Source organism: Dendrobates tinctorius, unplaced genomic scaffold (assembly GCF_039654945.1).
Source record: "Dendrobates tinctorius isolate UK_male_01 unplaced genomic scaffold, ASM3965494v1 ptg000016l, whole genome shotgun sequence".
Taxonomy (NCBI): Eukaryota; Metazoa; Chordata; class Amphibia; order Anura; family Dendrobatidae; genus Dendrobates; species Dendrobates tinctorius.
In genome coordinates this window covers 13295800-13584157 of record NW_027361684.1, presented here as the reverse complement: position 1 = coordinate 13584157, position 288358 = coordinate 13295800, and the positions used below count along the sequence as shown (strand labels likewise).

The following is a 288358-nucleotide window of genomic DNA, read 5'->3' as shown; positions in this document are numbered from 1 at the left end:
CTGCAGTGCGCAGGCGCCAGACCTCTCCTGACACCTGCGCACTGCAGGACTCTGCTCTGCCCTCAACAGGACAGAGCAGTGCGCCTGCATTGGAGCCACTACAGGAAGGGAAGAAGAGGACGGCATCGTATGAAGATGGGAGGCGTTGGACCGGACCGCGACACCCATCGGACCAGACCGCCCCCTCCGGTGAGTATAATCTAACTAGTTTTTCTTATCTTTCAGGTTACATCGGGGGCTTATCTACTGCATTACAGAATGCTGTAGATAAGCCCCTGATGTCAATGCCAGCAGCTCATAGGGCAAAAAAAGGGTGACAGATTCCCTTTAACCTGCTCGGTCCATTCTCGTACAGTGAATTGTGCCCTGTAAACTTTGGGAGGTTGCTAAGCATGGCCCCCAGCGGTAAGCTGGCCCTTGGTACACTCCCGGTCGCTTAGTCTGTCACTTCTGTGCCTGTGGACTGCATCCTGCCAAGTGTAAGCAGGTTGCAGGATGCAGTGACAGACAGAAGACAGAGCAAGGGTTAACAAATTTAACAGTTTTAATTTAACGGGAGGTTAACTCCTCGCAGTGAGATACATGGTTCAAGGGCAGATGAGAAGAACAATAAGTACTGAATAACAACCATCCTTTTAGGAAAACTTATCGTGTCCTTTATACTCCTCCACGGAGAAAGATCCCCCAGGGGTTGTAGAACCAGCAGATGCCGGGGAGATGTCTTCAAATGGGGTCTTTTAAACGAGGGTCCGTTTTCTGACTGCAGCGGTCGGTCTCCGGCACATTCCGCTGAGCTCTTAGTCCAAGAACACGTGCGGCCGTAGCAAACAAGGCCGCGACACTTTCAGGGTTAAACGTGAATGGGAATAAAGCAACTGGCCGGGATGTCCGCAAGAGAATGTCCGGTACTCCGCTTTTTCTGCTCTGCATGTACGTGCTACACACAGTCACTGAGCGCACAACTCCTCTATCTCTCGCAGTAACTGGGCAAACAACACTTCTCTCCTCAGCAGTCTCTCTGTCGATGGCGGGGTTTGGCAGGCGTGAGCTGTCACAGCGCTGGTGCTCAGGGGACGGCGCACGTTGATTGTCCTGTCACGCGCTGCTTGTTCGCGCCACTACTGACCGTTTCCGCGCGCTTCCCTTTTGCCTCGGCCCCAGCTTCCGGGTGACAAGCTTGGTCCAGTCCCTTATTCTCTCCCTTGGACAACAGGGGAGACAAACTCAATGGTTCCGGACCAGGTCTAGAATGGTCTTCCTCCATACATATACTCTGCAAACCTGTCTGTGGGGTTACAGTGCCCCGTTGTCTGGGTGTGACATTTTTAATCAGCTTTCTCAGGACATGATGCCATATTTAGAATTGTTGCCTGGCTACACACAAATAATATAAGGATGCATGCTATAGTGTGGTCAATGATAAATCAATTTTTAATGTAATAGTTTAAGGCTATTACTCCACCTTTTCATAAGTAACCAAAGCTGTAACAAATACTTTTCAAAGTTTTTCCAAGCAAATTTAATTTACTCTACAGGACAGTAACTACTCTTCTGAGAGCTCTAAGAAATTCCTTTATGTAATGATTTAAAAAATATCACTAGCCACTTGATTAACTGGAGTAATTTTACAGAAATTTTCAAGATCAGTGCACTCCCATAGGCAACCATTTTACAGCTATGGTATTTTTTATACATTATTTATGTAAATTAACTGATAAAGATTATTTTTTGGGGCAAGTAACTGATTTTCGTATTGAGCTGTTATCTAACAGAACTTTGACACCCTTTATTGATTAAAAGTCAGGCACACCAATAGGGTCCTCATGCAGTCAAGACTTTAACCCCTTAACCCCAGAGGTATTTTTGTTTTTGCATTTTGGTTTTTCGCTCCCCTTATTCCAAGAGCCATAACTTTTTTATTTTCCATCAATATGGCTGTGTCATGGCTTGTTTTTTGTGGGCCAAGTTGTAGTTTTGAATGACACCCTTGGTTTTACCATATCGTGTACTAGAAAACGGAAAAAGAATTCTAAATAAGGTGAAATTGCAAAAAAAAGTGCAATCCCACACTTGTTTTTTGTTTGACTTTTTTTTACTAGGGTCAATAAATGCTACAACTGACCTGCCATTATGATTCTCCGGGTCATTTCAAGCTCATATAGAAAGAACACCGTGAGCACAACTCAAGATGGTGCTAAGGTTAGGTTCCCAAACCGTTAAAGCAACAAATATAAACCTAGCACTCAACTTAAAGGTACAGTATTTGCAAGGAGGTTTATTACAGTACACGAAAAAAGACATTTCAGTCAATGTGACCTTCTTCAGTTATGAGGAGAATAATCTCTCTAAGGTAATGAGCTTGTCAGAATATAGGAGAGGGGCAAACATGCCTCCAGATGCGGTGTCCACCATCTTGACTTTTTTACTAGGGTCAATAAATGCTAAAACTGACCTGCCATTATGATTCTCCAGGTCATTTCAAGCTCATAGACACCAAACATGTCTAGGTTATTTTTTATCTAAGTGGTGAAAAAAAAATCCAAACTTTGTTAAAAAAAATTGCACCATTTTCCGTAATTATGGCTTTTTGACTTTTTTTCTCGTCACTCCGTTTAACAATCACGTTAATCCTTTTATTGATAGATTGGGCGATTCTGAAAGCGGCGATACCAAATACCGTGTTTTTCGGACTATAAGACGCACCGGACCATAAGACGCACCACAATTTTAAGAAGGAAAATAGGGAAAAAAATAATAATGTGTCAAATGGGGGTTCGTCTTACCGTCCGAATTCAGCTTACTTGGGAAGGGATCCGGCACAGGTGGAGTGGTCACAGAGGTCATTCAGTGCTGCAGGCTGGTGCAGTGGTGGCGACTCTGTGCTGGGGCAGGTGGGCTGTGCTGGGGCAGGTGGGCAGTGCTGGGGCAGCTGGGCTGGGCTGGGGCAGCTGGGCTGGGCTGGGGCAGCTGGGCTGTGCTGGGGCAGGTGGGCTGTGCTGGGCTGGGGCAGCTGTCCTGGGGCAGGTGGGCTGTTCTGGGGCAAGTGGGCTGTGCTGGGGCAGCTGGGCTGGGGCAGGTGGGCTGTGCTGGGGTAGGTGGGCTGTGCTGGGCTGGTGCAGCTGTCCTGGGTCAGGTGGGCTGTGCTGGGGCAAGTGGGCTGTGCTGGGGCAAGTGGGCTGTGCTGGGCTGGGGCATCTGTCCTGGGGCAGGTGGGCTGTGCTGGGGCAAGTGGGCTGTGCTGGGGCAGCTGGGCTGGGGCAGGTGGGCTGTGCTGGGGCAAGTGGGCTGTGCTGAGGCAAGTGGGCTGGGGCAGGTGGGCTGTGCTGGGCTGGGGCAAGTGGGCTGTACTGGGCTGGGGCAAGTGGGCTGTGCTGGGCTGGGGCAGCTGGGCTCTGCGGGGTGAGGGTGGCAGCGGCTGTGCTCCGGTGCAGGGGCGGCGGCTCCGCTGGCATTTCCTCGCAGCCTGGAAGCCCCCGCACATCCATTGCTGGCTGCCGCCATGTTGCGGTGGACTCCGGGAACATGGACGCCGGGAAGATGGCCGCCGGTCCGGGGATGGCGCATGCGCAGGTTCAGGTCTCGTCCCAAGATCTCGGGGGACGAGATCTCGTTGCCGAGATTTGAACCTTGTCTCCCAAGATCTCGGGACGAGATCTGAACCTGAGTATGCACCGTCCCCGGACCGGCGGCCATCTTCCCAGCGTCCATGTTCCCGGAGGCCACCGCAACATGGCGGCAGCCAGCAACGGATGTGCAGGGGCCTCTGGGCTGTGAGGAAATGCCGGCAGAGCCACCACCCCTGCACCGGAGCACAGCCCGCTGCCACCACCGCACCGCAGAGCCCCGCGGCGCCTGCACCAGCCTCCAGCCATGATTGGAGGTTAGTATATTGCGACCATAAGACGTACCTCCCACTTTCCCCAAAAATGGTAGGAAAAATACGGTATGTGTATGTTTGTTTTTTTTATTATTTTATTTTGAATGGGGCAAAAGGGGGTGATTTGAACTTCGATATCTTTTTTATTTTTTTAATATTTTTAAAAACATGTTTTTTTAACTTTTGGCATGCTTCAATAGTCTCCATCGGAGACTAGAAGCTGACATAATCCGATCTGCTCTGCTACGTACAGGCGATGATCAGATCACCTCTATGTAGCAGAATTGCTAACTGGCTATGAGGACCGACCACCAGGCGGTGCGCATAACAATCCGGAACTCATAACCATAGAGGTCTCCAGGAGACCGTCGGTTGTCATGTCATTCCACCGGTGACCCGCGATCACGTGACGGGGTCACTGGTTGGTGGATTTCTGTCGCAATTGCCGGAAACGCAAGTTAAATGTCGCTGTCAGCGTTTAACAGCAGCATTTAACAGGTTAATAGCCACGGGTGGATCGCGATTCTACCCGCTGCTATTTTGGGCACATGTCAGCTGTTCACCGCTGGAGCCCACATCATAGGAAGGAAGTCTGACATCGGCGACACGCTATTATGCCCGATGTCAGAAAGAGGTTAAAGGACATGTCTAACTATTTTGACTCAGTTACTTTATGTATGTAGATCTGTTCTTATATTGCCGATACAAAGGGCCAAATTAATCATTTGCGCCATTTTTTAAGACACCTTTTTGGCTTTTATTGTTGAAATTTTTTGCTCCAACTTCTTCAAAATGTCACATGCGGCTCTTCAAATTTTGCAAGCTCAAAAATGCTATAAGTTTTTGTCTTTTTTCTTTTTCTCGACTCTTTAGTGCAAAATGTCAAATATTCCGGTAAAATGTAGTAACAAGAACAGGATTCACTTCCTATGCACAGTGAGCAATGCATCATTTTTTTAGTGTTTAAAATGTAAAATCAAAGAAACGGGCAGGCACACCTGTTGATATAAGTGTCATTTGTAGGTGCACATCCACGCTATGGCCTTTAACAGACAAAACCTAGAACAAAAAGAATGAGAAAATACCCTGCAGTAAATAAATAGTAATAGTACGTATCCATAATATAGGGTACTTAATTGACACTATTTTGATCGAAAAAGTGTAAAAGCCATCCCACCACGACAAGTTGTACCCAATTAGAATGGTATCTAACTAGTATTTTACAGCAGGCCTCAAAATAGATGGGGACAGAGCAGTACAAAAATCTGACTGTTTTTCCACCTGCCTGTGGAAAGCAAAATAGACAAAATACACAGCACATAAATGAGAAGCTACGCCCCTCTAAGTGCAAAGTAGAAGGACCAGAAGTAAAACCGATAAATAGGCCAGCACACCTATTGGTATAAGTGCAATGTGTAGGTGCATATTCACACTATGGCCATTAACATACAAAACCTAGAATAAAAATAATGAGCAAATATCCTGCAGTAAGTAAATAAATAAATAGTACATTTAAATATGATAGGCATTTTAGTTGACACTATTTTGACCAAAAAAAGCTTAAAATCAAGTGTTTAAAATGTAGAAACATTTCAGGCAAACATGAAATCGCTCCACTGGGAACTAAAGTGCATTAGCGCAAAAATATAGTCACAATTGGTGAATCAATAAAGAACATCAAATCCTACCCACAAGGACGAACACAAAACAACAGCCAAACATATATAAAAATATACTTTAAAAAAATGTGCAAATTGACAGAAGACTGAGGTTTAAATGAGAAGCACACGACAAACACCAAAAAACTAGACGACAAAAAGGCACAAACACAATAATGAGCCTGGCCCAAAGACTTTAGTCAACATGGCTTTTTCTCAATGTTTACCTCCCCATTTGTAATAAATATGGACAAAGTTATGAAGATATGGTTTATGGGTATCATAAAATTTCTAATTAAAGAAAGACTTCAACGGGGATATGAAAGCCTAAAAATCTCTTCTTTTTCATGTTGTAGTCCATAAGGGACAGTATAGTTTACCCAGATAAAGAACCTCTTCACCCTTTATGGAGGTGAAAAAGGCTAACCAAAGTAAAAACTTCCAAAGGTAGTTCATAAAACACTTTCTATCTCTATAAATTAAGTGTTCTTAGCACTTACGTATTGAAGTGCCTTCATTACAGTATCCCCTACTGTGCATTCTGTTACTTGTTAATATTTGTAATGATCTATGCAGCAGAGAAAATTACATTCTAATGCATTCCCGTGAAAACATTCCCTTCCTCCAAGTACTTGGACTGCCAATCTATACCGTCCGATGGGTACACACAATCCTGACACTTTTAGGATTTCTTTCATTAACATGCTCTTAATCAACTGGCCTTGCTGTGTATACCACTAAGCCTTAATTGATCAACTGCATGGTAATCAAGTTATTCTAAACCATTGTCATGAACAGACGCTCTCGGAGGATAGGCATTACGTGGCAGCTGTATAGCCTTGACATTTAAAAAATTATTTTCTACAATCTAATATATTGTAGAATAAAATGCTCTACTTTACATGAGCCAAGTTTCAGGCAACTGTAAAACATCGGCATGTTACGCTGTATTGTGGTAGCAAGTATAGAACTGAATTCAGTACACAACAAAACCTTGTGTAGTTCAGTTTAACTTCAGGTAGAGGACAAGGAGTGCAAACTGGCATAGTCCAGCTCACCTTGGTTGAGCCTTTCAATGATTCTCAGCATGGAAATGCCTTTCCTGTCCCTTGTAGCCATAGGCTGCATAACAAATAGGAGATTTTCCAGCCAATTCATGCTAAAAATATTTTAAAAAGTTTCATTCCATATCGTAAAAACTGTCACTCATAAAAAATCCAAGCATGAAGTAGTTTGCTATGCATTTGGGATGTCAGTTTAGGTGGACGGCCATGTCTTGGTAGGTTTGCAGAAGAGATGAGCGAATTTGTTCGGATTTTGGCTCCGAATCTGATATTAACATATTCTGGCCATAGTCGAGCACTATTCGTGCCGAATGTATGTCTTATGTTCGGTTCCAAACTTATTCAATAATTTCTACTCCCATTGACTCTAATGAAGTTCGGCTAAGTTCAACGAATATTGCAAAAATATTCGAATCCAATCATATTCGGAACCAAATCCAAACAAATTCACTCATCTCTAGTTTGCAGCTGTGCTTTACTGTTATTGTAAACAGTTAAGCAAGTAATTTGAAGATGAAATGATCTCTAAAAGGCCTAAATATGACATATTTCCTTTGTCATCCATTCTTCCTTGGAAAATTCTTCCAGTTCTGTGAGATTTCTGGGTCGTCTTCCATCCTCTGCTATTTTGAGGTCTAGCCACAGATTTTCAAAAATGTTCAGATCAAGAGACTGAGAGCCATTGTAAAATTTTCAGCTTGTGCCTTTTGAGGTAGTCTATTGTGGATTTTGATGTGTGTTTAGGATCATTATCCATTTGTAGAAGCCATCCTCTTTTTAACTTTAGCTTTTTTACAGATGGTGCTACGTTTGCATCAAGAATTTGTTGAAATGTCATTGAATGCATTATTCTCTCTACGCGTGAAATGTTCCCAATGTTATTGGCTGCAACACAATCCCAAAGCATGATTGATCCACCCTCTATGCTTAATGGTTGACAATATGTTCTTTTCCTGAAATTTTGTGCCCTTTTTTCTCCACATGTAACTTTGTTCATTGTGGCTGAAGAGTCCTATTTTAGCCTTATCGGTCCACAGGACTTGTTTCCAAAATACATCAGGCTTGTTTAGATGTTCAAAAATTAAATATATAGAGGCACTAGTGTAGACACACTGAATCTGCTACAAGTAAGATCCTAAACCAGCCGTATATTGAACCTGCAGAGCCTTAACACAGGCATGGAAATATTATTCCACATATAAACAGGTAATTTAAGACTAAAAAACCCAATTATTTGTATTTAGTACATCTTTATACATCCTGACTCATAGTGCAAGTAAACACATTTTTCCTTGTTTAGATGTTCTTTTGCATATTTCTTAGGCTGAATTTTATGGTGAGGATGCAGGAGAAGTTTTCTTCTGATGACTCTTCCAAGAAGACCATATTTGTGCAGGTGTCTCTGAATAGTAGAACAATGTACCACAACTCCAGAGTCTGCTAAATCTTTCTGAAGGTCTTTTGCAGTCAAGCGGGGGTTCTGATTTTCCTCTCTAGCAATGCTACGAGCAGCTCTCACTGAAATTATGCTTGGTCTTCCAGACCGTAACTTAACTGTTCCTGTTAACTGCCATTTCTTAATTACATTTCGAACTGAGAAAAGGGCAAATTGAAAATGGTTTGCTATCTTCTTATAGCCTTCTCCTGCTTTGAGGATGTTACCATTTCACCTGCTTAAAAGAACCTATGTCTGCTGTTTTTTGCCACAAACTTAGAGGAGGCTGGAGGGTTTTTATAAAGCTGGGAAATTTGCATCACCTGGGCTTTCCTAACAATGATAAGGAATATACCATAACCGTAACAGGATAATTAAGGTCTGAAACCTTGGTCAAAGTTATCTTTAATGGGTACAGAATTTCAGGAAAAAGAACATCTCAACAACTATTAATCATGCTTTTTAGTGTTGTGATGCAACCAATGGCAACCGGGAAAATTTTACAGATTAAAGGCGGAGTCGATTAAATGAAATTTCAACAAATTCTTGATGCAAACATAGCACCATCTATAAAAAATCTGAAGTTGAAAACAGGATGAATTCTACAAATGGATAACAATGCAAAACACGTCAAAATCCACAATAGACTATCTCAGCGATAGGTGCAAGCTGAAGGTTTTACAATGGTCCTCACAGTCCCCTGATCAATCCTCTTTTAAAAATCATTCCATCTTTAACTTCATTATCAAATGATCCCAAGTTCAAGTACCCTAATGAGACTAACAAATAAAGTGAAAAGTTAAAAAGATATATTTTACAAAATTTTTAAAAATACATACAGTACATATATTTAAATCTTGCCCCTTTTTACCCAATAAAAATAAAGTTAAAAAATACACATTTTGAATAATTATGTCCAAAAAAATGCGATAAAAGGCAATGAAAACATTGTATCTATCCAAAAATTATTATCAATGAAAACTATGGCTCATTATAAATAAGCCCTCGCACAGCCCCATCAACGAACAACATAAACAGTTACAAATCTTGTGAAATGGGACACAAGATAATTTTTTTTTACAAATTAACCAAAAAAATTGACACTTAAATATCTAAAAAAAAACTATGAATGTTTGGTATCTCTGTAATTGCACTGGCATGGCGAATCCTATAGTCAGGTTATTTCTACTGTACAGTCAACATAGTAAACAAAAAAAACAGTTGTGGAATTGCACTATTTTCCCAATTTCGCTACAATTTACATTTTTTTGCTCTCCTGTACATCACATTGTATAATAAATTCAAAAGTACAACTTGTGTCACACAAAAAAGTCCTCGCATGACTATGTTGATGAAAAAATAAAAAAAGTTGTGGCTCTTGGAAGAAGAGGTACAGACAAAACCTCAAAAACAGAAATTAGCCATTGTTGCAAACGGGTTAATAAACCTCTTCGTTTATTGCAATCAGGAAAAACTATCTACATCTACGGCCAGTGTTAGAATGAAATTTATCCTCTTCCCGTGAGAATTGTGCTGTTCCATCACGTTCCTGTTGAACCTGTACGAGTGGTAGCTTTGTGAATACATTCAGTTAGGGAAATAATCGATTACTGCGAGTTTCTTGCATTTCACAAGAGAGTAACTTTTAATTTAAGAACACTAGCATTAACTCATTCTTGCCATCGGAGCTCAGCAGGCCATTGCAAAGTCATTTTGAAATAGATTCAGGCGTAATCTTCTCGGGCTTCGGAATAAATGATGCTTTTACTACTCTATGCCTCGTGTAACAACAACCAATCAGGGTATCCCTTGCTTCCTGAAATGATGAAGCAAGCAATATAGTTCAAGCACACATATCAGCCACAAACCTCCCGCCTCCCCGCATCTCTTATCTCAGGGCACTGGAGCGTTAACGCACTACAAACAAGTTTCGCTAAATGATCAACTCTGACTTCCACCAGAGGAAAATATTCTTTGTGAGTTATTTTCCCTGTAACCTGAAGCTGGCACAGGAGGAGCATTAATATCCCCTGAGCTGCTGTGATTTTATCCCAGTGAGAAATGAAAGACCTGAAATTCCCCAGCAGGTTAAGCCACTGATGAATTATTATAGGTTATTCCTTCCCAGCCAAGATAACAAGCAAAATGTCTGAATGCAAGGCAGAGACCTGTGTGCGCGCAGAGATATGCCTGCCAGCCATATGCTTATGTGCGTTTGAATAAGGATGTGTAATTATCTTGTATGCTTGAGTAATGCAAAAGGATTTAGTCTGCATACAAAATATGAATTGTGTATAAGTAACGCATTAGTGTGCATTTGTGTATGTAAGATGCATGTAGACGACGCATTTCACACTTATAGAATGGGGCCTGGAGTGAATACGCAATGGTACGAAATGATTAAACAGCTTTACTGGTAGACAGGTTAAGGGAGGAAAAAGTTCAGAATAAACAGCAAAAGCCATAAAACTGATATAATCTGATTGCTTGATTGCTTTTCTATGGTTTACTGACTTACATGCCAACATGAAAGTAGCATAAAGTGTTCGATAAAGTTCTGCTAAAAAGCACGGTTACATTTCACGATTTAGAAATCAAAGACGTCTTGTTTCTGAAAAAAAATATATCATTTTGCCGGAAAGTCAAACTCTTGATTTTTATCTACAAAAGACCGCAAAAAAATAAATCTGCTCAGCTGTGATAAATCCATGACAATGGCAGCATGTCAAGTTAGTTATTAATACCCAGAAGATACCGGATGATATTTACCGCTATAAATGTCCAAAGCAATTTCATCAGCATATAGGGTATAAATTGTTTATAAAATAGTGGGATTTCTGCAGAGGTTGACAACACAGAAACTATTAAATGATGTTTTTGCACATATACTGTATGCGTCAATCCACCTATTTTTTTCTTTTTTTGTAGCGTTTAAAGGGTCCCTGTCAACACAGAATGACTGTTCAAACCAAGTGCAGGTTGTAGCACTGGCATCTCTGCCCTCTGCCTCCATTCCCAATGCCCACTCACTCATTGCCATGGTCCCGCACTTCCTACCTAATCTGCTGCTGATATCTGGGGTACGCACAGAGCATGCATATCTCTGGGCACTGTGCTTAGGGCACATAAGTTTCCTCCTTCTTAAAGGGGCCACGCATGCACCATCATAAAGTGTCCCCAGCCAATGGCTGGGAGACAAATACTATTTATGGCACCTCCACCTGCATGTACGTGCCTGTGCACTAACACATATTTCTAACACGCTTGCTAGTTCTCAGGTCCCAGTGCTCTTATCCCAGTATACATGCCCTGTACATCAGCCCACCTACCTGCCTATCAGCCCTACCCATCTGCCTGTCTATCAGCAGTGCCTGCCTGTTATGAATGGGTCACCAGGGAGGAAAACAAGACCAAGCCAAGTCACAGAAAACCAAAGAGCTTGGTAACTACGCGGATTGCAGACCCCTGATCCTAACCACACAATTAACAGCAGCCGTGGAGCGTACCTACGATGATTCTAGACGCCTCGTCACAGTCGGAGGACTAAATAAGCCTAAAGCAAGAAAAGGGGAAATCTAAATCTGCCCCAGAGCAGACCCCAAAGGAATAGACAGCCCCCACACATGTATTGATGGTGAGACAAGATGAAAACACAAACACAGGTAGGAAAATAGGCTGAGCAAAAGATGGGGCCCACACTAGCTAGAAAGGACAGGAAAGGAAAGATACTGTCTGCAATCATGCCAAAAAACCCTGCAAAAATGTCTAACACTTCTGATAGCAAAAAATACCCTGAAGCCACTAGACTACTTCCACTATATCAGCACTCTGGCATATTCTGAGAACAGAGCAAAAAGAGGCCAATCTAATAAGGGACAAAAAGCAAACTGGCACATACAGTGACATAAGAGTGGAAATTCAGCACAGCCCCAGCCGGGGCTGGCTGACCATACAAAAAACTGAATAGACCAAACCAAATCAAATGTGAACATTAGCAAAGACAACTTAGCTTGAGATGGCAGGACCTGAGCTGGAAACTAAGACCTCAGGAGGCAGGAAAAAATCACCAGCATGGGAATAGGGAGTCGGCTGTCTTAAATCCAGTCTGAGACTCCAGATGTCTACTCCTCTTCCTCATTATCAGGTGGCAGGTCTCTGTTAATTAGATCAGCTTCACTACCTCCTGCCACCACCAGAGGGAGCCCGGAAAGAGAACTTACAACTCCTCCGTCAGCACAACCAGCTCCCTCACCAGAAACCAGAGGCAGACCAGAAAATAAGTTCACAACAGTACCCCCCCTTGAGGAGGGGTCACCGAACCCTCATCCACACCACCAGGCCGATCAGGATGGGCCCGGTGAAAAGCACGAACCAATCTATTGGCATGAATGTCAGAGGCAGAGACCCAAGAATTATCCTCCTGACCATAACCCTTCCATTTGACCAAATACTGGAGTCTCCGTCTAACCAAACGAGAATCCAATATTTTCTCTACCTCATATTCCACATTGCCTTCAAATAATACAGGGTCAGGAGGCGCCGCCACAGGAACTACTGGCTCAACAAACCTCTTCAACAGAGATTTGTGAAATACGTTATGGATCTTAAACGTAACTGGAAGAGCCAATCGAAAAGAAACAGGATTAAGAATCTCCAAGATCTTATAAGGTCCAATAAATCTTGGCTTGAACTTTGGAGACACAACCTTCATAGAGATATTCTTTGACGACAACCAAACCATATCACCCACTTTAAACCGGGGACCAATAGTCCTATGCCAGTTGGAAAACCGACGCTGGGCCTTTTCCTGAGAGAGTGACAACTTATCCACCACTTAGTCTCAAATCTGCTGCATTCTCTCTACCACAGTGTCCACACCTAGGCAGGCCGAAGACTCCACTTGCCCTGAAGAAAACCGAGGATGAAACCCAAAGTTACTGAAAAAGGCGACATCAAAGTGGCAGAACTAGCTCTATTGTTAAGTGCGAATTCGGCCAAGGGCAAAAATTAGGCAGAGTCATCCTGATCAGCAGATATAAAACATCTCAAATAGGACTCCAAAGTCTGGTTTGTTCTCTTAGTCTGCCCATTGGTCTGAGGATGAAACACAGAGGAGAAAGATAACTGAATTCCCAGATTGGAACAAAAGGCTTTCCAGGATCTGGAAACAAACTGGACTCCTCTGTCCGACACAATGTTCTCAGGAATCCCATGCAACCGAACCACCTGTTGTAAAAACAAGGGCACCAACTCTGAGGAAGATGGCAACTTTGGGAGTGGTACAGACCATCTTAGAAAATCTATCACAAATCACTCAGATAACCCTGCAAAAATGTCCAACACTTCTGATAGCAAAAAATACCCTGAAGTCACTAGACTTCTCCCACTATATCAGCACTCTGGCATATTCTGAGAACAGAGCAAAAAGAGGCTAATCTAATAAGGGACCAAAAAGCAAACTGGCACATACAGTGACATAAGAGTGGAAATTCAGCACAGCCCCAGCCGGGGCTGGCTGACCACACATAAAACTGAATACACCAAACCAAATAAAATGTGAACATTAGCAAAGACAACTTAGCTTAAGATGGCAGGAACTGAGCTGGAAACTAAAACCTCAGGAGGCAGGAAAAAAACACCAGCATGGGAATAGGGAGTTGGCTGTCTTAAATCCAGTCTGAGACTCCAGATGTCCACTCCTCTTCCTCATTATAAGGTAGCAGTTCTCTGCTAATTAGATCAGCTTCACTACTCCTGCCACCACCAGAGGGAGCCCAGAAAGAGAACTCACAACTCCTCCGTCAGCACAACCAGCTCCCTCACCAGAAACCAGAGGCAGACCAGAAAATGAGTTCACAACACTTGCCTGTCTGTATATCAGCTGTGTCCACCTGCACCCATCTGCCAGGATACTATTTGTGCTCATCTGTACCCGCCTGCCTGTGTGTCCATCGTGCCAGTCACTATACCAGCTGTGCCAGCCAGTGCTTGCTAAATCTACCATTCCTGGCCATTCCTACCTCCTGTCCCATGGGGGTCAGCTGCCATCTACCCGAGGTCAGTCCTGGTGTAACACCTGGTTCTGTCTCCCTCGTCCCTCCTCATCCAAGATGAGACTTGGTGAGGTACCTAGTCAAGCCCCTCTAGGCTATCCTCAGATAGTTCCACCACAGAGTCTGTTACAGTTTGCAGAGGCCATGGAATCCGCTGACTCTCAGGCTTCCTCCATCTCTGACTTGTACGTGGATGTCTCCCACCAAAAAGACAAACAGGACAAGATCCTATCCTACCTGTGGATATTTAACACCCGTCTAGACATGCTGACAGCTCCAGCAACATCTGCATCTACCCAAACTGCAACAGCGATGGATGTGCCCCTACAGTCTGCCAGCTACGTACCTGGCTTTGGATACCATCTGCCTTCTCCTCCACACTCTTGCTTTGACCATGCTCTATGTTGGTAGTTCATTAATCAGTACACGCTAACTTTTTGCTTATCAGTTCATCACAGATTGGGCCAAGGTGGCCTTCATTATGTCCCACCTCACTGCCGAGGCTTTGGCATAATTTAACCCCCTATGGAAGAGAGGGCATCCTCTAGTGTCAAACCTTCAGTCCTTACTAAAGACCTTATGTAAGGTCTTCGACGAACCCAGCTGAGCGTCCTCAGCAGCAGCTTCTCTTCTGTGACAGCGCTACAAAAACCTCCCAGTGGACCAGTACACTGTATGTTTCGGCACCCTGACGTGTGAACTAGCCTAAAATAATGAGGCTCTGGTCACCATCTTCTAGGAAGGTCTGTCGAGGTGAATCAAGGATGAGGGAGTTGGCCGGTCGTGATATACCCACCTCACTGGATGACCTGGTGTCTAGCAACACGGATAGACATCAGGTTTCAGGAGCGTTCCAAGGAGCTGAGCCACAAGGGAAGACCTGTATGCCTGGCTCCCACATTTCAAAGACCAGTTATGCAGCAAACCTTAGCTCTGGCACCCTCTCCTGAGTCCATGCAGGTAGACCAGGTGAAAATGATCAAGCTTCATCAGAAGGTCTGCTGGTCTGAGGGAAAGTGCTTTTATTGTGGCAGTCCTTAACATGTAATCCGCTCCTTCCCAAAGACACCGGGAAACGCCTGAGCCTAGGCTTTGTTGGAGAAGTTACCTTGGGTGAAAATCATTCCTATCCATCACTGACTCTGTCAGTATCCGTGTCCTGTGGCAGCATCAGTTTTGTCAAACTGGCCTATCTTGTTTTGCTCTATAAAGCCAATCAGAGAAGACTAGAGGGTGAAGATTTAGAGAAAACAAGCAGGTGGGAAGGTGTATTTAAATGTTTGACCATACCTTGAAGCACCGAGTGCCTGTACTTGGTTTGAACAGTCATTCTGTGCTGACAAAGTCCATTTAACTTGAATCCTCAACCTGCGTCAGTCACTAGAGTGGTTGTCTACAGCTAACTGACAGCTCCACGGCCTTCAGGTGTTTGCTATAAATATCAAAGACTGACTGTCAATTCCAAACAGAAAAACAGGTGTGAACAGGTGCAAGCTAAGCGAGCCACCTCCATATGTAACTCACAAATTAAACCTGCCCTCTGTAACTATATAGTATGCAAACATGGAATATATGAAATTGGAATTACATTGTTGCTATAGAAAAAAAGTTAAAATGATGCTAACATGATGATACTTAGTGAATTAATTGGCCAATTCATGTGTGTCCAACAGCCATCGACAAGGCAATCTTCTTTGCTGGGAACTTAACCTAATATGATACCTCTCCTGGGCTGATAGCCAACAATTCTATGGGTAGGTAGGATTGAGCTGTGATTAAAACCACTATAGGCTGTTGAGTGGCGTGCTCAGTCAAAAAACATGTGTATACAAATATCAAAGACTGATCGACACTTCCAAATAGTAAAACAGGTGAAGGCCCCTGTGCAAGAACAGTATAATGGTCCTTTGCTTTTCAATACTGTCTATTACAGAAACTTCTTCCTATATTGGAGATAGAAGTAGATCTCTTACACCATGGACCTCTGGGCAGGTGCACAGGTTACTCCAATGCTATGTCCACCCCTAAGTTTCGGGACGTACAATAGGAAAGGAGTAATCAAATTAGGCCGGTTTCACATTTGCGCTTTATGGCGCTGTGACAGCCTGCGCATGGCTGACACGAAGCCCCGCCCCATCCGGTCATCGCCGCCTACTAGCGCACATGGACGCTTGCGATCTGCGCACCCTATCTTTAGCATAGGGTGCGCAGATCGTGCGCTGGCCGTGCGCTAGCAGGATTTTGCCGTGCGCTGCGCACTTTTAAAGGTGCGCCCGTGTGCGCCGAACGCAGCATGTTGCATTTCGGCGCGCACGGCGCACCTTCAAAAGTGCGCAGCGCACGGCAAAATCCTGCTAGCGCACGGCCAGCGCACGATCTGCGCACCCTATGCTAAAGATAGGGTGCGCAGATCGCAAGCGTCCATGTGCGCTAGTAGGCGGCGATGACCGGATGGGGCGGGCAGGGAGCAGGCAGGGGGCGGGGCTTAGCGGCGGCCGTGCGCAGGCCGTCGCAGCGCCATAAAGCACAAATGTGAAACCGGCCTTGGAGCCAAAACAAGAACAATTACAGTGGGCGAAATAAACATTGAACACGTAACCAATTTTCTAAGTAAATATATTTCTAAAGTTGCAATTGACATGAAATTCTGACAAAGGGAAAAAGTTTTAAACACAAAGAGAGGTGAAAGAAGCCACAAAAGGTTATGTCACCAACTGAAATCTATCAGTAATTAGAAAGCAATCATGCCATTTATTGAAAAATAATATCAGCTAATTTTACTGATACCCTTAAAAAATGGTGTCTCCTTAGCAAGGTGCTACACAAGCAACATCTCATTATGGATAAAAGCAGTGAGCTGTCTCAAGACCTTCAATCCTTATTATTGCAAAACATACTGATGGTATTGGTTACAGAAGAATTTCTAAACACTGAGTGAGCACTGTTGGGGTGATAATCCGGAAGTGGAAAGAACATCATTTCCCTATAAACCAGCCATGACCAGGTGCTCCCCGCAAGATTTCAGACACATAAGTGAAAACAATTATCAGAAGAGATGTCCAAGAACCCAGGACAACCTGTGGAGAGCTGCAGTAAGACCTGGAATACACATGTACAATTGTTTCAAAGAAATCTATAAGTAATGGACTAAGCCTCCATTGTCTGTCTGTATGCATGCTCACCAGGCAAGACTCCATTGCTGAACAAAAAGCACATTCAAGTGAGTTTAAATTTTGCTCAACAACATTTAGACAAGCCTCTGAAATACTGGAAGAATATAGTCTTGTCAGATGAGACCAAAATTGAGCTCTATGGATGCCATAATACACACCATGTCTGGAGGCCAAAAGGCACTGCCTATCACCCCAAAAACACTATACAAACAGTGAAGTTTGGAAGTGGGAACATCATGGTATGGGGCTGTTTTTCAGTATGTGGCAAACTTCATATAAATGGAGGAAGTATGAATGGACAAATATAAAAAAAAACCTGCTATCGTCTACCAAGGTGATGAAGGTTAAATATTTCAGCAAGACAATGATCCCAAACACACAGCCAAGGAAACTCTCAATTGGATTTAAAGAAGGAAAGTATAGCTGCTAGAATGACCCAGCCAATCACCTGTCCCTGAATGAAACAGAAAATTTATGGAAGGAACTAACTCTCAAAGTTCATATAAGGAGCCCACTGGAATTACAGGATTTGAAGAGCTGTTAGTGTTTAAGAATGGGCCAAAATCACACTTGAGCAATGCATGCGACTAGATTCTCCATAAAGGAGGCATATTGAAGGTGTCATCGCCACCAAAGGTTGTTGTACGAAGTAGTAAATAAATTTCTGTAAGCATGTTCAATATTTTTTCCCTGTGTCATTTCTCATTATTAGACATAACTTAATTTATGGACATCTATGGTTTGATTTCTTTGCCTGTGTGGATTGGATGGGTTGTTCCCAAGATCTGGTGTGAATTTCATGTCAATAGCACCTTTACAAATATATTTATTTAGAAAATATTTATTTCACCCACTGTATGTTGTCACAATCACAGTAAGCTTCTCCATTTTTATTCTATCAGATTGAACATGTTGTGTGGAGAACAGTTTGTAATACATTTTTTACACCTAAAAAATGTGTGCGCTTTTCAGTTTAGATTTTGCCATGCAAAACCATTAATGTCTTTGACATGAACAAAAAAAAAAGAAGAGTAGTCCTCAACCAATCTTTGGTCCACAAGTCTTCACCGGCAACGTGATTTTGCAAAACTTGAAGTCTCCAACACAGTTCGCATTCAGCCGATGATTATAAGCAGCAGAGTCCAATGTTTAACCCCTTAGCGACAGAGCCAGTTTGCAGCTTAATGACCAGGCCAATTTTTACAATTCTGACCACTGTCCCTTTATGAGGTTATAACTCTGGAACGCTTTAATGGATCCTGCTGATTCTGAGACTGTTTTTTCGTGACATATTGTACTTCATGTTAGTGGTAAAATTTCTTTGATAAGTCTTGTGTTTATGAAAAAAACAGAAATATGGCAAAAAAATTTAAAATTTTGCAATTTTAAAACTTTAAATTTTTATGCCCTTAAATCAGAGAGATGTGTCACATAAATTTCTTAATAAATAACATTTCCCACATTTCTACTTTACATCAGCACAATTTTGGATGCAAAATTTTTTTTTGTTAGGAAATTATAAGGGTTAAAAGTTGACCAGCGATTTCTCATTTTTACAACAAAATTTACAAAGCCATTTTTTTTAGGGACCACATCATATTTAAAGTCATTTTGAGGGGTGTACATGACAGAAAATACCCAAAAGTGGCACCATTCTAAAAACTAGACCCCTCAAGGTGCTCAAAACCACATTCAAGAAGTTTATTAACCCTTTAAGTGCTTCACAGGAACGAAAGCAATGTGGATGGAAAAAATTAACATTTAACTTTTTTTTGGAAAAAAATTATTTCAGAACCAATTTTTTTTTATTTTCACAAGTGTTAAAAGAGAAAATCAACCACAAAATTTGTTGTACAATTTCTCCTGAATACGCCGATACCCCATATGTGGGGGTAAACCCCTTTTTCAGCACACGGCAGAGCTCGCAAGGGATGGAGCACCGTTTGACTTTTTCAACGCAGAATTGGCTGGAATTAAAATCGGATGCCATGTTGCGTTCGGAGAGCCCTTAATGTGCCTAAACAGTGGAAAACTCCAACAAGTGACCCCATTTTGGAAACTAGACCCATTAAGGAACTTATCTAGATGTGTGGTGAGCACTTATAAACTTCTGTGAAGCACTTGAAGGTTCAAACGTAGAGCCGTGAAAATAAGAAATCCATTTTTTTTTCCACAAAAATGATCTTTTCACCCCCAAATTTTTATTTTTACAAGGGTAACAGGAGAAATCATACCCCCACAGTTATTTTGCGATTTGTCCTGAGTACGCTGATACCCCATATGTGGGGAGGAACCACTGTTTGGGTGCATGGGAGAGCTTGGAAGGAAAGGAGTGCCATTTTGGAATGCAGACTTTGATGGAATGGTCTGCGGGCATCATGTTGCGTTTGCAGAGCCCCTGATGGGCCTAAACAGTGGAAACCCCCAACAAGTGACTCCATTTTAGAAACTAGACCCATGAAGGAACTTATCTAGATGTGTGGTGAGCACTTTGAACCTTCAAGTGCTTCACAGAAGTTTATAACGTAGAGCCGTGAAAATAAGAAATCCATTTTTTTTCCACAAAAATGATCTTTTCACCCCCAAATTTTTATTTTTACAAGGGTAACAGGAGAAATCATACCCCCACAGTTATTATGCGATTTGTCCTGAGTACGCTGATACCCCATATGTGGGGAGGAACCACTGTTTGGGCGCATGGGAGAGCTCGGAAGGGAAGGAGTGCCATTTTGGAATGCAGACTTTGATGGAATGGTCTGCGGGCATCATGTTGCGTTTGCAGAGCCCCTGATGGGCCTAAACAGTGGAAACCCCCAACAAGTGACTCCATTTTGGAAACTAGACCCATGAAGGAACTTATCTAGATGTGTGGTGAGCACTTTGAACCTTCAAGTGCTTCACAGAAGTTTATAATGTAGAGCCGTGAAAATAAGAAATCCATTTTTTTCCACAAAAATGATCTTTTCGCGCCCAAATTTTTATTTTTACAAGGGTGACAGGAGAAATCATACCCCCACAGTTATTATGCAATTTGTCCTGAGTACACTGATACCCCATATGTGGGGGGGAACCACTGTTTGGGCGCATGGGAGAGCTCGGAAGGGAAGGAGTGCCATTTTGGAATGCAGACTTTGATGGAATGGTCTGCGGGCATCATGTTGCGTTTGCAGAGCCCCTGATGGGCCTAAACAGTGGAAACCCCCCACAAGTGACCCCATTTTGGAAATTAGACCCCCTAAGGAACTTATCTAGATGTGTGGTGAGCACTTTGAACCCCCAAGCGCGTCACAGAAGTTTATAAACGCAGAGCCGTGAAAATAAAAAGTCTTTTTTATTTCCACAAAAGTGATTTTTTAGACCCCAATTTTTAGACCCCCAAAGTTGGTAAATAGTGGAAACCCCTCAATTCTTGCTCCAACCCTAACCCCAACACACCCCTAACCCTAATCCCAACCCTAATCCCAACCCTAATCCCTAATCCTAACCCTAATCCTAGTTTGCCCTAACCCTAGCCCAACCCTAACCCTTAACCCTAGCCCAACCCTAACCCTTAACCCTAGCCCAACCCTAGCCCAACCCTTAACCCTAGCCCAACCCTAACCCTTAACCCTAGCCCAACCCTAACCCTAGCCCAACCCTTAACCCTAGCCCAACCCTAACCCTAGCCTAGCCCTAACCCTAGCCTAACCCTAGCCTAACCCTAACCCTAGCCTAACCCTAGCCTAACCCTAGCCTAACCCTAACCCTAACCCTAGCCTAACCCTAACCCTAACCCTAGCCTAACCCTAACCCTAACCCTAGCCTAACCCTAACCCTAACCCTAGCCTAACCCTAACCCTAACCCTTATGGAAAACTGAAAAAAAAAAATATTTTTTTTATTTCATTATGTGTGCCAGAATAAGGGGGTGATAAAAGGGGGGGTTATGTACTATTTTTATTATTTTGATCACTATGATCGTTTATCATAGTGATCAAAATTATGAATGGAATCTGCCAGCCGGAGCCAGCAGATTCCCGGCGGGCGCACTGCGCATGCGCCCGCCATTTTCAAGATGGCGGCGCCCATCGGATGACGCCGGCGGGCGCGGGACCACCGGGAGGGGACGGAGGACAAGGGAGAGGTACCGGGAGGGGACCGGGGGGATCGGGGACCCTATTTCTCTATCCTCTGATGTGCGATCACATCAGAGGAAAGAGAAATTAAATGTAAAATCGCGGCTTTTTTTTTTGCGGTCGCCGTTATAGGGTTAATAACGGCGATCGCAAAAGCGGGGGTCGGTAAAAACCGACCGATTCATGTTCTCTGGGGTCTCGGCTACCCCTGGCAGCCGAGACCCCGGAGAAAATCTGACACTGGGGGGCGCTATTCACTTAAATCACAGCGCCGTGAATTAACGGCGCTGTGGTTTAAGTACCCTTAATTACCGCCGTTAAAAGGCGTATCGGCGGTCGTTAAGGGGTTAAAGGAATTCCTACATTTTCCTAGTTAAATAAATGATAGCATATGTCTAAAAAAATGCAGAATATAAATAAAAAATGTAATACAAAGACAAAAAGATGTTTTTCGATTGTTTTTAATAAAATATAATGTGACCTCAACTTTTAGGCTAGTTTCACATTAGCGTTTATGGCCGCAGCGTCGGGCTGCGCACGGCCGTCGCTAAGCCCCGCCCCCTGCCGCGCCTCCGCCGGTAGCTCCGCCTACGGGCGCATGACGCTGCATGCGTCCTGCGTCCCTTATCTTTAGCACTGGGGATGCAGGCCGAGCGCAGGTATGCATTTGGCGGCGCATGCATCCTTTTGACGGTGCGCCGAGCGCACCAAATTGCTACAGGTTAAATGCATACCTGCGCTCGGCCTGCATCCCCAGTGCTAAAGATAGGGGACGCAGGACGCATGCAGCGTTGTGCGCCCGTAGGCGGAGCTACCAGCGGAGGCACGGCAGGGGCGGGGCTTAGCGGCGGCCATGCGTAGCCCAACGCTGCGGCCGTAAATGCTAATGTGAAACTAGCCTTACACCAGCATAGGTTTCAGGCATTTATTACAATGGCAAGAACCTTTTTTTAAAGACATATAATCAGTTTCTTCTCTTCGAGATCTGATAAACATTTCTATCACGTACTGTGTGAATTGAAAGTTTGATTTATGACAAAATGGCCACTAAAAAAATATAGTTCAGTGTGCAGAGCTGCTTCTCCCGCCACAATCCTGGGTGTCATGTCTGGAGCAGCAGCAGACAGAGTGTTGTAAGGTGACAGGTCAGCCCTGTCATGCACCTCATTTGTCTGTCAGACAACATTAAGGGAGACAGAAGAAAAGGATCTTGTTGCAAAGCGCTCATTAAATGTTCTGTGTGTGCCATGCGGGCATGACTGCTGCAGATGCAGACTGATTGAAAGAGAAATAAGGGCAAAAAACAGCTTGATGAAATATAGAAAGAGGTCAGCAGGGGAGACACAGACAGAGAAAGGGAGTGACAGCAGACGGCTTAACAAATGGAGGAAGAATAAATATCGTAAGAAGGGGACATATTTACATTTTCCCAATTATTTGGGTTCAGAGCATAGGACATCTTGATTTCTGATGTTATGTCTTTAAATATGAAGACAGAAGACTGGATGTAAGAAAAAAAATGTGTTCGGATGATAATGACTTTATGGGGCCAAATACAAAGCAGGGACGTCAGTATCAAAAATGAGTCATTTGTGGCATTTATCTTGACACCATGCTGTTAAACCCCTTATGTTCTCTTAAGCGTCACCACTGAAATGACAAGAAATTGTCTAAAATTTAAGGCTTTACAATGGAGCACCTATAATCAAAAGGAAGCCCACCGGGGGCTGTTTTTTGTTGCTTTTTTTCTCTTCTATATTTAATTTAAATAATAAAATTAGAGGTTTTGTATCAAAATTAATGTTCTTAAAAAGTGTTTTGAAATTATATAAAATTTACAAATAACAGTATACTTCGCCTTGTAGGGCTAATGCCAGGAATTGATTCAGGTGAGATGAGTACAAGATTAAGGCCACATTTTATTTATTTTGCTAATTTATATAGCGCCATTAATTCCACAGCGCTTTACAGACATTATCGGCACTGTCCCCGATGGGGCTCACAATCTATATTCCCTATCACTATGACTTTGGAGTGTGGAGGATACTGGAGTACCCGGAGGAAACCCACGCAAACACGGGGAGAACATACAAACTCCTTGCAGATGTTGTCCTTGGTGGGATTTGGACCCAAAACTCCAGCATTGCAAGGCTGCAGTGCTATCCACTGAGCAACATTCAGTATTTACCTCAGTATTTATAAGACAAAAATTCACAAGTGGTGACCTGTTTCTATTTTCCTCTGATTGTTCCACTTCTAATTTTGGCTTATGAAATACTGCTGTAAAATATTGACCAAATACTGAACGTGTGAAGGTGGTCTTTAACCCCTCTCTAACTTCTGACGTACTCTCCCGTCCATGTGCCCCGGAACGATTAGACCATGGATGGGATAGTACGTCAGGGCGATCGGCCGCACTCACGGGGGGGGCGTGTCCGTTCACGGCTGAGTGTTAGCTGATTCTCACAGCTGACACCCGGCACTTTAACCCCCGAAACACTGCAATTAAACAAGATTGCAGCATTCCAGTGTAAGGAAGGGACAGGACTGTAGTCGTGACCTGAATAACTGCAATATCTATGTCCAGTCCTTCCCCTACAGAAAACTGTATTCTTCTCTCCAGCATACCTGTATCTCCAGATTCAGCTTTCTCTGGGCACTTCTCAGGTGAAGACGGTCCCTCTTTCAGGCGACCCCCAGCAATGGAGACACAGTCCAAGTTAACTTTAACACTTTCTTTACTGAGTACTTCACATGTTACATCCACAGTTGGTACATTGTGACATTTACTTGTTTCCTCATCTTTCACTCTCTGGCTGTCGCTTCTGTGCAGTACACGCAAGGGCCGGATCATCCTAGACTGATCCCCAGTTCCTTCCTGGCCTGACCTCGCCATGATGACAATTCCTTCTGCCTGCTTCGCCCCAGACTCGAAATCATCAGTCACCAGGTTTGGCTGCCTCTAGTAAAGCATCCTGCCCGTCTGTACCGATCTCGTCAAAGCTCCAACTTCCTTCATCTCATCAGTACAACCCTAAAAGCATAAGCCCAGGTGATAAGTTGCCACATCTTTCATTTCCTGCACTGGCCCACTGCTATGACACACAGTGGCCATGGGTAATGTGGGCAACTGCGCTTGAACATTGTGTGACTGCCAAGCTGTCCAGGCCTATAGCCCATGTGGACACTAGGGCACCCTGGCCCCTCTGTATCAGGAGGAAAAAGAGCAACTAGGTGGATATAGTAAAATATATCACTTTATTCAAATATTCATATAAAAAAAAATCATATCAAATAGCAATAAATACAAGTGTAACAAGACTATGACAAGATAACTCAGATATACCACAGGGAAGCGACATTGCCCATTCATGCATGAAAAGAGTGAAAACATTGAGATAAGTAAAGATGCTAGTGCCAGACTGCTGCATGCATATAGGAAAGCTCCAAAAAAGGATCCAGTGTAAAAGTCAAGCCTGGACCAAAAGGTTCACCGATAATTCAGGACCAAAGAAGGAAGACTCACCAAGGTAAGAGGGACACTGCAGATGACCCCGAGCCAGGTATGGAAAGCCCCGACGTGCGTTTCGCATGCTGGATGCACCGCTTTCTCAAGGGGAACCCGACTGAACTAACTTCCTAAAAACTTCTCTAAGACTTGCAGCCGCTCTTACTTTAAACATATCCTGACTTGTATATTAATCTAAGAGCTGTAGGTACTGAAATACCTACCAACCAGCAGCCAACCAGGAAGCTACACTTACCCTAAGCTGCTACGAACGATAAACACTAAAGTGCCCCCCTCTAGTGTCCGAAGGGTGCATTATACTTTCCCTACCTACAATGCAATATCACATACAGGAACACAACATAATATACGTAGGTGTACAGAGAATGGTAACACACGTAAGAGTGTGGCAATACCATTAGTTAGTAGTGGTAATACATGTTTTCCATATAGCAGTACCATGGAGTATTAACAAAGACACTACAATCATAAGCACATGTAAACATCAACATAATAAGAACAATTAGGGGAAGCAGAGCAAGGCGGTAATCCTATGTCACCCCCTTACACCGGTGCTGACAGAGGGGCTAACAGACCCTTTGCCTTTGGATAGGAAACCCCACGGCATGATGCAGGGTCCCGATCGCTCTCATGGTAACTCGATGTCGTCATTACGACATCCAGGTTACCAGAGCTGAGAAACTTCCTGTCATGCGCAGTGCATGTCAGGAAGTTTTTCAGGTCAGTGTGCAGTGCAGAAAGTGCAGCGCTGACAGCTTATATAGCATGCAGATGCTGCTTTATCTGCATGCCATACAAGTAATCAGCCTGCACAAAATGAGTGTCCCATAATGGGACAAAGCGTAAAAGTAAGAATAAAGTAAAATAAAAAGTTTTTAAATAATTGTAAAAATATTTTAAAAAATAAAAAGTAATAATATAAAAAACAATATTTATTCTATCAATAAATAAATAATTGAATTGAAAAAAAATCTAAACAATAAAAGTACACACATTTGGTGTCGCCGCGTCCGTAATGACCCAACCTATAAAACAGTCCCATTAGTTAACCACTTTAGTGAACTCCATTAAAAAAAAGCAAAAAAACAATGCTTCATCATCATACCGAACAAAAAGTGGAATGACACACGATCAAAAAGATGGATATAAATAAACATGGTACCGATGAAAACGTCATTTTGTCCCGCAAAAACAAGCCACTATACAGCTCCATCACCAGAAAAATAAAAAACTTATAGCTCTCAGAATAAACTAATGCAAAAATAATTATTTTTTATATAAAATTGTTTTTATTGTATAAAAGCGCCAAAACATAAAAAAGATATCAATGAGGTATCGCTGTAATAATACTGACCCGAAGAATAAAACTCAATTTTACCACACGTGGAACCATATAAAGGCCCCCCCCTACAAGAAATTCAAGAATTTTTGTTCATCCTGCCTCCCAAAAATCGGAATAAAAAGCGATCAAAAAATGTCATGTGCCCAAAAATGGTACTGTCATGATCACGTGTGTCAGGACGCAGATGTTTCCGCAAGGCGAACCCATGTGACACACGTGACCCTGGATACACCGCCTCCAGTAGGGCGCATTTAAATAATAAAACGTGCAGGTGGATACGCCGCCTCCACCTGGCGGATTTAGGTATTACACGTTAACATATACATTTCTGGAAACACCGCCTCCAGTACGGCAAATTTAAATAATAAGGGGGGAACCTGGGAAACTTTAACAGTGGTGGGCCCTGCGATAGGGATTGGGGACATGGAGACCTCCTAAGCTCCCCTGAGCCAGTGTCCCTGCACTCCTAACATTCCCTAAACAGGCTCCGCACCTGTCGCCGCACGCGTACCTTAACGCCCTTGCTCACCCTGACTCTAAACCCTCACTAGGGAATGGGTCGGTGCGGAGACTAATCCCACCACTGCACTAATAACACACATGAGGAAAGAGACAATACAGGGGGAACACCACTTAGCTTTGCTCTGTTGCGTGCGCTCCTAGCAACAGAGCCCACCACCTGCGTGCATCTTCCCCTCCAACTGGATCCATCACCATAACTGGATCCGTCACCATCGTGCAGCCTGGGAGCAGAGTCCATCACCACTTGCAGCAGTCCAGTACACAGAGTCCCAAGATGAGTCCAGCCTCTGCCAAGAATCCAAGCATGCTCGAGTCCAGTTCTCAGCAACCAAGTTGAACATGCTGAGTGCAACTCTCTTCCTAGTCGCCACTCCTCTAAGCCATGCCCGCACCTCCCGCCGACACCATAAACTGCGACTCCACCAAGCCATGCCAGTCCTTCCTGCAGACACCATTAGCTGGCACTCGTTCTCTCTGGCTGACTGCGCAGGACTCCAATCCAGCTCCATCCTTCCACCAGGCTCTCCAACAACTCAGCAAGAAATATCACCAGCCGTGAGTGAACACCCTGAGCACACCTTTATAGGGAGTCCCACCTGATCCATAATTAAGTGAACATTAACCTAAACCTAAGGTGCGATACCGCTAACCACCACCGGGGACAGTCAAAACACCATTGAACTCAACCAAAGTAAAAAAAGTTCACTTTGTGCTTTTAACACTGCCAGATCCAACACTGGATCATGACAGGTACCAATAAAAACGTCAAATCGTCCCACAAAAAACAAGACCTCACATGACTCTGTGGGCCAAAATATGGAAAAATTATAGCTCTCAAAATGTGGTGATGCAAAAACTATTTTTGGCAATAAAAAGCATCTTTTAGCGTGCGACAGCCGCCAAACATAAAAACCCGCCATAAATAGTAAATCAAACCCCCCTTTATCACCCCCTTAGTTAGTGAAAAATAATAAAATAAAAAAATGTATTTATTTCCATTTTCTTATTAGGGTTAGGGTTGGGGCTAAAGTTAGGGTTAGGGTTGGGGCTAAAGTTAGGATTACAGTTATGATTGGGATTAGGGTTAGGGTTGGGATTACTGTTATGTTTGTGGTTAGGGTTAGGTTTATGGCTAGGGTTATGGTTAGGGTTGGGATTAGGGTTAGGGGTGTGTTGGGGTTAGGGTTGGAGTTAGAATTGGGGGGTTTCCACTGTTTAGGCACATCAGGGGCTCTCCAAACACGACATGGCATCTGATCTCAATTTCAGCCAATTTTGCATTGAAAAGTTAAACGGTGCTCCTTCCCTTCTGAGCTCTGCCATGCGCCCAAACAGTGGTTCACTCCTACATATGGGGTATTAGCATACTCAGGGCAAATTTCACTACAACTTTTGGGGTCCAATTTTACCTGTTACCCTTGGGAAAATAAAAAAATTGGGGCAAAAAGATCTTTTTTGTGTAAGAAAAAAATATATTTTTTTATTTTTACGGCTCTACATTATAAACTTCTGTGAAGCACTTGGGGGTTGAAAGTGTTCATCACACATCTAAATAAGTTCTACTTTCCAAAATGGTGTCACTTGTGGGGGGTTTCCACTGTTTAGGCACATCAGGGGCTCTCCAAATGCGACATTGCGTCCAATCTCAATTCCAGCCAGTTTTGCATTGAAAAGTCAAACGGCGCTCCTTCCCTTCCGAGATCTACCTTGCACCCAAACAGTGGTTTACCTGCATATATCGTGTATCAGAGTACTCAGGACAATTTGTACAACAACTTTTGGGGTCCAATTTCTCCTGTTACCCTTGGTAAAATAAAATAAATTGGATCTGAAGTAAACTTTTTGTGAAAAAAAGTTAAATGCTCATTTTTTTAAACATTCCAAAAACCCTTCAAAGTAACTTCAAATGTGATGTGGTCCCTAAAAAAATGGTGTAAAAATGAGAAACAAAATGCGAAATTTTCAAAATTTTCGCAAAATTTCAATTTTTTTCCACAAATAAATGCAAGTTATATGAATGAAATGTTACCACTAACATGAAGTACAATATGTCACGAGAAAACTGTCAGAATCACCAGGATCCACGGAAGCGTTCCAGAGTTATTACCTCATAAAGGGACAGTGGCCAGAATTTTAAAAATTGGCCTGGTCATTAACATGCAAACCACCCTTGGGGGTAAAGGGGTTAAGGCATATTTAACTCTTTGATTGGAGCCACTTCTCTTATCTCCCAGAAGTCTCTTATGTCACGTGACCACTGTAGCCAATCAGTTAATGTCGGCTGATCTACTGCAACCTTCTCTATTCTATTAAAGTGAACGTCCGCTCTGATAGAATGAATAAGGTTGCAGTTGATTTGCTGCATCAGTCATATGACAAAATAATGTCATGTGACCACTGAGAGAAACAGCAGTAACATTGGAAGAGTGGAGCCTACCTGTGAAGTAGGTAAGCATTTTTTCATATCTTGTTCTGCTGACTCGTGCTATTAGGCTACAGTATGTGCACACTGAACATTTACAGTGTTTTTTCCACACAGAATTGGCCCCAAAACGCTAGGGAATCCTTATGCCAGCAAAGTCAATGAGAATCCTTAAGAGCTGCGCACTCGATCAGTAATTTGCCTTTCCAGATTTGTGCTCCTTTTAAATCTGCAGCATGTCAATTCTCTGTGCATTTTTGAAGCGTTTTTCACCCATTGACTTCAATTGAGTCAGTCAAATATGCAGCAAAAACACATGTGGAAAAATGTTTGCGGATTGCTGAGTTTTTGCTTGCATTTCTATGGACTTCATATCGGGTCATTTGTGTGACACCGTGATTAAAAACTGGTGCAGTGGTTCAGATCAGCGGTAACGTTACTGCTGGTAAGATCGTTACAGCCGGTCAGAGCGCTGTGGGATCACGCTATCAGATGTCAGCATGTCCATGCAGATGTGACTGTTACCTGCTGTAAAAAGCGTACTGTAGGTCACAGATGTTGGCTGATGAGAGCCTACTACTCCCATCAGCCAACGCCTGCTGTCACTGATTACAGTGGGAGCAAGTGGCAGCTGATGGAAGTAGTTAAAAAAAAAGTTAAAACAGAGAAATGTTGACATCAAAATATAAACACAGTATATACTCACCTTACACCTAATCCCTGAAGCCCTTTGTCTCCTGTAAAAAATAAAAAATAAAAAAACACAATATACTCACCTTAATGCCTAATCCTCGATGCCCATGTCACCTAGAAAAGAGAAATAATAATAAACCACCATATCCCTCTCCTGTCCGCCGTAATTCATACTGTCCCACAATAATTCACTTCACTTGTAGAGCAGTCACAATCAGCTCTATCCTGCAGCCAGCAACACACTGACATGAGCATGTAATAATTCACCAGAGTCCATCAGCCGGCTACACACTGACACAGGAGGTAATCGCTCCTCAGTGTGTAGTGCTGAGCTGCAGTTCATCAGCTGATGAGCCCTGGTAACCTCACTTACGGCACCAACGCTGCATGAGAAAGTTCTCACACAGCAGAGGTGCTGTAAGTGAGATCACCAGGGCTCATGAGCTGATGACCTCCAGTGAACTTTCTCACCGCAGCTCAATGTTACACACTGCAGGAGTGATTACATGCGCCTGTGTCAGTGTGTAGCCATCTGTTCTTTAGAACAGTCACATCAATGACTGCTCTCAAAGTCATGAGAATCATCGTGGGACATTATAGATTAATATCTTCTATGCGGACAGGTGAGAAATATTTGGTTTATTCTTTTAATTCATTTACATGAGACAATCGCTTCAGTTGATTGGGCGATGATGTTTTAATTTAGATTCATTAAAGGAGTCTGTGTCATTATTTCAAATAAATAACTTTGTTCCAGTGTGTGGGGTTTTTTTTTACAATATCACTAGTGATATTGGGGCAACTTATAGACCCTCCACCACTAATCTCTGGGCTTGATGTCACCTACAGAGGTGACATCAACCCCCCAACTATCACCCCTTAGGATAGGCCATCAATATCTGATTGGTGGGGGTGTGCCATCTGGCACCACTGCCGATTAGTTATTACTTTCTGTCTTTGGTGGCAGGGAGAAGTTCTTAGATGCTGGCAGAACACAGCAGCTCAGTCAAACCTATGGTGGCCATGGACAGGAGCTTCATATCCCACCCCTTCATTTCAATAAGGGGTGGATCAACAGAAGTGGTGCCATCCACTATAAAAATGACAATGCAGCTGTGTTCTGGTATCATCTGAAAACTGTTGGTGCCTGTAACAGCTGAATGGCAGTAGTGTCGAGAGTCCATCAGATATTATTGACCTATCTTAAGGATAGGCCATTATTAAGAAGTGCTAGCCAAAACCTTTAACTATATAACTGGTCCTGCATTCACTATTTTTGAGTTAAGGGGAAGATGAAGAATGAAGTAGAATTTGTTCTTTTCCCAATATGAAAATAATTCATTTTTTTTCAATATTTTTAACAGACTTGTATGGAAAATGCCTCTCTGTGCATGATTTGCCCCTGGAAAAGCATGTTGTAACATTCTGATATCACGATGTGCCATTGGACGGTGTACATTGGTATCAGAGACTTGACGGAGACGGAAGTGAAAAGTGCTGCGGAATATGTTGGCGCTATAGAAATAAAATTATTATTATTATTATTATTATTATTATTATTATTATTAAGACCCAGAGGAAAAAAATACTAAAGAAGATGTGTGCAACTGCGGAAGGCAAAAAGTGGCGAGTAAGACCAATTGACAGGTTGCAAGGGCAGCGAGACCACTGAGTGGTGAGGTGGATATAATTTTTTTTCTTTTTTCCATCCTACGTATATTATGCTGTGGAGAAACCCCAGAGCATAAAAAGTAAAAAAAAAATGTAACAAATAACTATGATGCAATTCAAATTTCCCTGTAAAATCCACACAATTTGGCAAATTCGAAACTGCAGATTCAGTTTTTTCTAACTAGGAATATTTTATGCTTACAGGAAACCTTTCTGCCTTAGAAGCATGGTGCACCACAGTGCTAGGCTAAAACCAAATATATTTTTATAATTTGCATGAGCAAAAAATCCTTATTAGTTATAAAATGTCTGCTTGACAGGCTCAAAGCAAAAATGTTCCATCAGTAAAGCAAGTTATGTCAACAGAGGCAGCTTTCTGGAGAGACTCACACGATCTCCTCCAAACCTTCACATGTATTATTCATTCACACCAATCAAAAGCACTTTTTGTGTGTTCAAACGAAGAAGAAGCAAAATTCGGGAGATGAAATTGGAATTGGCTGGTTTCTCTCCACTGTGGTGTGAAAAAAGAAAAGGGTTTAAAAACCAGTGTGTCAGTAAAAAAAAAATGACAAACAGTCAAGGGGAAATTATAATGGCAGTCTCTGCTTTTGCAAATATTTTACTTTTTCTTTGATCCCTTCCAGCTGCAGAGATGTGGGATGGATTTTTTTAACAGCATAAAAAGTGCTTTGGGAGGCGTGATTTGAGTGAGTCTGTGTCAAGCAACAAATCAATCTCCAGCTGTTTTATGAAAGTCTGAATACATTTGTACAGTCAGTGTGAATTTGTACAGCAGCTTCTACTTGTAATGAGAATCATGGATGGCAGAAGATCAGGTGGAAAGTCTCTCTATATACATATGTGTATATTCTTGCCCAATTTTTAAAAGTAAAATGCAATTATAGAAAATAAGCATCTTTGGAGTCAGATACCAAGAGCAACTGGGAATACACATCAATTGCATCTGTACATTTTTATTTTCCTTAAAGAAGATCTGTCAGCAGATTTTACCCTTCAAAGAAATTAACTTTAGAATTGTGCCTAATGCAATTATACAGAATTACCAATCGACTTTTATTTTAAAGGTAGTCTAATTTTCCAATATCAACACAGCGCACTTTTGGCTTTGGTTCAGCTTTGGGGAGTTTACTGTATACTTTTTTCAATACGTACGCAGATGTCATGATCCAGTCCAGAGTTTGTTTTCTGCTGTCTTCTCTTTGGACTGGTCATGCGGGGGTTAATCCCCTCTGCCTCATTCTGGAGCTGGCTGGGCTATTTCAGACCTCTGCAGCCGGCGGGCCAGCGTCAGCTATACTGCAAGCTTCCAAGCTAGTGCCTCTGACCTGTATTCCTTTAGTGTTCCTCCTGCCCCTGATTACCTAGACTTGTGTATAACTCGGCTTGATCTCTGGACTCTGCTTCTCATTTTTCCGTTTCTGATACCACACTTTCCGACAGGTTTTTGACCCTCTGGCTTGTACCCTGACAATGGCTTACGTCTTATGTTTCTGATACCACTTTCCTGGTAGGTCCTGACTTCTCGCTCTTCCCTGACTACGCACTTGCTGTATCCCTTGGTACTTCTGCTCCTGACAGTTGCTGACTTCAGCTAGTTTGACCACTCTTTCATTACCTGTGACACCTGGGCTGCTGCTCTGTTACTACGCTGCATGGGTGTGCAACTTCTCTTCCCTCACCAACACCCCCTGGTGAAGGTTGCACTGTTGCGCTTTACTGCACTGCAGCAGCACGTTACACCAGACCTCTTTTATATTATGATCAATGTAAATAGAGGAAGGATAGGTGGGTATTCTGCTTTGTAGGTGAAGATCGAAATGAAGATTCTGGTTTTATTTTCTTCAACGCTTTTCAAAGTTATCAGACCTCTTCATCAGGAAAGATTCATCCCTAGTTATTCATCCATGAGCAATGTAAAGATAGAGATGGGGCCTGGCTTAGCTATTGAAATTAGCTAGTTAGCCAGCCAGCCCTTATTTATACAAAGCACCAATACTGTATCGACACAGGAAATTCTATTCTAAGTTTAAACCCATTCATGAACACACTGTTTTTGGAAACATGTCTATTTTTATTATGTGGGCAAACCCTTTAAGTGCTTGCTGTTAAGAGATGTCCTCAAAGACCTAATGTTATTAATGTTCCAGATGTTTAAGGGTAAGTATTGCTTGTAGGTGCTAAAATATATTTCTATATGTGAAACACCTACATAAGTATTAACTTTTGGGAAGGGCCAAAGTGCACAAAAAAATATAGAAAACCTGTATGAGAATATATATGGAAGGCTCAGCATTAAGAGAAAATGTGTTCTTTATTAAGATACATGATTAAAAAACAATGAGTTAGCCCTGCAAAGTCAGACATTTAAAATACCAAAGATATGTGTGTAATGTGTAGCAGAGAGATCACTAGCGGGTTGGGGTATACTCACTTGGCAGCGAGAACACATGCAGGAAGACTATATTTTTTTAAAAGTTCACCTGGGTTTATTGCTCCATAACCCCAGCAGCACAAACACAAAGTAAACAGCCTTTAGATCCGGCAAAACAACATAACAATGTCCATGAACAGGACTTTGCTCAGTCAGACCATTGGTCACACAGGCCTGGTTATGGTCCAGTATTCAGGCTCGGTCTGGAGCCAAACTCACACAGTTCCCCCAGATTCAGGGTTATCTGCTTAAGAGGTCCTCAGGTTTCCCAGCCTGGCTTCATATAGTTCCTGTCAGCCCAGACTCTCAGTGCTTCCTGGATTCCAAAGGAGCACTTGACCGCTCCAGTCTTACATATGGGCGTGCCTACCATGTGCTGCACACAGGATACAAAATACCTTCATTTTTTATAGGAGCATACCCTGTGGGAGGTGTGTGGTTAACCAGTCCCACCCATCACTTCTGGTTAACCCTAAATCCAGCCTTTTACTAGAAATACAGGTTTGTGGGACTACAAATCCCAGCAACCTGTCCTGGATTTAGATCGCTGCAGACCTCTGTCTGTGCGATACACACGTGTCTCTCCATAAACCATTGGTTGGTACACCACATATGATAACAGAAAAAATGCACCCGATGCGTGTTTCGCATCAAGCTTTGTTAGGGGATGTTGAAGGAATACATCAAAACTATACTTCTCTTATTTGCCAGGGATTATGTAAACATGAACTAGCAAAAGTAAAGCAACACAAATAATAAAAAAAAGAAACAAGACATGACAATTATAGAATGAAAATAAACAAGTGGAACAAAGCTGACATTCTCATAGAGGCCTAGGGAAAGGGGAAATAAGGTTTACCGTATCCATCCATATTCAGCAATGTGGTGCCGGACAAGGTTTCTTTCTTTTGCAAATTGAATCTTAAAATGATTGAAATTGCGTGAAAAAAGAATACTCCTTTTTTATTCTAAGGACCAATGACTCAAGAAAACCGCTACAGAAATCAGATCCTGATAGATCTGAGAACAAGCACATCTGCTTTTCCATTCAGATCGTATACAGAATCAGGCGAGGGGTTCACAGTTAATGCGTAATAGAAAGAATAATCAGACTAGATTTTGAGCTCATGTCTGGTGAAATTAAATTATAACCTGAATCCTGGTGTAACACCTGGGGACACCCCGGCCGAGGGACGCTTCTTTGCCTCAGAACACTACAAAAAAAGGATGTCCTGCCTGGGGGTGTGTGTTGTTACTAGAGTTGAGCGACTTTTGTTTTTTTAGGGTCGCGTTTCGTTTCGTGAAACCCGACTTTTCCAAAAGTCGGGTCGAGCAAGATCGTCCGATTATAGGGAAAAGTCGGGGTCGTCCCGAAACACGAAACCCAATGTAAGTCAATGGGGAATAAAAGTCGGCAGTGAGAGGAGGACAGGAAACACACCTACAGTGCCCATTTGAATGCCAAAAGCATCAATTCTTCTTACTTAAGCTTGTCAACCTTAATTAACTTCATAATATAAGTTACGCACTGAAAAATGGGGGTTATTTGGCTAAAGTTGTGGGGGGGAGGGCTGGCTGCAGGTTTTCATGTGCCCTGGGCGAAAGAGCGCCCCTTTAACACATACCACAACTCATCATGCTCCGATACGGCAGATAAATAGCGGTATAGTACAATGAAAAATACCTCACTTTTTACATCTCATGACGAGGCCCATCTATTTCTCCATACAGAATCATTGGTCCCATATAATGTTTGAAACAGTATATGATGAGCTCCACATAATGCTACAGTATATGTTGGTCCCCATGGATGAAGCTCCACTGTCTTATGGGCCCAAATAATGCTCCAAACATAATGGGCCCCATTTCTAATGCTCTAGTGTATAATGGGCCCTGTAAATGCTGCTCCAGTGTCTGATGTCCACCTTTGGAATGTTCCAGTGTATGGTGGGCCCCATCTATCATTCTCCAGAGTATAGTGCTCCCCAAAAATTGCTGTCCCAACATTGAAAACAATCAAATGAGGAGACTAGGGAATCCCTGTACTTGTCTGAACAGGTGCTGTAGCTTGCTTAACAGCTCGCCAGCCGTTCTCACGCCCAGTATGGATTGCACGTGATTGCACAAAGGTTAGAAAGGGTACCGTATCCCTGGATAACATGTATGGATAGTGTACACATTCAAAATATATGTCTCAGGAGGCAGGCTCAGACGGTGTCAGGCCCAGTATGGATTGCACGTGATTGCACAAAGGTTAGAAAGGGTACCGTATCCCTGGATAACATGTATGGATAGCGTACACATTCAAAATATATGTCTCAGGAGGCAGGCTCAGACGGTGTGAGGCACAGTATGGATTGCACGTGATTGCACAAAGGTTAGAAAGGGTACCGTATCCCCGGATAACATGTATGGATAGCGTACACATTCAAAATATATGTCTCAGGAGGCAGGCTCAGATGGTGTTAGGCCCAGTATGGATTGCACGTGATTGCACAAAGGTTAGAAAGGGTACCGTATCCCCGGATAACATGTATGGATAGCGTACACAATCAAAATATATGTCTCAGGAGGCAGGCTCAGATGGTGTTAGGCCCAGTATGGATTGCACGTGATTGCACAAAGGTTAGAAAGGGTACCGTATCCCCGGATAACATGTATGGATAGCGTACACATTCAAAATATATGTCTCAGGAGGCAGGCTCAGACGGTGTTAGGCCCAGTATGGATTGCACGTGATTGCACAAAGGTTAGAAAGGGTACCGTATCCCCGGATAACATGTATGGATAGCGTACACATTCAAAATATATGTCTCAGGAGGCAGGCTCAGACGGTCTTATGAGGAAAGGTTGCAGGATTTGGGAATGTTTAGTTTGCAAAAGAGAAGACTGAGAGGAGACTTAATAGCTGTCTACAAATATCTAAAGGGCTGTCACATTGTAGAAGGATCAACTTTATTCTCATTTGCACAAGGAAAGACTAGAAGCAATGGGATGAAACTGAATGGGAGGAGACACAGATTAGATATTAGAAAAAACTTTTTGACAGTTAGAGTGATCAATGAGTGGAACAGGCTGCCACGAGTAGTGGTGAGTTCTCCTTCAATGGAAGTCTTCAAACAGAGGCTGGACAGACATCTGACTGGGATGATTTAGCGAATCCTGCTTTGAGCAGGGGGTTGGACCAGATGGCCCAGGAGGTCCCTTCCAACTCTACGATTCTATGATTCTATGGTGTTAGGCCCAGTATGGATTGCACGTGATTGCACAAAGGTTAGAAAGGGTACCGTATCCCCGGATAACATGTATGGATAGCGTACACATTCAAAATATATGTCTCAGGAGGCAGGCTCAGACGGTGTTAGGCCCAATATGGATTGCACGTGATTGCACAAAGGTTAGAAAGGGTACTGTATCCCCGGATAACATGTATGGATAGCGTACACATTCAAAATATATGTCTCAGGAGGCAGGCTCAGACGGTGTCAGGCACAGTATGGATTTGATGGCCCAGATTACACAGCGGAGGAGCAGGGAGAGGTAAAGCTTGCAAATGCTGGGGCCCTGCCCAAGCAAGGGGGGCCCACTCGTGGGCGTCGGTACTGGCACTGGGCCCCTCATAGTACAGCGGTGTGTCTGACGGCGGGTGTGCACCACCACCGTCAGAGACACTTGATTGCACTATGAGGGACCCTGTGCCAGTGCCCGCGCCCAAGAGTCGGCCTACCCACCTGTCCAGGGCAATGGCACTCGCACGGTGTCGTGCGCTAGGTGGTGACCCCGGCCATGGGGGGGGAGGCAGCACAGTTAGGGAGTTTTAGAAAGTGGCATATATTGATGTTGGACATTCAGCTGATGCAAAAGGTGAAATAGGTGAAGTACCAGGAAGAGGTGGACCAAAGCAAGCCATTTTTCTGTCACCCTATGTGTCATCAGGGGAAGGTGGGACAAAATCCTTGGAAACCCATGCGTGGTTCATTTTAATGAAGGTTAGATCATCCACATTTTGGGTTGACAGACGGGTCCTTTTTTCTGTCAGGATTGATCCAGCTGCACTGAAGACTCTTTCCGATAGCACACTTGCAGCTGGGCAAGCGAGCTCCTGTAAGGCATATTGGGCCAATTCAGGCCAGGTGTCCAGTTTAGCGGCCCAATAGTCAAAGGGGAATGACCTGTGTGGGAGAACATCGATATGGGAGGAAAAGTAGTTTGTAACCATAGTTGACAACTGCTGTCTCCTGTCACTTTCCATCGATGCAGTATTACCAGTTGTGTGAGCGGTATTTGAAAAATCAGTCCACAACATTGTCATGAAACCCCTGTCTCCAACGCCACTTCTGCTGTGTGCACCACGAACACCTCTGCCAAGCTGCTCCCGGCCCGAACGGCTCGTGTGAGAACCATCACCGCTGCTGTGTGCTGGGAATGCCTCAAGCAACCGATTTACCAGAGTTGCTTGTTTATTAGCCAATATTAGGTCAAGGTTCTCCTGTGGCATGATGTTTTGTAATTTTCCTTTATAGCGTGGATCCAGGACGCTGGCCAACCAGTAGTCGTCATCGTTCATCATTTTGGCAATGCGGGGGTCCCTTTTTAGGATCCGCAAGGCATAATCTGACATGTGGGCCAATGTTCCCGGTGTCAATGATGCACTGCGAGTGCTGGTTGGAGGAGCACTTTCTGGCAAATCCACATCCCTCCAGTCACGCACAAACCCTGTACCAGACCTTGCCACGCCAACATTTTCACTTGCCCCACGAGATGCATCCTCCTCCCCTAAGTAATCATCCCCATCATCCTCCTCCTCCTTCTCTTCTTCCTCCACCTCGTCCAGGAGAGGTCCCTGAGCAGACAATGGCTGAATGTCATCAAGGATTCCCTCCTCCTCTTCCTCCTCATCAACATTGGCTGCAGACGCCTGCTCCTTAAGGTGCATCAAAGTTTGCATGAGCAGACGCATAAGTGGGATGCTCATGCTTAGGATGGCGTCGTCTGCGCTTACCAGTCGTGTGCATTCCTCAAAACACTGAAGGACTTTACAAAGGTCTTTCAGCTTCGACCACTGCACGCCTGTCAACTCCATGTCTGCTCTCAAAGTGCCTGGCCGTGTATCCTCCCACAAATGCATTATGGCCTGCCTCTGCTCGCACAGCCGCTCCACCATGTGCAGGGTGGAGTTCCACCTTGTTGCAATGTCGATAATGAGGTGGTGGTTGGGAAGGTGGAGCAATCGCTGCAGCTTTTGCATACGAACGGAGTGTACAGGCGACCGGCGGATGTGCGCGCACAGTCTTCGCACCTTCTGGAGCAGGGCTGTTAACTCCGGATAATTTTTGAGGAAGCACTGCACCACCAGGTTCAAGGTGTGAGCCAAGCAAGGTATGTGGCTGAGTTTTGAAAGGGCTATGGCTGCCACAAAATTACGCCCGTTATCACTAACTACCTTGCCTGCCTCAAGATGTACACTGCCCAGCCATGACTCAGTTTGTCGCTTCAAGTACTCGGCCAGCACCTCGGCGGTGTGTCTGTCGCCCAAACACATCATCTGCAACACAGCCTGCTGACGCTTTCCACTAGCTGCTCGATAGGGGGACACATCGTGTGCAACAGTGGCAGCTGCAGATGGAGTGCTCGTACGACTGCGCTCTGTGGACGAGCTTTCGCTTCTGGAGGAGGAGGAGGAGGAGGAGGGTCGAGCGCCTACAGCCAACTGTTTCCTATACCGTGGGCTAGGCAGCACTGTCCCACCACCGCTGTCCCCTGTGGACCCTGCATCCACCACATTAACCCAGTGCGCAGTGATGGACACGTAACGGCCCTGGCCATGCCGACTGGACCATGCATCAGTTGTGAGGTGCACCTTTCCGCTCACTGACTGCTTGAGTGCATGGACAATGCGGTCTTTCACATGATGGTGGAGGGCTGGGATGGCTTTGCGAGAGAAGAAGTGGCGACTGGGTAGGTCATAGCGTGGTACTGCATAGGCCATGAGTTCGCGGAAAGCTGTGCTTTCCACCAACCGAAAGGGCATCATCTCAAACGAGATTAGTTTGGCAATGTGGGCGTTCAAACCCAGTGTACGCGGATGAGAGACTGAGTACTTTCTTGATCTACTCATAGTGTCTGGGAGGGTGAGCTGGACTTGAGAGCTGCATATGGTGGAAGTAGCGGTGGACAGGGCGGACTGAGAGAGGGTTGATGATGGTGATGGAGTTGGTGTTCTTTCTGATGGCCTAGAATCAGTCTTTCGTTGATATAACAGTGGGATTCCCTGACTGCTGTGGCCTTGCAACGACACCTCAACATTTGCTGCTGTGCTAACCGGTGGGCTTACAGTGGGGGAAACAATGTAGCGTTGCTGACTACCTTCGTTGTGATCAGTTGCACATGTGGCACTTGAGGTTTGGTGTTGTGTCCACGCTTGCAAGTGCATGCTGGTTAAATGTCTAAGCATGAAACTGGTATTCAAATTTTTCAGATTTTTCCCTTGGCTAAAGGTCTTTGCGCACTTCTTACAGATAACCTTGGCCTGATCATGAGGATTTTGTTCAAAAAAGTGCCACACTGCACTCTTCCTACTTTGGCAGACATTTTGCGGCCTAGCACGCTGTGATCTTTTGACCCTCTGGACAAGCTGTCCAGCAACTCTTTTGATGTTTGGAACCTGTCTTTGGAGTGCTCCGGGCCTGCCAGATAACAGCTGTTGCGATGTCGATGTCTGCTGTGGATGCTCCTCATCTGAGCTATTGGAAGCAGCACCCTCTTCCCCCAATGGATGCCAATCTGGGTCAACAACTGGGTCATCCATCACCTCCTCTTCTATGTCATGTGCACCTTTCTCTGTGTCACCGTGTATGGTGGTATAGTGTGCGGGAAGGGGCACCTGAGTCTCATCAGGGTCAAAATCTGGCTCTGTACACTGCGAGGACAATGTAGTGCTCTGAGTGAATGTACCAGCAGAATCATCAATCAGCGGCTGTGCATCAGTGCACTCCATGTCAGATTCATCTTGGCCTGGGTAATTCACCATTTGACTTGATAATCCAGGCATGGTATGTGAAAACAGCTCCATGGAGTAATCAGTAGTATGGCCTGCGTCATCCTTCAATCTTGGTTGGGGTGAAGGACACAAAGAAAGGTGTGGTTCATGAACATGAGCCTCCAATGACGACTCAGTGCTTTTACTTTTTACAACTGAAGAAGAGGAGGCGATAGAGCTGGAGGCTGAGTCAGCAATGTAAGACAAAACTTTTTCCTGATGCTCTGCCTTTAAAAGCGGTTTGCCAACTCCTAGAAAACTAAGCGTTCGAGGCCTTATGTAGACAGATGATGACGCAGGGTCAGCACCTCCTGCATTCGGTCCTATTTTGCTCTTGCCACTACCATCAGATCCACCACCAACACCATCATTACCAGCTGCCAACCCCCGCCCAATTCCACGGCCTCTTCCACCAGCCTTCCTCATTTTTGGTAGAAATGTAGACAAAATCCAACAAACTATATAGTAATGTAAAACAAGGTACAAGATGTCTATAGGACAGGGGAGATTTAGAATTTCTGCACACACTTGTGGACAGTGGACACTTTTGGATTGTGTGAGGCCCACTGATATCTGAGCGCTATGTGACACGCTCGATGGCACAGCTGCCTGTGACCAAAGTGACGAAAGGATAATGGAGATTTTGAATCTCTGCGCACACTTTTGGACACTGGACACTTGTGGATTGTGTGAGGCCCACTGATATCTGAGCGCTATGTGACAGGCTCGATGGCACAGCTGCCTGTGACCAAAGTGACGAGAGGATAATGGAGATTTTGAATCTCTGCGCACACTTTTGGACACTGGACACTTGTGGATTGTGTGAGGCCCACTGATATCTGAGCGCTATGTGACACGCTCGATGGCACAGCTGCCTGTGACCAAAGTGACGAGAGGATAATGGAGATTTTGAATCTCTGCGCACACTTTTGGACACTGGACACTTGTGGATTGTGTGAGGCCCACTGATATCTGAGCGCTATGTGACACGCTCGATGGCACAGCTGCCTGTGACCAAAGTGACGAGAGGATAATGGAGATTTTGAATCTCTGCGCACACTTTTGGACACTGGACACTTGTGGATTGTGTGAGGCCCACTGATATCTGAGCGCTATGTGACAGGCTCGATGGCACAGCTGCCTGTGACCAAAGTGACGAGAGGATAATGGAGATTTTGAATCTCTGTGCACACTTTTGGACACTGGACACTTGTGGATTGTGTGAGGCCCACTGATATCTGAGCGCTATGTGACAGGCTCGATGGCACAGCTGCCTGTGACCAAAGTGACGAGAGGATAATGGAGATTTTGAATCTCTGCGCACACTTTTGGACACTGGACACTTGTGGATTGTGTGAGGCCCACTGATATCTGAGCGCTATGTGACACGCTCGATGGCACAGCTGCCTGTGACCAAAGTGACGAGAGGATAATGGAGATTTTGAATCTCTGCGCACACTTTTGGACACTGGACACTTGTGGATTGTGTGAGGCCCACTGATATCTGAGCGCTATGTGACACGCTCGATGGCACAGCTGCCTGTGACCAAAGTGACGAGAGGATAATGGAGATTTTGAATCTCTGCGCACACTTTTGGACACTGGACACTTGTGGATTGTGTGAGGCCCACTGATATCTGAGCGCTATGTGACACGCTCGATGGCACAGCTGCCTGTGACCAAAGTGACGAGAGGATAATGGAGATTTTGAATCTCTGCGCACACTTTTGGACACTGGACACTTGTGGATTGTGTGAGGCCCACTGATATCTGAGCGCTATGTGACAGGCTCGATGGCACAGCTGCCTGTGACCAAAGTGACGAGAGGATAATGGAGATTTTGAATCTCTGTGCACACTTTTGGACACTGGACACTTGTGGATTGTGTGAGGCCCACTGATATCTGAGCGCTATGTGACAGGCTCGATGGCACAGCTGCCTGTGACCAAAGTGACGAGAGGATAATGGAGATTTTGAATCTCTGCGCACACTTTTGGACACTGGACACTTGTGGATTGTGTGAGGCCCACTGATATCTGAGCGCTATGTGACACGCTCGATGGCACAGCTGCCTGTGACCAAAGTGACGAGAGGATAATGGAGATTTTGAATCTCTGCGCACACTTTTGGACACTGGACACTTGTGGATTGTGTGAGGCCCACTGATATCTGAGCGCTATGTGACACGCTCGATGGCACAGCTGCCTGTGACCAAAGTGACGAGAGGATAATGGAGATTTTGAATCTCTGCGCACACTTTTGGACACTGGACACTTGTGGATTGTGTGAGGCCCACTGATATCTGAGCGCTATGTGACACGCTCGATGGCACAGCTGCCTGTGACCAAAGTGACTAAAGGATAAGGGAGATTGGATTGCTTTTAAAAAAGCAGTTTGCGGAGCAGTGGGTAAACAGCAATGCCAGCGTGTCAGGAAGCCTTAAAAGGCAGCCCAACAACCAACACCACTGATACACCACTATATAGCCTCCCCTTGCACTGCACACACAGTGACTTGTGTGTTGTGCAGGCCAAATCGCTAGCAGCAGAAGCAGTTTTTTTGTCTTCTTCCCTGCCTAACGCTCTCCCTACAGAATCAGCAGCAACCTCTCCCTATACTAAGATCGGCAGAAGTAAGATGGCAGTCGGCGTGCACGCCCTTTTATACCCCCTGTGACGCCCACCAAAGCAAGCCAATCACTTGCATGCCCTTCTGAAAGATGGTGGTGACCCGTGCCTAGGTCATCACGTTGCCCACAGTGTCCGTGGATCCTGATTGGATGAAAAAGAGCGCAAAACAAACTTTTGAAACGTGACTTTGGCGCGTAAGTCGCCGACCTCGTGGCCGACCTCATCCTAGGGTCGGGTTTCGTTTCATGAAACCCGACTTTGCCAAAAGTCGGCGACTTTTGAATTTTTTCGACCCGTTTCGCTCAACTCTAGTTGTTACCTTTAGGTATTCACCACTGCAGACCGCATGGTGCCACTTGCCATGGCAGACAAATTCACCGCACACTCTTGAGATGAATGTGATTTCTTTTTATTTCAAAATTCATGCGTAGGTAGACAAAACCTCAGAACAGCTAGAAAGTGCCAGTTATAAATGCGACATAACGTTTTGACCCGGGTCTTGTTCAGGAAGTCACTCTTAGTGTGCTGAGCTTGTCCAAGAGAGGCTTTGTGGAACACTGGTGATCCTGGTGGTGCTAAGAAGTCTGCTCTTGGCTATGGTTTCATAGTGTGCACTCCTGCGTCTGTGATGTGTGTGCCATGGACAAGCTCAGTACACTAAGAATGACTGTGAACTTGCGAACAAGACCTGGGGTCGTGTTGAAGCGTTGCATTTATAACTTGCACTTTATGCTTGTTCTGGGCTTCTGTCTACATGCACATTAATTTTGAAATAAAAAGAAATTGCATTCATCACAAGAGTATGCAGTGAATTTGTCTAACTAGATGTCCCAAAGGCTCATAACCTCCTTCCACCTGTACCTCGCCTCTACTGCTGTGTACACACCATTTTTCTTCTACTTGACCTGGAAGGTCAGGATTGGACAAAATAGAGATGAATAAGAGAGACCAGAGTGCAAAAATAAACTTTTCTTTACCAAATGAAACATATATACATCTGATAGGCATTAAACTTAAAGCATACATCTTTTGCACAAGTCAGAGACAGGAACATCACGGTTATATGTGATGGCAAATTTCTCCTATTATATATTGCACTAAACAAACAGATCACTATGGGAACCTCCATCTTCCCTTGTGAGATCCGTACGAGTTGAGGTGGGTCGCTACTGCTCCTCACAGCTATCTTCAACTTTCCATATGTATAGGCCACACGTGTCTTGGTGTGCTGCATCATTTTTCATATCTGTTCACACTAGCTGCAATCACTTTCCGAGAACACATATCCCAGCATGGCCAGTCTTCACTATGACCCTCAGGTCTGGCTACACTTGATCTTTCTTATCTACTACAGATAACACTTGCTCTATACCCCCACTTGCCTGAGGCCCTCACTTGCTTTCTGCCACGTAATACTTGATCAATTCAGAACTTGCTACCCAAGTATGGTTACCTCTCGTCTCCTTCAAGAGCAACACGCCTAATCAATGCTGGTCTGTGAACCATGGGCCTTCTCTTTTCTTTCCTTTCCAGTAACTTCCTAAGACACAGGAACTGAGTTTCTATGCCCCTTTAACCACTCTCACCATGGGTTGGCCACAACAGTTAACCCTGTCTGCAGGCTAACCAACTATTGCAGACCACCAAATGTATAAAACAACATATAAAACAGGATAATGCATTATATTACTATTTGCAGCAGGGAATTGGCAAAATCTCTACTCTTTTACACTGATAATACTGAGGAAAATCATCTTAGTTACAAATTATATGTATCTGAGACAAATCTTCTAATTTTACCTACTGTCACTTTAAGTTTTTCTAATAAAGTGTTTCTAATCATGTTTTTCTAAAAGGTCTTCTTTAAAGTTCTAATTTCCTTTCCAAAATTAAGATTATTATTTTTTATGTTGAATAATAATGAGTTTTGCACTATAAATGAAATGCCCCTGTTTTCTGCAGTACCTATATGTTTATGTATTTGATTTAGTAATAGTTAATGCATCACACATTCATGAAGTAGCTCAATATGCATAGTAACTTGCACACCCTCCTAGGCTAAATCATCTTAACTTCAGCAGCAAACTGGCTACAAAATAGTTTATTGGTATATAAATTTCCACAAGAGCAGCAACTGGGTCTGGTGTCTGTGCTCTCTGATCACACAGTTCTTATTTATACAGAGAAGGAGCCTAAACATTTGCTCATAAAGCTTTGTGAGGGGGAGCGACAAGTACACAGCGGGGGGTTGGATAAAAAATTAATGGAAACAATTTTATTTTACATTTCCACCTCCCACACACTCTCTAATCATTCCTTTATTTCACTGCCACATTACAAGATCTCACCCTACTGTCTGCAATCCTTCAATGTCTAAATGTTAGGTGCGATAGTGTCAGTAGAGAATTCCATAGTCCTCCACACCTCTTCATTTTGATGTCTTCTCTACTGGAAATGTAGAGTTTTTGAGGATGAGTAATGCTGACTCTATTTTCCTAATATAAGACAGTGATGCTACATCCATACTATTTTCCCAATATAGTTAATTGATTTTAACAGAATCTGCAGCAAGCAGCGGCAGACTGGGGTGCCAAAGCCCACCAGTATCAAACTTCATGGCCCCAATTTTCAGCTACATGCAAATGTGACATTATCTTCAATCACAAATTTATATGCAATGAATGGGATAGATTGTTAAATGAATAAGATGCCACCTTTATCTGTACATAATGATTCAAATATAAAGTGCCAAGTACTGCTCATATAAGAGGGTGGTGGTCTAGTCTACCACAGGGGCCCACCAGATAATTATCCTGCTCTCCTGTGGGCCAGTCCAAGCCTGACAGCAAGCACTGCATTAATTTGGCCTTTTTAAGCCCCATTCAAAAGCCCTACCAAAAAATTTGTTCAGAAACTTGAGAGCGCCGACCACTGTTGATAGGATTCTGTGCTGTGGATTAGTACGTTGCATTGGAGCTAATTCGCAATCAAGTGGCTGTGAAAATCAATCAGAAAATCTAGTCTCTTTGGGAAGTTTTCATCTGCAGTTTGCCCTAAAAAAGCAGTTCTGGATCCATCACATGATTGACATCAATACTAATTGATGGACCCTGTCATTGTAAAGGCTTTTGTTGCGCTTCCATAATAGAGTCTTAATGCATGACTCTTTAACCCCTTAATCCCTTGTGACGTACTATCCCATCCATGTGCCCTGGGACTTAATTCCCAGGGATGGGATAGTACGTCACAGCGATCAGCGGCGCCCACGTGGTGAGCACCGCTGATCGCGGCCGGGTGTCAGCTAATTATCACAGCTGACACCCAGCACAATGTGTCAGGGGCGGTCATGAACCGCCCCCGACACGTTAACCCCTTGCACACCGCGATCAAACACGATCGCGGTGTACCGGGGGTTAAAGGGAAGCATCGGCAGGGAGGGGGCTCCCTCCGTGCTTCCCTGAGCCCCCCACCGCAGCGCAATGTGCAGCGCTGCAGCGGGGGTCTCTTTCCCTACAGGTCCCCGGATCCAAGATGGCGACGGGGACCTTCGGGGGCCTGTAGGGAGCTGACTTCCTCAGTGCCTGCAAAGCGCAGGCATGAGGAAGTCTGCGTCTATGCTTGTGATCTGTCACAGGACAGTGATGTCCCCCCTGGGACAACCTAATAAAGTTAAAAAAAAAAGTGTAAAAATAATTTTTAAAAAATCACTAAATAAATTGGAAAAAAAAATATTCCCCAATAAATTCATTTTTTGGAAAAAAAAGAAAAAAACAATAGAAGTACAGATATTTGGCATCGCCGCGTCCATAACGACCTGCCCTATAAAACTGTCCCATTAGTTAACCCGTTTAGCAAACCACTTAAAAAATAAAAATAAAAAACGAAGCAAAAAAATAATGATTTATTATCATACCGCCGAACAAAAAGTGCAATAACGCGCGATCAAAAAGACGCATATAAATATTCATGGTACCGCTGAAATCTTCATCTTGTCCCGCAAAAAACGAGCCACCATACAGCATCATCAGTGAAAAAATAAAAAAGTTATCGCTCACAGAATAAAGCAATGCAAAAATTATTATTTTTTATATAAAATAGTTTTCATTGCAAAAACCCGCCAACACATAAAAAAAAGACATAAATGAGGTATCGCTGTAACCGTACTGACCCAGAGAATAAAACCGCCTTATAATAATAAATAATAAATAATAATCTTTATTTTTATATAGCGCTAACATATTCCGCAGCGCTTTACAGTTTGCACACATTTTTATCACTGTCCCTGATGAGGCTCACAATCTAAATTCCCTATCAGTAAGTCTTTAGCCTTATCAATTTTATCACACACGGAACGGTGTAAACGCACCCCTCAAAAGAAATTCATGAAACGCTGGTTTTTGTTCATTCTGCGTCCCAAAAATCGGAATAAAAAGCGATAAAAAAAATCACATGCCCGAAAATGGTACCAATAAAAACGTCAACTTGTCCCGCAAAAAATAAGACCTCACATGACTTGGTGGGTCAAAATATGGAAAAATTATAGCTCTCAATATGTGGTGATGCAAAAACTATTTTTACATTAAAATGCGCCTTTTAGCCTATGACAGCTGCCAAACATAAAAACCCATTATAAATTGTAAATCAAACCCCCCATTATCACCCCCTTAGTTAGGGAAAAATAATAAAATTAAAAGAAAATATATTTATTTCCATTTTCCCATTAGGGCTAGGGTTAGGGCTAGGGGTAGGGCTAGGGTTAGGGCTAGGGTTAGGGCTAGAGTTAGGGCTGAGATTAGGGTTAAGGGTGTGTTGGGGTTAGGGTTGGAGTTAGAATTGGGGGTTTCCACTGTTTGGGCACATCAGGTGCTCTCCAAATGCAACATGGCGTCGGATCTCAATTCCAGCCAATTCTGAGTTGAAAAAGTCAAACGGTGCTCCTTCCCTTCCAAGCTCTGCCATGCACCCAAACAGTGTTTTACCCCCACATATAGGGTATCAGCCTACTCAGGACAAATTGTAAAACAACTTTTGGGGTCCAATTTCTCCTGTTACCCCTAGGAAAAAAAAAATTGGTGGCAAAAATATCATATTTGTGGAAAAAAATTATTTTTTTATTTTCACGCCCGGGCGTTATAAACTTCTGTGAATCACTTGGGGTTTCAAAGTGCTCACCACACAGCTAGATAAGTTCTGTGGGGGGTCTAGTTTCCAAAATGGGGTCACTTGTGGGGAGTTTCAATAGTTTTGGTACATCAGGGGTTCTCCAAACGCACATGACACCCGCAGACCATTCCATCAAAGTCTACATTCCAAAACGTCACTACTTCCCTTCCGAGCCCCGACGTGTGCCCATACAGTAGTTTTCTCCCACATATGGGGTATCAGCGTACTCAGGACAAATTGGACAACAACTTTTGGGGTGCAATTTCTCCTGGTACCCTTGGGAAAATAAAAAAATTGGTGACTAAAAGATCATGTTTGTGGAAAAAATATGATTTTTTTATTTTCACGCCCAGGCATTATAAACTTCTGTGAAGCCCTTGGGGGTTCAAAGTGCTCACCACACATCTAAATAAGTTCCTTAGGGGGTCTAGTTTCCAAAATGGGGTCACTTGTGGGGGGTTTCCACTGTTTAGGTACATCAGGGGCTCTCCAAAAGCAACATGACACCCGCAGACCATTCCATCAAAGTCTGCATTCCAAAACATCACTACTTCCCTTCCGAGCCCCGACGTGTGCCCATACAGTAGTTTTCTCCCACATATGGGGTATCAGCGTACTCAGGACAAATTGGACAACAACTTTTGGGGTGCAATTTCTCCTGGTACCCTTGGGAAAATAAAAAAATTGGTGACTAAAAGATCATATTTGTGGAAAAAATACGATTTTTTTATTTTCACGCCCAGGCATTATAAACTTCTGTGAAGCACTGGAGGGTTCAAAGTTCTCACCACACATCTAGATAAGTTCCTTGGGGGTCTAGTTTCCAAAATGGTGCCATTTCTGGGGGGTTCCCACTGTTTTGGTACATCAGGGGCTTTCCAAACATGACATGGTGTCTGATCTCAATTCCAGCCAAAAAAGGTCAAATGGCGCTGCTTCCCGTCCGAGCTCTGCCATTAACCCTTATAACTTCCTAACAAAAAAAATTTGGTTTCAAAATTGTGCTGATGTAAAGTAAACATGTGGGAAATGTTACTTATCAAGTTTTTTGGGTGCTGTATCTCTGTGATTTAAGGGCATAAAAATTCAGTTGAAATTGAAATGAAAGTTGGAAAATTGCGAAATTTTCAAAATTTTCGTCAAATTTCCATTTTTTTCACAAATAAACGCAAGTTATTTGAATGAAATTTTACCACTAACATGAAGCACAATATGTCACAAGAAAACAATGTCAGAATCACCGGGATCCTTGGAAGCGTTTCAGAGTTATTACCTCATAAAGGGACAGTGGTCAGAATTGTAAAAATTGGCCCTGTCATTAACGTGCAAACCACCCTTGGGGCTTAAGGGGTTAAATTTTGTCTACTTTTTTGACAGAATCTCAGATTGAGGCTCCTACGAGTTGGCTCAGGAAATTGAAAGTATAAGGGCTCGCCCATATGAGTGTATACATTGGACAAGTGCGATCTGATGATTTATTAAATATCACTCAGACCAATGTTCTTTTAAGGAGCAGTGCTGATCTGCAATTCTTTCTCATACTGATTAGTCCGATGATGCCTCTGGGTGAAACGTGTGTTGGGGCAGGTGGAATAGGATGCATGTACCAGACCCCCCCCTTTTCACTGACGTACCATCTTTTGTGTAAACACTTACCTTATGCATTTTTTCACTAAGCTACTTAGGACCAGTCATGACACTTGTTAGTTGACTTGAATTATTACATAGATGGGATTCTTTGTCCTATTTGGAATCTGGCCTATAAGGTCTAGGTTGATGATGTAAGAGGAGTTTGTGGAGTTATCTGAGAAACATGGAATGAACTACTGCAAGGGGAGGCGACTAGTGATGAGCAAGTATACTTGTTGCTCGTGTCCTCCGAGTATTTTGGCGTGGTTGGAGATTTAGTTTTTGTCAAAGCAGCTGCATGATTTGCGGCTGCTAGACAGCCTGAATACATGTGGGGGTTCCCTAGCAAACAGGCAATCACCACATGTATTCAGGCTGTCTAGCAGCTGAAATTCATGCAGCTGCCTTGACAAAAACTAAATCTCCGAGCACCCCAAAATACTCGGAGGACACCCGAGCAAGAGCCAGCACTGGAACAAGGAAAGGTGACTAATAGTGATGAGCGAGTATACTCGTTGCTCGGGTTTTCCCGAGCATGCTCGGGTGTCCTCCGAGTATTTTGGTGTGCTCGGAGATTTAGTTTTCGTCGTCTCAGCTGCATGATTTGCGACTTGTAGTCTGGCTGAATACATGAGCAATTCCCTAACAAACAGGCATTCCACACATGTATTCAGGCTGTCTAGCAGTCACAAATCATGCAGCTGAGACGATGAAAACTAAATCTCCGAGCACGCCAAAATACTCGGAGATCACCGGAGCATGCTCTGGAAAACCTGAGCAACGAGTATACTCGCTCATCACTAGTGACTACCCATCTCATACTCCCATTATTGACACTGGCTATAAAAAATATGTATGCTGTTTTTTAACTTGCTTGTGGGTAGATGGTACATTTTATAACTTTTGTGCAATCCAACTAATTTTGATTGCATCTAGTGCTAATCATGTATATGGCCAGTAGTGATTGTCGTAATTTATCTGACATTAAAAATTTATATTTGAAGAAAGGTATTTTTTTCATTCTTATAGCAATATTCATATATTTTATTCTGGAACCTTTTTGCCTAGTATTGGAATCTGCAGCATGCAGTACTCCTGTATTAAAAAGAGTACATTTAGTATGTTCTCTAAATCCTGCAAGATACTGTATTTGCATTTACATTGTCTAAAATTGGGCTATATAATTTCAAAAATATGTATAAATGCAATCCATGTCTGCAAAAAGATATTTTATATAGTACAAATTAGAGGCTCTGTGCATATGACATACTGAAAAATCTTGTGGAACATGAAATTGAGAATGTGAAATGATCATATATCATCATTCTTTAAAGTAGGATCTTCAGAAGGAAATGTGAAAGCCATATTTCTTGCAGGTACTGTATTTGGTCAGGTACAAGTAGTCATGACATGCAGAACTTCACTAATAATTAAACTAATGGCCAAAAGCCCTATGGTAGAAATATAACAGTAAGAAGGTTGACAGGCTGGTGAAGTGTATTGTAGTTTTCCCACATGTGAAGTCTCAGTTATTTCAGCAGCTGACATAACAATATGACTTTCCTACAGATAATATTGGCCTTTTCCTTATTATTGCATCACCTTCAAATTAACTAGTGCACAGTATACAGTGGAGAAAAAAATTATTTAGTCAGCCACCAATTGTGCAAGTTCTCCCACTTAAAAAGATGAGAGAGGCCACCTGTAATTGACATCATAGGTAGACCACTACTATGAGAGTAAAATTGAGAAAACAAATCCAGAAAATCACCCTGTCTGATTTGGCAAGATTTATTTTGCAAATTATGGTGGAAAATAAGTATTTGGTCACCTAAAAGCATGCAAGATTTCTGGCTCTCACAGACCTGTAACTTCTTTAAGAGGCTCCTCTGTCCTCCACTCATTACCTGTAGTAATGGCACCTGTTTGAACTTGTTATCAGTATAAAAGACAACTGTCCACAAACTCAAACAGTCACACTCCAAACTCCACTGTGGTGAAGACCAAAGGACTGTCGAAGGACACCAGAAACAAAATTGTAGCCCTGCACCAGGCTGGAAACTGCAATAGACAAGGAGCTTGGTATGATTAAATCAACTGTGGGACCAATAATAAGAAAATGGAAGACATACAAGACCACTGATAATCTCCCTCGATATGGGGCTCCACGCAAGATCTTACCCCATGGGGTCAAAATGATCACAAGAACGGTGAGCAAAAATCCCAGAACCACATGGTTGATGAAATCCGTCTTATGGTTGTTGTTTAATCTTTATCTGTAGTTTTCAGTTAATGAGATTCTCGTGCTCCAGGGTGGCTTGTGGAGGGGCTGTGGTAGGGGGTTTATGTGGTGCTCTGCTTACATATTCATCTGTATGGCTTCTGACAGGTCACTAAACATTCAGTGACCTGCCCCTATTTGACATACTGCATATACTATGGATGGTTTAAAAAAAAAAATGAAATTGAGGAAAATGGCACCTGGGCGGTATCATGTGTAGTATTACGACTCTAATATTTTCAAGTAAAAAAAATAAAAAATGATCTTCATCAAAATGGCACCAGCCGTGGAGCAATGCGCAGTAGCATTTATCGTCTTTCAATAGATGCTACTGCGCAAGTGCCGCCACAGTTGTCATTTTATTGCAGCCAATTTTTTTTTCTCTAGCAAAATGGCACATGTGCAGTAGCATCTACAACGATCTGACAGATGCTACTATGCACGCCCCATCAGAACGTGATAGATGCTACTGCACAGGCACCGTTTTGCTAGAGAAAAATAAATTGGCTGCAGTAAAATCGCATCGGCAGTGGCGGTTGCGAAGTTGCATCTATCGAAATGCAATAGATGTTACTACGCATACACCCTTGCCGGCGCCATTTTGCTGAAGGTATTTTTTTTTTACTTGCCAATATTAGAGGCATAATGCTACGCATGCTACTGCACATTGATCAATGTAAAACATATTTTCTACACTCACCATAGTATATGCAGTATGTAAAATAGGAGGCAGGTCACTGAGGGATCAGTGATCTGTCATAAGCCCATACAGAGGCATATGTTAACAGAGCACCACATGAAGACCCCCCCACAGGCCCACCTCGGAACACGAGAATCTCATTAACTGAAAACTGTAAATAAAGATTAAACAACAACCACAAGACGGATTTCATCAACCAAGGTATCATTTTAATCAGTATAACGGCGTCAACCTTACACTGTCTGTAGGTTACTGTGCACAACTCTGCAGACAGGTTCACTTTAATTTAGTGATACATTTATGTTGGAAATTGTTTTTTCTGAAACATTAAAATTTCAACTTTTGTTATAATCTTAATTCAGATAGACATATCACACAAACTAGTTAATTAACATCATTTCCCATATGTCTACCTTCAGTATCATTTTTCAAACATCCTTTTATTTTGTTAAAATTTTAGACAAGCTAATATTTAGCAGAATATTTTTATTTTTTCAAGGAAATTTACAAATCCTGTTTTTTTACAGATACATTCAGTTTTGAATTGACTTTTAGAGCTCTATATATTGGAAAAACTCCAAAAGTGCTGTAATTTTAAAAACTGCTCCCCTCAAATTATTCAAAATGACTGTTTTTTAACTCTTCAGATGCTTCACACACTCACACACTCGCACACTCACACACACTCTCACACTCTCACACACACACTCTCAGACTCAGACACTCACACACACACTCACACAATCACGCACTCACACACACTCACACACTCTGATACACACACACACTCACAGAATCACACACTCACACTCACATACTCATACACTCACACACTCATACACTCATACACTCATACACTCATACACTCACATACTCATACACTCATACACTCACACACTCACATACTCACACACTCACATACACACTCAGACTCACATTCACACACCCTCACATTCAAAGACTCACACTCTCACTCACACACACACATTCACACTCACACACTCTCACAATCACACACTCACACACACTCACACATACTCATACTCACGCAGCCTCTTGGGCTGTACCACCAGCAGAACACCGTCACAGGAAGCAAAAGACAATACTGACATTACAGCAGGGGATCACAGAGGATTCATTTTGTGAGGTAAAATATTTCACTGACTGTTTTTAAACAATATTTTACCTCACAAAATGTATCCTCTGCGATCTCCTGCTGTAATGTCAGTATTGTCTGTTGTTTCCTCCCCTGCCCAGGAGCTGTGGTATGTTCTATACACGGTCAGACACAGGGGTAAGAGAGACATAGCACAGGGGGAGACAGGTCAAATGGGACAGCACATGAGGGGAGAACACAGCACAGGAAGGAGAGAGACAGCAGACAAGGGGGATAGTACATGAGGTAGACAGGTCAAAGAAGAGAGCACAGACGGGAGAAGTCAGCACGTGTGGAAAGAGAGAGGATAGGTGGGTGAGCACATGGGGGGAGAGATTCTCAACGCTGCAAAGTCTGCCCCCATCGTGACATTACCGCCCTCCCGATGCGATAGCATCGGGCCTCCATCTAGTTAAAATAATAAACAACAATATTCTTCACCTGGCCACTGAAAAGATAATAATACATTTGTCCCATGGCGGGCCTAGCTCTGCTAAATCTAGATGGCAGGCTGCATGGTTGCATGATGCAACCTATTTGTGATATTGATGTCACCTTTGTATTGTCAGGTAACATCAAGCCCAGGGGTTAGTAATGGAGAGGCATCTATAAGACGCCCCATTACTAACTCCATAGTAAGTTTGGAAATAAAACACACAGCTTTAATTTAAGGCCTTTATTTAAAATAAAAATCAACACCCTGTTTTGCACATTTATTTAAAAATAAAAAACACAGTCACAGTCAACTTCCGCCTATTCTATTAAAATCCTTGTTCTCTGTAAAAAAAAACAGAAAATAATAAGCAACAAAAATACTCATCATACGCCTAACCCATCGATGCCCATTTTTCATGTAAAAAAAGAAAAATATAAACAACCATATTCCTCACTTCGACGCAGTTAAGCCATACTGTCCCACACCGTAATCCATCTCTGCGATATTTGCTTTTCAACGCGAACGGAGCTATGATGCAACTGTCCATGCTGAAAACCAGGACACAATGAGGTGCTGCGAGCACCAGTTACGAGTGGTGACATCATAGAGCCGGGACGATGATCTGCGGTGTGTCAATGAGATCACTATGAGCACCGTGATTCTCACTGCAGTTCATCATCCCAACTCACAGTGAAGTGAGCCTGGGAATGCTGACTCAGTGATCTGCGGTAACCTCAACGTCACCGCTATTCACTGATGCTGCGCTCACAGCGTCTCATTCTCTCATGGTTTACAGCCTGGATTGTCGCATCATGCCACTGTTCAGGTTGTAAACCACATATCGCAGACATGGTTCACGGCATGGGACAGTTTGGATTATCATTACTTTGGACAGGTGAGGGATATGGTTGTTTTTTGCTTTTGTTTTTTAGAAGAGACAAAGGCTTCAATGGAATAAGCATAAGGGGAGTATAATTTTGTTTTTTACCCCACAACTATTATCCCACTTGCAACCACCACAGGGTAAGTGGGGAGATGCACCATTTCTGTGGCAGCTGCGAGCTGTTGGTAGCCTGGGGGAGGCAATATCTCTGACCTTTTCCCAGGCTATTAATATCAACCCACAGCTGTTTGTTTAGCCTTTGCTGGTTTGAATTTATAGGGGCAACCTACGTCATTTTTTTTCTGGGTCCCCCATAAATTTACCAAGAAAGGCTAAGCAAACAGCTGTTAGCTGTTATTAATAGCCTGGGAACTTTATGGGGTATTGTTTCTTGTCCCAGGTTATTAAAATCAACCCTAGCAGTGGGCTTTCCCTCTGCTGGTTATGAAAATTACGTTGGTGCCCACACTGTTTTTTTAATTTAATTATTTATTTTACACAGGAGCTACACAGATGCTGCTAAATACAACTCCCATCATTCTCTCCTGGTGGTGCTGAGATCAGTGCAAGCAGGAGACAATGATGTGTGCTGCCTTTAGCAGCCGGCCATAGATTGAGAACAGCACGAATTGTACAGTTTGTTCCCAGGCGCCAGTACATGCCATGCTGATGACACACGGATGTCATCCATGTGTTATTAGTGTGAACGTGTGTGGCACGCATTTTGTCCATGCTGCGCAAAAAAAACCTGAAGGCCCTTAAGAACCGAAATAAGGCGAGAATACATTAATAGAATATTAATATCTATTATGTCACATTACCTATTCCATTTTACACAAAGCATAATACGAAATGTGACATAGACCATACAATTTGTTATATAATTTCTCCTGAACACAGAGATAACACATACGTCATCGGAAACTACTGTTTGGACTTTTGGAAGGCTAATTTTGATGAAACAGCATGGGCTCATGCAGACTTCTGTATTCTTGGTACAAGTGCAATATGACAAAACATCAGAACTCACGTGGACCAATGTTATTCTATGACCTACCTCAGATTGTCAATGTTAGGCCAAAGACACACTAGCAATTTTAATATCGATCTGATTTTGTTCCAGCAAAGTCGTTCTACTGTAGTGTCATGCGAGTACAATCCGATTTTTAACACTTAGTATCCGATTTACATATGATTACTATTCGACTGCAATGCAATTATAACATGAGCTTTTACACAGAGCAATTCTCATTTACCCATAGTTTTCACAGGAAATATTCTTCAAATACAGCCTGCTATCCAGCAGAGAGACTGAGCAGCGTCCGCTACTGCTGCTCAGTGTCTCACAGTGAACTCCTATGACCTGACTGACGTCACTGCGAGCAGGAGAAAGTTCTCACACTCATGGTGCTATCAGAAAGGTCCTGGGAGGTCACAGGCAATGAACTCACTTCACCTGACATCAGTTAGAAATTTTCCCACGGCGCTCATACTGACGTCTGTAAGGTGAAGCTAGTTCTAGATTATTAATATCAGCCTGCTAGCCTTTGCTGGTAATTAATTATAGGGGGACCCTACATCATTTTTTCAGGGAGTCCACCATTTTAATAGCCTGGGAACCTCCATGAGTATTATCCCCTTCGCAGACTATAAACATCTGCCTCCAGCTATAGGCTTTCCCTCTGTTGGTTAAGAAAATTACACGGGAGCCCACGCCATTTTTTTCAGAAAAATAATCTTTTAATAATTAAATACAAGTACAGTAAGCTGCACAAGCAGTGTACTAATTTTATACGTCACTGACATCTTTATATCTGTCTATTGTATCCTGTCGAGTCCTGCTGTGACTTTACTGTATGCGGCAGATGAATTGTGAGCTTTTCAAAGGACATCGGTGTGTAAAAATCGGACAGCACTTGCAAGGACCAAGTGCTCTGCGTTTTTTTTTCTCGCACCCATTGACTATTGCCGAATGCAATTCGATTTCCGATTACAATTGCAGCATGCATCGATTATTTGCAGTTGCTGACAGCTCGGCTGTCCAAACCAGTACAGAGCGGGCTGAAGCTGTCAGTACTTTGACAGCATGACCATCCAGTCTGGTACAGGGGCATGCTGAGCTGTCAGTGTGTTGATTGACAGTTCGACTATCCAATCTGTGACTGGGAGGCGTCGGCTGTCTACAAGTGTTCACTATCCTGGGTGATTGCCATGCTACTTAACTGAGCTGCTTCTCCCAGACCCCTGCCAGATGTACATTCATCTAGTAGGTTTGTGCTCCCTGTGCCTTGAGTTCCCTATGCTTGATCATTTGCTGCCTGACCTTGGATTTCCTTCTGACCATCTGACTGGTTTAACCCCTTCTGCTGTGATCTGTTATCCTCCTTGTATTTTGACCTCAGAAAGTTACCTGACCACGCTTTTTTTCTCTTCCTTCTGTTTATGACATACTCTCCTGACTTCTGACCTTGGACTCCTTGACCATTCTGACTCAGGGCTTGGCTGTGAGAAGTGACTAGCTTCACAATAACATTGGTCCAAATGCAATCCAATTTTTAATCGGATTGCATTCATCTCAATTAATCGCAAGTGGGAATGAGCCTTTATTCAGACTATCAATGTGACTCTATGACCAATGTCAGATTTTTAAATTTGGATCAAGCTGGTACGAGGCGAAAAAAAATTGCTGCATTCCTGAGTTTTATCTGATATTCGGATCGCGCTCGGCCATGCAAGTCAATAAGTGAGTGGAAAACATTGGACTGGAATCGGAAGACATCTGAGTGCAGACTGATTTTGAAGGGCTAACAGAATGGAGATGATGAATTTTTTTTTCTCCCCATCTGAGAGAATTGGATTACACTCTGATCACACTCTAATCAGAATGTGATTTGCATAATTGACCTGATTCTCTGAGATGAGAGAATATATGGCCGTCTACACCTGCCTTTGTGTGCATAATTTGCAGATCACCTACGTTGCCACAACAGTAGAAAAAGACAAACAAATGTGACCATTTTGGAAATAACAACTCTCGATGAATCCAACTGCTGATGCAATTACTATTTTGGTCAACAGGTGGTTTTTAAAAAAAGCATGGAGTGGATTTTGCACAGTGAAAAATGCAAGTGTAACATATTATTGCCCAGCTTGAGCATCTGTAGACACTCATATTAGGTAGATAAGCCACTGATATGACCTGCAAGAAAAGAAAAATAAGTTTTATTATACTCACCCGGGGGCGGTCCATGGTCCGATGGTTGTCGCAGGTCCGGATCCGGCGCCTCCCATCTTCTTGCGATGCCACCCTCCTGCTCGCTTCATGGCTCCCCGGCATCGCACACCTGCGCAGGTGCACTTATCTTCTCTGTTGAGGACAGAGTAAAGAGCCCAGCACCTGCGCACTGTAGTACTTTGCTCTAAACAGGGCAGATGATTATGAACCGGACCAATCCCCGGGTGAGTATAATAAAACTTATTTTTCTTCACTTACAAGTCCGGTTCAGGGCTTATCTGCAGCAATATAGAATTCTGCAGATAAGCCCTGAAAGGCAGTGGCCGTATCTTATACTGAAGTAGCCAATACATAATTTTGCATATGTGCCCTAAGCATTCAACGCATAAGACATGAGGTTCTCAGTGGGTCACAAAGTGAATTGTATCCGCTACCCACGGGCAGAGAAAACCTATGAGTAAAAAGTGCAAGACCCATAGCGTATATGGATAAATTAAATATTTATTGAAAATTAGATAAACAAAAAGAAAGTTTAAGACACAAGACATACATAACTGCTTAGTATCAAGCATGGTACAAATTTTCAGAAAAAATTAATAAAGTACATATCAATAAATACAGCAATAATAATAATGTATAATTTACAGTCCTGGTATTGCAGACTGAGGCAATTGTGCAAAGAGGATCATAAGGAAGTACTTGAAAAAGTGCACATGCTGAAATAAAAGTAAGGTAAAGTAGATGATCATAAAGTGATCAAAAAGATAATGGTAAGGCCCATAAATAGAAAAAGGTAAATGAGCCCAGTGTATTAGAATGCTAATGACAATTGTCAGCATATTAGTTATAGCAGATCAAAACTTAGTGTACTAATGATAGTATCAGCTGGCAACATGGAAAAATATGGACCAATCGCAAATATATAACAACCGTGGGCAAAGCTCCAAAAAACACGACAAAAAGTCCAAAAGAGAATTAAGTAAAAATCAAGTTTATTATTGCACTACAAAAAGACATTTGACAAGTGAAGGGAACGATTGAGGACAATGAAATGTGTCATATCCATAACCGCATGGGCATAAACAAAGAGTGCTGGACCAATTATGGCCTAAGTAGCTCTATAGTATTAGATGTAATATGGTAAATCATGCCATCAAATAAAATAGTCTATACAATAGACTGCCACTGAATCAACATCGCATTGAGAATGCATCACATATCAGATAGTCCTATGTGGTCAGATGACATCAGAAAAAATAGGCTATACAATAGACAGCCACTTAGTCAACATCACAGAGAATGCATCACATGTTAGATAACCCTATGTGGTCAGTTGCCAGCGTCATAATGAAAGTGAAGGTAAAGTAACATACACCTGATGGGCAGCGGCCAGAGGCTTCCTTGTGTCCAGACACCCACCCCGACACGCGTTTCGGAGGGTCAGTCCTTCATCAGGGGGTGTGACAAGTGTACCGGTAATACCGGAAGTGGATGCACCTCTAACCGGATGTGACGCATCCGCGATCCTAGGAACCGAGATGCCACGCGGCGTCAGCGTCATGCAACAGGGAAGCATCATGGCAACCCATGAGGCATAGAGACGTCGAAAGCCACCCAGCAGCGGGGGTGCAGGACGCGCATGCACCACCGCAGCGGAACATCCACATAGTCTGTGGGAGGAGAGTTAAGGTGATGCACAAAGTGCTGATGTGAGCACATCAATGACGGAGTATCCTGCCATGTGCCAAATAGATTTTACGGTGTGCCCTAAAAATAAACGCAGGCACATGACCACACATTGAGATAATCCGATGCAAAACATAACTATGAGGTGACATATATATTATACATAGTATAGATATAAATATATATAGAAGTACATAGCAGTTTGACTAATACAAAAAACATATAACCATATAAAATACTGCAGCCTATAGACATATAATTCCAATTATACAATTATAGAAGTGCATCTGCTCATTATTTACCATATCAAAGCATAACAACACATGTCATATATCCAAGACGCATAGTAAAATATATAAATATATATGGTTAAGTCATAATTCAAGAAATATAATTACATCATAATCTCAAATCTAGGCTATATAGATAGCTATTAATTCAAATGATTACAAGTCATATATACTGTATATATGTGGCACATATATTATGGTATACATCAGAAAAAAGGGAGAGGGGAGTGGGGGAGGGGAGGGGGGGAAGGGAAGAAGGAGGGGGAAAAGGAAGGAATGTCTAAATGGTGGCATCCAATCCATATGGTTTTCTGAATCCTCCAGGTGACCGGTACTATAAGTGATTTTCACTTTTTTCTGATGTATACCATAATATATGTGCCACATATATATATATGACTTGTAATCATTTGAATTAATAGCTATCTATATACTGTAGCCTATATTTGAGATTATGATGTAATTATATTTCTTGAATTATGACTTCACCATATATATTTATATATTTTACTATGCGTCTTGGATATATGATATGTGTTGTTATGCTTTGATATGGTAAATAATGAGCAGATGCACTTCTCTAATTGTATAACTGGAATTATATGTCTATAGGCTGCAGTATTTTATATGGCTATATGTTTTTTGTATTAGTCAAACTGCTGTGTACTTCTATATATATATATTTATATCTATACTATGTATAATATATATGTCACCTCATAGTTATGTTTTGCATCGGATTATCTCAATGTGTGGTCATGTGCCTGCGTTTATTTTTAGGGCACACCGTAATCTATTTGCACATGGCAGGATACTCCGTCATTGATGTGCTCACATCAGCACTTTGTGCATCCCCTTAACTCTCCTCCCAAAGACTATGTGGATGTTCCGCTGTGGTGGCGCATGCGCGTCCTGCACCCCTGCTGCTGGGCGGCTTTCGGTGTCTCTGTGCCTCATGGGTTGCCATGATGCTTCCCTGTTGCATGACGCCGACACCACGCAGCATCTCGGTTGCTAGGATCGCGGATGCGTCACATCCGGTTAGCAGCGCATCCACTTCCGGTATTACCAGTACTTATATAGCGTTTCTTTCCACACTTGTCACGACCCCTGATGAAGGATTGACCCTCTGAATTGAGCGTCGGGGTGGGTGTCTGGACACAAGGAAGCCTCTGGCCGCTGCCCATCAGGTGTATGTTACTTTATCTTCACTTTCATTATGACGCTGGCAACTGACCACATAGGGTTATCTAACATGTGATGCATTCTCTGTGATGTTGACTAAGTGGCTGTCTATTGTATAGACTATTTTATCTGATGGCATAATTTACTATATTGCATCTAATACTATAGAGCTACTAGGCCATAATTGGTCCAGCACTCTTTGTTTATACCCATGCGGTTATGGATATGACACATTTCATTGTCCTCAATCGTTCCCTTCACTTGTCAAATGTCTTTTTGTAGTGCAATAATAAACTTGATTTTTACTTAATTCTCTTTTGGACTTTTTGTCGTGTTTTTTGGAGCTTTGCTCATGGTTGTTATAAATGAGCCCAGTGGCATATTACAATCTCATCAGTCCATAAGAATCGCACCCAACGCGCGTTTCGCACCTAGCTTTGTAAACTCACGGGCAGACATAGACCTAAGAGGGCCCTGTTTGAAACTAGTATGTGGGCCCTCTGCAATCCAAAATCTCATCATAATGCAACCTTATTTGTATCTATGACAGAATCGGTTTGCTCCTTTGGAGATGTTGATCGGTCTCTATCAGCACCTGCACAGGTCCACCCCTGCTGCTACCTTCACATAGCCCCCAATTATAGTATTGCATTTGGTGTTTATTAGCTATTTTTGCTACTAGACAATTTACTGGTATTGCATTGAAAGCTATCCCCTCAATATGAATGAATATTATACATTATTCATTTCCTATATATTTTATATATTGTCACTGGGATAAAAAAAAATGTGTCTTTTATGTAAAATTGTAAGATTCCCGTATATAGTACCACAATTCTATGTCACTGAGAGACTGGATGGAGCCTCCAGACTGTGATTACTGTTCTGAATGTTAAATGGGAGCAAATCTATTTGCAAGGGAAATCTGAATCTGTGCTGTAACCGAGAGAACATCTCCGGATGTTTACTCTTACACATTTCTATCTGTATTGCAGTCACTCCTGTTACTAATACAACCGGCTTACAATGCAACAATTAGAAATCACAAGAAAAATCTCATCAAAGTCTTTCCAACTTGTCTTTCTATGCAGGAGAAAGTGTTCATATTCTCATTATTCTGGTCCTCGTGTCAAGTCTGAGCCAAGGTTTTAAAATGAGGATTTTAATCACAAATTGGACTAGATGAAATATGCTAGCCAGTTTAATATCTATTGGTATTCTAAATGGGAAATTAAAACAGATGGAAGTGTTTGGTATTAAGAACAAAGTCAATCCATTCGAATACATTATGAAATCCAAAAGGTAATACAAATGAATCTGCCACCCCCTGGACACACAAGCCTCTCGAAAACTCCTTAGCGCTATTACACCGTGTACAATATATTTATGCATTGCCAAAAATGCCTTTAGAAGCATAAAAAATAAATTACCAGTCAATCCCTCTTAGCCTGAAAACAGCACTGTAGCTTTAACTAAAGTCTTACTAAGTGACACTAATAGTAATCCTTCCTGTTATGGTGCATTGTTTGGCTCCTATAAGAAAACTGAATATAAACAATGACATGAATTGCATAATAATCATTTGTACAGCCAATTTAGATTCTTTACTTGTTGATTATGATGCAGGAGGTGAAAAGGGAATTTGTTGGTCAGCATCTGACTGCAAGTATGCAAATCACATACGAGCGGTCACAGGTGAAATAAAGAGGAATCCTGCCTAATTTAATATCTGGAGGCGAGCAGACAACAGGAACAGGGTCGGCATCAGCACGCGCTATGGGCGCCAGTACTTGCAATAATTACCTCTCCCTGATCCTCCACAGCTGCGGCGTCTTCGTGTCTTCTGACTGTGACGTTTCAGGTCAGAGGGCGAGATGACGGGACTGGTGTGTGCCCTCTGCTCTGAACAGTCACAGTGCTGAGAGCCGAAGGATGACGATGCTGAGGAGTCTGGAGCAGAGCAGCGGCCAGCGAGAGAGGTGAGTATTTCATATTTTTTCATGTTTGGAGCATGATATGGGGCGGGGCCCATCATATATTGGAGCATTGTTTGGGGACCATTATATATGGGGCATTATATGAGGACTGTCATATACTGAAGCATTATATGGGGCCCATCATACACTAGAGCATTATATGGGGCCCATTATATATGGAGCAATATATTGGGGCCTATCATATACTGGAGCATCTTATGGAGTCCATCATATGCTTTATGGAGCATTTCAGTATATGGGGCACATCATATACTGGAGCATTATATAGAGCCTATTTTATATGGAGCATTATATGTGTCCCATTATGTATGGAGCATTATATGGGGCCCATTATATGGGGCCCATCAAATACTGTATGGAGCATTATATGGGGCCCATCATATACTGTATGGGGTAATATATGGGGCTCATTATGTATGAAACAATATATGGGGATCATTATACTGTATGGAGCATTATATGGCTCTCATTATACTGTTTGGAGCATTATATGGAGCTCATTAGACTGTATAGAGCAATATATATGGCTTTTTATACTGTATGGAGCAATATATTGGGCTCATTATACTGTATGAAGCAAAATATTGGGCTGATTATTCTGTATCAAGCATTATATGGGGTCCATTACTCTGTATGTAGCAACATAGGGGGTTCATTATACTGTATGGAGCAATATATGGGGCTCATTATACTATATGGAGAAATACAGGGGTGGACCAATTTTATGGATACACCTAAATAAAATGGGAATGTTTGGTGATATCAACTTCCTGTTTGTGGCACATTAGTATATAGGAGGGGGAAACTTTTCAAGATGGGTGGTGATCATGGTGGCCATTTTGAAGTTGGCCATTTCGGATCCAACTTTATTTTTTCCAATGGGAAGAGGGTCATGTGACACATCAAACTTATTGAGAATTTCACAAGAAAAACAATGGTTTTAACGTAACTTTATTATTTCATGAGTTATTTACAAGTTTATGACCACTTACAAAATGTGTTCAAAGTGCTGTCCATTGTGTTGGTTTGTCAATGCAACCATCTTTTACCACTCTTGGCACACTGATAGCAACACTGCAGAAGAAATGCTAGTCTAAAGGTGTCAGATTCCTTGTAGGAATGCTTGGACCTGACACCCAATATGTGGTGGTGCACCATCTTGCTGGAAAAACTCAGGGAACGTGCCATCTTCAGTGCATAAAGAGGGAAACACATCATCATGTAGCAATTTCAGATATCCAGTGGCATTGAGGTTTCCATTGATGAAGAATAGCCCCACTATCTTTTACCCCATATAACACACCATACCATCAATTATGGGTGTTGACTGGCCACCAAGGTCTACCGATTTGACCCTTTAGACTTTTATCTTTTGGGTCATCTGAAGGCAATTGCCTATGCTGTGAAGATACTAGATGTGCAGCATCTCAACCAACGGATACTGGAAGCCTGTGCTAGCATTTCTTCTGAAGTGTTGCTATCAGTGTGTGTCATGTCGGACGCTGTTCACACCACAGCGTCCGGCAGGCAGAGGTAGTTCCACCTCCAGCCACTATAGCCTCAGTGGCGCCGGCTTGATCATCAGGCTCTCGGGGGTTAATCCTGCTGGAGACCAGGTTGGAAGGTTAGTCACGCCCACGGTCTTTAAATAGTCATACTGGCATATGGGCGTCGCCGATTATAGCTTGTGTTTTCATACCAAGTGGTTCCGGTCTGGAGTGGAGGTGTTGCAGAGAGAGAGATTCGTATCTGGTGTCGTATGATCCGTCGTTATCCTTTCTCCTTCCCATATTTGTGTTTAGTTGTGCCCTGTTCACATTACTGTATATTCCTGTGTGTGTGCGGTGCAGTGCAGTTTAAGTTCTCCCTGTCTGTCTTATTTGTGTGGGAGCTTTGGTGGTGTGTCTCCTCACTGGGTGGAGGGTGGAGGGTTAAGTGCAGGGCTGAGCAGGAGATAAGGAAAGGGTGGAGGCTCAGGCATTTGCACCTTCAGCAAAAACCCTGGGTTGAGGGTCAGACAGGGTTTCCCCTAGTGAAAGGGACACCACAGGGGCCCCGGGTATTTCTGCCTTAGTTGTCCTAAGCCCCGCGTGACATTATAATCGGCCCACATTTTTTCAGGAGTCCATGGATCCCATGGATTCCATAACCCGCCAGTTGGCTGCGCTGTCCTTACAGGTCTCCGAGTTGAAAGGGGCAGTTCAGCAGCAGGGCCTGGTAGTAGCAAAGGTGCAAACGGCATCTGCAGGTATCGGTGCAGAGCCGAAGTTTCCGCTGCCAGAACGATTTTCAGGCGATCGCAGCAAATTTGTCGTATTTCGGGAGGCCTGCAAATTATACTTCCGCATGCGGCCAATCTCCTCAGGTAATGAGGCCCAGCGAGTAGGGCTGGTGTTGTCATTACTAAGTGGTGACCCCCAAGCATGGGCATTTTCCTTACCAGCTGACTCTGCTACATTTCATTCGGTCGATAATGTTTTTTCTGCCCTCGGGCTCATTTACGATGACCCTGACCGACTGGCTCTAGCGGAATCCAAAATCCGCGCCCTCCGCCAGGGGGAGCGCTTGGCAGAGGACTATTGTTCGGAATTTCGCCGCTGGGCTGTAGACACACAGTGGAATGACCCAGCACTGCGGAGCCAGTTTATTCATGGGGTATCAGGGAGGGTGAAACAAGCCCTCCTGATGTATGAGACTCCGGCATCATTGGAGTCTGCCATGAGTTTGGTGATACGTATTGATCGCCGTTTTCGTCAGGGGGCACAGGAGACGCTACCTCTGGGGGAAAGCAGAGGTGCAGGTGTGGTTGAAGTAGATGAGTCCCCTGAACCTATGCAGATTGCTGGCGTGGCACAGGTTCAGCCTCGCGCTCCGGGATTCCGGAAGCCCGGAGCATGTTTCTACTGTGGTAAAAGAGGTCATTATGTTAACGTTTGCCCGGTACTACCTAAGAGGGTCACATCGGCGGAAAACTGTTAAGCTCAGAGGGTATGGAGGAGACCCAACTGAGCGTATGCATATCCTCCATGATGGTATCTCAATGTATGCTCCCTGCCAAGGTTATTATCGCCGGCAGAGAGCTACCTATATCAGTGTTTGTGGATAGCGGTTCCGCTACCAATCTCATAGATGAGGAGTTTGCACACACCGCCGGGTTTAAGATCGAAAAACTTCCTCACCCCATACAGGTGGTGACCATTAATGCTGTTCCCCTCCCTCAAGGGGAGATTACTGAGTTTGTGGCAGAGGTGAAACTCCACATTGGGGTCCTACATTCTGAGTCGGTTACATGTAGGGTCCTCCGTAATCTCCCAGCTCAAATGGTCCTGGGTTTTCCATGGCTGTCCAGGCACAACCCGGTAATTGATTGGAAAACTCAGGACATAGTGCAATGGAGTGGTTTCTGCCAAGACAATTGCTTGGCCACATGTGTGTCCGCCGTGACGCCCAGCCTGCCGGAGGCTTTGCAGGATTTCGCGGATGTTTTCTCTGAGAAGGGTTGCTCAGAACTGCCTCCACATAGAGCCTATGACTGTGCGATTAGGTTAAAACCCGGGGCCAAATTACCTAAGGCCAGGATGTTTAATATTTCTGGTCCTGAGAGGCAAGCTCTGAAAGACTACATCGCGGAGAGTCTGAGCAAAGGACACATCCGGCCTTCGTCCTCGCCTGTAGCCGCGGGGTTTTTCTTCATTAAGAAGAAAGATGGGGGGTTACGCCCGTGTCTGGATTTCCGAGAGTTAAACCAGATTACTATCCGTGATCCCTACCCAATGCCGTTGATCCCGGATTTGTTCAACCAGGTAGCGGGGGCGAAATGGTTTTCCAAGCTGGACCTCAGGGGGGCGTATAACCTCATAAGGGTCCGTCAGGGGGATGAGTGGAAGACGGCGTTTAACACTCCTGAGGGTCATTTTGAGAGTCTGGTTATGCCGTTTGGGTTGACCACCGCGCCTGCTGTTTTCCAACATTTTATTAATGATGTATTTGCTCATGTCCTGGGGAGATTTGTGATTGTATACCTGGATGATATCCTCATTTATTCTAGCGATCGGGACACTCATTTGGAGCATGTTAGGCAGGTGTTACAGTTGCTCCGGAAGAACAAGCTCTATGCTAAGCTGGAAAAATGTTTATTTTTTGTCCAGGAGTTGCCCTTTTTGGGATATATTGTGTCCGCAGCCGGTTTTAAAATGGACACCGCTAAGGTGCAAGCGGTGCTGCAATGGGAGAGGCCGGAGAGTCTGAAAGCACTCCAGCGGTTCCTTGGGTTTGCGAATTATTATAGGAAATTTATAAAACACTTTTCGACTGTCGCCAAACCGCTCACGGACATGACAAAAAAGGGTGCCGATCTGGCGAACTGGCCTGAGGTGGCTATACGTGCATTTGAGCGTCTGAAGAATAGTTTTGCTTCAGCCCCATTCTGGTGCAACCAGACGTGTCTAAACCTTTTGTGGTAGAGGTTGATGCATCGGAGGTGGGAGTGGGGGCAGTACTGTCTCAAGGCTCGTCCTTGAGCGAGATGCATCCATGCGCCTACTTCTCCAAGAAGCTGTCGCCGGCCGAATGGAATTATGATATCGGCAACAGGGAGTTGTTGGCCATCAAACTGGCTTTTGAGGAATGGCGACACTTCTTGGAGGGGGCGGCTCACCAGGTCACAGTTATCACCGACCATAAGAATCTGCTCTATCTGGAGTCGGCCAAGCGTCTGTCTCCTAGGCAGGCTCGCTGGGCATTGTTTTTTACTCGTTTCAATTTTCTTGTGACGTACCGTCCCGGGGCTAAAAACACCAAGGCGGATGCTTTGTCTAGGTGTTTTCCGGGGGGAGAACCTCGGGAAGAGCCGGTACCCATCCTCCAGAAAGGGGTAGTGGTCTCGGCTCTCACGACGGAGGTAGAGGCGGAGATTGCCGAGGCCCAAGAGGAGGTACCACCAGGACTTCCCGCCAACAAATCATTTGTACCCCTGCATCTTCGGCTTAAGGTGTTGAAGGAACACCACGATTCGGTACTGGCTGGTCATCCAGGGGTGAAGGGCACCTTAGAGCTGGTATCGCGTCGTTTCTGGTGGCCCAAAATCCGGCAGGACGTGGTCTCGTACGTGGCAGCTTGCATCACGTGCGCTAGGGCTAAGTCACCCCGAACCCGTCCTGCTGGCACGCTACAGCCTCTGGGGATACCCAATAGGCCATGGACAGAAATCTCCATGGATTTTATCACTGACTTGCCAGCCTCAGCAGGGAACACGGTCATCCTGGTGGTGGTTGACCGTTTTTCAAAGATGGCGCATTTTGTGGCGTTGTCTTCTTTGCCCAATGCTAAGACGTTGGCTCAGGTATTTGTGAAGGAGGTGGTCAGACTCCACGGAGTACCATCTGACATAGTATCTGATAGGGGTACGCAATTTGTGGCGAGGTTTTGGAAAGCTTTTTGCTCAAGGTTGGGGATCAAGTTGTCACATTCATCGGTGTTTCATCCACAGTCTAATGGACAAACTGAGCGCATGAACCAAAATCTAGAACAGTATTTACGATGTTTTGTGTCCGACAACCAGGAGGAGTGGTCTACTTTCCTTCCTCTGGCTGAATTCGCGTTAAATAATCACCGCCAAGAGGCATCAGGAGAGTCTCCATTCTTTTGTGTGTACGGTCAACATCCTCAGTTTTGTACCTTACGTCAGGGTGACTCCGGGGGTGTCCCGGAGGAGGATCAGCTAGGAGCCCAATTGTCATCAGTCTGGAGGCGGGTGAAACAGCGTTTGTTGAGCATGAGTGCCAGGTACAAACGGGTGGCTGACAGTAGACGCGTGCCAGGTCCGGACCTGTGTGTGGGTGAATGGGTGTGGTTAGCTACGAAGAACATAAAACTCAAAATTCCATCTTTAAAACTGGGTCCAAGGTTTATTGGGCCTTTTAGGATTTCTGCCATCATTAACCCAGTGGCTTATCGGTTGGAACTTCCTGCGGTGTACAAAATACATAACGTTTTTCACAGGGCTTTATTGAAAAAGGTGGTAGGCTTGGTGGACACGACGCCGATGCCACCTCCAGTCATGGTGGATGGCGATTTAGAGTTTGAGGTCGCCAAGGTAGTGGACTCTCGAGTAGTACGCCGTACTCTTCAGTATTTGGTGCACTGGCAGGGGTATGGTCCGGAGGAGAGGTCTTGGGTTCCAGCCTCAGACATACATGCGGATCGGCTGGTCAGTTCTTTTCACCGTCGTCATCCGGACAAGCCGGGTCCTATGAGTCTTGAGGGCCCTGGGGTCCCTCGTAGAAGACGGGGTACTGTCATGTCGGACGCTGTTCACACCACAGCGTCCGGCAGGCAGAGGTAGTTCCACCTCCAGCCACTATAGCCTCAGTGGCGCCGGCTTGATCTTCAGGCTCTCGGGGGTTAATCCTGCTGGAGACCAGGTTGGAAGGTTATTCACGCCCATGGTCTTTAAATAGTCATACTGGCATATGGGCGTCGCCGATTATAGCTTGTGTTTTCATACCAAGTGGTTCCGGTCTGGAGTGGAGGTGTTGCAGAGAGAGAGATTCGTATCTGGTGTCGTATGATCCGTCGTTATCCTTTCTCCTTCCCATATTTGTGTTTAGTTGTGCCCTGTTCACATTACTGTATATTCCTGTGTGTGTGCGGTGCAGTGCAGTTTAAGTTCTCCCTGTCTGTCTTATTTGTGTGGGAGCTTTGGTGGTGTGTCTCCTCACTGGGTGGAGGGTGGAGGGTTAAGTGCAGGGCTGAGCAGGAGATAAGGAAAGGGTGGAGGCTCAGGCATTTGCACCTTCAGCAAAAACCCTGGGTTGAGGGTCAGACAGGGTTTCCCCTAGTGAAAGGGACACCACAGGGGCCCCGGGTATTTCTGCCTTAGTTGTCCTAAGCCCCGCGTGACAGTGTGTCAAGAGTGAGAGAAGAGGGTTGCATTGACAATCCAACACAATGGGCAGCACTTTGAACACATTTTATAAGTGGTCATAAATTTGTAAATAACTCATGAAAGAATAAAGTTACGTTAAAACCAAGCACACCATTGTTTTTCTTGTGAAATTCCCAATAACTTTGATGTGTCACATGACCCTCTTCCCATTGAAAAAAATAAAGTTGGATCCAAAATGGCTGACTTCAAAATGGCCACCATGGTCACCACCCATCTTGAAAAGTTTCCCCCCTCCCATATACTAATGTGCCACAAATAGGAAGTTGATATCACCAACCATTCCCATTTTATTTAGTTGTATCCATATAAATGGCCCACCATGTATATGTGGCTCATTATTCTGTATGGAGCACTATGTGGTGCCCATAATACTGTATGGAGCAATATATGGGGCTCATTACTTTATATGGAGAACTATATGGTGCCCATTATACTGTATGGAGGACTATTTACAACAGATATCACTCATGTAATGTAAGAAATACATGAAATCTTTGTCATTGTACTATACCTATATTTCTCTGCCATATCTGTGCATCATGAATTGTATGTGTTAAAGAGGACCACTCAGACTCTTTTGCCTGGGGCCCACGAAAACCTGGAGCCAGCTCTGAACAGGTGTCACAATCCTGGATCTAATGAAGGCCGCTCTATGGTCTTTGCTAGCACTGGAAGTAAACCAGCCAAAGGAGTAGTGGATGGCTTGGGTCAGGGTACAGCGGTGAGATGATGTTGGCATCGGATTATTCAGGATACTCTCCAAGCGTGTGACAACAGAGCTTCTTTATTCAGGAACAATCAGGAACAATATGATAAGCTTAATAGATCAGGAATAAATCATGTGTGTGTCTCTATCTGTGCAGCATCTACAGCAGGCTGCTTCTCTCATACACAGACAGGAAAAACAGGAAATACAGTCACATGCTCTCCCTGTGTGAGCCTCTGGGAGTTTTTTTTTGTTGTTCTAACTTTATGAGCAACATACAAATCTAGCAACTAAACACTCATAGACAGGAAAGGAGTTGTTGCACCAAACATATTCCAACAGGTGACTTTAACCACCAATCACCAGAAAAATATCTGATGAAAAATATCCAGTTCAAGTCACCTGACCAGTCACCTGGTTGAACACTTACAGTATATGATCACTTTCACTGCAGAGTACGGAGAAGGGGAAGACAACAGATGTGTTACCACGACTGGTCAGGTGAGGAAAATCTCCAAGAGTGGACTCTCTGGATCGTGGCACCGAAGGGCTCCGGGCGTGCTGCAAGGTGGAGCCGGACCCTGTACAGGGATCGTTAGGAGCAGTCCCAGGGGTTCGGGTACCACGATAGCCTGTACCGAGAGGGGCGGCTCAGAATGGACTGGAGTAGGGGCACGAGACTGCAGAATGTAGGACCAGAGAAGGATTGCAGGGCCGGACCACGGATAGCAGGACAATGCAGGATCTCTGGAGACAGGACCCGAGTAGGACTGCGGGACTGAAGTATAGACAGCAGGATGGAGCAGGAACATGGGAGGCAGGACTGGAGTAAGCCTGCAGGGCTGGAGCGTAGATAGCAGGAACCACGGAATACAGGACTGTGGGAGACGAGAGTACAGGAGGAAGCAGGGCCCAGTGTGCTAGCAAACACGATGATCAGGCGCCTCCCTCAAATGAGGATGGCCTGATATGCCCCTCTCTGGTCTGCCATTGGTCCGAGGATACTTCCGGGTCAGGGCATTGCCGGAGCACAAGTGACAGGAGGGAGGCGCGGCCGCGGCCTACGGCGCATGCGCATTGCATGCAGAGACGCCGTCGACCGCGGACCTGTCAGAAGGGACCGCCGTGGCTGTCGGACGGCGGGGGGCTGTGGCGCGGGAGCGGAGGCCGGGTGAGTATACCGTGGCGGCATGACAGTATCCTCTCCCCTATGCCGCCCTCCCCTGAGATTAGCAAAACATCTCTTGAGGATACGGGGAGCATTGATATTCTCCTGAGATTCCCAGGATCTCTCCTCAGGACCAAAGCCCCTCCAGTCAATAAGAAAAAGAGTCCTACCTCTAACCTTTTTCATAGCGATGATGTCCTCCACCTCAAAGATATTATCGGTACCAACCGGCTGAGAAGCAGGATCAGACATGGAGTGGAAGTGGTTCAGTACCACAGGTATCAGGAGAGAGACGTGGAAGGTGTTTGGGACCCGGAGCGAAGCAGGCAACCTCAATTTGTAGGTGACTTCATTGACACGTCCAAGAATTTCGAAAGGACCGATGTAGCGTGGACCAAACTTGCAAGAGGGTAGTTTCAACCAGATAAATTTAGATGAGAGCCAGACTTTGACCCCGGTACGATACGGTGGGGAATCCAATCTCTTCTTCTCGGCATAATTTTTCATCTGGTCAGTGGCCCTCTTGAGAGATGTGTTGGTCTCAGCCCAGATCTTGGAAAATTCTGAGGACAAGGCATTGGCCTCGGAGGCAGGGGTTACTGGAAGGGGAACACCAGGATGTCTGCCAAACACAATGAAAAACGGAGACTTGGCCAAGGACTCACCAGTATGGTTGTTATAGGCGTACTCTGCCCAGGGAAGTAGGTCAACCCAGTCGTTCTGGTGGGCGTTGGAGAAAGGGCATAGGTACTGTGGCAGGGCTAAGGGTCGTGTAATTGATGGGAGATATGTGTCTCATAAATGGCTTGTCTCCATAATGTAAGGCATAACAAATATTGCTGTATTATTATTGTTTTGAAGGACCTGTGGTGAGGTCACAGTCATGTGACCAGTCAGCTGCTGGGTTCATGGGTGTGGCTACACCCTTAAAATGTGGCCTGCTCTTGAACCAGGCAGCTGTGTGTGAGGGGGGTATACACCTCCTGTGTGCACTGAGGCTCGCAGACTGAGCCTGAAGGAAAGGACACTCGTTACTTTGTCTCCTGAACTGAAGGCTGTTTATTTTGGTGGCATGCTGTTTGGATTATGACATAATAAACCGCATGAACTTTAAGGGGACCTGCCTCCTGACTGTCTCCCGTCGCACCTAAGCGAGTAGAATCCCTACAATTGGTGCTAGACGTGCGGGCAGCATTCCCGGCAGAGCCATGAGACTGTTACTGCATGTCCTGGGTCAAGTTTGCAACAAGCCAGCAAGCATTGCCTGGGAAAATGGAGGACCTGCTGAAGCACCTGGTCCAGGTCCAGGCACAGCAACAGGAGACCAACAGGCTGTTATTACAGCAGTTCCAGCAGAGCCAGCAGAAGCAACGGCAGCAGATGCAGCTTCTGGCAACCGCCATCCAGGAGGGCAGGACGAGCGCCCCAACTCCAGGTCTGGCTGATGCCACCCCCGTCGAGAAGGCGGTAAGATGCGCATTACAAAAAATGACCCCTGAGGATGATGTTGAGGCCTTCCTGACGGTGATTGAGAGGGTGACTGAGAGGGAAAAACTTCAGCCAGAGTAGTGGGCAGGTGTACTGGCCCCATACCTGACGGGTTAGCCCCAGAAGGTGTACTATGACTTAACTGTACAAGACGCCAAGGAGTATCCCAAACTAAAAGCGGAAATTCTCGCACGTTTGGGGGTGACAATCACTACCAGGGCACAGCAAGTTCATCGCTGGGCCTATCACCAGGGCAAACCGCCGCGCTCCCAAATGTTCGACCTGTTGCACCTGGTCCAGAAATGGCTGCAGCCAGAGTCGTCTTCCCCGGCACAGATGTTAGAGCGAGTGGTCATGGATCGGTTTGTGCATTCTCTGCCGAGACCCCTACAAACTTGGGTTGCCCAGGGTGATCCCTAAAATGCCGATGAACTGGTTGGGCTGGTCGAGAGATACCAGGGGATGGAGGGTTCCTTGGGGAAGCAGTCCATTCCGTATTGGGGGTCCCAGCAGGGGGTGGAGTCCCAAAAAGGGGTGGGTCATCCAAGATCAAAAGGGGCGGGGGAGGCTGTGCCTAAGGTCCCCACGGGTGATATTATTTGCTGGAAGTGCCACGGGCCTGGACATATAGCTGCCCGTTGTTCCCAGACCACCGAGCAGATGGACTGCAGCATGGGACGCCATAGTTCATACTACGCATATCCAGCTTGCAGTGTGAATTCGCCGCTTAATGAGGGGCCACAAGCGTGTCCCGTGAAGGTGAACGGGCGAGCAGCAATGGCGCTTCTAGACTCTGGGAGCTTGGTGACCCTTGTGAGGGTCAATTTTCCTCTCAACATACTCCCGGGTAAAAAGATTGGCGTTCGTTGCATACATGGCGATGCAAAGGACTACCCTATGGCCAGGGTGAACATTGAAACGGCGCATGGCACCGAGTCGCATGAAGTTGGCGTTGTTTGAGATTTGTTGCATCCTATAATTATTGGTTGGGATTTCTGTCTGTTTTGGGATCTGTGGGAGAAGGGTTCTGAGTGTGCTAGCAAGAGAAGGGAACCAATCCACCCCAATGAGGTATCGCCACCACCAGAGGCAGACGGGTTTCCTTTATGTGTCCTTGTTGGGGATGAAGAGGAGGGGTCCCCTGTACCTGACATCCCCGAGTTAGGGGTGGCTGGGGAGAATTTTGGGACTGCCCAACATAGGGACCCCACGCTGAGGGAAGCTTTTAACAATGTCACCGTCATTAATGGGGTTGCGCAAGAGCCGGGAGCAGACACAAGGTTTCCCTATTTTATGTTGAGTGGGGAATTGTTGTACCGGGTCATGAAAATAAGGGAGGAGGTGGTAGAGCAGTTAATAGTACCAGGCCCCTATAGACGGAAAGTGTTGGACATGGCCCATTCACACACCTTGGGGGAACATCTGGGGGTGGAAAAAACACAGGAACGGATTGTACAGAGGTTCTATTGGCCTGGGTGTCACCGGGAAATAGCAAACTATTGCAGGTCCTGCCCGACATGTCAGTTAACTGCCCCCACATCTCATTTTTGGAACCCTCTTGTGCCACTGCCCATTACTGAGGTGCCATTTGAGAGAATTGCCATGGACTTGGTCGGTCCCTTAGTTAAATCAGCTCGGGGCCATAAGTATATATTAGTCATCCTGGACTATGCCACACGCTATCCTGAGGCCATTCCCCTGAGAAACTCCTCCGCGAAGAGTATAGGCCGCGAGCTGGTTCATGTGTTTTCCCGGACGGGTTTGCTAAAGGAGATCCTGACCGACCAGGGGACACCTTTTATGAGCAATGTGATGAGGGAATTGTGCAGAGTCTTGCAAATCTCCCAGTTGAGGACTTCAATGTACCATCCGCAGTCAGATGGCCTTGTTGAGAGGTTTAACAAGACACTGAAGAGCATGCTGAGAAAAGTCATAGAGAAAGATGGTAGAGACTGGGATTGTCTCTTACCGTATTTACTGTTTTCTATCCGTGAAGATTCCCAGGCCTCCATGGGGTTCTCGCCCTTCGAGCTTCTGTACGGCCAGCATTCGTGAGGTCTCCTAGATATAGCCAAAGAAACCTGGGAAGCCGAAGTCACGCCCCACAGAAGCGTCACTGAGCATGTGGCACTGATGCAGCAGAGGGTTGCGAAGATGATGCCCATTGTTAAAGAACATCTCCACCAGGCACAAGAGGCTCAGGCCAGGGTCTACAACCGGTCAGCCAGAGTGAGGCAGTTCAATCCGGGAGACCGAGTTCTCGTGCTAATCCCGACGGTGGAGAGTAAGTTCTTGGCCAAAAGGCAAGGGCCATATGAGGTGGTGGAGAAGCTGGGAGACGTAAACTACAAGATCCACTAACCCGGAAGACGGAAGCCATACCAGGTTTACCATGTCAACCTCATCAAGCCGTGGCAAGATAGAGAGCCAGCGGTAACTCCGTGCTTGCTGGGCAACCTAGAAGGGGAGGTTGGAGCGGTTACAATAGCAGAGACGCTATCGAAGGCCCAGAAACAGCAGTGCCAGGAGTTACTCCAGAAAAACAGGGACCTGTTCTCAGAGTAGCCGGGGTGCACGAAGGTGGTGGAGCTTGAAGTTCTGACCGAGCCACATGTGCAGGTGAACGTGAAACCGTATCGTATTCCTGAGGCCCAGTGAGACGTAATCTCCAAGGAAGTGCAGTGTATGTTGAAACTCGGGGTCATTGAGGAATCCAAGAGCGGCTGGTCGATTGTACTGGTCCCAAAACCTGATGGTGAATGGAGGTTCTGCAACGATTACTGGAAGATGAATGAGGTCTCCAAGTTCGACGCTTATCCCATGCCACGCGTTGATGCGCTCATCGAGAGACTTGGACCTGTCAGGTACATAACCACTTTGGATCTGACAAAGGGATACTGGCAGATCCCCATGGCACAGGAAGCCAAGGAGAAGACAGCATTCTCCACACCAGACGGGTGCTTCCAGTATGTCCGGATGCTGTTTGGCCTGCAGGGAGCTCCGGCAACCTTCCAGAGGGCTATGGATAGAATCCTTGCACCTCATAAGCTATACGCTGCCGCGTACCTGGATGATATCGTCATCTTTACCCCAGACTGGGAGTCTCACCTGGAAAAGGTCCAAGCAGTGTTTGACGCTCTAAGGGAAGCAGGGTTTACAATAAACCTGAAAAAGTGTGCCTTGGGTAAGGAGGAAGCCAAGTACATCGGATATGTAGTGGGGCGTGGCGAGATCAAACCCCAAATCAATAAAGTGGAGGCAATTCAAACATAGCCGAGACCTCTGTCAAAGAAACAAGTTAAAGCCTTCCTGGGGATTGTGGGATATTACAGGAGGTTCATCCCAAACTTCGCCACAATGACTGCACCTCTAACTGGTCTGCTTAAGGGGACAAAGTCAGTGATGGTCAGCTGGTCTGAAGAAGCAGAGTCAGCCTTCCAAGAAATGAAGGGAGCTCTTTGTAAGAAACCCGTTTTGGTGGCCCCAAACTTGAATTTGTCCTCCAGACAGATGCCTCAGATGTCGGGGTAGGAGCAGTCCTTTCCCAAGAGATACGTGGGGAGGAGCATCCTGTTCTCTACTTGAGTAGGAAGTTGACTTATTGTGAGAGAAATTACTCAGTTGTAGAGAAGGAGTGGTTCTTAGCCTTACAAGACTTCAGCTTCCATGTAGAGCATAGGGCCGGGAAGCTACATGGGAATGCCGATGCCCTCTCCAGAATCCCTTGCCTGGTAGGTGAAAGTGCCAAGCTCCACGGCTTTAGGCAGAGGGGGGAGGTATGTGGCAGGGCTAAGGGTCGTGTAATCGATGGGAGATATGTGACTCATATAAGGCTTGTCTCCATAATGTAAGGCATAACAAATATTGCTGTATTATTATTGTTTTGAAGGACTTGTGGTGAGGTCACAGTCATGTGACCAGTCAGCTGCTGGGTTCGTGGGTGTGGCTACACCCTTATAATGTGGCCTGCTCTTGAACCAGGCAGCTGTGTGTGAGGGGGGTATACACCTCCTGTGTGCACTGAGGCTCATGGACTGAGCCTGTAGGAAAGGACACTTGTTGTTACTTTGTCTCCTGAACTGAAGGCTGTTTATTTTGTTGACGTGCTGTTTGGCTTAAGATGTAATAAACCGCATTAACTTTAAGGGGACCTGCCTCCTGACTGTCTCCCGTCGCACCTAAGCGAGTAGAATCCCTACAGTACCCAGTCAACGTCTGGTTGGTATGCTCCACCTGCCCATTGGACTGTGGATGGTAGGCAGAGGTGAAGTCAAGGGAAACATTCATGAGCTTAGAAAGTGCCTGCCAGAACTTGGAGGTGAACTGAACCCCCCGGTCAGACACAATACATTGCGGTAGTCAATGGAGTCTGAAGATCTGATGGATAAAAACTTTGGCCACCTCAGGAGCCGAGGGGAGACCGGACAGAGGGATGAAGTGGACCATCTTGGAGAAATGGTCCACCACCACCAGGATGACTGTACAGCCAGAAGAACGGGGTAGGTCGGTGATGAAATCCATGGCAATGTGTTCCCAAGGAACCGCAGGGACAGGCAACGGGAGTAATAATCAGGATGGAAGTCGTCGTGGCACTTTGTTTTTAGCACAGGAGGGACAAGAGGCCACAAAATCAAGCACATCTTGGCGAAGCGTAGGCCACCAGTAGTGACGCAAGATAAGGGCAAACGTCTTCTTGGTTCTGGCATAGAAGGACCTTTTGCTTGAGATTTTCAGGCACAAGGGTCTTGCCGGGAGGTGGAGAAAGTCAGTTCACTGGAGCCACCATGATGATTTTAGTGGGCTCAATAATGTGCGAAGGTTCCTCCACTGTTTCGATTGGCTGGAAGACTCTGGATAGGGCGTCGGCTTTGGTGTTCTTGTTGCCGGGGCGAAAGCGGAGCTCGAAGTCAAATCGGGCAAAAAATAAGGACCATCTGGCATGACGAGGATTGAGTCTCTGGGCAGACTGGAGATAGGCCAAGTTCTTGTGGTCATAGAAGATTACAAAGGGATGGACAGCCCCCTCCAGGAGATGACGCCATTCTTCGAGGGCCAATTTTATGGCCAACAGTTCACTGTCGCTGATTGAGTGGTTGCACTCGGATGGAGAGAAGGCCTTCGAAAAGAAGCCACAGGGATGCAGACGACTGGAGGTAGATCTCTGGGACAGTACTGCCCCGGCACCTGTTGAAGAAGCGTCCACCTCGAGTACACAGGGTTGGTTACTTTTGGGACGATGCAACACCGGGGCCGTGGAGAAAGCACGTTTTAGGGTCTGAAAGGCCTCCTCCACCTCTGTAGTCCAAGAATTGGGAGCTGTCCCCTTTCGGGTGAGAGCGGAAATAGGTTTGGTTATTGCAGAAAAATGAGAAATGAATTGCCTGTAATAATTGGCAAATCTGAGAAACCGTTGTATCACTCTTACTCCAATGGGGTGAGGCCATTTGAGAAAGGCAGTCATTTTCTCAGGATCCATCCTTAATCCAGCGTCGGAGATAATGTATCCCAGAAATGGCAGAGAGGTTTGTTCAAAGAGACATTTCTCTATCTTAGCGTACAAGCGATTCTCTCAAAGACACTGTAACACCAGGCTTACGCTCTTTCTGTGAGATGAGAGATCCGGAGAGAACACGAGGATATCATCCAAGCACACGACCACACAGGAGTACAAGAGGTCCCGGAAGATCTCGTTGACAAACTCTTGAAACACCGCAGGAGCATTGCAGAGACCAAAGGGCATGACCAGATACTCGTAATGGCCATCTCGAGTGTTGAAAGCCGTCTTCCACTCGTCACCTGCGCGGATACGGATCAGATTATAGGCTCCCTTAAGGTCTAACTTGGAGAAGACCCGAGCCCCTCTGAGACGGTCAAACAGCTCTGGAATGAGTGGAAGAGGATACCTTCTTGATGGTGATCTCATTCAAGCCCCTATAGTCAATGCACGACCATAAAGATTCGTCCTTTTTCTTGACAAAGAAAAACCCGGCTCCCGCGGTCGAAGAGGTTTTCCATATAAATCCTTTGGTGAGGTTCTCCCGGATGTACTCGGACATAGCTAAGGTCTCTGCGGGAGATAGGGGGTAGATTCTGCCCCTTGGAGGGGTCGAACCAGGGATTAGTTCAATTGGGCAGTCGAAAGGCTGATGTGGAGGAAGAACCTCCGCTTCCTTCTTATCAAAGACATCAGCGTAGGAACTGTAGGCTGAAGGAAGGCCCACAAGGTCAGGAGGTGGCCGAGGACTGGCCGCAAGATGGACAGAAGTCAGGTGGCGAGCTTGGCATGAGTAGCCCCAGCGGAGTACCTCCCCTGATGACCAGTCGAGGACAGGCTGATGAGTCCTTAACCAAGGGAGACCGAGTAGAATCGCATGGGAGAGCTTGGGCAAAATGTAAAAGGCTATCTTCTATCGATGTAAGACTCCGACTTGCAACTCCACTTCCTCAGTGACCAAGGTGACGGTCTCCTGTAGTGGTTTGCCATCCACTGGCAAGGATTACATAGGGTAACCTCGGGAATTTGGTACTTGTCCACCTCTTGACGCCGGATGAAGTTACCTGCCGAGCCCGAATCCACATAGGCCACCTCGGACCCACGTCTCTGCCCTGAAACCACAAGAACAGATATAGTAAGAGGTTGAGAGGAATCATTAGCACCTAGGGAGGCCTCTCTTACCTGACCTAAGTGGAGGAGTTTCCCGGTCTCTCAGGACAGGTGTGGACAAAATGCGACGAACCCCCGCACTAGAGGCATAGGCCTTGTGCCCATCTCTCCCTCCGATGCAACTTGGCCAACTTGAGGCAATCCACCTTCATGGGTTCGACCGAGGAGGGAGAAGAGGACCTGGCAGGATGGGGACTAGCGTACCGGTTGGAAAGGGAAGCCGGTCTAGTGGGCCTCCTGTCTCTTGCTGACTCCCGTGTGCACTCCTGGAAGCGCAGGTCAATGCGGGTGGCCAGCGAGATAAGGTCCTCCAGGGTAGTCGGAGTATCCCGACCCGCGAGTTCATCCTTTATTCTGTTCGAAAGACCGCATCAGAATGCCCCTACCAATGCCGCATTATTCCATCCAAGCTCAGAGGAGAGAGTACGAAAGCGGATCGCATACTGCCCAACCGTGAGAGAACCCTGATGAAGCTTAAAAGGAGACTCGGTAAGAGAGGCTAACTGACCCGGCTCATCGAAAACCCTGTGAAAAGTATCCAAGAAGACCGGAAGACACAAGACAATGGGGTCGTCCCTTCCCAGAGAAGGTTCAGCCAGGACAGGGCCTGTTCCTCCAGATGGGACATAATGAAGGCCACTTTGGCCCGGTCAGAGGGATATTGCTAAGGCAACCATTCAAAATGGAGGCTACACTGATTTAAGAACCCCCTGCAGAGCTTGGGATCGCCACTAAACCGAGGCGGCTTGGCGAGGCGGGTCGTCGGGAGAGCTGTAGACACGGGAGGCGGAGGCGGGATTGCGGCGGCAGACTGAAGACCGACAAACGGCTATCAACAGAGGCCATATAACTCAAAATATGGGCTAGAGTATCCCGTTGCTGACCCAGCTCCTGTTGAAGACTGGCTAGTTGAGCTAGTTGAGTGGCATTTCCAGGATCAGCCACCTGCAGCGCCGACAAACGTGTGTCCATAGACTTCATGACAGACATGATGCGTCCCTGATTCTTCCGTAAAAAGGGCAACTCCTTTTGGGTAGTAGCAGTACCGGCGGGCTGTGTGTTACACAGCCGTCATCTGCCTCTAACAACAGCAATTGGCACTGCAGTATTGCAGTATACAGCTCTGGCAAAAATTAAGAGACCACTGCACAGTTTTATAAAAATCAGCTTCTCTACATGTCTGATTAGGTGATCACCTGAACCAAATCTTATTTAACAAAGAAAAGTATAAAAAAAAAACCTGCTGTGGTGTTCACAATCCTCTTGCAATAGGACAAGCTGTATGTCAAAACAAGTGCTAGTAATATCACAAAAGTATTAGGAATGGAAAAAATAACTTTTAACCCTGCCAAAGGAGTTGAAAAGAAAAGTCTTTGAGGAATAGAAGGGCTCAATTCTGGCTTTACTAGCAGAGGGATACAGTGAGTGTCATGTTGCCTCCATCCTTAAAATTTCTAAGACGGCAGTCCATTACAACAAGGTCAAGAAGCAGACATTGGGGATAACAAACCTAAAGGCCGTCAGAGGGCAAAAATGACTCTCCACTGACTGGGATGACCGTCATCTTATTGACATAAAGTGAACTACAAAAGGAATGGCAAAGGGCAGCTTGGGTGAAGTGCACGGAAAGAACAGTTCGTAACAGGCTCCTAGAGGCAAGGCTCAAGCCATGTAAAGCTAGAAAAAAGCCTTTCATCAATGAGAAGCAAAGGAGAGCCAGGCTGAAGTTTGCCAAAGACCATAAGGATTGGACCACAGAGGACTGGAGTTAGGTAATCTTCTCTAATGAGTCTAATTTTCAGCTTTGCCCAACACCTGGTCGTCTAATGGTTAGATGGAGACCTGGAGAGGCATACAAGCCACAGTGTCTTGCACCCGCTGTGAAATTTGGTGGAGGATCAGTGATGATCTGGGGATGCTTCAGCAAGGCTGGAATTGGGCAGGTTAAGCTTTGCGAAGGACGTATGAATCAAGCTGCATACAAGGTTATCCTGGAAAAACAGTTGATTCCTTCTGCTCAGGCAATGTTCCCCAACTCTGAGGACTGGCTTTTCCAGCAGGACAATGGCCACACAGCTACAGTAGGTCAATCAATGTGTGGATGAAGGACCACCACATCAAATCCCTGTCATGTCCAGCCCAATCTCCAGACCTGAACCCCATTGAAAACCTATGGAATGTAATCAAGAAGGAGATGGCTATTCACAAGCCATCAAACAAAGAACTGCTTAAATTTTTGTACCAGGAGTGGCATAAGATCACCCAAAAGCAGTGAGAAAGACTGATGGAAAGCATGCCAGTACGCATGAAAGCTGTGATTAAAAATCATGGCTATTCCACAAAATATTGATTTCTGAACTCTTCCTGAGTTAAAACATTAGTATTTTTGTTTCTAAATGATTATTAACTTTTTTTCTTAGCATTATTTGAGGTCTGCAAGCACTGCATTTTTTTTTGTTATTTTGACCATTTCTCATTTTCTGAAAATAAATACAAAATGTAGTGTAGTTTATAGAATAAAAGAGCAATTTATATTTTGCTCAAAAACATACCTATAAAGAGAAAAATCAGACAAACTGAAAATTTTGCAGTGGTCTCTTAATTTTTGCCAGAGCTGTATAATACCAGCGATCAAATTGCAGTTTAAAATCCCCAATTGGAACTACAAAAAAAGTTTTAAAAACATTTTATAAAAACAAGCCACAATTGCTGTTTTTTTTACATCACGCCTCCCATGAAATGGGCATGCAAAAGTCATCAAAATGTAATATGTACACCAAAATAGCATCAATAAAAACAAACTTATTGCATAAAAATGAGCAATCACAAGGGTCTATTGACAGAAAAGTTAAAAAGTTACAGGTCTAAATAAATTACAGGTTTTGTATCACTGTAATCATACTGACCTGAAGAATCTTGTTGTCATATTATTTTACCTGCACAAATAACGCTATAAAAATAAAACCACAAAATCAATGGCGGAAGTGCCTCTTTGTTCACCATTTCACCGTACTTGGAATTTATCTTATTTTCTCTAACACTATGCTAGCTGTTATGCACTGCATCTCCAGCCTCTTCGCTTTAGGCCAGGAAACAGCATCCAGGCTTGGAAGGTTACTGCATGTTGTAAGGTTGCGCCGTTGTGACATAAAGACGTGCACCACAACCTTATGATACACACTGACCTCTGAGGCGTCAACTATGCTGGAAGTCCTGACCTGCAGTGAAGAGATTGGACATGTCATGCCGGTAAGAAAAGAATCAAACAGCAGGCAACAAGAAGTGGTGCGATAGGAGAGTTGAGTATTATTTTTTTTTTACCAATACTCATCTCATACCTGTCCAACCACCTTTCTGTGCACCATCCATCACGTATCGCTTCCCCAGCCTCTCTACTATAGAGTAGGACTTATGGCCACGTCCAAGCCTTGGAGTTAACTCCGTGATGATAAAAGGTCACAATATGCATTGACCTCTGAGGCCTGGACGTAGCTGGAAGTCCTGGCCTAGAGTAAAGCATGGGAGATGCCGTGAGGGACCACAGAAAGAAAAGGACCAGACAGCGAGCAATGGGGCAGCCGAAGAGGTGAGTGATAAGGTATGTTTTTTTCCATCTTTGTTTGCAATTATGAGTCATTTGAAATTCGGATGAACATACGTCTGTGACTGTATGGTAAAATGTATTGTATCTTTCAAAACTACAACAAAATCAAACTCTCATAAGTCTATTGTTGAAGGAAAAATAAAAACTTATGGATCTTTGAAAAAAGGGAGGAAACAATTTAAGTGCATAAGCAAATTTTGGCTGCTTCCTTGATGGGTTGAGCTTGTTTGATTTTGTGAGTAAACAATAGTTCTATAGCAGCTAAAATTGACAAGAAATAATTTCATTTTTGCATCCATGTTGATTGTCTACATTAATAACAAAGTAAATACTTATAATATCTCACACGTGTCATTTTATTGTTTCTAATTCAACAGCTGCAGTGAACGATCACAGTAGTGAAACACACCTACGTTATTACGTTATTTGTATAGTGGACAGCTCACTTAATTTTCCTGAGAATATCCCAGCTATGCAAATAATGAAGAGCTCCATTGTGTGCCACATTATTAAAGCTAATAAAGAACAGCTTTTTCAAGGTGACAGGTTCCTTTTGTGTATTTTTGTTTATTATATATAGAATTATTGAATATGATAATTGATTTAGTAAGAAGAAATGAAATAGGATTATAGAATCCAGTAAAGATATTATTCTGACTTCATAACTAGGATGCGAGCGTAAGGCACTTTAGGCACCATGTCTTATCAGATAGCTTGGCTATCGAATGCAGGAGGCACATACAGTTGTGGCCAAAAGTATTGACACCCCTGCAATTTTGTCAGATAATACTCAGTTTCTTCCTGAAAATGATTGCAAACACAAATTCTTTCGTATTATTATCTTCATTTCATTTGTCTTAAATGAAAAAACACAAAAAGAATTGTCCTAAAGCCAAATTGGATATAATTCCACACCAAACATAAAAAAAGAGGGTGGACAAAAGTATTGGCACTGTTCGAAAAATCATGTGATGCTTCTCTCATTTGTGTAATTAACAGCACCTGTAACTTACCTGTGGCACCTAACAGGTGTTGGCAATAACTAAATCACACTTGCAGCCAGTTGACATGGATTAAAGTTCACTCAACCTCTGTCCTGTGTCCTTGTGTGTACCACATTGAGCATGGCGAAAAGAAAGACCAAAGAACTGTCTGAGGACTTGAGAAACCAAATTGTGAGGAAGCATGAGCAATCTCAAGGCTACAAGTCCATCTCCAAAGACCTGAATGTTCCTGTGTCTACCGTGCGCAGTGTCATCAAGAAGTTTACAGCCCATGGCACTGTGGCTAACCTCCCTAGATGTGGACGGAAAAGAAAAATTGACAAGAGATTTCAACGCAAGATTGTGCGGATGTTGGATAAAGAACCTAGACTAACATCCAAACAAGTTCAAGCTGCCCTGCAGTCCGAGGGTACAACAGTGTCAACCCGTACTATCCGTCGGCGTCTGAATGAAAAGGGACTGTATGGTAGGAGACCCAGGAAGACCCCACTTCTTACCCCGAGACATAAAAAAGCCAGGGTGGAGTTTGCCAAAACTTACCTGAAAAAGCCTAAATCGTTTTGGAAGAATGTTCTCTGGTCAGATGAGACAAAAGTAGAGATTTTTGGGCAAAGTCATCAACATAGAGTTTACAGGGGAAAAAAGAGGCATTCAAAGAAAAAAACAAGGTCCCAAACATGGCGAAGGTTCCCTGATGTTTTGGGGTTGCTTTGCTGCCTCTGGCACTGGACTGCTTGACCATGTGTATGGCATTATGAAGTCTGAAGACTACCAACAAATTTTGCAGCATAATGTAGGGTCCAGTGTGAGAAAGCTGGGTCTCCCTCAGAGGTCATGGGTCTTCCAGCAGGACAATGACCCAAAACACACTTCAAAAAGCACTAGAAAATAGTTTGAGAGAAAGCACTGGAGACTTCTAAGGTGGCCAGCAATGAGTCCAGACCTGAATCCCATAGCACACCTGTGGAGAGATCTAAAAATGGCAGTTTGGAGAAGGCACCCTTCTAATATCAGGGACCTGGAGCAGTTTGCCAAAGAAGAATGGTCTAAAATTCCAGCAGAGCATTGTAAGAAACTCATTGATGGTTACCGGAAGCGGTTGTTCGCAGTTATTTTGGCTAAAGGTTGTGCAACCAAGTATTAGGCTGAGGGTGCCAATACTTTTGTCTGGCCCATTTTTGGAGTTTTGTGTGAAATGATCAATGTTTTGCTTTTTGCTTCATTCTCTTTTGTGTTTTTTCATTTAAGACAAATTAAATGAAGATAATAATACCAAAGAATTTGTGATTGCAATCATTTTCAGGAAGAAACTGAGTATTATCTGACAAAATTGCAGGGGTGTCAATACTTTTGGCCACAACTGTATGAAGATTCCAAAAGAAGGTTTACTTTCAAGCTGAATTCTTGCAGTATGCAGAATTACAGTAGCTGTAGCTGTAATAGCTGACGTAGGTAAAGAAGGATATTCTGAACCACAGCTGCAAGACAAAAGGATTTTAAGATGGCTGATACAGAGAATGAAGAAGGGAGGGGATACTGACATCAAAGCTAGGGAGTCAGACAGGGAGAGAGAGAAAACAAACGTTGAAAAAGCAAACCTTAATGCATTACACAACATCATCAATACTGTATGACAGATATGGATGGAAAAATGTTCATAGAGTATATCTTTGTGAATAGGATATTACCTTTTGTGATGACACTGCATTTTATCTTAATTAACCAGATATCTATTTTCAGTAAGCTAGGAGTCAGACTTTTGTTCATTTATAACCTGTAACATATCCTGCTTTTATCCTGGATGACTAGAGACACAAGATAATTGAACAATGATGTTTACCTATACGTTGATTACACATTGTTCAGGCCAGCTAGCTTGTTGACTTGCAAAACAGATGAGGAAAAACTATGCAAATGGATTAAATACTTATACAATGTGAGTTGATCTTTTCACCATTCTTCCCCTTTACTTCTGGATGCTGGCTTGAAGGACAATTGCTAACTATAAAAAGAGGATATATGCTCCTCTGTAAGAGATACCTCCATATACAGAAATACATCCAGACATCCAAACAACCAAAGGTCCAGAGACTCTCTACAGGACAGCAGCCAAGACATCATGGCTCCATTACGAAGGTCACAGATTTCTCATTCTACAGGATGCCAGCTTAGGGGACCATGGCCCCAGCTGAAATAATACAGATCTGCTCCATTGACCATCGCTGAACCATGGATACATTTGATGTAGTTGGGATTTGGACCCTCCGGTCACCTGAGCCCAGGTATGGACTGGAGCTGAAATTCAGCTCTGGCATTTGAATTCACACAGGCCTATGCCATCCCCGTCCCCAAGAACTAGATTAGATATATTACTAATATTACCCTGGATGTAAGATAGCTAGATTTACTACAAGACCAATATTTCTAATAATACTCTCGTCCTGCTGGGGTAAGTGATGGAGTCAGCGACTTTGTGCTTTCTGTCACAACCCTTAATATGGGTTTCTTGAGAACACTGATTCTGTTAACGATGTAGCAGATAAGACAGCCCACAACCAGACAAGCCCTTCTGGCATTTGCCAAAATTGCCAAATGCCCTGTCCGTCCCTGCCTGAGCCCCATGGATATGGTTGTGAAAGCAAGAAATGGAAACCAGTTGTCATGATCTGCTTAGTTCAAGGGATTAGGTAGTTCAGAGGTTAATCTGGACGGCCTCACTCTGATATTCTGGGAGGCTTTTTATAGCCTCATTGTGGACTCATTCCTCGTCGCTTATACTCAGATCCTTGGCCGAGTGTTTGTGACCCTGGTGTGCTTTGTGACTGTGATACTTTATGCTTGTTTGGTTTTGACCCAGTTCTGTCCCTGTTACGAGTTCTGCCTCTTCCTTTTGTACTGCGTTGCTATCTCTGTGTATGACTCATTGCTTACGTTCTGACTATTCTCTGCTTGCTCCTCTGGTACCACGCTGCCCTCTCTGTGTATGACCCCCCCGCTTGACTGACCTGAATTCCCCTAATCTTTACTCCAGGATTCCTGTAATAGAATCCTATAGTCATCTACTGCAGCAGGATGCTAAGCCATGCCCCCTGTGGTCACATGATCGTAGGTCCTTGTACTCTTTACTACCTTTAGTGTCGCAGGTCCTGTTCTCAGAACTTTCCCTGCAGTTTCGGACCCCGGGCCCTCCCGTAGTCTGGGTGAGTGACCCTGCTCAGCCGTGGCAGTCCGCCGGTGCTGACAGGATCCTGATACCAGTGACCTTGCTCCATGAAGATGTTTGGAGAAGCAAGGTTGTGACCCTCCAGTCAACTGGCCTTCTACCTCAATGGACTGTCATTTTCCTATGCTTGTCATTACCTCCTGTCTGTGTGTATGCCACAGGTGGTGTAGTCGGTCCTGGAAGCTGTGAAGTCACAACTGTTCTTATCCCATTGAGTCAGCAGAAGGGTGAGACTCTGTAATTTTGCACCATCTTGGGTATTGTGGTGGGAATGTTCTATGTGTTATTTGCCTGTTTTGTGGTTCAATAAAGTATTGCCACACAGTTTTACCCTCACCCTGTATTGTATAAATAGAATTACACCCATGGTAAATGGAGAATGGGTGTTCGGTGGGATGATCCATGGTCCATGTGGTTTTGACTAGCGGACAAGTGCACACGCTAATCCACAGTGTCTCCACACCTTTCAAGGCTGCTGAGACACATTTTGCAAAATTCTCAGAATATTCAGTATTGTATGGAGTAATGTAGAACCTTACTTCTGTAACACCCCTTAAGGGCTACCACGGTACCCTGGGTGTTATGGGGGGGTCTCACCTCTCTAGGGCGCTGTGCCTCCACCCGAATCTTGATTGGAGCTCTGTCTCTGGGGCTGCAGAAAGACAGTTATCTTCTGCCAGGGGCTGATTCAGGAAGCCCCTGCCACAGCTCGGTACACACTCAGGAAACAGGAGTAAAACAGTTTAACAGATTTATTGCTATGCAGCAGAATTAAGGTGGGTTTAAAGGAATAAACATACAATGCAATTAACGGTGCTCTATAAAAGTCATATACACATCACAATCTAATTCAACTCCAACCCTGCAAATATAACGTGGCAGGTTCCCCCTCTTTTGTATTGACTCAGTCCAAACATTGGGGCCCAGTTGCCATGGATGTTGGCGCGCAAAGTAGCAACCGTGGGTGCAGTTAGATGAATGTTGCTGTTAATAGTCTAGGTTGCCATGTACTCACTGTAAATAGCGCTGATAGAACCACAAGTCTCAGAAGTGCACTCACTGTGTCTCTAACGGCCGGAGGATTCTTTGGACTCCAGCTGGGGGCTGCAGGATTTAGACCTTTATGCAATGGGAGTGCTGGCAGGACTCTCTGGATCTTTGCTCTCTCCAGCAACATGGGTATCTCCACAGGGTCCCCCACACTCTGCAACTTAGGGGAATCAAGATCCACACCGCTCTGTCACTCATAGCAAGCATCAGCCACGTTCTCCCTCCTCTGCACATTTACTTTCACTTTCTTCACAGCTTCCTCCCCCAAGTCCCTCCTTCTCTCTTCTTCTATCACCTCACTGAAACAAGGGTCCCTGGGAATTGTAGTCTTCTGCCACTCAGGAGAAAAACAATTATTATCTGTAGGTCCCTGTTTAACAGCCACTGCAAAACTCTTCTTAGGGTCTGTAAGTTCCAATATGTCGGTAGATGCTCTGACAGTTCCCTGTGCAGGTGTTACACTTCATAGAAGGAATGTGGTGTTGCATACTGGTGACATTTAATATGCTCCTGCTTTTGTAAACTGCCTGATTGAAGCTCAGGTCATGCGTGATACTGCAATCAGTGCCATGCTAACTGCAAAGGAAAGATGAAAATTCACCAAGTATACAGCCTTCTGATTCAACTGCTACTCATACACTCTTCAAAGCCAAATGATTTAGGGTAAAATGCTGAAAAGGACACTAGAGCTCCAGAAAGACAGATCTGTCTATTAACCCTAAGCCTGCTCAAAAAATCCCAGCAGATAGCATAGAAATAGGTCAGAGCTGGATGCTTTCTATATGTGACATTATATCCCTGTGCTATAAAAGTTTTGTTGTTTGTCATTGGCGGATGAAGCATCACTTTGCATTTATAAGATGCTACAAGTGCCGCAAAGACAACATATCTTACTTGGAGACTGTTCTAAATATTTCTGCGGATTCTTCAAAAGCATCTGGAGACTAAACAGTATGAATTATTAGTCAGAGCACTAGGGGTTCTTTCCGTTTTCTATCCACTAATCATATCCTGGAACTGAATCTTTATCCAGCTATAGCGCATAGGGATCTGAATATTTAATGGAATAGTTATTAAATAATGCTACACTGAGGGAATCTTTTTTTTAGGGATGAAAGAGAATGAAGAGTTTACTGGCAGTATGGTTGACATTAATCTCCTCTGAATGTGGCAAATGTGGTACCAGAGTGCTGAAATAATGTAAAATGATGAAGATGGACCTATGGAAACATTTATTCTACTTGTTTTCATTCTCAGTTAATGGTATGCTTTTTTTTCATCTGTACTCTTTTATAAATTAAAGGGGATGCTCAGTAATCATCTGTAATCCATGAGGAGACCCGACAGCAAGTGTTCAGCTCTATTACAATACCACCACAAGGGAAACAAAGCATTACACAGTTCTCATTGCAAATATTCTCTTCAGAGAGGAAGATGACTTGAACTCTAGTTCCACCTATCAACTGTAGTTCCACCAACAACAATCTAGAAACAAGAAAAAAAACAGACATAGTAATAACACAACCATACAGTACACAACTTAAACCTCTGGACTGGACAGATATTGACCAGGAAGTTACCCCATGTGGGCAAAATATACAAGAAGGATATAAAGAGAAAGAAACACCCAGCAAAAATATACTAAATACTGTAATAAGTAAATAAATAAAAATGCAAATACAATCCAGTGCATAAATACTATCTACAATGGAAAAACATGTCCAGAAAGTAACCAAAAGAAATATTAGTGGTTAGGCAGAATGGAAGATAACATACATCCAGATATCAAATCCCAATGGGGAGAGATCACTGACTGGAGCAAAATTCCTGGTGTAAAGAACTCCACAGCTTGTCATGGATTAGACAAGCTGTGGTGTCACACCCCTGTCATGCTCCCGATATGACCATTTTGGCACACCTGGGGTCAACTGGAGTGAAAAGAACAAAAGTAGAAAAAGTTTGAGACTTAAACCAGAGTTCTGGCACAATTGCTATGATAAATCAGGGCCATCGTTTCCATTAAGTCATGCAGCACCGCCAGTATGGGTAGAAGCACTGTGCACTGTATGGATTTAGGTAGTGCCATAGTTTGGGACTTTATTCTGCGTCACATGTTCTTCTACCAAATTTGCATAGATTTTGCATACATCCTTTAGTGGGGAGGCCTATTTGGGAGTCAGTAAAAGGATAAAAAGCACAATAGGGTCTTATCTGGGTATTATGGGTAGAGATTTCATTGAAAACTGCTCACCTGTGAGGGTTCTGTGTGACACAATCACTATCATAGCCGAGTTGTCAGCCGCAGCAATGTCTACAGAGTTGTACGTACTGGAGGGTTTTTTTGCTTGGATTTAACTCTGAGACGCATTGACAAATAAACCACCTTCAACAAAATTACGGCAGCGCGCTCGAAGTCCACTTATTCTGGCTCTCTATTATATTTGGGATTCAGAGGAGAGTTTCCTCCTGGTTACACTAAGTCAGAAATAAGTAGTAAAGTGAAGCCAGTCACAGGGAGTGTGACAGACTAGGGCATATAATAATAATTTTATTTCTATAGCGCCAACATATTCCGCAGCACTTTACATTATAGAGGGGGCTTGTACAGACAATAGACATTACAGCATAGCTGTAAATACAGATCAAAACAGATACCAAGAGGAATGAGGGCCCTGCTCACAAGCTTACAATCTATAAGGAAAAAGGGGAGACACGAAAGGTGGATGGTAACAATTGCTTTCGTTGTTTGGACCAGCCATAGTGTAAAAATCGGGTGTTCTTGTAATGGTGCATGAACTGGTAATTGGCCTAAGTATGTAACAGTACAGACACAGAGGGCTATTAAATGCATAAAGCATGTGAGAGCATGATGCAAGGAGCCTGGTTATGGCAAAAATTTTGATTGGGTCACACAGGGATAGTTAGGTTAATGTGTTGAGGTGGTATGCCAGTCTGAACAAATGCGTTTTTAGGGCAAGCTTAAAGCTGTGGGGTTTGGGGATTAATCGTAATTACCTGGGTAGTGCATTCCAAAGAATTGTCGCAGAATGTGAAAAGTCTTGGAGACGGGAGTGGGAGGTTCTGATTATTGAGGATGTTAACCTCAGGTCATTAGCAGAACAGAGGGCACGGGTAGGGTAGTAGACTGAGACGAGGGAGGAGATGTAGGGTGGTGGTGAGCCATGGAGTGCTTTGTGGGTGAGGGTAATAAGTTTGTATTGATTCCTGGAGTAACCAGTGTAATGACTGACACAAGGTAGAGGCATCGGTATAACTATTGGTGAGGAATATGATCCTGGCTGCAGCATTCAAGACAGATTGCAGAGGGGAGAATTTGGTAAGAGGGAGACCGATTAGTCGAGAGTTACAGTAGTCCAGACGAGAATGAATAAGAGAAACAGTAAGAGTTTTTGCAGCTGATAGTAAGAAAAAGTCGAGTTCTAGAAATGTTTTTGAGGTGCAGATAACAAGAGCGAGCCAGTGATCGGCTGTGGGGGTGAATGAAAGCTCTGAATCAAGTATGACCCCAAGACAGCGCGGGCATGTTGCTAGGGAGTAATGGTGGAACCACACACGGAAATGGCAATGTTGGGCATAGGTTGATTAGTATAGGGAGGAAACACAAGGAGTTCAATTTTTGACAGGTTCAGTTTCAGATAGAGAGAGGACATAATGTTAGAGACAGTGGTAAGACAATCACTGGTGTTTTCTAAAAAGGCAGGTGTGATATCAGGAGAAGTGTATAATTGGGTGTCATCAGCATAGAGATGCTACTGGAAATCAAATCTACTGATTGTTTGTCCAATAGGGGCAGTATACAAAGAGAAGAGGAGGGGGCCTAGGACTGATCCTTGAGGAACCCCAACAGTAAGGGAAGATGAGAGGAGGAGGAACCAGCAAAAGATACAGTGAAGGAGCCGTCAGAGATTTAGGAGGCGAACCAGGTGAGAACCGTGTCCTTGAGGCAGATGGAGAGGAGCATAGTGAGGAGGAGCTGATGATCCACAGTGTCAAATGCTGCGGAGAGATCCAAGAGAATTAGCATAGAAGAGTGACCATTATATTTAGCTGTTAGTAGATCATTAGAGATTTAGTGAAGGCAGTTTGGGTATAGTGTAAAGAGTGGAAACCAGATTGCAGAGGGTCAAGAAGAGAGTTATCTGAGAGACAGCAGATAAGACGGGCATGGACCAGGCATTCCAGGAGGTAAGAGATGAAGGGAAGATTAGAGACAAGTCTATAGTTAGCAGCACAGTTTTGGTCGAGGAACAGTTTTTTAAGTAATGCATGTATGATGGCATGCTTAAATGAGGAGGGAAAGATAGCAGAAGAGAGAAAGAGGTTGAATATTTATGCTAGGTGAGTGGTGACAGCAGGTGAAATTGCTAAAGGAAATGTGAGGGAATGGGGTCACTGGTGTAAGTGCTAGGGCGAGAAGATGCAAGGAGCCTGACTACTTCTTCTGTGACTGGTTCAAAATCAGAGAGTGAGCTAGATACAGTGGAGGGGGAGGACAGTGCATGGTATGAGGGGATTGGGAGATAATTTCCTGTCTGATATGGTCAATTTTTTCTTTAAAATGAATGGTCAGATCGTCAGTGCGGAGATCCAAGGTTGGGGGCTGCACTTTTGGGTTGAGTAAGGAATGAAAAGTGTCAAAGAGACGTTTCAGGTTATTGGATAGTGAGGTGATGAGGGTTCTGAAATAGGTTTGTTTGGAGAGGTGAAGGGCAGTGTTGTATGTTTTAAGCATTAACTTATAATGGATGAAATCTTCAGGTAGATTGGATTTTCTCCACAGACGTTTGGCGCACCTGGAGCACCGCTACAGGAAACGTGTTTGCAGAGTGTGCCACGGTTGTCGCCGTCTGTGCCTAGTTGTTCTATGTATAGGAGGTGCAGTTACATCCAGGGAACTTTGAAGTGTTTCATTGTAATGCTTCAGTGCAGAATCAGGACATGAAAGCTAGGAGATAGGGACCAATGATGATTGCAAGTTTTTCATAAGTTTCTGGGTGTTAATGGCCTGTATGTTTCTATAAGTGTGGAAAGTCGGGGTGACCTGAGCGGGATGGCAGTTCTTGATAGAGGATGAAAGAAGGTTGTGGTCAGAGAGCGGGAGAGGGGAGTTTGTGAAATCATCCACTTAGCAGAGCCGGGAGAACACCAAGTCGAGGGAGTTTCCATCTTCATGCATAGGAGAACTAGTAAGCTGTGAAGGCCGAAGGAGGAAGTTAGAGATAAAAGGTGAGTAGCAGATGGGGAGAGAGGAGAAGCAATGGGGATGTTGAAATTACCCATTATGAGGTTGGGGATGTCACAGGAGAGAAAATGTGGAAGCCAGGTGACAAAGTGATCCAGGAACTGATGGGAGGGGCCCGGAGGATGATACACCACCGCCACTTGCATGGAGAAGGGGTTGTAGAGTCTGACAGCATGGACCTCAAAAGAAGGGAAGACAAGTGAGGGTACTTGAGGGATAACTTGAAAGGTACTGTACATTTGGGTGATAGGAGGTATGATAGGGGTATGAGAGAAGTGTAGTCCACCATATGAGAGAGCAGCAGCGGTGGTGTCTGACTGCTGGATCCAGGTTTCAGTAAGGGCCAGAAGGTTAAGAGAATCAGAAATGAAGAAATCATGGCTGAAGGGGAGTTTATTACACACTGAGCGAGAATTTTAAAGGACACAATTAAAAGAAACAGAAGGCATGCAGGGAATATTAATAAGATTAGAGGGGTTCCTGAGTGTAGCAGTTAATCCTCCGAAGATGGGAAAGGAGATCCCATCCATAATCATGACAAATGTACATAAATGCACCCTTGCATAAATGCTTCCCCAGACTATGTTTGAATATATAGTAGGCTAGTTCTAAGATCTCTCACTTTTTTATCTCGTTAGCAATTAATCAAATTAAGTTGAGACAGCAGAAAACAATAAATGTAGTGTACAGATCATAGAATCGTAGAGTTGGAAGGGACCTCCTGGGCCATCTGGTCCAACCCCCTGCTCAAAGCAGGATTCCCTAAATCATCCCAGACAGATATCTGTCCAGCCTCTGTTTGAAGACTTCTATTGAAGGAGAACTCAACACCTCTCATGGCAGCCTGTTCCACTCATTGATCACTCTGTCAAAAAAAAATTTCTGATATCTAATCTGTGTCTCCTACCATTCAGTTTCATCCCATTGCTTCTAGTCTTTCCTTGTGCAAATGAGAATAAAGATGATCCTTCTGCAATGTGACAGCCCTTGAGATATTTGTAGACAGTTATTAAGTCTCCTCTCAATATTCTCTTTTGCAGGCTAAACATTCCCAAATCCTGTATCCTTTCCTCATAAGACAGGGTTTGCAGACCGGTCACCATTCTGGTCGCTCTTTTCTGAACTTGCTCCAGTTTGTTGATGTCTTTTTTAAAATGTGGCGCCCAAAACTGGACACAGTATTCCAGGTGAGGTCTGACCAAAGAGGAGTAAAGGGCAATAATGACTTCACGTGATCTAGACTGAATGCTTCTGTTAATACATCCTAGAATTGCATTTGCCTTTTTTGCTGCTGCATCACACTGTTGACTCATATTCAGTCTGTGATCTATTAGTATACCCAAGTCTTTTTCACATGTGCTGTTGCTTAGCCCTATTCCTCCCATTCTGTATATGCTTTTTTCATTTTTATTGCCCAGATGTAGTACTTTGCATTTTTCCCTGTTAAAAACCATTCTGTTAGTTGCTGCCCACTGCTCCAGTTTATTTATATCTTTTTGAATCTTCTCTCTCTGTTCTCTAGTATTAGCTATCCCTCCTAGCTTTGTGTCATCAGCAAATTTAATCAGTTTACCCTCAATTCCTTCATCTAAATCGTTGATAAAGATGTTGAACAATACAGGGCCCAGGACAGAGCCCTGTGGTACCCCACTTGAGACATTCTTCCAACTGGATGTGCAGCCATTTACGACCACTCTTTGGGTCCGATCACTAAGCCAGTTATGAATCCACCTAACAGTTGCCTTGTCCATTCCATACTTAGTCATTTTTTCAATAAGGATTGTGTGAGATACTTTGTCAAATGCTTTGCTGAAGTCAAGATATACTATATCTACAGCATTTCCCTGATCCACCCAATCAGTGATTCTGTCATAGAAGGAAATTAAGTTAGTCTGACATGACTTATTAGTTACAAACCCATGCTGACTCTGTTTAATCACTTCATTCGTATCCAGGTACTGACATACATGTTGTTTAATAATTTGTTCAAAGATCTTTCCTGGTATAGAAGTCAGACTCACCGGCCTATAGTTGCCTGGGTCCACCTTCTTCCCCTTTTTGAAGATAGAAACATTTGCTCTTCTCGAGTCTTCTGGGACTTCTCCTGTTCTCCACGAATTTTCAAAGATTATGGAGAGCGGTTCAAAAATTTCTGCTATCTCCTTCAATACTCTGGGGTGTAATTCATCTGGACCTGGAGACTTGAATTCATTTAGGTTAGCTAAGTGTTTCCTCACTATATTTCTGTTTATAGTTATCCAGGATTCTTCTATTCCCTTAATTGGACAGTGAAGAATAGTTTATGTTACATTTCCTTTCTGAGAGAAAACAGATGCAAAATAGGAATTTAAAAGTTCGGCCTTCTCAGCATCCTGTGTCATGAACTCATTTTCTTCCCCACCAGTTGAGAGTTCCCCTTCCGTTTTCCCTCTGGTGGTGACAGGAGGTAGTGCGGTTGGTTTAAGTGGTAGTGATCTGCCACCTGATGAGGAAGATAACGATTGGATCTCTGGAGTATCAGACTGGATATAAGACAGCCGACGCCCTATCCGGGTGCTGGTGATTCAGTCTGCTTCTCAGGTCCTGGACTTCAGCTCTCTTCCAGCCTTCTCAAGTTAAGTTTGCTTTTTGCTAATATTCACACTTGCGCTTGTTGGTCAATTCAGTTTGTTGTGTATTCAGCCTGCCCCTGCTGGGGCTATGCTGAAATTCCACTCCTATTAATCAGTATTTGCCAATCTGCTTTTTGTCCCTTATTAGATTGGCCTCTTTTTTGCTGTCTCAGAATATTTCAGAGTGCTGATACAGGTTTAGAAGTCTAGTGACTTCAGGGTTAATTTTGCTATCAGAAGTGTTGGACAATATTTTTGTAGGTTGTTTTTGGCAGATTGCAGACAGTGTCTTTCCTTTTCTGTCCTTTTTAGTTAGCCGGGCCCCATCATTTGCTCAGCCTATTTTCCTGCCTTTGTTTGTATTTTCATCTTGTTTCACCGTCAATACATGTGGGGGGCTGTCTTAACTTTGGGGTCTGCTCTGGGGCAGTTAGTTTTCCTATTTTCCTGCTTTAGGCTTATGTAGTTCTCCGGTTGTGACGAGGCGTCTAGGACCAACGTAGGAAAGCTCCACGACTGCTGCTAGTTGTGCGGTTAAGATCAGGGATCTGCAATCTGCATAGTTACCAACTTCTCTGGTTTTCTGAGACTTAGCTTGTTGTCTTGTTTTTCCTCCTCTGTTTCCCATTCATAACAGAATTACCAGCCATACCGCAGATTCTAGGTACTCAAAAGCAGGAATGAATTGTTAGAGAAAGAAAAAAAAAAGTGTCAGAATTTTTTTTTTCTTTTTTTATGTATTTTTTCCTCTTTTTTTTCTGGGGCCGTAGGAGGATTTTTTTTTCCTAATGGAGATTAAGCAACTGTCTGACCATGTGGAGCAGCTTGCTGCTGAAGTACAGGGAATTTCCACCTACCTTATTCAGTCACATGCTGCTGAACCCAAGATTCCTACTCCTGATGTGTTTTCTGGGGATCGGTCTAAGTTTCTGAATTTTAAGAATAATTGTAAATTATTTCTTGCTTTGAAGCCTAACTCATCAGGGAGCTCTGTGCAGCAGGTTAAAATTGTCATCTCCTTGCTGCGCGGCGATCCCCAAGATTGAGCTTTTTCTCTGACACCTGACTAATGTGGATGCATTTTTTCAGGCCGTGGGGTTGTTGTATGATGAACCTAATGCCGTTGATCAAGCTGAGAGAACCCTGTTGGCATTAAACCAGGGTCAGGATCTTGCAGCGTTGTACTGTCAAAAATTCCAAAAGTGGGCGGTCCTTACTACATGGAATGATAGTGCATTGGCAGCTGTCTTTTGGAAAGATTTGTCAGAGACCGTATAAGATGTTATGGTGGGATTTCCTGTTCCCTCTGGTCTGGATGGCTCTATGTCATTAGCCATTCAAGTTGATCAGCGTTTACGTGAACGTAAAACTACACGGGAGGCGCTGCCACCTTTTGAACAAATGTCTGAACCTATGCAATGTGAAAAATGAGGATGAATGAACTCATGGAGATCAACATCCAACACTGCGGAGACACCATCACATGTTTCTCAACGCAGTGATTCTAGAGCAATGCTCCCATCCCTTATGGGAAATATGCAAAAATATGCAAACATGTTTTGAACCTATGCAATGTGATGAGGTTTTGTCTAGGGCGCAACGTCGGGAGTTTAGAAGGCGTAATAAGCTGTGCTTTTTCTGTGGAGACACCTCTCATACTATTTCTGTCTGCCCTAAAGGAGAGAAACATTTTGCACACACATTTGCTGTGGGCAGTATACAACCTAAGTTCCTTTTGGCAATTACTCTGATCTGCTCCTTGTCCACATTTTCCACTAAGGCTTTTGTGGATTCAGGAGCAGCTCTGAATCTGATGGATTTGGACTTTGCTAAACGTTGTGGTTTGTCCATGACACCTCTGCAGACGCCCATTCCTTTGAGGGGTATTGATGCCACTCCTTTGGCGGAGAATAAACCTCAGTTTTGGACCCAGGTGATAATGCGAGTTGCCCCAGATCACCAAGAAAATTGTAAATTTTTGGTGCTGCATAATTTGCATGATACCATTGTTCTGGGGTTCCCCTGGTTACAAACTCATAACCCAGTTTTGGATTGGAAATCTGTGCCTGTGGTGAGTTGGGGTTGTCAGTGTGTTCTTAGGGACGCTCCTGTTTTCTCCACCTCTCCTCAGTCTCATGATATTCCTGATTATCTGGCTGATTTCTCTGATGTTTTTAGTGAGAGTAAGTCTGCGTCTTTGCCTCCTCATAGGAGTTATGACTTCGGCCTTCGGCCATTTTTCTCGCACCGCCGTCCGTTCAAACGTGGTCAGGTATGCCTCGACGTCATCTCGGTCGTCATCTTCTGCCAGTACTGACTCACGTGAATCACTCTCGACTCTGCTTCCAGGTTAACCTCAGGTAAGCTTGCCAGGCGCTGCGCCACCTGCTGGAGAAGCGAACGATCGGTAGCTGTCATGTCCACCAACTCCTTCAGCTGGGCCATCATCACCCGATTAGCTTCTTGCTGGATGGCGGTGGACTGTACCAGCGCTTTCACCACGTCCTCCATGCTCATGCTTCCAACGTGATGCCCGCGTTCTCCACCACAATGTGATAAAACACTCCGGGATCGCCTTTGCTGGGGTCAAAGGTCACGTGCGTTCAGCATGAAACTCAGGCGCAGAGCTGGGATTCGGGTATAACTGACACTGGGTCAGATTTATTAACGGTGAAAGCAATGCATAAAGGAAATAAAACATAAAACAAATCCTTGCCTGTCCGGCACTAACTAAGCAAGGTACAACCTAACTACCAACTGGCGGGCTTCTCCCGTCCAGCCAAACCACAGTTGCATTGGGCACTGCTTTCACTCACGTGTGTCTGTCACACAGACAGGCTCTCTGTGTTCCCAGGCTGAGACACTCACACAACCACCTGGCATCCTTTTATATCCGCCTCCCATTATTCATTAGTAACCAGGTGCGATACTGACCAGACTAGGCCACATAGGAAAGGTATTTGGGCGAGATATACCTGCCCTCATCCACTATTCCCACATGATTCTCACAGTGTAAATTTCCCAAGGGTCGGCTTTTCAACTTTTCTGTACCCGAACATGATGCTATGCGATCCTATATTAAGGAGTCGTTGGAGAAGGGTCATATTAGACCATCCTCGTCACCGTTAGGTGCTGGGGAGTTTTTTGTGGCCAAGAAAGATGGTTCATTAAGACCATGTATTGATTATCGTTCCCTTAACAAGATGACGGTTAAATATCAGTACCCGTTACCTCTGATGTCTGATTTATTCTCCAGAGTTAAGAGTGCCTGCTGGTTTACTAAGCTTGACCTCAGGGGGGCGTATAATCTTATTCGCATCAAGCACGGGGATGAATGGAAGACGGCGTTTAATACTCCGGAGGGACATTTTGAGTACCTGGTGATGCCTTTTGGGCTCTCTAATGCCCCTTCTGTCTTCCAATCCTTTATGAATGATATTTTCCGAGACTTGTGGATAAGTTTTTGATCATCTATTTGGATGATATTTTGATCTTTTCTAGTGATTGGGATTCCCATGTGGAACATGTCCGGACTGTGTTCCGGATTTTGAGGGAGAATTCCCTGTTTGTTAAGGGATCGAAGTGCCTCTTTGGTGTACAGAGGATTTCATTTTTGGGATTTATCTTGTCTCCATCGACTATTGAAATGGACCTGGCCAAGGTACAGGCCATTTATGATTGGGTTCAGCCTACTTCTTTGAAGGCTCTCCAGAAGTTTTTGGGTTTTTCTAATTTCTATCGTAAATTTATAGGTAATTTTTCTAGTATTGTCAAACCACTGACTGATCTGACCAAGAAGGGAGCTGATGTGCTGAATTGGTCTCCTGAGGCTGTCTCAGCATTTCAGGAGCTTAAGCGGAGATTTACTTCAGCTCCAGTTTTACGGCAACCTGATGTCTCACTTCCATTTCAAGTGGAGGTGGACGCTTCTGAGATTAGTGCAGGAGCTGTGTTGTCCCAAAAAGACCCTGTGACTTCTAAGATGAATCCCTGTGCCTTCTTTTCTCAAAATTTTTCCCCATCTGAACGCAACTATGACGTGGGGAATCGGGAATTGTTGGCCATGAAATGGCCATTTGAGGAGTGGAGACATTGGTTGGAGGGAGCTAGACATCAATTTGTGGTCCTCACCGATCACAAGAATCTGATTTATCTGGAGTCGGCCAAACGCTTGAATCCTAGACAGGCTAGATGGGCCTTGTTTTTCACGAGTTTTAATTTTGTGGTCTCTTTTCTTCCGGGCACTAAGAATGTTAAGGCAGAGGCCCTTTCTATTAGTTTCTTTGCTGATTCTCTTAATGTGACCGAGCCTACTACTATCCTAGGTGAGGGGGTAGTTCTTTCTGCCATTTCGCCCGATTTGAGACGCACCCTGGAGGAATTTCAGGAGGATAAACCTGAGCGTTGCACTATGGGAAGATTGTATGTTCCTGACCAGTGGAGAAAGGGAGTGATGTCTGAAGTCCATTGCTCCGCATTGGCTGGTCATCCAGGTATTTTTGGTACCAGAGATTTGGTGAGTCGGTTGTTTTGGTGGCCTGCCTTATCTCGTGATGTCAGGAATTTTGTACAGTCCTGTGGGACTTGTTCTCGGTCTAAACCCTGTTCTCGTTCTAGTGGGTTGCTGGGGTGCCCAAGAGGCCATGGACCCATATCTCAATGGACTTTATTTCTGATCTTCCTGTCTCTCAGAGAATGACTGTTATCTGGGTGATTTGTGATAGATTTTCAAAGATTGTCCATCTTGTACCACTCCCAAAGTTGCCATCTTCCGCTGAGTTGGTGCCCTTGTTTTTACAACAGGTGGTTCGGTTACATGGGATTCCTGAGAACATTATGTCCGATAGAGGGGTCCAGTTTGTTTCCAGATTTTGGAAAGCCTTTTGTTCCAATCTGGGAATTCAGTTATCCTTCTCATCCGCGTTTCATCCCCAGACCAATGGACAGACTGAGAGAACAAACCAGACCCTGGAGTCTTATTTAAGATGTTTTATATCTGCTGATCAAGATGATTGGGTCTCATTTTTGCCCTTGGCCGAATTTGCGCTGAACAATAGAGCTATTTCTGCAACTCTGATGTCACCCTTTTTCTGTAATTTTGGGTTTCATCCTCGATTCTCTTCAGGGCAAGTGGAATCTTCGTCCTGCCCAGGTGTGGACACTGTGGTTATGAGAATGCAGCAGATATGGGACCAAGTGGTGGATAAGTTGTCACTCTCTCAGGAAAAGGCCCAGCGTTTTTCCAACCGGCGTAGGACCATTGGTCCCCGGTTTAAAGTGGGTGATATGGTTTGGCTGTCGTCTAAGAATATTCCTATGAAGGTTGCATCTCCAAAATTTAAGCCAAGATTTATTGGACCTTATAAGATTTTGGAGATTCTTAATCCTGTTTCTTTTCGATTGGCTCTTCCAGTTACGTTCAAAATCCATAACGTATTTCACAAGTCACTGTTGAAGAGGTTTGTTGAGCCAGTAGTTCCTGTGGCGGCACCTCCTGATCCTGTATTGGTTAAAGCAAGGCAATGTGGAATATGAGGTAGAGAAAATATTGGATTCTCGTTTGGTTAGACGGAGACTCCAGTATTTGGTCAAATGGAAGGGTTATGGCCAGGAGGATAATTCTTGGGTCTCTGCCTCTGATATTCATGCCAATAAATTGGTTCGTGCTTTTCACCGGGCCCATCCTGATCGGCCTGGTGGCATGGATGAGGGTTCGGTGACCCCTCCTCGAGGGGGGGTACTGTCATGAACTCATTTTCTGCTCCACCAGTTGAGAGTTCCCCTTCCTTTCTCCCTCTGGTGGTGACAGGAGGTAGTGCGGTTGGTTTAAGTGGTAGTGATCTGCCACCTGATGAGGAAGATAACGATTGGATTTTTGGAGTATCAGACTGGATATAAGACAGCCGACGCCCTATCCGGGTGCTGGTGATTCAGTCTGCTTCTCAGGTCCTGGACTTCAGCTTTCTTCCAGTCTTCTCAAGTTAAGTTTGTTTTTTTGCTAATGTTCACACTTGTGCTTGTTGGTCAATTCAGTTTGTTGTGTAACCAGCCTGCCCCTGCTGGGGCTATGCTGAAATTCCACTCCTATTAATCAGTATTTGCCAATCTGCTTTTTGTCCCTTATTAGATTGGTCTTTTTTTGCTCTGTCTCAGAATATTTCAGAGTGCTGATATAGGTTTAGAAGTCTAGTGACTTCAGGGTTAATTTTGCTATCAGAAGTGTTGGACAATATTTTTGTAGGTTGTTTTTGGCAGATTGCAGACAGTGTCTTTCCTTTTCTGTCCTTTTTAGTTAGCTGGGCCCCATCATTTGCTCAGCCTATTTTCCTGCCTTTGTTTGTATTTTTATCTTGTTTCACCGTCAATACATGTGGGGGGCTGTCTAAACTTTGGGGTCTGCTCTGGGGCAGTTAGTTTTCCTCTTTTCCTGCTTTAGGCTTATGTAGTTCTCCGGTTGCGACGTGGCGTCTAGGACCAACGTAGGAACGCTCCACGACTGCTGCTAGTTGTGCGGTTAAGATCAGGGATCTGAAATCTGCATAGTTACCAACTTCTCTGGTTTTCTGAGACTTAGCTTGTTGTCTTGTTTTTTTCTCCTCGGTTTCTCATTCATAACAATCCTGTCTTACCATTTCATCATTTTCATCCTGTAGAAATCCTATAGCATCTTTGACTTTTCTTTTACTTTTGATATATCTCCAAAATCCTTTATTATTGCTTTTAACATCTATTGCAAGCCTCAATTCATTGTCAGCTTTAGTTCATCTGATTCGTGCCCTGCAGGTTCTGCAGACAGCATTATATTCTTTAGATATGCCTCCCTCTTTCCATTTTATAAACATTTCTTTCTTCCTTTTTAGCATGTGCTTAAGTTATGTGTTCATCCATCCTGGTTTCCTTAAATGCTTCCTATTCTTCCATCTTTTCAGAATTGTTAACGATTGTGCTTTGAGAATTTCATTTTTCAAGATTTCCCATCCTTCCTGGACATTTTTGTCCTAAAGGATATCCAGCCATTGGATCCCTCCAATGAATCCCTTAAAATCTGCCTTTCTGAAATCTAACCTTGACGTCTGAGTCTTCACAGGTCTTCCTCCTCTAGTTATCCAAAATTGTAAAATAGCATGGTCGCTACCTCCTAGGGTCCCAGCCACTTTTACCTCCTCAACCTTTTCCTCCCTGTTTATAAGGATTAGATCCAAGGTAGCAGATCCCCTTGTTTTCTCCCCTACCTTTTGGAAGATAAAGTTGTCAGCAAGAGAGGATAAGAATTTCCTTGACCTGTTAGTTTTGCCTGAGAGAGATTCCCAACAAATGTCTGGATAGTTGAAATCTCCCATGACAACTATGTCATATTTTTTGGAGAACTCGGCCATTTGATGCATAAAGAGATCATCCATATCTTCAGCTTGCACAGGCGGCCTGTAGTAAATGCCTACAATGGTGTCCTTTCCATTGTTCTGGCCTTGTATTCTTATCCAAACAGTTTCCACAGAACTCCCAGTCTCTGAAGCTTCAATCTCTGTGCAGATATACTTGTTTCTAACATGCAATGCGACACCTCCTCCTCGTTTATCAAGTCTGTTTCTTGCAAATAAGTTGTATCCTTCTAGTCTTGTATTCCAATCATGTGTATTGTCCCACCAAGTTTAAGTGAGTCCAATAACATCATATTTCTTTTCCTGCGTTAGTAGTTCCAATTCTCCTTGTTTGTTGCCCATGCTTTCTGCATTTGCATAGAAACAATTTAGTTTGTGATTGGTTTCTCTTTCTCCAATATTTTTATTATTTAGATTCTTTTGTCTTTGTTCTTCCTTTCCACTTCTAATAGCCGAGTTCTCAATAGCATTTGTCAGGTGTATGGCTTTTTCTGGCCTTTTGCTTCCCTTCCCGCATTGTTCTAGTTTAAAGCTCTCCTGATGAGTGTAGCAAGGCGACTTCCAAATACATGTTTTCCAGTTTTCGTAAGGTGCACCCCATCTCTAGCAAGTAGTCCATCGTATAGGTAATTCACTCCGTGATCCAGAAATCCAAATCCTTGTTGACGGCACCATCGACGTAGCCAGTTGTTCACCTGCAGAAACTTATTCCACCTCCTTGTTCCATGGCCATCCACTGGGAGGATGGAAGAAAAGACCACCTGCACTCCCAGTTCTTTCACTTTCTTACCTAAGTTTGCAAAGTCTCTGCAGATGGTTTCCAGGTCGTTTCTTGCTGTGTCATTTGTCCCCACATGTATTAGCAGGAATGGGTAGTCATCTGTAGGTCTGAAGAGTCCTGATATCCTGTCAGAAACATCTTTAATTTTTGCACCTGGAAGACAGCACATTTCTCTTGAGGTTATATCCGGCCTCTGTTCCTCTCAACAGGGAATCCCCCATGATCACCACTCTCCGTTTCTTCTTCACAACATTTTTCTTTCTCCATCCAGGAGGATTCTGAAGGCGTACAAGGTTGCTGTTTGTGGATAAAGTCTTATCCTGATGTATTTCTTCATCGTTCTCCTGCGTGAAAGCTTGGTACTGGTTCCTGAGCAGTATGGGTGCTGACTGCCTCCCAATCCTCCTGCTTCTCTGGGTCAATTTTTCCATTCCTGTTTCTTCAGGTGTACTTCAAATTTCTTCTCTTTCTGGAACATGAAGAGATAATTCTGCTCTGTCTAAGAACTCTTCACCTTGCTTAATGATTTTCAATTTAGCTAACCTCTCTTCGAGATTTTGCAACTTTTCCTCCAACATGGACACACGCTTGCATTTGTGGCATGTGAAGTTTGGCTTTTCCACTGGTAAGTCTGTGAATATGTAGCAAGAAATGCAGCTCACCAAATGGCTCCTGGCCTCTTCCATATTGTTATTATTAAAGAGATTTCAAAGCAATGAAAAATGAGCTCGCGGAGACTCTTCACTTATCCCAGAAGGCACTGGGAATATGCAAATTATCTCCTCAGGACTCTTCCCCTGAGTGTCCAGGCCTACATGGATCATAAACCACTTTGAAAAAGTTACTTGACCTCACAGCATAAGAGGACAAGCAGAGTAAGTTGAAATAACTATATACCATTATATATGCTTGCTAAGATCAATAGCTATGGCAGACAAATGCAGGATTCAGTGCAGGAGATTGAATAACTTAAATACCATTATAAATGCTTGCTAAGAAGAATAGCTATGGCTGACACATGCAGGATTCAGTGTAGGAGATTGATTGACTTAAATACCTGTATGAAGAGAATGAAGATGAGTGTTAGATTGTCCCATGGTATAACTGCCAGTACTTTCATCAAATGTACTTCAATAAAATGTACATAAATGCACCCCTCACATAGTGAGGAGTGTGTGATGGGAAGAAGCATAACAGAGATAGCAAGAATCTGTAACTGGATCCAGTGGTAGACTAATACGGATGAAGCATCCTTTACCCTGTGTGGAGAAATGGATTAGAGACAGAAATGCTCAGCTTCAGTGGATACAGCCAGGATCCCACAGGAGGTAGAGGGTAACCCTGAGACAGCACAGACTTCCCGCTGGCCAGCGCGCATCGCAGTGTTCGAAGCCAACGAGCAACCTCGTTGGTGACACCGACACAGAACACATGGACGCAGGCGGGAGTTGTCTGAATAGCCGCTGTGTGACAAGATACCAATGACCGCCGAGGTCGTTGTATGGATCGCTAGATCGCTGCTGCGTCGGTGAGTATATCTGTCTGACAGCTCACTAGCGAACATTTAGCGACGCACCAGCGATCCTTACCAGGTCATATCGTTGTTGGGATCGCTGGTGCATCGCCAAGTGTAACGGTACCCTAAGTGGTGCTAGAGAGAAGGCAATGTTTAGGCCAGACCTGGGAGCTATAACAAATAAATACTGAACTTGCCAGGCCGGGTCAAGGGTATCACCAGAACGGGCTAAAATAAATGAAGGATAGATAGAAGGTCATTTACAAGTAAAGCGTCGCACGAGTAACTGATACATCTGTGCCTCCAACTGTTTTGTGCCTGGTATAACTTGTACCTACGTTACACCAATTTCATCATGAATGACCGTTTTATTTTTTATAAAACGGATTGCCTCCTTCCTTGTGATTGTATTACACTGGAGGGGTTCCTGCACCATCTGAAAGTATGCGTGAGGTCTGAATGCAGAACATCTAAATATACTAGCAACCGATTTCTCTGGTCCTTGGGGTCACATTGTTACACTTTGATCCATGAGACCCTTATATAACAACAGCTGCAGGCTTGTGCTGTAAAGCGGGTGCTAACTGTGTTAAGCAGAAAGCAGATGGTGCTGTGTTCATTGTTAGAGTTTCTTAATACTGCATTGTGTAACCTCTCAGTTTTTATGGATTAATTCCTTCTACATGTTGATAATGATGAATATGATGATTTATTGACATCTCTATATAAAAAACTGAATGTGTGTGTGTATCAATAACCAATCACGAAGCATCTTTCATTTCAACAGAGCTGTTCAAAAGAAGCTGAGCTATGATTGGTTGCTATGAGCAACAATTTTCCTTGCAACCAATCACTAAGCATCTCTCATTTCACCAGAGCTGGTTAAATGAAGCTGAGCTGTGATTGGTTGCTATGAGCAAGTTTTCCCACTTGACAACACCTCAGCAGACACTGACATGGTGAGAGAAATCTAGCATCCCCATGAACATAAGCTCCCAGCCACTGTCTGCCTCCAGAAAGGAGCAGAGAGCACATGACTAGAGATGAGCAACTGCCTTTTTTATGGTCGAGTCAGGTTTCATGAAACCCGACTTTCTCAAAAGTCGAGTCGAACGAAATCGGCCGACTATAGGGAAAAGTCGTGAAACACGAAACCCAATGCAAGTCAATGGGGAGAAAAGTCGGCAGTGAGTGAAGGACTGTAAACAAACCTGGCATGAATTTTATCCCTAGAGGCGGCGAAATCTCTCTCTCTCTTCTCTCTCTCCCTCCCACTCCAGCTACGCTCCCACTACGCTGGCTGAAAAAAGTCACGTGCAAGCATTCGGGGAAACCCGACTTTGGCGCTTGGGTCGCCGACCGCATGGCCGACTTCACACTGTGGTCAGGTTTTGTTTCATGAAACCCAACTTTGGCGAATGTCGGCGACTTTTGAATCTGATTCGCTCAACTCTACACATGACAGAAATGAATCACCCCCTCCCATGCCTATATCCCCATCACACATCCTCCATAATATAGGCACAACTTCCCTCTTAAAGGGATCATTGGTATGGAAGTCAGAGCAAATCTATCCAGCGCTTTGGTTTTGACCCCAGGCCTCTCTTAAAGGGATCTCCGGTATGGAAGTTAGAACAGTTCCACTCAGCTCTGTGGTTCTGACCCCAATTTCTCTTAAAGGGATCATTGGTATGGAATTTAGGGCAAATCCACTCTGCGCTTTGGTACTGACCCCAGGCCTTTCTTTAAGGGTTCTCAGGTATGGAAGTCAGGGCAATTGCCTTCAAATGCTCTGGTACTGACCCCAGGCTCTATTAAAGGGATCTCATGTATGGAAGTTAGGGCAAATCCCTCAGTGCTCTGATTCTGACCTCAGGGTTCTATTAAAGGGTATAGGGCTTTAGAGTTAGAGTCAGCGCCTACTAGTGGCTTGTTCTGCGCCACAGTGCTACCACATCTCAGCACCTCACTCAGCGCCATATAGTGCCGTCCAGAGCTGGACACCTTCAGTACCGCATTAAGTGGCTGCATCCGCCAGGGCGACGCCGTGCGCCAGTCTAGCACTTTCCTCCTTTGTTCCAGGTGGTTAGTGGCATCCGCCAGAGTGGTGAGGTCGCACATAGTGCGCTTTAGTTGTTTAATTTGTTTCTTCTTGGCACCACTGTTGCAGTGTCGAGCACTAGTGTGACTAGAGGGACTCTAACCCAGTGTCTCAGAGGTAGAGTCCTGTGTCTATACACCAGTGCTATGTGAACATAAACAGGCTGCGGCATTTGTGTTTGGCGGTCGGGCGGCTCTGTGAGGTAACAGAGTCCGCCTCTGTACACACTAGGTGGAGTTAACCCCGTGTGTTCCTCTATTGTACCGCCATATAACATCTGCCATTACCGAGCAGCAGTTTGTCATCTCTGCACGGTGGACTCCGGGTTGCGATCGCACTTTATTATATTTTATATTTAGTGCGATCCGCAACCCTAACAGACGTCAAGCCTCTCTTAAAGGGATCCCCGGTATGGAAGTTAGGACCATTCCACTTAGCGCTCTGGTTCTGACCCCAGGCTGATGGGATGATGTGGGATATTAGTGGTAGTTGTCCGGTGGCTCTGGCTTACGGGATGATATGGGATATTAGGGGTAGTAGTCCGGTGGCACTGGCTGACGGGACGATTTGGGATATTAGGAGTAGTAGTCTGGTGGCTCTGGCTGATGGGGCGATGTGGGATATTAGAGGTAGTAGTCCGGTGGCTCTGGCTGACAGGATGATGTGGGATATTAGGGGTAGTAGTCCGGTGGCTCTGGCTGACGGGATGATGCGGGATATTAAGGGTAGTAGTCCAGTGACTCTGGCTGACGGGACGATGTGTGATATTAGGCATAGTAGTCCGGTGGCTCTGGCTGATGGGACGATGTGGGATATTAGGGGTAGTAGTTCGGTGGCTCTGGCTGACGGGATGATGTGGGATATTATAGTGAATGTGGCTATGCGGAGTGGACGGGGCTCAACACTCAGCTTTATATATATACATATATATGTATATATATATAGATAGATATAATCATTATAATTTGTTATAACTAACCGTAGTTAGCTACTATGCCCGGGCAGCGCAGGCTCTTCAGCTAGTCCAATATAAAACTGTTCATTCTCCCACAATGTCTGAATGCTGTTTATTCTGCTGAAACCTAAACAATGATGGACTTTCTTCTAATCTTTAGATTAGCCAGCCCAGATATTAAAAAGCAGAGCTGGGGATGCCAGGGGGTAAGGAGATTTGCAGGCCTCCTATCCAGCGGTCACAGATTACTGACCTGGCCGATGGACCATTGATCTATGTATCAATTATCGTAACTCTACTCATGAATAATTTTTGCTCTACTGGATAATTATGAGATGTCTAAAGGTTATTTCCATTTATCGGATGCATGAGGATCACTTTTATTATGCCTCAGCTGACCTCAAGTGATGTGTGGTGCCCCTGAGGCTCTGTCCCCACAGAGGTACTGCTCCTCCTCCTGAGGTGTGGTGCCCCACCATCCAGGTAAGGTGGAGACACCTGACCACACTCCAACACTTGCACCTCACACTACAAAGTAGTGTAGCAAAGCACCTTCGGCGGCTCCCTGCTTGGAGTATAGCAAAGCACCCATTGGTGGCTCCCTGCTTGGAACACGAAACGTGCTGGGAGGTGGGTGGAGTTAGTTTACATTACAAGAAGCGGGAAGAGTTTAGGATTAGAGGTCAGTTGGTTAGGGAGTTGGAGAGAGGAGATCCCCAGAGAGAGGGATAGATGGATGGAAGTGCTGCAGCAGATCCCAGTGACCTGGGTCTGCTGGCACGGGAAAGGAAGAGAGAAAGCAACATAGACTGAAAGCCTGATTTTCCATAGAAAGAAAGATTAGTACGGAACGTGAGGAGTAAAAGGGAACAGAGGACGTGGGTTAGAAGAGAACCCTTCCTAGAAGTTCCAAGCGCAAGGCCGGGGCCCGGACCCTGAGGTTGTATGGATACTAATGGTCCTGCAGCAGACACCGGAGGAATAGAAGTAGTGACCACTTTATTCCCACACAAGACTTGGGGGCACAACAGCAACTGGATAGTGAGCCGGGATTTAGTAGCAAGGAGTCCCCGAAGCAGGCTACAGCTGTCTGCCATACAAGTAGAGTTCATAAGAACATCGGACAGGAGGAACTCTAGTGTAACTCAGTACTTCATTTAAAGGCGCTATAAGAGGAGACATTCAGGAAGGCACATGTTGGCGGAGTGTTGGAAGGGAGTATTCCATCTGGCCTGGAGGTTGACTGAGTCCCTGACCCAGAGGACACGGTACGGAGGCAGGCATCTGTTTGTACAACAGACTGTGAGTAAAGCTTTGGACCTAGATGCCCTGGTGTCCTCCACTTATTCCCTGCACCATCCTGCCCAGCACAGCTGCCACCTCTGCGCCTGACACTACACCATCTACGTGTCACTTCACCTACACTGCCCTGGGACTCCAGCCCTGCCTGTGGAGGGCTATAACATCACTGCTGCACCACACAATCTGTCCTAGAGGATCTGTCTGCAGCGTCGGCTTACATCTTCATTGCCGAACACCACAGGTGGCGTCACGAATCACTTATAAACTTTCATCACGATAAGCACACTGAAACAACCCCTTTTACAATGGACGCCCAGGGCCACGGGCCGGGTTACAGCTGCCGTGACATCTCCCATTGAAGCTCATCGGGACAGGTACTGAGCACCCCACAGCCCTGGGTGTGAGGGCGACCCAGATGTCCAAACCTCAGTATTTGTCATTCAGGATTTTACCAGTTTCTACTGCAAACAAATGGAGAGTTTTTGGATCGATCTCCTTGGAGTGTCCGTCACAACAGTTGATTCACTCAGTGATGTGAAAAATCCTATAACTATAGAATTACAGTAGTTCTTTCATTAGTTCCAGCATGGTACTGTAACAGAGGCAAGGGGGGAGTCGTGGCTGAAGGTGGCAGTACTGGCACACCCTGGCTCCCGGCCACATTAACACATTGTAGTCCACTCACTTGTACATCAGGGTCCGTTCCAAACTGCCAGGGCTCCTTTTCTTTTAGCACCACACAATGATAGTCAGAGTCCAAGTTCATTTTCAGCAAAATATCTTTAATCAGCTCTTCCAGTTTAGTCATAGAAACAGCAGAAGATTCTTTGCATAATATAACCATTCCGTTCCCCGTACAGTCCCTCACTCCTCCAGGAATATCACATCTCCGTACCGTATTTACCAGTACCACAGCTTCCTGACTGGTGAGACTAACCCGCTTCAGGAGTTCCCAACCCGCTTCCCTCTCTGAAGGTAAAGTTGAAGGATGGCTGTTCCATTCCTTACAAGGCCATAGGCCTCGGACGTTAAGAGTTGTTCCCACGACGTTAGCTGCTACCATTCTTATGCTGCCCTGATAGTCCTCCACCATGTGACTGTCAGCTCTTTGGAACTGACCCACTGGGCTCCTCTGCTTTAATGTTCCCCCAGACACGACTGTCATGTCGTTGCTCCCGGCTTATACTGACTAACTCTAGGAACTCCCCAACTACTCTTCCTTAGCCCCTCCTAACCAGACAAAATGCTATTGGTCTAAGTAACCCCAATCCTATTCTACTGTGCTCCCCCTACTGGTCTAAGTCCTACACTATCCCTATATCTTCGCAAAACTTAAACATAGGTACAATGCAACACACAAAATATTAACATTACACGACATATGGAATATACTGCTTTTATCAGGAACATATGCAAGGAGTGCAGGGCACTAATCTAGCCTCCGTACCCCTTACAGTTCCACAGGAAAAAATGGACAGTTGGATAGGTGGAAATGAGACCTAACACAGAAACCCTCAAGGGTGCCTTACAAAACTGACCCCAAAATGCCAATTGCCAAATTTGTGATTTTATATTATTTGGGCCTGATTATTTTTAAAATATGGTCACAAAACTGTTGCCATTTGTAAAACACGAGCACTATACATACCTAGAAAAAAGCAGTCATGTTTCTTTCAGAATTTAATACATTTAAGAATTGGCTATGATAAGTAAAACACCACAGCAGATAAACGCCATCCAGATACCATGTATAAATACCGCCATACTATAAACGAAGTTGATTAGCGGAGACTTTCCGTATTAGCATTAGTCACTAAATGCCTTTCCAGTTAAAAGCTTCTTGTCCTAAAGTTTGACTTTTATTAGAACCATATTTATTTACAGCCCCATTGCTAATCTGGTTGATTCTGTCACAGGGATTTTTACTACACAGGGCGATATAATAAACGCACTGTTTAATTACTCACCCTATGAGCGGTTATACAGTAGAATGTAAGTGACCACTTCAGGCACTCATTTGCATAGCGCAAATCTCTCTATAAATGTGTAGGTTGTATATTCATTCAGCATAATATTGATAAAAAAAACAGGTAAACCGCCGAGATCTCATTTTAAGCTATAGCATAAATCCTTAGTTCTCCTCCATCGTTTATGACATATCTTGTTTTCTGATTGTATCGGATCTATAAATCAGGGATACATGCTGTTTATCTGTTATGGTCACTGTGATTTCTGTTGCCCATTTTCCAGCCACAGAAGGAGCCATGCTCTGACTTTTATAAATGCTGTTGAAACATCAGGCGCCCAGGTCATAAATCTTCCGGGATGTTTATAGCAGTTGTGTTCCAAGCTCATTAAAAAAAGGCCTTTTATGAACTAATAATTTATATCCCTTTTACCACAAACTCTAGAATCCTTTGTCTTCCTCCAAAAGTGACTTATTTACAGACTAGTTCAGGGTGTGATTTCTTGCCTCCTTGTTTCTTCTACAGTCTCTCCCCCAATTCCATCAAGGAGTATTAGAGGATTAACCCACAAGCTTCTGTGTCTAGATCAGGGGTGCCCAAAGTTTTTGGATCCAAGGACCACATTGTCAGATCAAACCAACCCCTTGTGCAGCAAAGTTACCAAAGTATTACTTAGGCCTCTTTCACACATCAGGTTTTCGCCGTCAGGCGCGATCCGGCGCTTTTGACAGAAACCGGATCCGGCGAAATGCAATGCCGGATCCGGTTTCCCCCCCATTGACTTGCATTTGCGCCGGATCGCGCCGGATGGCCATGCGTTTCATCCGGTTTTCGCCGGATCCAGCAATGTGTCGCGATCCGGCGTCTGGAAAAAACGGCTACTGTAACGTTTTTTGTCTCCGGCGAAAAAGCCGAACACGCCGGATCCGGCGCGTCCGGCTTTTTCACACAATGAAAGCCTATGAGCGCCGCAATGCGCCGGATCCGGCTTTTTGGTCTGAGCATGCTCAGTAGCTCTGCCCACAGGAGATATATAAAAGCAAGACAATGGGACCCTCAGCCACACCCAACATGCCACCCAAGCCAAGAAGCAGGAGAAGGCAGCAGACATCTGCAGCAGCAGCACCATCAGCACCACCCCAAATGGAGCAGCAAATGGAACATGCTGAGGAGGGGAGTCCAGCAGCAGATGAGAGACGGTAATTATCAAATCCCCCATTCCTCCAAACTAGGGCCATGGAATATCAAGATATTCATTGGCCCTTTGTTTCTCTTTATTCAACAGCCGCCAAAGAGATGCAGCAGCAGCAGCAGAAATGGCATCACTGGCAGCAGCAACAGCAGCAGCAATACCCACAGCCATGGAGTCTGGCCATCAACAGGACAGCACATCTTCTTCTGGGAGCCCTCCCTCGCATCGTCAGCGTTTGACGGTAAGTTTTTATTTCCAAAATCCATCATCTCTGTAATATATGTCTATTCATTGCCTTTTATTTCAAAACAGGAATCACAAGATGAAGAGGAGCTCCCAGAAGAAGGAAGGGGTGGACAGACACGTGGAGTGGGCTCACAATTGGTAAGTTTTTTGCATCAAACGCAGAAACACAACATCACACTACACACAACACATAGAAAACAATGTTCTGCAGACCACACACAGCAAACAAATGCCTACATCCAAAGACATAACATTTTTTGTTTTCTTCTCTAGTCTTCCCAATCTGGTGCTCGGCCAAGAGGTCCTCGCAGTGCCTCCCAGGGTCGTCGGCGACAGCAACGCGGCGGTCACCAGCGTGTAAGTATAAATATTTTTGCTTTGTTTTTTTGCACTTTTTATTTCATTTCTTTTGTGGAGGCTAATGTTATTTTTGTCTTTTTCTTTAACAGCCTTCACAGCGTGCTCCCGACTCTGACGGTGAGGATGGAGGACTCGATGTGGACCACCTCATCGATCTCGTCAGACAAAGGGAGCCGCTCTGGAATATGGCTGACCGCCGCCACGCTGACCTTATCGTTACCCGACGACTCTGGGAGGAAATCTGTTCGCTCCTTGTGGGCCGCTGGGAGGACCTCGATGTTCGGGCCCAGATTAAAGAGCGTAAGTATATACAGTACCGGTTGCTTGATGTAAACCAGTGTTTCCCGAACTCCAGTCCTCGTGGTCCCCACGGATCATGTGTTCAGGATTTCTATTTACTATGGAAATCCTGAAAACATGACCCCTGGGGACCATGAGGACTGGAGTTTGTGAAACACTGATGTTGTATACTAACCACTCCTTTCTCGTTTCAGGGAACAGAATTGTGAATCGGTGGCGGTCTGTGAGGGATCGTTTCAAGAAGGAGTTCAATAAAGAGATGCGGGCCCCGAGTGGATCTGGAGGACGCAGGAGCAAGTACAAGTACGCACAAGCCCTGTCGTTCCTCCGGGAAACAATGCTCACCAGAAGGTAAATATTACACACCACATGTGAAAAAAAATGTTAGATGTAACTTTTTTTTTTCAGCCAGGGCCATACCATGTCAGTATTTTAATTGTTTTTTTTTCTCTTTATTCCACAGCACGGTGAGCAGCACTTGGGAGCCTGCACGATTGGACCCTTCTGAGGCGATCCCTGAGGAGACCGGCACCGAGGGACACTTCGACCGCCCCGGTACATCTGCACCTTCCCAGCCTTCCCACACATTCGACCCATCTGTCCCATCCACCAGCACAGGAGCATCGTGGCCGCCTACATTACATGAAGCTGCTGGTGAGGAGATCGCTTTCCCTTTACCCCACCCTTCTGCCCCTGCCACCTCTAGTACACCTGCGGGTACTGGGCGGCAGCGGCAGAGGGGTCAGGAAAAGAGTTATGCGCAAGAGTTCTTGCATCTGAATGCATCTTTCCAGAACTGTCTAAAAGTCTTGTCAGAGCAAATCTCCGCAGGCTTTCAGCAGATCAACTCCAGCATTCTGGAGGTGAAGACACTTCTGCAAACCATGCATTCAGAAGCAAGATCTTCGCCAAACCACACCTTTTTCAGGTCTGTTGTGGAGCGCATGGCAACACTATCTCCTACCCAGCAGTTGCATGTAATGCATTCGTGCCACGGTGCTCTACAGCAGGTTACCTCCCAACCTCCACCTCCCACCACTGTAGTTCCTCCACCTGCACCCCCTCCAGCCACTTTCCATCCTCCCCCTCCTATTACATCTGCACCCCCTCCAGCCACTTTCCATCCTCCCCCTCCTATTACATCTGCACCCCCTCCAGCCACTTTCCATCCTCCCCCTCCTATTACATACCAGCAACCTCACCAGTACCAGCAATCTCCCCAGTACCAGACATCTCCCCACTTCCAGCAACCTGCCCCATACCAAACTCCTTCCCCGTACCAAACTCCTTCCCCGTACCAAACTCCTTCCCCATACAACTTTCCATCAACATCATCTGCTCCTACAGTCCCTGCCCAACCCTCCACTCCACCGCCCACCACCTCTTCTGCCTCCAACATGTCCACCCATTCTGTAGCTTTTTCCACACCTTCACCTCTAACTGTTCCTTCCCCACCACGATCCCAGTCCTCTCTCCACACACCCAGTGTCGAAGTGTCCCGCAGCCCCTCCAGCAGTATTTCCACCCCACACTACACAGATTTGTAATGTGTGTTTTTTAATAAAAATGCCCATTGGGTTTAAAACCTTTATTAAAAAAGTTTTTTGCACTTTAAAAACATTTTACAAAAAAAAAAAAATTTTAAATAAAAGTTAAATTATCGTTGCACAATGGTTGTCTGTCTTTTCTTTCTGCGGCGAACTATGTTTAAAAAAAAGGTTAAATACAGGGTATTTCAAAGGTAAAAAGGTATTCAAAACCAGGTATATAACTGTGGGTAAATTTTAGCTTTTTGCCACAGTTGTGTTCCTGGTTGTGTTTGAAGCAAAGTATTTCACCTAAAAAGTTGTGTTTATTGTTGGTGATTTCCTAACAATGTACACAACTTTTGTTAAAAGGTGAAATACTTTGCATAAAACACAACCAGGTACACACCTGTGGCCTAAAGCTAAAAATAGTAAGACCATGACAAGATAGCCAACTTTGGTTGGCAAAGGTATATAATCCTGCCAGTGTACTCTGCCTTGAGGGGCCACAAGGGTCAATTTTAAAAACCGGATCCGGCGTAATCTGTCGAAAAACGGATAGAAAAACGGATGAACCGGATGAGACGGATCCGGTTTTGTCTGTCAAGAACAAGACGGATCCGGCAGAAAACCGGATCCGGCACATCAGGTTTTACAAAACATTTGCCGGATCCGGCATTCCGGCACGACGCCGGATCGCGCCTGACGCCGAAAACCTGATGTGTGAAAGTAGCCTTACTGAGACATTTACTGCATATTGAAGGTGTATGCCAAAAATATATAATAGGTGCTGGCATCGTTTATAGGGCTCGCAGTCGCACTTATTGGGAATGTAGAGGTGCCTTCTTATGGGTTTGCGAAAGGCAGAGAGCATGCAATCAGCGCTCTACATTGTAGTATTTGCCAGACACTGAGTCAAGTGGTTCCCTTCTCCCATAGACTACAGTGAATGTAACAGCACTCATGCATGGCTACTTCTTTAACTTATCTACTCATTTCTGTGCTACTGGAGTCAAGACTTACCTATTCTGCCAAAATATGGATGACCCAGAAATGACCACACATCACATTCATAATTACCCATTGCTACAGTGCTTCACACAACTGGTCTTCTCCATGACATGGAAAATACATGTGACCAAAAACTATGCAAATGGAGCGCACAGAAGGATAATGGGTGCCGCACATGGTCCTCAGGCTGCAGATTGTGCACCCCTGGTCTAGAGCTTGCCATAGGGAAATTTGTATGTATGAACTCCCTGAACTCTGCACGGGGGAGTAGCTGGCAGGTGCTAGATCGGTAAATGCCCTGAGTACAGTGGTGGGGGTTAATAAGCTACTCTGCCTTGGTTATGGCATATAGAATTAGAAACAGTTATGTCACTCTGCCTTAATCAAGGTGTTTAGATCCATGGCTAGGAGCAGAATGCAAAAATTTACAGAGGTTTCCAGCTTTGTTTTGAATCCCTAAAATACTGTATGTTAGCATGTATTCAAGGAAAAATAAAATACATGGCACTCACCAAATATCTTCATCTATTAAAATCTATTTATTAGGATACAAAGTGCATTTGAGCATATAATCCTGGAGACAAATATGCAAATGTGCTTCTTCTTTAACTTTCCTGCACACTGGCAGAGCCATCCAGGTGCTTTGGCCCTTGATAAAGGATAAGTTTCCCACCAGAAATACTAATTATTAAAGAAGAAACTTAAAAACATTAATTTTCCTGTTTTCTCCTTTTTTTTGCTCCCTTTCTCTGCAATTTTGTAAATCTGAAGCATCATTTTAAATGCTTTTTGGTAATTTACTGAGCGCTTTTTCAAAGATTCTTCCACTGGCAATCAGTATTAGGCCAGGGTCACACTTACCACTGCAACGTGAGAAACTCATGCCAGTCTCTTGCATCAATACCCGGCACTTGGAACCGGAGTGCATGTACAGTCATGGCCAAAAGTTTTGAGAATGACACAAATATTATATTTTCACATGATCTGCTGGCCTCTGGTTTTTATGTGTGTTTGTCAGATGTTTTTATCACATACAGAAATATAATTGCAATCATATTATGAGTAGCAAAAGGTTATATTGACAGTTAGAATGAGTTAATGCAGCAAGTCAATATTTGCAGTGTTGACCCTTCTTCTTCAGGACCTCAGCAATTCTCCCTGGCATGCTCTCAATCAACTTCTGGATCAAATCCTGACTGATAGCAGTCCATTCTTGCAAAATCAATGCTTTTATTTTGTCTGAATTTGAAGGTTTTTGTTTGTCCACCCGTCTCTTGATGATTGACCACAAGTTCTCAATGGGATTAAGATCTGGGGAGTTTCCTGGCCATGGTCCCAAAATCTCTATGTTTTGTTCCCTGAGCCATTTAGTTATCACCTTTGCTTTATGGCAAGGTGCTCCATCATGTTGAAAAAGGCATTGTTGATCGCCAAACTGCTCTTGGACGGTTGGGAGAAGTTGCTCTCGGAGGATATTCTGGTACCATTCTTTATTCATGGCTGTGTTTTTAGGCAAGACTGAGAGAGAGCCCATTCCCTTGGCTGAGAAGCAACCCCACCCATAAATGGTTTCAGGATGCTTGACAGTTGGCATGAGACAAGACTGGTGGTAGCGCTCACCTGGTCTTCTCCGAATAAGCCGTTTTCCAGATGTCCCAAACAATCGAAAAGGGGATTCATCAGTGAAAATGACTTTACCCCAGTCCTCAGCAGTCCACTCCCTGTACCTCTTGCAGAATATCAGTCTGTCCATGATGGTTTTCCTGGAGAGAAGTGGCTTCTTTGCTGCCCTCCTTGAGACCAGGCCTTGCTCCAAGAGTCTCCGCCTCACAGTGCGTGCAGATGCACTCACACCTGCCTGCTGCCATTCCTGAGCAAGCTCTGCACTGCTGGTAGCCCGATCCCGCAGCTGAAACACTTTTAAGAGACGGTCCTGCCGCTTGCTGGTCTTTCTTGGGTGCCCTGGAGCCTTTTTGGCATCAAGGGAACCTCTCTCCTTGAAGTTCTTGATGATGCGATAGATTGTTGACTGAGGTGCAATCTTTCTAGCTGCGATACTCTTCCCAGTTAGGCCATTTTTGTGCAGTGCAATGATGACTGCACGTGTTTCTTTAGAGATAACCATGGTTAACAGAAGAGAAACAATGATGCCAAGCACCAGCCTCCTTTTAAAGTGTCCAGTTGGGTCATTCTTACTTAATCATGACAGATTGATCTCCAGCCCTGTCCTCATCAACACCCACACCTGTGTTAATGGAGCAATCACTGAAACGATGTTAGCTGGTCCTTTTAAGGCAGGGCTGCAATGATGTTGAAATGTGTTTTGGGGGATAAAGTTCATTTTCTAGGCAAATATTGACTTTGCAAGTAATTGCTGTTAAGCTGATCACTCTTTATAACATTCTGGAGTATATGCAAATTGCCATTAGAAAAAATGAAGCAGTAGACTTTGTAAAAATTAATATTTGTGTCATTCTCAAAACTTTTGGCCATGACTGTATTTCTATGCAGCTGAGCGCGCTGCTCCCGAGCGCCGGCGGCATTGTCGGGTATTGATGCAAGTTTCTCGCATTGCAGTTACAAGTGTGACCCCGGCCCTACTTTGCGTTTGCTCGCATTTTCAGATCTCTTTTTTTTTAATCCACTAAACCAATGAAGAAAACACTAGCGTTTTTTGTAAGCAAAGGTGCTGAAAGAGATACACGATTGCTTGGGCATCTTTCAGGCATCTTTTTAGCGTTTCTATTGACTGTTCTTAGTGAAAAAGATGGATTTACATTTCAAAGACATGCGTGCCCATATATATGGTTTCAGGTAGGCGACCGTTCTAACTAACACATAAACATTCTGCATTCGTAATTACTAACGGATTTAAGCACATAGTACAGGACACAGTGCCATCAGTCTACATCAACCTAGTCATTACCCACCTGCAGAATTATCTAATCCACACATTTTAAAGAAATATCACAAGAAGAAGAACATTATACTTGAGCACAGAATGTTCATTACCATCTGTAAGTCAGAAAGTTGACATTTTGCCACACTTAACAAAAAAAGAATTTTCAGTACATAGATCATTTTTCTAGGATATGTGCGCCATCAGCAACATCTACAGTTCCCTACATAGGTGACACTTTATGGTGTTAGATAAGTGAGACAATGCTGAAAGATAAGACACCTCGGTGCACAGATATTATGTGTTGGGTTTGGTAATAAGACTCTAGTAAGTGTGCAGCCGTTCTCCTCCAGACAACTAATTACATCCCTCAGGATGCGCCTCTCTCCGGGGTGCTGAATCTGCTCTACCTGTTCCCAGACTTAGCTGCAGCTGTTCCATGGCTTTATGTACATGGAGATGAATGAGAGTAAGTGTATCTTTGTAAAAACGCTTGGTATAGTGTATGAAAGCAGACAAGCACCGCAGTCTAGATGTTATACCATACTATACGTGCTATCATTTAGTTTTCAATAACATTTCTCAATACCTATAGGCTATAAGGTATTTTTGCTACCAATTAAATTGACAATTGACCTTGAAATGTTCTACTGTCATGTTTCTGAACACTTTAGATTTCATTAAACCATAAAGAGCTTTATCACAAAACTCTTAGTACATAGGAAGCCACCATTGTCTCATCCTAACATGATAATAAGGATTATGAGTAGATATGAGCAAATCGATTCGCTGTACCCTGGTCTAGCGGGTGATGACCTCATTATTGCAGCATGTTGCACACATGGCTTCCTACCACAGGCGCTGGAGATTCCCTCAGGTAGGTGGTGGAATGCAGGGCTCCCGTATGGCAGCCGTGGAATACGGATGTGGTTGCTGGACCAGGGTCCCGAAAATTGATTTATTCTCTACTTATGAGGACTAGTCTAGCAGGCTTTACCATACACTGGCATATTGTAGAAGGATGTAAAGATCATTTCATCTCTAGTGGTGGAAAAGTACAATTTTTTCATTAGCTTTTGAGGTGTGATGTGTGTGAATAAAGGTCTAGCTTAACTAATGGAGAATTGTTCTGTTCTAATTTCCCCATGAGGGCGCAGTCAGACAGCCATATAAATCGGAACAAGATCGGAACGCAATGTATGGACTGGTCGATGGCTCTCCTGACCCAAGCCTGATAACTCCATGCATTTCTATTACTCGGGTCAGGAGAGCCACCGACCAGTCCGTACGGACATTGCGTTCCGATCTCGTTCTGATTTATATGACTGTCTGACTGTGCCCTAAAGGTGAAGCTTGCACTAGTACATACAATCTTTGAAACATATTGCCAGAATCATGACACTTTACCCCCAGCAGTAGCATGAAACACATTTTCAAAATCCATTAACGTTTCATTTGTAAAAGCTGTATTGGTGGCCCCAGTTATGTCATGTGCGAAATATGCCTATATTTTTCATGCTTTATAATTACTTGACAAACACTTGTGAGCTGAACTTTGCAAATTCAGGAGACACAAAAAAAGCTTTAGTTTAAATATTAGAAGATGTTACTAAAGAGCTGGATTGTAATTCATTGTATTTCGATCAAATCTCTAGATAATGTATAATTCCAGCAGACCAGGTCTCCCTTCAGTCTAGGACACATGAAATATGCATGGAGCAAAGCTGTGTAGAATACATATTTCATAAGCGTCCTACATTAAAGAGAAGGTCTGGTCACTTTAGGCATGCTTGACCAAGTGCCACATTTAACTCCTCTAGTATTTGTTCTCATATGTTTGAATAATGCTTTGAAAATCGTTGCAGCCCGGGCACTTTGTACAATATAGTAGAAATTAACATATTACCAATGCGGGCATACTTACTGATTTAACACAAGGACTTACGCAAAATTTGTATTTTGTCTTCCAAATTCATCTTAATACACGCCAGACAGATACAGCACTTGCATTGACTCTTGCAATCACAGGTTAACAAGCTATGAGTAGAGCTGTCTACCAATTGCAGCCACTTTTCTGCTGTTGGTGATGTGGGGACCAATGCTGGGCATACACAGCGACACAGTGTTCATGTATGGTGTGGTAGAGAAGTGGTTAAATGTACAACTAGGAAGCATCTTAAGTAATGGTAATGGTGGGGCAGAAAGACATTTAACATGGACGCGTATCGAAGCACAATACTCAGACTGACCATCGGCTCTCTTGACCCAATTGAGAAAGTATGTATTTCTATGAAGCTGTCATGCTTGGGTCAGGAGAGCCGTTGACCAGTCTGCACATTGCACTGCAATCCTTGTCCGAGTAATACGGCAGTCTGACTCTTCCCTTAAAGAGAATCTGGCATGTCAGATAACACTAGTGCGGCACCCAGGAGAAGATGAACTTTATTTCTCTCAGGAGCTGCCGGCTTTCAGTCATACAGCACACCCTGGTGCTTTGACTGACAGCCTGCTCTGCAGTAAATCTGTCCAAAACCGGCTGTCAGTCAATGTTTCAGGGTAATGGTTACAGCTGACACTCATTGTCCCCAAGATTGAAAGCCAGTTGTGTGGGGAGGAGGACCCCCATACAGTGATTGGGCTAGAACCAGGGGGACCGCCATCAGGGTTGTTGAAGAAACCACATCAGGGGGATTACAAAGGGAGACATGCGACTGAAGTTGTCAGGGCAACAGGGGGCGGGGCGAGGGTAAAAGGAGCAGGGGACGCGCTGAGGTGGCAGTTGGCAGAGAGCCTGACAGGAGAGAGGAAGCCGTGCGGCAGAGAGAGGACTGTGGCAACTGACGGTGTGGAAAAGAGAGACAGGCAGGAGATTGAAAAAGGGAAATTTGAGACTTACCGAAGGTTGACGCGTAAGAGACTCTCCCCGGGAGTTTCCCCCCGCAAAGATTCAGATAAAGTGACGGCCGCTGATTCCCTCCGTGGTGTGACAGGACCGGGATCTCAGGCGACCGCTGCGACGACACAGCAATCCGGTACAGTGGCCAGGACACTGCCCCCCCGTCTTCTCCCACAGCCGCGGCCCCGTCATCACCGACCTCAGGGGACGTCACCTCGCTATAGGCGGCCGCAGAGCCCGTCCCGGTTACTGAGGGGACACTGAGCAGAATTTGTTAACGTTTATGTCTTTTTTTGAAACTGCGTCATGACCTGGCTGGGGAACGAGCGCCTCTAAAGGGACGCCTGGGAGATTGACCCCCTGAACAGTTTCTTCAGGGCCCGTTGTGCCCCACCGACCCCACTTCTTCAGGGCCTGTTGTGCCCCACCGTGCCAGCTTCTTCAGGGCCCGTTGTGCCCCACCGACCCCATTTCTTCAGGGCCTGTTGTGCCCCACCGTGCCAGCTTCTTCAGGGCCCGTTGTGCCCCACCGACCCCATTTCTTCAGGGCCCGTTGCGCCCCACCGCCCAGTTTCTTCAGGGCCTGTTGTGCCCCATCGTTCCGGTTTCTTCAGGGCCTGTTGTGCCCCATCGTTCCGGTTACTACAGGGCCCGTTGCGCCCCACCGTCCAGTTTCTTAAGGGCCTGCTGCGCCCCATCGTTCTGGTCTCTTCGGGGCTGGACAAGCACAAGTCCTTCCGGGAAGTCGTGGATTACAAGGCAGCCACATCTGCAACCCCTGAGTGGTCGTGAACTCGAGCGACGCCCGGAAGGCTAAGTGTATTATAGAGAAAATAAGGACCCTTTTTGTTTTTTTAATGTTGTTTTACGAGTCCCTGCGAGGACAAATAAGTGTTTCCCCTTTTGTCTGATTTAAGCAGTTTTAGCCCTTGCGGCTTTAAAACTTATAAAAGTTTATTTCACCCCACATTCAGTCTCGTCACTGCATCCTGTGAGCCTGCTCGAACCCTACACTTGGCGTAGTCGGCAGGATGCAGTCTCCGAGCGCGGACAGTGGTAGCCCCGAACATGGGGGAGCTGTAAGCTCTGTAAATAATGAGGGTCCCCGTACCAGCATCTCATTGGGGGCCATGTTGAACAACCTGCCTAGATTCTCTGGCTCAAATACTATGCTATGGAGCTGGACAGAGCGGATGAGGGGGCTTTTTCGGATGCACCCAATGACCCCTGACCTGGAAGCTGAAGTGGCACTCATGGCCCTAGACGGGGAGGTGCGGAGGTCAGTGATGTTGAAACCCCCGGGGCACCGCAACACTTTTGAAAAGGTGTTGCAGATAGTGGAACAGACCCACGGGGATCCCACTAATGTGGGAGAGTTAAGGACCCGACTGTTTAGCCGGATGCAGGCAGAGGGGGAGACGATTACTCAGTATATGAATGTACTCCAAGAGTTGCATACGGCTATTGAAAGAAAAGATGGGGTAGGGGTAGGACCTGTTGACATAACCCTACGTGACCTACTGGTGACTGGACTGCGAGATCCACTGATAAAGCAGGCTTTAAGGGAACGGATCAGAATGAATCCCCAAATCGACTTTTCAGAAGTGGGAAGTCAGGCACGGGTTCAGGAGCAAGAGCAGGGGATGGCGGTCCCCGTGGGGAAGGTCCGAGGTGTGGAGGCCTCCTCGAACACAGTTGAGGAACCTCAATGGGTGGAGGAGATGAAGCGTGAATTGAAAAATATAAAGAGCGAGTTGGCTGAAGTAAAGAGAAGAACCGAACCGGAGACTGGACGACCCAGTGCTAATCCCGGTCCCTGGGGGTCACGCTCTCCGCGAGGTGGTCAATCTCTACCGGCCCGGTGTTATGAGTGTGGAGAACCAGGCCACTTCGCCCGAGAGTGTCCGCGGCGTGGGAGATACCCACCCCGGCGGCCATTAAACTAAAGGGCTCCGGGCTGGGGGGACGCCGCTCGGAGCCGAAAACCACAACTAGGGGTGGTGGAAGTCCCGAAGATTTGGTAGCAAAGTGTCCTGAAGTTTGGGCAGAAGTAGAGGGCCGGGCCGTCCGGTGTCTGGTGGACACGGGGTCACAAATAACCACTATGCCCGCAGCGTACTTTCAACAAAACTTTCCGGAGGCAGCAAGGCCTCAGTGGGGGCCCATGATTAGACTAGTAGCCGCCAACCAACTGCCGGTTCCGGTTGCCGGGGTAGTGTGGGTGCAGGTGACGTTGTGCGGTAAACCCCTCGGCCGCAGAGGGGTGGTGCTGACTCAAGGAGAAGCTGATCAACGACACCCCGTCACCCTAGGCATGAATATTTTAAAAGAGTTTGGTAACCTGTTGCTTAATGATCCCACACAAAGGACACTGAAGCAGTGGGGTTCTCGCACAGCTCAGGGACAGGTATTCCAGCAGCTGGTGCGAGGTGCGCGGGTGCATCGGGACTGCCAGGAGGGTGAGGCTCTGGGCAAGGTCATCGCAACAGCGGCACCCCTGCTTGTGCTGCCTCCTGGACAGACAGTGGTGGCCCTGCCAATTCGGGCCCCGATACCTTTGGAAGGCGTAGAAGTGCAGGTGGAGCCGTGTCACTCAGAGCACTTACCTCCTGGCATACTGGTGGCCCGTTCCCTCGCTACGGTGCGAAAAGGAACCGCCCTGGTCCGCTGCGTTAACCTTGAAGACCGAGATATCATTCTGAAAGCACGGACTGTACTGGCCAAACTAGTAAAGCCTCTAGAAGAAGTGCTGCCCGCTGCTGCGGTTCAATTACGAGTACACCCCGAGGATCCCGGGGAGGTAACAATACGAACCCTACAGGCCCACGAAGTCTCGACACAAGAGAAGGGCCGAAATATTTTGGAGCAGATGCGGGCCGAGCTTTCTGGACTAACTGCGGCCCAACTTTCACAAGTAAAAGCATTGCTGGGACAGTACCATGAAGTATTTGCTAGTCATGAGGACGACTTTGGGTGTACCACCGCCATCACTCATGAGATCCCCACAGCAGGAGCGGCCCCTATCCGAGAACGATATCGACAGATCCCGCCACAACTCTATCAGGAGGTGAAAACTTTGCTGGCTCAGATGCTACAAAAAGGGGTGATACGGGAAAGTCAAAGCCCTTGGGCGGCCCCCATCGTGTTGGTTCGGAAGAAAGATGGTACACTACGATTCTGTGTGGATTATCGTAAATTGAATGCTTGCACTATTAAAGACTCATACCCACTGCCCCGCATAGAAGAATCTCTGTCTGCATTGGGTAAAGCAACATATTTTTCGACCCTGGACTTGGCCAGTGGGTACTGGCAGGTGCCTATGTCAGAAGAGGACAGAGCTAAGACGGCGTTCATAGTGCCCATGGGACTGTTTGAGTTTAATCGAATGCCATTCGGGCTGGCCAACGCCCCCGGGACATTTCAGCGATTGATGGAGCGATGTCTAGGGGATCTCAATTTTGAGGCCACGTTGATCTACCTGGACGACATCATCGTCTATGCCGCCTCCTTCGAGGACCACCTGAAGCGGTTGGGACAGGTACTCAGCCGGCTGCAAAAGTACGGGTTGAAGGTGAAGCCTCAGAAATGTCACCTATTTCGCTCTCAGATTGAGTATCTGGGTCATGTCGTTTCGGCAGAAGGTGTGAGGCCATCCCGGGAGAAGATTGCTGCTATCCAGGAATGGCCTACCCCCGAGACGGTGAAAGACGTGCGGGCTTTTCTGGGGTTAGCTGGATATTACCGTCGTTTCGTAAAGAATTTTGCATGTCGAGCTCGAGCCCTACATGACCTGCTGAAGGGGGCTCCCGCTGGGGCCAATGGGCGAAAAATCCAGTGGCAACACCCTCAGGAAGAGGCCTTCCGAGATCTCAAGGCTGCACTCTCGGATGCCCCAGTGTTGGCTTATGCGGATTTTTCTCAGCCGTTCATCCTGCACACTGACGGGAGTCTTCACGGGCTAGGAGCTGTGTTGTCACAAGTTCAGGATGGCCGGGAAAGGGTGATCGCATATGGAAGCCGTTCACTCCATGACTCCGAGCGTAACCCTGACAATTACAGCTCTTTTAAGCTCGAGCTCCTCGCAGTGGTGTGGGCTATGACGGAGAGATTCGCAGAGTACCTAGCGGGCTCCGAGGTGGTAGTGCGAACTGACAATAACCCACTGGCTCATTTGGAAAACGCCAAGTTGGGGGCTTTGGAGCAGCGATGGGTGGCCCGAATGGCGAAGTACAATTACAAGATTATTTACAAAAGAGGGGCCGAGAATGTTCATGCAGATGCTCTCTCTAGGATTCGACATACAACTCCTGGACAGAATCGAGACGAAGAATTAGAAGGAGAGGAAATACCGTTCGCTCTTACCGCTGCCGTGCTCACCAATGTTGATGCAAAAGTATCTTCCCCAGAGGCCCACAGGGGCATCCTGGAACAATCTCGTAATAAGTGGATACAACAGCAACAAGAAGATGAAGAAGTTGGACTTCTCCGGAAATGGGTCGCTGCTGGTCAATTACCCACTGACACTCAACGACAAGCTTTGACCCAAGACCTGTTGCTGATGCTGCGACAATGGGAGAGACTGATTATCCGAAGGGGATTACTGTACCGTAAGATCACTTCGCAAACAACCTCAACGACTGTTTGGCAGGTGGTTACGCCCGGAGCTCAACTACACGAACTGGCTCGAGAGGCTCACGAAAAAGGGGCCCACTTTGGAGTCAAAAAGACTTTGCAATGGTTACAACAGAAAGTTTATCACCCACGCTTGTCGGCTGTTGTGGACGAAGTTTGTCGTACTTGCCGCTTATGTGAATTGGCCAAACCGCCTGCTCAGAGGGCCGCAACACAGACGATTGTGACTTCAGAACCCTTGGAGCTCTTGACGGTGGATTATCTGCACATTGGTCCCGCATTCCAGGGATACGAACACTGCCTCGTCATGGTGGATCATTTCACTAAATTCGCTGTGGTCACCCCTACTCGAGACCAGACCGCGGAGTCAGCCGCCTCCGCAATTTGCAGAAATTTTATACAAGTGTACGGCTGTCCTCAACGCATACATTCCGACCAGGGAGCATGTTTTTTGGGGAAAGTTATGGAGGAACTACATCATCTTTATGGGATTGATAAATCCCGGACCACACCATATCACCCGCAAGGGAATGGGGCTTGTGAGCGATTTAATCGGACATTGATTCAAATGCTACGCACTCTGGAGAGTGACAAGAAAGCTCGTTGGCCTGAATATGTTTCTGAATTAGTGTGGGTTTATAATAATCGGGTACATCGAGTAACGGGCTATACTCCTTATTTCCTGCTGTTCAGACGAGAGGGTAAAGGGATCACGGAGGTAGAGTTGGACCCCGAAGAGCCTCGGCCCTGGACCGGAGTGTCGTCTTGGGTCCGAAATCATCGCCACAGGTTGCAAACTCTTCACCGAATTGTACATACCAAACTTCAAGACTGGGAACACCCCGGGAAGAATACAACCTCCCCTCCCCATCTCCAAAGCGGGGACCGTGTGCTTGTACTAGATCAACGCCCCCAGAATAAACTGGAGTCACGTTGGGAAGAGAGTCCTTATCGGGTACTACGCCGTATCCATTCAGAAGGACCTGTGTACGAAATACAGCCCGAGCAGGATGAAACACTGCCCACTCGCATTGTGCATCGTAATATGTTACGCCTGTGTATTTCTTCCGACCCGAAGCAACTGGAACCCGTCCCGAAGACATCCGAACCGGAGTCCATATGCTGGGACTCAGACGACGAGGATTTCCCTCCAGTTCCCAAGGGCCCTCCACCCAATAATGAGCCAGTTGACACAATTAACCCACCGGCATCTTGCAGCTCACCGACGTCCACCACCCCAGAAGATTCCACCCCAGTCGAACTTAGACGCTCCGAGCGGTCAACAGCCGGCAAACCCCCCGAACGGTATGAACAAGACCAGTTCGTATGGCAACAAATATTGACACCTTTACAGACCAATCTCAATAGACTAACACCCTCGCCCGAGGACTGGCGAGCTTACAGGGTGGGGGAATGTGGGGAGGAGGACCCCCATACAGTGATTGGGCTAGAACCAGGGGGACCGCCATCAGGGTTGTTGAAGAAACCACATCAGGGGGATTACAAAGGGAGACATGCGACTGAAATTGTCAGGGCAACAGGGGGCGGGGCGAGGGTAAAAGGAGCAGGGGACGCGCTGAGGTGGCAGTTGGCAGAGAGCCTGACAGGAGAGAGGAAGCCGTGCGGCAGAGAGAGGACTGTGGCAACTGACGGTGTGGAAAAGAGAGACAGGCAGGAGATTGAAAAAGGGAAATTTGAGACTTACCGAAGGTTGACGCGTAAGAGACTCTCCCCGGGAGTTTCCCCCCGCAAAGATTCAGATAAAGTGACGGCCGCTGATTCCCTCCGTGGTGTGACAGGACCGGGATCTCAGGCGACCGCTGCGACGACACAGCAATCCGGTACAGTGGCCAGGACACTGCCCCCCCGTCTTCTCCCACAGCCGCGGCCCCGTCATCACCGACCTCAGGGGACGTCACCTCGCTATAGGCGGCCGCAGAGCCCGTCCCGGTTACTGAGGGGACACTGAGCAGAATTTGTTAACGTTTATGTCTTTTTTTGAAACTGCGTCATGACCTGGCTGGGGAACGAGCGCCTCTAAACGGACGCCTGGGAGATTGACCCCCTGAACAGTTTCTTCAGGGCCCGTTGTGCCCCACCGACCCCACTTCTTCAGGGCCTGTTGTGCCCCACCGTGCCAGCGTCTTCAGGGCCCGTTGTGCCCCACCGACCCCATTTCTTCAGGGCCTGTTGTGCCCCACCATGCCAGCTTCTTCAGGGCCCGTTGTGCCCCACCGACCCCATTTCTTCAGGGCCCGTTGCGCCCCACCGCCCAGTTTCTTCAGGGCCTGTTGTGCCCCATCGTTCCGGTTTCTTCAGGGCCTGTTGTGCCCCATCGTTCCGGTTACTACAGGGCCCGTTGCGCCCCACCGTCCAGTTTCTTAAGGGCCTGCTGCGCCTCATCGTTCTGGTCTCTTCGGGGCTGGACAAGCACAAGTCCTTCCGGGAAGTCGTGGATTACAAGGCAGCCACATCTGCAACCCCTGAGTGGTCGTGAAATCGAGCGACGCCCGGAAGGCTAAGTGTATTATAGAGAAAATAAGGACCCTTTTTGTTTTTTTAATGTTGTTTTACGAGTCCCTGCGAGGACAAATAAGTGTTTCCCCTTTTGTCTGATTTAAGCAGTTTTAGCCCTTGCGGCTTTAAAACTTATAAAAGTTTATTTCACCCTACATTCAGTCTCGTGTCTCGTCACTGCATCCTGTGAGCCTGCTCGAACCCTACAGTTGCTCCCTGGAGGAATAAAATTAATTTTCTCCCGGTTGCCGCCCTTTTAGGGAACCTTCTCAAATGCCATTACCTGCAGATTAACCCCATAGCTGCCTTATCTGCAGGTTATTATGATTTAAAGTTAACATTTCCAACACAGCTATCATTTGATATCAAAACACATCCAAACAGTGCCAAATTGTTTGACCTTTAGTGAGGACTTTGAGGGATTTAATCAAGATTTCTATAGTTTTCAATGCAAAATGATGACTGTATGCTGCTCTACTCGTACCATTGAGAGTAAAATTAAAAAAATAGAAAACTTAAAGGGAATATGTAAGCAGATTTTTGCTATGTAATCTGAGGACATCATAATGTATCTGTTGAGACACTGAATTCGGGGAAGTGTCACTTATTAGGCTGTGTGCTGTTTTTTTCTCTATACAGTGAAGGTTTTATCACCAGGAGATTATCACTGCTAATGTCATGACCCACAAGGGTTGGTCCAGCAAACGGCACAACAAACACAAACAACAGAGATGTAAAAATGGAGAGGAAGACCCTAACAATAGGGAACAAGGGATAGGCACCTCCTAACACAGCCTGTGGCTATCCCTGAGCTCTCCTAATGCCATATGCGGGTCCTTTCACACTTGCGTTTTTTGCTGCGCATTTTTTGCGCACACAAACGCATGAAAAAAATGCATCATGCGTTTGTGTGCTTTTTTTGCGGGTTTTGGTGCATTTTAAAAAAAAAAAAAACGCATTTTTTCAATGCGCACGTATGCGCACCCATAGACTTTAATGGATGTTTTGCTGTAAAAAAACGCATTGCGTGCGCATGCGTTTTTTTGGGGCAAGTCGGACACACAAAAAATGCAACAGGATGCATTTTGTGCGCCCAAGCGCACACTGCAAAAAAACGCATGTGCATACAAACGCGTACGTGCGCATATGTATGCGCACATATGCGCACCCATGTTAAAGTATAGGGGGAAAAACGCATGCTTTTTTGTCCTAAAAAGCAGCGCAAAAAAACGCAAGTGTGAAACCAGCCTTAGCTCCAGGCTCTGCTTGCAAGCTCCACACAACGGAAGATAGGGAAACAGGACCCCGAACTCCACAGAAGTGGCAAATTCAGTGCTGACACGAGAGAGCTACAACTCCGAGGCTGGTCTACATAGAAAACTCTATCACCAACAATCAGCTGATGCGTCAGGTGACTATTTAAAGGATAGTGGGAGAGGTCACCACCCACCTCAGATGAAAAGCAACACAGCAGCTACCAGCAAGGAAACAGATATTAGCCCTTGCTGGCCTGAAAGGGGAAAAGCTACATTTAAATTAAAGCGGAACCAGAGCAGCCACAAATCCAAAAATCACAAAACAATCACTGACCTCAGTGAGACCAGTCAAAGAAAACACTGCGGCAGCCGGCAAAGGCGCTCAATCACAGTGAAATCCTAGATGCATTGCTCCCTGGGAAATATGAATATGCAAATAAAGTCTGTCGAGCCTCATTTAAGAGTCTCAAACACAGGACTAGCCAGATCTTCCTCCAGGGAAGGACCCAGCCAAGGAGTGGCCCCTTTCAGAAACCACCATTACCACCATATTAATTGGCCCTTTAAGTCAATATCAAGCTCTTTACGAGTTTACAGATATGACAAGGGAAATACCAAGGCCAGGTATCCATCCACAGACAGCTGTTTCGGGGTGTTGCCCCTCATCGGTGTGGAGTAGGATTCTGTCTAGGTGGGAGCAATGCCTTGTAGACCAACATCACAAAACAATCATTGACCTCAGTGAGACCAGTCAAAGAAAACACTGCGGCAGCCGGCAAAGGCGCTCAATCACAGTGCAATCCTAGGTGCATTGCTCCCTGGGAAATATGATATGCAAATAAAGTCCGTGGAGCCTCATTTAAGAGTCTCAAACACGGGACTAGATCTTCCTCCAGGGAAAGACCCAGCCAAGGGGTGGCTCCTTTCAGAAACCACCATTACCACCATATTAAGTGGCCCTTTAAGTCAATATCCAGCTCTTTACGAGTTTACAGATATGACAGCTGTCTGTGGATGGATACCTGGCCTTGGTATTTCCCTTGTCATATCTGTAAACTCGTAAAGAGCTGGATATTGACTTAAAGCTAGCTGTTCCCAGGCGCTGGGTGCTGAAAGATTCTCTCATCATTGATGCCTGGTCTCCCTGAAATCAGCACAACCTGTTGACAATGATGGGAGTTTTATTCAGCACCCCTTGTGAGAAATAAATTAAAAAAATGGAGTGAGCTCCTGCATAATTTTCATAACCAGCAGAGGGAAATAATCTGGGAAAGGGGACAATATCCCAAAAGCTTCCCAGGCTATTAACAACAGCTCACATCTGTTTGCTAAGCCTTTACTGGTTAATTTACAGGGGGACCCTAGAAAATAAATAAAGTAGGCTCGGTCTATAAATTCAAACTAGCAAAAGCTAAACAGACAGTTGTGGGTTCATATTGATAGCCTGGGAAGGGGCCAGCAATACCGCAACCTCTCCCAGGCTACCAACATCAGCCCTCAGCCGCCCCAGATATGGCGCATACATAAGTTACACCAAATCTTAGCCTCGCTCTTCCCACTTCCCCTGTGGCATTGGCAAGTGGGATAATAGGGTTGGGGTTGATGTCACCTTTGTATTGTCAGCTGACATCAAGCCCAGGAGTTAGTAATGGAGAGGCGTCTATAAGACGCTCCCATTACTTACCACATAGTAAGTTTTGAAAAAAACACACAGCAAGAATAAAATCTTTTATTTGAAATAAAACTCCCTGACCCTCTTTTTCCCATTTCCTTGAAAAATGAAAATAATAAAAAAAAATTACTCACCTGTCCAACGAGATTCTCATGGTGCAAGAGGTGATGTCATGAAGGTTACCCAAGTTCATAGGCCGTTCACAGTGAACTGAGCGTGGGAACCGCAGCTTCAGTGACCGGTGGTAACCTTTATGACGTTACTGCTCATTGTCTCCTGGATGTCAGGGCGAACGGTCGCATCATGCCACCATTCATCAAGACATCGGAATGTAGCAGAGATGGATTTTTATGTGGTACAAATACATTGTCATTGTCGCCAGTTCGTACTGATCTAAGGTGGAGATCAGGAGACAATGATGAGAGCTGTCTTCAGCACCCGTCACATGGGATCACTGCGAACTGTTCTGCTTTTTCCCAGGTGCCAATGTGTCACACGGATGACACATAAATATAATCAGTGTGTCATCCATGTGCATGTGTGCTGCCCCCATTTTGCCCGTGCTGTGCAAAAAAAAAGGACATGTCTGCAGCAGTGTGCAGTATTTTGATTGGATGTGTGTATTTCCTTGCAGAGTCGTGGTGCACTAGGGCAGCTAGCTGTACTGCTTTTCCTTGGCGACGGTACATGTCACACGGGCAGCTTGCGGATGTGACACACGGACAGCAAATGGATACACGGATGCCACATAAGTACATTCAGATGGCATACAGACACGGACCATGGATCTCACTATTATTGGTTTTTCCAGTACGAGAATCACCAGGAGTGAAGGAGGCCTATAGCAGCACTAGTAACAGTAGCAAAGCAATGATTTCTGGCCCCCCTCATCCCCATGATCAGTTATTCTGAGAGGGGAAAGCAATAAAAAATTGGAATGTCTAAATGAGTCAACCCCATTTTAAAATGACTGTAGAGTTTCATGATTGAATAACGTTATATAGTATCTAGAAATCTGTGAATTAGTCAGAAGTAGTGTTGAGCATTCCGATACCGCAAGTATCGGGTATCGGCCGATACTTGCTGTATCGGAATTCCGATACCGGCTTCCGATATTTTTTCAATATCGGAATTCGGCATCGGAATCGGAAGTTCAAAGTTGATTGACGGCCTGACGTCATCATGATGCGCGGTGTGTGCGCATCATGATGCGCCGTCATTTCGGGCCTTCCGGGGGTCTCTGCCGGCCTGCCGGGGGGCTGTGTGGACTGCCCGGGGTCGGTACCGGCCTGCCGGGGGGCTGTGCCGGCCTGCCGGTGGTCTGTGCACCCTGTGGGGGTCTGTACCGGCCTGCCGGGGGGCTGTGCCGGCCTGCCGGTGGTCTGTGCACCCTGTGGGGGTCTGTACCGGCCTGCCGGGGGGCTGTGCCAGCCTGCCGGGGGGCTGTGCTGATGTCCGGGGGTCTGTGCAAGCATCGTCCGATGGGACTACAAGTCCCATCTGGCGATGCCTGCTACCATGACAGTGATTGACACATTAGCCAATGATGGGACAGTAGTAGTCCCATCATCTGGCTAATGTGTTAAATGTTAAAAAAAAAAAAAATAAAAAAAATACTACATACATACTACATACATACTACATGCTACATACATACTACATATATACTACATGCATGCTACATACATACTACATGCTACATACATACTACATATATACTACATGCATGCTACATACATACTACATGCTACATACATACCACATACATACTACATACATACTACATACATGCTACATATATACTACATGCATGCTACATACATACTACATATATACTACATGCATGCTACATACATACTGCATGCTACATGCATGCTACATACATACTACATGCTACATACATACCACATACATACTACATACATACTACATGCTACATACATACTACATATATACTACATGCATGCTACATACATACTGCATGCTACATGCATGCTACATACATACTACATACATACTACATGCTACATACATACCACATATATACTACATACATACAATACATTCATACAATACATACATAGACATACAGTACATATAACATAGAGTAACATACTTACCAATACTTGTCACATTGTTCCCCGAAGCCATTGTCTTTTCCGGAATAAATATTAACATAACAAACCACAAAAATACTCACCCACGATCCGAATTTCCCACACAGCAATGGCATAAAGTGAGACTAGGGACTTTTTTTTTTTTAAGTGGCGGAGGAATACAGTGCGGAAGGATACCTACCTTCCGTCATTGGATTCCTGCAGCCCGTAGAGAACGGCAGCATCATCTGATGCTGCAGTTCTCTACCCAAGATCGTCGTGGGACACACTCGTGGACTGCTTCGGATCGTGGGTGAGTATTTTTGTGGTTTGTTATGTTAATATTTATTCCGGAAAAGACAATGGCTTCGGGGAACAATGTGACAAGTATTGGTAAGTATGTTACTCTATGTTATATGTACTGTATGTCTATGTATGTATTGTATGAATGTATTGTATGTATGTAGTATATATGTGGTATGTATGTAGCATGTAGTATGTATGTAGTATGTATGTAGCATGCATGTAGCATGCAGTATGTATGTAGCATGCATGTAGTATATATGTAGTATGTATGTAGCATGTAGTATGTATGTAGTATGTATGTGGTATGTATGTAGCATGTAGTATGTATGTAGCATGCATGTAGCATGCATGTAGTATGTATGTAGCATGCATGTAGTATGTATGTAGTATGTATGTAGCATGCATGTAGTATGTATGTAGTATGTATGTGGTATGTATGTAGCATGTAGTATGTATGTAGCATGCATATAGCATGCATGTAGTATGTATGTAGTATGTATGTAGTATGTATGTAGCATGCAGTATGTATGTAGCATGCATGTAGCATGCATGTAGTATGTATGTAGTATGTATGTAGCATGCAGTATGTATGTAGCATGCAGTATGTATGTAGCATGCAGTATGTAGCATGTATGTAGTATGTATGTAGTATATATGTAGTACGTATGTAGCATGTAGTATGTATGTAGCATGTAGTATGTATGTAGCATGCATGTAGTATATATGTAGTATGTATGTAGCATGTAGTATGTATGTAGCATGTAGTATGTATGTAGCATGCATGTAGTATGTATGTAGTATTTTTTTTTTTTTTTTAACATTTAACACATTAGCCGGATGATGGGACTACTACTGTCCCATCATTGGCTAATGTGTCAATCACTGTCATGGTAGCAGGCATCGCCCGATGGGACTTGTAGTCCCATCGGACGATGCCTGCACAGACCCCCGAAGCCTGCACAGACCACCGGCAGGCCGGCACAGCCCCCCGGCAGGCCGGCACAGCCCCCCGGAGCCTGCACAGACCACCGGCAGGCCGGCACAGCCCCCCGGCAGGCCGGCACAGCCCACCGGAGCCTGCACAGACCACCGGCAGGCCGGCACAGCCCCCCGGCAGGCCGGCACAGACCACCGGAGCCTGCACAGACCCTCTGGCAGGCCGGCACAGCCCCCCGAAAGGCCCGTACAGACCCCAGAGAGGCTGTACAAGGCAAAAACAGGGTTTTTCTTATTCCGATACCGGAAGTCCCATAGACTTGAATGGGACTTCCGGTATCTGAATCGGCGATACCGATACTTTTTTTAAAGATCGGCCGATCCATTCCGATCCGATACTTTGAAGTATCGGACGGTATCGCTCAACTCTAGTCAGAAGGTCAGAATGCACTGAAGAAAATCATTCTACTTTTTCATGCACTTAATGAATACTGATTACATTGTGAGATATCTGAGTTATGCATTATGTATGGAATAATGTATATCCTGCTATAAATTATATAAAAACTTCAAGTTGCTGAAGATTCTATGATTATATAAATGCAGAAAACTATGACCAACTATTTTTAGCTTGTAAAATGTTACAATAGTATTGCAATATACAGTGGGTACAGAAAGTATTCAGACCCCTTTACATTTTTCACTCTGTTTTATTGCAGCCATTTGGTAAATTCAAAAAAGTTCATTTTTTTCTCATTAATGTACACTCTGCACCCCATCTTGACTGAAAGAAAACAGAAATGTAGAAATGTTTGCAAATTTATTAAAAAAGAAAAATGGAAATATCACATGGTCATAAGTATTCAGACCCTTTGCTCAGTATTGAGTAGACGAGCCCTTTTGAGCTAGTACAGCCATGAGTCTTCTTGGGAAAGATGCAACAAGTTTTTCACACCAGGATTTGGGGATCCTCTGCCATTCTTCCTTGCAGATCCTCTCCAGTTCCGTCAGGTTGGATGGTGAATGTTGATGGACAGCCATTTTCAGGTCTCTCCAGAGATGCTCAATTGGGTTTAGGTCAGGGCTCTGACTGGGCCAGTCAAGAATGGTCACAGAGTTGTTTTGAAGCCACTCATTTGTTATTTTAGCTATGTGCTTAGGGTAATTGCCTTGTCGGAAGGTGAACCTTCAGCCAAGTCTGAGGTCCAGAGCACTCTGGAAGAGGTTTTCATCTAGGATATCTCTGTACTTGGCCGCATTCATGTTTCCTTCAATTGCAACAAGTCGTCCTGTCCCTGCAGCTGAAAAACACCCCCATAGCATGATGCTGCCACCATGTTTCACTGTTGGGATTGTATGATGCAGGTGATGAGCAGTTCCTGGTTTTCTCCACACATACCGCTTAGAATTATCACCAAAAAGTTCTATCTTGGTCTCATTAGACCAGAGAATATTATTTCTCAGTCTGGGAGTCCTTCATGTGTTTTTTAGCAAACTCAATGCAGGCTTTCATATGTCTGTCACTGAGGAGAGGCTTTCGTCGGGCCATTCTATCATAAAGGCCCGACTGGCGGAGGGATGCAGTGATAGTTGACTTTGTGTAACTTTCTCCCATCTCCCTACTGCATCTGTGGAGCTCAGCCACAGTGATCTTGGGGTTCTTCTTTACTTCTTTCACCAAGGCTCTTCTCCCATGATTGCTCAGTTTGGCTGGACAGCCAGGTCTAGGAAGACTTCTGGGGGTCCCAAACTTCTTCCATTTAAGGTTTATGGAGGCCACTGTGCTCTTAGGAACCTTTAGTACTACAGAAATTCTTTTGTTTCCTTGTCTAGATGTGTGCCTTGCCACAATTCTGTCTCTAAGCTCCTTGGCCAGTTCCTTTGACCTCATGATTCTCATTTCGTCAGACATGCACTGTGAGCTATGAGGTCTTATATAGACAGGTGTGTGCCTTTCCAAATCAAGTCCTAACAGCTTAGTTAAAGGGAATCTGTCACCCCATTTTTGGACTGTCAGCTGCCGGCACCGCTATCAGGGGCTTATCTACTGTACAGCATTCTGCAAGTAAGAGTCTGTCCTTGCACACACCGGGTCAGAGGTTACCTGCCGGTGTCCGGCTACCTCCTGTTATATCCCATTCTTCAAAGTCTAGCAGCAGTTTACATCTCTGCACGGTGGACCCCGGGCTGCGAACGCACCATATACCGTATACCATCTTCATTATTTGGTGCGTTCCGCTAGCCTCTAACAGGGGTGGTATGATAATGAAGACAGAAGGCAGTTTTTTCCAGGCTCTGGGTGCCTGGAAGATATCATTAACATAAAAGATTAATGGTGAGTTTCCACGGGCCGTATTGTTGGCGCTTTGGACGGAGCGGAAACCCTGCTCCGCCCAAAGCACGGCCCCCTTCTGTATGCGTGGTGATTCTGGATGTGCTTATTGAACACATCTGGAATCGCTGCATTGTATACATAGAGTAGGGTATTTACCTTGCGGAGACTGACCGTCTCCGCAAGGTAAACAGACATGCTGCGGTCTAAAAAGACGCGTTGCTTGTCCGGAAGCGCAGGGCCGACGGATGCGTGTTCACACGCATAGTGGAGACGGGATTTCATAAAAACCCCTCCACTATGCTGTAACATCTGGACGCTGTGGACTGAACGCTGCGGCTGTATGCAGCGTTCAACCCGCAGCTAAATGGATGTAATCCGGCAAGTGGAAACATACCCTAAGGCTAAGTGCACACGTACTTTTTTGCCCTGCGGGTTTTTTCCGCGCAGAATTGAAGAAATCCGCAGGTCAAATGACCTGCATCTTTCCTGCGGATTTCTTCCTTTTTTCTTGCGCGGTTTTCCCCTGCGGATTTGGAGAATGGAGCAGGTGGAAAACCGCACAAAAGAAGTGACATGCTGCATATTTTGAACCACAAGAAAACTGCGCGGAAAAATCTGCAGCGTCTGCACAGTGTTTTTTTTTTTCAATTGATTAACATGTTACTGTACATCACAATGCGGATATGCAGCGTTTCTGTGCGGTAAAATCCACTGCGGATCCGCTGGAAATCTGCATCGTGTGCACATGGCCTAACACTATTTCTCAACAACTGGACCGCAGGTATGAGACATACAGGTACGACTATTTTAACCATTCTATTACCTGTATGACCATAGTAATAGTTTAAAAGTGTCCAAAGGGGTGACAGATTCCCTTTGAGTATTTGGTGTCGAATTTTCTGCACCATTTTTGCATCTTTTGGCAGGAAAAGTGCTGTGTAAAATAGGTACGTTTTTGATGCGTCTCATACTTGCATTTTTGGTGCAGATTTTTACCCACTTATTAGTATGAGTGAAATCTGCAGCAAAAACGCTGAAATAATTGACATTCTACAAATTTAAATGTGCACCAAGTAAAAAAAATAAGCAACGTGCGCGTGAGAGTTCAGGATTCTTACTCACTTTGCTGACATCAGGAAAGCCTTCAGATTTTGTGCCAAATCTGTGCAAAAAAAAAAAAATGATACAGCTGCAATGTGTGTACGGGACTTAAGAAATGGAGGAGGGTGGGTTTTTTTGTTTTTTTTTTTGCATGTTGAATCTAAAAATGTTTAAATTTTTGTGAAAAATAGCAGAGAGAAGGATGCAGAGGAAACACCGGTGAAAAATACTGACAAAACAACCAGTGACAGCCTTTTTTCTGCTGTTTTTTTAAAGTTGTGTGTCCTTTTGCCGTGTTTTTGTAAATTCGATTGAGGCCTCATACTCACTGGCGAGAGATTCGGACGATTCTCGTGTGAGTCTCTCGCATGAAAACCTGGTACTGCCGCCGGCACTGGGACCGGAGCGAGCGGCTGCATAGAAATACATGTAGCCGCACCCTCCGGTCCGAGTGCCGTCAGCAGTGCCAGGTTTTCATGCGAGAGACTTGCACGAGAATCATGCGAGTCACACACAAGTGAGTATGAGCCCTTAAGCTGCAAATTTCAGGAAATTCAACTCGAAAACTAGAACGCAATCTTCCGTAGATCAATCTCTCGTTCATATATGTTTATAGAGAGCACTACTGTAGATGGAGACTGGCATCATTTTATGTGATAAACATTATATGTCTGTTACACAGTATTTGTCTAGCAGGGCATTTTTAGCCAGATTTATTGTATTTGGGAACAAGCATATTGGTAGATGATTATTCCGAGCCCCCTCTGAGTGCGGCATTGAGAATGATCTTGGACTGCAAATGGCACAAGTGATTGTCTCATTATAAATACAAATCCCTAATCTCCTTCTCTGTAAATGTGTCATGTTATGGAATCCACAAATGCTCCTTTGAAGAGATAGCAGACGGGAAAGCTGCCTGTCCAGACTTCTTCTTTCAAACACAAATGAGATGTGCAGCCGATGACAATACAGGTGTATTTCTCCTTGCAGATGGGTTCCAGCAAGCTGTCATTAATGTTCCCACATAGACGGGACACAATAAAATGTGGCACAGAAAAAGTAAAATGATGTGACCTGATACCTGATATAGGTAAGAATAGAGAAAAATCAGAGACCGATTTTTTTCAAGTCACGTAATCAACCATCTGTGGGCAATTACTGCATCAGTATCATGAATCAAATTTTAATGTGGAATCAAAAGTATTCCAATAAATTTTTAGCAACTCAGCAAAAAGGACGTCAAATAAATAAAAAAATGACAGAAAAAAGTCTGTTCACAATACTAATGCATTCCAAAATGCAGCAGCCCCCATTGATAAAGGCAGTGGGAGCACATGTGCAAAATACTGGTGAAATAACCACTCACACACCTATTATCCATGATGGAGTGGTAACCTGGTATTATAAGTGCACAAAGATGAGGCTTGCATGGGGCGGCAGTCACACAAGTGGGTGTAATGCACAGTGTCTGGCTTACAGCTTATTGATGATACCCATACCAATAGATCAGGCAGGCTACCCAGCACTATAAAAGTGCACCCCACAAGGATGGGAACAGTATATTCCCCTTCCAATATTAAGGGTTACACCCTGCAAAAAAATGAGAAAATGTGCAGCAATATAAGATAAAAAAATTGTAATAAATGTACAGTTCCTTGAAAAAGTATACATATCCACATTTTTTTACATTACATCCACAAACTTAAATGTATGTTCTTTGGATTTTAAGACAAGACAAAGTATTTGTGAAGTGTAAGACCCCGTTCACACGCTCAGTATTTGGTTAGTATTTTACATTGGTAATTGAAATCCAAAATCAGGAGTGCAACAATCAGAGGAAATGATTTCACACATGAATATGGTTTTATCTAAATCATTCCATTGTAGCTCTGGCACTATGTTTAGAGGCGTTGTCCTGCTGTAAGTGAACCTATGCCCAAGTCTTTTACAACCTCTAACAGATTTTTATCCAGGATTTCCCTGTATTTGACTCCATCCATCTTTCCATCAACTCTGATCAGTTTCCCTGTCCCTGCTGAAGAAAATTATCATCACAGCATGATGTTGCCATCACTATGTTTGATGGTGGGGATGATGTTTTTTGGGTGACTTGCAGTGTTAATTTTCTGCCATACATAGTGATTTGTATTATTATAATTGCATATACTACATATTGAGAAAGGACCTTAGAGATGTGAATACCCTTTAAAGGTCGGATAACTCCTTTTAAGAAAAAATGATGGTGTATGGGCCATATAGACAGTCTATGGGGCTACTTTAGGGCCCTTGGAGATGGTTTATTATCTTTGTTTGCCCTGTTCTTTTCCTATTAGTGGGAAGGCACATCCTGTATAAAGAAACTAATTGGCTCAGAGTTAATTAAAAAAAACAGGTGGAAGGGGAAACACAAAACTCTTACAGTCTGGGTTGGCAAAACTTGGTACATAATGAAGGGTTCAGTTTTTTCATTTGCTGTGGGACCCCATATGTGTATGTCTCTGACCCCTTTTTCACCATTCTAAACCATGACTTTTATATTTTGCAATATTATGTGACTTTTTATGTACTATATTTTATAACATATCTTTGCAAACTGAACAGAAGTAATATGTTTCCATTTCATGAAACAAATGAGAAACTGATCTGTCCAGCCTTCCGTCAAAATAATAATACAATGGAGAATTCACTCTAGACGCACGGCTATTAAAACCCATTATATAGCAAACAGTAGATAATTCAAATATTTGCAAGGAAAACTCCTACGTGCTGATACAACCCGCAGCTGTATATTAGAGTGTCTATTAAAATGTGTTCAGCAACTCGCCCATAAAATATGTGTTCAGATATTTATGGTGACAAAATATTATGCGGCAATTGCAATAAATTATAAAGATTCTATGGAGTTTCCATTTTGTTATCTTCACAATTTCTTGACTAGTTATTTCAAGATGAATTATGATCGAGCTATTTACTGCAATACGAATAATGTATCTAGACATAATGGTCATAGGTGTGACGGTTTCCACCAGTATGTGCTCCCATCCATAATTACTAGTACTAGTGATGAGCAAGTATACTCATTACTCGAGATTTCCCGAGCATGCTCAGGTGATCTCTAAGTATTTGGATGTGCTTTGAGATTTAGTTTCTGTCCCCGTAGCTTCATGATTTGTGGCTGCTAGACAGCCTGAATACATGTGGGGATTTCCTAACAAACAGGTAAGGCCTGTTTCACACTTCAGTTTTTTGACGTCAGTCAAAATCCGTCGTTTTGCAAAAAAAAACGGATCCGCCATTTTTTTGGGCGGATCCGTTTTCTCCCATTGACTTGAATTGCGGCGGATTTTGACGGATGGTCATCCGTTGCATCCGTTTTTTGATGGATCCGTCATAATTTCGGCGTCCGCTGTCTTGACTGGACGTACAATGAAACGTTTTTTGCGTGCGTCAAAAAAGCGGATAGCAACGGATCCGTCGCTGTCCGCCATGCGTTATAATGGGCGCCTATGGGCGGCGGATCCATTGGCAACCGTTAATTGACAGAATCCGCCAACGGATCCGCCTTTTTATACTGAGCATGCCCAAAACAATTACCTTTTATGAATTTTAACCCCAAGTTCCGTGCTGGTAGCAAGAAAATTCTCTCTCTCACTTGTCATGTCACTTTAAATTTCATGAACTATCAGCTAAAAACGGATCCTGTGCCATCCGTTTGTGGCGAAACGGATCCGTTTTTTCACACGCTGGCGGATTTTGACTGACGTCAAAAAACTGAAATGTGAAACAGACCTAACCCCCACATGTATTCAGGCTGTCTAGCAGCCACAAATAATGCAGCTACGATGACAAAAACTAAATCTCCGAGCACGCCAAAATACTCGATCACCTGAGCATGCTCGGGAAATCTCGAGTAACGAGTATACTCGCTCATCACTAATAATTACCCATCTATTTTATCATTGCACCATTGCAATTTGAAAAAAAAATAAGGATTTTGCTATGATTATAAGAGCTTATAAGTCTCCGTACATTGTATATGTAGCAGCTCTTTATATTTTATGCTAATATTATGCAAAATGCTAATTTATATTGCAAGCAGATCCATTGACTGTGCCTCCACAATCTTTTACTTCTACGCATGCTGTCATGTAAGGGATGATTGCAGAAATACCGATTTGTGGCACAAACCAATTGTAGAATAAAGTCTTGTATGTGTACAATTGCGATCAAATATCCATTTGAACACATACAACCGAATTATATGATGTGTTGTAAGATTATTCATTTATGAAATAGAGATGGTTAGAGATACACGTAGACAGTCACGTACATAGACATTTTTAGAAGGGTGATGTGCTTCTAGAAAAGTACAGTATAACATAGTAAACTATTGTATAAACTTAACAGTAAAGGTTCGTATCTAAGCAAAAACCAGCCAGAGGTTTAGTGCATTGATTCTACTATACGTCTTTCTACAGCAGCAGAAACATAATGTAACACCCATCAGGAGGTCATGTTAATCTGTGTTCACATTGTCGGATATAACTTTCTGTACCTAGGACTTGCATCCACCTGCTGAAAGGGCCTGCCGGGCAACATTGGGAAATAATTGTTATCAGATCGCTCTAGCTTGTGAACGGATTGGCCCAAATTTCTAAAAAATCAATTTATTCCAAGAGCTGTTTAAGTCCTACATACACAACTTTTTTGAACAAAATGTTCAATTTTTCTGGACACTTGCCATATTGAAAAATGCAGAGAAAAAGTGATTATGGGTCATTTTAAGTGGACATGGTCTTCACGTTTATATGGGCACTGTGCTTTCAAGAAACTTTGCCAAAATTAATTGTATGAGTGAACATAAGAAAACTTGTATTATGTCAGAGAAATCAGTTTTTTATCCACTTATGAGCCATTTCTTCAACTCCCCACTGCCTCTTCAACTTACAATCTAATCTAAAGAAAAAGAAAACAGCTGAAATCCATCTTGTTCAAGATGAGATAAGCTGCCAGCAAAGCGAGGAATTTGTTTATTTCTTTTACTCACTTTCATAGCACTATTAATTTCACAGCGTTTTACAGACATTATCGGCACTGTCCCCATTGGGGCTCACAACTTATGGAAGTCTATAGAGAGGGATGGGGTGTTGGGAGGAATGAGGTACAGTGTGAGAATCGTCTAGATTCCAGCTATGCAGCCTATCCATTATTGGATCCACAGCTAACATACCAAAGACAAAAAGAGCGGGGGGGTCTCTCCTGTGTGTTTAGTGTGTGGGAGAAAACAGCTGCACTCAAAAAAAAGTCATGCTATAGTTGCTGATAGAAAACTCTTGAGTTTATTTGGTACACAATAGAAGTTCACCACAGGAATGAAATCAAGATAGCGAGGTAACGTTTCAACCCTGCCTCGAGTCTTTATCAAACCTCACTTGTGAACTAGAAAGAGTCACCATATGATTGAGCTAGTCCCAGCTGGCACTGCCGCCGGCATTTGGATCGGAGCATGCGGCTGCATAGAAATACATGCAGCCGCATGCTCCGCTCCTGAGTGCCAGGTATTAACATGCGAGACTCGTCCGTATTCCTCACATGTGTGATCCCGGCCTTATATGGGATATGGCGCCGTCTGTGGTGATTTCATTTATTTCTGAATTTTGTTTTCATCACTACGATAATAAACAGGACATGTTTGGTATTACCATAATAGTTCTGACCTGAATCATGTTGCCATGTCATTTCTGCCACCCAATGAATGCTGTAAAAACAAAACCCAAAAAACTTGCGAAAGGTGATGTTCAAAAGTGCAAATCATCCTGCAAAAAAAATGAAGAGATGACCACTAGTGTTGAGCATTCCGATACCGCAAGTATCGGGTATCGGCCGATACTTGCTGTATCGGAATTCCGATACCGACTTCCGATATTTTTTCAATATCGGAATTCGGCATCGGAATCGGAAGTTCAGTTGATTGACAGCCTGACGTCATCATGATGCGCGGTGTGTGCGCATCATGATGCGCTGTCATTTCGGGCCTTCCGGGGGTCTCTGCCGGCCTGCCGGGGGGCTGTGCCGGCCTGCCGGGGGGCTGTGTGGACTGCCCGGGGTCTGTACCGGCCTGCCGGGGGGCTGTGCCGGCCTGCCGGTGGTCTGTGCACCCTGTGGGGGTCTGTACCGGCCTGCCGGGGGGCTGTGCCGGCCTGCCGGTGGTCTGTGCACCCTGTGGGGGTCTGTACCGGCCTGCCGGGGGGCTGTGCCGGCCTGCCGGTGGTCTGTGCACCCTGTGGGGGTCTGTACCGGCCTGCCGGGGGGCTGTGCCGGCCTGCCGGGGGGCTGTGCTGATGTCCGGGGGTCTGTGCAAGCATCGTCCGATGGGACTACAAGTCCCATCTGGCGATGCCTGCTACCATGACAGTGATTGACACATTAGCCAATGATGGGACAGTAGTAGTCCCATCATCCGGCTAATGTGTTAAATGTTAAAAAAAAAAAATACTACATACATACTACATGCTACATACATACTACATGCTACATACATACTACATATATACTACATACATACTACATACATGCTACATACATGCTACATACATGCTGCATGCTACATGCATACTACATACATACTACATACATACTACATGCATGCTACATGCATACATGCATGCTACATACATACTACATGCATGCTACATACATACTACATGCATGCTACATACATACTACATGCTACATACATACCACATACATACTACATACATACTACATACTACATATATACTACATGCATGCTACATACATACTACATGCTACATACATACCACATACATGCTACATACATGCTACATACATACTACATATATACTACATACATACTACAGCATACTACATGCATGCTACATGCATGCTACATGCATGCTACATGCATGCTACATACATACTACATGCTACATACATACCACATACATACTACATACATACTACATACTACATATATACTACATGCATGCTACATACATACTACATGCTACATACATACTACATGCTACATACATACCACATACATACTACATACATACTACATGCTACATACATACTACATATATACTACATGCATGCTACATACATACTACATACATACCACATACATACCACATACATGCTACATACATACTACATGCATACTACATGCATACTACATACATACTACATGCATGCTACATACATACTACATGCTACATACATACCACATACATACTACATACCTGCACAGCCCCCCGGCAGGCCGGCACAGCCCCCCGGCAGGCCGGCACAGCCCACCGGAGCCTGCACAGACCACCGGCAGGCCGGCACAGCCCCCCGGCAGGCCGGCACAGACCACCGGAGCCTGCACAGACCCCCTGGCAGGCCGGCACAGCCCCCCGAAAGGCCCGTACAGACCCCAGAGAGGCTGTACAAGGGCAGGAAAGGGTTTTTCTTATTCCGATACCGGAAGTCCCATAGACTTGAATGGGACTTCCGGTATCGGAATCGGCGATACCGATACTTTTTTTAAAGATCGGCCGATACCATCCGATACGATACTTTGAAGTATCGGACGGTATCGCTCAACTCTAATGACCACATAGTTTTTTATTTATATTTGCCAAGTTTGCCAAATTTCCCAAAAGCTTGATTAGCAGCAATTTAATTTCGATATAATCACAATACCGCTGAAAGCTTCTAACGAGTGAAAACATGTGTGTAACACTTTGATGTCTTGGACGACTATATCCAATCCCTTTTAAGCTTGTTAACAGAAACAAAGCACCAGTGACGTGAAGAATCAAATTTCCAGGTGTTTTTTACTGCAAAAAACAAAACCTTAAAAACAACCATATTGAATGGTAAAATGAATGGTGTGAATGGAAAAAAAATCTTCTAGTTGGTAAGTAGTAATAACACAGCGCAATAACACATTTTTTATTTATTTTTTTAATTAAAATATAATACCAAAAATAATCCCTCTTAGTAATTTATGATCAGGCAGACTACATGGGTATAACACTGACTCAAACTGATGGTGTAGCTGCCAGAGGTAACATCATCCTGCTGCAACTAAGACCTGTTTCACACTTTAGTCTTTTTGCCATCAGTCACAATCCGTTAGACTGTGAAAAAACGGATCCAGTGCAGATTGGAAAAAACTGATGCACCGGATCCGTTTTTTTTTATGGATCTGTCGCAGCAGCCACAGTAGGAAATTTAAAGGAATAGGATTCTGGAGGAGAGAGAGAGAGATGGCTTTTGGGGTTAAATTGAAGGAATGGAAATTCTTCTGGGCATGCTCAGTTGAAAAAAACCGAATCCGTCGCTAGATTCCGACATGTGACAGATGTCGCCCATAGGCGTCCATTATATCAGACAATGGATGGCGACGGATCGGTCCCTGTCCAACTTTTCAACGGAGACAAAAAATGTTCCTATGGACGTTTTCTCCGTCCGATGGACACCGACTTTCCGACGGATCCGTCGCACGACGGACAAAGCAGATGGCCATCCATCGCAATCCGTCGGTAATACAAGTCTATGGGGAAAAAGATGGACCCATCGGGCAAATCCGTCAGATCCGGTTTTTTCTCCTAACGATGGATTTTGACTGACGCCAAAAGACTGAAGTGTGAAACAGGCCTAAGATGAGTGATGTGCAATCTACTTAATAACACCCTCAGCTCCCTCCTCAATATTATGCTAGCAATAGACAAAGGAAGATGCTTGTGACCTGCGATTGTTGGTAATGCTGCCCAGACAACTGGTGCCAGTGGTGATGCTGCTGCTAGCAGTTCCCCCATTCTTAGCTGTGATGAGGGTTTTTTTTCTATACCCCATTGCCACTTTTTCTTTTACCATTCATTTTGCAAAACACTGTAATTAACTCTTGACATTCTTGTCAACTCCAATTCCTTAACATTCGCCAAAAAAGACATAACACAAAATCCTAGCTAGGTAGATACTGAATGTATATCGAAAGCAAAACGTGGCAGCAGCCGGCAGAGTACATGTGGCGTACATGGTAGTCAAATTGTATTAGTAAAATTTGTGTGAAAAAGGCATGCACAGATAAATGTCTACATTTCTTTTACTATTCTTTTATCAAAATTCAATCCCCTTCTCAAAAATGACACGCTAAGGATTGCTAGGTAGGTACACGATCAAGAAATTTAAAAAAAAACATCACTTGCAGCAGTGTACTGTGTTTGTGTGGGAGGTAGAGATGTAAATTTTGACGAGTGAAACATATATGCATAAAAATTGTTTTTGGAAAGCGCATTTTCTGCAGTAGGCAGGAGATATTCACCGCACACTCTTGTATCAGGTGATACAATATACTCACTATTCGTTAATGCCGACATACAAAAAAAGGCAAATGTGCTGGGAGTTAGAGGACAAAGTTACATAGGACGTGAAAACCGTGCAATATGACATAAAACAGCAATACACATTCAGTAACCCAGTTAATATATACATATTTACAATGTTTAGAGTATGTACAAGCTTTACAATATATGCAGGTAGACGGAACAATAAGGTCAGATAGTTCATAGTGGCACAAAATGCCGACTAGACATTTATATGGAATTGTATACATGCAAAGGGATGTACCTGTATAAATATAGTTAAGTGATATTAAATGCTGACTTTTTTGTATAAGGACATATTGGGTATATATTTAAATGCTAGAAATATTCATTAGGCACCTGTAGAATGGGTATATTCCATTGGGTTTTACTTGTCATGGAATTGTACAAAGTCCAAAGAATAGTCTGAAAATTACAAAAAAAAACACGCAGAAGGTCACCATAAATGCATGCGAGCGGTATATTATATCACTTGATACAAGAGTGTGCTGTGAATTTCTCTGGCCATGGTGAAAGAGGTGACACTCCCCGTTCCACCAGCACCTCACTAATATGACTGAGTGAATGCCAATCATCTTTGTGTAGTAGACAGTTGCAGCGAAATGTCCAAGTTTTGGGGAATTTTCTTTTGTGTTTAAAAAAATATTCCCTCTTCACGTAAGTGATTGCGCAAGGAATTGCACAAGACAAGGAAAGGGTTACACAAAGAAGTACATCATATCAAACTGACACTGATTTCAAATTTTTTATTTAGTTTTATTTTTTTTTTTCAAAATGTTGTGTTGGCTCGCTGCTGTTTTCTACTGCATTAAGAATGAATAAAAATGCCTAATTGTAATTCAAATGCAACAGGTCAGATACCAGCTACACCATGACACTGATAAATCACTGAGTCTGCCACTGCAGCTTCCACCTCACCTATCTCCTCTTTCCCCTATCAATTGAATTCCTGTATTATTACCAGGTTGCTGCGCAACAGAGCATGCTCATCCTCTTCACTGCTGCAGGTGTACAACACATTATTTGGAGTATTTGTCCAATGCTTTAGTACTTTATTTTCCTATCTCTATTACTGAGCTGTGAGTGCTGACTTTCTCACTATCAAATCACACTAAAATGGCTGCTGCATTCCCTGCTCCAGCTTTTATACAGTTTATGATAATCTCTCCTGATTTTTTGCACTATATCATGGGATGTGATAGCTGCAAAGCATTATGAGGAAACCTGCATTGCACCTGAGGACATACTGTATGAGCCTTCTGTAGCTAATGTAATCTTCTGTAATGCATAAAAAAGGGTGGCTGCATTTTGGGGGGCGTGATTCATGAGAATCAAATCGCAAATAGTTTGAATTCATCTCGACCAATGAAATTGAATAGAATTCTATACTAATTCGATGTGTCAAATCAATTTGCTCATCTCTACTCTATATGGTTGAGTTAACAAAAAAATGTAAAAGTTGTGGCTCTTGGAACAAGGGGCAGAAAAAAACTAAAGTGCACTCACAAATGAAAAATATCCTCGACATTATAGGGTTAAAGGTGTTTACAAGGATCAACATAGAACTTGCTTAATGAATATTTATGGAATAGTATAGGTTTCAGATTTGTTTTATTAGCAGTTGCCTTCAAACAAGAGAAAATCTCAGTAGTTTTGCTTTTCACACATTTATCTCCCATCTGTGCTGTTTACATTGCAACTGATGATCGCCGTTTGCCACAACACCCGCACAAATATGAAGCAGTACAACAGTACACTATTTCCTACCCAGCTGCAGAACCTAAAAAAAAAGGCCTACTTCATGAATGTGCTAAGTTTAAGAACATTGAATGAAGTATATTTTGTGCCATTCAGTGATCGGATGAGTAAAGAATACTTTCTCTGTCTCTTTTGTGGGAAAACTGGAGTGAAGAAGTGCTACATAGGGGAATGGAGAGGGAGATAAAAGGGAACAAGATCACCCAGGAGGGGTAACATCTAAGGGGAGATATTGGAACTACTTAACATAGAAATATACATGAAATATTGCTCAGTGCATGAGTTGAAGGCAGTAAGGGATCTTCAAAGACCAACTCTGTTCTCCCTCTTTGCAGTTGGAGCTGTTTCATCTTGGTTGGTCTATGTTCGTAAATCCTCTTAGATTACTTCTTTATTCCTCTTTAAAAGTGCTTTCGAAATCCCACACTACCCCGCAATTCTAGGACGGGCGTAAAAGTCCCTAAAGTTCTTTCCTTACCACCAGCAGAAAGATACACAGAAAAAATGTCTACAAACATTATGGTATCGTATCAATATATCAAAGTACTTTTACTGTTACCATATTTAGATAACTGAACATAATTTACAAAACAGTTCACTCAGCAATAAATATTCTCCAGAATCACCAACATTATACGTTTCTTAAAAAAGGAGCGTAATTAAAATTTTACTACAACTTTAACTTGCACTGTATCAGTTTCTCTTGAGTTTATATTTAAAAGGTTCCTGGAGTTGAAGTTTTAGTAAATAAGACTCACAAATGTGATTGCTCGGGAATTGTCAGAACCCTATACAAATAAACGTATAGTCCACTGACAGAAACATGCCATGGTCCCCCTATACTCAGGATAGTTGCAGGCCCCACTTCCAACATTGCGGGTAACATCTATCGTACAATTATGGCTTATCCTTTGTATATTCCATAAGTGTATAGAAGGGAATACCACTTGGATTGTGATTCGAAAAACCCATCTCGTCTTGAATTATTAGAGGAGCGCCCATTGTTCAGGGTCTTTATCTCTTGACCAGAATGGAGAGCGGTTACCTGCAGTATCTATAATTCTAGAAGACCTCTTCTGTCCAGCATTTGACACACATCCATAAATTTGAATGGGCACTGTCTAATGAGTAAGTTCCCCGGTGGTGGCAAGGCTGGGAAATGGTACACTCGCTGCCGGTTCCATTGTACTTCAATGCTAAGTTGTAAAACCGCTGAGTTATATCTGTTATTTGCCCCCAAGAAAAGTCCATGGATTTATTTAGTACAATATGGAATATATATGTGTATAGAAAATAGTTACATGTGATATCAATAAAGAGCTATTCTTCCAAAAAAGTAATACTTTAAGAGGTTGCCTGATACTTATAATGCCCTTTAAAAATATCTATTTTTGGGCCCTTAGCACTTTTATTATTTCCTTTATTATAAAATTCCCTACCTTTCTCTCAACCCTGCTAATCCCTATATCTGTTTTTTTTTTTACTTTACTGCCTGTGATGTCTCATTTGAGGGGTATCTAAAATGGGACATCACATGAGGATGGTCCTGCAGTCACTTCTCTGCAGCTTTGATCAGCCCCCCTTGAAATGAAGCGCCATAAGGGCCGGTCCGATGGTCACTTTCCACAGCTTCTGTCACGGCCATGATGATGTCCTGTTTCAGTAGTGGTGAAGAAAAGTAAAAAAAAAACACATAGGGATTAGCTGTATAGGAAGGATAGTTGGGCATTTTAAAATAATGTAAATTACAAAAGTGGTTAAGGCTTAAAGTTTGATAGTTATAAAGGGCATTATAGGTATCAGACAACCACTTTGAGAGGTTTCCCATCTTATAAAGTGATGGCATATTCATAGGATATGCCATGACTTTTTGATCATAGGTGGGTAGGAAGGAAGAAGCTATTGCCCTATGTATAAAATTATATACAGGGGAGCAGAATTTTGCACTCCAAACTCCACTTCATCTTCTTGAAGCTGCGGAAGTACGGAGTGAGTAAATAAGACGGGGGCTGCTTTCACAACTCGGCGGCTGTCCGGGCTACTATGCAGAGTCAAGATAAGTTTTTCATTAGCTGCTGCAATCTACACAAGTAACGCCCACGATGACTCAATTCTCAGCATCATGAAGGGAGTTTTATCATCTTTTCCATTGTTTATTCAATGCTCAACATCCAATGAGAAACTCAATAGCTACGCTTTGCATAGGCAGCAACTGAGATGGCAAAGACAGCACTGTGCTTTCTTGCAGTTCTCTGTCTCTCCACTCACTAGTAATTTTGTGAGAGGTGAGATGGAAAACTGCAAGGTGGAACTATACCAAATTTTATAAAAAGAGAACACTGTGGAACAAAAAAACTAATATTATAATTAACCATGCAGGGTTAAGATAGGACTAGGGTAAGGGAAAAAGTTAGTTATAGGGCTAATGTGCGTTGGGTGAGGAAAAATACTTGCCTTGTCCCAGGTGCTGAAAACACATGCAACGTCACAGTCTGTGAGCATGCAAAAAGATTTTTTAAAGGGTACGCTGTATATGACGTTAGTTAATTTGCACAACATACTGCATGGGTATGGCTTGGGTTGGTAATGCAGCTGTGTTAATTTTCACATTATTATTATTAGTATAACTGTTATTTATATATTATTATTGAGGGTATAAACTAATCTAGCTACTTATATTTATTCTTCTGGGGAAATAGGAGTTTCTTGTTCACATAGGAAGGTTTATTAAAAAAAGTCCGCTTCCAGCAAAAGAAGATAAGCAGCCCTTCTCTGGCATAAATGAAAGTCATATAAGAAGACAGCGACACAACGCTGACAGAGTCCTTCCCAGGCAATTCACACACCTTTGTCATTGGCTGAAATTGTCCTGCAACACATTTCTACACTTGGAGCTGCCAAAACTGTATAAACTCTTAATTGGATCCACCAAAAAGGGGAGTATTACAAAAAGACACCAAGAGAGAAAAACTACCCCTATATAGAGTAGTTTTTCTTTCTTGAAATGAGCTGTCAAGCCTAGATTTGAGATATGGAAGCAACCAGTCCCGTTCAGCTCTCCCAGCTGCTAAAACCCGGACCCAAACCCCGTGCCCTTTAAATAAACCTCGCAGAACTATCAGTGCTGAAGCATTCCCTCCAAGTTTTACATGACTGAGGTTAGCACCTTGGTGACACATATCATCCATCCAGGACTTGTCCAGTTGTCATCTTACACAGGCTATGTTCCCACAATGTCTATATGTTGTGCTTTTTTCACTGCATATTTGCAAGTTGAAATATAGAAGCAAATTAAAGTTACGGCAGAGTAGATGACATTTAAATAAATGTAAAGCCCACTATGCTTTGTTTCTAACGCTGTGGAACTTGACTTACAGTGTATTTTTTAAATTTACAGTATGTCAATTTCTGTTCTAGCAAATATTCATTTTATTTGCGGACTTACCCCATATACTTGGACAGGGTGCGTAAATTCCACATATGAAAAACAGGTAATTTATGAATTGCTATTGTATTCCAGCTGCAGAGTTTTGCTGGGTTTTCATACTGGTTGTGGTTGTCATATCCAGCTGGCAGCCAAAGATTCAGCAACCAACAGTTTCTTCATAAGACAATGCAATACTTTGGGACTCGCAGATGCTTCTGCCAGAGGAGTTTATTGTGAGACAACTGCATAAAGCTCAGCTGTAAGCTGTTTCTAGCAGACTAGGACGTAACTGGCCATTTTTGTTCTTTTGGGTTATAAGGATAAGGTCAAACAATTATTGTGATGTGATTTTGTGTTTGAAACTGCTGCTCCCTCAAGATCAAGTGATTGCTTAAATGGAATCGGTCACCGGAAGTTGGCGGCCTATGTAAATGGCCTGTATCTGGTCCGATGGGCGGTGTTTCTTCTTTTTTTTTCTCCACCCCATCCGTGGCCACCATCTGCGACCTTTTCTGGAATTCTAGTAGTTCAACTCCATAGTTCGCGCGTGCGCAAAGCAATCTTGGTTCGCGCACGCTCAGGATGCTTTGCCCAACTGTGGACAAAGCCGAAAATCATTACTGCGCATGCGCCGGTACACTGTGTCCCGGAAGTATTTTGCTGTGTTCCAGGACATAGTGTACCGGCGCATGCGCAGTAATGATTTTCGGCTTTGCCCGCAGTTGGGCAAATCATACTGCGTGTGCGCGAAGCAAGATTGCTTTGCGCACGCGCAAACTGGAGTCGAACTACTAGAATTCCAGAAAAGATCGCGGACAGGAGCCACGGATGGGGTGGAGAAAATAAGAAGAAACACCGCCCATCGCACCGGACACAGGCCATTTACATAGGCCGCCAACTTCCGGTGACAGATTCCCTTTAACAAGAAATTTGAAAATCATATTGGCTTGCCGTGTTACCGCTCTCATTTGGTCTTTCTCTTAAGCCGGTTTGACATATTCATGTTTTTCAAGCCATACTCAGACGACAGTGCATGGACACGTCTCCTTATCCAAACTGGGCATCTTCATATATGGGTCGAGACGAGAGGCTTGACAAGTCCGTATATATTTCCCCAAGTGCAAAGCCTGGATGTGTTACACCGGCCTTAAAGGTAATAAAAATGATAATAAAGAAGAATAAATGTTATTCATGCATCTCTAAATTTGCATCAAACAAATGAAAAGGAAGCAAAATTGTGGCCAAAGTCTATAATAATCTTGTTCCTGACCTATAATACTTTAAAACCAGTGGGTAACCAACTGCTGGCCAGTAGCTGTATTCATTGTAAGCAAAAGTGTCCGATATCTGTATATTGCTTATTCACCTTCTCATACATTTATGCTATGTACACAGGATATGTTAAAACAGTGCAATAAAAAATGAACAAAACACTTCATTGACTTGAAAATGGTACTACCAATGACAACTACAGTTTATTCTGCAAAAATAATTACTAATACAGCTTCACAGCTTATTATTATATATTATTACAGCAGCATTTAATCTATGGAGCGTTATATGTGAGAAGGGGTACACATAAGAAAAAAACGTACAATAAACTTGAACAAAACAAGTGACCGACTGGTGCAAGAGGAGAGAGGACCCTGCCCGCGAGAGCTCACTGTCTACAAGGGATGGGTGAGGATACAGTAGGCGAGAAAAACAAATTACATTTTTTCCAGCCTGTAGATTTACTGTAGAAAATGATAAAACATACGCTGTAAATAAAACTATATAATTGTGTTATCCCCCTGTTTGCAATGACCTCGAGAATGAATTAAACACTTAATTGAATAGTGAATGATGAATAGCGTAATATAAAAAGTGAAAAAAAAGCAGTGATAGAATTGCTGTTTTGTTTGCCTTACTCCCAATAGAGTTAAAAAAAAGTTTGCTTCATCCCCAAAAAAACAAGCCCTAATATCACTACGTAGCTGAAAACATGAAACAAAAGTTATAGCTTTTGGAATGTGACAATAGAAAAAGTGAAAGAAAAATGATCTGTCAAAAATGCCAAAACTATCTGTGACACCAAGGGGTTATGAGGCACACGCCTAACAAAGGGGTTACTCGGGTCTGTTTAATTTTTTTTACTATTGGCCTTAGAAATTACAGGAAGGTAGTTATTAACTACCTGCCTGTTGCGCCCGGCGCAAAATTCTTCCAGCTCAGAGCGATCACAGAATGCTGTTGCCAGCTATTCTCCGACTTCTGTTGACATAACGTAGACAGAGGAGCTGCTTCTGTTCTACTCTGTTGATGGGGCGTGAATGCCAATGTCATGCTGATTGACTGTCAGTTCCATACTGCATAACTGCACGGAGTTGGCAATCAATCAGCATGACAGTGGCAGTCACGCCCCATCCACAGAGCAGCCCAGAAGAAGTAGAGCTGCTCTGTTGACATGAAGCAGCAAAATCGCCAGTAGGAGCGGTCTGTGGTCAATCTGAGCTGGTGTCAGTCAAAATAGGCCGGTAGTAAGCAAATACTCACCTGTCAGTTCTTAATACAATAGGAAAAAAAATTAAATATTCTCAGAAAACTCCTTTAATGATATAATGCATATCACTCCATATTAGTATTCATTAAAATTAGAATACAAAACACTAGGCTTGGTGCTGCGGGGCCTAGATTTTCCCATCTCCTAGACTTATTCCATTCTACTTCTTGCTCTAACTGGAGGCTACATGGTGATGTTTTAAAGGAAATCGGTTTGCAGGTTTTTGCTATGTAATCTGAGGACAGCATGACGTAGGGGTTAAGACACTAAATTTAGTGATTTATCACTTATTAGGCTGTGTGCTGTGGTTTCCATACAATTAATGTTTTATCAAGAGGAGATTATCACAGCATGAACACAGCTCCAGTGAACTCTGGTCTGACCACCCCCTCCTCTTATAAGCTGCTCACTGTCAATATACAATGTACATAGAGAGCCTGGTGTGGGTGGGGGCAGCTTTCTGGGCTCTGTTACATGCTACATCTAAAAATTCTGATTGTGTCCCAAGTGCTGCACCCAGTAAACTAAATGGTACATCGTTAAAATCAGGGTCTATGTCTCTACATTATGCGGCTCTCAGAAAAGGTAGCAAAAATCCGGTGACAGATTCCCTTTAAGTTTTATGTATGCTTATGCAAAGTAATTGGAGCTGTATCAGAAAAAATAAATTACTGATTACTATGAAGATACATTAAACATTAAATCCACACAGAATTTTAGACTTTAAAACTGCATGATGATGAAAGGTAGAGATTCAGTTTAAGCTCTTCAACCTATGAAAAAAAATCTATGAAATTTATATCCCATGGCTGGAAGAACAATTTAATTGTTTGGTTATTTGTCTATATTTGTGAAATGTTTAGAACTAAGCCAAATTTTAACAAGCAATAGTTGCTTTCATAATAATATTCGGTTGTTTCTCTGCAGCACAATGAAAATTTACATATTTATTCAACTGAACACAAATGTAATTTTATTTAGAAGAATAGAAAAAAAGCAAAGGAAATTCATAATGACACTTAGTACAATTTTATTGCGCAAACAAAATGTTTTGTGATGGGAAGAATTCTGAAAAATTGTAATCTACTATAAAAAGAGCTATTTAGGGAATTTAAAAAGAATGAGATATGATTATAAAAACATACAGATTTTTTTTTTTTGCATACCGAAGATATGAAGTTAACACTGGTACCTCCATCATATTTATAGACTATGTGACTCTATTCCTTTGTGTGTTCTCCTCATTGTTTGGGGTACAATTTAATTTGTCAAGTGTTCACTAAATTTATACAATTTTCATAGAAATGATTAAAAGCCGAACAATTCATTCTGTGCCTGCAGTAATTATTGGTTTGGCTACATAAGTGACGCAATTTGTACATATTTTAAGTTTTTACAACTTTCAAGAGAAAAGTGAAAGGTAAGGCTGGTTTCACATTAGCGCTTTTGTGCGCAGCGCATCGTGCGCACCCGTGCGCATGCGCACCTATGTTTAACATGACGTGCGCATCGTCTTGCGCACACTTGCGTTTTCGTGCGCATGCGTTTTTTTGTCTTTCGCGCCAGACGCAACATGTTGCATTTTTTGGTGCGCCCTGTCTCGGCAAAAAAAACGCATGCGCACGCTTGCGCACGGAATGCGCAAAAACAACACATTGAAGTCTATGGGAATGCATGCGTGCGCATGGTCTTGCGCACGGTTGCGGTTTTTTGCGCATGCGTTTTTGAGTTAAACAAGTCTAGAATGTTCTCTAGACAATGGAAAAAATGACACACCTTAAAACGCATGTGCATAAAAAAACGCAAACGCATGCAAAAACGCATGTAAAACGCAACCAACGCTGCGTTTTTTTGACGCATCAGCGTGCGCATGACGTTAAAAAAACGCACGTTTGTTTTGTGTTTTTCTTTGCGTTTTTTATGCGCCCGATGCGCTGCGCAAAAAAAGCTAATGTGAAACTAGCCTAAATTAGATAATATTTTTTTTAAATCTGGTAATATTTTTTGGCATGAACTTCCGCCATCTATGATGAAGCCCATGCCTCACCCTGGTCAGTCTAGTGAAGATCCAAGTGGACAAAGTTTGAGAATCCATGCTTAAGAAGATTCAATAAACAAGTAACATAGAAAGCACAGTAGTGTGCAAGCGGTGTCTGTGTGCCTGTAAATATATGATACAGGGGTCTTTGGTGTAAAAATGGATTCTGGGGTCCCTACTCAGGAAGAGGGAAGGAATACAAATGTACAAAGAAAACAGTTCACAAAGAGGCAATATGGTTACAGAGGCTTTTAAAGGCAGTGGCATAACTACACTAGGTGAAGAGGTTGCATTTGCATCCATATCCTGGAGCCTAGGGGGGCCAAAAGGTCCCTTTGGCCTCAAGGCTGGTTTTAGACAATGTGGGTCCATGGATAAAAGTTTAAATTGGGGTCCCACATGATAACATATTACACCATCACACAGAAACATTTCAGTTGCATTTACATGGGCTGAGTTCAGGACGTTAAACCGCGCGGGATTGACAATATTGAAGTCGTTTGATGCATGTTTCCCAGTCTGTCCCTATACAATATCATGTTATCAGTAGCACATCTACAGTTTTCACCGGGCGATGTGCTGCCGAGAGCAATGATTTTTGTAGTAGCATGAACAATTCAATAACTCGATGAACAGGCAGCATTTGGTACCCCCATAGTTTTGCAAAATTATAATGTGCCCAAAAGTGATGCATATAACATAATGCACATCCATAGTCCTCCATACAGTATAATGCACTCACCCTAGTCCTCCATAAACTATAATACACCCAGTAGTCCTTGCATATAGTATAATACACCCCCATAGTTCTCCATACAATATAATGCGCTCCCCATAGTCCTCCATAAACTTTAATGCACCCCATATACCTCCATATACAGTAGTATAATGCACTCCATAGTCCTCCATATAGTATAATGTACATCTCATAGTCCTCCATATAGTATAATGCTCCCCATATTTCTCCATATAATATAAGGCGCTCCATAGTCCTCCATATACAATAATGCACCCCATAGTAATCCATATAGTATAAGGCACCCCCATAATCCTCCATATAGTATAGTGCACACCCTATAGTCCTAGTATAATGCACACACCATAGTCCTACATATAGTATAATGCACTGCCCATAGTCCTCCATACAGTATAATGTACACCCCATAGTCCTCCATATAGTATATGTTACTGTTGCTGTTCCTGCCACTACCTGTCGGTCCCTTACCTGTCCCACTGCGGCTCGCTCTCCCTCTGCCGTGGATGACTCCTCCGGCTCCACTCCAGGGTCCTGATGCACTGTCTGTTATGAATGAGTCACCGTAGGAGGCAAAAACAGAAATACTAGCTAAGTCCAGAAAACCAGAGAAGTTGGCAGCTATCGGATTGTAGACCCCTGAACCTAACAACAACTAGCAGTAGTCATGGGGGGTTCCTACGGTGCCCTAGACCCCTCGATCACAGCCGGAGAACTACATAGCCTAAAGACAGAAAGGGAAATCTAAACTAAGATTTAAGGTTTCCAACCTTAAACTGGGGACCAATGGTCCTATGTCGGTTGGAAAACCGCTGGGCCTTTTCCTGGGAGAGAGAGAACTTATCCACCACTTGGTCCCAGATCTGGTGCATTCTCTCCACCATAGTGTCAACACCTGGGCAGGCAGAAGGCTCCACCTGCCCTGAAGAAAATCGAGGATGAAACCCAAAGTTACAAAAAAAAGGTGACATCAAAGTGGTAGAACTAGCTCTATTATTTAAAGCAAATTCGGCCAAGGGCAAAAATGAAACCCAGTCATCCTGATCGGCGGAAATAAAACATCTCAAATACGACTCCAAGGTCTGGTTTGTTCTCTCCGTCTGCCCATTGGTCTGAGGGTGAAAAGCAGAGGAGAAGGACAACGGAATTCCCAGCTTGGAACAGAAAGTCCTCCAAAATCTAGACACAAATTGAACTCCTCTGTCAGATACAATGTTCTCAGTAATCCCGTGCAAGCGAACCACCTGTTGCAAAAACAGGGGCACCAACTCAGAGGAAGATGGCAACTTAGGGAGTGGTACAAGATGAACCATCTTAGAGAGCCTATCACAAATCACCCAAATAACAGTCATTCTCTGAGAGACAGGCATATCAGAGATGAAATCCATTGGAATATGGGTCCATGGCCTCCTGGGGACCGGCAAAGGCATCAACAACCCACTAGAGCGAGAACAATGTTTAGACCGGGAGCAAGTCCCACAGGACTGCACAAAATTCCTGACATCACGAGACAAGGCGGGCCACCAAAAAGACCGACTCACCAGATCTATAGTACCAAAAATACCTGGATGACCAGCTAATGCAGAGCAATGAACTTCAGACATCACTCTCTTCTTCCAATGGTCAGGAACATACAAGTTTCCACTGGGACAACGCTCAGGTTTGTCCTCCTGGAACTCTTCCAGAGCACGTCTCAAATCGGGCGAGATGGCAGAAAGAACTACCCCTTCGCCTAAGATGGTAGCAGGCTTGGTCACCACAGGAGAATCAGCAAAGAAGCTCCTAGAGAGGGCGTCTGCCTTGACTTTCTTAGTGCCAGGAAGAAAAGAGACCACAAAATCAAAACGTGTGAAAAACAAGGCCCACCTAGCCTGTCTAGGGTTCAAGCGTTTGGCCGACTCCAGGTAAATCAAATTCTTGTGGTCAGTGAGGACCACGACTTTGTGTTTAGCTCCCTCCAACCAATGTCTCCACTCCTCAAATGCCCATTTCATGGCTAACAGTTCCCGATTCCCCACATCATAGTTACGTTCAGATGGAGAGAACTTTCGGGAAAAGAAAGCACAGGGATTCATTTTAGATGTTACAGGATCCTTTTGGGACAAAACAGCTCCTGCACCAATCTCAGAAGCGTCCACCTCTACCTGGAACGGGAGTGAGACATCAGGTTGCTGCAAAACCGGGGCAGAAGTGAATCTTCGCTTCAGCTCCTGAAAGGAAGAAACAGCCTCCGGAGACCAATTCAACACATCAGCACCCTTTTTAGTCAGATCAGTCAATGGCTTGGCAATACTAGAAAATTTTGCTATAAATTTCCGATAAAAATTAGCAAAACCCAAAAACTTCTGGAGGGCGTTCAAAGAAGTGGGCTGAACCCAATCATAAATGGCCTGTACCATGGCCGGGTCCATTTCAATAGTTGACGGAGACAAAATAAATCCCAAAAATGAAATCCTCTGTACCCCAAAAAGGCATTTCGATCCTTTGACATACAGGGAATTCTCCCTCAAGATCCGGAACACAGTCCGAACATGTTCCACATGAGAATCCCAATCCTTGGAGAAGATCAAAATATCATCCAGATAGATAATCAAAAATGTATCCACAAAGTCTCGGAAAATGTCGTTCATGAAGCACTGGAAGACAGAAGGGGCATTAGTGAGCCCAAAAGGCATCACCAGGTACTCAAAATGTCCCTCCGGAGTATTAAACGCCATCTTCCATTCAGTCCCATGCTTAATGCGGATAAGATTATATGCCCCCCTGAGGTCAAGCTTGGTAAACCAGCAAGCACCTTTAACTCTGGAGAATAGATCCGAAATCAGGGGTAACGGATACTGATATTTAATAGCAATTTTGTTGAGGGCACGATAATCAATACAAGGCCTTAATAAACCATCCTTTTTGGCCACGAAAAAAAAAACGGCACCTAAGGGTGAAGAGGATGGTCTAATATGACCCTTCTCCAACGCCTCTTTAATATAGGATCGCATAGCCTCGTGCTCGGGTACAGATAAATTGAAGAGCCGATCCTTAGGAAATTTACACGCCGGGCTCAGTTCAATTGCACAGTCATAACTCCTATGAGGAGGCAAAGACGCAGATTCATTCTCACTAAATACATCATAAAAGTCCGCCAAATAGTCAGGAACATCATGCGACTGAGGAGAGGTGGAAAAAAACGGAGCCTCACTAAGGGCACACCGACAACCCCAACTCACCACAGACACAGATTTCCAATCCAAATCTGGATTATGAATGTCCAACCAGGGAAACCCCAGAACAATGGTATCATGCAAATTATGCAACACCAAAAATCTGCAATTTTCTTGATGGTCTGGGGCAACCCGCATTACCACCTGGGTCCAAAACTGAGGTTTATTTTTCGCCAAAGGAGTAGCATCAATCCCCCTCAAAGGGATAGGCGTCTGCAGAGGTGTCATCAGAAATCCACAACGTTTAGCAAAATCGTGTGTGCAAAACGTTTCTCTCGTTTAGGACAGACAGAAATAATATGCGAGGCATCTCCACAAAAAAAACACAGCTTATTACGCCTTCTGAACTCCTAACGTTGCTCCCTGGACAAAACTCTATCACATTGCATAGGTTCAGACACTTGTTCAACAGGTGGCAACACCTCTCGTGCAGTCCTGCGTTCACGTAAACGCCGATCAACCTGAATGGCTAATGACATAGAATCGTCAAGACCAGAGGGAACAGGAAATCCCACCATAGTATCTTTTACGGCTTCTGACAAACCCTTCCGAAAGAGAGCTGCCAAGGCATTATCATTCCAGGTAGTAAGGACCGCCCACTTTCGGAATTTTTGACAGTACAATTCTGAAGAATCTCGACCCTGGCTCAATGCCAACAGGGTCTTTTCAGCCTGATCAATAGCATTAGGTTTGTCATACAACAACCCCAAGGCTTGAAAAAATGCGTTCACATTAGTCAGAATAGGATCATCTGGTTTCAAAGAAAACGCCCAATTCTGGGGATTGCCACGCAGCAAAGAGATGACAATTTAAACCTGCTGCATGGAGCTCCCTGACGAGTTAGGCTTCAAGGCAAAAAATAATTTACAATTATTTTTGAAATTCAAAAATTTAGACCGATCCCCAAAAAACACATCAGGAGTAGGGATCTTTGGTTCATCAGCATGTGAATGAGCAAGGAAGGCGGAAATTCCCCGCACTTCCGCAGCGAGCTGCTCCACACGATCAGACAATTGCTTTATCTCCATTGAGAGAAAAAAAATTCCCCCTATGGCCTCAGAGATATAGAGGAAAAAATATACACACACTTTTTTTTTTTTACAATTCTTTCCTGCTATTGAGTACCCTAGGATCTGCGGTATGGCGGGTGATTCTGTTATGAATGAGTCACCGTAGGAGGCAAAAACAGAAATACTAGCTAAGTCCAGAAAACCAGAGAAGTTGGCAGCTATCGGATTGTAGACCCCTGAACCTAACAACAACTAGCAGTAGTCATGGGGGGTTCCTACGGTGCCCTAGACCCCTCGATCACAGCCGGAGAACTACATAGCCTAAAGACAGAAAGGGAAATCTAAACTGCCCCAGAGCAGACCCCAAAGCAATAGGCAGCCCCCAACATATAATGACGGTGAAGCAAGATGAAAAAACACTCACACAGATAGAAAGATAGGCTGAGCAAATGATGGGGCCCAAGCTAACTAAATAGGACAGAATAGAAAAGCTGCTGTCTACAATCCGCCAAAACCCTCTCAAAAACAAGAGCCAACAGACTGATAGGGAAAAAAGCCCTGAAGACGCTAGGCTTCAAAAAGACTATATCAGTACTCAGGTATTATCTGAAGACAGAGCAAAAAGGAATTCAGCTCACCCAGCAGGGAAAGGCAGAAATCCAGAAAAACAAGGCAAAACAAAACCAAAACACAAATGCAAAAAGTAGAGCAGAAAACTTAGCTTTTGAGGAGCAGGAATCAGACTGGTCTCCAAGAATCCCTCAGAGTAATCACCCGCAAGGCAGAAGGGCGTCGGCTGCCTTATATCCAGTCAGCAATCCCAGTCACCCAGTCATCATCATTCTGCTCAGGTGCTTTGTAATCAGCCTCACTACCTTCCTTCACCAGAAGAGGGAGTTCATCAGACCTCAATGGTGAAGGGGAAAATGAACTCACAACAACTGTCCCTGCTCTGCCCCGCCGTGCTTCTCTTCGACTTCGGGTCACATGCTCTGCCAGGGCTTCCCGGAATCTGTGCATGCGCCCTGGGTCCCTTAAAGGTCACCCGCGCACCTCTTCTGCATTTTGTGTCTCAGCCCAGAAATCCCCAGCAACCAATCCGAGTGGTGGGTGTCTCTTGGTTGTCTTCCGGTGCAGCTGTTTTCTTGTGGTCATCTCCTGGTGCTGTGGTTGTCTACCGTTACTGCCGCCTGTCCCTGGCCTCTGCTGACTGCTGTGCTGTTGGACTACTGCCTGTAATGTAAGTATTTGTGTCCATTTTTTTTGTCTACATTGTTTTTGGATCTTTACAAGTTTAATTTTTCTTCTCTGTTCTTTTCTGTAGTGTTTCACATGACTGCTGCCTGCTCTTCAAAATGTCCTCAAGAGAAAAACTGACATCTTCCCAGGGTGGACCCAACAAAGATTATGTAATCACATTTGCTATACTGATTGGTATGTATTGACTAGCAATACCCCACATGTGTTAAATCATTTAAATTCTTTACAGGTACCTGGCAGTGATAAAGAGCAGGAGCAGTCCAGTGGATATGATTCTTCCCAGGGTCATCGGGCTCATGTGTTTCAGCAGGAAAGACGGGGTGTAAGTATTCTTTTCATCAGAGTTGTAATACAATTTTTTTTTCAGTTTTACTTAAAATACTTTTTTTCTATTTTATCTATAGGTTTCACAATGGGAAGAAGCCACACTGGATATAGACAATGAGCAACTAATCCACCTTGTGCAAGAGCGAGTACCGTTGTGGGACACCCTTGACCATCAGCACTCCGACAATGTGGTGATTCAACAGCTCTGGGAATGATGCGTTTTTTGCATGCATTACTATTGCGCACGATGCGCTGCGCACAAAAGCGCTAATGTGAAACCAGCCTAAGATCCATCTTGCAGCTTGATACAGCAGCCAAAGACGAAGATATCCTTAGTGCAGTGTGTCTAAATATATAGAAATCCCATAAGACACGCCTACTGGGTGTCTGATGGCAAGGAAAAGCTGCTGCAAAACATTGGAAATTTCTAAGCATGCGCATTAACAACGCAAACGAATGCAAAAACGCATACACGCATGCAAATGCAACATTTTTTGCCGTCATGTGTAAGATGATGGGGATAAAAAACACTGTGTAAACATGCGTTTGGGAATGCGGATGATACGCTGCAGACTCAAAGCTCTATATGTTACATATAGTATAATGCAGGAACCATGCTCCTCCAGCTCCATATAGTACATATAGTATAATTCAGCCCCCATAGTCCTCCAGTTCCATATAGTACATATAGTATAATGCAACCCCCATTGTCCTCCAGTTCCATATAGTATAATGCCGCACCCATTATTCTCCAGTTCCTTATAGTACATATAATATAATGCAGCTCCCATAGTCCTCCAGCTCCATATGGTACAGATGGTATAATGCAGCCCCAAGAGTCATCCAGTTCCATATAGTAAAATGCAGGCCCGATAGCCATCCAGTTCCATATAGTATAATGTGGCCACTATAGTCCTCCATTTCCATATAGTACATATAGTATAATGCAGCCCCTCATTATCCTCCAGTTCCATAGAGTACGTATAGTATAATGCAGCCCCCATAGTCCTCAGGTTCCATATAGTACATATGGTATGATGCAGCCCCCATAGTCCTCCAGTTCCATATAGTACATATACAGTAGTATAATGCAGCCTAGATAGTCTTACAGGTCTATATAGTACATATAGTATAATGCAGCCTCGATAGTCCTACAGGTACATATAGTAAAATGCAGCCTCGATAGTCCTCCAGTAATATGGCCACTACAACCTCACTGATTTAAAAAAATGAAAACCTGTACTCACCTCTCCCCGTTCCCCCGCTTCTCTGGTCTTCGCAGCATGTCTCCTCAGCAGCTCCATTGCACGACACAGCATGGTGTGATGAAGCGACGTAATCATGTCCGCTGGGCTGAGACCTCAGACACAGAGGGGGAATGATGGGAGAGGGAGGATGTCTTCTGCTCACCTATGATCACAGTGAACTGACACTCTGCTTAATGTCTGATGACGAGCGTTTGCATCGAGTGTCATTAGACTAATCGGCCGGATTCTCTCACATGAGAGAGAATATACGCTAGTGTGAGCGAGTCTGACAGAACGTAATGTCCTGTGCCTAGAGATCACAGTGATGTCATCACTCCTGATGCCAGCGCCCACCACCGTGTGGCCTGTGCAGGATCCTGATGAGTAACAGCATATATCATTCATTTTTTTATAAAAAAAAATGTTTACATTTATTACATTAGAGATTTTTGTTGCTTCGCAGTATGTGACTGGTATTGAGGTGCAGTAAAAAACTCAGCAGTGACCAGTAGAGTTGAGCGAAACGGGTCGGTCAATTTCAAAAGTCGCCGACTTTTCGCAAAGTCGGGTTTCATGAAACGAAACCCGACACTAGGATGAGGTCGGCCACGAGGTCGGCGACTTACGCGCCAAAGTCGCGTTTCAAAAGTTTGTTTTGCGCTCTTTTTCAGCCAATCAGGATCCACAGACACTGTGGGCAACGTGATGACATAGGCACGGGTCACCACCATCTTTCAGAAGGGCATGCAAGTGATTGGCTTGCTTTGGTGGGCGTCACAGGGGGTATAAAAGGGCGTGCACGCCGACTGCCATCTTACTTCTGCCGATCTTAGCATAGGGAGAGGTTGCTGCTGATTCTGTAGGGAGAGCGTTAGGCAGGGATGAAGAAAAAAAAACTGCTTCTGCTGCTAGCGATTGTGCCTGTACAACACACCAGTCACTGTGTGTGCAGTGCAAGGGGAGGCTATATTGTGGTGTATCAGTGGTGTTGGTTGTTGGGCTGCCTTCTAAGGCTTCCTGACACGCTGGCATTGCTGTTTACCCACTGCTCTGCAAACTGCTTTTTTAAAAGCAATCCCAATTTTTTTTTTTTGTCCTGCTGAGGTACTGAGCTGCAAACTGCTTTTTTAAAAGCAATCCCAATTTTTTTTTTTTGTCCTGCTGAGGTACTGAGCGTGCATTTTTTCACACCATACAGCGGTGTACGCTCCTCACACAGTACCGTGTAACGGCTGTTATCACAGCCACAGTGAAGCTATCTGTGTCACTCTGTGAGAATAAGTCGAGGACATGTTCCGTTCTTACAGACCTGCACTCTAGGGAGATTCCTACTCTGCCCAATTCTACATACACCTTGTAGTTTGTGATACACTAGCCAATTTCTGCCTGTGACATAGCGCTGTGATATTCAGTGGGCCTCACACAATCCAAAAGTGTCCAGTGTCCACAAGTGTCTGCAGAAATTCAAAATCTCCCTTATCCTCTAGTCACTTTTGTCACAGCTGTGCCATCGAGCCTGTGACATAGCGCTCAGATATTCAGTGGGCCTCACACAATCCAAAAGTGTCCAGTGTCCACAAGTGTCTGCAGAAATTCAAAATCTCACTTATCCTCTAGTCACTTTGGTCACAGCTGTGCCATCGAGCCTGTGACATAGCGCTCAGATATTCAGTGGGCCTCACACAATCCAAAAGTGTCCAGTGTCCACAAGTGTCTGCAGAAATTCAAAATCTCACTTATCCTCTAGTCACTTTGGTCACAGCTGTGCCATCGAGCCTGTGACATAGCGCTCAGATATTCAGTGGGCCTCACACAATCCAAAAGTGTCCAGTGTCCACAAGTGTCTGCGGAAATTCAAAATCTCACTTATCCTCTGGTCACTTTGGTCACAGATGTGCCATCGAGCCTGTGACATAGCGCTCAGATATTCAGTGCGCCTCACACAATCCAAAAGTGTCCAGTGTCCACAAGTGTCTGCAGAAATTCAAAATCTCACTTATCCTCTAGTTACTTTGGTCACAGCTGTGCCATCGAGCCTGTGACATAGCGCTCAGATATTCAGTGGGCCTCACACAATCCAACAGTGTCCAGAGTCCAGTAGTGTGAGCAGAAATTCAAAATCTCCCCTGTCCTATAGACACCTTGTACCTTGTTTTACATTACTATATAGTTTGTTGGATTTTGTCTACATTTCTACCAAAAATGAGGAAGGCTGGTGGAAGAGGCCGTGGAATTGGGCGGGGGTTGGCAGCTGGTAATGATGGTGTTGGTGGTGGATCTGATGGTAGTGGCAAGAGCAAAATAGGACCGAATGCAGGAGGTGTTGAGCCTGCGTCATCGTCTGGCTCCATAAGGCTTCGAAGGCTTAGTTTTCTAGGAGTTGGCAAACTGCTTTTAAAGCCAGAGCATCAGGAAAAAGTTTTGTCTTACATTGCTGACTCAGCCTCCAGCTCTATCACCTCCTCTTCTTCAGTTGTAAAAAGTAAAAGCACTGAGTCGTCATTGGAGGCTCATGTTCATGAACCACACCTTTCCTTGTGTCCTTCACCCCAACCAAGATTGAAGGATGACGCAGGTCATACTATTGATTACTCCATGGAGCTGTTTTCACATACCATGCCTGGATTATCAAGTCAAATGGTGAATTACCCAGGCCAAGATGAATCTGACATGGAGTGCACTGATGCACAGCCGCTGATGGATGATTCTGCTGGTACATTCACTCAGAGCACTACATTGTCCTCGCAGTGTACAGAGCCAGATTCTGACCCTGATGAGACTCAGGTGCCCCTTCCCGCACACTATACCACCATACACGGTGACACAGAGGAAGGTGCACATGACATTGAAGAGGAGGTGATGGATGACCCAGTTGTTGACCCAGATTGGCATCCATTGGGGGAAGAGGGTGCTGCTTCCAATAGCTCAGATGAGGAGCATCCACAGCAGACATCGACATCGCAACAGCTGTTATCTGGCAGGCCCGGAGCACTCCAAAGACAGGTTCCAAAAATCAAAAGAGTTGCTGGACAGCTTGTCCAGAGGGTCAAAAGATCACAGCGTGCTAGGCCGCAAAATGTCTGCCAAAGTAGGAAGAGTGCAGTGTGGCACTTTTTTGAACAAAATCCTCATGATCAGGCCAAGGTTATCTGTAAGAAGTGCGCAAAGACCTTTAGCCGAGGGAAAAATCTGAAAAATTTGAATACCAGTTTCATGCTTAGACATTTAACCACCATGCACTTGCAAGCGTGGACACAACACCAAACCTCAAGTGCCACATGTGCAACTGATCACAACGAAGGTAGTCAGCAACGCTACATTGTTTCCCCCACTGTAAGCCCACCGGTTAGCACAGCAGCAAATGTTGAGGTGTCGTTGCAAGGCCACAGCAGTCAGGGAATCCCACTGTTATATCAACGAAAGACTGATTCTAGGCCATCAGAAAGAACACCAACTCCATCACCATCATCAACCCTCTCTCAGTCCGCCCTGTCCACCGCTACTTCCACCATATGCAGCTCTCAAGTCCAGCTCACCCTCCCAGACACTATGAGTAGGTCAAGAAAGTACTCAGTCTCTCATCCGCGTACACTGGGTTTGAACGCCGACATTGCCAAACTAATCTCGTTTGAGATGATGCCCTTTCGGTTGGTGGAAAGCGCAGCTTTCCGGGAACTCATGGCCTATGCAGTACCACGCTATGACCTACCCAGTCGCCACTTCTTCTCTCGCAAAGCCATCCCAGCCCTCCACCATCATGTGAAAGACCGCATTGTCCATGCACTCAAGCAGTCTGTGAGCGGAAAGGTGCACCTCACAACTGATGCATGGTCCAGTCGGCATGGCCAGGGCCGTTACATGTCCATCACTGCGCACTGGGTTAATGTGGTGGATGCAGGGTCCACAGGGGACAGCGGTGGTGGGACAGTGCTGCCTAGCCCATGGTATAGGAAACAGTTGGCTGTAGGCGTTCGACCCTCCTCCTCCTCCTCCAGAAGCGAAAGCTCGTCCACAGAGCGCAGTCGTACGAGCACTCCATCTGCAGCTGCCACTGTTGCACACGAGGTGTCCCCCTATCGAGCAGCTAGTGGAAAGCGTCAGCAGGCTGTGTTGCAGATGATGTGTTTGGGCGACAGACACACCGCCGAGGTGCTGGCCGAGTACTTGAAGCGACAAACTGAGTCATGGCTGGGCAGTGTACATCTTGAGGCAGGCAAGGTAGTTAGTGATAACGGCCGTAATTTTGTGGCAGCCATAGCCCTTTCAAAACTCAGCCACATACCTTGCTTGGCTCACACCTTGAACCTGGTGGTGCAGTGCTTCCTCAAAAATTATCCGGAGTTAACAGCCCTGCTCCAGAAGGTGCGAAGACTGTGCGCGCACATCCGCCGGTCGCCTGTACACTCCGTTCGTATGCAGAAGCTGCAGCGATTGCTCCACCTTCCCAACCACCGCCTCATTATCGATATTGCAACAAGGTGGAACTCCACCCTGCACATGGTGGAGCGGCTGTGCGAGCAGAGGCAGGCCATAATGCATTTGTGGGAGGATACACGGCCAGGCACTTTGAGAGCAGACATGGAGTTGACAGGTGTGCAGTGGTCGAAGCTGAAAGACCTCTGTAAAGTCCTTCAGTGTTTTGAGGAATGCACACGGCTGGTAAGCGCAGACGACGCCATCCTAAGCATGAGCATCCCACTTATGCGTCTGCTCATGCAAACTTTGATGCACCTTAAGGAGCAGGCTTCTGCAGCCAATGTTGATGAGGAGGAAGAGGAGGAGGGAATCCTTGATGACATTCAGCCATTGTCTGCTCAGGGACCTCTCCTGGACGAGGTGGAGGAAGAAGAGGAGGAGGAGGAGGAGGAGGATGATGGGGATGATTACTTAGGGGAGGAGGATGCATCTCTTTTGGGGGGCAAGTGAAAATGTTGGCGTGGCAAGGTCTGGTACAGGGTTTGTGCGTGACTGGAGGGATGTGGATTGCCAGAAAGTGCTCCTCCAACCAGCACTCGCAGTGCATCATTGACACCGGGAACATTGGCCCACATGTCAGATTATGCCTTGCAGATCCTAAAAAGGGACCCCCGCATTGCCAAAATGATGAACGATGACGACTACTGGTTGGCCAGCTTCCTGGATCCACGCTATAAAGGCAAATTACAAAACATCTTGCCACAGGAGAACCTTGACCTAATATTGGCTAATAAACAAGCAACTCTGGTAAATCGGTTGCTTGAGGCATTCCCAGCACACAGCAGCGGTGATGGTTCTCACACGAGCCGTACGGGCCGGGGGCAGCTTGGCAGAGGTGTTCGTGGTGCACACAGCAGAAGTGGCGTTGGAGACAGGGGTTTCATGACAATGTTGTGGACTGATTTTTCAAGTACCGCTCACACAACTGGTAATACTGCATCGATGGAAAGTGACAGGAGACAGCAGTTGTCAACTATGGTTACAAACTACTTTTCCTCCCATATCGATGTTCTACCACACAGGTCATTCCCCTTTGACTATTGGGCCGCTAAACTGGACACCTGGCCTGAATTGGCACAATATGCCTTACAGGAGCTCGCTTGCCCAGCTGCAAGTGTGCTATCGGAAAGAGTCTTCAGTGCAGCTGGATCAATCCTGACAGAAAAAAGGACCCGTCTGTCAACCCAAAATGTGGATGATCTAACCTTCATTAAAATGAACCATGCATGGGTTTCCAAGGATTTTGTCTCACCTTCCCCTGATGACACATAGGGTGACAGAAAAATGGCTTGCTTTGGTCCACCTCTTCCTGGGACTTGACCTATTTCGCCTTTTGCATCAGCTGAATGTCCAACATCAACATATGCCACTTTCAAAAACTCCCTAACTGTGCTGCCTCCCCCCCATGGCTGGGGTCACCACCTAGCGCATGACACCGTGCGAGTGCCGTTGCCCTGGACAGGTGGGTAGGCCGACTCTTGGGCGCGGGCACTGGAACAGCGTCCCTCATAGTGCAATCAAGTGTCTCTGACCGTGGTGGTGCACACCCGCCGTCAGACACACCGCCGTACTATGAGGGGCCCAGTGCCAGTACCGACGCCCACGAGTGGGCCCCCCTTGCTTGGGCAGGGCCCCAGCATTTGCAATCTTTACCTCTCCCTGCTCCTCCGCTGTGTAGTCTGGGTCGTCAAATCCATACTGTGCCTGAGACCATTTGAGCCTGCCTCCTGATGTATAGACATATATTTTGAATGTGTACGCTATCCATACATGTTATCTGGGGATACGGTACCCTTTCTAACCTTTGTGCAATCACGTGCAATCCATACTGGGCCTAACACCGTCTGAGCCTGCCTCCTGATGTATTGACATATATTTTGAATGTGTACGCTATCCATACATGTTATCTGGGGATACGGTACCCTTTCTAACCTTTGTGCAATCACGTGCAATCCATACTGGGCCTAACACCGTCTGAGCCTGCCTCCTGATGTATAGACATATATTTTGAATGTGTACGCTATCCATACATGTTATCTGTGGATACGGTACCCTTTCTAACCTTTGTGCAATCACGTGCAATCCATACTGGGCCTAACACCGTCTGAGCCTGCCTCCTGATGTATAGACATATATTTTGAATGTGTACGCTATCCATACATGTTATCTGTGGATACGGTACCCTTTCTCACCTTTGTGCAATCACGTGTAATCCATACTGGGCGTGAGAATGGATGGCGAGCTGTTAAGCAAGCTACAGCACCTGTGGTTTGCACACGTAAGTTTTTCATTTTTTCAGGAATGACGGTTAGGCCTAATTCCGGAACTGTGGTTGACCTGCACTTACTGGGAAATCATTGTTCGCGGGTAATAATTGTAATCAGTGATCCCCATCACTAACGTTGTTCAGCAGGTTATCTGCACCTGTAAGCGACAAACGCTGGCCTTTTCAGTGTGGCGCACATGCAGCCACGGACATGTAAGGGCATGACACACCAGTTATTGGCCAATCATGTGCCAGAGCCTCACGTGTCCCTCTAGTAAGCCGGACTCGGACCGCGGAGCATGACGGAGTCTCGTTCATTAACGGAATTAAGCTTGCAATGTGTGCATCTGTTCTGTAGCTTGCATGGTTGAGGTTTCCCAGGTGGAGTCGAATTTAACCATAGGCTCCTCTCCTGGTGGTGCCCTTCTGGACATTCCTTTAAGGTTCAGCTTTGCAACCATACTGCCCACGTAAAACAAACACTTTGCCTTCATGAACGCTGTTTGGAGGGTCATGACTCGTGGGAATAACGCCGCCCAATCAGTTAACCTGCTAGAGAGATCGTTCGTTGCTCCCAAGCATGACATCACACTCCCTAGGAAGAAGGTAATGCCACTGTGGCGACCGTACTCCTGGGGGCGACACAAGTGCACTGATGCCCAGCCACTGCTCGATGAATCTGCTGGTACATTGACCCAGACCACTACATTCCCCTCGCACGCTACACGGCCTGAATCTGACCCTGATGAAACTCAGGTTACCCTTCCCATATACAGTTCCATCTTACACGGTGACAAAGAGGAAGCTGCAGATGAAAGTGCAGGTTCGGCCCACCCGCCATCAGACACACCACCGTACTATCAGGGGCCCTGTGCCAGTGCCGTCGCCAACGAGTGGGCCCCCCCTGCTTGCTCAGGATCACAGCACTTGCAAAGTTGAAATACTGTGCAGTGAGATGGAAGATGGGGACGACGAGGAGTCCAGACAAGTACAGGGATTCCCTAGCGAGGAGACTTATTTGATCGTTTTCAATGTTGGGACAGCAATTTTTGGGGAGCACTATACTCTGGAGAATGATAGATGGGGCCCACCATACACTGGAACATTCCAAAGGTGGACATCAGACACTGGAGCAGCATTTACAGGGCCCATTATACACTAGAGCATTAGAAATGGGGCCCATTATGTTTGGAGCATTATTTGGGCCCATAAGACAGTGGAGCTTCATCCATGGGGACCAACATATACTGTAGCATTATGTGGAGCTCATCATATACTGTTTCAAACATTATATGGGACCAATGATTCTGTATGGAGAAATAGATGGGCCTCGTCATGAGATGTAAAAAGTGAAGTATTTTTCATTGTACTATACCGCTATTTCTCTGCCGTATCGGAGCATGATGAGTTGTGGTATGTGTTAAAGGGGCGCTCTTTCGCCCAGGGCACATGAAAACCTGGAGCCAGCCCTCCCCCCCACAACTGTAGCCAAATAACCCCCATTTTTCAGTGCATAACTTGTATTATGAAGTTAATTAAGGTTGACAAGCTTAAGTAAGAAGAATTTATGCTTTTGGCATTCAAATGGGCACTGTTGGTGTGTTTCCTGTCCTCCTCTCACTGCCGACTTTTATTCCCCATTGACTTACATTGGGTTTCGTGTTTCGGGACGACCCCAACTTTTCCCTATAATCGGACGATCTTGCTCAACCCGACTTTTGGAAAAGTCGGGTTTCACGAAACGAAACGCGACCCTAAAAAAACAAAAGTCGCTCAACTCTAGTGACCAGTGCTGTCTGTGGGAACACTTCTCATGGGTGACAGCACAGCTACTGTTCTGTGTCCTGACAGGCGCTGCTGTGCAACGTCAGCACTAAATCAATGGTCATGTGTAAGGTCCTGATGCCGAACAGCAGCTGTCAGAACACAGCACAGATTATAAACCAGAACATGAGAAGATGCAGAGCGCAGCTGCAGGTCGGTAGTACACATCTGACTGCTTCTACCATCCCTGATGGAAGTATAAATAACACTAGGCAGGGTAAGACTCGCATTGCAGGAGAACAGAAGCAGATATCTCTGCCTCTTCTCCGACTGAGCGAAACACTGCCAAGTGTTATTTGAATTGTAAGCTCCAGCGCAGCAGGGGGCCCCTTCTGTGTCTGGGGGTCCTAGGCAGCTGCCTGGTCTGCATGCCAATAACGCTGGTCCTGTTCGGCCCATATGAAGAGATTAAGACTAATTAAAGACCTGCGATATATGGGGGTCCTTTTGGAGATTTTGCATTGGGACCCACGAACTTCAAGTTACGCCACCCCTTAGGCTGGTTTCACATTAGCGCTTTTTAAGCGCACGCACGGCCGGGGGTAGCTCCGCCCCGAGCCAGCTCTCTGCCCGCCGTGCCCGCCCCTTGCTTGTAGCGCCGCCTCCTAGCGCACAGCGGCCCCTGCAATCGGCGCACCCTATCTTTAGCATAGGGTGCGCAGATCGTGCGCAGGCCGTGCGCTAGTTGCGCTTTGACCTGCGCTGCGCACTTTTGACGGTGCGCCGTGCGCGCCAAAATCCGAAAAGTTTGATTTTAGCGCGCACAGCGCACCGTCAAAAGTGCGCAGCGCAGGTCAAAGCGCAACTAGCGCACGGCCTGCGCACGATCTGCGCACCCTATGCTAAAGATAGGGTGCGCCGATCGCAGGCGCCGCTGTGCGCTAGGAGGCGGCGCTACAAGCAAGGGGCGGGCACGCCGGGCAGAGAGCCGGTTCGGGGGTGGAGCTACCCCCGGCCGTGCGTGCGCTTAAAAAGCGCTAATGTGAAACCACCCTTACTGACATACGCCGTACATATACTGCTTTGTGGGAGCTGTGTTCCCGTAAATAGTAATCATCTTGTCCCGCAATAAGCAAGCTGCCATACAGCTCCAGCAGCGAAAAAATAAAGATATAGCTCTCAGAATAAAGCGATGCAAATATAATTCTTTTTTCTATAAAATAGTTTTTAAAATAGTTTTTATTGCGTAAAAGCGCCAAAACATTAAAAAAAAATATATAAATGCGGTATCGCTGTAATCGTAGTGAGCCAAAGAATAAAGCTGCCGTATCAATTTTACCACACGCGGAATGACATAAATAATATCCTGCATTGCTGGCTTTTGTTCATTCTGCATCTCAAAAATAAGAATAGAAAGCGATCAAAAAATGTAATGTGCCCGAAAACGGTACCAATAAAAACATCAGCTCATTCCGCAAAAAACAAGCCATAACATGACTATCAGACAAAATAAGGAAAAATTACAGCTGGAAAATACGAGGATGCGAAAACTAGTTTTTGCAATAAAAGGCGTCTTTTAGTATGTGACAGCAGCCAAACATAAAAACCCGATATAAATCTGGCATCGCTGTAATGACACCGACTTGAATAATAAAGTCACCTTATCACTTTTACCACACGAGGAACAGCCTAAAAAGTAAATTAATCCAATTCTTCACTTGCTGTTGATTTTTTCATTCTGTGTCCCGAAGATCGCAGTAAGGCTCGGCGCACATTTATCCTGCGCTCTGAGCTGAGCGCTTACACCAGGGTTTCAGTGTAACTCTCTGAAATACGTGATTCAGGTGGAACCCCTGGCAGAAGATTCCATATAATGAGGCAGATGGAGGCACTGTGGACGCCATAGAACTTGTGATCCGGTGGTGTCTATTTTTTTAGGACAGTATAAAAGTGCCGTCGGCCACAGTTTTGTGCATTTCTCAAAAGAAGATCAAAACTGAACTGAGACCAGATGGAGTTCAGACCTTTCTCTGAGGATGTCCTTTCTTGTCTCTAGTTTATTAACAACTAACTGTCATGATCCATGCGGGATCAGGACAAATAAATGCACATGTAACCTTTTTTTTTTCCTTAAGCTGTGCTTAAGTGTGGCTTTTGCCCCCCGGTGGCCATTAGGATTATTGCACTATGGTGTTGTTTGTTCTAAGCTTGCCCCCGGTGGTGGTGAGCGTCATTGCACTCTGTTTATTTAGTTAAGTGCACGTTTATAATGCAGGTGTGATTGCTGGCTCTGCTATAAAAGAGTCACAGGTGTAGCAATCAGCGTTGGTGATAGTATTCATTTCAACCATCCTTGGTGGAGGAAGGAGCTGGAGAACGTTCCTTGCAGCACTGTCTTAGCCCTGGTGTGGAAGGAGTCATAGGGGATTTCCTTGTAGCTCTGACAGAGCTTGGTGGCAGCTGTTCAGGAGGAGAGCTGCATTCTGGTGGTGGACTCTGTTGCCAGGAGCAAGTGCAACAGAGTAAAGCTTAGTGGTGTTTCCCTGTTTGTGTTTTTCCTTCTTGTGTATTAGTACAGTGGTGGGGCCAGTGCCTGCGCCACTCAGCTCAGCTCCCTAGCAAGGAATAGGTGTAGGGTGTGCAAGGGTGACAGGTATCCTGAACGGCGCCCGGTGCGGAACCGGCATAGGGAACATTAGGAGCGTTAGGGACACTGACTCAGGGGAGTGCAGGAGGTCTTCACATCCCCTTTCCCTATCGCAGGGCCCGCCATTGTAACTGTTTTCCCTTCCCCTTGTCTTGTTGTTTTAGTTGCCGGCCTGCGGGCCGTGTCACACAGGACTGTATCACGTGCCGCGTCTTGTTGTTTACTGTTACTGGCCTGTGGGTTGTGTCACACAGGACGGGTCCACGTGACACTAACTATCAAAACAGGAACTGACACACATGTGCCCAATACTCCTCCCCAATCATGTGCCAACCCTACAGTTAACCCTGTCACCCTTGCCTAACATGAACTACAGCTTCCCAGAGGATAACCCATACAATACAGTACATTTTCATACATTTAAAACAATAAAGGATTCCAGAGAGGTGCCACGTCATTCTCTCTACTCCTACATCACTACATTTACAGCACTGTAATAAATGTGCAAAAGCGCAATAGGGTCTTATCCAAGTGAAAAAAGGTAAATGATCGGTGTTGTGCTCACCTTATAGGTTTGTGTGCAGGGCCAGCTCCAGGGATTCGTGGTCCCTGGGCGAAAGAGTCTCAATGGGCCCCTTAAACACATACTCCGATTCGGGATGCTCACATAAGAAATATAGGTATAGTACAATGCCAAATAATTCACTTACTTCTTACATTACATGAGTGATATCTATTGTAAATTCTACTGTAGGAGGAGGAGTCCCTGCCGTGTGTCCAGGCCAGAACCAAGAGGGCCGTCATCAAGGTTCCTAGGGGGACTGTTTCCGGGGGACCTAATTAGGGGGCGGACTGCAGAGACTTCTAGAAATTTTGGGGGAGGAGCTAATATAAAAGGGGCGGAGGACACCAGCAGACGACAGATGACGGCGCAGCAGAGAAGCAGCAAGGACGTGGGAGGGAGCCAGAGAGCCTCAGGGAGAGCCAAAGTCCTGAGAGGACAGCTGTGACAGCAGGGACGGAAGAGGGACTCACCACCGACAGGAGGGAGGCAGCACTGCGCCACTCAGCAGAGGAACACCGCCCGTCCTCGATCCAGCCCGCGGCTGCTACTGCCAGACTCCAGCCCGCGGCTGCAACCTGCCCGCTGCCGTCTGCGGCCGCAGGCGCCTCAGTCCAGCCCGCGGCTTCGGCCTACCCTCTGCCGTCCATGGCCGCCTCACTCCAGCCCGTGGCTGCGGCCTACCCACTACCATCCGCGGCCCCCGCAGCCCGACCCCGGCCTGCGGCTGTAGCCTTCATTGCCTGGTCCCCGGGCATCACTGCATCATCCCTGCCAGGAGGCGCCTTGCAGGGGAACCCACCAGAGGCCTGCTGTGCCTCCACCTCACCGGGGTGTAGGAACGCCCGAAGTCTTCACCAGATCCTCGTCGGCTGGGCGATACTCGCCAGCTGGGCCCAGCGGCTGAAACGCCGAAGCATCATCAAACAGCACCCTGCCGGACATCAGAGACAATAAGTGACACGTTGTAGCTAAGGACCCATAGTCGGCAATACCGCGGCCCTATAGTGACCGGTCGTTGCCGGGTTAGTCGTGTTCACATTACTAGTGTATTCTTGTCTTGATCCCTGCGAGGACAATTATTGTTAGCTTGTTTTAATTGCTCAAGATAGCCCCTACAGGCATCTACAGATATAAACGTTACACCTTAAAGTTCAACCCGTCTCACGCCTCGTCACTGCATCCCGCGTACCTGCAAGTACTACCCTACAACAGCTCAGAAACAGGCGAATCCTCACAGTGCACAATGCATGCACTGGGTGTTCTGTCCCCACATGAGGCGAATGAAGGTGTAGTTGATTGGGGCTGGGAGAGATTCCTACCTTCCGTTTCCTCAATGCAGAGCAGACAGGACCATGTTGCTGTTTTGCTGTTCAGCGTCCAGAGAGATGATACACACCAAGGATTGTGAAGTCCAGACTTGTTTAGTTGGAAATCTGGACATACAGCATATGATTGGTAATGCAGTAGGTTCTCCAGACGTGCAGATGTAACAACCAAGGTGATACAGTAAATTGTGAAGCAAGTTGTGCAGCACTTGTGCAGCAAATGTGGTCGAAAAACTGATGCCTTTTACAGCTCGGTACAGGTGTGTCTCTCTCGGGTGAAAGCGAAACTAAGAATGGCAGCTAGCAGGAAGAGAAGGCGTGACCTTGACCTGGACGTGAAAGGCATGTAAGAGAATGAATTATAATATAATAATAAATTTTATTTCTATAGCGCCGACATATTCCGCAGCACTTTACATTTCAGAGGGGACTTGTACAGACGATGGACATTACAGCATAACAATAATCACATAGATCATAACAGATACCAAGAGGAATGAGGGCCCTGCTAGCAAGCTTACAATCTATGAGGGAAAAAGGGAAGACAGGAAAGGTGGGTGGTAACAATTGCCCTGATTGTTTGGACCAGCCATAATGTTAAGTGTGTAACAGTACGGACACAGAGGCCAATAGATGCATAAAGCATGTGGGAACATGATACGGGGAACCTGGTTATGGTAAAACTTTTGACTGTGCCACACAGGGATAGTTAGGTTAAATGTGTTGAGGCGGTAGGCCAGTCTGAATAAATGAGTTTTCAGGGCACGCTTAAAATTGTAGGGATTGGGGACTACTCGTATTGACCTGGGAAGTGCATTCCAAAGAATTGGCGCAGCATGTGTATAGTCTTGGAGATGGGAGTGGGAGGTTCTGATTATTGAGGATGCTAACCTCAGGTCATCAGCAGAATGGAGGGCACGGGTAGGGTGGTAGACTGAAACAAGGGAGGAGATGTAGGGTGGTGCTGAGCCATGGAGTGCTTTGTGGGTGAGGGCAATAAGTTTGTACTGGATTCTGGAGTGGATGGGTAGCCAGTGTAAGGACTGGCACAAGGTAGAGGCATCGGTGTAACGATTGGCGAGGAATATGATCCTGGCTGCAGCATTCAAGACAGATTGGAGGGGGGAAAGTTTGGTAAGAGGGAGACCGATTAGAAGAGAGTTACAATAGTCCAGACGAGAATAAATAAGAGAAACAGTAAGAATTTTTGCAGAGTCAAAGGTAAGAAAAGGTCGAATTCTAGAAATGTTTTTGAGATGCAGATAACAAGAGCGAGCCAGTGATTGGATGTGGGGGGTGAATGAAAGCTCGGAGTCAAGTATGACCCCAAGACAGCGGGCATGTTGCTGGGGAGTAATAGTGGAACCACACACGGAAATGGCAGTGTCGAGTATAGGTGCATTAGTAGAGGGAAGAAACACAAGGAGTTCAGTCTTTGACAGGTTCAGTTTCAGATATAGTGAGGACATGATGTTAGACACAGCGTTTAGACAATCGCCGGTGTATTCTAGAAAGGCTGGCGTGATGTAGGGAGAAGAAGCGTATAATTGGGTGTCATCAGCATAGAGATGGTACTGGAAACCAAATCTACTGATTGTTTTACCAATAGGGGCAGTGTACAAGGAGAAGAGGAGGGGGCCTAGAACCGATCCTTGAGGACCCCAACAGTAAGGGGAAGATGAGAGGAGGAGGAGCCAGGAAAAGATACAGTAAAGGAGAGGTCAGAGAGATAGGAGGAAAACCAGGAGAGAACGGTGTCCTTGATGCCGATGGAGCGGAGCATAGTGAGGAGGTTACCAGCTCCAGCTCGCTGATCGCTGGTCTCCCGCCTGCCACATGCAGTGATGCGTGCTGGCCAGAGGGAGACCAATGATCAAAAAAAATGTCCAGGGCTTTCCACAGCGATCAGCAATACCCGGCAAGGGGGCCGGTTGCTGATAGGTGTCACACACATCGATCTCGCTGGTGAGATCGCTGTTGTGTCACAAAACTTGACGCAACAGCGTCAACGAGATCGCTGTGTGTTACATGGGTTTAAGCTTCTCAGCACAGGCGGACAGTCTGGTCCCAGGTCTTTGTCCTTGAATCCTGGTGCGTGGTCACTTGGCTCAAAGGCTCTCATGACAGCTGGGCTGTTTGAAGCAATTTTGTTCAATCTAAACTTGGCTCGGTACAGCATACCTTGGGTCCTCTTGAGTAGGTCGATCGCTGTTTCTTCAGTGGGTAGAGATTTTAGTCCAGCATCTGTGTAGAAGTCTTTCTCTACAAAGTCTCTGGCGTCTGTTCCATATTCGGACTCTCTTTCTTGAGCTGTTCTCCACAGGCCATAGGTTGCCACTGCGGCGGAAGGGCTGTTCCCGAATACGTGCATCCTCATGCGATACTCCACCATCTCTTTGCTGGGGTCATTGTCCTTGTACCAAATGAACCTGAGGAAATTCTTATGGTCCTCTCTGACTATGAAACAGTGGAACATCGGTTCAATGTCGGTGGTGATGGCGATGGGCTCTTTCCGGAACCTCGTCAACACTCCTACTAGGTTGTTTGTAAGATTAGGACCCGTGAGGAGGACATCGTTGAGAGATACGCCTTGATGTTTGGCACTTGAATAAAAGACAACTCTAATTTGCTTAGGTTTCCATGGGTGATATACTCTGAATGAGGGTAGGTACCAGCACTCCTCATTTTCCTTTAACCCCTTCACCCCAAGGGTGGTTTGCACGTTCATGACGGGGCCAATTTTTACAATTCTGACCACTGTCCTTTATGAGGTAATAACTCTGAAACGCTTCCATGGATCCTGGGGATTCTGACACTGTTTTCTCAAGACATATTGTACTTCATGGTAGTGGTAAAATTTCATTCAAATAACTTGCGCTTATTTGTAAAAAAAAAAAGGAAATTTGACGCAAATTTTGAAAATTTTGCAATTTTCCAACTTTGAATTTTCATGCCCTTAAATCACAGAGATACGGCACACAAAAAACTTGATAAGTAACATTTACCACATGTTTACTTTACATCAGCACAATTTTGGAACCAAAATTTTTTTTTGCTAGGAAGTTATAAGGGTTAAAAATTGACCAGCGATTTCTCATTTTTGCAAAGACATTTTATTTTTACGGACCACATCACATTTGAAGCCACTTTGAGGGGTCTATATGATAGAAAATACCCAAAAGTGACACCATTCTAAAAACTGCACCCCTTAAGGTGCTCAAAACCACATTCAAGAAGTTTATTAACTCTTTAGTTGCGTCACAGGAATTTTTTTAATATTTAAAAAAAAAATGAACATCTAACTTTTTTTCACAAAAAAATACTTCAGGTTCAATTTTTTTTATTTTACCAAGGGTAACAGGAGAAATTGGACTGCAAAAGTTATTGTGCAATTTGTCCTGAGTACGCTGATACCTGATATGTGGGGGGGAACCACTGTTTCGGCGCATAGCAGAGCTAAGAAGGGAAGGAGCGCCGTTTGACTTTTTCAATCCAAAATTGGCTGGAATTTAGATCGGACGCCATGTCACGTTTGGAGAGCCCCTGATGTACCTAAACAGTGGAAACCCCCCACAAGTGACCCCATTTTGGAAACTAGACCCCCCAAGGAACTTATCTAGATATGTGGTGAGAACTTTGAACCCACAAGGGCTTCACAGAAGTTTATAACGTACAGCCGTACAATTAAAAAATCATATTTTTTCCACAAAAATGATCTTTTCACCCTCAATTCTTATTTTTCCAAGGGTAACAGGACCCTAAAAGTTATTGTGCAATTTGTGCTGAGTACGCTAATACCCCACATGTGGGGGTAAACCACTATTTGGGCACATGGCAGAGCTCGGAAGGGAAGCAGCGTCATTTGACGTTTTTGGCTGGAATTGAGATCTGACACCATGTCGCGTTTGGAAAGCCCCTGATGTACCAAAACAGTGGAAACCCCCCACAAATGACCCTATTTTGGAAACTAGACCCCCCAAGGAACTTATCTAAAAGTGTGGTGAGCACTTTGAACCCCCAAGGGCTTCACAGAAGTTTATAATGCCCGGGCATGAAAATAAAAAAATTGTATTTTTTCCACAAACATGATCAATTAGTCCCCAATTTTTTTATTTTCCCAAGGGTAACAGGAGAAATTGAACCCCAAAAGTTGTTGTCCAATTTGTCCTGAGTACGCTGACACCCCATATGTGGGAAAAAACTACTGTGTGGGCACACGTCGGGGCTCGGAAGGGTAGTAGTGACGTTTTGGAATGCAGACTTTGAAGGAATGGTCTGCGGGTGTCATGTTGCCTTTGGAGAGCCCCTAATGTACCTAAACAGTGGAAACCCCCCACAAATGACCCCATTTTGGAAACTAGACCCCCTAAGGCACTTATCTAGATGTGTGGTGAGCACTTTGAACCCCCAAGGGCTTCACAGACGTTTATAATGCCCGGGCATGAAAATAAAAAAAATCGTATTTTTTCCACAAACATGATCAATTAGTCCCCAATTTTTTTTATTTTCCCAAGGGTAACAGGAGAAATTGGACCCCAAACGTTGTTGTCCAATTTGTCCTGAGTACACTGATACCCCATATGTGGGTCAAAACTATTGTATGGGCACACGTCGGGGCTTGGAAGGGAAGTAGTGACGTTTTGGAATGCAGACTTTGATGGAATGGTCTGCGGGTGTCATGTGCGTTTGGAGAGCCCCTGATGTACCTAAACTATTGAAACTCCCAACAAGTGACCCCATTTTGGACACTAGACCCCCCGCGGAACTTATCTAGATATGTGGTGAGCATTTTGAACCCCCAAGTGCTTTACAGAAGTTTATAACGCCCAGGCGTGAAAATAAAAAAATCATTTTTTTCCACAAAAATGATATTTTTGCCCCCAACTTTTTATTTTCCTAACAGTATCAGGATAAATTGGACCCCAAAAGTTGTTTTTCAATTTGTCCTGAGTAGGCTGATACCCTACGTGTGGGGGTAAAACACTGTTTGGGCGCATGGCAGGGCTTGGAAGGGAAGGAGCACCATTTGACTTTTTCAACTCAGAATTGGCTGGAATTGAGATCAGATGCCATGTTGCATTTGGAGAGCACCTGATGTGCCCAAACAGTGGAAACCCCCAATTCTAACTCCAACCCTAATGTCACCACACCCCTAACCCTAATGTCAGCCCTAACCCTAGCCCTAGCCCTAACCCTAATGGGAAAATGGAAATAAATACATTTTCTTTTAATTTTATTATTTTTCCCTTACTAAGGGGGTGATAACGGGGGGTTTGATTTACTATTTATGGCAGCTTTTATATTTGGCAGCTGTCATACGCTAAAAGATGCTTTTTATTGTAAAAATAGTTTTTGCATCACCACATATTGAGAGCTATAATTTTTCCATATTTTGACCCACCGAGTCATGTGAGGTCTTATTTTTTGCGGGACGAGTTGACGTTTATATTGGTACCATTTTCGGGCACGTGACTTTTTTGATCGCTTTTTATTCCAATTTTTGGGATGCAGAATGAACAAAAACCAGCGTTTCATGAATGTCTTTTGGGGGGGGGTGCGTTTACACCGTTCCGCGTGCAGTAAAATTGATAAAGCGGTTTTATTCTTCGGGTCAGTACGGTTACAGCGATAGCTCATTTAGGTCGTTTTTTTATGTTTTGTCGGTTTTATGCAATGAAAACTATTTTATATAAAAAATAATTATTTTTGCATCACTTTATTCTGCGAGCTATAACTTTTTTATTTTTTCGCTAATGATGCTGTGTGGTGGCTCGTTTTTTGCGGGACAAGATGACATTTTCAGCGGTACCATGGATATTTATATGTGTCTTTTTGATCGCGCGTTATTGCACTTTTTGTTTGGCAGTATGATAATAAATCATTATTTTTTGCTTCGTTTTTTATTTTTATTTTTTAAGGGGTTCGCTAAAGGGGTTAAATAATGGGACAGTTTTATAGGGCAGGTCGTTACGGATGCGGCGATACCAAATATGTGTACTTTTATTGTTTTTTTATTATTATTTCCAAAAAATGGATTTATTGGGGGAATTTTTTTTTTTTTCTAATTTATTTGGCGATTTTTTAAAAAAATTATTTTAACACTTTTTTTTTAACTTTATTACATAGTCCTAGGTGGGACATCACTGTCCTGTGACAGATCGCTAATCTGTCACATCACAGGTCACTGTGACAGATCAGCGACCTGTCACAGGCACTGCTGCAGACTTCCTCATGCCTGCGCTTTGCAGGCGCTGAGGAAGCCGGCTCCCTGCAGGCCCCCGAAGGCCCTCGTCGCCATCTTAGATTCGGGGGCGTGCAGAGAAGGAGCCCCCCGCAGCAGCGCTGCACATTGCGCTGCCGTGGGGGCTCAGGGAAGCATGGAGGGAGCCGCCTCCCTGCCGATGCTTCCCTTTAACCCCTGGTACACAGCGATCATGTTTGATCGCGGTGTGCAAGGGGTTATCGTGTCGGGGGCGCCTGACACATTGTGCCGGGTGTCAGCTGTGATAATTAGCCGACACCCGACCGCGATCAGCGGCGCTCACCACGTGGGCGCCGCTTATCGCTGAGACGTACTATCCCGTCCATGGTCATAGGGGCCCGGGTCCCATGGACGGGATAGTACGTCTGATGTCAGGAAGGGGTTAAGGGAGGCGCTGGCTCCGCATGGTTATTCCGGAATATCTTGCTCATAAAGGTGACAATGTGTTCTTTCATCTCCGGTTTGTTGCTAAGGGTGCGCTGGAGAGAGTTGATTCTGCTCGAGGCTTGTTCACGATTGTTCGGGAGTCTTACCCTGGTAGCTCGGAAGGGTAGGGAAAAAACCCAGTGTTTAGTCTCGTCCTTAAGGAACTCATTATCCATTATCCTGACAAATTCCTTGTCTTCCATTGATGGGGCTACTTTGTTGTCATCCTTAGTTGTATGAAACACTGATCTTCCCAAGTCGTCTGCATAGGGAGAAGGAATGACATTAGGCAGCTGTACGGACCTGGAGGCTTCTCTTTCACCTCATAGAGATGAAGGCATGGTTTGCAGAAAGTAGCTCATCCGTCTTGGCTTACGTAGGTCTTAAAGGAGTCAACTCTTGTTCGGTCCAAGCACACATTTCCTATGATTACCCACCCCAAGTCGAGTCTCTGTGCGTAAGGGGCATAGTCAGGACCATAGCACTGTTGGCGGACCTTATGTATCATTAAATTGTCTGAGATGGGATAACACTGAGTAGATGCCTTAGGTGTGGCTGGTGGAATGCAGCTTCTGGAGTAGGAATCTCATCCCTTTGGCTGGGTATTTGATCACATTTGATTAGCGTAGGTAGGGGTATTTCTATGCCTCTGTTGACAGGAGAAGCAATGAAACCTTGTGCCCTATTGCCGCTAGTCTCTATGCGGCCTGAGCAAGTGTTCAGAGTATAGGGCATTGCTGGTCCCTTGATTCCAAAGGCTTCAAAGAACTTACAGTAGGTCTAGCCAGGGATCGATTGCTCTGATCGTCAATGATGGCATACATTTTAACTGCCTTCTCTGGTTGCACTTCTGAATAAACTCTGATTAGGCATATCCTGGCACAGCATTTATCACTTTGGCTCTCCTCACATACCTCTGAGCATGAGCAGGAGACAGCCGTGGTCGACTTGGCATTATTCTGTGGCTCCCCGCCATGGCTTGTAGCCAGACTAGAGGTAACTGCAACTGCTGGATCGCTGGTGGCTGAGGTTGGATGCAAAGCTGATGGGTGTTGGTCACTTTGACACTCTTCACACTTAATGGCAGATTTTCAGTCCTTTGCCAGGTATTCTAATGAGATGCAGCACTTGAAACACACCCCAAGTTCACTGAGGATTTTCTTGCGCTCTTGCATGGTTTTGGACCTGAAGCCTCTACATTTGTTCAATGAGTGTGGTTTTTTGTGAATGGGACACTCACGATTGAAAGACTTATCTCTCGACGGAATAGTGTACTGTTTATCGGCAGTTACTGCAGGTGGTGGCAGGTTAGTCTTTCTGACACTTATACTGCTCCTCTGTGTGACGCTTTCATACCTTGATGAGGGTGTTGCTGGAGCTGTAGTGTTAGACTCCAGGAAGACTAGGCTAGGGTCTTTCCTCATTTGAGCCTGTTCGTCAACAAACTTGCAGAACTGATTGAACGGAGGAATGGTGACATCATATGACGTTTTGTACCTGGAAACGCATACTGCCCACTTCTCTTGCAGACTATGTGGCAGCTTTGAGACGATTGGGTTTACTCGATGGGCGGTGTCCAGGTAGCACAATCCAGACAGATGAGGGTCTTTTTTTGTGAGTTCCAGCTCCATAAGTGGATCGCGTAAGTCCAGAAGCTTGTGGACTTCCTTAAAGTTGATCCTTGGAACATTCTGCAGTCTGCTGAATAGGGACTTTTCTATGGCTTCAGCGCTGCCATAGGTTCTTTCGAGTTTCAGCCAGGCAGCAGCGAGACCTGCTTCAGCTTGCCCCACGTAGACGGTCCGAAGACTTTTGATACGGTTTGTGGAGACAGGACCCAACCATTTTACCATGAGGTCGAGCTCCTGTTCTGCGGATAGGTAGAGGTCAGCAATGGTGGCCTTGAAGGTTGCTTTCCAGGCTCTGTAGTTCTCTGCACAGTCGTCAAACTTTGAGAGGCTTGTGCTGATTAGATCTTTGCTCACCATAAACCTGGCAAACTCGAACATGTCCGATCCTTCACTCCTTGTTACCATGTTAGCTTGTGTTGCCTCTCGGGCGTATAAGCTGTGTGGCGTGGAAGAGTGAATTGTTCCCGAGAAAGAATGATGTTGCTACAGGGTTGAGCTGTGGTTTAACCTCTTGAGATCTCGATGACTGCTGCTTGAACTGTGGAGATGGACTGGAATGCATCTTGTGGTTGTCTTGTGATGATTGCTGCTCCTGAGGGGACACATTATGGCGTTGGTCATGGGTCTCTGCAGATGCTGTGGGTAACACTGGCACCGTAAGCTGGGCTGACTTGGACATTTCCACATTGTCGGGTTGAACGTCGCTGGAGAAGGTGTGTGCTGCAGATATCTGTTTCTGCACATAATCACTGGTACGGACAGCTGGGTCCTCTTCTACCAGTGGTGGTAGGCAAATCGGGTCGAGGTTTCGCTTCAATGCTTGCTCGAGTATTTTTAATTCAGCTAATGCGATTTTTTTACTCCATTTCTGTTTGAAGAATCTTTGCCCGAGCCTCTGGTTCTGTTTGAAGGATCTTTGCTTGGGCCTCTGCTTCTGCTTTCTTGGCTTCTGCCTCTGCTTTCTTGCTTTCTGCCTCTGCTTTCTTTGCTTCTGCCTCTGACTCTGCTTTCTTGCTTTCTGCCTATGCTCTCTTGGCTCCTGCCTCTGCTTTCTTGCATTCTGCCTATGCTCTCTTGGCTCCTGCCTCTGCTTTCTTGCTTTCTGTCTCTGCTTCTGCTTTCTTGGCTTCTGCCACTGCCTCTGCTTTCTTGGTTTCTGCCTCTGCTTCTGCTTTCTTTTCTATGTAGGAGCGTCTTAGTTTGGATCGCTCTGCGTTTAAACGGACCTCTAGGATTCTGTCGCTGAGGGTTGAAGTCCTTGATCAGGATGATTTGTATGACTGAGAAGAGTGTATGGATGAGCCTGACCTGTGGGATCTTGATTCTTGCAGATGAGCAGTACGGAGCTCCGCTTTATCTTTGGCGTCTTGCACGGCGGCGTTCCTTTCTCTGTCTGTGGAATCTACTTTGCTTAACTGTGATGAGGCTTCATCAATATTAGAGTCTTTTAGGAAGGCGGCGTACCTTGTGAATAGCCTCTTGTATCTTCCGTGGGCTGTGTCTAGCCGTTTTATAGTGTCATGTAGACTCGCTGCATCATTTTTGTGGCACTGGATGCTTGACATGAGGGAGGTGACTCATTCCCATAGGTCATCCAGGTTGTCATTAAACTCATCCTTCGTATTGTTTTTGACAACCTTTATGGTTGGTTTGACAGAGCGTTTTGGTCGTGAGTCTTGGTCTGTTTGTAAAGCTGGCTCTGTTTCCCCCTCTTCATAATGGACAGTATCGGGTTGTATTTGCTCTGTGTCAGCAGTGGGAGACTGTGCAGGGTCTTTTTTGGCCATTTTGATTTAAGGTGCGCTGTCTCTTTAAGAAACTGAACCTTTCAATTGGGGGCTGGAAATCGCAGTGCAGCTTAGTTAAGATGTCCTGACAAGATTCCCAATGTTTTTAGAGAATTGTGGGGTATTGCAGTCCAACAATCTGCAGCGATGTTGTATAATATGCAGAGAGTCTCTATGCACAATGCGGTCTGGGGTGACGCTGCAGAGTTTCTTAGTAGAGCAGTGCTGCAGTATGTGAGCGGGCAGACGGGTTAGGATATAAGGGTGATTTTTTGCCGGTCTTCAAGGCAGTTTTTCGACTGTTCTGTCCCCACGAGGCGAATGGAGATGTAATTGATTGGGGCTGGGAGAGATTCCTACCTTCCGTTTCCTCAATTCAGAGCAGACAGGACCATGTTGCTGTTTTGCTGTTCAGTGTCCGGAGAGATGATACACACCAAGGATTGTGAAGTCCAGACTTGTTTATTTGGAAATCTAGACATACAGCATATGATTGATAATACAGTAGGTTCTCCAGACGTGCAGATGTAACAAGCAAGGTGATACAGCAAATTGTGAAGCAAGTTGTGCAGCACTTGTGCAGCAAATGTGGTTGAAAAACTGATGCATTTCACAGCTCGGTACAGGCGTGTCTCTCCCGGGTGAAAGCGAAACTAAGAATGGCAGCTAGCAGGAAGAGAAGGCGTGACCTTGACCCGGATTTTAAAGGCATGTGAGAGAATTAATTAGCTGCAGGCTGCCATACAGAAAAAGGACAGCAGGTGGCAGTAGAACAAATGCAAGACTGTACACAAAGAATGGTAATAAAACACAATCTATATAAACCATATAAGAATAACTTTAGACGTAACAGCACACTGGGGGAATTCAAAAGTCTGCAGTCACACAGAGTGTCTAGTCCTCTATACAGTATTGTGGGCTGCACAAAGTCCTCCATACAGTATAATGGACACCACATAGTCCTCCATACAGTATTACAGGCACCACATAGTCCTCCATACAGTATTATGGGTACCGCATAGTCCTCAATACAGTATATTGGCCACATATAATGTTCTTTAAAGTATTTTGACACCATATAATGCTCATACAGAATAATGGGCCCCATATATTGCTCAATATAGTATAACTGGTCCCATATTTTGCTCCTTACAGTATAACAGGCCTCATACAGTGCTCCATACAGTATAATGGGTCCAGCATAGTGCTCCATACAGTATAATAGGCCCCTTATAAAGCTCTATACAAAATAATGAGTCCCATATAATGCTCCATACAGTATAATGTGACCCATATAATGTCCCATACAGTATAATGGGCCCCATACAATGTTCCATACAGTATAATGGGCCCAATATAATGCTTCATGCAGAATAATGGGTCTCATGTAGTGCTCAATACAGTATAATGAGTCTCATGTAATGCTCCATACAGTAGAATGGCTCCATACAGTATATAATGACCTCCTATATTGCTCCATACAGTTTATAATGGTCCCATATAATGCTCCATACAGTATAATGGGACCCATATATTGTTCCATATAATGCTCTATACAATATAATAGCCCTCCATAATGCTCAATACAGTATGTAATGGACCCATATAGCGCTCCATACAGTATGTAATGGCCCAAAATATTGCTTCATACAGTATAATGGCCCCATATATTGCTCCATTCAGTATAATGGACCCATGTATTGCTCCATTCAATATAATGCGGTTGTCTCAATGTCTTCTGACTCTCTGCGTGCTATAGTGACATCATTATGCCCTCTGCCCTGAGACATCACAGAGTCAAAAGACACTGAAGAGACTGAAGCAGCATGGAATGGGAAGAGGTGAGTATTTGAGGGGTGGGGTCCGGTGCCCGCACTGACTCCTGGGACCCATAGTGTGCCCGTGTCCCCAACTGCTAGTGGTCCCCCTTTTGTCCAGGGACCCGGCACTTGTCAGGGTGCATCGGGTGGTGATGCCGGTCCTAGTTGTGTATGACATAATAAAAATTATTATGGCATAACTGACAGTTGCTGCAACATCCACATGTGGTTGTCATGAGGAAGGAAGTATTATGGCATAACTGACAGTTGCTGCAATAGCCACATGTGGTTGTCATGAGGAAGGAGTCATTTTTTACTTTGAAACGCGTTAACAATGAAACATTTTAATTAATTTATCTTTGGATCTTGGAATCAGCAGCTCATTTGAAATTCACTATTCCTGCTTCTACATTACTGTTGCAGCACAGCACTCCCACTATTAGTGCCAAATTCAGCCCTTTCTTGGATGGCTCGCTTGACAACCATAAAATGCAATAGCATTTCTGCCAGTCTATATATCTGCCAATCTTACATCCACAGATCAATCCATTAGATTTCTTTAGTATAGCAATCCTTATAGCCAGATACCAGCCTATTCTAACACTAATGCTGGTATCCCTGCCTGTTCCCTCTCCCTGCTCCCAGCAGGGACATCGACATACTCACTGCCCCAGCCATGTAGCAGTGTCCTCATTCCCTGCCGTTGTTCCCCCAGGCCTGCGCATGCTGCACAGGTCTCCTGGCAGCCCACCAATAGCTGGGAGGAATCAAGCATATAAGGCATGCTCCCCAGTAGGTAGGTGCCTGAGCAATGTTCTGCATTTAGTAGTGTTGTGCAACTAGTGAGTTGCCAGGTCCATGTATCCTGTGTTGTCTGAGTCAGAACCTTTTCCTATATGCCGTATTGCGTAGTCCAGAACCCTTAAGCCGCTTCGACATTATCTGAATCCTGACACCGCTCCGACCATACGTGAACACTGACACCGTACCTGTGGCACCTGAGCCTTACACTGCTCTTGCGGTACCTGAACCCTGACACCACATCTGCGGTATAGGAGCTTGACACTACTTTTGTGGTACCTGAACAATGACACCGCTCCAATGGTACTGACACTACTTCAGAGGTACCTGAGCCTGACAACGATCCTGCAATAGCTGAGTCCTGAAGCTGCTCCGGCAGTACCTAAGGCTTCAGTACTTGAGCCTGAAGTCACTCCGGCGGTACCTGAGCCTGAAGCCATTCCTGCTGTACCCGAACCTGTAACCATTACGGCAGTACTAGAACTGCGCCAATGTCTGTCCAGATTAGCATTCCAGAGTCCGTACTTTCGGAGCCTGTTACAGTATCTGAATCCCGTCCTGCCTGTGACTCCGAGCCTGTGTCTGTTCTGCCTGGTGACCCAGACCCCGTGCACTGTGTAGTTTGAACAGTATCCAAATTCTGTCTTACCAGACTCTCCGAGCCCGTGTCCATGTCTGCGATCCTGACCCCTAGGGTCAGCAACTGCAGTAAACGGGACTACCTAGGAGCGGTACCTGGCAGCTTCCTGCAGCTCAAGTCTAATTCCACCATCAGGAGCTCTAACGAAAACCAGGTAGCCGATTAGCTACGCCCCTCCTAGGTAAGACTGGCTCATGGCACAGAGGCTTCACGATCCATATGTGTGACACCTATCACCTCCCTTCTACAATAGCTATTCATCTTCAACCCCACTTTAAGTATAGTTCGCTATTATAAGCCTCTCCATCCATTTCTCTGGTGGTGGATATCCTCATCCGCTATCACATGGGCTGGTCTCCTCCACCTAAACTACTCACATGGCAGTGGTCGTTAGTATACACCATGTATAGGAAGTCTACTCACCCATAATAGCCAGTAGTGATAAGCGAGCCTGCTCACTACTACTCAGTACTCGCCCGAGCATCTCACTGCTCGAGATGCTCGGTGCTTGCGGCATGTTTGGTGCTCTTTAGAGAGCTTATGAGCATGCAGGGATTGTCTGCCACACACTGTAATGCTGCAGCCATGTTGGCTGTGGCATTACAGTGATTGGCTGGCCACACAGCATCATCAGGTCTATATTGTAGGTGTACCACAATATACTATACACATATCCATCTCAACTAACAGTCCTTCTGAGGACTAATCCAGCTGCAGAAATATCAGTGCTAGGCAGGCAGGAAGTGTATGTAGCAGACGGCAGTGCATATAGCAATATAGCAAGAGGGTTCATTCCAGTTCTGTCTGCTGCTGCTTTTACAGATATTTCTAGACATAGCCCTAGGTATAAGGGGTCAGGAATAATTATTTTTTGGATGTTAATCCTGATTACTTGCTTAAAAAGCAATCTAGAGAACACCGCTTTTCTGCTCCTTTTGCTTGTTGGCACTGCAGAATACAGCCAGATCCTTTCCATATTACAGCGCTAAAAATCCATCTATATAAAACTGGTTTGTCCATCACATGGATCACATATAAGTGCGCTCAAAATTCTGCCATTTCAGGCCTCTATTTAAATTTTGTTGCAGTGTGTTAGCGAAGTTATTGACACCAGTTTGTTGTTAAAAATAGTTACCTACAGACCAGCTATTTAAAACTGTGTTTCGTCCATTACACGGATCACATATATAAGTGCGCTCAAAATTCTGCCATTTCTGGCCTCCAATTAAATTTTGTTGCAGTGTGTTAGCGAAGTTATTGACACCAGTTTGCTGTCAAAAATAGTTACCTACAGGCCAGCTATTTAAAACTGTGGTTGTCGGTCACACGGATCACATATAAGTTAGCTCCAAATTCAGCCATTTGTAGTGAACGTGGAAAATATTGTCCTCCTTTTAAAATGGGCAAGGCGCGTGGCAAGGGACGGGGAAGTGGACGTGATGATGATGATGCATGCAGAGGCCGATGCCACGGTCAAGCTGAAATTGTGCCACAACAAACACGCACATCTTCTCACCTGACCTTCCTGTCTCAATTACTAGGGGACTGCAGCACACCACTATTAAACCCAGTGCAGTGTGAAAAGGTTGTTGGTTCGATAGCGGATAATTCTTTAAGTCACTTTGCCACCACCGCCTTGTCTTCCACATGGTCAAGCCTCAGTAGCCGTGAGTCTGAACCGCAAATTCCTCACCCTGATCATCTTCCTCCCACCATGCCGAGTGCCCGGAGACAACTGATCCCACACTTGGACACACCGAAGAGCTGTTTACTTTTCCATTTATAGATTTGGGCCTCTCGCCCAGTCCACTTGAAGAGGGGCAAGAGGAGATCGCATGTAGCAATGCCCAAATATTTGAGCAGCCACCGTCACACAAAGGCGACGGTGGGAAAGTGTCACAAGAAGTGGATGATGATGAGACACAATTGCCAGAAAGTCAGGGGAAGGATCAGAGTGCGGAAGTGGAAGACAAGGTGGTGGATGATATAGTAACTGACCCAAGCTGGCAGGAGGACAGCAGCACACAGAGGGAGGGAGGTGTAGCACCCAAACAGGCATTAAGAAACAGTGTGGTGGCCGCAGACAGAAGGCGGGCAACCGTTCCCCGTAACACCAACACGATGGAAGTTGCCAGTACAACTATTAGGTCTTCCCGAGTATGATTGTTTTTTAAAGACTCTGCCGATAATCCCAAAAAGGCCTTTTGCACCACCTGCCAGGCCAGCATCAGGAGGGGTAGTAAAACTACCAGCCTGACCACCACCAGCATGATTAGGCACATGGCAGCAAAGCACTCGACTTTGTGGGCCGAACCCCAAGGTCCAGGAACACTGTCTGCGGGTGACACAAATGCTTCTTCCGCTGTTATGCATGCAAGCCAATCCCCTGTCAATGGTGCATTCAAAGATGCATCCTGCCCTGCACCTGTCATTGCACACACTCAACTAGCACCATCAGCAAGCTCGTCCATGTCCTTGTCCCAGCCAACGCCCCACAGGCCACACTACTAAATTCCCACATTTTGCGACTGCTTGCGCTCAAAATGTTGCCTTTTAGGCTCATGTCAAGACGGAAGCTTTTCGAAACATGATGGTAGCAGCCGTCTCTCGGTACTCAGTCCCCAGTCGCTACTATTTCTCCCGGTGTGCTGTGCCCGCATTACACATCCATGTGTCCCACAACATTAGCCGTGCCCTCAACAATGCAGTTACTGGGAAACTCCACCTAACCACGGATATGTGGATAAGTGCTTGTGGGCAGGGATGGTACATCTCGCTGACGGCACACTGAGATAACATAGTGGAAGCCGGGGCCCAGTCGGACCTTGCGATGGAACATGTCCTCCCAACGAAGAGGATTGCGGGTCCTAGGTCAATCAGGGTTGCCCCACAGTCTACAGCTCCTGCACCTCATCCTCCTCCTGTTCAGCCTGCATCTCCGAAATGACCACATCAGTTACAAGCTGGAAGCACTTCAGCACTGCCTCATCCAAGCGGCAACAGGATGTGCTGAAGCTAATATGCTTAGGAAACAAACCGCACAATGCTGAAGAGTTGTGGACAGCTCTGAAAGAACAAGCAGATCTGTGGCTGACACCGCTGAACCTACAGCCAGGCATGGCCGTGTGTGACAATGGCCGGAACCTGGTGGCGGATCTGAGGCGAAGCGAGCTCACACATGTACCATGTCAGGCCCTTGCGCTTAACCTCTTTGTTCAGCGGTTTCTCAAAACCTACCCACAGCTGTCGGATCTGCTTGTCAAAGTACGCCACCTGTGTGCCCATTTTAGAAAGTCAGCAACAGCTTCCACTGCACTTGCCGTGCCTCAGCAGTGTTTGCAGCTTCCGGCTCACCGACTGGTGTGTGATGTCCCCATGCATTGGAACTCTACACTGCAGATGTTGGTAAGGATTTATGAGCAGAAGAGGGCAGTTGTTGACTAACAGAATCAACAAGGCCATCGGTATTCAGTTTAGACTCCACACATAAGTCCTCAGGAGCGGACATGGATGTCAGACATAAAGTGGGGCAAAAAAGTATTTAGTCAGTCAGCAATAGTGCAAGTTCCACCACTTAAAAAGATGAGAGGCGTCTGTAATTTACATCATAGGTAGACCTCAACTATGGGAGACAAACTGAGAAAAAAAAATCCAGAAAATCACATTGTCTGTTTTTTTTTTCATTTTATTTGCATATTATGGTGGAAAATAAGTATTTGGTCAGAAACAAAATTTCATCTCAATACTTTGTGATATATCCTTTGTTGGCAATGACAGAGGTCAAACGTTTTCTGTAAGTCTTCACAAGGTTGCCACACACTGTTGTTGGTATGTTGGCCCATTCCTCCATGCAGATCTCCTCTAGAGCAGTGATGTTTTTGGCTTTTCGCTTGGCAACACGGACTTTCAACTCCCTCCAAAGGTTTTCTATAGGGTTGAGATCTGGAGACTGGCTAGGCCACTCCAGGACCTTGAAATGCTTCTTACGAAGCCACTCCTTCGTTGCCCTGGCGGTGTGCTTTGGATCATTGTCATGTTGAAAGACCCAGCCACGTTTCATCTTCAATGCCCTTGCTGATGGAAGGAGGTTTGCACTCAAAATCTCACGATACATGGCCCCATTCATTCTTTCATGTACCCGGATCAGTCGTCCTGGCCCCTTTGCAGAGAAACAGCCCCAAAGCATGATGTTTCCACCACCATGCTTTACAGTAGGTATGGTGTTTGATGGATGCAACTCAGTATTCTTTTTCCTCCAAACACGACAAGTTGTGTTTCTACCAAACAGTTCCAGTTTGGTTTCATCAGACCATAGGACATTCTCCCAAAACTCCTCTGGATCATCCAAATGCTCTCTAGCAAACTTCAGACGGGCCCGGACATGTACAGGCTTAAGCAGTGGGACACGTCTGGCACTGCAGGATCTGAGTCCATGGTGGCGTAGTGTGTTACTTATGGTAGGCCTTGTTACATTGGTCCCAGCTCTCTGCAGTTCATTCACTAGGTCCCCCCGCGTGGTTCTGGGATTTTTGCTCACCGTTCTTGTGATCATTCTGACCCCACGGGGTGGGATTTTGCGTGGAGCACCAGATCGAGGGAGATTATCAGTGGTCTTGTATGTCTTCCATTTTCTAATTATTGCTCCCACAGTTGATTTCTTCACTCCAAGCTGGTTGGCTATTGCAGATTCAGTCTTCCCAGCCTGGTGCAGGGCTACAATTTTGTTTCTGGTGTCCTTTGACAGCTCTTTGGTCTTCACCATAGTGGAGTTTGGAGTCAGACTGTTTGAGGGTGTGCACAGGTGTCTTTTTATACTGATAACAAGTTTAAACAGGTGCCATTACTACAGGTAATGAGTGGAGGAAAGAGGAGACTCTTAAAGAAGAAGTTACAGGTCTGTGAGAGCCAGAAATCTTGATTGCTTGTTTCTGACCAAATACTTATTTTCCACCATAATATGCAAATAAAATGAAAAAAAAACTGACAATGTGATTTTCTGGATTTTTTTTTCTCAGTTTGTCTCCCATAGTTGAGGTCTACCTATGATGTAAATTACAGACGCCTCTCATCTTTTTAAGTGGTGGAACTTGCACTATTGCTGACTGACTAAATACTTTTTTGCCCCACTGTATGTACCATCCACCAAAATTTTGAGGACTCCACCAAGATGGTGAGCAGCGATGACGCCATAATTAGCATCACCATCCAGCTTCTCTATGTTCTGAAATGCTCTCTGCTCACAATCAAAGAGGATGCATTGCAGGTGGAGTATGATCAGATGGAGCAAGGAAGCATGCAGGGTAATTACACACAGCCCAGGCTCATCTCATCCCTATGTGGATTCAGCAACTACCTGCACAACTGTCATACCATCTGTTCAGTGTGGATGGTCTGAGGACAGGGAGGAGGAGGAGCGCATGCTCAGTTGTCCTACTGGTGTGGACACGGAAGTCTTGCCTGTTAGCAGTCTGGCACACATGGCTGAGTTAATGTTACCCTGCCTTTACCGTGACCCTCGCGTTCTCAACATTTTGGTTGACAGTCATTACTGGTTGGTGACACTTCTAGACCCACGCCACAAGGAGTACTTTTGTATCTCTTATTCCCGAGACAGACAGGTCTGCAAAAATGTTGCTCCCATTATTAAAGAGTGGGTCTCCTATACTGTTATTGCATATGTAGTGAGTGGCAGGGCTGCCCAAAATTTGTGTGCACCCCAATACCCCTTTGAAGAGATGTACAGGAGGGCCTCCTGAAAACAATGTTCCCATTATTAGGAAGTGGGTCTCCCATACTGTTTGCCTATGCAGTGAATGCAAGGGCTGACAAAAATTTTGAGGCATTCCAATGCCCTTTGAAGAGACATGGAGAAGAAGCTCATTAAACAAATATTCCCATTAGAAAGGAGCTGGTCTTCTATACTTGTAATACCCATGCACTAAGTATATGGGCTGACAAACATTTACCCCTGGTCGGTATACATGAACATACTGTTTAACAATTTTTTTTTACTGGCATCATAAACACCCTTTAAAAAAATTATGTGGGTGTTGCATCATGGACCACGGTCACCCTGGTGATATGGTGTTGGAAGATGAGGAGAAGGAGGAGGACAACAGCAAATAGCCAAAATCAGGAAACATATACCCATGAGTGGATGTGAAGAGGTGAATGGGAATAGACCTCCCAAAAAAAGACACTGGATTTGAGTTTATGTTACGCTGCTATCATTCGGTGGTGTTGATGTGGTGTCCCTGAGGGTTCAGTCGCCACAGAGGTACTGCACCTCCTCCTGAGGTGTGGTACCCCACCATCCAGGTAAGGTGGAGACACCTGACCACACTCCAACACCTGCACCCCACACCACAAAGTAGTGTTGCAAAGCACCTTCGGTGGCTCCCTGCTTGGAGTGTAGCATAGCACCCCTTGGTGGCTCCCTGCTTGGAACACGAAACATGATGGGAGGTGGGTGGAGCTGAGTTTTTGCACTAAAAGAGCGGGAAGAGTTTAGGAGTCAGTCAGTCAGTCTGACAGAGAGGGAGAGTTTGAGAGATCCCCAGGAGACGGATGGAAGGATGGAGGTGCTGCAGCAGACCTCAGTGACCTGGGTCTGCTGGCACAGGAAAGAGACATTTTAGAAAGCCTGATTTTCAATATGAAGGAAAGGATTAGTACGGAACGTGAGGAGAATAAGAGAACAAGGACCAGGGTTAGAGGAGAACCCTTTCCAAGTTCTAAGCGCAAGGCCGGGGCCTGGTCCCCGAGGTTATATGGATACTAATGGTCCTGCAGCAGACACCGGAGGAATAGAAGTAGTGACCACTTTATTCCCACACAAGACTTGGGGGCACAACAGCAACGATAGTGAGCCGGGACTAGGTAGAAGGAGTCCCCGAAGTAGGCTACAGCTGTCTGCCGTACAAGTAGATTTCATAAGAACATCTGACAGGAGGAATTCCAGTGTAACTCAGTACTTAGAGTACTTCACTCAAAGGCGCTAAGAGGGAGATGTTCAGAAAAGGCACATATGTTGGTGGAGTGTTTGAAAGGAGTACTTCATCCTGCCTGGAAGTTGGCTGAGCTCCTGACCCGGAGGACACTGCACGGATGCGGGCACCTGTACCTGCAACAGACTGTGAGTAAAGCTTTGGAACTACATGCCCTGGTGTCCTCCACTTATTCCGGCGCCAACCCGTCCAGCACTGCTACATCCCTTGCGCCCGACACTACACCATCTAAGTGTCACTTCACCTACTCTGCCCTGGGACTACAGCCCTGCCTGTGGAGGGCTATAACATCATTGCTGCGCCACACCATCTGTCCCAGAGGATCTGTCTTCAGCGTCGGCTTACATCTTCATTGCCGAACACCACAGGTGGCGTCACGAATCACTTATAAACTTTCACCACCATAATCAGTGGCGTATCTAGGGGGGGGCAGCCGGGGCAGTTGCCCCGGGCACAGCCAGCAGGGGGGCGCAATCGGGCCGCCTAATGCAGCGGTCCGCAGTGTCCTCCCTGGCGGCTGCGTTCTGCCGCCCCCGCCTGAGAGTCGGCGGTTCTCTGTGTCAGCTGTCAGCTGTATTTAGAGTGGGGATGGGGGTTAATGAGTGGGGATGCCATGGGGTTAATGTGTGGGGGTATTTAGAGTGGGGATGGGGGTTAATGAGTGGGGATGCCATGGGGTTAATGTGTGGGGGTATTTAGAGTGGGGATGGGGGTTAATGAGTGGGGATGCCATGGGGTTAATGTGTGGGGGGATTTGGAGTGGAGATGGGGGTTATTTAATGTGATGGGGGTTAATGAGTGGGGATTGGGTTAATGTGTGCGGGGTTAATGAGTGGGGATTGGGTTAATGTGTGCGGGGCGTTAATGAATGGGGATGGGGATTAATGTGTGGGGGCGTTAATGAGTGGGGATGGGGGTTAATGTGTGTGGGGGTTAATGAATGGGGATGGGGGTTAATGTGTGGGGGTATTTGGAGTGCAGATGGTTATTTAATGTGTGGGGGGATTTGGAGTGGTGATGGGGTTAATGAGTGGGGATTGGGTTAATGTGTGCGGGGGTTAATGAATGGGGATGGGGGTTAATGTATGGGGGCGTTAATGAGTGGGGTTGGGGTTAATGTGTGGGGGTATTTGAAGTGCCTATGGGGGTTAATGAGTGGGGATTGGGTTAATGTGTGGGGGGATTTGGAATGGGGATGGGGGTACTTAATGTATGTGGGGGATGGGGGGATTTAATGTGTGGGGAGATTTGAGGACACAAAATAAAGAGTATGTATGAGGAAACAGTATGGGGGATTGGTGCAGACAGTATGGGGAGCGAATGGGTTAATGTAAGTGGACACAGTATGGGGAGTCGGGGATATGTGTGAGCAGACAGTATAGAGAGTGAGGGGGTAAATATATGAGGAGACAGTATGGTGAACAGGTGGGATGTTAGAGGAGACAGTATGAGGAGGGAGGGGAATAGTGTGAGGAGACAGTATATTGCAGACATTTTTTATTTAGGAGCATTATAATGACACTTCTATCTTTAAGGGCGTCGTGTGGAGATTTGCTGCAGAAGACCGGAGAAGATGGAAGTCTACAGAGACGGCTGTGGATGAGAAAACTCATCATGGGGTCTAGAAGAAAAGGAGACTGACTGCAGAGACGACGTCATCTATAAGGTACTTGGATGTAAATGTTATTTGTGATACTGACTAATTCTCATGTTTTTATTTGTTAGGAACATTAAGGGGGTTGTCCAGGTTTGTACGGAGTCTGCAGTCATTCTATGTGACTGCAGACGTCTGAATTCTCACAGTGCTCACTGAACGCTGTTAGGATTCTCTCATGCCGGTAATTTACATCCATGCGGTCATATGCTGACTAGACATGTGTGGCCTCACTCAATGAAAGTGAACGGAGCGAGGCCGGGCACGTCTAGTCGGAATGTGGCCAGAAGTATATAAATCACATACTTGTGCTGACATGACTGTACATCGGCAAGGGAGAATCCTAAATGTGTGCAGTGCATTCGTTGTGAGAATTCAGAAGCTGCAATGTCAGGATTCAGCGCTGCAGGTTCCAGTAGTCATCACATGGACACTTCACTCATGTGCGATTTTCATACTTGACAACGAGCTTCTCCTCCTGCTTCTCTCAGTTTTTTACTGAACATTGAGAGCATTAGGAGGAGCAGCTCGTGGGTACATGGCTAAGCGTTCAAGTCGCATATGTACTTGGGGGGGGGGGGGGCGCCAAACCGAATTCTTGCCCCGGGTGCCAGAGAGCCTAGATACGCCTCTGACCATAAGCACACTGAAACAACCCCTTTTGTAATGGAGCTCCAGGGCCATGGACCGGGTCACTGCTGCCGTGACAACCCCCCATTGAGAAGATCAACCGGCCCGGTACCGAGTACCCCACGGCCCTGGTGAGTGAGGGCATTCCATTGAGAAATCTGGCCCAATCCAGCCCTTGTTCATTTTTATAAGAGTCAGCGTGTCTGCATTTTCAGTTGACAGGCGGATGCGCTTATCAGTTATAATTCCACCATCGGCACTAAAAACCCGCTCTGACAAAACGCTAGTGGCAGGGAAGGCCAGGACCTCCAATGCATAGAGAGCCAGTTAATACCACGTGTCCAGCTTGGATACCCAATAATTATAAGGCACAGAGGAATCGCGAAGGACATTGGTACAGTCAGCAAGGTACTCCCTCAGCATCTTCCCAAATTTTGCACTCCTTGTGAAATTACACCGAGCCTCAGGGCCTGTTCAATGGGAGGCTCTGAGAAAACTCTCCCTAAACTTTGACAGTGTCCCCCTGCCTCTGCTGGATTGGAGTTTTGTCTGTCTCACCTGTACTCCTTGGTTGTCCAACGAACTGTAACCTCTGCCGCCATTGTTCTCAGATGGGAATTTTTTTTCAATAATTCCACAACAAGGGCCTTCTGGTACTGCCCCATTCTAGAATGCTGTAAATAAGCCCCCGGTCCGACCTGAAATAGAAGAAAAACAAGTTTTATTACACTCACCCGGGGGGCGGTCCAGTCCGATGGGTGTCGCAGGTCACAGGTCCGGTGCCTCCCATCTTCATGCAATGTCGTCATCCTGCTTGCTTTGTGCCGCACTCCTGCGCAGGTGTACTGATCTGCCCTGTTGAGGGCTGAGCAAAGTACTGCAGTGCGCAGAGGCTGGGAAAGGTCAGAGAGGCCCAACGCTTGCGCACTGCAGTACTTTGTTCTGTCCTCAACAGGGCAGATCAGTACGCCTGAGCAGGAGCGCATCACAAAACAAGCAGAATGATGACATCGCATGAAGATGGGAGGCACCGGACCCAGGACCTGCGACACCCATAGGACCGGACTTCCCCTGGGTGAGTGTAATAAAACTTATTTTTCTACTCTTTCAAGTCAGACTGGGGGTTTATCTACAGCATCACAGAATGCTATAGATAAGCCCCAAAAGGCAAAACGAGGTGACAGGTTCCCTTTAAAATGACATTTCCCAGTGAATGCATTTGTCTTGGTTGAATGCAATTCTAAAGTTCAAAAACGCATGAAAACCGCTATATGTGAACATAGCCCAAGGTGTGGAGGAGCATTTTTGTTTTTGGTTATTTCTTTTGCCTCATATACAAGTCATTACCTTGGAAAGGCTGTTCCTTAACATTTTGCTGGAAAATCCTTTTTGTTTTTGTATGTTTTATTGTGAGTCTGTAAAAGTGGCGTAAGACTCTGACAACATTGTTCACAGCAGTGACCTGGGAGTCAGAAATGCTTCCAGGGGTCTTCCCATGTCATTTTGAGTACTGTTTCCATCGATTTCCGCTATTTCTAGTCCCTCTGCAGACCGCCGGGGGGTCAGCTGGAAAAATGCTCGCGTTTCCCATAGACTTACATTGGGCTCGTTGAGTGGGTCGAGCACCCGAGCATTCCAATTTGCTCGACCTGAGCAACGAGCACCCAAGCATTTTAGTGCTCGCCCATCACTACTAGCCAGCCATGATTCAGACACTTTCTTTTGGCTTGCACAGCCCTTTATATTTCTGCAGGGCTGACAGCCTGCATGAGCTTCTCCTCTATTGATAGTATAAAGCAGCGTTTTAGAAGCAGTGTATTTTCGCTGCATCTAAAACGCTGCATTCAGATCACGCAGCTAAATGTGCATGTGTTCATTGAGCAATGAGGATTTACTTCATGTAATGAATTGCTATGGGTGAGACTACGGTGCGGACACTAGAGTCTCTGCTGCAAATAATTGACATGCTGCAGCTTGTAAGCCCACACTATGGGTGAGTTTACACAGCATCAAATAGAAACACAGTGGGCATGGGATTTATAGAAATCCCATCCACTGTGCTTGTAGTCTAGTACACAAGGTTTTGGACGCAGCGCAGATGAGCTGTGTCCAAAACGCTGCTATTCTGAATTGTTTTCAGTACCCTAAATGATCATATTATCAGGGGAGTAAGAGCATTTTAATTTGCTCTCAATATCCTATCATTTGACCAGTGGCATAAAGATTATGTCACAGAGGGTGTGTCCACAACTGGGCCCCGAAGAGAAAGAGACCCTCTCTGAACCCTGGGCAGAAAGTGCTATTAACTGTGTCCACATTTTCAAGACATGGACACAGTGAAAAGCTGGTGGAGAAGGGAGCCCTTGTTTGCCTTTTCCATCACTTACTCTGATAAATCACAGGCTGTTTACTATGTTCAAGCGGAGTTCGGGAGTGCGCCGAGGATGTAAGTCAAGGCAATGAGGTCACAGCACCGTGCTGTCTGTGCCCAACCACATGCCGCTGAAAGAAGAGTGAGATGGTAAAATGAGTTTGATTTTTGTTTTATTAAAAATAGGAGCATCGGTAATGGGTATTTACTTAGTTTTGCAATCTTCACAAATCAAATTGCACATTGCTCAAATTCACGGGAACCTGAGAATTTGAGAAAATTCAACTCCAAGTTGATCATCCGCGGCTCGATCCACTCTTCTCTATGTAGACATTGGCCTGACATTTAGGCAACACAAATTATGTATTTATAGACACTTTCAGTAAAGCTGGTATACAGTGATTTCTGTGCCAATTAAATCTAAATGTTTTTATATTAAGTTTATGGTGCCGAATAAGAATATGACTTTGGTTTTGCCAGATTGGCTCTAGTTTCTGACTTATTTAATAATTAACTACAGTAGAACTCTGGCTTAAAAGTAGCTTTTATAGCATTGTAGGCCCCTTTCAAAGAAGCCAAGGCGAAACGGCGGCGTCCGGGTGGCAGCCCGAGTCCACGTGGGTCTTCTGCTCTGCACTATAGTAAGTTACATTTGGCATATTATTGACGATTTGATCATTCCTTGTGCTCCATTACCTACTGTTGGACAGAAGAATAAATAGCATTGAACCTTTTAGGGCTCTGCTAAACAAAGGCACTTACACCTATTACTGTGATACACAGATCCCTATTGCTATTTCTGTCCGACAATTTGCACATGGAACTTTTTACACCTTGAAAACCATTTACGATACCAATTCCTGTCCAGACTGTACTTCCAGCATCTTACCATAATAATAATAAATAATGATAATATTCTTTATATAGCGCCAACATATTCCGCAGCGCTTTACAGTTTATCATTTTCATTGCTGTTTGACCAAACAGGACCTTTACCACAGTGAACGATGTATCTTTTCAGCACTGTTTGTACTTTACTAATGGATTAAATCATAGAATTGTCAAATTGTGAATTATTGTTCTACCACATTTTTGAAGCCACCAATGTGATATGTACCGGATTCTGGTTTTCTCTGGGCTGCTTATGGTGATATCTTATGCTTTTTTTTTTTTACATTTCCTCTTTTTAAATGTATTGAAATGGTGAATAAACTTTGGAATTTTTTTTTTTTTTTTTTTTTTTAAATTTAGACTATCGTACCTTCTGGTACAGAGATCCAATATCTCTGAAAGTGTGTTCGTATATAGTATTTTGGAGGTGCCTGACAGAGTATAACAAAGTGCATTAATCTGTGTAACCATTTGCAGAATTTTCCATAGTGATTGATTAATGGCAGCAATACAAGCCTGGAAAAGATTCAAAGTGCATAGAACTGCAACAGTGTGACAAGTCATTCAGTGCATAGAACACATGTTGCAACAGTAACTGGATATTTCTGCTTTAAGGAAGGTCTATGCTCCCTCCTCCTGGTGGAGTCAGAGCAGAGGGGGCCTATGGCCTGGGCTGGATATCCTCCTCACTGTGAAGAAGCAAGTAAACATGGCTGTGCCTAGCAGCGCCGTATTTGACTGCATTGTGTTAGGAGCTGGAATCCAGGGTTCCTTCACTGCATATCACTTAGCTAAAAACCAGAAGAAGACCCTACTGCTGGAGCAGGTACAAGGGGGGAGACCGTACACCGAGCCGTCATTTAGTCATGTTCCATGTGTGGATAAGTAGGAAGGTCCACAACACAAGGAGATACATTAGATTAATTCTGACGCTTTAACACCTTTTACTTCTGTGAAATGACTTATTAGAGAATGTCACGAAGAATTTTATCCTTTTCCCGTTTCGTTTTGTGTTTACTTAGAATGTTGAACTTTGGAAGATTGGCGCAATTCATCACAGTCCTGACCCGCCCTGATTTACAGGCTCAGACCTTAGGTTATAAAGAAGGATATCTCATTATCAATATTACTACATATTTATATCGGAGGCTCCTTATTATTTATAGTTATATTTAAAGTACTAGCTATGCAAGGCGCTTACATGTTACATCAAGCGTCTAACTAATTGCCACTTAAATCACTGGATCTTTAGGAAATTAATTGTCGGCCTTTATTAAACTGTATATCACATGTGTATTAAATTAGTGCAGCATTGATGTACGTGACAATGCTATTATGGCTACAGTAGATATTCCTATTAAATCAGAGTTCAATATAATTCTCATTAAGACAGAATTATTACATTTTGCTCATTACAGCCAGCACTCACCAAGCGGAATTGAAAATATGGATTTTAATAATATACTAAATGTAAATGACGGAAAAAAGCTGATACACTGTGACAAGCAGCAGATGACCATCATTCCTATATTTATAATTAAACTATACAACAAAACTTCAAGCAAAACAACATGGTTGTAAAAAGGCTGTAGGTTGGTGGGCAGCTTGCAGAGGAATTGTCTATCTAGCACTTGCCCTGCAAATATTGCCTTAAACCCCCTTCACATGTACATGTCCCCAGTACGTGTAGCATCTGTTTTTACATGTACCGGAGGCACGTATCCACGTGTACCTATTATAACCTATGGGGCGGCGCACTTTTACGTGTCTTCATATGGACCATGTTTCCGCATGACTCACACGTAGACATATCCGTTTTTCTCTGGCAGCATGGATGACAATGGCCAATGGGTCCGTGTAGACACATACAGCACATGGAGGACATCTGTGTGACATGTACCAGAATAGAATGCAGAATAAAAATTACAGATTTTTATGTGTTAAAGATGTGGAAAGCTAGATAGATAGATAGCGTGAGGGGTTGACACATTTAGCTGCTCCTCAAGGTGGACTCAGGCACACGAGTGGTTAACCCCTACATGACCTGAGCTTTTTTCGATTTTTCGTTTTCTTTTTTCGCTCCCCTCCTTCCCAGAGCCATAACTTTTTTATTTTTCTGTCAATATGGCCATGTGAGGGCTTATTTTTTGTGAGACGAGTTGTGCTTTTGAACGACATCATTGGTTTTAGCATGTCGTATACACGAAAATGAGAAAAAAAACTCCAAGTGCGGTGAAGTTGCAAAAAAAATTCCAAAGTTTGCTAAAAAAAAAAAAAGCGCAATTTTCCAAGATCCGTAGCATCTTCATTTTTCGCGATCTGGGGTCCAGGGGTTGGGTGAGGGCTTATTTTTTGCGGGCCGAAGTGAAGTTTTTAATGATACCACTTATGTGCAGATACGTTCTTTTGATCGCCCGTTATTGCATTTTAATGCAATGTCGCGGCGACCAAAAAAACGTAATTCTGGTGTTTTTTTTCTCGCTATGCCGTTTAGCGATCGGGTTAATGCTTTTTTTTTATTGATCGGGCGAATCTAAACGCGGCAATACCTAATATGTGTATGTGTTATTTTTTTTAATAGTTTTATTTTGATTGGGGCAAAAGGGGGGCGATTTGAACTTTTAGTTTTTTTTTTAACATTTTTTTTTTTTACTTTTGGCATGCTTCAATAGCCTCCACAGGAGGCTTGAAGCATGCACAACCCGATCGGCTCTGTTTCATATGGGTTATGAGCAGATCGCCCATATGTAGCAGATTTACTGCAATGCTTTGAGCGCCGGCCACCGGGCAGCGCTCAAAGCGTTCTGCCTGCAACAATCATAGAGATCTCTATGAGACCTCTGGTTGTTCAGGCAACGCGTCGCCGACCCCGATCATGTGAAGGGGGTCGGCAATGAGCTCACATCCGGCCCGGCGGCCAGAAGCTCTACTTAAATGCCCACTGTCAGCGCTTGACAGCGGGATTTAACTAGTTAACAGCTGACATGTGCCTGCAATAGGCGCGGGCGGAATCGCAATCCGCCCGCACCTATTGCAGGCACATGTCAGCTGTTTATAACAGCTGACATGTCACGGCTTTGAGGTGGGCTCACCGCTGAAGCCCACCTCAAAGCAGGGGAGTCTGACTGCTGATGTACTATCCCGTCAGCAAGGGGTTAAAGTCTTTCGGTGGTTAATTGCCTCATAAACCAAAAAATAAAATGGTAGCAGAAAAAAAACAGCCTGTCCGGCTCAAATGAAAATAAATAGCTCATAAACCGTCCTGCTCAGGTCCTCTGGGACAACACATAGGGCAGCTCTCACTGGAGCTAGCAATCAGGAGGCTTGCTTTCATTCACACACATAGACCCAGGAAAAAAAAACTGGCTGGACAATTAACTCCAGCCACACCCTGGAGGTGGAGGTATAGTGGGTAGGCGTCCCACCCATCTCTGACCTATCCACCACAAAAGCCATGCCCATATAGCGACTGGATTGCTCTCAGCACATATCATGCTGGAGAAAACACTTATGGCTTTTACATTACACAGGAAAGCAATCTTTGTGACACATATCTCCCCTCATGTACGACACCAGTTCATGTATTTTTCTTTTTATTACTGGGTTAGTAATGGGGGTGTCTGATAGAGACCTCTCCATTACTAACATCAGGACTTGATGTCAGCTTTGTTTTTGCACAATTCACAGCTGACATCAACCCCAAGCACATTACCCCGATTGCCACCGCACAACGGCATGGGGAAGAGCCGAACAAAGCGCCAGAATTGGAGCATCTCATGTGATGCTCCACTTCTGGGGTGGCTGAGGGCTGGTATTTTTAGGCTGGGAAGGGCCCAATAACCATGGACCTTCCCAGCCTGATAATATCAGCTCATAGCTGTCTGCTTTGCTTTTGATGGTTATCAAAATGGAGGGGACCCCAGGTCATTTTTTTCATTTATTTATTAGGTTAAAAGATGTACAGTAAGCTAAACCCGCAAGGCACTAATTATGAATATCTATTTATCTATCTATCATCGATCTGTCTATATCTTTACACATCTTTAGCATATAAAAATCTGCGTTCTATTCCGGCATGTGTCACATGCATGGTACACATGGATGGCACATGGATGATACACGTGGAGAGCACACACGTACATATGGATGGAAAACACGGATGGTATACACGTATACATGAATGGCCAACAGAAAACCACACGGATAGTAAAAAGGGAAAATCTCACGCTTACGTTTTTAAGCGGACTTGTGAAGGGGCTTAAGCGGCTTGCTAATCGGACATGCAACTAGCTGATAGTGCATATGATTGTGAAATGTTGCTGAACCTCTGTATTTACAAATTTTAGGGCCTATGCACATGTTGCAGTCTTGTCCTGTTTTTGTGCTTTTTAATACCACTTTCGTAAGTATAGTACTTTACATCAATATTTATAAGCCAAGTCCAAGAGTGGAACGATCAGAGGAAAAGTATAGTGGAAACACGTCACCACTTCTGTATTTATCACCCACGCCTGGTTTTGGCTTCCAAATACTGAGGTAAAATACTGACCACATACTGACTGTTGGAATGTGGTGTTGGCATTTTTGCTGCAGATTTCCCCTATACTAATGAGTGGGGAAAAAATCTGTACCAAAAATGCATGTAAAAACCAACAAAAATTGGGAAAAAGCACATTAAAAAATGTCTATTTTACACAGCATTTTTTCCTGCCAGGAGATGAAGAAATTATGCAGAAATTTCTACAGCAAATGCTTACCGTGTGTACATACCCTTAGGGCCCTTGCAGACGAGTGTCTGAAAAATCGTCCAAGTTTCATCCAGAAAACTCTGTTGATTTTTTTCTAATTTTCATCTATGAGCCATTACAGGTCTGTTTATCACATCCGTGAGATCCATTTTCATAAAACTACATTAAAACATGCGCATGATCACATAAAGTTTCCCAGGTTTATACCAGTTTCCTAGGTTAATAGAAAACTATCAGTAAAAATCGGATGCCACTCAGATGAGCTGCGGGGGATTTCTCATACCCATAGACTTGAATGTGTGTGTCTCATCCGATGAAAGTAGTGTGTGCTTTTCTCATGAACACTCGAATGGAGAAAAAAAATCGTTCATCTGAGTGGCTAGCCCTTTTGAATAACATGAGTCGGTGTGCTGTCCATTTAGAAATCGGATAGCACATGTCCGATTGATAAGAGGAAAAGATTTTTGGTTCTGAATCTTGCTCTGTCTGTGTGGAAAACAAAAACCAACTGGACCCTGCCGGACACTTGTTCACATGGACATATTTTCACACAGACTTGCATTGTTCTGGTCAAACTTAATGGATATAGTCTGATTTAGGCCTCGTTCACACGTTCAGTATTTAGTCAGTATTTTACCTCAGTATCTGTAAGGCTACTTTCACACATCCGTTTTTGCTATTCTGGCGGCGTGCGGCGAAAAGCCGGAGTGCCGAAAGCGGTCCAGAACAGATGCATCAGAGAGAGATGCGTCTGAAGTTCCGGCGCTCTGTATGGGCATGATCCGGGCATGGGCAGAGGGAAAATGCCGGAAAGCGGTGGCCGGATCAGGCGAAAGACTGATCCGGCGGCCGGAAGTCCTCATTCGTTTTCATTGTGACACAGTGCCGGGAGCGCCGCATCCACGTTTGTCCGGCTTTTTACGCCGGACAAAAAAACGTTACAGCATGCGTTCTGTTCGGCCGCCGGAAACCATGTTTTCGCCGGATCCGGCAAAAAACGGAACAAACGCTGGCACATGCGGCGCGATCTGGCGCATGTTATGATCTATGAGAAAAAAACGCATCCGGCGGTAAAAAAAACGGATCCGTTTTAACACACACATGCCGGATCTCGCCTGACGGCGAAAACCGGATGTGTGAAAGAGGCCTAAGCCAAAACCAGGACTGTAAGTTTTTTTATAAATTATTATTATTTATTTATTTTAAAGAGTCAGGCGTTGTGCCAGCCAATCACAGCCATGCCATTACTTGACATGGCTGTGATGGAACTGGAAGCGCCCACAGCCTTAAAGATTGTTGATTGTGTGCGCTGAAGCCTTTCAACAAGCTTTATTAGGATGATGAACCCGAACAGGAAACCAGACATACAGTTAGTAGTCCGTGTTTGAGGTCGGGTAGCCAGTTCGAGTTCACTCATCCCTACTTATACACGCCAACATATTCTGCAGCATGATACACAGATTGCCAGCACTTGTATTAAATATCCAGTCAGTTCCAAGAGGAGATCCATGCATGTGATTAGCCGGTCATTGTAATGTATGATTACACAATCATTGTCATCCTTTTTATATAATAATACAGCAACTATCAATTTAATAACATTTTTTTAAAGCTACACCCCTTACAAGTTCTTTAAATTATGTTCCTCATCTATATCTTGTAGAGACAAATTTTTCATAGGTAGGACCAGTTTTCATTAGAAAACACGGCTGGGCAGCACAACAGATTTATTACTAACTTCATCTTAAAATATTTGCATATTATCCAATTATTAATCAGAAAAAAATCAAATTCACAATACTCCAAAATGGCCTCCTTTTGGGTGTAGGTACATTTTGTGGAATACACCCCTTCAGCAGGAAATAATTTTTTGATTATACAACATAGCTGGGAACATTTTTTGGAAGGTTATTGTGGTAAAATAGATCTGTTCAATGCTTATGATAATATCAAATCAATGTATGTTTCATATTTAATGAAATGATCTAATTGACAATGACAAGAGAAAATTAAGTTTTATTACAAAGACCTCTGTGCTACGTTTCAAGAAAGTCCTTCAAAATGTTACCTTTTCGTTTTGTTTTTTCAGTGTTCAGAGTCTTTTTTTATAAGTTCCTGTGAGGAAGGGATCAGATATTTTTAGATTCCCATTTTCAAAAGATTAATTACAATAGTGCTTCAAGAGCAAAAGTGAAGAATAATTCTTCAAGTGTATTTTCATAGTTAATATAAAAAGTGTAATGGTCCTTAGCAAGCATTGGAGATTAATGTATGTTCAAGCCTGCATATTTCGGAGATATATGACTTCCCTGAAATAATTCTTAGGGACCAGCTTCCTTTACCTTCTGTTTTAATGTCTTTTATATTTTGTTTGAGAAATGAATCAACTTAAAGGTAAATTACAAAAATGATCAATGCACAATAAGCAGTGCTTTGTACCAACAATTAAAGAGGTTTTCCTTGACTAGTTTATTTTTTGCTATGGGCCTAATAACTAACAGGCAGGTAGTTGATAGATAGCTACTTGTCTGTTCTACCCTATGCCAGGCCACGTACCACTCCTGCCAGTGATACTACTGCTTCACATCAACAGAATAGATCTTGATCTTTCGGGCTGCTCTGTCGATGGGGCATGACTGCCGACTCTCCGCAGTTAGGCAGCCGGTAGCTGACTGTCAGTCAGTATGACAGCAGCAGTCACACCTTGTCAACAGAGCAGAGTTAAAGAGAAGCAGCTGCTCTGTCAATGTGATTTCAGCAGAAGCTGCAGAATCACCGGCAGGAGCGGTCAGACCACTCTGAGTCGGCAGCAGGCAGAATGGGCACGTAGTTAGCAATTCCCTGCCTGTTAGTTCTTAGGCCCATAGTAAAAAAATAATAAAATAGTCCCAGATAACCCCTTTAATAAAATTAAAGAAATAGAGTAGTAATTTCCTCGAAAATATTTATACAAACCAAAAAATATAAAACTATCAAGCTGAAGAGCTTGGCGTCGCCCAGGCATAGTAACACTAACTCAGGGTAGTTATAACAAATAACAATGGTAGTTAAGGGGCCTTAATCCTTTTTACACAGCCTCCTCCTGCACCTCACGCTCCTCTTTTATACACAGCATTTTTCTGCAGCACAGCTTTTATATACACAGTGGCAGGGAGTGTGACCGGGCAGACAGCACTGCCCCATCCCCTTCATGCCAGCACTGCCCCGTCCCCTCTATGCTAGTACTGCCCCATCCCCTCCATGCCAGCAGTGGCCTGCCCCGCTCTCAGGTCATTCCTGTTAACCCTATTAGGCCTGTGGGGACGTGTAGTGGGGCACTGGTGTGACTTACACCTTCTGCACGGGTTTGCGCCTCTTCCTGCTGGCATCCATGATGTTGGTGTTCATGTTGCTGCTCTTCTCCAGCGCATACTGACAGCGGGGGGTGCCGCCTGTGTGTGGTGGCTTTCTTCTTTCTTCCTTCCTGCCAGGTCAGCAGCTGGTGCACAGATCCAATCCTGGGTCCGGAGAGTTTTTGGGCTTTATGTCCCAATTAGCACATTGGCGGCAGTGATCAGCGCAGACAGAGTGAAACTCTGGAGCAGGGCCATCACTGCTTCTGGAGAGGATGGCACCACCCCACGCCACCTGCTGCTGCTTTTTTCCTCTCTTTCCTGCCTCAACTCTTGGTAGATGCGAGATCCTGGGCAGCTAAAGGACCTGTGATAATGTCACGACCATGTGACCAGTCACGTGCTTGGTAGGTGGAGTCAGACGCAGGTCTATCCTGGAGCAGGAGTAGAAGTGTCAGCTCGTGTCACAGAGCAGGGTCTTATATCACATCACTGGGGGAAGTATAGTAACCTTGTATACATGGGATCAGAAGGTCCTTGCAGCAGAGCTGTGTGTGCAATGTATGTAAGACCAAGCTCTGTGTCACAACTGTTGTCAGGTGTCCCTGGACCAGGGGCCCTTTCCCTGTGGCTATGCAGAGTGGGTGGGGCTCAGTACATACACACATACATACACTCATTCTTATATATATAGATGGTCCAAACAGGAAAAATATTAAATTATTCACCGTGCATGGTGAATGACATAAGAAAGGGAATATCAAGTTGGTAAGAATAAATCATCTCAAGTAGGTGTCTATGGGCAGACTTTGCGCTAGCTATTCTGCTTAGCAGGTACCAAGGGTTCCCTGGTATTCATCCTTTCAGCCCAAATACCAAACAGTCAGACAAACCAACATGGTATACCACCTAGTCAATATTCATGACCATGTGAGTATATGGATTACTGAAACCTATCATCAATTACTACATAGAAGCATACAAAAAAGATGATTACAAGGCAAATATTATGTTCTCAAAAATACAATTTTTATTAGAAAAATTCATTTAAAAACCATAATGCCAAAAAAATGGGAAAGTGGGAAGGACAATACATTCACTGTCTACAATCACTCATAAACGCACAGAACCAGAGTGGCAGCGACTACCATAAGTCTGTAGGGGCTAACAGTGCATAAAAAATAACTAGAGGAGCAAAATAATTAATATATCTCATAGGAGCAGTATCTGCCACCAGAAAATCTTATCTTCTCATAGCAAAGTAGAAAACTCCACCAGTATATTACTGCTCCAACCTATGAAAAAAGAACAGCGCCACCTCACTGGCAATAACCTATGTACCCATAAGATTCTAACCAAACAGGATCCATATCCAAACAAGTGGGGTACAATTACCTCTGCGTATCTACAGGAAGATGACGCTACCACCTGGGATTGCGCGCCCGACCCGACGCGTGTTTCAGGCTCCTTTCTCAAGGGGCCTGCTACCGATGGTGTGTCCACATCATTTATACCTCACGGCCGCAGCCCAATATGTCACGCAACCGGAAGTAGCGCTTCCAGCTCGGATATGACGGGCAGTGTTACCTAGTCAACAGCGACGTCTACAAGCGTCGGCGTTAGAGGGTGGGCGGAGCCAGGACGGGCCCAACCCCAATCAGATTCTGTGCGTTTATGAGTGATTGTAGACAGTGAATGTATTGTCCTTCCCACTTTCCCATTTTTTGCCACTATGGTTTTTAAATGAATTTTTCTAATAAAAATTGTATTTTTGAGATAATAACATTTGCCTTGCAATCATCTATTTTGTATGCTTCTATCCTTTCAGCCCAGTACAGAGATCTGGCCTTTCGTCCAGGGCCCACTGTGATGTGTTCACAGAGTAGCTGCTGGCCAGGGAGTCGAGAAAAAATGTAAATAATCCGGGTCCGAACCAGAAAAACAGGAGACAAAATCAGAACTAATTGCACAGTCAGGGGATAGCTGAAGTCCAGGACATCTGGCAGAGATGCAATGGAAAAACAAATATATTAGGTATCCAAGGGCAGGATCCAAATGGAAATTCAATGTTTAATAAGCATAATAAAAAAGCAAGAAACCTGGGTCATAAATAGAGGTGAATCAAATAATAAATGCACCAAGATTGTAGCAATACAATAACTGGAAATGGCAGGGCAATGCACACGGCATAAAGCATGAGAAGAGAGACGTTGCCTATATCGTATCAGTAAACAGTGGAGACTGGCACAGAAGGAAGAATGGGAGTATGTTACCAAAGTCATCAAAAAGTCATATACACCCCACAACCTTACCAATAAAAACTACAGCTTGTTCCATGTAGTTTAAATAGAAAAGTATAAAAAAAAAATTAATTTGATAGCTCTATAAGGCTACTTTCACACATCAGGTTTTCGGCGCGTTCCGGCGTCGTGCCGGAGCGCCGGATCCGGCAAATGTTTTGTAAAACCGGATGTGACGGATCCGGTTTTCTGCCGGATCCGGTTTTCTGCCGGATCCGTCTTGCGCTTGACAGCCAAAACCGGATCCGTCTCATCCGGTTCATCTGGTTTTCGATCCGTTTTTCGACGGATTACGCCGGATCCGGATTTTAAAATCGCCCCTTGTGGCCTTCCGAAAGGGATTGGCTACTGAAAAACTATATATAGCGTGTAGAGGAGAAAGTGCAGGTTGGAGAGAAGAGCAAGTTACTGGTGAAGATGGATGTTGTGATTGGAAATATTTTGAAGAATTTGGCGGATTTTACAGCGGAGGCGAATCGTTTGAGGGTGATAGTTCTGGACAAGGAGAGAGCGAGACAGCAGCGCATCAGGCATCGTAGACGACGTTTGTGGATCCACCCCATCACAGCCAAGAGAATGACGCGTGGGGTCTATTCTACACTCTGCATGGACCTTAGACGAAACCCGGATAAATTTTTTGGATATGTTCGGATGAAAATGGAGAATTTTGATTACTTGGTGGAGCGCATTGCACACCTCATAAGAAAATCGGACACCTATTGCCGCTTCTCTGTTTCACCCGCAGAGAGTCTGATGGTGACTTTAAGGTAAGCCACATTTATTGGATATGCTCGCATCAGAGCACACTTTCACTGCAATCTTGTTGGTGGTAGTTTGTATCTCCAAGTGTTATAGCTGAGTTTTGGTATGTAATGCTGTGATTTTAAACTAATTGATTGTTTTTTAATTCCCCACAGATTTCTTGCAACTGGAGAATCCCTTTCGTCACTGCATTTCCAGTACAGACTCGGGATTTCCACCATATCTGGAATAGTGAAGTACACATGCCGTGCACTGTGGGACTCCTTAGCTGAAGAGTTTTTACCAGAGCCCACAACAGAGAGGTGGATTGAAATTTCAGAAAAGTTTCAACAGATATGTCAGTTTCCAAACTGCTTGGGCGCTGTGGACGGGAAACATATCCGCATTGTAAAGCCAGCCGGATAGGGATCGGAATATTTCAATTACAAGAAATATTTTTCAATTGTCCTCATGGCCATCGCTGACGCGGAATACAAATTTATTGCTGTTGATATTGGGGCCTATGGCCGCTCCAATGACTCTCAAGTTTTCAAACTGTCTGCCATGGGGCGTAAACTGTATGGAAACACCTTCCAGTTCCCACCCCCTAGACCGCTGCCACAAACATCTGGTCCACCTATGCCATTTGTCTGTGTAGGGGATGAAGCCTTCCAGCTGTCAGAACACCTTTTGAAACCGTACGGTAGCAGAGGATTGTCAAGAACAAAACGCATTTTTAATTACCGCCTCACAAGAGCAAGAAGAATGGTTGAATGTACCTTTGGTATTCTGACAGCCAAATGGCGGGTCCTATTGACTGCGATCAACCTCAAGACAGAAACTGTGGACGAGGTGATCAAAGCTTGCGTGGTACTCCACGATTTTGTTATCTGCAAGGAACCCATTTCCATTGAGGACACCTCTGAAGAAACCACCTTGCAAGATTACCATGACATTACCTAGAAGTTCTGTGACAGTTTCAGTAATGAGGGACAATTTTGCACTATACTTTATGTCACCTCAAGGCAGAGTACACTGGCAGGATGACAGAGTGTGAAAGATTTGTGCCCTTAACCAAACTTGTGTACCTTCTGTACCAACAGTATATACCTTTGCCAACCAAAGTTGGCTATCTTGTCATGGTCTTAATATTTTTACCTTTAGGCCACAGGTGTGTACCTGGTTGTGTTTTATGCAAAGTATTTCACCTTTTAACAAAAGTTGTGTACATTGTTAGGAAATCACCAACAATAAACACAACTTTTTAGGTGAAATACTTTGCTTCAAACACAACCAGGAACACAACTGTGGCAAAAAGCTAAAAATTTACCCACAGTTATATACCTGGTTTTGAATACCTTTTTACCTTTGAAATACCTTTGTATTTAACCTTTTTTTTAAAACATATTTCGCCACAGAAAGAAATGACAGACAACCATTGTAAAACGATAATTTAACTTTTATTTAAAATATTTTTTTTTTTTTGTAAAATGTTTTTAAAGTGAAAAAAACTTTTTTTAATCAAGGTTTTAAACCAAATGGCCATTATTAAAAAACACACATTACAAATCTGTGTAGTGTGGGGTGGAAATACTGCTGGAGGGGCTGCGGGACACTTCGACACTGGGAGTGTGGAGAGAGGACTGGGATCGTGGTGGGGAAGGAACAGTTAGAGGTGAAGGTGTGGAAAAAGCTACAGAATGGGTGGACATGTGGGAGGCAGAAGAGGTGGTGGGCGGTGGAGTGGAGGGTTGGGCAGGGACTGTAGGAGCAGATGATGTTGATGGAAAGTTGTATGGGGAGGAGTTCGGTACGGGGAAGGAGTTTGGTACGGGGTAGGTTGCTGGAAGTGGGGAGATGTCTGGTACTGGGGAGGTTGCTGGTACTGGGGAGGTTGCTGGTACTGGGGAGGTGGCTGGTATGTAATAGGAGGGGGAGGATGGAAAGTGGCTGGAGGAGGTGCAGGTTGAGGAACTACTGGGGTGGGAGGAGGAGGTTGGGAGGTAACGTGCTGGAGAGCACCGTGGCATGAATGCATTACATGCATCTGCTGGGTAGGAGAGAGCGTTTCCATGCGCTCCACAACAGACCTGAAAAAGGTGTGGTTCATGGTCCCCAGGGGTCATGTTTTCAGGATTTCCATAGTAAATAGAAATCCTGAACACATGATCCGTGGGGACCACGAGGACTGGAGTTCGGGAAACACTGGTTTACATCAAGCAACCGGTACTGTATATACTTACGCTCTTTAATCTGGGCCCGAGCATCGAGGTCCTCCCAGCGGGCCACAAGGAGCGAACAGATTTCCTCCCAGAGTCGTCGGGTAACAATCAGGTCAGCATGGCGGCGGTCAGCCATATTCCATAGCGGCTCCCTTTCTCTGACGAGATTGATGAGGTGGTCCACATCTATTCCTCCATCCTCACCGTCAGAGTCGGGAGCATGCTGTGAAGGCTGTTAAAGTAAAATCGAAAAATAGCAAAATTAGTCACCACACTTAAGACATGAAATAAAAAGTGTACCAAAATTTAACTTAAATATTATACTTACACGCTGGTGACCGCCGCGTTGCTGTCGCCGACGACCCTGGGAGGCACTGCAAGGACCTCTTGGCCGAGCACCAGATTGGGAAGACTAGAGAAGAAAAGAAAAAAATGTATGTGTTTGGATGTTGGCATTTGTTTGCTGTGTGTGGTCTGCAGAACATTGTTTTCTATGTGTTGTGTGTAGTGTGATGTTGTGTTTCTGCGTTTGATGCAAAAAACTTACCAATTGTGAGCCCACTCCAGGTGTCTGTCCACCCCTTCCTTCTTCTTCTGAGAGCTCCTCTTCAGCTTGTGATTCCTGTTTTGAAATAAAAGGCAATGAATAGACATATATTACAGAGATGATGGATTTTGGAAATAAAAACTTACCGTCAAACGCTGACGATGCGAGGGAGGGCTCCCAGAAGAAGATGTGCTGTCATGTTGCTGGCCAGACTCCATGGCTGTGGGTGGTGCTGCTGCTGTTGCTGCTGCCAGTGCTGCCAGTGGTGCCACTGCTGCTGCTGCATCTCTTGGGCGGCTGTTGAATAAAGAGAAACAAAGGGCCAATGAATATCTTGATATTCCATGGCCCTAGTTTTGAGGAATGGGGGATTTGATAATTACCGTCTCTCATCTGCTGCTGGACTCCTCTCCTGTTGTTCAGCATGTTCCCTTTGCTGCTCCATTTGGGGTGGTGGTGGTGCTGATGGTGCTGCAGTGGTCGCCTGCCTTCTCCTGCGCCTGGTTGCTGTCTTGGGTGGCATGTTGGGTGTGGCTGAGGGTCCCACTGTCATGCTTTTATATATGTGTGCTGTGGGCAGAGCTACTGAGCATGCTCAGACCCAAAAAACCGGATCCGGCCAAAAAACGTTACAGTAGCCGTTTTTTCCAGACGCCGGATTGCGACACATTGCCGGATCCGGCGAAAACCGGATGAAACGCATGGCCATCCGGTGCAACTGCAAGTCAATGGGGGGGAAACCGGATCCGGCATTGCATTTCGCCGGATCCGGTTTTTGTCAAAAGTGCCGGATCGCGCCTGACGGCGAAGACCTGATGTGTGAAAGAGGCCTAACAGTATTATCCAAAGAATAAATATTTAACTGCACCTGAACATCTTAAAAACAAAACCTAAAAAGCAATGAAGGAATTACACCACACAAACAATTTTTGTTCTGTTTTTCAATGTCATTAAAAAATACAGAAAATAAAAAGCTATGGCTCATAATCGGTAGCAGAAAAAATAGAAAAATGGTTGCATTCTTGAGGAGTTAAATTGCTATAGATTTAACATAATATAGACGTAATAAAACTGAGTACAACTAGCCTTGTCGACTATAGCAACCATTAACAGTGCAACTTTCAAATCATCCTACAAGTTTAAAGAGTTTAAATTGGATTCTGTCACAGGGTTACCGTGACAGAGAGGAACCAGAATACCACAGTGTCTGATTGCTCCTACTCCTGCTCTGACAAGAAGCACTTCACAGTGTAAATTTATTTTAGCAGTACAGGGGTTAATCGGCCATGTTGGGAGCTCTGGGAGTCTGGGTTCTCAGCTGAGCATTGTTAGCCACTCCTATTCTCTATATTCCCTATTCCTGACTGAAACACATATTCAGAGCTAGGTTATGCTGCATAGCTATGAGGATAGTAGCTTGGTGGTTATATGATAAGGCATTTGGTAAGTTTACCAGTGACTGTTTCTTGGCTTATAAGTGTGATAATTAGCTTTCCTTCTCCTACTTTGGTTTTTTACCATCCTCCACTCCCTGGTGCATTCCTCTGTTATATGTGAGTGAATATTATTTGTTTGCCTGGTATTTTTTCGATGTCCCTGTTCGCGTTGCCTTGTTCGTCGGGTTGGTGTACTGCAGTGCACAGCAGTGCCCCTCTTCCCTGTGTGGGCAAAGGGAACACACAGAAGGCAGATTTAGGAGATAAGGCAAGGTGCGTGGTCCTGGCATCTTCACCTTCAGAAGTAATCTGGGGAACAGGGCGAGCTAGGGTACCCCCTAGCATTAGGGACAGGGAAGGACACCAGACATTCGAGTCATGAAAGATTCAGGTTGCTATAGGCAACAAAGGCAGCTTTAATTTTCTTAGACAGATGTGCTGATTGTGGCCCAAGAAAAAAGCCTCCTTCCTCAGCTGAAACTCATCAGTCAGCTGTAGAGTTGGTTTTCTATACCTACTGAGAATATATGTGGGTATATTTTTCAAAATGAGTGCAGAGCAAAAGTGGGGAAGTTGTCCCTAGCAATCAAGCAGCTCTGTCATGTTTCAAAGGCCGTTTTGAAAAGGAACAAACAATCTCTACTTCGACTTTGATTTTGCTAAATCTCCATAGTGTACTGATAATACAAAGTATAATTTCATCATACTTGGAATCAGTTCATATTGTGTCATCACATCATCTCCATCCGTCTCACGGCCTTTGGATATGTTTTGTTGACAATTGTCGCTTCGATTGCCTTCTGGTCGCTTACACAGAACACCGCACAAGGACAGCTCCAGATGCTCAATACAATTTCTATATTGACAAAACCCAATTACATTTCCTTCAGATGCGGCAAATGTCACTTAATATTATCCTCTACCACTCTATATGTTTAACTGGAACACAGGCAGAAAACTGCCAATCAACAGTGGTGGGGTTATGCAGAGCTCATGAATACGGAGGACTACCTGGCAGCAGGTTCACTAGTCCTCTAGTGATAATCTCCTGCTGATAAAACAGTGATTTTTATCAAAACTACAGCAAGCAGCCCAGTAAGTGATGCATTGTCCCTGTTAAACTGAAGGTCAGTCATTTTGGATAACCATAAACAAAGTTCTTATCCATAATATATAAGATTGTAAATGTCTAGAAAAACATCTGTACAGGCCACACTTGGAAGAAAGTTGTCGGTAAAAAGATTATTATTCACTTTAATATGTCTCTGACCTTGAACTTTGTTCCCAGAAAGCCGCAAATAGAAAGCAATTGATTCTTCTGATGGAAAATAGAACTGGAAGTTATCCATTTTAATATGCTAATACATTTTACAGAGCGCTCTACACGGAGACAATGAGATTGAAACATAATAAGATGTAGTTGCCAGTCATGGGACCGTCTTCAGCCGAATGTAAAACCTCTTTTGAGACGTGAAGACATCTAGCCACCAAGGATGTATGCTATGACCATAATTAGGCAGAAAGACATAGAAAGTACAGAGACATTTAAATAGCTTTTACCTAAAAGGAACCTGTACTATATAGTGTGCTGCTGGCGGGAATACATTTTTGTAAAAAAAAAATAATCATTTTTCTTCCAGTTTCCCCTCCCCCACTCCAGAGGCAGCTCTCATGGGCAAACAAGAATCATTCGTAGAGCTTATGCTGAACATTTTTACACCAACATGATGCAGGAGAGTTATGAGCTTTGGGCAGAGTTGGAGAAGGAGTCCGGAATCCAACTGTACAGGTGGAGTATCAAAAACTAAAGTAGGAAAGTGATCAATTTGCAAGGTTTGGGGTCATTTTATGTTGATTGTTTTGAAGTGATCACCTTGATCACATTAACAATTTTTTTTTTTTTTATGAAGGAGCCATAGACACCAATTGATTAGTGATCCCTTCATTACCCAGCATAGGGGCAGTAAAAGAGTAACTGTTGTTTTAATTATTGTTTCATTGATCAATAGTTCACATGAAAATAAAACTTTTGTAGCATATTCTGTTGTATATCAGAGAAATCCGCTTCTTTCTCCTTCTAGACTGATCTTTCATTCTCAAAATTCTCGAATTCACATGTCAAATTTGTCTTCAGAGAGTAGAGATTTCCCCATTGCTGAGATGACAGTTGGTGCTCATAAAGTTCTAGGGAACTTTCATCAGAATGGCTGTTTTTGCCACTATCTCCTCCCATTTATTCGACTACTCTCTCTCCATAAACTTTTATAAATTCAATCCAAGAGGAGTGAGAAGCAACTTGCTCTGATAAGATGTATTACAAAGTTGCTTATTTTCATGTGTACTATTGAATTATAAAATTAAAATGATAGTTATTCCTTAAAGCAATTGTCCATGTTTTTGCTCCTGCCAAGAAGATTAAGTGTATGTTCATATAGAATTGTGAAATAGCTTTTTTTCTAGACATTTTTTACTTCTATCCCACATTTAAAGAAGCACTCCTCCCATCAAAGTTTTTATCCTCTTATTATATTGCAATCATATTATATAGCACTGTGTACTTACAATTGCTCATTTTGCCTTTCTACCCAGCCAATTTTTCTTTTTTCTCTGCTCAATGTAGAAACAGAAAGTCTCTTGTCCCTACAGAAAGCTCCTGACCCAGCTGCTCTCTCCACCCCCCTGCCAGGGACTTTTGCGTTATGACTAATACATGGAAAATTGACCTCCTGTTTCTACATGTAGCTTAGAAGGATTCAGCTAGTCTGTTTTCCATCATGTGATGACATAGACCTAATGGTGAGCAGAAGAATTAGCTGGGTAGAAAGGGAAAATGAGCAATTGCAAGTACACAGTGCTGTATGATATGGTGACTGTAATATATTAAGGGTATAAAATTTTGATGGAAGGAGTTCTTCTTTAACAGTTTTGCACTAGAAATCACAGCAGCCCCTCTGTCTTTCTGCTTTTCCTCCCTCCAGATCCTTTCCTTCTGCCAGAATTAACTAATAGGTGGTGCAAGAAGGACATTTCTTTAATATGATATCGAAAAAGGTTTTTCTGGTGTACTTGTACTGTTGATTTATGAAAAAAATGCAGTTAACTAATTGAGAGTTTAATATCATTTGCAAAAATATTTGATAAAATTGATTTCTGGAAATGAGCACTATAGAATTATTTCTGCTGCATTTTCCTTCTATAGACTTATCCTGACAATTTTTAAAAGGTTTAGTACATTTGGGCCATGGAAAACATCACCGCTCCACAGGATAGTAGAGAAATTTATGAGCACTAAAATTCCCACCGCCGGGACTCTACCAATCAACAGAAATCAATAGATCATGCACATATTTTACTTCCTATGTCTTTTCTTTATCATTTTGTAATGGAACAGTTGCATAAAAATATTACGTGAGACTCAATGTATTCCAATGAACTACAACTACCGGTAATTTGACATTGAGAAAGGTTTTCCCAAAAAACTTTGTATAAACCCAGCCTCTGGAAAAAGTGGAGAGAATTAAGAATTTAAGAATAAGGCTGTGTGCCCACGTTTCGTTTTTTAAGCGTTTCCGCAGCGCTTTTAGACGTGCGTTTCTGCTGCGGAAACGCTTAAGAAAAGCATCCCATGGAAACATAATGGAATCTGCACATGTTGTGCTAATGGTGCGTTTTTTTCCACTGCGGAAATGCTAAGCGGAAAAAAGCGCATCATGTTCATTAACTTTGCGGAAATGCACGCGTTTCTGCATACATACAATTGTATTGCAAAAACTCATAGGAAAACGCATGCTAAAATGCTTAACAAAAGCATCAAAAATGCTTACAAAAGCGCTTCATAAAACGCATGCATTTTCCCGGCAAGAGGGTGCGCGTTTCCGCTCAGGAATATTCTGCATGAAAAACGCTACGTGGGCACATAGCCTTAAGCCTAAGATCATGAAGAATGATTATTACACATATGTAATATTGTGAAGGGGGGTCCGATAAGGAGAATGCCCCAATAAACTACAATAGGCATGGTTATGGGGAGTTGTCTGCAGCATAAAGATATTTTTGAACGTAGGAGGATTATGCATTTTCTATAACATTGCATAATCATTAAAGGAATTGTATCCTTTTTTTAAAAAAAATATATATATTTTTAATTTATTTATTACAGCACAACAGAAACTGGTATATATCTTTTTTTTATTAAATTTTTACTAAGTCGCTGGTGTGTTAGTATCAGAGCAAGCACAACAGTTACACACAGCAAACACAGAAGCCACAGTCCATGGGAGATTGCAGTCAGTGTCCAACTCTAGCTCTCATGCATGCTGCTGCGCCAGCCGTGAACTGCGCGCACCCCCTGGGCCGCCCAAATCACAGCTGTGAGCGGAGCCAGGTGTCATTGTATTGTAGCCCAGCAATATGCGCCGGGATACAATATCCCTCTATTACTGGGATTAGAAGAGAGCATTGCCGGCTGGAGCGCTGTGAACACTGTAATTAGCGGTGTGCTCGGTCTGGGCGCCACGGCTGTGGCGGTGACTTTGTCCAGCAGTGAGAATATTAAAACGTTTTAAATGCATTTGTTATATTTTATACCTTTACAAAAAATGAAACAGTAAGGCTGTGTGCACACGCTGCGGATTTTGCTGCGGTTCCGCAGCGGTTTTGGCCGCTGCGGACCCGCAGCAGTTTTTGCTGCGGTGTACAGTACCATGATTCCCTATGGGAATCAAAAACCGCAGTGCAGACGGTGCGGAATTTTCCGCGCGGATTATCTGCGGTTTTCAATCCACAGAAAGAATTGACATGTCAATTCTTTCTGCGGATTCTCCTGCGGTTTGCCATCTCCTCTATTGAGGAGATGAAAAACCGCAGGGCAAAACCGCAGAGCAATCCGCAGGTAAAACCGCAGGTCTTTTGACCTGCGGTTTCACCTGCGGATTTTACAAAATCCGCGCGGATGAATCCGCACCTAATCCGCAGCGTGTGCACACAGCCTAATACTTCACATTTTTTTCAGGTGTTTAAAAGAATTATTTTTGATAATACATTCCCTTTAGAGGCAGGAATGAGAATAGTCTAGCCAAGAAAAATGCATAAGCTTCACGACAGGGAGAGGAGTGAAAACAGAAAATGAAAGGGGCAAATTAAACTAAAATGTACTCTTTAATGTTATTTTCTCGCAAAATATAAGGACAGCTGTGTATTCTCTGTCATATAGGTTACTGTATCCTGTATTGTACTTAGAATGTGGTATATTTTCTCTATCTAAGCACACCCTTTATTCATCAGGACCATTACAAGATAAAAGTCAGTTTTTTAGTCCACATTCACACGTTCAGTATTTGGTGAGTTTTTTACATCAGTATTTGGAAGCCAAAACCAGGAGTGGGTGATAAATCCAGAAGTGGTCACGTGTTTCTATTATACTTTTCCTCTGATTGTTCCACTCCTGGTTTTTGGCTTATAAATACTGCTGTAAAATACTGACCAAATACTGACTGTGTGAATGAGGCCTTACAGAGACAATCTTGGCAGTGCTCCACAGCTGTCCTGCATGTTAATAACGTGTTGCTTGAGAAAATTATTTCTAGCCACCAAATGTTTTCGGATACAGGACAAAGAACTCCAGCAGTCTATCTTTAGTATTATTCTAATTCTGTCATCCTCTCATCCATATTAACTTCTTTCTCTTAATAATTATCCCAGCTCTAAGAAAATACATATTCTTTTGTTCCATTGGCACATGACGCCTTCCATCAGTATCTCTCGTGCGCTCAGGCAGCGTAATGGCAGATTTATCATGCGTCTGTATCATCGTACACAAAGGGGGCACACAGCAATCCCACATTGCCAATGATTTCTGCACTACTTTGACCTTCAGCCGCCCTCTATAAACCCATGGCCCGGCTTGTAGCATTGTCACTCACCCACCTCAGAGCGCCAAGAAAAAAGGATTTAATTACAGTGCAATTCAGCTTATTTGACCCTTGAAAAATTATTGTCAACATTCATTTTAATTTTTTTTTGCTTCCTGAAAATTTCCATTGACAAAACTGACTCATGATTTTTTACACAAAAGCTTTTCAACTGTATAAAACTAAAAATAAAAAATAACTGCTAGTTGACAACGTTTGATAATGCCACTAGGCAATAACATAGCTGTGCTTTTTTCTTACAGGGCTCTATATCATCTACAAAAGCCTAGAATTAAAACATTTGATGTATAGTCTGGCACCACCAGAGGGAGCTCGTGAGCTTACTGTATACAACGTTATTATGGAGTGAACACTTTAAGCTCAAACTCTCCCTCTAGTGGTGATTGTAGGCAATTACAATTGTACGTTTTAACCATTTGACTATGTAGGCAATATGGATCAGAAAAAGGGAGCCCCGAAATAGTGTTATAACGTGTAAGATTCACGTAAGGGCTATCACTATAATTAATTCACTGCTTCCTGTGTCATTATATTAATATCCTTTTTGTGGATTTTGACTTAAAAAAAACTAATTTTCATAGAAGAAAACTATCAATGCAATTATCTGAAAACGGATGGTCATTCTGAGAGCAATGCTTTGTAGTAGTGTGTTTAATAAACTTCCAACATCAAGAGAAGCTTTACTCCGAATAGGTAATTATTCTGCTGTGATCATTTAGACACTTGAAAGAATAATCCATGAGAATAATACAGTGTAGACTATAAATTACAAGAGAAAACCAACTTGATGGTGGTAAGAAAAGAACTTGTGGCGGTGACATTTATTGCTGCTTTACAGCAGAATTGGTTTCCAAGCTAGAAAATGACAAAGCAGAGCGGCCAGCCTATTTAGCCATAGACACTGAGCATATTATACAGCACTGTGTACTTACAATTGCTCATTTTGTCTTTCTACCCAGCTAATTCTTCTCTTTTCTCTGCTCTATGTAGAAGCAGGAAGTCATTTATCTTTGCATGACTCATTCCCTCTTCAACTCCTGGATCAGATACTCCACTCCCTCCCCCCTGCCATAGACTTTTGCAGTGAATCTTGACTTGTGCAGGGAAAATTGACCTTGTGTTTCTACAGAGATTAGAAGGATTCCGCTCGTCAGTTTTTTATCATGTGTTATCATAGACCTAATGGAAAACAGAAGAATTAAATGGGCAGAAAGGCAAAATGAGAAATTGTAAGTACACAGTGCTGTATAGTATGATGATTTCAATATATTAAGAGGACAATAACTTTGATTGGAGGAGGATGGCTTCTCTAATAACAAGGTTCCCATCACAGTAAATTTAGCAACATCCTTTTAAACCTTTAACCTTGTTTTTCAGTAAAGTTGAAGCAAAGCTACGCCAACATACACCAAACTATGCCAAACATTTGCCCAAAGGACACTTTTTTCACAACCATGGAACATTTTCCCCATGCATACACAAAACAAATATAAATGAGAATATTTTTCTGAAGCATACACCAAATAGACCCCTAATATACAGTAATAAGACGCCGATACTCAAAGACATTACTGAACTTGAAAGGGTTCAAAGGCGGGCTACTAAAATGATAAATGGAGTTGGTTCACTACAATACCCAGAAAGGTTATCAAAATTAGGTCTATTTACTCTAGAAAAGAGAAGACTAAGGGGAGACCTAATATATATGTACAAGTATATCAGAGGGCAATACAGAGATCTCTCCAATGAACTGTTTGTACCATGGACTGTGACAAGAACAAGGGGGCATTCTTTTTGTTTGGAGGAAAGACAATTTCTGCACCAGCATAGAAGAGGGTTCTTCACGGTAAGAGCAGTGAGGCTCTGGAATTCTCTTCCTGAGGAAGTGGTGATGGCCAACTCACTGAATGAATTTAAGAAAGGAATGGATGCTTTTCTTGTGAGTAACAGTATAGAAGGTTACGAATAACATAATATTATAGGTAGATGGTTGACCCAGCTTAGGGGAAGGAATTTTTTTCCCTATGGAGAAAATTGGCTTCTACTCTGTGGGTTTTTTGCCTTCCCCAGGATCAACAATGCAGAACAGCTGCACTAAAAATAGGCTGAACTAGATGGACATAAGGTCGTCCTTCAGCCTTCAAAATTATGTTAGGCTGAGTTCACACGTGGCGTTTTTTTCGCGTTTCCACGGCGGTTTTAACTGCACGATTTTGCCGCGAAAACGCGAAAAATAAGCATCCCATGCATTCCTATGGGATTCCGCAATGCTGTGCTAATGCTGCGGTTTTTACCGAGGCGGAATCGCTTTGCGGTAAAAAACGCAGCATGCTCATTAATTTGCGGAATCGCGGCGATCCCGCACCCATAGGAATGCATTGTTCCGCTTACTTCCCGCATGTGGCTGTGCACACCATGCGGAAAATAAGCAGAACAATTGCAGATGGTACCTACGGTCTGGAGGAGAGGAGACTGTCCTCCGGGCTTTGGGTACCATATCCCTGTAAAAAATAGAATTTAAAATAAAAAATACTGTTATTCTCACCTTCCGGCGTCCTGCGCAGCATTCCCGCCTCTCTCCACGCTCCCGGTCCCAGTAAGCCTTTGCGAAAATGCCCACGATGGTGCCCGTTCTCGCAGGATCGCGAAGTCTCGTGGTAATTTGCGCGACGTCATCGCGAATTACCGCGAGACATCGCGATCCCGTGAGAACGGACGACATCGCGGGCATTTTCGCAAAGGATTACGGGGAACGGATGCGCGGGACGTCGGAAGGTGAGAATAACACTATTTTTTATTTTTTTTTACATTCTATCTTTTACTACTGATGCCGCATAGGCGGCCTCAGTAGTAAAAAGTTGGTCACACTCGTCAAACACTATGTTTGACGAGTGTGACCAACCTGTCAATCAGTTCTCCAAGCGATGCTACATATCGCTTGGAAAACGCTAGCAATTCTGCAAGCTAATTACGCTTGCAAACTGCTAGTTTTTCCGCGGGAAAATCGCGGGAATTTAAAATGCGATTTTCCCGCGGAATGGAATTCCGGAATTCTCGCGGTAATTTCCGCGAGAGTTCCGGTACGTGTGCACTTAGCCTTACTATGTTAATATAGTTAAAAAAATTACCAGGGTAACTACCCAGATAACTTTTTTGGGGACTCAGCATCTACATGGGGTTTCAAGAGTTGACATGCAATTTTTATACTCACATGGAAGGTACCGCAACTTGTCATGGAGCCGACAGTGCTGATCAGATTGATGTATAGATTATTTATTAATCTGCATAGCTCCCCCTGCTCTATAACGTGGTAACTGCCGATTGGATGGCATTTTCATGGCGACAGGTTCCCATTGAATGATGGAAGGAGAAAGTGTAAAGGGCAGAACATAAAACATAATGTAGAGTAATGGATGAGGAGAGGAAAAAAAGATTTTTTTTTATTAAAATAAAAAAATGCTATAAAGGAAAAAAAAAAAGGTAAAGCAGAAAAAACAACTCATGTTAACATTCCAGTGATGCTTCATAATACAGTGAGGCTCAATATTTTCCTCCGAGTTACAACAGTCACTTCTGCCCCGCGTACTTATCATCTAATGAGTTGTGTTCCTATGATGAATTGTAGTAATTAAGGGCAGGTGCAGACGACTGTAGATTCTCGTATCCGAGAGAATTGGGTCGATCATGCAAATCACACTCTGATCATAGTCTGAGGCCAGCGTGATCTGATTTTGTTGGATGAATAGAAGATGGAGAAAAAAGTTTCTCCATCTTCTCCATTGTGTCAGTGCGGGGAAATAGGACTGCACTCAGATGTCATCCAAGTGCAGTTCAATGTTTTCCACAGACTCATTGACGAATAACGGATCAAACTGAGAATGCAGTGATTTTTTTTTTTCTTCTGGCAGACTCTGTCTGAAGCAAAAAATAAAGCATGTGCACGGACCCATAGAACAACATTGGTTCAAGTGTGATCTGATATATTGTTGGATCGCACTCTGGTTGAAAGTATGATCCTCTGCACAAGTGCTTAGTGTAAAGAATTATACAATAAAAAATTTCAAAGTTTACTAACTTAAGTACTGCCCCAAGCAATTCCACCTTTCATTGTATTAGTATGGCAGCAATATTTCACTTTGTTACCCAGAAAGTACACAACTCATGCATCCCGCGTTTGTTCTGAGGGTGCTAGCATATACTTTATGCAATTGTGAGGTTATTTTTCTTTTCAACATTAAACTTTAATTTGGTGAATTGTCTTCGTGTCTTGCTCTTTCGCAGTCAGCAGGAGCCTCGAGGTGCCACTATGCCTCATGGTCAATTTCCATAATTTTATTTCGATGCATGTCTCTGCCAGTCTCCATGAGTTGTGGCTAAATAGCTTTTGTCTCCATCCGACCTAGTGTGTTTATAATTAACAAGTTACACACTTATGTTACCTGCGCATTAAATATTAGGTGTAAAGTCCATGAGCAGACGTGTGTGAAGAAGCAATAGTCACCCTAGGATAAGACATAGGAACATTTTCTTCTTCCAGCGCTGGAGTTAATATTTAATGCACACTGTTTTCATACAGCTGGGGAAGTATTTCATTATTAAAAATATAAGGATACTCGATGCAAGCCTGGCGGTGTCTGCCGGAGACCTTCGCATCCTGGTTCTATGATAAATATGAGGATTATGCAGCGTTGCACTTTAAATAGACGCTGAGTTTCGGATCCCTTAAGGACCATCTTCAGTTCAAGCACCTTAAGAACATGAAGTGAGTGCAGAAAGGCGAGATTGTAGACGTCAGTGGTTGTAGATTCTCCTAGGATTATTCTCAGGCAATGGTAGATCGGGCTGCTAAGTAAAGAAATCTAAAGGTCGCAGCAGTTACAGGTTACGCTGAGTCTTCAGAACAATAAACGATGTTGTCCTGTAATAGTGAAATATTGAGAGATATCCTCTTATTTATCCTATAAGTTCTTATTACTGGCGATATCTTCATGCAATGACACTGACGTCATTGTAGCCATGTGGTGCATGTATGCTGAAGTGTAACCTCGGGGGACTGATTCATTCACGTGATTACTCCAGAATTTTGGAAATTCCTTTATTATAACGTAACCACCCACTGTGCAAGGAACTGTGGCAATCCCCAATAATATTGTGTAGGCATGAGATTTGAGTAAATCTGAGAGTGCAGGAGTTTACATAGTAGGTAAAGGGGCTCTCCATGTAATAATGATTCTATATCTTTTATATAGGTATTCAATAGTGAATCAGCTGTTATCTCCAGTGGCAGTCGGATGTAAACACTGAACTGATCTGCACTGGCCAGCCCCATTCCTATCTGTAACTGTTGCTAGAATAGGAGTTGATCTGGTCAACATATTAATCGCATATCCTTCCTGATAAATCTTAAAAAAATGAGAATACCCTTTTCAGGAAAATTTGTCACCACTTTTTTTGCTAGCCCATCTGAGAGCAGAATGATATAGGGGCAGTGACCCTGATTCCAGCAATGTGTCACTTCCTAGGCTGCTTGCTGTCATTCCGATAAAATCGCAGTTTTTTCTGCTGCAGATTTAGCAGTTTTCCGAATGCTGAGCTCTGTATACCTCTGTATAGCTCTGTATACCCCCGCTCACAACATTGATTGTCAATTTTGTGTGTACACTGTGCATAGGCGGAAAGATGCTAATCAGTGGTGGGGGCGGGGTTACTCAGAGCAAGAGGACTACTTGGCACGAGAAGACTGGTCCTCTAGTAATTTCCTGCTGATAAAACACTGATTTTATTGAAACAATAACACACAGCCCAGTAAGGGACAAATCGCTGGAATCAGAGTCTCTACCATCATGCTTCCCTTAAGATTACATTGCAAAAACCTGTTGACTGATTCCCTTTACTTTAGTGTGTTTTGAGAGGTGAGTTGGACTGGGAGAGAGGAAACAAGAACTTCTGCTTTGGCCAGGGCTTCCAGATCTACTTGACATGACTAGGTTTTTTCAGAGATCTTTGGTCAGTAAAGGAAAATGTAGCCATCCTTCTTTCAAAGAAGGTATAAAATGGGGGCACCGACAAGGAAATCTCATAGTACTAGGTCAGAGAACTACATCCAGGTGAGGAATAGTTTACCCAGACTTGTCAAAGCAGGAATAAGTTATTATCCCTGAACTGAACACTTTTTCTTAGATACAAATGGATGTGACATGTGAGTGTATTGTAGCTCAATGAGAATTAGAAAATCCATGTAAAGTAAGATGAAGGAAAGAATGCGGAAAACTGACAATAATACAATGATATGGGGAAACACACAGAAGGCTCAACAATAAATGTACCACGAGGAGGGAGTGTGACCACGGAGTCCAGCACCAGTACGAAGCGGCACCATGATCACACCACTGATTCCAATATCCGCTTTTACCCACACGTAGGTCTATGGAGTATTGCAGAATGTTATTACAGTAGATTACAAGCTCTGACCCCAACAAGAAGCAAATATATCATTTTCTAGCGTCTGAACCCTAGTGAAATACAGAAAGTTTATGTATCAATGCCTCCTATAATTACTTCATCGGTTTACTCTAAAATTATGATCCCATAGGATCTGGGATTATGGTAATATTTCTAAGGAATGAAATAGAGCTTTATAGTTGTACAAAAGTAAAAAAAAAATATTGTTATATCCTGAGTATGTAGCAGATGTCCTGCCTCATTGTGTTCACTGAATAGGATCACGTTTGACATTTGGTTTCTATGCATGTGGCGGCTGGGGTCACCTAGATTGCGATGAGTCCACACCTGTATGTTGGTCAGGTGTACAGTTATGTGCAAAATAATAGCAGTGTGCTTAAAACAACTGAGAAAAACCTCAATCCCCATCACAGCATTGATTTCCTTCAGTAACAAATGAAAACATGAACAAAATATGAATTTTTAAATTGAAAATGAAGAAAAGGGAATAAATAGGCTGCTGAAAAAATAAAAGTGTCTGCATTTTCATTTAGAAACTTGAAAATTTACAGTATAAACTGAAATTTGTTTCCAGACGTAGCTTTTCTGTTAATTAATCACTGAACTAATATATTAGGTGTGTAACCTTTATTTCTGATGAATGTTTTACACCTGTATGGCATGGAGTCAACTAACATCTGACACCTGCGAACAGATATTTAAAGGGAATCTGTCACCCCATTTTTGGCCTGTAAGATGCGGCCACCGCCATCAGGGGCTTATCTACAGCATTCTGTAATGCTGTAGATAAGCCCCCGATGTAACCTGAAAGATTAGAAAAACACATTATATTATACTCACCGGGGGGGGCATGGTCCGGTGCGGTGGGTGTCGCGGTCCGGTCCGGCGCCTCCCATCTTCATACGATGACGTCCTCCTTCTTACTTCTCCCTCAGCTCCTGCGCAGGCGTACTTTATCTGCCCTGTTGAGGGCAGAGTAAAGTACTGCGTTGCACAGGTGCCGGACCTCTCTGACCTTTCCCAGCGCCTGCGCACTGCAGTACTCTGCTTTGCCGTCAACAGGGGCAGGAGCCGTGGCAGAAGTAAGAAGGAGGATGTCATCGCTAGAAGATTGGAGGCGCCGAACCGGACCGCGACACCCATCAGACCGGACCGAACCCCTGTGTAAGTATAATCGAACTCGTTTTTCTTATCTTTCAGGTTACATCGGGGGCTTATCTACAGCATTACAGAATGCTATAGATAAGCCCCTGATGGCGGTGGCCGCATCTTATAGGCCAAAAATGGGGTGACAGATTCCCTTTAAGCCTACACTGGCTGGACTACATTCCACAGTTCTTCTGCAGTCTCATAAACTGTCTGTAGCTTTTAGACCCAATAAGAAGAATTTTGCTCTCATCTGTCCATAGAATGTTGCGCCACTTCTCTTTAGGCCAGCCAATGTGTTTTTTGGCAAACTGTGAGCTTTTCATCATGTTTTTTTTTCAGCAGTGTTACTTTATGAAGATTTCTTGCAAATAGTTTTGCTCCACATAGGCATCATCTGATAGTTGCAGGACTTACAAGTAGCTGAAGATCTTCTTTGATCGCCCTGGAGTTGACCATTGGGGGCTTCTTTGCCATTCTTGTGATTCTATGACAGTGGTATGGTAGTCTTTCTTTTCTTTCCATTCGTTTCAGGTTTTGTTTTAAAGTTTGGAAATCTTTTTAGCTGACCAGCCATTTATTTTCTGCGCTTGGTTATAAGTTATCCCCTCTCCAATCATCTTGTTGTTCAATGTTCTTTCTCCTTTGGTACAATGGTTGGATTGACCCATTTTACTTACTGAGCAAGTGCTAAAACCAACAGGTACAACATCTGCTTCCGTCCTTCTTTAAATAACGGCCATAATTCACACCTGTTTCTTCACAGAATGAATGACCTCACTAATTCAACCCCTTTCATTAAATGAGAGAATTACACCCAATTAGCAGCGTAGATATCATGACAGTTGATTCTGTTGGTTGCCCATTACTCACCTGCACCTACTCATCAATTTTTTCCCACGTTGAGTTATCTTTTCTTCCAAAAACAGTAATTAAACACATTAGTGATGGTAGACCGCTTTTATTTTACACATAACTGTATGGGCCCTTGTAGCATTTTAGATCCTCTAAACACACTTTTGTTTGCCCCATCTTGTAATAATATTCCCATTCTGGACCCATCCGGTAATAATGTTCTCATCCTGGCGCTCTTCTCCAGCATAAACGATTCTTCTTCCCACCTTCTCATCTCATGATGGGCAGCATCCTGTACCAAACCTGGCACAGAGGCCCGCAGCTGCCATCAGTTTGCCTGCCACATGTATTGAAGTGCAGGGAGCCTCCAGACTCTGTGCCGCTATTCAATTCAGCTGAATGTGCGTCCTCGGATGTACATCCAGCTGAAATAGGCACTGGTGTCAGTCTGTCCCCCCCCGCATGGATTCAGTTGCGGTCGTACCCTCTGCTACCTCGGTCATTATGCCCTTGGTGTGACCCCTTCGTTTCGATGTTGCTGCAGATAATATTTTCTGCAAGTTGTACCAGTGGGGTCATAGTAGTCTTGACACTTGGTTCCAAGGTCAACATCAAAACTCTGTGATTGGAGGGGAAACAGGATTAAAATTATATTAGCCATTAATACTATAGTCTGCACGGCTCCTAAACGTTATCACTGCCACTTGGTATTTCTCACAGATAACATTTTTTTGACATATCTGACTTAACATTTCCAGTTCTCTGTTCCATCATAAGAGCAGAAAAACAAAAATGATGGTGTTAAATGATGGTCACCGATAATGCCAATGGACCACATTAACTTTTATTGGAGTTTTTCAACTTCTGTCACAGCATTAATTGTCTGTATGCTGCTCTATTTTTTCCTAAAAATGCGATGTTATCTGGAACTGGGACTTTGCATCGATCCTCCAACGCAGATGTGAACTCAGCCTCAGCTTTTTTTAGTTCTCGATTTAATGATTGGTTGCAAATTAATAACATTCACGTTTATTTTATTTGACTCATTACAGTAAAGGATTTAATTACATATTTGGTAGACTTCCCATTAATGCTTAGACCCAGCCTGCGCTTTGCATTTTGAACCAGTTCTTGCATGCAGTTTTTTTTTTTCTCAGCCAAAAGTAGAGACGGAAGAAAGCTTCATGACTTTGTTCTTTTATGAATAAATTTCCCAGTTTTAGCATAAACGAAAATCATCATAATGCATGTGAATCACTAGTTATAGAAAAGCTTGTGTGCAGTACACCAACATTGTTGTTACGGCAGAACCTGAACCTTTTTTGTACACCTGTTAGTGTGGGTCCGTTGCAAATGCCAACCGAAAAAGCGCCCAAAAAAACTCTAAAAGAAAGAACATATAAAACCATAAAAAAAGTAAATCATGTTTCTATGTAAAAAAAACACCGTACATTGAGTCTTTTGAGCATCTTTTAACCACTTCATGTTTTCAAAGATGCCAAGCGGTTAAAAGAAGAGAGCTGTCCATTCTTCAGACATTTTCCACTCTGGAGTTTACAATACAAGGCAAAGAGATGGCTGAAAGAAAAAAAAATGAAGGCCATAAATATGAAAAAAAAAACACTCAGAAGACAACCAAAAAAAGACACATCGGGAAAAAAAATGCTGACGTTTCCGGAAACATCTTCATCTTGAGAAACTCATTGGGTTCAAAGATGAGTGCATATAATCTTATGGTAAAAAAAAATAATGCAGGAAAGTATCATTTAAAAAGATATTCACAGGATAAAATTATTATTCCATTAAACTCACATGTCAAATTATGATAATATTTCTAAGTAATAAAATAAAGCTTTATAGTTGTGTGAAAGCATCTAATAGGATCAGGTATCACTTCTGAGATCCTAATCTTTCAAGGGAATCTGTCAGCAGGCTTTTGTTATATAATCTGAAGATAGCAGCAGATAGAGGCTGAAACACAGAATTCGGGGATGTGTTATTTATTAGGCTGTGTGCTGTTTACTTACAATGAAGGATTTATCACCAGGAGATTATCACTGCCTGGCTTACAGCTCACACTCTTGCTAGACTGACCACGCCCCCTCCTCTGATGAGCAGCTCACTGTCAATAGACAATGTACACAAAAAAGCTGTGGTGTGGGTGATGTTAGCTTGCTCTGCTCTGCCACATGCTACACCTAAAACTCTGATTGGATCACAACTACTGTATCCTGTAAATTATGTGATACATCACTGGAATCAGGATTTCTTTTCCTACATTATGCTCCTCTCAGACGAGGTAGAAAAAACCTGGTGACAGATTCCCTTCAACAACAGGGGTCCCGATGATTTTAATGGTTGATTTTCTTCACTGACACTGATGGAGAGATGGCCATTCTAGAGAGCAGGTTTGCATATATAAAAAATCCACACCACAGCCTAAGCAACATCTTGGAAAAAAAGGTCTTAAAAAGAGGTAACTATGGTGCATAATAAGTTAGGGTTAAATTAATGCATTTTTGGGGCCATCAACATGTATGCAAAGTGCAAAGAATATATAATTACTTTATAATTATTTGGTCTCTCGAGGTAATTATTGGGTACATTGCTATAAGTTCTCCTGCCTTCTCTTACATAGAGTGCATCTCTAAGTTTAGTGCATCCATAAAACAATATGAACGCATCCTTCAATTATGGATGATCATAACTATGTGAAAAACAAAAAGTGCGAGAATGCATCATTATTCCTGATATCTGACTTTAGTGATCAATATATCTAAATAAAATGTGTTACAGAGTCGGAATACACGGTAAATATTTTTACAGCCCTAGACAATCACTTTAAGCAAGATTGCAACCCTTATGTTTTCCATGGATATTAATGCATGATTTCCAGAGTAAATGTTCCAGTTAAAAGTCTTTAAGGTTCATTTACATCCATCTTCTAGTGTCCCGGCCTGCGGAGAATATTGGATAACCAGGAGATCGAGGAGATGTGTTTTTTTTTGCTACATTTAGGCTTCTCCTAATGATTTTCTCATTGAGGCACAGAGAGATCCAGAGAGGCCAGAATAAGTTGAATAAATTGATTTGTGTTTCCTTCGCCTACTTCTTAAATGATCCTGTTGCTTCTAGGCGGAAAGTATGATTACATCGAGGCTGATAGAATGGCAATTCAGTGCTGAAGTTAAACTACCGTTATAATATGAAGTACACCAAGACTTATCAACCTTTGGTTTTGTATGCCAAACACGGGCGCAGAGATAAATAATTTAGCTGCATTAAAGTAGTACATTTGTTTCACTAATTTCTTTGTCCTTTTCATCTGTTGAGTTAGTTTATGAAGCCCTAATTGCTTCTATATATTCTTTTCAATAAGCACTGAAAGTAAACCGCCGATTATAAACATTTCCTTCCTTCCACACAAGCCGAGCGAACGCTAAGCACTTTTTTTTTTTTCCTAACCGCGCAGGAAACATTTTCAGCCCATTCATTTGAATGGAGGACGTATCTTCTGCAGCACCGGAGAGGGTCCATGGTGAATGCAGAACAGGACGAGACTATTCACTTAGCTTCTGTTTTGATTAAATAAATTCCTCTCGAAATGAAATAAAAAAAAAAACACTTTTAATTCATGTCCGCTTAGAAATCTTTTTCCAACTACAAAACTTACAAATTGCTCACGAGAAAAAGTTTCAACGACAACACGACATTCATGTGACCTTGACAATGAAATACTCATTAGCTAGTACTATCCTGTGTAAGCATTTCCGTTTCTATTAATCATTTTTTTATTCATTGTCCTCTATCTGCAGTCTCTCTATACGGAACACAATAGCCATTTCTGGTCTCTATTTCTGTATTCCAGCGTTAAAATGAAAATCACCATGTACCGTGCACGTTCTTTGTCTCTTGTGTGCACATTGCTATTTCTAGCTGAGACTTCCCGTCAAGGGCAATTTCACCTCTATGATAAAATTGTTTGAAAAAAATAAAAATGGAAAAAAAAAATCCCCCATACCCCACCTTACGTATTTCATTTCGGAGCTGCCACTCACAATTCTCCATATGCACTGATGTCGCCCCCCACACTCCTACTAAACAGGGCTGTTGCTGTGCTTCTTCCACGGTGTTTCATCTAACAATACATCTATTTTAAGCCACTTCAGGGTTATCACAGAATGTAACGTAAATGTCTCTAGAGACTACACTGAGCAATTTCCCAGGAAAGACACAATGTTAACGCTTTACGCCCAACAGGGTTCATTAGAATTCTTCATCAAATTAAAACAAATCCAAAAATATATTTTCCCAGACTGAAGCATTGCCAGATTATTAGCAATTACCCCCAATAGAGCATGTACCGGAGTTGATTTCAAATTAGCTGATCTTATAATATATTAAAGGAAAACAGTCAGTAGGATTTTGCTATTTAATTTGAGACCAGCTTAATATGGTGCACAACAGCCTGATTACAGTGATGTGTCACTTATTAGGCTGTGTTTCAATACAATCAGTATTTTATCAGAAGGAGATTAACACTACAGGACTACATCTCATGTGCCAGACAGTCCAGCTAATCTGTTTACACCCACCACTGATTTGCAGTGTACTCAGGAAGGATGGGGGGGAAGGGTTTCACAAATTAGCTGGACTGCTTGGCTTGGCACGTCAGTTATAGTCCTATAGTGTTAATCTCCTGCTGGACCTCTCCCGACGCCTGTGCACTGCAGGACTCTGCTCTGCCCTCAACAGGCAGAGCAGTGTGCTTGTGCCGCAGCCATTACAGGACAGGAGAAGAGGACGTCATCGCATGAAGAAGGGAGGCGTCGGACCGGACCGCAACACCCACCGGACCGGACCGCCCACCCCGGTGAGTATAATATAACGTGTTTTTCTTCTCTTTCAGGTTACATCGGAGGCTTATCTACAGCATTACAGACAGCTGTAGATAAGCCCCCGATGTCTATGCCGGCAGCCGCAAGCTGAAAAAAAGGGTGACAGATTCCCTTTAAATAGTTTTGCAGCTACATTGCCCACCCTTGCATGGGTCTGTAAAAGGGAATGCCCTATAGGTCCGTAATAAGACGGATTCATAGAGTTTTCTTACAGACAGAAAAGTAGGCAAAAGAAGAACAGTATGGGTTAATAAAAGATTCTTCAAACCATATTTAGACCCTTTTTAATGCTTATAGAGTTTAGTTGAAATGCCAGACATAGCAGATGGAGAAAAGTATGCAGTTAATAAAAAAAAAAGACTAGCCTTTTTCTCATATCTCACAAAATCTTTTTAATTACTACTGATATAAATGATCTTCGCAAAATGTGCAATTTAGGTTTTATGAAACATTTCCATAAATATATCTCATGTCTTTTTACTAACTTGAAATAAGATGCCCATTGATGTATTAGTTTATTTGTTGTCGTTTTTATTTTTTGATGCATTTTTAGACAATTTCATCATATGTCCACAGGAAAACTGGCGTTCTGGTCATTGCCCCATCTGGAAATGAAGAATTTGAGTCCGTATGTAAGAATATGGATGAGAAAAAGATATCGTGGGAATATCTGACTCAAGAGCAATGCAAGCAAAAATATCCAGGATTGGTTCTAAAGCCGGGAGAAGTTGTCTGTTGTGACCATGACGGTGGAGTTCTGAGTGCCGACAAGGCTTTACGGGCCGTGCAGGTACCACGAGAATTTCCCATCTTGGTGTTTATTAGAGACCTATGTAATCACTACATGGAACACAACGACGTGTACACATAATTATACACTCCGACACAAAGTGATAAACAAAACCTTCCATGTCCCCTGCTAGAGACACGCCGGAACGTTCTCTGTAATTAGATTAGCTACTGATTAAAATATATTTATGCAAAAAGAATTAAAAAAAACCTAATTTTCAGTGTAGGCATGTCTTCATTCTACAGAGAACACGTAACCAAAGTGTGAAATTGCTTTGATCATAAATAGTTCTTTGTTTTACGGAGGAAAGAGCAAAGTAACTCTTTAGGGACTAGAGCAGACTGCTGCTTACTGTGTTGTGCTTGCACGGAGTTCATCTTATGAAGAATAAAACAAAAACAAAACAAAAGGATCAATTTAAACGTGTTTCTTTACATTACATTTGATCTATGTCTAATTAAACATCCCGACAAATTAAAAGGGTTGTTCACAATAATTTGACTGATGTGTACAAGTTGGGTTTGTCACAGTGTTTAATTACACTTTCTCTTATCTCCTCAATGTATATGATTAAATTGCAAGATTGCAGGAACGCTGGCTGCCATGTAGATTTACAATTAACACTATAAACATTATTACAGATCAGGACTCGTTTCCTGAAGCTTCTTCAGAAGAAAATGTGCAAAAAAAAAGTGAAAAATTTGAAAAACAGCATTTTTAATTGTTATAAGGAATTTCTGTGATTTTTGTAAAGGATTGCAAAGAGTAGTTTTTTTAAAAAAATGCTCCTGTGGTCTGTACTGGAAGTAATAGTGTGAGGCTGCAGCGATCACATGACTGATGGACAGGATGTCACTACTGCTGTAACGGAGGAGACAACCAGTGCGGTAGCACTGGAGTGGAGGAGATTCAAGGGTCATATAGTACTATTTTTTTTATATACCATTATGTACTCTTTCTCTACTTTTGAAAAATATTAGAAAAAAAGTTCAACCTTTTTCTTGAAATTTTTATGTTATACTTTCTTTATCAGTCTCTAGTTCACTGTAGAACTAATAGGATAATACAACTCCTAAATCTACACTAAAGTTGGCCATACTTTTCTGATAGAGGTTGTCTCATCTATTGACTATTCCTTCCACCTCCACATGCATGTAAGGAGGTGGACCGGACCGTGGGTACCTGCATGCCTGGTCTGGAACTGAGGGGGATGCATCCTCTGTTTCTGGAGGGAAGCCTGAGGGAGGCGGACCTTCCCCTTCTGCAGGGGGGAAGGAGAGGAGAGGCGGGGAATGATTCTATGCTGTGGTGTTGGATTAAATGTGTAAGGGGGGTGATGAAGATGTATCCCATGACGCCGGCCCTGGAATCAGAGGTGGCTATGATGGCTTTAGATGGGGAGGCCAGGGACTCTGTCATGTTGCGACCCCCACAGACGAGAGACACCCTGGGAAAAGTGTTGCTAATACTTGAGGAGACGTATGGGGACCCTACGGGCGTAGGAGAATTATGTATGCGTTTGTTCAGGCATATTCAAAGAGAGGGGGAGACTGACCCAGTTTAGGAATGTGCTGCAGGAGCTTCATACTGCCATTGCTCGCAAAGATGGCGTAGGCGTAGGGTCCATTGACGTAGTGCTGTGAGACCAACTAGTGACAGGCTTACGTGATGTGTGGCTGAAGCAGGCTCTGAGGGAGCGCTTGTGAGTAAAACCCATCATGTCTTTCTCTGAGATAGGGGCAGAAGCACACATAGGTGAGCAGAGGCAGGGGATTGCAGCCTTGACAGGGATGGTTTGGCATTGCGGAGTGCCCAGCCCGAATGAAAAAGAGCCGACATGGACCCGTGATTTATGGCTGGAAGTGAGAAGAATTTGGGAAAAAGTCGAGAGTCTGGGGAAGCCCTTACTGCTGTCTTGGGGTCCAGCGTCATATCACAAGGTAACGCATGGTAGCAGGTGAAGGAAATTAGAGGAGAGGTGCGGAGCATGAAGAAGGCTTCAGTGGCGGTTCCAGAGTCGAACCCCGTATCCTGGAGTGAAGAGCAACCACAGGTGAGAGATGATTTCTGCCTAGGTCAACGATCCAAACCAAAGCGCCCACCAGACAGATGCAGACGTGGGTGCTGGGCGGGTGGAAGTGTCAGACACTTGTCCAGAAATTGACCTACCTGAGAAAAGCGATGGCAAAGATCCGCTCACTCCACCGAAGGCCCTCTTAATTAGAGGGAACATCGCCCCTAGAGGGAATGGTATGGTGGGAAAAGAAGAGCCTCACTCAGAGCAAGACAGTGTTGCGACGTCGGACACCAAGAAGAGATAGAGAAGGTGTCGACTGTCCACGGTCAAATGTCTGCTCTGTCCCGACGCGTGATGGGGAGTCTAGCAGAACTCCAACCTGGGTTTAGAGGTCCCGACGGTGAGATTTGACCTGAAGAGGAGGAAGGGACAACTGCCCAAGTGGTCCATCGGAGTAAACCACCACCAGGCTCGCTGTCATGTCCGCCATGTCTGTCATGTCTGTTTTCCCTCAAGAACTCCTGGAGCGATGTGCATGCGCATATCTTGTTTGCTATCCTGCTCGTTCCCTAGAGCAGTGTGCACACTCACCTCATGTCTGAGCTGCAGGATGCCTGCGTTTCTGCTCTGCTTTCTGTGATCTTCTCGTCATGTCTAGAATCCCTGGTCATGTGTCCCTGCCTGGATCCTGCACTGTCTGGTTCTGCAATCATCTCGTCATGTCTAGAACTCTGATCATGTGACCTGTCTAGGTTTCAGCACTGATTCTGCAGTCGTCTCGTCATGTCTGGAACTCCTATCATGTGACTATGCTCTGTTATCCTGTGGATCTGAACCCGGAAGTGCTCCCCTGGTCCTGACCTGGAAGAGGAGGTGCTATGCCCTATATCAGGCCGCCCCTTCCTATGCTCAGGGCCTGAGTATTGTGTGGTGTCCCTGCATGGCTGCTTGGTCTGTGGGGCGCTCCCTCTATTCTGTGCCCTTGCACTCTGCTCTGTCGTGCATCTCTGCACATGCTCCGTGCTCGTATTCCGTCTCTTGTCTTGTCTAGTGGTTGTCCTTCGTGCCATGTTCTGTCCCTGCTCTGCTTTGCCTTGTAGTCCTTGTTTGCTCTGATTCTGCTCCGTGTTTCTGTCCTCATGTCATGTCTCGCTCTGCTTTGTGGCTTCAGGTGCCCTGCCTCTGTCTCTGTCCCTGACGTGTCTCCTCACACGTGCAGGCCTCCGCTCTGAACCTCTCCCTGGCGTGTCTCTACACGTGCAGGCCTCCGCTCTGAACCTGTCCCTGGCGTGTCTCTACATGTGCAGGCCTCCGCTCTGAACCTCTCCCTGGCGTGTCTCTACACGTGCAGGCCTCGCTCTGTACCCTGTCTAGTCCAAAGGTCCTTCCTTGGCCCGACTCTGGGCTTCGGCCTACGCTCCGCTGCTAGACTGTCCCTGGCGTGTCTCTACACGTGCAGGCCTTGCTCTGTGCCCTGTCTAGTCCCAAGGTCCTTCCTTGGCCCGGCTCTGGGCTTCGGCCTACGCTCCGCTGCTAGACTGTCCCTGTCCCTGGCATGCTCTTTACATGCGCAGGTCTCTGCCTAGTTCTTTGTATTGTCCCTGATGTTTTGTGCGCCTTGCACATTTTGTACTAGGCTTTGCCATGCTGTCTCGCATGTGGCTCCGTCCTGTACCCTTTGCCTAGCCCTGCCTTGTGGCTCCGTGCCTCTGTGCACGTGCCTGGTCACCTGTGCCTACCTGGTGTGCCTCAGCCGTGCCGCCTCTAGCCGTGCTCGCCTGTGTGCCCCAGCCATGCCCCATCCAGTGCTATAGTGGTCTGGCTGCGTGGCCCCGCAGTGGCGCCGCCTCTAGTCATGCCCGCTTGCAACTTCCATCGTCAGTACCACCTGCCGGTGCTCCCAGCCATGGTCTCTGTGCTCACTTGCACTCACGCTGGTTCTCGCACTGTGCCTTTTCGTGCTACTCTTGCACAAAGCCTTTGTCTCTTTTGCTCTTCTCTGTTCCCTAGTTTGCCTGCCGGATTCCATAACCTGCCGACCGCTGCCAGAGGTCCGGACCTAGATGACTGCGGCCTAATGTCCGGAGCTGATGTCCGTAGCCAGATACCTGGACCCTGTCGGTCGATGCCAGCATTTGGATTCCGATGCCACCGTACCTTGTGCCTGTCCCTGGCATGCCCCTTGGCGTGCGCAGGCCACCGCCCTGTGAACCTGACCTGTCCCTGGCATGCCCCTTGGCATGCGCAGGTATCTGTCCTGTGAACTTGATCCTGGCGTGTCCACTGACTCGCACCATGTCTCTAACTCTCTTGTTTCCTTGCATGGAACCTAGCTAACTTCTGGATGTCCGGATCCTGCCGATCACCCTCTGAGCTACAGACCCTGATGCCCTGGTTGATCGTGGACTGTTGTCCGGAGTCCGATGTCCGCGTACCATCTGCACGTTCCATGCCTGGACCTCGGCGTGCCATTGCACGCACCCTGTTTCATGAACTCTGTTTGTTCACATTTGCTCCTGTTGCACCCTGAAGAGTTCCACAAGTCTTGGACCTCGGCGTGCTCTTGCACGCACCTTGTCTTATGTTCTGTGTGTTCACGTGTTGCACCTGTTGTACCTGAAGTCCCTTTGAATTAACGACTTGTCTTGCCTTGTCTTGTTTCCCTGAGCCGGCCGTCTGGTCCAGCAGCCGTGGTGGCTCACCCCCTTGGTCTTGCCCCTGACACTCCCTGTATAGGGGGTTGTTCTCACTAGGTCAGCTCACCCTAGGTGGGTGGGTGCCATGGCCCAGAGGGTCCACTCTTTCTAAGAAGAATGACTCAGCGTAAGCTGACACTCATCACACTCACCACAAGCTACCAGCAAAGGGGAAGAGGTGACAAGAGTACCCGAGATGCACGCTCCTACGGTTCTCATCAATGAGAAGGAAGAGCCTCTAGTGTCATCCCCTGAGGCAGAAAGTTTGCCAGCCATCAGCTCACAAGACCCTGACCGGATGGAAGACATGAAGCAGCTGTGTGAGACAGGGAGCGTGGCTGAGAAGCCATGGGAAGTGACGCCCACAGAGCCCGGCGCGGAAGATGAAGGGTCCAGCCTGCAGGGTCTTAATCCATCGGATTCTAGTTTTGACGAGAATGCTCCTGTCAAAGAGGGGGGGAGCTATGGAGAAGAATTAACTGTACTAAGCCTCCAGACTGAGGAACCCGAGCAAGGAGTCCCTAAAGTTTCCGATAACTACAAAGAAAAGGACGAGCCGTCTACTCAAACGTCTCCTAGCGGCAAAGCTAAAAAGAAGAAGAAGAAGAAAGCAAAGCCAAGTTCATCCGAAGTATTTTCTTCTGCAGCTGTTGAAGATGAAGATGAGGATTGGAGTATTTTTAACCAGCCTTATTGGAAGAACCTGGTGCCAGAGAGGCAGGAGGAATTACAAAAATTGTGGGCAGCTATAGCCCCTCAAGTGAGCATCCTGGAGTACGAAGAAACCTCGCCCGTGGAATGGCGAGTTCAAAGAGAGGAGGAATGTAAGGAGGTTGACCGGACCAAGGGTACCTGCATGCCTGGTCCGTATCTGAGGGGGCTGCATCCTCTGTTTCTGGGGGAAGTCTGAGGGAGGCAGACTTTCCCCTGCTAGAGGGTGAACGAGAGGTATGATGGAGTTTCCTGCTGACAGAATGGGGCAGGGAGAGCCCAGAGAGCGCACGCTGACACTGGGGGAGAGGAAGAAAAAGCGCACGCTGCAGGAGAGTTTGGCACCAAGTAAGTGCAGCGCGCAGAGCAGAGGAGAGCGCACTCTGCTTCCCCCTCCAGAGAGTGCTGGCCCTGGAACAGGCCGTGCTGCTGTTGCCCAGAATAGGAGCTGTGGTTCTGTGGGAATTAGCCGTGTCAGCAGAGTGGAGTATGCGGAGCTGTGCCAGCAGAGCATGAGCAGAGCATGCGGAGCTAAGCCAGGTGCCATACACTAGGAGACAATGAGTACCGCACCCGCTCTGCCCAAGAGTGATCGTATACTCAAAGAGACCTCCTGCTGAAGACTTAGACAGACCAACAGTACGCAGTGAGCGTCTTCTGTGTAATTCTTGACTTGCCAGCCTCCGTGACTGGAGGATACTCCCTTGACAAGCCTGAGACAGTCGCTAGTGTGTGCAGGCCTGGCATGTGCAGTGACAGATCTGAGCCCCTGAGAGTAGTAGCTGGACTGACCAAGGAGCGTGCCACTGTCCCTGCGGTGACACGTTCTGAGTGTGGACTTGTGACTAAGAGTGGTGAGAGCAGGACCCCCTCTCACCGCCCAGCATCCTGTTGGTTTCCCCGGAGGCTGCTTCTTTATCATGGACAGAGACTTGAGAGACTGCATGTGACGCTGTTGTCGGTGCCACCGTTGGATTTCCGCCTGTCAGAGACTGCGACAAGACGACCCGCGCCACCGTTGGAACCCTGTACTCCCTCACAACAGAAGATTACAGTCCGATAAGTTTACCCTCTTTATTACTGAACTCTTGTTCGTCCCTCACAAACCCTGCTAACTTTCCAGTTCTGCCCCGTTCCTCGCCGTCACCCTACAATCCCTCACTCCCTGCATGGAGCACATCCCCCTGTAAATAAACCTGTTTTACCCTTGGTCTGCCTCCAAGTGCGTGACTGCATCCCGCGTTCCTTCAGGATATTACATGCATATATTCCCAAAGATATGGGTCTTTTTATTTAGTGTTAATTTTTATGGTTTTTACAAGGGGGCGTTGCTCACAGTGCAATAATGGAGAGCAGTCCATAGACACAGACACAGAGTATTTTGTGAGAAAAAACCCCTTGGAAAAGGTCATAAAATTTTGCCCTAACTAAAAAGGTCATTATCTATGGAGCTGTCTGGCAGATTAAGAAAAAAGAAAGCACAGTACTCAGGTGAGCAGCGGAAATCAAATAAAAACTATTGGGAAGTGTGAATAAAGTAAGAAAAATTGGTCACTAAGTCCTGTAATAAAGTAAGAAAAATTGATCACAGGTCCTCTTTAAAGAGACCACCATTCTAGAGCAAAAATAATTCATTTGCTTCAGATTCCAAAAAACATCAGGGCAGTCCACAGTTTTCCCTGCACTGATGTTCTGAAACATCAAGGCAAAGTAAGCATCTAGCAGTAGATCGTACTGCTGTGGAGAAGAGAAGCTGGCTGTCAGGCACAGCCAGACTACCCAGAGAGAATATAAACATGTTTTTGTTACCATGTTTGCGTTCTCGATCTCCGTATACACAGTACTGAATTAGCGCATGATTTCTCCTCCAGACCACATGATCCTGCGAACCCTGGGTGTAGAGAGGGAACAACCAGCTTGGTCCTAGGAAACCCAGACAGTTCTGCTATGCAGCAAGGAGGCTGAAATTTCCCTGTAGTTGAGGCTAATATACAGTTGTGCTCAAAAGTTTACAGAATTTTTGTTTTCTTGGCCTTTTTTCAGAGAAAATGAATGATAACCCCAAAACTTTTTCTCCACTCATGGTTATAGGTTGGGTGAAGCCATTTATTGTCAAACTACTGTGTTTTCTCTTTTTAAATCATAATGACAGCCCAAAACATCCAAATGATGTTTTGGGTTGACAATAAATGGCTTCACCCAACCTCTAACCATGAGTGGAGAAAAAGTTTTGGTGTTATCATTAATATTCTCTGAAAAAAGGCCAAGAAAGCAAAAATTCTGCTGGTGTATGTAAACTTTTGAGCACAACTGTACCAGCACCAGCTATAGGGGGAAATCATAAAATTAAACTATATATTGATAGGCTAAAATGCTCCCCTACCCACCTTTCACCAAAGTCTTGTAAGACCTTAAGGTGGAAGTCACACTGTGTAAGCAAAATTAAAAAAATAAATAAAAATATAAAAAATAAAATATAAAAAAAGGTGAAAGATAGGCATGTACTGTATTTCCTAAATTTATGAAGATAGGATATAAAAATGACATAAAATTAAGCCTCATGTGGCGTGAAAAAAATGAGAAACAATTATTTTGATATCCGAAAGAGAACATTTTTTTGAGCCATTAAAAGTGCATGTACGATAATACCTGAATATATTCCTGGTCATGAACTGGTTAAAGGGATAATCTGACTGAATATCAGGATATACGGTACATTTTTTTCCAGAATCAGCACGATACTTCACTACAAGTTGCGTCTGCCATCACAACACAAGGCCATTGCCAGCTCCTTTACGAATAAGAGGTTTACGAAAAGCTAAAAAAAAAAAAAAAAAAAACTACATCTAAAAATTAACGAAAATTAAAAACTTTACCAATAGTCAACCTCACTCTTGCCAAATTTTTACAATAATTTCTTTTGTTCTTAAAAAATGAACACCGAACCATGCAAATTTAGAGGGAAGGGATGAACATATTAATAGTTTACCTTAATGTTTGCAGTCACAAGCCCATTTTAAAAACTGTTGAAAAAACTTTACCATAAACTTCTTTGTGATTATATTAAAGGAGCAGTTTAAAAAAATGGGTGGAGTGATCCGTGATGGGGAAAAGGTAAAGCACGTACAGCCAGGACCGGTGGTCACTGTAACAACTGCTTCCAGTATCTTTGAAGCTAAAAAATTAGTGATCACTGCCGGGCCCTGGGCACAGAAGGTGCTTAGCCCACTGGGCCTTGAACTACCCTTAAAGGTGAGATTTTTATTTAATTTTTTTAATCTTATACTGCGAAAAAATTGCCTGTTATCATAAAACCTCTTTTTTTCAAGAAGGCAAGTAGAGGGATTACTTATTACTTTTTCATTTGATTTACACTATGATTCCTTGAAACAGAACTGCATTTAAAAGGTTTCTGGGACTGTCATCATCCCTTGGGCAATATATATCACTGCAGTGTGTTAGAAGCTCCTCTACCAACAAACAGCTTATATTGCAGCCAGTTGCTTTTCCTGTAGCCTTGAGATTCTTCATAAGTAACAACACAAAACCTTAGTGTTGTATGCCTGTCAATTTCCAGCCACCTTTAGGGATTACTTTTCCCTTTATATGAACACTCTTGATAGAGAAATAACAGAGTCGTTTATCTTAACCACTGCTGGTTGCCATTAAAAGAGCAAGACAGTGTAGAAGTGTTTCTAATTTATGAACCTCTTCTAAAGAGGTTGATTATTATAGATTGGTCTGACAATACCCATTTCCTACGACTTTGCAAGAATGAGTCAGAATACTTTGATTAGGAATATTGGTGGCACAGATAATGTCAGCATTTTTGGGGCATTACTCACACCACATCGTGTGAACAGCATACATTTAAAAAGAAAAACTTTCAGGCATATACTATATATCCATTATATACCATGAATGTATACAAACAAAATTATGTTCATTTGGCATACATTTGAATATACAATTGTGTAAATTACCATTGAAATCTATCATTATGTCACAATGCTCCATATATCAGTTAGCCAATATTACGATTAATCAAGATTGGCAATTTTCTCGTGAGTCTTGATGAGTTGGCATGTTAGAGTCAGACGCTCCTGATTCATTAGGAGGTGCACGCTTCTTAATGAATCAGGATCCCCTAAACAGTGGCATGCGCTTTTTGTACGCTATGCCAGAAATCTTAATACAGTCCCTGACTGGTGAGATTTCTGGCGTAAGAACTGCCGCAGCTCATCATGAATTAGACAAACTGTGGCATCATGTCTCCATCCCGCCCCAGCTCTGCACAATTTGGCTGAGACGGAGGAAACTTTTGGCGGAGATGGAAGGAATTTTTATGACAAAAATTGCGAAATTATTGCACAGCTCAGAGTTGCCCCCCAAAAATTGCAACTTTTCAAATAAATTTACTACAGTATTCTGGTGAAATTGCTTTGATGAATCGGGGCCATTATGCATTTAGGTTAATAGGAGTGATCAGAGAATATATCAGGCATAGAATTCAAAAGTCCAGTGTATTCATGAGAAAAGCAATCCCCCCATGTCCCATACAACTCCATTACCCCAATGGCACAAGAAATGTTGACTTTAACATGTTACAGTTAGTGATGAGCGAGTATACTCGGTGCTTGGGTTTTCCCGAGCATGCTCGGGTGACCTCCGAGTATTTTGGCGTGCTCGGAGATTTAGTGTTTGCGACACAGCTGCATGATTTGCGGCTGCTGGACATGTGGGAATTCTTAACAAACAGCCAATCACCACATGTATTCAGCCTGTTTACAGCTGCAATTCATGCAGCTGTGTCGACAAACACTAAGGCTAAGTTCACACGTAGCGGAATTCCTGCGGAAATTACCGCAAGAATTCCGGAATTCCATTCCACGAGAAAATCGCATTTTAAATTCCCTTGATTTTCCCACGAAAAAACTAGCGATTTGCAAGCGTAATTAGCTTGCAGAATGCTAGCATTTTCCAAGCGATCTGTAGCATCGCTTGGAGAACTGATTGACAGGTTGGTCACACTAGTCAAACATAGTGTTTGACTAGTGTGACCAACTTTTTACTACTGATGCTGCCTATGCAGCATCAGTAGTAAAAGATAGGATGTAAAAAATAATAAAAAAAATAAAAAATATTGTTTTTCTCACCTTCCGGCGTCCCGCGCAGCCTTCCCGCCTCTCTCCACACTCCCTGCATCTTCCGGTCCCAGTAATCCTTTGCGCGAATGACGTCGCGCTCCCGCAAAACCGTTGCATCATTGCGGTCATTCTCGCAAAGGATTACTCTGACCGGAAGATGCCGGGAGCGTGGAGAGAGGCGGGAAGGCTGCGCGGGATGCCGGAAGGCGAGAATAACAATATTTTTATTTTAATTCTATTTTTTGCAGGGATATGGTACCCAGAGCCTGGAGGAGAGTCTCCTCTCCTCCAGACCGTGGGTACCATCCGCAAATGTTCTGCTTACTTTTCGCATGGTGGGCACAGCCACATGTGGGAAGTAAGTGGAAAAATGCATTCCTATGTGGGCAGAATTGCCGCGACTCCGCCAAATTAATGAGCATGTTGCGTGTTTTTCTGCAATGCGATTCCGCTGCAGGAAAATCCGCAGCATTAGCACAGCATTGCGGAATCCCATAGGATTGCATAGGATACTGTTTTTTTGCGTTTTCGCGGCAAAATCGCGCGTGTGAACCCAGCCTAAATCTCCGAGCACGCCAAAATAATCGGAGATCACCCGAGCAGCGAGTATACTTGCTCATCATTAGTTAAAGTATATTGGTCGTTTTGATCTATTTCAGTTATTCTTGTTTGTAAAATTGCAATGGGGAGCGAATACTTTTGATTGCAACTACTGTATATATGCTATATTTTATGAAACCCCTGTGTCTTTCCAATAAGGCCAAGAAAATAATGTCACAATTAATTCTGTGGGTCTTAAGAGTTGATTGACTACGTCTCTTGATCAAGTGTGTTATGCACTGCACTGTCTTGACGATAATTAAAAGCAAACCTACCAGGACCAGGCAGATTTAGGCAGTACAGTCTCTGTCCTGGTAGAGCAACTTACAATCTGACCGGATGATATAACGGGTTCGATTTCTTTATAATAACCCTGTTATGAGCGATTCTTAGGCTATGTGACCACGTTAGCGTTTTTAAACGCTCAGGAAACGGGTCTCCTTCCCAGAAAATGCGCGGAAAAAAATGCTTGTTTTTTGCCGCGATTTTTGCGGAAAAACATGCGTTTTTTTATGCGCTTTTTTCCGCGCATCTTCTGGGCTATAGGAAATAGCCAAAAACGCGGACCTAAGCGGAAATTAATGAACATGCTGCGTTTTTTACCGCTAAGGCTAGTTTCACACTTGCTTTTTTTTGCAGCGCGTTTTTCCCGCAAAAAAACGCATTAAAAAAACGCATACAAATGCATACAAACGCTGCGTTTTTTTCCAGCATTTTAATGCGCATGCAGGAAAAAAACGCAGCGTTTTTGCGCGTTTGTATGCGTTTTTTGTGCGTTTGCGTTTTTTTACAGATTTTGGAAAAACCCCACAAAAAAGAAAAAACAACCATTCAACAACACACAAGACCAATGGGACTTCATTGTGGGTGTGGTATGTTAATATATATACACCCTGTCTACAGTATTCTTCACATTTGCTTGATTCTTCTCGTGACCATGGATCTGCGCTGGAAGAGTTTTCACTTCAACTTGGATTTGGACATCGCGATGGCTCAGGCGTATGCAGTTGCTTGCCATGAACAAAGGAAGAGAGAGAGGCAGCGAAGACGGCGGCGTATGTGGATACATCCGATTGTTGAACTCCGGGAGAGCCGTGGGGCATACCATACCCTCTACAGCGAGCTCCAGTCAAACCCGGAGAAATTTACAGATTATATCCGGATGTCCCACGAAAGTTTCATGGATTTGCTTGCTCGTGTCCAACAATCCATCCGGAGACAGGACACACAGCTCCGTCGTGCGATTCCTCCTGAGGAACGGCTACTGGTGACATTACGGTATGTTTTAAAAACAAAGGGGTGTGGTCTGATGTTTTTTTTTGTAAATTTAGTATTCAAAACCTTGGGTAATTAGTTTTCGTGAATGTACTAATATTTTTTTTATAGTTTTTAAAAATAATATACATAAATATTAATTTTACTTCTTTGTCTGTTCACAGATTCCTGGCGACTGGAGAAACCCTATCCTCACTACACTTTCAGTACCGTATTGGAATCTCTACCTTGTCTGGAATTGTTGCTGACACCTGCCGGGCTCTCTGGAATGTTCTTTGCCCAGAATTTATGCCCCTGCCCACCGCTGAAAAGTGGATGGAAATTGCTGACAAATTCTGGACAGTATGCAATTTTCCCAACTGTTTGGGAGCTGTTGATGGGAAACACATACGGATCATCAAACCCCAAAGAACGGGATCTGAGTACTATAATTACAAAAAGTACTTTTCAATAGTACTCATTGCAATTGCGGATGCCGGATGTATGTTTGTAGCAGTGGACATTGGAGCATTTGGCCGTGGTAATGACTCGCAGGCTTTTAAAAACTCAGACATGGGCCGGAGGTTGTATGGCAACCAATTTAATTTCCCTATGCCACGGCCTCTTCCTCACACCGAAGCTCCGCCACTGCCCTTTGTAATGGTTGGCGATGAGGCTTTTCAAATGTGCGGAAACTTACTGAAACCCTACTCCAGCCGGGACTTGGACCACACCAAAAAAATTTTTAATTACAGGCTGACCAGGGCCAGAAGAACTGTCGAGTGTGCTTTTGGGATTCTTGTTTCCAGATGGCGAATTCTGGGCACGGCCATTAATCTTAAACTTGAAACAGTCGATGAGGTGGTGAAGGCCTGTGTGGTTCTACATAACTTTGTGATGGCTAAAGAGCACCCGACCTTTGAACTGGACGATGATGCTCCTAACCCATTGCCTGAATTCACTCAGCACACTCTCAGGTCATCCGTTGAAGTTGGCCAAATGAGGGACAAATTTGCGGCCTACTTTATTTCTGATGTAGGACGGGTGCACTGGCAAGATGAAATGGTGTAATGTTGTTGTTTATGGTAATAAAAATCCTTATTTGATACCATTACTGAGTGCACTATATTTTTTAAACTCCGATTAATTAAAAAACTTCCCATGTATAACTGAATTTTATTATGTTCACACACCTGGGCAGGTAAATACACATACGAGTTAAAATGCAGCATTGCTAGTCTGCGTTAAATATATTGGAATGAGCAAAGCTGCAGGCCATGAATCAGGAAACCATTTTTTTTCAAGATAAAATTGTGCAAATAGTTTAAAACAAAGTATGTGATTTTCTCAAAACACAACACTCAAAACCCAACCCCAATGAAAGTCCATGGGGAATACAAGTCAGCATTGAGTGGATGAATGTAATCTGCTCCATTAAAAGTTATTACACTAGGCCTTTGAATGACTATACTAGGCCGTGGTATTTCAAATATGAGTATACTAGGCCTTGGGGCTAGTAGTATAGTAATATGTGAAATACCACGGCCTAGTATAGTCATACCAAGGCCTACTGTAATAACTCGATTTTTAACAACTAGCATCTTGTTTCACCAAAAACAAACTGGTGAAACTAGAAAGAAACTTATTTTTTAGACAAGTTTCAACAGTTTGTTTTTCATGAAACCAGATTCTATTTTGTAAAACTAGAGTTATTACACTAGGCCTTGGAATGACTATACTAGGCCGTGGTATTTCAAATATGAGTATACTAGGCCTTGGGGCTAGTAGTATATGTGAAATACCACGGCCTAGTATAGTCATACCAAGGCCTACTGTAATAACTCGATTTTTAACAACTAGCATCTTGTTTCACCAAAAACAAACTGGTGAAACTAGAAAGAAACTTATTTTTTAGACAAGTTTCAACAGTTTGTTTTTCATGAAACCAGATTCTATTTTGTAAAACTAGAGTTATTACACTAGGCCTTGGAATGACTATACTAGGCCGTGGTATTTCAAATATGAGTATACTAGGCCTTGGGGCTAGTAGTATATGTGAAATACCACGGCCTAGTATAGTCATACCAAGGCCTACTGTAATAACTCGATTTTTAACAACTAGCATCTTGTTTCACCAAAAACAAACTGGTGAAACTAGAAAGAAACTTATTTTTTAGACAAGTTTCAACAGTTTGTTTTTCATGAAACCAGATTCTATTTTGTAAAACTAGAGTTATTACACTAGGCCTTGGAATGACTATACTAGGCCGTGGTATTTCAAATATGAGTATACTAGGCCTTGGGGCTAGTAGTATATGTGAAATACCACGGCCTAGTATAGTCATACCAAGGCCTACTGTAATAACTCGATTTTTAACAACTAGCATTTTAAACAACTAGCATCTTGTTTCACCAAAAACAAAGTGGTGAAACTAGAAAGAAACTTTATTTTTTAGACAAGTTTCAACAATTTGTTTTTCATGAAACCAGATTCTATTTGGTAAAACTAGAGTTATTACACTAGGCCTTTGAATGACTATACTAGTCCATGTTATTTCACATATGACTATACTAGCCCTTGGGTTGGTTTTTAACATGTATTTACCCATCAGTGTGTGTGAGCGGCGCAAACAACATTAATGAAACTTATTAATGGTGAACCACAAATGTAAATTTATTTTTTATCACAAAAAAAAAATTTAAAAATTATTTTTTACGGCGTTTGGGGGCAGATGGTTTCAATTTGGGGGTGTGCAGGGAATATGCAACACTTGCAGTTGAAGACGGTGTTTGAGGGGAAGGGGCAACAAAACTTGTGGGGGAAGGTAGTCCAGTTAAGGGAATTAAACTTGGAACACTTGTAGGAGAGGAAATCTGTTCAGTTACATTAGTTGTAATGGCATGTCGCCGTAGGCTTGTGTGCCTGGACCGACTTTGGCCCAATGCCCGCCTTGATTGATTTCGCCTTGAAGTAGGGGCAAATATGGAATGTAGGTCCCCCGTCTGCTGGTATGGCTGCTGCTGCTGAGGTGGCGGCTGCTGCTGCAGAGGTTGCGGCTGCTGCTGAGGTGGCGGCTGCTGCTGAGGTGGCGGCTGCTGCTGAGGTGGCAGCTGCTGCTGAGGTGGTTGCTGCTGCTGAGGTGGTTGCTGCTGCTGCTGAGGTGGCGGCTGCTGCTGAGGTGGTTGCTGCTGCTGCTGAGGTGGCGGCTGCTGCTGAGGTGGCTGCTGCTGCTGAGGTGGCGTCTGCTGAGTTGGCTGCTGCTGCTGAGGTGGCTGATGCTGCTCTTCTTGGTCAGTGCTCGTCCTTGCAGGAGGACTGGTGGCGGCAGTGATGGCCCAGGTTTGCAGAGTGGTGGTGGCAGGGCTACTACATGTTGTTGTAGCGGCAGGGCTGTTCCATGTTTGCCTAGTGGTGGCTGAGCTCCACGCATGCATGGGATTGGCGGTGGTGCTCCAGACAGGAGCAGCGCTTGCCATGGTGGTGTCGGTGAAGTGACCAGCTGCACTCAGACTTGTGGTGGTGTAACGGTGGGTGTCCAGCCTTTGAAGAGAGGTGTCCGTGCAGTGGTATGCAGCACAAGTCGGTAGTGAGGTGAAGCGAGTCAATGGTGGCACAGGTGGAAAGGACACCACTGACTGCTGACCGTACCGATTATGCTGCATAGCCTGCAAGAAAGCATTGTTGCAGGCCTGCAGCACATTCAGCTGTTGATCAGGACTAAGGTGTTCCGCCATGACCTTTTCAATCTTACTAAAAAAATGGTGTGCTGGTCTGTTGAGGTCGGCCTCCAGACGGTCAAGGCGCTGTTCTACAGAATTGAAGCGGTGTTCAAAGTGGTTAAAACCACGTTCCATCAGTGCAAAACCGCTTTCAACTCTGTCGGACAGTGACTTGAGGCTGGAATTAAATGTCTCGCTCAAATGCATAAACTCGGGCAAGACATTCCTGTCCAAGGCCCTCTGCCGCTGGCGGGTAGTGCCCGCATAACCAGTGGCAGAGACCTGGGACAGGGGAACACCTGATGGCCCAGCTTCCTGGTCACCAGCTGTGTGTGTGTGGGACCTGCAAGGTGCTTCCTGGCTGTCGGATGGCTGGGACGGGTCAGAGGACGTCCGACGAAGGACCGCTCCAGGGCCAGGTTGCAGGGTGCTGCTCCAGGTGCTGTGGAAGAAAGGAAAATCATTACTACCATGCCTTTACAAGAAGCATCAGCTGTGGATTAGAAAAACACAGATTAATAAAAATAAAAACCCAAAATGTATAATACTTACGATCTTGTGGCAAGGACCGGTCTTAGGAACTGCAATGCGTGATAGTGACGGTATCTAGTTCTGGTCCTTGACGCAGATCCACTGCGAACCTGGCCCTCAGCACGAACATCACTGTTGAAGCGGTCCTTGATCGAACGCCAACGTGTTCGGACTTTGTCCACTGTTGATAAAAAAAAACAGTGCCGTCAAGTACAACAGTCACTGCTTCACAATTTAGCAATACAATACTCAAAGCAGTCACTGTACACCCCGATGACACTGTTGGGTTTCCTGCTAGAATACACCTAGCACGAAACCCAACAGTGCCGTCAAGGACAACAGTCACTGCGGCACAATGTAGCAATACAATACTCAAAGCAGTCACTGTAGACCACGATGACACTGTTGGGTTTCCTGCTAGAATACGCCTAGCACGAAACCCAACAGTGCCGTCAAGGACAACAGTCACTGCGGCACAATGTAGCAATACAATACTCAAAGCAGTCACTGTAGACCACGATGACACTGTTGGGTTTCCTGCTAGAATACGCCTAGCACGAAACCCAACAGTGCCGTCAAGGACAACAGTCACTGCGGCACAATGTAGCAATACAATACTCAAAGCAGTCACTGTAGACCACGATGACACTGTTGGGTTTCCTGCTAGAATACGCCTAGCACGAAACCCAACAGTGCCGTCAAGGACAACAGTCACTGCGGCACAATGTAGCAATACAATACTCAAAGCAGTCACTGTAGACCACGATGACACTGTTGGGTTTCCTGCTAGAATACGCCTAGCACGAAACCCAACAGTGCCGTCAAGGACAACAGTCACTGCGGCACAATGTAGCAATACAATACTCAAAGCAGTCACTGTAGACCCCGATGACACTGTTGGGTTTCCTGCTAGAATACGCCTAGCACGAAACCCAACAGTGCCGTCAAGGACAACAGTCACTGCGGCACAATGTAGCAATACAATACTCAAAGCAGTCACTGTAGACCCCGATGACACTGTTGGGTTTCCTGCTCGAATACGCCTAGCACGAAACCCAACAGTGCCGTCAAGGACAACAGTCACTGCGGCACAATGTAGCAATACAATACTCAAAGCAGTCACTGTAGACCACGATGACACTGTTGGGTTTCCTGCTAGAATACGCCTAGCACGAAACCCAACAGTGCCGTCAAGGACAACAGTCACTGCGGCACAATACAGAGCAGGGAAATACTCACTAAACGCCTTTTTGGCGGATGCTGTGGCGCTGTCCCAGCCATCCATCAACGCTGCGGCCACCTCATTCCATAGCCGCCGTGTCACCACATTGTCCTTGTACAGCCGGTCACGGCTGTCCCACAACGGCGAACGCTCCTGGACCAGGCTGATGAGCTGCTCATTATCCAGGTAGACGTCTTCATCCCGTTGTGGAACCTAGACAAAACACATTCATTAGAATAATCAAATTTAAATTGACTAAAAAGTTACAAAAAAAGAAAAAAAAAAAAGAGTAAAAATAGAAGATAAAAAAAAAAAAAAAACATTACAAATCATTTGATACTTACATTATGTATCACCACCGGGACTTGGCTTCGCTGCTCCTGCTGTTCGCCCTCACTATTCCCGTCCGCAGATGATGATGACGATGTCTGAAAGTTGAAAAAAACGTAAGAGATTTGGAGAAGCAGCAGATATACTTACCAGATGCACGAAAATAATCACCTCACGGTCTGCTTGCGCCAATTCCTGCCGCGATGGGGAATACTCCGATTCTGAAGACATACTGCATGTAAAAATAATAAAAATCATTAGTACATACATAATTTAAAAGGACAGGCATATAATGTAATATACTCACATTCTTCGCTGATATAATGTGTTCTTGGTTGAATGTCTGCTCTTCAATCTGTCTAGTGTAGTAGTGGCAGAGTTTTGGCAGGCACCTCCTTTATATAGCCTTTTTTTTTTGGACTTTAGAAGATTCTAACTAGGATAAAAAGTGGACACCACCCAAAAAACGCTGCGCTAAAAAAGCGCATACCTGCGCATGCCAGTGCGCACGTATGCGCATCCATAGGCTATAATGGCCATTTTTAGCGCAAAACGTGCGCATACGTGCGCATGCGATTTTTTCAAGGGCCAAAAAATGCAACATGCAGCGTCTGGAAAATACCAACGCACACCCCAAAAAAACGCAGCGCATGAAAATCGCATACATGCGCTTACAAGTGCGCAGGTATGCGCACCCATGTTAAATATAGGGGAAAAATCGCATGCGCACGTATGCGTTTTTTTCCAGCGCTAAAAAACGCAAATGTGAAACCAGCCTAAGCGGTAAAAAACGCATCCATTGGCGCAAAAAGGCCAAAATGCATTAAAATGAATGGGATGCTTCTTTTAAGCATTTTTGATGCAGTTTGACCCCGAAAAACGCATCAAAAACGCTTAAAAAACGCAACGTGGGCACAGAGCCTCATGCTTATGTATACTTAAGAGTTTCCAAGAGATACAAAATTGTGCTTAATTGTGAACATTGATGAAGCCTTCTGGTGCTCCACTATAGGAACATATGACTGTGTTTGTACATATATTTACTTGTGTATAATTTTCTCTTTTGTGCGTGAGTTGTAGGTTTTGACCTTGCCAATTCTCAGATGTCTCTATAATTAATTTAGATTACTAAATCAGTTTCTGCTGGATCAATAGGAGTAATAAAGTACAAATACTGTATAATGATAATTGCATAATCACTTTTTAAGCCACATTAGGTCTTCATAAATAAGACTAATTACTGAAATATGCTATAATTTGCATAAAGCTCCTACAAATCCAGATGCACTGAACATATTTTCTAATTTTTACATGGATATTATTAAAGGTTGCAGCCAAGGCTGTTGCACTAAACTCGTCATGCTGTTATCTTTTTGTCTAGAACAGCCCTCGGCTGCCCCCTAACGTCAGGACAATTAAAACATTGACCGATGATTAACAGATGAGACTGTAGCTGTTACCACTAATAGGCCGGTTATTGGAGAACTAACAGTGAGCGTATGGTAGATACATCTCCTATTCCACTCATGGAATACACATACACCCCGGTACGGTCACTGCTAATTTTACAATGACCAAAGAAAGATTATTAGCTGCCACCACCAGTTCTTTATATTTATAGGCCAATTGGACAACTAACAGGTAGCTTATGACTTTCAGGAGTGTGGCTTACAGAACAAAAGGAACAGAACTATTAAATTTTATATTTAATCCAGAACGATAGGCAGTGTTTATAAAACATGTACAAAAGATTTTACAAAGGGGACATAACAATACAACATATACAATTACATAAAATAAAAAGTATTAACAAAGAAACTTACTAAATCTGGTCACACAGATGGCTCAGTTTAGTGGATGGAAGAAATCTGATTGAAAAACGTCTGGTTAACGTGGATCAAGCCTACACTGATAAATATATTAATTAGCTATGAACACTGATCATAATTCGCCTTTTTCTTTTATCAGCACCTAAGTTACACCCACATACCTCCCCTTGATGACACATAACAGGGCTAGTCATGGGATTTGGCTTCAGTTTCTGAAGATTTTGATATTCCCAACATTCACAATATCTTCACGCCTGACGATCCCAGGAGTTCGATATTGTTGTGATATTTTTTTTATCGGGATTTTACCTTTTAATAGATCAGACAAATAGCATGGCTGTTATCAGCGATCTGGCCACTATTGATTTGGTGATTATAGGCATGTGTCACAGTTATAAAAAAATATGCACATTATTCCTCTATAAGTCCTGAAGCTGAAAATGTTTGTCCCATTAATATCTAATCTATACAAACCCCAATATTTATAACTTTCCACTGGTGCCCCAGTGTCTAGTTGCAGATGTCCCATTTGCTCTGAAGGGAACAAAAGTTACCGCTAACAGTGTTAGATTTCCTGCTTTGCACTGCAGGGGTCCTCTGGTTTAAATGGAATTTTAATTAATTTTGCTACTTCTTAGCTATACGTAATTTCCTCCCTTCCCATATGTTAAACATGTGATTCTACTACCAAAAGAGGTTTAGATAGTCAGTTCTTTTCTCTATTAGAGAGGAGGGAGGTGAATGCCCCTTCCATGGAGATGGTTTATGGATTTTAATGCTTCTATGACAGATATCATACTACAGGGTGGGCCATTTATATGGATACACTTAAATAAAATGGGAATGGTTGGTGATACAACTTCCTGTTTGTGGCACATTAGTATATGGTAGGGGGAAACTTTTCAAGATGGGTAGTGACCATGGTGGCCATTTTGAAGTCAGCCATTTTGGATCCAACCTTATTTTTTCCAATGGGAAGATGGTCATGTGACACATCAAACTTATTGAAAATTTCACAAGAAAAACAATGATGTGCTTGGTTGGATTGTCAATGCAACCCTCTTCTCCCACTCTTGACACACTGATAGCAACATCGCAAAAGAAATGCTTGTCTAAGGGGGTCAGATTCCTTGAAGGAATGCTCGGACCTGACATTCATAATGTGGTGGTGCATCATCTTGCTGGAAAAGCTCAGGAAACGTGCCATCTTCAGTGCATAAAGAGGGCAACACATCATCATGTAGCAATTTCAGATATCCAGTGGCATTGAGGTTCCCATTGATGAAGAATGGCGCCACTATCTTTGTACCCCATATACCACACCATACCATCAATTATGGGTGTGAGGTCCAAGCATTCCTACATGAACAGTTTCCTGGATAGTGAATTGGTCATCGTGGGCCAGTTGAATGGCCACCAAGGTCTCCCGATCTGACCCCCTTAGACTTTTATCTTTGGGGTCATCTGAAGGCAATTGTCTATGCTGTGAAGATACGAGATGTGCAGCATCTGAAACAACGGATACTGGAAGCCTGTGCAGGTCATTGAGGGATCAGTGACCTGTCAGCAGTCTGCATTATGAATATTTAATCAGAGCACCATATACACCAGCCCCGCCTTAGGGCAGGAGAAGTCTCATTAACTGCAAACTGAAAATAAAGATTAAGAAACAACCACAAGACGGATTTCATCAACTCAGGTATCATTTTAATCAGTATAACGGCGCCGACCTGACACTGTCTGTAAGTTACTGTGCACAATCCTGCCGACAAATTCCCTTTAGATTTCTGGCATAGATACTTTGATGTAATGGGACCAAAGATTATATCTGACATCCATCTGTTCTTCTTTTTTTTTTTTTTATGAAAATGTGTAGGAAAGAAACAGTCCAAATGCAAATTAAAAAAAGACCACAAATAGATACAGACAGGTGCGTAATGACCGCAGTTGCAGAGGTCGCGACCAGTCCTGTGAGGGTGAGGGGTCACCGACACCAGCACAAACCTCAACAGGTTGTGTGTCCTTGAACGCACATTCAGCTGAAGTGTATTGCGGCCCAGAGACCCGTCTGGTCAGTGTGCAGCAATACACGCTGCCAGCCTATTTGACGCTGGCAGCTGATGTAATTGAGCAGGTGACTGGGGGCGCATGAGAGTGACATCATGATCTCCCGCCAATGTGACATCAGATTGCAGACAAACAGCAGAGACCAGCGCAGCAGCAGATAAAAAGTGCAGGACCTTGGGAGGGTAATACTTAGGCCCCAATTCACCAAGACCAGCATTGTTCATGACGGTCGGGATGAGGACATGTGCTGGAGTCAGTTGAGAAGATACACCTCTTCATGAATCAGGAGCTTCAGACGACTGGTGTACACCTGTTTGCGAGCCTTGCAACAAATCCTACTCTAGTCGCTGCTGGAGTAAGATTTATGGCGTAATAAAACCCGCCACTCATAATGAATTTAATGAGCTGTGGTTGCCACACCGCTGACATGCCCCAGCGCTACCACTTTGTCAGAACTGGTCAAAGATGGCTTGAGAACACCAAAAGTTGCAAAATATTAGCTCAGCCTTGAGTTGTGCCAACATTTATTATGCCAGCATACTGACGTACTTTAAAAGCTTTGATTAATCCGGCCCTTAATCTGTTGATTTATAACTACCAGATCTACATACAAAAGCTTTCTTTAAAGGGGTTGTTCACTTATCAGACAACCCCTTCTTAATATGTATGATTGCCCCCAGTAAAATAATAACATCTGTAATCAGCGCTTTCGCCAGCACTGTTCCAGCATTGTCGGCACCGGCACTCCAGGAAATCACATGACGTTGTTCAGTCACGTGATCCACTGAGAATTCACTCTACCCACCTTTGAACATATTACATACGGTACATCCAGAGGAAGTAAGAGCTGCTATAGGCATAGCGTGACATAACAAGGTCATGAGATCTCAGGGAGAGCTAGTGTCACTACGACTGGCACAGCGCAGGTACCCGAGGTGAGTATGTGTTATTATTTTACAAAGGAGAAACATACGGATTGAGAAGCAGTTGTCCCAGTGGTGGACATCTTCTTTAAGTCATTGACCGATATTAAGTTAGGTGCTGATTTACCCTTCTTTGTGAAGTGGTATTCCAGGGCTGTGTTATTTGAGTGACGGTATCCTTTGCAGGATCTGTGCTTACACCTAAATATACACAAAATTCATTTTTAAAAATGAGAAAGATAGCAGAAGAAAACTGAAATTAAATTATTTTTTTAAGAGCTCAGCAGCACACTATGTACAGGAGCGCTCATGTCCTATCATTATGTTAAAGGGGATCTGTCACCCCATTTTAGCCCTATCAGCTGCAGCCACCGCCATCATGGGCTTATCTACAGCATTCTGTAATGCTGTAGATAAGCCCCAGATGAAACCTGAAAGATAAGAAAAAAGAGTTAGATTATACTCACTCTGGCGTTCGGTCCGGTCCCATGGGTGTCGCCATCCCGTCCGGCACTTCCCATCTTCATACGATGATGTCCTCCTCCTTGCTTCTCCCTCGGCTCCTGCGCAGGTGTACTTTATCTCCCTGTGGAGGGCAGAGCAGAGTACTGCAGTGCGCAGGCGCTGGACCTCTCCGACCTTTCCTGGCACCTGCACACTGCAGTACTTTACTCTGCCCTAAACAGGGCACATAAAGTACGCCTAGGCAGGAGCCGAGGGAGAAGCAAGGAGGAGGACATCATCGTATGAAGATGGGAGGCGCTGGACCGGACCGCGACACCCACCACCCCCCGGTGAGTATAATCTAACGTGTTTTTCTTATCTTTCAGGTTTCATCGGGGGCTTATCTACAGCATTACAGAATGCTGTAGATAAGCCCCTGATGGCGGTGGCCCCAGTTTATGGGGAAAAAATGGAGTGACAGATACCCTTTAAGAAAGGCAGTGACTCCATATGAATTTGGGCATCATTTGCCTATATTATACACTTTTTTAATATCAAACATTGACCCTTGTATCGGCTCCATTTCTGGTTATGAAGATCTAGATTTCAATCTTTAAAAGGAACAAATGATAAGTAGTTATTATCAAAATGACTCTCAATACACAACCTTGCATTGCCAGTGTATAACCTTCTGCAAATGAGATCCCACATTCTGTTTGATAGAATAATTATATTCTTTTAATTCTTTCATACTCCACTGTCATGTCCTCCGAGCTATGTACCTGACATTCATGTTTCGTATAATGCCTGCGGTAGAAACCAGACTGGTAACGATATAATTATGCATTATACTGCAATACATTCTGACAATAACGGTTTCATTGCACTGAGTTTTCATGACTTTGTATTAAAATTTACATGAATCTGTATATATCGCAAAGTTTCCATCATTTTTCCTGCATCATCTCCTGTAGCCTTTGTTCATATTAATGCGCACAAATCAACCACTTATTACCGAGAACATTACAGAATATACAAAGTATTCAATTGCTCTGCGATAATAAAGCAGTTACAGCAGACTGAATGATGTGTGAGGACTGGAGAACACTATAAAATATTATATTGATTCCGATGATTTTAAACATTTGCCAAAAGAACAGGTTGACACTTTAACAGAGAACTATTGGCAGTGAGGAATGAAATAGATTACAATAGGAAAAGTTAAAGTCCTTGTTCTATTGTCATAACAAAGTATTGGATCAGTGCAAAATTATTTCTCCCACTCTGAAATTTGTGCAATAAAACAATTAGATAAGAAGTGAATGACTAATTTACATTTACATACTAAAATGTCAGTTATAAAGCCAATTCCAGAGAAGAAAAGTTTGTTCTATAAACTTTCTGGAATGCACCAGATTTCTAATACTCTGAGCATCACAGTACAGCATTATAACATTATAATACTAATTACTTGTAGATTTGCCCCCCCAAACATTACCATAACCAATTTAACCTTCTCCTCACTTCTGCATCCGGGTGATTCATAGTTTGATCCTGTAAGGAAATTAACCCAATTATTAATGCACTGGCAGCTTGGGACAACAAAGGAATATAATTTCCAAACCCTAAAACTATATTAAAGGGAACCTGTCACGTGAAAAAATGCTATTAACCTGCGGATATCTGCAGGTCAGTGGCGTTCTGGAGCTGCCCAGTGCCCCCACTTAGAGCCCTGCTGCCAGAAGGGTTTTAGGCACCGGAGTGACGCCGGCATCGGTTCAGTCACTGCTCTGTGCATAGCATCTGTAACCGCGCTTGAAATGTTGTAGCAGTCACTGCCAGTTTTCGCATTGAGGGTAGGGCGAGAGCCGGCCACAGTGATGTCAAGAAGGTTAACGCCGGTCACATATGCTGTGCCAGCTATCACGGAGTGCTGTGAAATCCAGCAATGTGTGCTGGTGTTACAGCCTATGAAGCCCCATTCTCTGAACGGGGCTCCATATGCTGGAATTTTGGAAGGGGCTCACTGTGGGACATCGACGTCGATTACAGCAGGTCCATTGGACTACGGCAGACCATCGTGGAATTTTTATGAGGGGGAAATAAATTGGTAAAAGTGGGTGTCTGGTTTTTTTTGTTAAAATAAAGGCCTTTTCTGTGTGTGTCTGTATTTATTGATTTTTACTTTCAGGGTAGTAATGGGAGTGTCTTACTGACACCTCTCCATAACTAGCCCCAAGGCTTGGTGTCAGCACCAGCTGCTGACATCAGTCCCTAATCTCATTACCATGATTGCCATTGCACCAGGGCAACTGGGAAGAGCTGAGACAGGGCACCAGAATTGGAGCATCTAATGCGATATGCCAGTTCTGAGGCAGCTGAGGGCTGGTAAATTTAATATCAGCTTGAAGCTATCTGCTTTGCCTTAGCTGGTTATTAAAAATAGGGGGAACCCCACAAAATTGTTTATTTATTCCTAGAAAGCTGTCGGATAGCTGCCGGCTAGATCTCTATCTTTCTGTATGTATCTATTCATCACGCTATCCACTAGCTTTAAACAGTGTTCATTGCTGCACAAAAATGCAGGTAAAAAAATGCAGTAAAAATGCAAAGCATGCACACAGCTAGAAGACTTTAAGGCTACTGGAGTTTCCAGCTGCTGGGACACCTGGAGGCTGTGAACTAAGGTTGCAGGAGTTCACAGCCTCTAAGTGTACCAGCTGCCAATAGACCCAGTGGTTGTGAACTCTAGTAACAGTTGCCAGAGTTCACTGCCACTGGGTCTTACGGCAGCTGTTAGGCCCAGAAACCTTAAAGGAGCCTTTAATGGAGACTTTAAGATTACTGGAGGCTGTGGACTAAGGTTAGCAGAGTTCACAACCTACAGGTGTTCCAGTAGCTGGGAATTCTAGTAACCTTAAAGTCTCCCTTAAAGTTTTCGGGGCCTAACAGCTGCTAGGAGAGCCGTTAACTGTGAACTCCAGTAACTTTTTTTTTCTTTTTCATTTTGACTTATATATAAGGAAGTTAGAGATGTGTCCAGGGGTCTTCCCAATGCGTTCCCATTCACATTTAATTTCAGCAGTGTTTCCATCCATTTCAGCGATTTTCCGACCCCTTCAGACCCCCTGGTTGAAAAATGCTTTCCCATTGACTTCTGTTGCTCAAAATGAGCACCTGAGCATTACGATTTGCTTGATTTGAGTAACAAGCACCTGATCATTTTAGTGATCACTCATGACTACTATTATGTTTTATTCCATAAGATAATTCATATGACCATGTCTGGTTTTTTCCTATCTATCCAAGACTACGCAAGACTCTCTGATTTGGAAGATCAAAAGTTTCTATTTGTGTTCTACTAATGAAGAAGTTCTCTGGATCAATCAGAAACACAAACAGGTGTCCATCATTAGCATTACATGCAGTTTTATGTTTCCTAATACCTCTTAATAAAATGGCACCAATTCATCATTGTGCTTGTTCTTTGTCTAGTTTTGAACCTTCTTTTTGTTTATATCCAATTCATTATTCTATTTGTTTCTTTCTTTGAAGTCTTTTTTATGTGTGCACATCTGGGTTTTTTTTGTTGGTTTTCGCTTTGTGAGTGGGGTCTAACAATTCCAGACGTTTTTGCTTGATTCATTAAAAAAATTATAAATTTGTCACAACCTTGCTCAAGTTCTCCCCCTCACACCAACTCGCGTCTTTTGATGCCAAAAGTCGCTAAAAATATTCAAACCAGAAATAAAGATCTTTTTTTTTTACCTTGCACCAAATTCATGAATTGCGTGCGTCATTTGATGAATGTGGCGCCAAAATTGGCAACTACTACAAGACAAAGAAAGGAAAGTGACTTGAAACAAAAATGGAAATGATGAATCGGGGCCCTTGTGCTGTACACAATACACAGTTTATTGACTGATATCCTTTAACTTGGTGTTGGTGAGTTATCTGTCAGCCTGAGGCTCGTTCAGCTTATACTACTTACTTGTACGTAACATGGATGTTACAATTAGGCAAGGGAGATGGTAACAAGAACTGGATGTGATCAACTATATCATGTTCATGGAAATCCTGCAGAACTGTACAAGCCCTCCGCTTGTCACCCGGTAATACATTCCTTCCTCTTACACAGCAATCCACTAATTATATCTGAGTTATGTTTTTGACAGAACATAGGAACTGTTAGTTAATGTTTGCCAGCAGTATTGTGAATACTTTTACCAATGACATTGCTTTCTAGTCTATGGAATATTCAAGTCCAAAAGTATCTGTAAGGAAAATCCTCTTTCCCTATTACCATATGACATAATGAATTATTTAGATTGTACAAGTTGCATGGTGATTATTTTATCCTAAGTAGCATGGGGTAATGTTGTTACATGGCAACAGTGTATATGTGCAAGCCATAATGCAGCTGTTTGGCTGCCTTTATTAAATCATGGTTAATACCCATGACATATAATGATTTGTGACGGTACTGTTATTACATGCCCATGTCTCGTTATAAGTGTGCTTGTTTCCCAGACTCTGAGAATTAATGTCTGTTACTGGAAGGAGACGATTCCTGGGAGATCTGGACTCCTGCAAAACTTCCCGACATTCCTGGGTGTAAACCTGACTGGAGAAGAGCATGAGGTGTATGGACTACCCTCCCGGGAGTATCCGGGGCTCTTTAAGGTGCACACATCTGCTTATTTTATGTACAACCACTTTATTCCCAGAATAAGAGAATTCTGTTTTCTGTCCAATTATAAGAACATAAAATGAGAATTCACACAGGGCACAGATTTGTTAAGTGATGGACACCATCAGAGCCCTACTGACGGCACTGGGCTGTGTAGGGAATACTGCACAGAGGTGATCCAAGCCAATATTGTGAGGTTTACTGCCTGGCAATACTTCATTGTGTACCTCCAACCTTGAACATCATTTCACAGTACATCAAGTCACTACTTTATTTTCCGTTACAGATATTGGCTGTTTCCATTGTGGCACTCATTTTTCTATTTCCATTTTGTTGAATGCTACGTATATATTTTCTCTGACCCCGATTCTTCATAAAAAAAAGTGTTAAATGTAGTCAGTTTAGCAATAGACTAAGGAAAGCAATTCTGCAGAGGCTTCCGGGAAGCAGTACGTAAATAAAGAGATAGACGTGAAAATTCAATAATTACTTCCATATCATAATTGACCGTGATTTATTTAACTAATTAATTGATGACATTGAGTACATGTTTGGATGTTTACATCCAACACTAGAGGGATTTGTAGAAACGTTAATTTGCCTGAAATGAGGAAAAAACTACAATTAAATTCTGTTACTCTGTTGTCAAAGCTTACTCAGACTAAAATGATTTATAAAGGCTGTCTCATAAAGACATCAATCCATATACTCTAAGGGTATGTGCACACTTTGCGGTTTCTGCTTCGTTTCCGCAGCGTTTTTGGCTCTGCAGAAACGCAGCAGACTCTGCTGCATTGTACAGTACCTTTATTTCCTATGGAAATAAAAAAAAGCTGTGCACATGCTGCGTTTTTTTTTCCGCGCGGTTTTGCTGCGGTTTTCAAAACGCAGCATGTCAATTGTTTGGTGCAGAAACGCTGCAGTTTTACACCTCATCCATTATGAGGTGTAAAACCGCAGGGCAAAACCGCAGAAAAAACGCAGATAAACCGCAGAAAAACCGCAGCACTCTGTCCTGCGGATTTCCTGCAGTTTTCTCTACAAAATCCGCAGAGACAAAAAAACTATGTGTGCACATACCCTTATAAGACACATAGAATTCGTGGAGGGGAAACCCAGCTTGGGCCAATTGGGGTGCCAGGGGCTGGACCAGTAACTCCAATCTGAGCAGTGACGTTAGTGAAGAGACAACTAATATCCTAGTTATATTGACAAGGCTTACCACAACTTAGTGCCCCCATACACATTAGGCCTGTTTCACACATCAGTTTTTGTCCATCAGTCAAGATCCGCCGTTTTGCAAAAAAAACGGATCCGCCATTTTGTTTGGCGGATCCTTTTTTTTCCCATTGAGTTGCATTACCGGCGGATCTTGACGGATGGCCATCCGTTGGATCCTTTTTTTGCGGATCCGCCAAAATTTTGACATCCGCCGACATGCCCGAATGGAGCATGTAACGTTTTTTCGGCGGCAGGATCCGCACTTCTCACTGCACATGGCTGAAAGACTTCACTCAGCCTGAAATTTAACCCTAAACTCTGTTCTGACGCCTGGAAAAAATTCTCTCTCTCTCTCTCTCTCCCTCTCTCTCCCTCTCTCCCTCTCTCTCCCCCCCCCCCAGGCAGCGGTTCCTTTAAAATTTTTCCTTTCACGGATCCGTTAAAATAACGGTCCGGTGACAAACGTTGTGGTCAGTTCAGAAACGGATCTGCTATCCGCCATTTTAGCGGATTTTGACTGAACACAAAAACTGATGTGTGAAGCAGGCCTTAGACTAATGTGGGCTGAACCTGCCGATATCGACATGTTCAGGCCACGATCTAATGTGTATGTGGTCACTGACCAATGATGATCAGAGGAGATGTCTATCACACATGTCCAATTTCTCAGTCAGTGGCTTTCTTCTAAACAATACAGGACCGTTTTGCCAAACGAGTGTTCCTGTATATGGGGCAGCTATCCAAGATATTTGCCAGCAGAATGATCATATGTAGTTTTGTTCTGTCAACAGCCATCTAATTTGTATGGCCGGCCTTAATTTAGGAGCCAAGTCTTTTGGGCCTCAACTGATCTTCTGTACTACGCTGCTGCTTACTGCAGCTCACTCTTAAGCAAAAGAATGAAGTTGTCATACGGGTATGAATTATCTTATTTCTGATGGTTTTGCCAAGCTTTACTAGTGATTTGCCCCTTTCATCCAGTGACAAATGGGGTAGTATCTTAGCATCATGCTATAAATAAATTATGTATTCTTTTATGGCACATACAAATGCATCTATTGGGTAATATACTCCCAACTAGAGATGAGCAAATCATTTTAATGAAGATCAAATTTCTGTTGAATTTTAGGAAATTAGCTGGCCCTGGAAAATCTGAACAATTTGTAATTTAATTTCTGGTAACCACCAAAAAATGACCACTGCAATTTTTCACCACAAAGGAGAAGATGGTATGAGCCAGAGCAGGCTTACATGACCTGAGGTGCGGCCTCGTGGGCTTCACCATAATGTAGCTATCACATCACATGATATAGCACATGATATAGCACAGCCAATCAGGAGAGACTATCATAGCCTGTATAAAAGCAGAAGCAGGGAGTGGAGCAGATATTTAACAATGAATCTGGATATTGAGAGCTCACAGTTTAGCAATAGAGACAAGGAGAGAAAACTTTAAAACAGTGAATGAGTTTTTGATTCTGCATATGTTTGCTACATCAAAAACACAGAAGCTTACAGTACCAACAAATTGGATGGATATCTAGAAATCTCATGCATACTGAGCTTTTTTTTTACTCAGGGTAAACTGACCTGCGGTGCGTGTTTCAAATCCGCAGCATGTCAGTTTCTCTTGCAGATACGCAGAAAATCCACAGGTAAAAAACACACATGCGTTTTTAGTGTGTTTCCAATGTATGCAATCTGCACATGGCTATATCAATAAAGTTTTCTCAAAGCCAAATACCAGGAAGTATGTATCAAAAACAAAAAAGGTTTAATTAAAGCATGACCAAAAAGAGACAAAAAATGCAGCGTCAAAAACGCGATAAAAAATGCATGTAAAAAAGCATTCAGAAATACAAGCAGCCTAATTTACATAATAGGTGCAGAAAATTTGCAACATCAAAAGCTCACCAAAAGCTCATCATGGTAATGTAGCCTTAAGCCTGCTTGTCCTTTCATTTATCCATGGCACGTTTGTGAAATAAAGGGCATGTAACTTTTCACATCAGCTGGTGAGTGCTGCATTTTTTTTTTATGAAGTATTTGGACATTTCTTGTTTCCATGCATGCACCCGTGTATTAGCTGAATATGTATACCGCAATAGTTCAGATAAATAGCTCTGTCTGTCTACAGTGGTGATTTGTCGCCCCTAGTTGCCGTTCATTTTTTTCTTTTGTTGGACTTTAGGCATCATTACGCCTAATTATTTGTCATCGAAGCCAAAAATTTTAAAAATGCTGTCATTTATCTTGAAACTGAAGCTAATAGATAAGCAGAAAGTCAATTTTGCTGCTAAACCATAGAATGGTACAACCATAAAAAGATCATAACCATCAAAACTACATCCCCAAATGTGCCTCACCAACATCATAGGGGGACCTTACCAGTGAGGTAAAAAAAAAATTGTTTGAGAAGTACAGTACTCTATATTTACTCATATAATACAAAGGAGGAGATCCAACCACTCTGTTGCAAAAATATTTCACCATAAACATTTTTCATTTCTGTTTAAGTAATATTACATAAGTACGGTACTTATTAAATGTTTCAAAGCACGTGATAAATATAAATGGAGTAAGTCCCCAACCAGTTTTAGCACAGCTTCACAGCACCGGTAGATAGATCTGCCCCAGTACACTGCCTTGTCATTCGTATGGTGGTTTAGATTACATTTTTCATTTTGCATCATAAAATGTTGTCTTTTCTATCACAGATTTGCTTTCACGGTGGAAATGAGGCAGACCCTGAAGAGCGTGAGCTTCAGGTCAAACCCAACCAAATCCAGGATATCCAAATACTCTGCAATTTTATCAGTCAATACTTTCCCGGCTTGCATCCTAAGCCAGCCGTGATAGAACAGTGCATGTATACAGTGAGTATATTCTGTAAGAAGTTTAATCTTGAGACTATATTAAAATGTATATTTAATAGGCTTCTCCATAGACCATCAATGTTTAATCAGTGGAGGTCCAGCCTCTGGGACCCCAGCTGAACTGTGAAATGGCTGACGTTTAAAGCTTACAACTTTGCCTTGTACTGTAGATTCCCCCATAGAAGTATAGACTATATGCCATTTCTATGTAAAAAAAATGGATACGTTAGGCTGGATAAGTTATGTGGAGACTTTGGCCCACACAGCTCATGCAGGATAATGCAACTGAATGTCGCGACCACAGCAAGCAAGCAGAGCTGTGGAGTCTTTGTCCATTTTGGTGGAGTTGGCATAAAATGAACATTCAAACAAAAAAGGAAGCACACTGTAACGCCATAGCATGCAAACATGAAATATGAGAAATGAATTGCATTACTGCATTAGAAATATGAAAAATTGAGAAAGCTTAACGCATAAAATGGCCAGTTTATGTGTACCTGGAAGCTACGGTAAGGCATTTCTCATTTTCCAGGGCCCTAACCTAATGCCAATCCTCACTTAGACTAAAGTCTTCATCTGTATGGGAACCTATGTAAATCCTCTCCTTAGACTGAAATCTATATATCTGTGGAGGGGTGGTGGCCCTGCTGTGATTAAAAACGCCTGCAGCTAAGAGGTGGAGTGCTCAGTTAGAAGGTTAATGAATACAAATTTCAAAAAACTGACCATCACATCCAAGCAGAAACGAACAGGTGCTTAACCTAGAGTCACCAACTCATATACATTCAAGCAAAAAAGGAAGCACACTGTAGTGCTATAGCATGCAAACATGAAATATGAAAAATGAATTGCATTACTGCATTAGAAATATGAAAAACTGAGAAAACTTAGCACATAAAATGGCTAATTTATGTGTACCTGGAAGCCACGGTAAGGCGTGTCTCTTTTTCCAGGACCCTAACCTAATGCCAATCCTCACTTAGACTAAAGCCTTTTCTGTATGGGAACCTACAGTCATGGCCAAAAGTATTGACACCCCTGCAATTCTGTCAGATAATACTCAGTTTCTTCCTGAAAATGATTGCAAACACAAATTCTTTGGTATTATTATCTTCATTTAATTTGTCTTAAATGAAAAAACACAAAAAGAATTGTCCTATAGCCAAATTGGATATAATTCCACACCAAACATAAAAAAGAGGGTGGACAAAAGTATTGGCACTGTGCGAAAAATCATGTGATGCTTCTCTAATTTGTGTAATTAACAGCACCTGTAACTTACACTTACCTGTGGCACCTAACAGGTGTTGGCAATAACTAAATCACACTTGCAGCCAGTTGACATGGATTAAAGTTGACTCAACCTCTGTCCTGTGTCCTTGTGTGTACCACATTGAGCATGGAGAAAAGAAAGAAGACCAAAGAACTGTCTGAGGACTTGAGAAACCAAATTGTGAGGAAGCATGAGCAATCTCAAGGCTACAAGTCCATCTCCAAAGACCTGAATGTTCCTGTGTCTACCGTGCGCAGTGTCATCAAGAAGTTTAAAGCCCATGGCACTGTGGCTAACCTCCCTAGATGTGGACGGAAAAGAAAAATTGACAAGAGATTTCAACGCAAGATTGTGCGGATGTTGGATAAAGAACCTCCACTAACATCCAAACAAGTTCAAGCTGCCCTGCAGTCCGAGGGTACAACGGTGTCAACCCGTACTATCCATCGGCATCTGAATGAAAAGGGACTGTATGGTAGGAGACCCAGGAAGACTCCACTTCTTACCCCGAGACATAAAAAAGCCAGGCTGGAGTTTGCCAAAACTTACCTGAAAAAGCCTAAAACATTTTGGAAGAATGTTCTTTGGTCAGATGAGACAAAAGTAGAGCTTTTAGGGCAAAAGCATCAACATAGAGTTTACAGGAGAAAAAAGAGGCATTCAAAGAAAAGTACACGGTCCCTACAGTCAAACATGGCGGAGGTTCCCTGATGTTTTGGGGTTGCTTTGCTGCCTCTGGCACTGGACTGCTTGACCGTGTGCATGGCATTATGAAGTCAGAAGACTACCAACAAATTTTGCAGCATAATTTAGGGCCCAGTGTGAGAAAGCTGGGTCTACCTCAGAGGTCATGGGTCTTCCAGCAGGACAATAACCCAAAACACACTTCAAAAAGCACTAGTAAATGGTTTGAGAGAAAGCACTGGAGACTTCTAAGGTGGCCAGCAATGAGTCCAGACCTGAATCCCATAGAACACCTGTGGAGAGATCTAAAAATGGCACTTTGGAGAAGGCACCCTTCAAATATCAGGGACCTGGAGTAGTTTGCCAAAGAAGAATGGTCTAAAATTCCAGCAGAGCATTGTAAGAAACTCATTGATGGTTACCGGAAGCGGTTGGTCGCAGTTATTTTGGCTAAAGGTTGCGCAACCATTAGGCTGAGGGTGCCAATACTTTTGTCCGGCCCATTTTTGGAGTTTTGTGTGAAATGATCAATGTTTTGCTTTTTGCTTCATTCTCTTTTGTGTTTTTTCATTTAAGACAAATTAAATGAAGATAATAATACCAAAGAATTTGTGTTTGCAATCATTTTCAGGAAGAAACTGAATATTATCTGACAGAATTTCAGGGGTGTCAATACTTTTGGCCATGACTGAATGTAAATCCTCTCCTTAGACTGAAATCTATATCCTGGAAAATGAGAAACGCTTGGATGTGACAGTCAGTTTTTTGAAATTGGCATGAAATGAACAGACGCCGACTCCAAAAATATATAATAAATTGAGTTCATTAGTACAACGCAGGATGTGCTGTAAATGTTTTCTTAAGAATTTGGGAAAGTAGTGAAATGTCCTATAAATGTCTGTTCTGTTCCTGATCTAAGGATATCGGCTGTTAGTTGAGATGAATCTGTGCTGCACTTTATGCACATGCTCAGTAGTGACCAGTGCTGTGGAGTCGAAGAGACAGGGAAATTGAGAAGTCGGAGGTTTGGCTCGAGAGCCCTGAAAGCAAGTCACAAATAGTCTGAACCTGTTTTTGTTTTTTTGTTTTTTGAGTGTTGCATTCATGGTTCACAGTATTTGTCAGCACTATGCTTCGATGTAGCATCTGCATCATGTCAAAAGCCTCCCTGTGTCCCTAGCCTAATTGAGAAAGAAATGCCATTGTAATCCTGCAGATATCACTAGTGTGTTTATAGGGTAAAATATTCCTAATAAACATATTCAGTGTCTTCCTAACATGATAAAAAGACAATATCCAGTACTTGCAGGCGTATTCCTCGTAAGTCGAACCATGATACAGCTGCTATCCCTGATGTCAATTATTTATTACATCATTTATCAGATTGATTTTAAATCTTTTTCTGTCCTTTGTAGAATACACCGGACTGTAATTTTATTTTGGACTATCACCCACTGCACAAAAACATTGTGATAGGGTCTGGATTTTCAGGTGAGCAATATTATCCTGCATATTAGTTTTGACTTTTCCACAGCAGAACCCTAAAGACCTATAGTGAATACATATGTAGTGTAAGGAGGAAGCAGTTCCCCTTAGTTGCACTCTCTCCTTCCGTGTCACAATCGTGCCTCTTATATGTTAACTGCCTTGATTGTAATGTGTTCGCCTTTATCTGCTGTAATCTGCCACGTTGTTATGAGCTGTTGCTAGTTCAGGGACAACAGTGGTTAACAGTTGTGGCCTGTGCTTGCAGCCAGGAGGAGGAAAGGAAGCTACAGCTGCCTCAGAACTGCTGGGACCTTGAACCAGATGTGAAGACAGACGGCGCACTGCCAGACCCTCCAAATTGAAGAGATCTGTTGCTCCAGGCTAAAGAACTGAAGGACTGCAACACAGGACCCCAGGATTGTGAGGGGGCCTTCGCTGAAGGGGTGTTAGGACTGGCGGAACGCACCAAATTATAAAATAATAGTAGGTGCGTTCGCAGCCCGGGGTCCACCGTGCAGAGGTGTTACATTGCTTCTAGGTAATGGCGGAAGAATAGAGCGGCGTATAAACAGTCACACGTGGGTTACGTCACCCAATGTGAACAGGAGCGGACTCTGTTAATTCACAGAGCCGCACAGCCGCTGAACGTGGATACCGGAGCCTGTTTAACTCACAGAGCCCGGCCAAAGAGCGCACAGCAAGCGGCCACAGAACTCTACCCCAAGGACACGGGGTTAGAGTCCTTCTAGGCCCACTGAGCGCGCGGCATCGCTGCCACGAGCGCCGCTATAGACGCTGACTATCGAGTGTGGAGCACGGGGCACTGAGGTGTGCCAAGTCACTGATGATGGCTAATGCCTGACTTAACCCTGACCTACCTACACCAGGCTAGGCTGCACAACACATGCGTACCAAGGGTAGGGGTTTCATAATGAGTCAGTCACCAGAGGCATTCATACGTGCATACACCACTCATTCCTTATAGTCTGAAAATACAGGCTATCCTAGCTCATGACCGAGCGGCCATGCAAACCTTTTGTAGCCGCGAGCGTCCGGGACCTTCCTGGCTTCTCGGATGGGCCAATCCAAACACAAACAGCACCTGAGCACGTGACCCTTAATCTCCAATGGGAGATCACTCCACGGGCATGCTCAGTGGCCCGACATGGGGACTTAGTCTCTGGAGAATCTCGCTGCTGAGCAGCATGCATTGCCATAGCTGTGCCAGAGGGGGCAGCAGCAAGCAAACCCATGGAGCTGGTCTGGGCAGAGCGTCGGGACCAACGAGTTTGCTGAGCGACCTCTTCTGCGGCTGCAGAGGAATAGGAGACCGCCGGAAGTAAGGCTCGGGATTCCCGCTGTGCAGCAACAGGAACCCGACGCCTAACAAAGGGTCTCAGGCGCCAGATTCCTGCGAGTGGTTTTACAGTGAACTTTGGCTGCTGCGGTCGTTGTGGGTGCGACTATAGCTAACGTCAGGGAAAGAGCAGGAAAGGCCATGTTGTATTTGTCTTCCATGACCATTCTTCAACTCTGTACAATTAAATAAGTTACTCTTCGCTGTTGGAATACAGCTGCATCCCTGGACTCTTTATTGCCTGGACTGCTGCGACCAGGAGAAAGAGAAGGTAACTCTGTTTGGGAAAGAGACTGAATCCATCCCAGATTATCTTTACAAGAGGCTGGGGTGTATACAGACTGTGTTTAGTGTGTGAGCTCTGTCAGGACTACCACCTCGGTGACCCTTGCATTACAGTATCACCAAGTGAAGAATGAATTATGCTAGCAAATGTAGTGCTACTTTTTTTTTCTTTTTTTAATCTTTGAGTCATGAATTGACCTCTTACATCCGTTACTAGACATTTGAAAAAAAAATGCTTATTTGTATGCTTAATATGTTTAGATTTGTCTCAGATCTTCAGGTATTAGTGTCATTTCCAGGACCTGGCAGCTCCACTTTTTGCTTGTGCCCAAATGGAACCTATCAGCACAATTTTATATATATAAGTAGTGGTATAGCTGGGTAGGTGTGTGGTCCCCAATAACAATGCTACTGGGCTGCTTCTTAACAGTCCAATTCCAGCAGACTCACAGAATGGAAAAGATGGCAAAATTTTGTTCTCCGTCTTCTCTTCAGGATGCTCCGATTTTCTCATCGAAGAGAATCTGATCACACTATGCTGACACTGATCAGAGTCTGATCGGAGTGTCATTAGCATAATCCGCCCAATTCTCTCACATGAGAGAATCTAGGGTACTCTGGACGTAGCCTAACATAAAATCTGACCTGTGTTGAGTACAAGCCGATGGAGGAGCTGCCGGGACACAGCCTGGCAATAAAGTCTCAAGATCAGAGCGCCCTAGATAATGCATTAGGAAGGCTTTTTTTAATATTATTATTATTATGAAAACATATAATTTTTTTTTTTTTCAACAGGACAATTAATATATTACTTTAACTATTTTAATCCCTAACCTTTCCCCTTTTATAACAGGTCATGGTTTTAAACTTTCCCCACTGGTTGGGAAGATACTATGTGATCTCAGTATCGGGAAACAGTTATCATATGATCTAAAGCCGTTCTGTATATCTCGTTTCAAGAGCCCAATAAATTCATCTTTGTGATGCCGTACATAAGAAGAAAATTTGCTGTTGAGGTTTTTTTTTTTTTATAGAAAATTGGTGCTATGAAGTTGTCAAGACCAATAAAGTTTTCAGATTTCATTTTTGGTGGAACTAACAAAAATCATAGACGTATCAGATCACATCCTGCAGACAATGTCATGTGTTGATCAAGTTCTATTTTCAATATGTAAATGTAATGGATACGTGATTACCATTAATGTTAATATTTGTTGGTGCAGGTTGTTAAATACTAAACAAAATGTTCAATGTGTTAATCAAATGGAAAAATAAACATAAACATACTTACACAAAGATTAATCTCATTGGTATCTAATGATCATGTTATATAGTTTTGGTTGGCGTGCTGTCCGCTTGCCCAACAGGCTACACGTGGACTTATGTTAGCCTATGGGTGATTTTCCTCATTTACCGTATGTCAAACTTTTTACAGCTTGTAAGTCACTAAATACAGAAGAGCATAACGACATGGAATAGGAAAACACAATGAAGATAATACAGGATATTGACATAAATTTAACTTTTAGAGACATGGTAATGTAACTTACTTACAATCGCTTGCAAAAGTATTCACTACCTGCGGCTTTTTACCAATTTTGCTTACATTACAGCCTGGTGTTTAAATAGTTTTTGTAATCCAATTTGTGTGTGATGCATCAGCAATAGTCTGAGTTGAGAAGTGAAGTGAAGTGAGAAAAATATAGGCAAAAATTATATTTATAGGATAAAATAAATAAACATTGGCATGGGCATATGTATTGACCCCTTTTGCTATGAAGCCCCTAAAAATTTCTGGTGCATGCAATTCTCTTCATAAGTCACATGCTTAATGAAAAGGAAGTCCACCTGTGTGCAATCTAAGTGGCACATGGGCTGTCAGTATATACACACCTTTTCTGAAAGGCCATGGAGGCTGCAACACCATTAAGCAAGAGGCCCCACTAACCAAACACCATGAAGACCAAGGAGATCTCCAAACAAGTCAGGAACAAAGTTGTTGAGAAGTCAGGTTATCATCAAATGGAAAGAAGATGGTACCACAACAAACCTGCCAAGAGAGGGCCACCCACCAAAACTCACAGCCTGGGCAAGGAGGGTATTAATCAGAGAGGCAGCACAGAGACCATAGGTAATTCTGCAGGTGCTGTAGAATTCCCAAGCAGAGACTGGAGTGTTTTTCCATTCCATACAACCACAATGAGCCATACACTCCATAGAGGTGGCCTTCATGAAGAGTGGCCAGAAAAAAGTTTTTACTTACACCAAAAAAATTAGAGGCTCGTTTTGAGTTTGCCAGAAGACATGTCTGAGACTCCCCAAGGTAAAATCTATGTCTGGCACCAAACCAACACAGCTCATCACCCCAAGAACACCCACAGGACAGACAAAATGGTTTGAGTAGAGGGAAAGTTGGATGATGCAAAATACAGGGATATTTTTTAGTAACACCTGTCTTTCAGTGATTTGAGACGGGGACGGAGGTTCACCTTCCAACAAGACAATGAACAAAAGCATACTGCTAAAGCAAAACTCAAGTGGTTTGCGGGGAAATGTTTAAATGTTTTGGAGTGGCCTAGTCACAGCCAAGACCTTAATCCAATTGAGAATCTGTGGTCAGACTTTAAGATTGATGTTCACCAGAAGAAACCATCTAACTTGAAGGAGCTGGAACAGTTTTGCCTTGAGGAATGGGCAAAAATCCTAGAGGCCAGATGTAAAAAGCTTATAGAGACTCAGCCAAAGCAACGTGCAGCTGTAATTACAGCAAAAGGAGGCTCTGCAAAGTACTGAGTTTAGGTGAGTGAATGGTTTTTGACGCTGAAGTTTTCAGTTATTTTATCCTATTTGTTGTTTTGCTTCATAACAAAAGAAAATGAAAAGTTCATAGTTATAGGCATGTTCTTTACATGAACTGATGCAAACCCCTAAAAAAAAATTGTGAAATTCTAGGCTCTGAGGTAGTAAAGCACGAAAAATGCCAGTGGGTGGGATTCTTTCATGAGTCACTGTACCTTGTTCTCGCCCCATACCACCCTTCTGTCTCCGCACTGAGAGTGGACAATCACTGATAGAGGGCACAGTCAGACAACAAAAAAAATCAAGTAAACAGTTAACACTTTCTGTTGAACAGGGAGTATTGCTGCCCAGCTCTCACATAGGTACATTATGGACATTATGACCATTTACTAGGCTTTGTCAGCCAACAAATCATTATGTACTACTATGCTCTATTAAATCTTCTCACTGACTGTGGGTCAGAGCCAAGCGGGGCCAGACTGGTCAACTGGCAATTTTGGCAAATGCTAGATAGGCTGGTTTGGCAGTGTAGCAGAGCAGAGAGCCATTGGCTTACTACTCCATTTTTACACAGGTAGGCTGCTTTTGGCTTCTGATCTTCAAGGAGACAATGCCATGCAGGTGACATCTGGCGGTGCGATGACAACATTGCATCACCTGTGTTATCCCCAGAACCACAATTAAGAAGCGTGCATTACTGATCAGCATGGGAGCAGAGAGAGCTACGTATTAGTTGTTATTAGTTGACCACACCATATTATTGCTAAAAGGAGGCAGAAATGGGTGTATTATTATAAGGAAGCAGAATGTTGGGGCACTGTAATAAAGAGACACAATATGAGGCATTGTTATAAGGAGGCACACTGGGGGGACATTATTATCTGGAGGCACAATGGGGACTTAATAATAAAAAGGCACAATGGGGCTATATAATTAGGAGGCATCATAGCGGGCATATTTATAACGCACAATGGGAGACATTATTACAATAAAGAGGGACAATTAGTGACAATATTATAAGGATGTAAGAAGGGCGGCATTATCATATGGAGCTACAATGGAGGGCATAACAGAGATATTACCAGGGCTTTTTTTGAAAAAAATATTTGCCGGTACGCATTTCTGATTAATTTCTCATTATTCAGTACTGTAGTCTGTACGCTAATTTCAATAAAAAACTATGTAATTCAGATTGCAAAAGAAAAATAAAAAATGACTTAATACTATATAAACGTTTTTTTTCACTGGCAAAATATGGCTTTCGTATTCCTTAACCGATTTACCTAGGCTGTATTCTATAAAAAAGGCCAAATTTCAACCAAATTTTCATCAGCCACGACATCTCGAGTTCGTTCTTTACTGTTTCTGTCAATGGCTGATTGCCGACCTCGAAGTATCCAAGAGTCAACGTACTTTGTTGGACCAAACAGCTTCAAAGGTGGCCCAACTAGCCTGACAAAAAGCAGTGAAGAAATAGTCTTTGTCAGCAACGATGCAGGGGATGTTGTCGTGATCAGGTTCATTTGCGAAAATCCCCCGTTCGCATTCGCTGGAGGAAATAGGAATGGTACAGAGTGCGTGTTGCAGTGAAGCTTCGTGTAAAACACTGACGGATTAATTGGAGGATCAGTTGCACACCCTTTCTGGTGGAGGACAGCGTTCCCAAACTGCAAATTTTCAACAGTCGGGAGCCTTTGAATCACCAGACGACAGCAGCTTTACGTCATCAGGATCATTAACACTAGCTGATGCAGGTTCGATAGTTGAAGAACCGGTGGCCACGTTCTGCTCTATCATCTGATTTGTTTCTGTCTCCACGTCTGTTCGGGGTATTTTGCGTGAAATAGTGCATTATTTTATCCATCTAAGACAAGTTTCACGAAACAAAACTCAATGAACTCGTTCAAAACTTCATAAATCACTAATATAAACGACGATTTAAACTAATCACACCAAAACAGATGGGCCCCCCATCAGTGGTATACAGCCCCCCCATCAGTGGTATATAGCCCCATCACAGGTTACAGCCCCCCATGCTGCCGCACACCTTAAAATAATGAACCATTCATTCTTACCCTCCGCCACCGCTGCCAGTCCCTGCTACTTCCTGCTTTCGCCAGCGTCATGTGACAGGCGCAGCAGCAATGACGTCATTGCTGTTGCGCCGGTCATAGTCGGGTACAAGCAGGAAGAAGCAGGGACTGGAGGATGGCAGCGGTGACAGAGCGACGGAGGGTAACAATGAATGCTTTATTATTTTAAGGTGTGGGGCAGCACCTTCAGATTTTCCGGTACGCCGTACCGGAAAAAAAAAAAGCACTGGATATTACTATTATAAAGAGGCACAAGGGGACATCATCCTTATAAGGTAGCACAGGGAGAATAAGAAAGTACAGGTGGTAATATCAATATAAGGTGATATGGAGGTCATTATTATTAAGGAGTATAGGGGGTTTGTCATGTCCCATGACTTGGGAATCATACATTATTGCATTATATTGTTGCTGTTGTGTTAAGTTGCTGTGCAATAAGGTTTGCCTTTTAGAAGTTTGTCTTCCCTCTCGTCCTATCTGCCTCCCTAGCTCTGATGTCAGTAACACCTCCCTTCTACTTCTTCCTCAATGTGAGTATGGCAGCCAACCTAAGAAGCCGCATGTCCTGCAGCTCTGGTTCAGAATAGTCTTTTTTACCTACTGCAGCTGTTACAGCTACAGATACTGCAGTTGTGCACACTACAAGAATTCAGCTTGAAATAATCCTACTTCTGGAATCATCATGCGTGCCTCCTGCTGTCGAGTCAAGCTATCTGATGACATCACTTTGTGTGAGTAATGGTGCCTAGAGACAGCCATGGAAACATTGTCTCAAGCGCACTACACTCGCAGCCTAGTTATGGAGTCAAAATAGGGAATAATATAAGAAGGCACAGGGGGATACTATTACTATGAGGAGGTACAGAGGGGGGCACTTTTATTATGTAGCGGCACAGAGGAAACATTATTACTTTGTTATTCTGTAGGGGTACAGAGAGGGCACTGTTACTGTGTGGGGCACAAAAAGAGGTTACTATTACTGTGCAGTGGGGGATGTGAAGAGGGAGCTAGAAAAGCAGCAAGCCAAAATATCTCTTTTTTACATTTTACAAGGATAAGTTATGGATTGTAAAAGTGGTCATGGTTGTCTGGGCCGAATGGAAAAGAAAAAGGAATATTAATGACTAAAATCAGCAAAAATGTCACTAGTAAGCATCTGTACAGTATACGTGTATGGTCTGCAGAGCACTGGTGTAGAATTGATTTTACCCTTATATGGTCACAGAATGGTGGTAATATCAGTTTCAGTACAGTGGTTAATGATTAGTATGGTGTTATTACCACTGCTGTATATGCTGGCAATATTTGGTTATGAAAGGGCAGTATTAATTGTGATATAGTGCTGTATTGAAGTGAATTTTGGCTTTGGTACAGTCATGTTTGTTAAAAGGGTTGTATCCTTGAGTAAATGTTCGGAAAGCAATGCAGCTTGCCAAATCCAAACAGTATTTGATATATGCACCGTTAGGATTCGGCTTAGTAGTCAGCACATGATCAGAAGTACGCAATTTGCATACTTGCGATCTTATGATGATCCAAATCCTAATGGTATGTACAATATAATGGTGTGTGAAACTACTCATGGGTATAACGCCTTTAACCCCTTCACTACCAAGGGTGGTTTGCACGTTAACTCCCGGGCCAATTTTTACAATTCTGACCACTGTCCCTTTATGAGGTAGTAACTCTGAAACGCTTCCATGGATCCCGGTGATTCTGACATTGTTTTCTCGTGAAATATTGTACTTCATGTTAGTGGTAAAATTTCATTCATATAACTTGCGTTTATTTGTGAAAAAAATGGAAATTTGGCAAAAAATTTTAAAATTTTGCAATATTCCAAATTTGAATTTTTATGCCCTTAAATCACAGAGATATGGCACACAAAAAACTTGATAAGTAACATTTCCCACATGTTTACTTTACATCAGCACAATTTTGGAGCCAAAATTTTTTTTGTTAGGAAGTTATAAGGGTTAAAAATTGACCAGCGAATTCTCATTTTTGCAACACCATTTTATTTTTACGGACCACATCACATTTGAAGCCACTTTTCGGGGTGTATATAATAGAAAATACCCAAAAGTGACACCATTCTAAAAACTGCACCCCTTAAGGTGCTCAAAACCACATACAAGAAGTTTATTAACCCTTTAGGTGCGTCACAGGAATTTTTTGAATATTTAAAAAAAAATTAACATTTAACTTTTTTCACAAAAGAATTCAGGTTCAATTTTTTTTAATTTACCAAGGGTAACAGGATAAATTGGACTGCAAAAGTTATTGTGCAATTTGTCTTGAGTACGCTGATACCCGATATGTGGGGGGGGAATCACTGTTTCGGCGCATGGCAGAGCTCAGAAGGGAAGGAGCGCCGTTTGACTTTTTCAATGCAAAAGTGGCTGGAATTCAGATCGGACGCCATGTCGCGTTTGGAGAGCCCCTGATGTGCCTAAACAGTGGAAACCCCCCACAAGTGACCCCATTTTGGAAACTAGACCCCCCAAGGAACTTATCTAGATATGTGGCGAGAACTTTGAACCCACAAGGGCTTCACAGAAGTTTATAACGTACAGCGGTACAATTAAAAATCATACTTTTTCCACAAAAATGATCTTTTCACTCCCAATTTTCATTTTACCAAGGGTAACAGGACCCTAAAAGTTATTGTGCAATTTGTCCTGAGTACGCTGATACCCCACATGTTGGGGTAAACCACTATTTGGGCGCAAGGCAGAGCTCGGAAGGGAAGGAGCGCCATTTGACGTTTTTGGCTGGAATTGAGATCGGACACCATGTCGCGTTTGGAAAGCCCCTGATGTACCAAAACAGTGGAAACCCCCTACAAATGACACCATTTGGGAAACTAGACCCCCCAAGGAACTTATCTAGATGTGAGGTGAGAACTCTGAACCCCACAGTGCTTCACAGAAGTTTATAATGCCTGGGTGTGAAAATAAAAAAATCATATTTTTCCACAAACATGATCAATTAGTCCCCAATTTTTTTATTTTCCCAAGGGTACCAGGAGAAACTGGACCCCAAAAGTTGTTGTCCAATTTGTCCTGAGTACGCTGATACCCCATATGTGGGAGAAAACTACTGTATGGGCACATGTCAGGGCTCGGAAGGGAAGTAGTGACGTCTTGGAATGCAGACTTTGATGGAATGGTCTGCGGGTGTTGTGTGCGTTTGGAGAGCCCCTGATGTACCTAAACTATTGAAACTCACCACAAGTGACCCCATTTTGGAAACTAGACCCCCATGGAACTTATCTAGATGTGTGGTGAGCACTTTGAACCCCCAAGTGCTTCACAGAAGTTTATAACGCCCGGGCGTGAAAATAGAAAAATCATTTTTTTCCACAAAAATGATATTTTTGCCCCCAATATTTTATTTTCCTAAGGGTAACAGGAGAAATTGGACC

At 44.2% G+C, this 288358-nt stretch overlaps 1 protein-coding gene across 2 annotated transcripts; it reads left to right on the top strand.

Moving 5' to 3' along the window:
* Positions 1-141790: 141790 nt before the first annotated feature.
* PIPOX (pipecolic acid and sarcosine oxidase) lies at positions 141791-281335 on the top strand. 2 transcript variants are annotated; one of them, XM_073565482.1, is made up of 8 exons: positions 207899-208093; positions 224234-224382; positions 242461-242674; positions 251168-251350; positions 270696-270848; positions 274794-274952; positions 278325-278400; positions 280893-281335. In XM_073565482.1, the coding sequence occupies exons 1-8, from the start codon at positions 207977-207979 to the stop codon at positions 281021-281023; spliced, it is 1182 nt and encodes a 393-aa protein (XP_073421583.1). In that variant the 5' UTR covers positions 207899-207976; the 3' UTR covers positions 281024-281335. The 2 variants fall into 2 exon arrangements, with proteins under 2 accessions (XP_073421584.1, XP_073421583.1); XM_073565483.1 differs by lacking the exons at positions 207899-208093; positions 224234-224382 and adding an exon at positions 141791-141845.
* The last annotated feature ends 7023 nt before the right edge of the window (positions 281336-288358 follow it).

Coding starts and splice junctions, on each gene's coding strand:
- PIPOX (XM_073565482.1), top strand. CDS start 207,977: ATGGCTGTGCCTAGCAGCGCCGTATTTGACTGCATTGTGTTAGGAGCT. Junction 242,675..251,167: donor AGGCTTTACGGGCCGTGCAG/GTACCACGAGAA, acceptor ATTATATTAAAG/GAGCAGTTTAAAAAAATGGG. Junction 270,849..274,793: donor AGTATCCGGGGCTCTTTAAG/GTGCACACATCT, acceptor TTTCTATCACAG/ATTTGCTTTCACGGTGGAAA.